This window comes from Chiloscyllium punctatum, chromosome 5 (genome assembly GCF_047496795.1).
Source record: "Chiloscyllium punctatum isolate Juve2018m chromosome 5, sChiPun1.3, whole genome shotgun sequence".
Classification (NCBI taxonomy): domain Eukaryota; kingdom Metazoa; phylum Chordata; class Chondrichthyes; order Orectolobiformes; family Hemiscylliidae; genus Chiloscyllium; species Chiloscyllium punctatum.
In genome coordinates, this window is record NC_092743.1 from 13307618 (window position 1) to 13595975 (window position 288358).

Here is a 288358-nt window from a genome sequence, read left to right on the forward strand (position 1 = left end):
ATATTAATTCATTGATGTGCTCCTAGCTGGACTATACAGTGTTAATACATTGATGTGCTCTGGGCTGGACTATGTAGTGTTAATACATTGATGTGCTCTGGGTTGGACTATGCAGTGTTAATACATTGATGTGCTCTGGGTTGGACTATGCAGTGTTAATACATTGATGTGCTCTGGGTTGGACTATGCAGTGTTAATACATTGATGTGCTCTGGGTTGGACTATGCAGTGTTAATACATTGATGTGCTCTGGGTTGGACTATGCAGTGTTAATACATTGATTTGCTCCAGGCTGGACTATACAATGTTAATACATTGATGTGCTCCAGGCTGGACTATACAATGTTAATACATTGATGTGCTCCAGGATGGACTGTACAATGTTAATTCATTGATTTGCTGTTGGCTGGACTGTACAATGTTAATACATTGATTTGCTCTGGGCTGGACTATACAATGTTAATACATTGATGTGCTCCAGGATGGACTGTACAATGTTAATTCATTGATTTGCTCCAGGCTGGACTGTACAATGTTAATACATTGATTTGCTCCAGGCTGAACTATACAATGTTAATTCATTGATTTGCTCCGGACTGGACTATACAATATTAATACATTGATTTGCTCCAGGCTGAACTATACAATATTAATTCAGTACTGTGCTCCAGGCTGGACTACACAATGTTAATACATTGATTTGCTCCAGGCTGGACTATACAATGTTAATACATTGACGTGCTCCAGGCTGGACTATACAATGTCAATACATTGATGTGTTCCGGTCTGGACTATACAATGTTAATACATTGATTTGCTCCGGACTGGACTATACAATGATAATACATTGATGTGCTCCAGGATGGACTGTACAATGTTAATTCATTGATTTGCTGTGGGCTGGACTGTACAATGTTAATACATTGATTTGCTCTGGACTGGACTATACAATGATAATACATTGATGTGCTCCAGGATGGACTGTACAATGTTAATTCATTGATTTGCTCCAGGCTGGACTGTACAATGTTAATACATTGATTTGCTCCAGGATGGACTGTACAATGTTAATTCATTGATTTGCTCCAGGCTGGACTGTACAATGTTAATTCATTGATTTGCTCTGGGCTGGACTGTACAATGTTAATACATTGATTTGCTCTGGGCTGGACTATACAATGTTAATACATTGATGTTCTCCAGGCTGGACTGTACAATGTTAATACATTGATGTGCTCCAGGAAGCACTATACAATGTTAATACATTGATGTTCTCCAGGATGGAATAAACAATGTTAATACATTAATGTGCTCCAGGCTGGACTATACAATGTTAATACATTGATTTGCTCCAGGCGGGACTATACAATGTTAATACATTGTTGTGCTCCAGGATGGACTATACAATGTTAATTCATTGATTTGCTCCGGGCTGGACTGTACAATGTTAATTCATTGATTTGCTCTGGGCTGGACTGTACAATGTTAATACATTGATGTGCTCCAGGCTGGACTATACAATGTTAATACATTGATTTGCTCCAGGCTGGACTATGCAATGTTAATTCAATGATGTGCTCCAGGCTGAACTATACAATGTTAATACATTGATGTGCTCTGGGCTGGACTATACAATGTTAATACATTGATGTGCTCCGGTCTGGACTATGCAATGTTAATACATTGATTTGCTCCAGGCTGGACTATGCAATGTTAATTCAGTACTGTGCTCCAGGCTGGACTACACAATGTTAATACATTGATGTGCTCTGGGCTGGACTATACAATATTAATACATTGATGTGCTCCGGTCTTGACTATGCAATGTTAATACATTGATTTGCTCCAGGCTGGACTATACAATGTTAATACATTGATGTGCTCCAGGATGGACTGTACAATGTTAATTCATTGATTTGCTCCGGGCTGGACAATACAATGTTAATTCATTGATTTGCTCCGGGCTGGACAATACAATGTTAATTCATTGATTTGCTCTGGGCTGGACTGTACAATGTTAATTCATTGATTTGCTCTGGGCTGGACTGTACAATGTTAATACATTGATTTGCTCTGGGCTGGACGATACAATGTTAATACATTGATTCGCTCCAGGCTGGACTATACAATGTTAATACATTGAAGTGCTCCAGGAAGCACTACACAATGTTAATACATTGATTCGCTCCAGGATGGACTATACAATGTTAATACATTGATGTTCTCCAGGCTGGACTATACAATGTTAATACATTGATGTGCTCCGGTCTGGACTATACAATGTTAATTCATTGATTTGCTCCAGGATGGACTGTACAATGTTAATACATTGATGTGCTCCGGGATGGACTATATAATGTTATTACATTGATGTGCTCCAGGATGGACTATACAATGTTAATACATTGATGTGTTCCAGGCTGGACTATACAATTTTATTATATTGATGTGCTCCAGGCTGAACTATACAATGTTAATTCATTGATTTGCTCCGGACTGGACTATGCAATGTTAATTCAATGATGAGCTCCAGGATGGAATAAACAATGTTAATACATTGATGTGCTCCAGGCTGGACTATACAATGTTAATACATTGATGTGCTCCGGTCTGGACAATACAATGTTAATATATTGATTTGCTCCAGGCTGGACTATACAATGTTAATACATTGATGTGCTCCAGGCTGGACTATACAATGTTAATACATTGATGTGCTCCAGGATGGACTGTACAATGTTAATTCATTGATTTGCTCTGGGCTGGACTGTACAATGTTAATACATTGATTTGCTCTGGGCTGGACTATACAATGTTAATACATTAATGTGCTCCAGGATGGACTGTACAATGTTAATTCATTGATTTGCTCCAGGCTGGACTGTACAATGTTAATACATTGATTTGCTCCAGGCTGAACTATACAATGTTAATACATTGATTTGCTCCGGACTGGACTATACAATATTAATACATTGATTTGCTCCAGGCTGAACTATACAATATTAATTCAGTACTGTGCTCTGGGTTGGACTATACAATGTTAATACATTGATTTGCTCCAGGCTGGACTATACACTGTTAATTCATTGATTTGCTCCGGACTGGACTATACAATATTAATACATTGATTTGCTCCAGGCTGAACTATACAATATTAATTCAGTACTGTGCTCCAGGCTGGACTATACAATGTTAATACATTGATGTGCTCCGGTCTGGACTATACAATGTTAATACATTGATTTGCTCCAGGCTGGACTGTACAATGTTAATTCATTGATTTGCTCTGGGCTGGACTGTACAATGTTAATACATTGATGTGCTCCAGGCTGAACTATACAATGTTAATTCAGTACTGTGCTCCAGGCTGGACTACACAATGTTAATACATTGATTTGCTCCAGGCTGGACTATACAATGTTAATACATTGTTGTTCTCCAGGCTGGGCTATACAATGTTAATTCATTGATGTGCTCCGGTCTGGACTATACAATGTTAATTCATTGATTTGCTCCAGGCTGGACTATACAATGTAAATACATTGATTTGCTCCAGGATGGACTGTACAATGTTAATTCATTGATTTGCTCCAGGCTGGACTGTACAATGTTAATTCATTGATTTGCTCTGGGCTGGACTGTACAATGTTAGTACATTGATTTGCTCTGGGCTGGACTATACAATGTTAATACATTGATGTTCTCCAGGCTGGACAATACAATGTTAATACATTGATGTGCTCCAGGATGGAATAAACAATGTTAATACATTAATGTGCTCCAGGCTGGACTATACAATGTTAATACATTGATGTGCTCCAGGCTGGACTATACAATGTCAATACATTGATGTTCTCCAGGCTGGACAATACAATGTTAATACATTGATGTGCTCCAGGATGGAATAAACAATGTTAATACATTAATGTGCTCCAGGCTGGACTATACAATGTTAATACATTGATTTGCTCCAGGCTCGACTGTACAATGTTAATTCATTGATTTGCTCTGGGCTGGACTGTACAATGTTAATACATTGATGTGCTCCGGTCTGGACTATGCAATGTTAATACATTGATTTGCTCCAGGCTGGACTATACAATGTTAATTCAGTACTGTGCTCCAGGCTGGACTACACAATGTTAATACATTGATGTGCTCTGGGCTGGACTATACAATGTTAATACATTGATGTGCTCCGGTCTGGACTATACAATGTTAATACATTGATGTGCTCCAGGATGGACTGTACAATGTTAATTCATTGATTTGCTCCGGGCTGGACAATACAATGTTAATTCATTGATTTGCTCCGGGCTGGACAATACAATGTTAATTCAGTACTGTGCTCCAGGCTGGACTACACAATGTTAATACATTGATGTGCTCTGGGCTGGACTATACAATGTTAATACATTGATGTGCTCCGGTCTGGACTATACAATGTTAATACATTGATGTGCTCCAGGATGGACTGTACAATGTTAATTCATTGATTTGCTCCGGGCTGGACTGTACAATGTTAATTCATTGATTTGCTCTGGGCTGGACTGTACAATGTTAATACATTGATTTGCTCTGGGCTGGACTATACAATGTTAATACATTGATTCGCTCCAGGCTGGACTATACAATGTTAATACATTGATGTTCTCCAGGCTGGACTATACAATGTTAATACATTGATGTGCTCCAGGATGGACTGTACAATGTTAATACATTGATGTGCTCCAGGATGGACTGTACAATGTTAATACATTGATGTTTTCCAGGCTGGATTATACAATATTAATACATTGATGTTCTCCAGGCTGGACAATACAATGTTAATACATTGATGTGCTCCAGGATGGAATAAACAATGTTAATACATTAATGTGCTCGAGGCTGGACTATACAATGTTAATACATTGATGTGCTACAGGCTGGACTATACAATGTTAATTCATTGATTTGCTCCAGGATGGACTGTACAATGTTAATTCATTGATTTGCTCTGGGCTGGACTATACAATGTTAATACATTGATTTGCTCCAGGATGGACTGTACAATGTTAATTCATTGATTTGCTCCAGGCTGGACTGTACAATGTTAAAACATTGATGTGCTCTGGGCTGGATGATACAATGTTAATTAATTGATGTGCTCCTGGCTGGACTATACAGTGTTAATACATTTATGTGCTCTGGGCTGGTCGATACAATATTAATTCATTGATGTGCTCCTGGCTGGACTATACAGTGTTAATACATTGATGTGCTCTGGGCTGGACTATGTAGTGTTAATACATTGATGTGCTCTGGGTTGGACTATGTAGTGTTAATACATTGATGTGCTCTGGGTTGGACTATGCAGTGTTAATACATTGATGTGCTCTGGGTTGGACTATGCAGTGTTAATACATTGATGTGCTCTGGGTTGGACTATGCAGTGTTAATACATTGATGTGCTCTAGGCTGGACTATACAACATTAATACATTGATGTGCTCCAGGATGGACTATACAGTGTTAATACATTGCTGTGCTCTGGGCTGGACTACACAATGATAATACATTGATGTGGTCCAGGCTGAACTATACAATGTTAATACAGTGATGTGCTCTGGGCTGGACTATACAATGTTAACATGGTGATGTGCTCCAGGCTGAATTATACAATGCTAATATATTGATGTGCTCCAGGCTGAACTATTCAATGTTAATACAGTGATGTACTTCAGCCTGTCTACTATATACTATTCATACGGTGATGTGTTCTAGTTTATTTTCTCCAGTATGAACACATTAGTGTGCTCCATGCTTGGTCAATCATTCCTCTGCCATCACTCCAATAACTGGGGTTCCACAGCTTGCCTGAAATGATCCTGACTTGGGGACATTTAGAGTACTGTAATTTTTCAGTGCCCCACCACCAAGGATATATTTCCCTCCCCACCCTATCAGCATTTCGGAAAGACCACTCCCTCCATGACTCCCTCGTCAGATCCACATCCCCCAACAACAAACCTCCACTCCCGGCACCTTCCCCTGCAACCGCAAGAAATGCAAAACTTGCGCCCACACCTCCCCCCTCACATTCCTCCAAGGCCCCAAGGGATCCTTCCATATCCGCCAGAAATTCACCTGCACCTCCACACACATCATTTACTGCATCCGCTGCACCCGATGTGGCCTCCTCTACATCGGGGAGACAGGCCGCCTACTTGTGGAACGTTTCAGAGAACACCTGCACCAACCAACCCAACCGCCCCGTGGCTGAACACTTTAACTCCCCCTCCCACTCCGCCAAGGACATGCAGGTCCTTGGCCTCCTCCATCTCCAGACCATGGCAACACGACGTCTGGAGGAAGAGCGCCTCATCTTCCGCCTAGGAACCCTCCAACCACTAAGGGATGAATGCAGATTTCTCCAGCTTCCTCATTTCCCCTCCCCCCATTTTATCTCAGTCCCAACCCTCAGACTCAGCACCGCCTTCTTGACCTGCAATCTTCTTCCCGACCTCTCTGCCCCCACCCCCTCTCCTGCCTATCACCCTCACCTTAACCTCCTTCCACCTATCACATTCCCAACACCCCTCCCCCACGTCCCTCCTCCCTACCTTTTATCTTAGCCTGCTTGGCACACCCTCCTCATTCCTGAAGACTGGCTTATGCCCGAAATGTCGATTCTCCTGCTCCTTTGATGCTGCCTGGCCTGCTGCGATTTTCCAGCAACACATTTTTAAACCCCGATATTAGGTGACCAGCCACACAATTGGCTGCCATCTCAGAGGCAGGCGCGTTATGCAGCAATGCCACAGAGGACAAATGAAAAGCAAATATTTTTTGTGCACCGTCTCTCTGTCATCTGTTCTGCATTCGTGATGTGCCAGGTTCTGTGGCCATCATCTGTGGCTGTTGCAGCCTACCCTAAGCAACTCCTTCGAGAGTTATCTCCTCCTTGCACTCCAGTGTCATCCAGCTGTTTTCTCTTCCCTCCGCTATCTCCTTCTCCTTCTCCTCCTCCCGACTAGAGGAGATAACTGCGAGTGAATACACTGTGCCCCAATTGGATTTACAAACAATTCTGCCGGATTGCAACATCCTCCAGTCTGCAGAGTCTTTCATAAGGTATACCCCGATAACATTCAAAGGTTCAAGTACATTTAAAACTTGCCAGTGAGATGCCTCCACTGTTGATGTTCGGTAAGGTTTGACCTCCAGCCTATACGTCTGCTCTTTCCTCTGACAATGATTAAAGACCAGCTTTCTATATGGTGTATTCATGTGCACGGAACACACTATGGCTTCAGAGAAGTAATATTGCAGTAATTTGGATTACTATCAAGGTCAAAAGATTCAGAGTTCAAAACAGTGGATGGGCTGCCAATTTCACTTTATTTGGGTCCAACTGCTTTGAAATTGAAAAGATTTCTGTTCACAGGTGAGGGCATCACTGGCTAAGCCAACATTTATTGTCCATCCCTACTTGCCCAGAGGGCAGTTAGAAATCACACAGGTTGCTGTAGGTCTGGACCAAGTAAGAGCGGCAGATTTCTTTCCCAAATGGACATTATTGAACCAGATGGGTTTTCATGTCAGTCAACAGTAGTTGTCATTTGGCCAACACTTTATCCCATCAGTGGGGTGGCACAGTGGCTCAGTGGTTAGCACTGTTGCCTCACAGCGCCAGGGACCTGGGTACTACTCCAGCTTCGGAGTCTGTGTGGAGTTTGCACATTCTCCCTGTGTCTGTATGGCTTTCCTCCAGGTGCTCCAGTTTCCTCCCACAATCCAAAGATGTGCAGATTAGGTGGATTGTCCATGCTAAATTGCCCATAGTGTTCAGGGATGTGTGGGTTAGGTGCATTAGTCAGGGGTAAATGTAGAGTAATAGGGTAGGGGAATGGTTTGGGATTAGTGGTGCTGGAAGGGCACAGCAGTTCAGGCAGCATCCAAGGAGCAGCAAAATCAACGTTTCGGGCAAAAGCCCTTCATCAGGAATAAAGGGGAATGGGTCTGGTTGGGTTACTCTTTGGAGGGTTGATGTAGACTTGTTGGGCTGAAGAGCCTGTGTCCACCCTGTAGGGATTCTGTCACTGAATTCAAATTTTACCATTTGCCATGGTGTACAGAAACTCTAAATAGTTCCAGTTGTGAACTGAGGGGGAATGAGACATGGGAAACCTGGTCAAGAGGAGCAGGTTTGTGCAGTTAGAGAATGTGACAGTGCTGTGGCTGCAATTAATCTCAGCACATGACTATTTAGTCTGACCGTTAAGAAAATGTGAAAGTTAAGCAACAGTGCAAACTCAAGGCTGTAATATGGCAGCATTGTACGTGCTTGGGAAAAGAATCAACCCATTATTGTAAAACACCATATCACCAGACTGGGAAACAGTGAGGACTGCAGATGCTGGAAACCAGAGTCGAGAGTGTGGTGCTGGAAAAGCACAGCAGGTCAGGCAGCATCCAAGGAGCAGGAGAATCGATGTTTCGGGCATGAGTCCTTCATCAGGAATTCTCGGATGCTGCCTAACCTGCTGTGCTTTTCCAACACCACATTTGTGACTGACACCAGGCTGACCATAGTGTCTGGTTAGGCAGATTCCCACCCATGGTTCTATGATGGCAGAACAGCATTGCTTCCAGAATTATTCATATTTTTAAGTGTGTAGATTTTGATCAATCAAGTACAATGTTAAACTGAGGTCCTGTGTAAACTCAGATGGATATAAAAGTTTCCATGTGCCTAGTTTGAAGATAACTATGGACCAGTAAGCCTGACATCAATGGTGGGCATGTTGCTTGAGGGAATCCTGGAGGACAGGATTTACATGTATTTGAAAAGACAAAGACTGATTAGGAATAGTTAACATGGCTTTTTGTGTGAGAAATCATGTCTCATGAACTTGACTGAGCTTTTGGAAAAGGTAACAAAGAGGATTAATGAGGGCAGAGTGGTGGATATAATCTATTTGGACTTCAGTAAGGCTTTTGACAAGGTTCCCCATGCGATACTGGTTAGCAAGGTTAGAGCTCACGGAATACAGGGAGAACTAGCTAGCTTGAAGGTAGAACACAGAGGTGGGGGGGGGGGGGTGGTGGAGGGTTGCTTTTCAGACTGAAGGCATGTGACCAGTGGGATGCGCAAGGATCGGTGCTGGGTCCACGGCTTTTTGTCATTTATATACAGTAGTGACCCCGGAATCCGAACACCCTATTGTTCGAACAACTTGGAATCCGAACAATTATTTCGAGAAAATTTTGCCCTAAAATCCGAACACATTTTCAGAATCCGAACATCACGTACCATTCAGGTCGCACATTGTTTGTTCAGTTCGTCCCGGGAAGTAATCGTGTAAGCATCTCTCATGTGTCCGTCACTAGTTTACCTCGTGTTTTCACCTTGATTTGTGTTTATTTTTAAATTATCACCCTTGTGCATTCACCATGGCACCCAAGAAGAACAGTGAGGCAAATAAGTACATTCACCATTAGCACTCCTCACTAAGGTAAATGAAGTTATTTTCACGTTAGTACATTTATTTCTTGCTTTTATTCTTATTACTTGATATTTAGGTCATTTACTCATCTTATTTTACCTTAACCATGTGTATTTGCAGTTAAAAGTGTCTTGAATTTTTTGGGGGGCCCAGAAATGGATTAATTCACTTTCCATTATTTCATATGGGGAAAATAGTTTCAGAATCCGAACTTTTTGCAATCTGAACAGCCTCCTGGAACGAATTAAATTCAGATTCCGAGACACCACTGTAAATGATTTGGATGTGAGCATAAGAGGTATAGTTAGTAATTATGCAGATAACACCAGAATTGACATGTAATGGCCAGTGAAGAAGGTTACCTCAGAGTACAACAGGATCTTGATCAGATGGGCCAATGGGCAGGGGAATTTAATTTAGATAAATGCGAGGTGTTGCATTTTGGAAAAGCAAATCAGGGCAGGAATTATACACTTAATGATAAGGTCCTAGGGAGTGTTGCTGAACAAAGAGACCTTGGAGTGCAGGTTCATAGTTCCTTGAAAGTGGAGTCACAGATAGACAGGATGGTGAAGAAGGCATTTGGTATGCTTTCCTTTATTAGTCTGTCCATTCAGTTTAGGAGTTGGGAGGTCATGTTGCAAATGTACAAGACATTGGTTAGGCCATTGTTGGAATATTGCGTGCAATTCTGATCTCCCTCCTATCAGAAGGATGTTGTGAAACTTGACAGAGTTCAGAAAAGGTTTACGAGGATGTTGCTAGGGTTGGAGGATTTGACTATAAGGAGAGGCTGAACAGGCTGGGGCTATTTTCCCTGGAGCATCGGAGGCTAGGGATGACCTTATAGAGGTTTACAAAATTATGAGTGATTTGGATAGGGTGAATAGATAAAGTCTTTTTTCCCAGCGTAAGGGAGTCCAGAGCCAGAGGGCATAGGTTTAAGATGAGAGGAGAAAAATTTCAAAGGGACCTAGGGGGAAACTTTTTCACACAGGCGGTGGTGTGTGTATGGAATGAGCTGCCAGAGGAATTGGTGGAGGCTGGTACAATTACAACATTTAAAAGGCATTTGGATGGGAATCTGAATAGAAAGGGTTTCGAGGGATATGGGCAAAGTACTGGCAAATGGGATTAGACTTATTTAGGATATCTGGTCGACATGGACAAGTTGGACCGAAGGGTCTGTTTCCATGCTGTACAGCTCTTGACTGTATGACTTGAGGGGGCAGACAATATTTATCTGTCAAAAAAGATGAATAGATGGATGGTTTAATTTTAATCACAATATTTTTAGGGAGCTTGCTTTGTGCAAATAGGTTGCAAATTGTGTTTCCAACATAACAATTCTTCAAAAGGTATTTCACCAACTGTAAAGCTCACTGGGATGTAGTTAGATTGTGAAGAGAGCTATGGAATTGCAAAATCTCCCTCCATGTATTTGCTTTCCATTGTGTTAAAAAAAAGGGAATGGCATGGTTTGAATCACAAATGTATTCTCTATCCCTGCCCGGATGTTGTTTTCAAAATGAGTTTCATACTCATGAGAAGAATGTGCAATCATGAAATGTCTCCTTTCAGAAGATCAGTTCCCTAAACAGAAGAAATCTTCCTCTCATGATGCACAGTGATCTTGATGTAAATAGCTAGGGTCATCAACGTTCAAAGTGTGGTAAGGAGAAAAGAAATTATGGAAAGGAAATCAAAGAACAAAAAACCTATTACTTACAATTCAGTTTGTTTCTTAAAAAAAAAGTATTGGAATCATAGTAAATGTGGATGGAATCATTCAACAGCAAAGCTGAGGGAAGGATCATATGGCACATTGAATCTGAATTAGCTAACAGAGATATTTGTTTGTAAATATGAAGGATAAATGAAGTTGTTGTTGGAATTCCTACACAGATCCCAGTTATAGAGTCATGGAGTCATAGAGATGTACAGCACGGAAACAGACCCTTCGGTCCAACCCGTCCATGCTAACCAGATATCCCAACCCAATTTAGTCCCACCTGCCAACACCTAGCCCATATCCCTCCAAACCCTTTCTATTCATATACCATCCAAATGCCTGTTAAATGTTGCAATTGTACTAGCCTCCACCATTTCTTCTGGAAGCTCATTCCATACACGTACCACCCTCTGTGTGAAAAAGTTGCCCTTTAGGTGTCTTTCATATCTTTCCCCTCTCACCCTAAATCTATGCCCTCTAGTTCTGGACTGCCCCACCATAGGGAAAAGACTTTGTCTATTTACCCTATCCATGTCCCTCATAATTTTGTAAACCTCTATAAGGTCACCCCTCAGCCTCCGATGCTCCAGGAAGACAGCCCCAGCCTGTTCAGCCTCTCCCTATAGTTCTCATTTAGTTAACAATTTATCAACTGTGACTTATCGCAGCAAACATACCTCAATAATCCAACCAAGGAATAGATTTGTTAACATTTCCAACAGCTTTACTCAATCTCCTCCATTTCCTGCTATGTTTGATGTTGTAATCCTGAGAAATGATGAACATGTCTGGTGTAGCTTGTATGATTTGACCAGGCTAAGATAAAACCTTATTGGTCAGGGAAAAGGCCATTCAACCCAAGAGGTCCACATCAACCCTCTGAAGAGCATCCCACTCCCCTAACCTACAACTCTGCATTTCCCATGGCTAACCCACTTAGCCTGCTCTCCCCTGAACACTGTGGGCAACTTAGCATAACCAATCACCTAACTTGCACATCCTTAGACTGTGGGAGGAAACCAGAACACCCAGTAGAAGCCCACACAGACATGGGGAGAATGTGCAAACTCTACACAAGCAGTTGCCTGAGGGTGGGATCAAACCCAGGTCCTTGGCTCTGTGAGGCAGCAGTGCTAACCACTGAGCCATTGTTATAGGGTATAAAACCCTTACAAGTCTTCCATGTTTCAAGATATGCAGTGAACACTTGCATAATGTTTGAAGTATCATTCCTGTTGTAATGCAGGAAACATGCAGCCAATTTGCACACAGCTTGCTCCCATAAACAAGAAAACAAGTAAAGGCCCATATCTTCCTGTTCCCAGATCATTAAAAACTGCTGGTCAACTTATGTCATGTTGAAGTTGTACACGATGCTGGTGATGTCTCTTCTGGAGTATTGTGACCAGTTCTGGTCACACTCTAATAGGAAGAAGCTGGAAAGGATTCAGAAGAGATTTACCACGATGTTGCCAGGAATGGAGGGTTTGAGTTATAAGGAGAGGGTGGATAGCCTGGGGTGTCTTCCACAGGAGGGTAGGAGGTTGAGGGGTGACCTTATAGAGGTTTATAAAATCATGAGGGGCATAGACAAGTTGAATGGCAAGTGTCTTTTCCCTAGGGTGGGGGATTTCAAGATTAGAGGGTGGCTTGAGTGACAATTTCTTTATAGAGAGTGGTTGCTGCGTGGAATGAACTACCAGAGGAAGGGATGGATATGGGTGCAGATTAAAAAACATTTTAAAAAGTACATGAATAAAAAATGTTTGGAAGGATATGGGCCAAGTTGAGGGAAGTGGGGCTAGTTTAGTTTTAGATTATGGTCAGCATGGAATGGTTGGACCGAAGGGTCTGTTTCATGCTGTATGACTGATTCTATAACTTGCCGAATTTGCTAAGACATGAAGGCTGTGACATTTCAATCAGATCCCCTCTCATTCAATCAGATGGGCCAATCGGCTGAGTAGTGGCACAGATGGAGTTTAATTTAGATAAATGTGAGGTGCTGCATTTTGGGAAAGCAAATCTTGGCAGGACTTATACACTTAATGGTAAGGTCCTAGGGAGTGTTGCTGAACAAAGAGACCTTGGAGTGCAGGTCCATTGCTCCTTGAAGGTGGAGTCACAGGTAGATAGGATAGTTAAGAAGGCGTTTGGTATGCTTTCCTTTATTGGTCACAATATTGAGTACAGGAGTTGGGAGGTCATGTTGCGGCTGTACAGGACATTGGTTAGGCCAGTGTTAGAATACTGCATGCAATTCTGGTTTCCTTCCTATTGGAAAGACGTTGTGAAACTTGAAAGGGTTCAGAAAAAATTTACAAGCATGTTGCCAGGATTGAAGGATTTGAGCTACAGGGAGAGGCTGAACAGGCTGGGGCTGTTTTCCCTGGAGCATCGGAGTCTGAGGGGTGGCCTTATAGAGGTTTATAAAATCATGAGGGGCATGGATAAGGTAAATAGACAAAGTCTTTTTCCTGGGGTGGGAGAGTCCAGAACTAGAGGACATAGGTTTAGGGTGAGAGAGGAAAGATATAAAAGGGATCTACGAGGTAATTTTTTCACGCAGAGGATGGTTCGTGTATGGAATGAGCTGTCAGAGGAAGTGGTGGAGGCTAGTACAGCATTTAAAAGGCATCTGGATGGGTATATGAATAGGAAGGGTTTGGAGGGATATGGGCAGGGTGCTGGCAGGTGGGACTAGATTGGGTTGAGATATCTGGTCGGCATGGACAGGTTAGACCGAAGGGTCTGTTTCCAAGTTGTACATCTCTATGACTCTATGACTCTAAGTGTATTACTTCACATTTATACACTGGAGGAGATGGCTGAGATTGCTCAACTTACTGGTCCAGGCTTAACCCAACAACCTTCAGACTCAGTGGCAAGGTGGCTACCACTAGCCAAGCCTAACACATCAAGACAGGGAGTCATAATGACACAAATGGTGACAGTTCAGCTTATTGAACCTAATCCATGCCTCTATAGCAGTTAGTCTCATTCCCCAATCGATCCCTGGAGCTCTCCAACTTTATTTCCTCCTAATTACCATCTCATTTCACTTTAAAATCACGAATCTCCATCTCCAAGGGCCACTCAAGCTCTGAGTCAAAAGAAACTTTGCATTTTCCCTCGGATTATCTCCATGTAATTCTTGCCTGAGACCTAAAGTCTGTATCCACTATTCCTTGCACCATGAGCTAATGGGAACTGATTTTCTTTGTCAATCTTATTCAGATGTGTCACAATCATATAGCGCTCCATCAGGGGTGGTACGGTGGCTCAGTGGTTAACATTGCTGACTCACAGCATCAGGGTCCTGGGTTCGATCCCTGCCTCAGGGAACTGTTTGTGTGGAGTTTGCACATTCAAAATAGGATAAATTGCCCATAGTGTTAGGCACATTAGTCGGGGTATATATAGGGTGGGGGAATGGGTCTGGGTGTGTTACTCTTTGGTGGGTCAGTGTGGACTTGTTGGGCCAAAGGGCCTGTTTCCATACTGTAGGGAATCTAATCAGATTTCTCTTCAATCTAATTTGTTTCAAGGAGAATAACCCTAATTTCTCCAAACTCTTTGTACCACTAAAATCGCTGGAGCTATTCTGGTCCCCTGTGTCTTTTCAAGGATCCTCACCATTTGAAGAAATGCCTTTGTAAGTTATTTACTTGTGGCTTACTGTAGAGCTTTGCCCCAGTTTACTGTCATATTGGAACTAGCAACCATTCAATCACTTGAAATGAGCACTCACATCCTCCTTCAGATGTGCTGTCCAAAGTGGAATACATTTCTACAGCGTTTATCCCACTCACTGGACCCTCAATCTACCCCTGATCCCCTGACATCTGCCCATCCTGCCCTCTTATTGCCACCTGTGCCCCTCAACCACCTTCTACCCTACTCCTCTCACCCACCTCTCACCTTGCCCCCTCACACTCCTCTCGCCCGAAACCATTGATCCCCTCTCACCTTACCCTCTCATCCACCTCTCACTCTACACCACTGCTCACCTCTCACCTTACTCCCTCACTTACCTCCCACCCTACACTATTGATCACCTCTCACCTTAGCCCCCTCGCCCACCTCTCACCCTACACCATTGATCACTTCTCACTTTACCCTCCTCACTCACCTCTCACTCTACACCGCCTCCTACCTCGCACCTTACCCACCACCCACCTCACAACCTAACCTCCACACGCACCTTCCACTCTACACCCCCTCACCTACTTCTCACCCAACACCTTTTCCTACCTCTCACCTTATCCCCTCACCCTCCTCACAACCTAGCCTCCTCACCTACCCCTCACTGTAACCCCTTACCCACCCTGCTGCCCTCAGCCCTCGTCCACCTGTTCACCCATTTACCTTACACACTTATGTTCTCTCAATAGCTCTGGAAGAGACCCCAAAGCCTTGAACTGCCTGATTAGTGAAATATGGTATTGGTTTCTGTGAAAGTGGAGCCTAATTTCAGTGAAGATTCACTCCAATGCTGACTGCACTCGGTCTCTTCTGAGAGTTTGTGCCTCAGGAGTGAGGCTCTGGGGTAGGAATGGGGCAACCTTATGTGTCAAAATGGGGATCCAACTTGAGACATTAATGTTTCTGGTCAATGACCTTTCATTGGAACATTAAACCCACCTTCTCCTCTCACAGATGATGCCTCACTGATTGAGTGTTTTCTGATATTTCAGGATGTTATTCCATTACTGGTGCATCGTCAAATATTGCAAGGTGAGATGATGGTTGGATGTGGTTGTGAATGTTGAGCTGAAACAGCCTGCTGATTTTGTTAGAATATTGAAGTGACCGCACTGCCATTGTAAGTACTGGTTAGCTTACTTGACAGGCTGACTGGTCTGTGAATGAGGGTTTCTTGATTATATGTTTTATTGAGCTATGTCTCTTGATTAAACTTAAATTATAAGCCATAAGTATTAATTTAACTTGGAGCAGTGTTTTGTAGAGAGATCAGACAGTGTTATTTTATGGGCCTGTAGATTGAAAGAAGCAAAAACGGCCTTTAGTAGAATGATATGCTCTTCTTGTTGGATGTGGGAGTTGAGGGAGAATTTACAAGTTTTTGAGGATTATATCTGCAATAAATGCCGTTAGTTGCAAATCCTAGCAGATTGAATAGATCGGTTGGAGAGGCAATTAGAGGCATTGAGGAATTTACAAGAGCAAGGGGATGTGATGGTTGACAGTTATAGGAAGGGGGGAAAGTCTCAGATACAGTCACATAAATGGGTTAACTCCAGGAAAGGTAAGAGAGGTAGGCACTTATTGCAGGAGTCTTCTGTGGCTATCCCCATTTCAAACAAGGATGCCGTTTTGGAAAACGTAGGGGATGATGGATTCTCAGGGGAACGTAGCACAAACAGCCAAGTTTCTGGTATTGAGCCTGGCTCCAATGCAATGAGGGGTTCATTTGTTTCTCAAAAGATTGATTGTGTTAGGGACTCTCTAGTCCGAGGTACAGACAGACGTTTCTGTGGCTAGCAGTGAAAAATCAGAATGGTGTGTTGCTGCCCTGGTGCGAGGATCAAGGATGTCTCAGAGGGGGCGCAGAATGTTCTCAAGGAGAGGGGCCAGCAAGAGGTCATTGTACACATTGGAACCAACAACATAGGAAGGGAAAAGGTTGAGATTCTGAAGGGAGATTAAAAATAGTGAGACAGGAACTTAAAAAGGAGGTCCTCGTGAGTAATAATGTCTGGATTACTCTCAATGGTACGAGCTAGCGAGGGCAGGAATTGGAGGATAGAGCAGATAAACGCATGGCTGAGGAGCTGGTATGTGGGAGATAGATTCACATTTTTGTATCATTGGAAGCTCTTTCGCGGTAGAAGTGACCTGTACAAGAAGGACGGATTGCGCCTAAATTGGAACAGAACTAATATATTCACAGGGAGATTTGCTAGAGCTGCTCGGGAGGATTTAAGCTAGTAAGGTGGGGGAGTAGGACCCAGGGAGATAGTGAGGAAAGAGATCAATCTGAGACTGGCACAGTTAAGAACAGAAGCAAGTCAAACAGTCAGGGCAGGCAGGGACAAAGCAGAGAACAAGGCAAAATTGATATGTTAAACTGCATTTATTTCAATGCAAGGGGCCGATCACGGAAGATAGATGAACTCAGGTCATGGTTAAGAACATGGGACTGGGATATCATAGCAATTACAGAAACATGGCTCAGGGATGGGCAGGACTGGCAGGTAAATGTTCCAGGATACAAATGCTACAAGAAGTACAGAAAGGGAGGCAAGAGAGGAGGGAGAGTGGAGTTTTTGATAAGGGATAGTATTACAGCTGTACTGAGGGAGGATATTCCTGGAAATACATCCAGGGAAGCTATTTGGGTGGAATTGAGAAATAAGAAAGGGATGATCACCTTATTGGGATTGTATTATAGATTCCATAATAGTCAGAGGGAAATTGAGAAACAAATATGTAAGGAAATTTCAGTTATCTGTAAGAATAATAGGGTGGTTATGGTAGGGGATTTTAAATTTCCGAATATAGACTAGGACTACCATAGTGTTAAGGGTTTAGATGGAGAGGAATTTATTAAGTGTATACAAGAAAATTTTCTGATTCAGTATGTGGATGTACCTACTCGTGAAGATGCAAAACTTGACATACTCTTGGGAAATAAGGCAGGGCAGGTGACTGGGGGAGCACTTTGGGGCCAGTGACCATAATTCTTTAGATTTAAAATAGTGATGGACAAGGATAGACTAGATCTAAAAGTTGAAGTTCTAAATTTGAGAAAGACTAATTTTGATGGTATTAGTCAAGAACTTTCAAAAGCTGTTTGGGGGCAAATGTCCACAGGTCAAGGGACAGCTGGAAAATGGGAAGCCTTCAGAAATGAGATAACAAGAATCCAGAGAAAGTATATTCCCGTCAGGGTGAAAGGGAAGGCTGGTAGGTAGAGGGAATGCTGGATGACTAAAGAAACTGAGGGTTTGGTTAAGAAAAAAAAGGAAGCATATGTCAGGTACAGACAGGCGAGATCGAGTCAATCCTTAGAAGAGTATCAAGGCAGTGGGAGTATTCTTAAGAGGGAAATCAGGAGGGCAAAAAGGGGATGTGAGATAACTTTGGCAAATAGTGTTAAGGATCATTCAAAGGGTTTTACAAATACATTAAGGACAAAAGGGTAACTAGGGAGAGAATAGGGCCCCTCAAAGATCAGCAAGGCAGCCTTTGTGTGGAGCCACAGGAGATGGGGGAGATACTAAATGAGTATTTTGTATCAGTATTTACTGTGGAAAAAGACATGGAAGATATAGAATGTAGGGAAATAGATGGTGACATCTTGAAAAATGTCCATATTACAGAGGAGGAAGTGCTGGATGTTTTGAAACTCATAAAGGTGGATAAATCCCCAGGACCTGATCAGGTGTAACCTAGAACTCTGTGGGAAACTAGGGAAGTGGTTGCTAGGCCTCTTACTGAGATATTTGTATCATTGATAGTATTAACTACACCAGCAACCATCCCAAAACACACACACAAAGCTACATCAGAACACTATTCCAACGAGCCACCACACACTGCAGCACAGACGAACTTCAGAAAACAGAGGAGAACCACCTATACAATGTATTCATGAAGAACGGATACTCAAAAAAAATACAGTGCGCAGATTCCTCAAGAACAAACCACGACAAGCAAACCAAACACAGCCAGAAACCCTAACCATCTTACCATACATCAAAGAAGCTTCAGAAATGACAGCCAGACTACTAAGACTCCTTGGAATCCTAGTAGCACACAAACCCACCAACACTCTCAAACAAAAACTAACAAACTTAAAAGACCCAGTACAACCCATGGACAAAACCAACGTCATCTACAAAATTCCATGCAAGGACTGTCACAAACACTACGTAGGACAAACAGGAAGAAAGTTAGCCACCAGGATACACAAACACCAGCTAGCCACAAAAAGACATGACAATCTCTCCCTCGTAGCCCTACACATGGATGAAAAAAAACACAATTTCAACTGGGACAACACACCTATCCTGGGACAGGCTCAGCAAAGACATCCAGAGAATTCCTAGAGGCCTGGCACTCCAACCACAACACCATAAACAAACACATTGATCTAGATACCATCTATCGACCCCTCAGAAAACGAACAGGAAATGACATCACCACAAACCCCAGGAACCCCATCCAGGACAAATATATAAATAGAAAGCAGGAGACAACAGCTTCGCTTCACTTGGAGGTCGCCACTGATGATGTTACCTAACCAGGTAATGAAACGTCTGGATATCAAACCTACAGCTCAGCGAGCAAACCTACACCCTAAACTTCAACCTGAGCTACAAACCTTCACAAACCTTGGATTATCGATAGTCACAGGTGAGGTGCCGGAAGACTGGAGGTTGGCAAATGTTGTGCCACTGTTTAAGAAAGGTGGTAAGAACAAGCGAGGGAACTATAGACCAGTGAGCCTGACGTTGGTGGTGGGCAAATTGTTGAAGGGAATCCTGATGGATAGGGTGTACATGTATTTGGAAAGACAAGGACTGATTAGAGACAGTCAACATTGCTTTGTGCGTGGGAAATCATGTCTCACAAACTTGCTTGAGTTTTTTGAAGAAGTAACAAAGGGGATTAATGAGGGCAGAGTGGTAGATGTGATCTATATGGACTTCAGTAAGGCATTCGACAAGGATCCCCATGGGACACTGGTTCACAAGGTTAGATCTCATGGAGTACAGGGAGAACTAACCATTTGGATACAGAACTAGCTCAAAGGTAGAAAATAGAGGGTGGTGATGGAGGATTGTTTTTCAGAATGTCGGCCTGTGACCAGTGGAGTGCCACAAGGATCGGTGCTGAGTCTACTACTTTTCATCATTTATATAAGTGATTTGGATGTGAGCAGAAGAGGTATAGTGAGTATTAGTAAAATTCGAGGTGTAGTTGACAGCGAAGAAGGTTACCTCAGATTAGAACAGAATCTTGATCAGATGGGTCAATGGGCTGAGGAGTCGCAGATGGAGTTTAATTTAGATAAATGTGAGGTGCTGCATTTTGGGAAAGCAAACCTTAGTAGGACTTATATACTTAATGGTAAGATCCTTGGGGGTGTTGCTGAACAAAGAGATCTTGGACTGCAGGTTCATTGCTCCTTGAAAGTGGAGTCACAGGTAGATAGGATAGTGAAGAAGGCGTTTGGTATGCTTTCCTTTATTGGTCAGAGCATTGAGTACAGGAGTTGGGAGGTCATGTTGCGGCTGTACAGGGCATTGGTTAGGCCACTGTTGGAATAGTGTGTGCAATTCTGGTCTCCTTCCTATCGGAAAGATGTTGTGAAACCTGAAAGGGTTCAGAAAAGATTTACAAAGATGTTGCCAGGATTGGAGGATTTGAGCTATAGGGAGAGGCTGGACAGGCTGGGGCTGTTTTCCCTGGTGCGTCGGAGATTGAGGGGTGACCTTATAGAGGTTTATAAAATCATGAGGGGCATTGATAGGATTAAAAGACAAAGTCTTTTCTCTGGGTGGGGGAGTCCAAAACTAGAGGACATAGGTTTAGGGTGAGAGGGGAAAGATATAAAAGAGGGGCAACTTTTTCATGCAGAGGGTGGTGTGTGTATAGAATGATCTGCCAGAGGAAGTGGTGGAGGCTGGTACAATTAAAGCATGTAAAAGGCATTTGGATGGGTATATGAATAGGAAGGGTTTGGAGGGATATGGGCCAGGTGCTTGCAGGTGAGACTAGATTGGATTGGGATAGCTGGTCAGTATGGACAAGTTGGACCGAAGGGTCTGTACATCTCTATTACTCTATGACTCTACTGTTAACAACATGGATTCAATCCTTATACTGGCTGAGGTGACCCTACATTGCTCTCATTGTTCCACCTTACCTGAGGCATGGAAACCCTCAGGAAAACCCAAGCCTTTTGAATGGGGACAAGAGCAATGGTGACTCCCTCGTTCATGTCCACCCCTCCGTTATTTCAATGCTTTTTTGCCATCCTGTCTCTTTTGTCCTTTTACTTCTTCCTTCTTTCACTCGCTCTGTCCAGTTCAAACATTCCCTGATCCTGCCTCAAAGGTCTTCACCAGCTTTCTATCAGTCTTTCGCATGTTTATCCAGCCCCCTCATGATCACAAATATCCTTAGCTTCCAGGTATGGCAATCACTACCAAAGAGAAGACATGATTCTTTTTGTTCGATAATTATTCTTTGGGGCAATCGATAATTAATTGTGTGCAGATGGTGTTTTCTAGTTTATTTATGTTTGAGGTACCTGTGTAGGTCACGGTGTTCACCAGCATCATGTTGGACAGCAATTACTAACATCTACAAGTCTGTTCCTGTCTCCATTTAGTTAATGCTGTTAATTATTTACAGGCTCACATTATTCCTTCATTGGCATGGATCTAAATTTTTTAAGAGCCAGCACCTTAGTCATATGGGGATGGAGTATATATTACTGCTGTCTAGATTAGAGTGGTGCTGGAAAAGCACAGCAGGTCAGGCAGCATCCGAGGAGCAGGAAGATCGACGCTTCAGGCAAAAGCCGTTCATCAGGAATAGAGGCAGGGTGTCTGCAGAGTGGAGAGGTAAATGAGAGGAGGGTGGGGGTGGGGAGAAAGCAGCATCGAGTACAATAGGTGAATGGGGATGGGGGTGGAGGTGATAGGTCAGAGAGGAGGGTGGAGTGGATAGGTGGAAAGGAAGACAGGCAGGTAGGACAGATCATGAGGGCGGTGCTGAGCTGAAAGTTTCACCAGTTTCCTCATTTCCCCTTCCCCCACCTCACCCCAGCTCCAACCTTCCAGCTCAGCACCGTACTCATGACCTTCCTTTCCACCTATCCACTCCACCCTCCTCTCTGACCTATCACCTCCATCCACACCCCCATTCACCTATTGTACTCTATGCTGCTTTCTCCCCACCCCCACCCCCTTCTCATTTATCTCTCCACTCTACAGACACCCTGCCTCTATTCCTGATGAAGGGCTTTTGCCCGAAACGTCAATTTTCCTGCTCCTCGGATACTGCCTGACCTGCTGTGCTTTTCCAGCACCACTCTAATCTAGACTCTGGTTTCCAGCATCTGCAGTCCTTGGTTTTATCTATATTATCGCTGTGTCCTTCGGTCAGGGGAGTGCACAACATTATAAAGGGGACAGAGCCTGTCACCTTGCCAATCACTCCCTTCTTCTTGGGCAGGCCCTACAGGGTGACACAGTCTCTCATTGATCAGCACTGCTTTTGCCTCACAGCGCCAGGGACCCAGTTTTGATTCCACCCTCAGGTGAATGTCTGGGTGGAGTTTGCACGTTCTCTCCGTCCCTGTATGGGTTTCCTCCGGGTGCTCTGGTTTCCCTCCCACAGTCAAAAGATGTGTAGTTAGGTGGATTGGCCATGCTAAATTATCCTGTAACATCGAGGGATGTGCAGGCTATGTGGATTAGCCATGGGAAATGTAGGGTTACAGGAATAGGATTGGGAGGTTCTGGATGTGATGCTCCTTGGACGTTCAAGGTGGACCTTTTGGGGCAAATGACCCAATTCTACACTGCAGGGATTCTATGATTCTTTGATTGAAACTCTGTTCCCACTTTCGCCCTATACTTTTTGTTTCATTTAGCCCCAAGAACTATATCTAACTCCTTCTTGAAAACATTCAATATCTTGGCCTCTAACCTTAAACCTATGCCCTCTAGTTTTGGATTCCCCTACTCTGGGAAAATGAGCTCAGCTATTCACCCCTTCCATGCCCCTCATGATTTATAAATCTCTATAAGGTCACCCCTTTTTTTGCAAGGGAGGCAAATCCAAAACTAGAGAGCATTGGTTTAAGGTGAGAGGGAAAAGATTTAAAAGGGTCCCAAGGGGCAACTCTTTCACCCAGAGGGTAGTGCGTGTACGGAATAAGCTGCCAGAGGAAGTGATGGAGGCTGATACAATTATAGCATTTAAAAGACACTTGGATGGGTAGATGAATAGAAAGGGTTTAGCGGGATAGGGGGCAAATCATGGGAAATGGGATTAGAGAAGTTTAGAAACTATGTGGTTGGCATGGACAAGTAGGACCGAAGGGACTGTGTCCGTGCTGTGTAACTCTATGAATCTATATACCATGATGATGCAGACAGGCTGATACCTGTCAGGTGCCAACGTCCATGGATGGCGAGGGCATGTGGAGGATGCCCTCTAATGTTGGTGCTCAGTGTCCAAGATACAGGTCCTCTAGAGGAGCAAGCAGTGAGCTAGAGTCACCAGGTAGCCGCTCTGTCAGAAATTATCGCAGTATTGTTTCTACCCCATCGGGAGGCTGAATAGAAAACAGAATTTTAATAGGGCCACAACAAATGATAATGAGATGTTAATACATGCTAATGTATACAGATTTGCCTCATGATCCTCACTAGCGAGAACCTCACCTCACCATAAGACCATAGGACATAGGAGTGGAAGTAAAGCCATTCGGCCCATCGAGTCCACTCCGCCATTCAATCATGGCTGATGGGCATTTCAACTCCACTTACACGCATTCTCCCCGAAGCCCTTAATTCCTTGTGACATCAAGAATTTATCAATCTCTGCCTTGAAGACATTTAGCGTCCCGGCCTCCACTGCACTCTGCAGCAATGAATTCCACAGGCCCACCACTCTCTGGCTGAAGAAATGTCTCCGCATTTCTGTTCTGAATTTACCCCCTCTAATTCTAAGGCTGTGTCCACAGGTCTTAGTCTCCTCGCCTAACGGAAACAATTTCCTAGCGTCCACCTTTTCCAAGCCATGTATTATTTTGTAAGTTTCTATTAGATCTCCCCTTAATCTTCTAAACTCCAATGAATACAATCCCAGGATCCTCAGCTGTTCCTCGTATGTTAGACCTACCATTCCAAGGATCATCCAGATGAATCTCCGCTGGACACGTTCCAGTGCCAGTATGTCCTTCCTGAGGTGTGGGGACCAAAACTGGACACAGTACTCCAAATGGGGCCTAACCAGAGCTTTATAAAGTCTCAGTAACACAACGGTGCTTTTATATTCCAACCCTCTTAAGATAAATGACAACATTGCATTCGCTTTCTTAATCACGGACTCAACCTGCATGTTTACCTTTAGAGAATCCTCGACTAGCGCTCCCAGATCCCTTTGTACTTTGGCTTTATGAATTTTCTCACCATTTAGAAAGTTGTCCATGCTTGTATTCTTTTTTCCAAAGTGCAAGACCTCGCATTTGCTCACATTGAATTCCATCAGCCATTTCCTGGACCACTCTCCCAAACTGTACAGATCCTTTTACAGCTTCCCTAATTCCTCAGTACTACTTGCCTGTCCACCTAACTTTGTATCATTGGCAAACTTCGCTAGAATGCCGCCAGTCCCTTCATCCAGATCATTAATATATAACGTGAACAGCTGTGGCCCCAACACTGAACCCTGCGGGACACCGCTTGTCACCGGCTGCCATTCCAAAAAAGCACCTTTTATCCCAACTCTCTGCCTTCTGTCAGAGAGCCAATCCTCAATCCATACCAGTAGCTCACCTCGAACACCATGGGCCCTCACCTTGCTCAGCAGCCTCCCATGTGGCATCTTATCAAAGGCCTTTTAGAAGTCTAGATAGACCACATCCACTGGGTTTCCCTGCTCTAACCGACTTGTCACCTCTTCAAAGAATTCCAACAGGTTTGTCAGGCATGACCTCCCCTTACTAAATCCATGTTGACTTGTTCTAATTAGACTCTGCTCTCCCAAGAATTTAGAAACCTCATCCTTAATGATGGATTCTAGAATTTTACCAACAACCGAGGTTAGGCTAATTGGCCTATAATTTTCCATCTTTTGTCTTGATCCTTTCTTGAAAAAGAGGGTTACAACAGTGATCTTCCAATCATCCAGGACTTTCCCTGATTCCAGTGACATTTGAAAGATCTCAACCAACGCCTCCGCTATTTCCTCAGCCACCTCCCTCAGAACTCTAGGATGTAGCCCATCGGGGCCAGAAGATTTATCAATTTTAAGACCTTTTAGCTTTTCTAGCACTTTCTCTTTTGTAATGGCAACCATACTCAACTCAGCCCCCTGACTCTCCTTTAATTGATGGGATTTTACTCATGTCTTCCACTGTGAAGACTGACGCAAAGTACTTATTAAGTTCTCCAGCTTTTTCCTTATCTCCCATCACTAGGCTTCCAGCATCAGTTTGAAGTGGCCCAATGTCTACTTTTGCCTGTCGTTTGTTTCTTATGTATCGAAAGAAACTTTTACTATCATTTCTAATATTACTAGCTAGCCTACCTTCATATTTGATCCTCTCCTTCCTTATTTCTCTCTTTGTTATCCTCTGTTTGTTTTTGTAGCCTTCCCAATCTTCTGATTTCCCAGTGCTCTTGGCTGCTTTATAGGATCTCTCTTTTTCTTTAATACATTTCCTGACTTCCTTTGTCAGCCATGGCTGTCTAATCCCAAAGGAAGTGGAGAATGCGGGCATCGATCCTGCTACCTCTTGCATGCAAAGCGAGCGCTCTACCATTTGAGCTAATTTCCCACTATTCAATGCTTGACTGTAAAATGGGACCTTCAGCTGTCCATGACAAGTAGTTCCTCACCTGACACCTCCTGCAATTTTCCCAACTTTCTAACTATTGCTCATGTTGATCGGGGGTTGGGAAGACTCCAGCCCTTGGCTGTCCAAGTGATGAGAATACTCAAGATTGAACATAAGAGCTCAGAGCAGCAGTAGACCATTCAGCCCATCAATCCTGCTCCACATTTAATACGATAATGGCTGATCTCATCTTATCCTCAACTCCACTTTTCTCCATAACGCTTGAACCTATTACTAATTAAAAATCTCTCTGTCTCCTCCTTAAATATGGTCAATGTCCTCACATCTTTGCACTCTGGGAAAGTGGATTCCACAGATTTACAACTCTTTGAGAGAAGTCATTTATCCCTATCTCCATTTTAACTCTGCCAACACCTTTATCCAAAAACGAGGACGTCCCGTTCTGACTGAATAGCTTTTAGATCACTAAGTGTAGCAAGAGGCACAGAATGGGAAGGAAAGTGGAGATGCAGCTTATTAGCCAAGATCTTGATGAATGGAAAAACACACTATAGGGGCCATTTTGTCACTCTTCTTACGCTTTAATGTTGTTGGAATAAATCTTCTTTATCTCTAACCTCTAAAATGGTATTTCACACATATTAGATTTTGGAAAGAAGATAAATACAAAACATGAAAAGAGTTGATCAGATGTCCCAGCACAAATGGTAAGTTTTATTTCAGGAATAGCATCTGCATGAGAGCTAGCAGTTAATCTTGAAAGATCCACTCAGAATCAATACTCGTTTCAGTTCGGCCAGTTCAATGGAATCAACTCAATGCTGAGTTTTGTGGTCTTTAATTCGAGTAATCTTCATATCCATTCAAAGTGTTGGAATTGGCACTTCATTAGCTCCACAATTGGAAACGAGCCCCATTTTATTTTGCTGCCGATTTCTGTGGGGAAATTACGGTTTGAACAATTTGCATCAGACTTCAAATATTTTGGGTTGTCTCCCGTTCTGATAGAATCAATTTAGTAACTGAATTAATGCCTGCTTACTCATGCCCCAGCACATTGTTAGTATCAATTCTTGTTTCCAATAATAATTAAATCTCTGGCAGGGATCAGAAATTATAATATGCCAATATGAACAAAAAGACATTTAATCCATCCCCATGATATTCCTCTTCCTGAGACTTTAACCAACATGGTATTCCATTTATTCCTGCACTGTAACTGCCTGGCTTGTTAGTCAGCTAGCCCAGTTGACTAGTATGTAGCTCTGTCATGTAAAGTGATGCCAAGAGAAAGGTTCAATTCCCCAACACGAGCTGGGGTCACTGTGAAGGGTACACCTTCTCAACATCACCCCTTGTTTGAAATGTGGTTACCCTCAGATTAAACTTACTACCAGGCATCTCTTTCAGGTGGAGCTGTGATGACATTTACTTAACTGGCTAGGGAATTTGCTTTCTTCGTTCCTCAAGTTATTGATAATTTAACAGCATAACCAAGCAAGCTCCTGCAAACCACCCAACGTTTACTCCTCACCTCCCTCCCCCCGATCCTGTCCTTTACATAATGAAAACAAACATTTTCTTAGCTATTATCAGTTCTGAGGCAGGGTTACTGGACGTTAACTTTGATTTCTCTCCACAGATGCTGCCAGACCTGATGAGATTAGATTAGTTTCTCTACAGTGTGGAAACAGGCCCTTCAGCTCAACAAGTCCACACCACCCCTCCGAAGAGAAACCCACCCAAACCCATTCCCCTACCCTAGGTTTACCCATGACTAACGCACCTCAGACTGTGGGCAATTTAGCATGGCCAATACATCTGACCTGCATATCTTTGGATTGTGGGAGGAAACCGGAGCACCCGGAGGAAACCCACGCAGACGCAGGGAGAATGTGCAAACTTCACACATACGGTTGGGAATCGAACGCAGGACCCTAGTGCTGTGAGGCAGCAGTGCTAACCACTGAGCCACCGCGCTGTCGCCTGCTGAGTTTTCTATTTTGTCCCTCATTTTACTGTTTGGTTTGTTTCTCCCTCAGTGAGTTATTTGATCACATGTTTAGGCATCGTGATAATTGTTCTGTTAAGTTTAGTTAGCTGTGATGAAACATACCTTCAGTTTTCTATTTATACTCACAGCCTGATTATTGTTAATATCTATTCAATCTATGGGTAAACTACAACTGATGAAAGTGACACTCCACCTTAGGGAAACACCATTGATAAGCAGAACGGCAGCTTTGTGTTTTTATTACATAGAACACAGAACATTGAATGTTACAGTGCAGTACAGGCCCTTCGACCCTCAATGTTGCGCTGACCTGTGAAAATAATCTGATGCCCATCTAACCTACATCGTTCCATTATTATCCATATGTATATCCAATGCCCATTTAAATGCCCTTAAAGTTGGCGAGTCTACTACTGTTACAGGCAGACCATTCCACGCCCCTATTACTCTGAGTAAAGAAACTAACCCTAATATCTGTCCTAAATCTATCACACCTCAATTTAAAGCTATGTCCCCTTGTGTTAGCCTTCACCATCCAAGGAAAAAAACTCTCACTGTCCACCCTATCTAACCCTCTGATTATCTTATATGTCGCAATTAAGTCACCTCTCAACCTTCTTCCCTCCAATGAAAACAGCATCAGTTCCCTCAGCTTTTCCCCATAAGAACTTCCTTCCATACCAGGCAACATTCTCGTAAATCTCCTCTGAACCCCTTCCGAAGCTTCCACATCATTCCTGTAATACGGTGACCAGAATTGTAAGCAATACTCTAGATGTGGCTGAAGCATGACCTCGTGACTCCAAAACTCCATTCCCCTACCAATAAAAGCCAACAAACCTTCCTTCATTTTCTCCCCATACATTCCACATCGTAAGAGATTTGGAATAGGTCAGTGTAAATTTGTCAAATTTTGATGTCTCTGGGCTATACCTTCTCTTTTTAAATAAATAATAATTAACGTTCTGCCTTTCTGTTCGTCAATTCCACCAGTTAAACCAAACTGTCAAGTGCATTCTGTAAAAGTTCAGGTGTCATTTACTCTGGGCAGTAGGTAGGATTGGCTTGTTGTAGTGTTGAAAGTCTAGTCTCAGAGTGGAGTTTTAACATTTCAGAAGTACTTTTGTTTCTGGAACTGAGGGCAGGGCAACATTATATTGGCGAAGGTAATGTCACCACAGCTTGGCCAGATCATAGGGCAACTCTCTCATTAGGGAGAGACAACCAGTGGTGGTTTAACCTGAGGGTCATTATGCCTCAAGCAAGAGGAGAGATTGAGAATGAGAGTCTTTCATGGTAACCTCAGTGAGCACAGGAATTGAACCCACACTGCTACTATCACCTGCCAGTTGCCCAGCCAATGAGCCTAACCAACTCTCCTAGTTAAGTAGAACGTGTCAAAGGAAGATGTTTGTGAATAGGCAACCCTGGCATGCCAATCCAAATGTTCCAATTGTGAATGCCCACACCAAGATACTAACTAATGGAAGATCATTGATATGAAGGCAAATTACTTGACATGGTTAGAATTTGGCTGAGTGGGAGAGCAGGGATAAGAGACAGGTGGTTTGTTTGTCAGCGTGAGATTGGTGGTGTCTCCAAAGGAGGTAAAAACAATGACTGCAGATGCTGGAAACCAGATTCTGGATTAGTGGTGCTGGAAGAGCACAGCAGTTCAGGCAGCATCCGAGGAGCAGCGAAATCGACCTTTCGGGAAGGGCTTTTGCCCGAAACGTCGATTTCGCTGCTCCTTGGATGCTGCCTGAACTGCTGTGCTCTTCCAGCACCACTAATCCAGTGTCTCCAAAGGAGTGGTGTTGAGGCCTCAGAATTGGTGACCTAGACAATGGGGGTAAAAGGTCACATTCAGGTTTATAAAGGCATGAAGACAACTGAAATTCTCAGAAGTGTTGACAGCAACATGAAATTATAAAAGATTATATATGTATGTGAATAATTGTGACTTTCACGGAGATCCTAAAAATAAATGAGGGAGGCCACTTTCTAAATGCTGAGGCATGAGGATTGGAAGACGTTTAGCAGCCTGGAGCATCTAGGATCAGTTAAAAAAAAACTCATGAAGAGCTATATAAGACAATCAAACAGGCAAGTGGAATGCTAACTAGAGGGCTAGGATACGAGGGGGTAAATGTTATCCTTCGGTAATACGCAACCAGAGTTGGATGATGTTGAGAGTCACCATGAGCAGTTCCTACAGCTAAGGAAGGATGCTCAAATCAGAGGAAAATACAGTGAATAACTCAATCAAACATAGATTTGTTTGCCTCAGATTTTCTGCAGGTAAACCTCTGCAGGGCAGGTCGTGTTTTTTGTACTTGTTTGAAGCAGGATGCATTGCATTGACCGTGCAGAGGGTGGTTTACAAGATACCTGGACTGTAGGCATTAAATTACAAGAGGATTTTAAACAAAACTAAGGCTGTACTCCCTGGAATTTAGAAGTGATTCTTTGCGATGCTCAGAAGAGCAGAAAGAGTAGTTCGAGAGAACCTATTTCTGCGACTGGGGGAAACAAGGACTGGATGCCCTTTTAAAAGTGAAATGATGGAACATTTGTGTGTACAAAGAGTGGTAGAAATGTGAATTGGTTTTCTACAAATAGCAATTGACATTAGATTGAATGTTGATTTTAAAACTGAGATCAATGCATTTTCTTTTTTCAAATTGGCTGAAAGCATGGGAGTGAAAGGGTTATGTAGAATAAGGTCACAGGTCAGACATGACCATATTGTATGACAGGAGAGGTTTGACCTCCTGCTGTGCCAATATTCCAAGCTGTCAACATTCCCCTCTCCTGCCACCAACTTTCCAAGATGACTCACCCAGGGAGTGACAGCACTAGGGTGCCCACCCAAGGGGGACTCCTCCAGTTGACATCCATTCTATACTAAGGCAGACATACTAAATCTGGGCCTACCTAAGAAATATCCAAAACAGCTGAAACCCAGAAAACATCTCCATGACCTAGGGAAGGTATTGGGGAGTATGGGACACTTACACAGCAAATAAAGATGCCAAACTTATCCCAATGACAAAACATCACAGACACTTATTTCATACAAAGTAAAGTAGGAGCCATAAAGTTTATACAGTACGGGAAAAGACCCTTTGGCCCATCATGTCTGCACTGGTCTAAATTCTAACCCATTTTTCAGCACTTGGCTCATTGCCTTGTATGGTATGTTATTTTAAGTATTCATCCAAATATTTCTTAAATATCTTGAGGCTTCCTGCCTCTACTACCCTTTCAGCCACTGAGCTCCAAATACGACAACCCTTTGGGCAAAACTTCCTGAAATCTATTCCCTCCATAAGCAAGCAATTAACAATTTCCTGACAGCTTCATGTTTTTTTATTCAGTCACTTCACATCCAATGCTTACACAGAAACATAGAAAATAGCTGCAGGAGTAGGCCATTTGGCCATTCAATATGAACATGGCTGGTCATGCAATCTCAGTATCCCATTCCCGCTTGCTCCCCATAACCCTTGATCCCCTTTACTCGTAAGGGCCACATCCAGCTCCGTCTTGAATATATCAAATGAAATGGCCCCAAAAAATTGCATATCAAGAAGTTATCTTTATACAATGATTACACAATTTGAATGAAATTTACAGCACCTTTACATCAGCCATTCATTTCCATTCAGATTTTAGACACCAGAATTACCTAATATCAAAGGTCAAAGACAATACCAATGAGAGTCATGATGGTTACAATCAATTTCACATTCAATTTCCACTTCTGTTTGCAACATTCAATTTCAACTTGACCCACTTTTTCAGCTAGTATGGCTTGATCAAAATGTCGAGACAGGACATGTGTTTTATTAATGTCCAACGGTAATTTTGATTATTAATGATTAAAGCAGAGCACTAGGTCTTGCAATTTGAGAATTGAGTGTTCTCTGGGTATCAATTAGACTTGATGGTCTAATCTGAGAAAACACAGATTGAAGGTAACTGGTAAAAGAACTACAGGCAACGTGGGAAAATTGTGGATGTGGAAGGGGAAAGGATGGTTCCTCGTGAAGGAGAATTTTCACCAATTAAAAATGAAGGGGTTGCCCATTTAACAGAGACAAGGAGAAATGTTTTCTCATAGAGTCATAGAGCCATAGAGATGTACAGCACGGAAACAGACCCTTTGGTCCAACCCGTCCATGCCAACCAGATATCCCAACCCAATCTTGTCCCACCTGCCAGCACTCGGCCCATATCCCTCCAAACCCTTCCTATTCATTAACCCATCCAAATGCCTCTTATATGTTGCAATTGTACCAGCCTCCACCACTTCCTCTGGCAGCTCATTCCATACACATACCACCTTCTGTGTGAAAAAGTTTCCCCTTAGGTCTCTTTTATATCTTTCCCCTCTCACCCTAAACCTATGCCCTCTAGTTCTGGACTCCCCGCCCCCAGGGAAAAGACTTTGCCTATTTATCCTATCCATGCCCCTCATAATTTTGTAAACCTCTATAAGGTCACCCCTCAGCCTCCCATGCTCCAGGGAAAACAGCTCCAGCTTGTTCAGCCTCTCCCTATAGCTCAAATCCTCCAACCCTGGCAACATCATTGTAAATCTTTTCTGAACCCTTTCAAGTTTCACAACATCTTTCTGATAGGAAGGAGACCAGAATTGCATGCAATATTCCAACAGTGGCCTAACCAATGTCCTGTACAGCTGCAACATGACCTCCCAACTCCTGCACTCAATACTCTGACTAATAAAGGAAAGCATACCAAATGACTTCTTCACTATCCTATCTACCTGCGACTCCACTTTCAAGGAGTGATGAACCTGCACGCCAAGGTTGGAGTATCACGGGTCCTTGATTCTCCCTTTCTCAAACAGTGGTGCAAAGTCTTTGAGTATTTTCAAGGCAGGGACAGATATAGCCTTGAACAGTGTTATGGAACAGACCAAACCCCCTCAAAGTATTCAGAAAATAGTCTAGATCTTAATTTTCTCTTATTTTAAAGGTAAATATAAGGTGTTGTGCTCCAGATGCAATTTGATTGGTCAACCTACCGGATTTAAAGCAAAACACACTTTATTCGTCCACTACAGTTAAAATACAACAAAGGAAAGAAGGAACTGGAATGACTTAACTCGATTGGAAAACTTAACAAAATAATAACATCGCATAAACACACTCTCGGCCAAAGGCAAGTTCAGAAAACAAACTGTCTCATGTGCTACTCCTGTAGAAGGAAGAGAACCCCCAGCTTTTGATGGTAACTGAGAGAGAAAAAATAGCTTAGACTTCTTCAAGACCCCATCAGTAATGACTGAAAACAAAAACTAAGAATCCTGGTTCTGTGGGAGCTTGACCACACCCATTCAGGCTGCCTCTATTGTTCCAACCCCATGGCCTCACAAGCTGTTCACTCTAGCTGCTCTGGTAGACTGCTCCATACCTCTGCCTTAAAACCTCTCTTTCAAAAAAAGGACAAAATACATCTCTTTAAGCCATAGCATCATCACACAAGAGAAAGGATAGAAATCTTTCAGCGCTAGGCACTATTTAATCAGATCAGCCATGATTTTTTGGGGTGGTCGAGCAGTTCAATGATGAAGGGGCTACTTCCTCCAAAGAGTGGCCTAATTTGTAAGTTGGTATTCTCACAAAAATATGTTTACACAGTGAATTGTAGTTGAAATGGATTCAAAGGTTACTTTTAAAGGGTAAATAATCAAAGAGAAACCATGATTCAGGGGACAAAGACTAGAGAAATGAGGATAAATGGCTAGCTGTTTCAAAGGGCTACCCTTGGTACAAGGGATGATCTCATAGAGATTTATAAAATCATGAAGGGCATGGATAGGATAAAAAGACAGGGTCTTTTTCCTGGGGTGAGAGAGTCCATAACTAGAGGGCATAGGTTAAGGGTGAACGGGGAAAGATATAAAAGGGACCTAAGGGGCAACTTTTTCACGCAGAGGGTGGTACGTTTATGGAATAAGCTGCCAGAGGAAGTGATGGAGACTATTACCATGACAACATTTAAAAGGCATCTGGATGGGTATATGAATATGAAAGGTTTGGAGAGATAAGGGCCAAGTGCTGGCAAATGGGATTAGATTAGGTTGGGATATCTGGATGTCATGAATGAGTTGGACCGAACAATCTGTTTCTGTGTTGCCCATCTCTATGATTTTATGATTCTATGACCAATTCTATGATCTGAAAACCCATGTTTATGAGCCTCAGATAGGCAGATGTTAAAACGATGTGCTTCTCTATTTCTGTTTACTTACAAATGGACAGAGACATTTCTGAGAACATTGAGTCAAGACATCAATAAAAAGCGAGTGCATGTAGAGGATGTGATTGGGAACGTCAGAAATAAACCGTTCAAATGAGGAAAAAAATGTGCATTTTTTAGAGTCGACCATTGAAAAATCGTCAGCAGTTCTAACCACACTTCTGAATAGATTTTAATCCTTTTTACCTGGAGTGGTAAAAAGCTAAGTGGGTAACCTATTTTCAAACTGTCCTGGGATTAGATGCATTTATAGGAGCATCTTGTTCAGATTCCTACAAGACACACTCAAGGTTAATCATTCGTTGGGTCCTGTCATGTGGATGGTTGGGTCAAATCACAAATCCCAAGTTAAAACTTTCAAGGAACAAAAACAGAACAGGTGAGAGAAATACAGCAGCTTCAGGGAAATAGAGGGAACGCCTTGAGTCTAATAAGATCTTACTTCAGAACAGAAGAGTCGTAGCAAGGTCGAATCATTGCATCCCTACAGTCTGCATCTCAGCCAGACCCACCCCACCATCAAATCCCTGTAACCCTGCATTTCCCTGGGCTAATCCACTTAGCCTACACATCTCTGGACACTGTGAGCACCTTAGGAGAAAATGAGGACTGCAGATGCTGGAGATCAGAGTCAAAACGTGTGGCGCTGGGAAAGCACAGCCAGTCAGGCAGCATCCGAGGAGCAGGCGAGTTGACGTTTTGGGCATAAGCCCTTCATCGGGAATGTGGGGTGGGGGAAGAGAGGTGGGGGGGGTAAATAGGAGGGTAGGGGTGGGGCTGGGGGAAGGCAGCTGGGAAGGTGATCGGTAGATGCAGGTGAGGAGTGATTGTGATGGGTCTAAGAGGACAGTGGACTGGATAGTTTAGAAGGAAGATGGACAGGTAGGACTGTTCAAGAGGGTGGTGCCTTGTTGGAGGGTTCGATCTGGGATGAGTTGGAGGGAGGGTAGAGACAAAATTAGAGTGGTGCTGGAAAGGCACAGCAGGTCAGGCAGCAATCAGAGAAACAGGAGCAGGATAAATCTCTAAGCTGGGTAAGAAATTAGTTGATAGGTTTGGTGACCTCCAATCCCCCACCCTTTTTTCCGAAGCAAAACAGCCTTTCAAACTTGGACTGTGACTTGATTCTCTCTGCACACACGCCGGGTTTCTCCAGCTCTGTTTGCTTCTCACCAATTAAACATCCTCCTTGTTGAAATTTCTTTGATCTCCTGGCTCACCCATGTACCTCACTGGCAAGGGGCTGCTGGGATGTGCAAAGATGTGCAGGTTAGGGGGATTAGCCATGCTAAATTGCTCATGGGCCTCCTCCACTGCCAAGTCCAAGCCACCGGGTGCCTGAAGGAAGAATATCTTATCTGATGAAGGGCTCCTGCAAGAAATATCGATTGTCCTGCTCCTCTGATGCTGCCTGACCTGCTGTGCTTTTCCAGCACCATTCTAATCTTGTCTCTGATCTCCAACATTTGCAGTCCTTACTTTTGTCTTGGGGGGAGGGTAGATGAGGTATCTGGTGAAATTGACATTGATGCCATGTGGTTGGAGGGTCCAAAAACGGAAGGTGAGATGTCCTTCCTCCAGTCATCCGGTGGCTTGGACTTGGCAGTGGAGAAGGCCCATGAGCAATTTAGCATGGCTAATCCCCCTAACATGCACATCTTTGCACATCCCAGCAGCCCTTTGCCAGTGAGGTACATGGGTGAGTCAGGAGATCAAAGAAATTTCAACAAGGGGGATGTTTAATTGGTGAGAAGCAAACAGAGCTAGAGAAACTCAGCGTGTATGCAGAGAGAATCAAGTAACATTCCAAGTTCAAATGGCTATTTTGATTCGGAAAAAAGGGTGGGTGATTAGAGGTCACCAAACCTATCAACCAATTTCTTACCCAGCTTACAGATTTATCCTGCCTTCCCACTGCTTTACACTATGGGCATAATCACTCCTAGAAGAGAATCCCAAAAAACGTGGCAACAATCTGCAAACAACAGGAGGAATAGACATAAATAAAATATTGATCAAATATCAAGCTGTAATCCATGTTCAGACAGAATCCCACCAGAAAATAAATAATTCTGGAATATGAGGTGACATGAAGGATGGTACACAGCATGAATTAAGCAAGGATAATCAAGTCTTGAATATGGGGGTTAATCAAAACTGACAAATCACAGAACTGTTGTGGCACTAAAGAAGACTATTCAGCCCACTTTGTATGTACGGGCTCTTTCAACAAGAATCATTACTTAATGCCTACCTCCTGCCTCTTCCTCTATACCAATGCACTTTTTATCTCAATCATCATCCAATGCCCACTTGAACGCCTCAATTGAACCTGCCTCCACCTCACTTCCATTGTGGTCTGGCGAGATTTCGCTCAAATATCAGTAAAGTGATGGAAGATACCATCACACAGTGCTATCATTCCTGAGCTGAAAATGTGTTGCTGGAAAAGCGTAGCAGGTCAGGCAGCATCCAAGGAACAGGAGAATCGACGTTTCGGGCATCAGCCCTTCTTCAGGAATCCTGAAGAAGGGCTGATGCCCGAAACGTCGATTCTCCTGCTCCTTGGATGCTGCCTGACCTGCTGCGCTTTTCCAGCAACACATTTTCAGCTCTGATCTCCAGCATCTGCAGTCCTCACTTTCTCCTCCAGCGCTATCATTCCACCAACTACACAGAACCCTGCACAGAAGAAATAACAGTGAGGATTAAAAGTGGGCAGATGTGGGTCAATGGAGTTTTCAAAAGGAATTTGATAAGCTGTGCCAGAAAAGATAAAGGTAGTGGTTCACGGAATTAAGGAGAACACAGTTTATTGGAAAGTGTGATGGTTGCAGGATAGAAAGAGAAAAATGAGGATGAAGTGACTTTCTTGGAATGGGGAGGTGTCATTTGTGGATGATTTTAATGGGGGGGGGGGAGGGCGTCTGTGTTGGCTCCACTGTCATTGATTATACACACCAATCATCTAGACTTGGAATCTGAGAGGACAATATTAGATTTCAAAGTTGACAGCCAAATAAAGAGTACAGTCAGTCAGGCGATTGACTATGTAGAGTTTGCACATTCTCCCTGCGTCTGCGGGGGTTTCCTCCGGGTGCTCCGGTTTCCTCCCACAGTCCAAAAATCTGCAGGTCAGGTGTGTTGGCCATGCTAAATTGCCCGTAATGTTAGGTGAATGGGTAAATGTAGGGGAATGGGTTTGGGTGGGTTGCGCTTCGGCGGGTCGGTGTGGACTTGTTGGGCTGAAGGGCCTGTTTCCACACTGTAAGTAATCTAATCTAATCTAAATTACAATTTTTATTCCAAGTTGCTTCTTTTCTCACTTCATCCTGGAAACCACAAAGCTCCAGATGGGCAAGGAGAATTGAACATTAGAAGAATTAGAATTAGGTTTATTGTCACATACACTCAGGTACAGGAGTACAGTGAAAAGTTTACAATGTCACCCGACACGGTACCATCTGAGGGAACAAATCTTAGATACAAAATAGAGAAATAAATTAAAAGAAGGTTAAGGGGAAATTGCAGTTATTTGTAGTATAAGCATAACTTAGAAATATAAGAAATAAAGTTTAAAAGTTTAAAATTACAGTCTTTCTATAAATGACTCATAGTAGATGAACACAGGGACTTCCACATGTGGTCTGACCAGGCTTGCAAATCACTGACCACCCTCACCAGTCCCCGGTTCAACAACCATTCCCTCTCCCCTCCGGCCCTCAACCACTCCGACCATGTCACTGCTGTTCCAAAGTAAGTTTTATTTATATAAAAAGCACTAAAAAAAAACTTTTAAAAAGAGAGAAGAAGAATGAGAAAAGAAACAAAAGAAAAGATGGATGGACTGGACGAGTCCCAGGCTGAGTTGCCTAGATGCTGCCCACTCTGGATTGAGTAGATGCAATGCAGTATCTACCCATTAACGTTGGAGAAAAAAGTCCAGGGATGCCCTGCTCACAAAAGGCAGGACAAATCCAACCCAACCAATCCACTCTCAATCATCAGTAAAGTGATGGAAGGTGTCATCAACCAGCACCTGCTCTGCAATAAGCTGCTCAATGATGCCCCGTTTGGGTTCTGCCAGGGACACTCAGCTCCTGATCTCATTATAGCCTTGGTTCAAACATGCACAAAGGAGCTGAATTCCCAGAGGTGAAGTGGCAGTGTCAATCCTTGACATCAAGGCTGCATTTGACTGAGTGTGGCAAAACTACTGTCAATGGGAATCAGGGAGAAAACTCTCTGCTGGTTGGAGTTATACCTGGAACAAAGAATGATAGCTGTGCTTGTTGGGGGTCAGTCATCTCAGCTCCAGGGCATCTCTGCAGGAATTCCTCAGGGTAGTGTCCTAGGTCCAACCATCTTCAGCTGCTTCATCAATGAGCTTCCCTCCATCATAAGGTCAGAAGTGGCGATGTTTGCCCAGGACTGCACAATGTTCAGCACTATTCATCAGATACTGAAGCAGTCCCTGTTAAAATTCAACAAGATCTGGGCAATATCCAGGCTTAGACTGACAATTAGCAAGTAAGATTCACACCAAACAAGTACCGAGTATTTTCAATAAGGGAGAATCTAATTATTATCAGTTGACACTAAAAACATTATCATCATTGAACCCTCCACTATCGAGATGCTGGGGTAACTATTGACCAGGAACAGAAGTAGACTAGCTATTTTAATATTGTCGATAAAAGAGCAAATCAGAAACTAAGTATCCTGCTGACTCACCAAAGCTTTTTCACCATCTCCAAAGCAAAGTCAGGAATGTCATGGAATACTCCCCTCTTGCCTGTACAGTGTAGCTACAACAACTCAAAATGCTTGATTAGATCCAGGACAAAGCAGCCTGCTTGATGAACACTAAATCCACAAACATCCATTCCATTTGCCTTCATAGCTCCATGGTAGCTGTACGCATCAGTTACAAGATGCACTGCAGAAATTCATCAATTCAATATCCTTAGACAGCAGTTTCCAAACCCATGTACCCTAACATCTGGAAGGACAAGGGCAGCAGAGACATGGGAACACAGCCTCCTACTAGCTCCCCTCCATGCCACCCACCATCCTGACTTGGGAATATATTGCTGTTTCTTCACTGTCACTCGGCCAAAGTTTTGGAACTCCCTTTTTAGTGGCAGGGTGGACCTATGTCAAATTGAGCTGCAGCAGTTAAAGAAGGCATCTCGCCACCACCTTCCTCAAGATCAAATAGAGATGGGAAATAAATGCTGGCCCAGCCCTTGGTGCCCACTTCCCATGAATGAACAGGCCAAGAGATAGAATCAGCAGAAAAGCAGATCTCCATATGTTTGCTCCTTTCTAAATGTGGGTACGTTATGAAGTTTGGAAGTGTACTGAATTAATTTGATGTCAACTGACTGGATAGATAGAGTTTAATGTAGAATAATGAGAAACAAAACATTTTGCAATGAGGAACATGAAGATCAAATATATCTGAAATCATTGTTCCTGAATGACTTGGTGAACTGCCAGATCTTCATGCGTCGATATATAGATCATTACAGGCAGCCATGGATAAGATTATGAAAAACAGGCCAACAGCAGATAATATAGAACTTGCGTTAAAGTTTAGCCTAAGTTGGGTTTATTTCAAGTATTGGACACATTCACAGAAATAATAGTAATAGTTAAGTTTGGATATTGGTGGAGCTTTGGCAGAGATTTTATCCGATATCTATTAATTTCTCTCACCTTCACTTTGAAATTTTAGTAAGTTGTTTTTGCACGAACATTCCGAGGTCCTCTGTTACCCTTCGCCCAGCCAATCTGAGGGAGATGGAGGTGGTGACGGACTTTGCAATTTGACCACCCAATATGCAGTGAAATATGACAGGACTCCTCATGTCTTGGTTCACTTTGAAGGCCTGTTGGGTATCTTGGAAATACTCAACAGTTGGGGTGCTGGCAAACAAGACCTCAAAGGGCAGTCCTGACAGAAGGAGATGTGCCATTTTGAATATCAGAATGATGGTTCTGGCTAAAGAAGATGCAGCTGAATGGAACTCCCTAGTTGTCTTGATTTCCTTGCCACTGAATCAGTGTCATGATAAGGAAGTGGGAAAGCCATGGCTCTGCCACAATAAAGGATGGCATGGGGTGGCACGATGGTCCAGTGGTTAGCACTGCTGTCTCACAGTGCTGAGGAACTGGTTTTGATCCCAGTCTTAGGTGACTGTGTGGACTTTGTACATTCTCCCTGTGTCTACACAGGTTTCCTCCTGGTGCTATGGCATCTTACCACAGTCCAAAGATATGTAGGTTAAGTGGATTGGCCATACTAAATTACCTTGCAGAATCCAGGGGTGTGCAAGTTAGATGGATTAGCCATGGTAAAATCTAGGATGAGATGCATTTTGATATAGACTCAATGTTGTCATTTTGCATTGTATGCTGCTGTGACAGGTGGAGGTATCCTCTTGTATAAAGATCCGAAATCAGCCACCTTTGGACTCATGAGGAAGATCCAACCTGGTCTCCGAGGGAAAACCAGCAAGACAAATATTTTCGGAATGACAATTCTCAGTATTTGAAAGTTTGCAAGCTGGGATATGATCTTGAGTAGCTCTGATTTCACTGCAATCTCAAGGTGAATCAAGCCTCAGGCTATTGCTATCAACTGTTAAGAGATGGCTTGAACCAACCATGAGATTTATTTTGCCCTACAGGCATGTGGTGCTGAAGGTATGAAATGTGTTGCATTTTTCATCTCTGAAGCATCTGTTGGTGCAGCTTTATTGAGGAAAGAATTGTCTAGCTGGAAGCTGAATTCAGAGTGAAGGTGTTGAGAGTGTGGTGCTGGAAAAGCACAGCAGGTCAGGCAGCATCTGAGGAGCAGGAGAATTGCTATTTCAGGAAAAAAAAAACCCTTCAGTCGGAAATCAAGGTGAAGTTGTGTCATGGTGATGGTCCTGGCCTTGTTCTACACTAGCACCTGAGTCATGCCAACATTTCCAAATGTGGTCATCAATGTGACATCAACCAGTTCATCTGTTTTGGAAGATGTCGATTGTGGGATAAATATTGGCCAGAGTACTGGAACAATTCTTACTCTTCTCCTTCAAAATAATGTCACCGGATTTTTTTTTTTGGTTACTGGGCAGGCTGGCAGGAGCTCAGTTTAACGCCTCATCTGAGGGGCAGAACTCTCTCCATTCTTAATTTACTGATATTTTCACTGGCATCTCATTGGCAGATCCTAGTGAGAATTCCAGTTGGACATAGTTAAGGGCCACCCTGCCATGGGAATGTGGTGGTGACCCAGTGAGAGTGGGAAGGTACTGGTTAACCTGACGCAATGGTGGTGGGTAGTGCACACAGGCATTGGGGGAGACACCTCATATCCTGCACAGATTGCTCCAATTCTGATGTTGCCACAAATTGAATCCAAGTGAATCCCAGGCACTTGCCAAGCATGAAAGGTTGTGATAGTTGTGAGAAATCGAGGATGGAGACATTGGGGGTGGGGGAAGTGGGAAGGGAACTTGACATGGGACAAGGGATAAAAGGTTGAAATAGGGGATGGCCACAGACACCCCCAGGATACCTGCCCTCTGACCACGGGGGTCAGGGTATGGCGGGAGTGCTTGCAGTCCTACAATGGCCACCGCTCCTAGCTGGCGCTACTGAGGTAAATGTGCAGCCATTCGATCACATTGTTTCCAGGTCTACCAGCAATGGTAGGCAGACAGAGATCTTACTTTAAAGCAATTAATGATGGGTTGTAATGATGCAAGATTTGTAGCATCGGTGGGGTCCCTCACCTGGCCTTGTAGCCATAGTATGCCATGAAATCCAATCCAGCCATGGAAAACCAGCTCAGACTGTGTGCCCAGAACACATGAACTGTAAGGTTCCTCCATATACAGTTATGCCATGCCACAGAGTGCTGACTGCTGGCCAGAGAGCTCTTTAATGACTGACTGAGTAAATCCCAAGAGTTTTGAGAAAATATGCTGTAAATGGCTTGAATTGCTCCTTGATAGCTGTGGCTCAGACTTGTTCACTATGGAGCCCATGGTTAATGTCAATGCTGGCATCCGCAAATCCATCATAAATTCTTGTAAACATAAATCTAAGAATCCTTACTGAAGGCTGAAGACCTGCCTTGGGTGGGACATGTTTCCTGCGAGAGATCGCAAGTTGGGCATGAGTACCTAATACTTAGTCTGGGTCTGTGGAAGGCCTTTTCATTGTGTGAGAGAGATAAAAGTAAAAATTGTAGAATCCCTATAGTGTGGAAGCAGGCCATTTGTGTCAACACTGAATCCTTGAAGAGCATCTCACCTAGACCCACTCCCTACACTTGTATTCCTACATTTCCCATGGCCAATCGACCCAACCTGCACAGCTTTGGACTGTGGGAGGAAATCGGAGCACACCCATACAGACACAGGGAGAATGTACAAACTCCACACAGACAGTGGCTCAAGGATGGAATTGAACCCAGGTCCCTGGCACTTTGAGGTAGCAGTGCTAACCACTGGGCCACCAAGCTGGCCAAGTTGCCATACCTAAGTGTACCGTGTTAATTTGGGGGAGAGGTAGTATGAGGGCAACAGGCAAACACTCTTTGTTATTGCAAGTGATTAACACAAAGAAAAGATGAAACATGACAACTGTGCTGATTAAATTACAGAATTAATCAAGAAAGGGTTTTTCTTAGAAAATTAACACACAGTGTTCAAGACAGCCTTTCACCTTCTCACCATTTATAAGCACACTCTTGAATGTAGCCCATGCCATAATTATAGAGTCATGCAGCATAGAAGACGACCCTATTTTCTATGTTTCTAGGTCTGTACTGGCCTATCTATACTTCTCCCACTTTCCAGCCCTAGGCCCATAGACGGGAATGTTATGACATTTCAAGTCCTCATCCAAACACGTTTGGCAAGATGTGAGGTTTTCCTGCCTGGTTACACCACCCAAGCAGTCCATTCCCGATCCCCATCACCCTCTGGGTGGAAAACCTTTTCCTCAAATTCCTTCTCAACTTCCTGCCCGTCGCCTTGAAATTGTGCCCCCATGTTACTGATCCTTCAATGAAGAGGAACAATTGCTTAAATCCAATCCATTGTTTATGGGATCACCTAATCCTGTTTATCGCATGCTGCTTTTTGCAGATTTGGTATGCAAGTGGTCCTGTGTATAGTTTCATCAGGTTTCTGTTTTCAGGTATGCTCTTGAGTCAAACAGACTATGTGATCTCAACCTAGTTTCCTGATCTCTACTATATTTGGTTGCCTTCAACTAGGGCAATAATGGGGGTTCTGGTATGCCAGGCAGGAAGTGGTAAGATGACCTTTGTTAGCCAGGGAGATGTAGATCTGAGTTAAAGTGAGGACTTCAGATACTGGAGATCAGAGTCAAGATTAAAGTGGTGCTGGAAAAGCACAGCAGGTCAGGCAGCATCTGAGAAGCAGGAAAATCGACATTTTGGGCAAAAACCCTTCATCAGAAATCCTTTGCAATTAATCACTAATCCACTCTAATCTTGATATGTAGATCTGGGACAAGGCTTTGTTGGTGATCGTGATTTTCTCAACTGGTTTTGCAAGTGAATTTGAAATTGTGTTTCCATTCAGGTAATTAATGTTTGAAGCTGGTTAAATGGCCCTCTGTTGGTCTGACATTCAAAAATAGGACAAAGAGGTTGACAACATAACATGCTCTGAGCAATCTTCAAAACCATTCTCTACTTGTGTTCTCTCACTTTGATGCAGAGTCAGGAAAATTATCTATCTTGTTGAAATGGTATTTCATGCAAAAGAGTTAATGATGCATTCATAAACAATAAACAACCTGCATTTCATTGCAATCAAATTCATGTGTTCAAACCTTTGACCTAAAAACAAGCTGGGATTAGTGTTGGGATTAACCATATGGACTTTTGCTTTGTGACACAAGCAAACAATCAGTACCATTATAAACACAGCTTCAAAGAAATCAGCAGTTTTCTAACTTTGCTATGTTGAGTTTATTAGGCTGATTACAATTGAATTAGACAGTCTAGAATCAGTACTTTCAAGTGCCTAATCCCAAGAACAATCACAAATCATTTAATAGATCACCTAGAAGAGCATTAATCACACAGACAGTTCTATTCCCATCTCTGGAAAGGACATATGGAACACAAGCACTTTCACAGAACATCTTCACACCAAATAGCAACACATCATTCATACAACATTTTCAATTGTGCTTAGAAACTGAGAACTCTTTCAAAATGCATAAATAATCAATCAGAAACAAACCAGAAATTGCTGAAAAAGCTCAGCAAATTGATAACCAGTCAGCCCTTATCAGAAACTTACTAACAAATTTTGCCAATTAAACTTTTCAAAACTATTGCTTATTGACAGATTATTTGGTTATCACATTACTTTTTATGAAAGTTTGCTGGGTAAATTGACAGCAGTGTTTCTAAATTACAATAAGGTCTCAGTTTCAAAAGCACTTAAATGACTGTAAAGTACTTTGGAATAGACTGATGACATGAAAGGTACCACATAAATGCAAGACTTGCAAGTTTTTCCTGTTCCAGTTTCCATGTGGGGGTTATGTCCCAAGCACTACATGGTCATTAATGTTGCACAAATGCCTAGTTAATGCTACAATACTGGAATTTTAACAAGGGGAAATTATGGTGTAGTGGTAATGTGACCACACTATTAATCCTTGGGACCAGGGCAACTGATGGAAGGCACAATAGTGGTGACTAAGAAACTATTATTAATTGTTGAAACATCTCTCATGCCCTGTAGAGAAGAGAATCTGATGTCCTCACTCTGTCTGACTTATATTTGACTCGAGACTCACAGCAATGCACACAACTCTTAGAAGTCACTCAGTTCAAGAGTAATTAGGGATAGGCAATAAACATTTACATTCCATGAAATAATTAGATGTTCAATGTACCACGAATTAAAAAGCATTGCACACATGGTTTGGCTTCTATATTTCCTTCGTTCTGAAAGTGACTGCACATTAAAGGTACTTCATTGGCTGAAAAGTGTTGTAGAATGTTCTGCGTCTATATAAGTATATGTTTCTTCCTTCATTGCTGAATACCACTAATCAATACATAAACATAATCAGGTGTAGGCAGTTGACAAGTAAACTGGCTAAACTAATGGAAATATTATCAGGGGTTAGAAAGGCAGTTTAGTGACAGCATTAACTGGATCACTACTTATCACTAACATTTACAGCTGTTTCCTTATAATATTCTTGCTTTTGTTGTGCTGCTAATGAAACTTGAGTCCACTCAGATCAGAGAAACCTTTGGAAACCCATTTCTATGGTTTCTGGGGTTGGGCTGGACTGTATGAACTTGGTTTCCTTATTTTTAGGACAGGTATCATTGCCAAAGAGAGTGTGCAATGAGGGTTCCTCAGACTTGTTCCTGACATGGTGGGACTGTCCTATGAAGAGACATTGGGTAAACTGGGCCTGTATTCTCCAGAGTTTTGAAGAACAACAAAAGGTCTCATTGAAACCTGCAGAATATATAAAGGGATAAGCAGGATTGATGCTCCCTGCTGGTTGAGGAGTCTAGAAACAGGGGCATAATTGAAAAGAAGGGGAATACCATGTAGGCTCAAGATGAGGAAAATTATTTTTACTCAGAAGTTTGTGAACCTTTGATATTCTCTACCACAGAGGGCTGTGGAGGCTCAGTATATGAGCGTAGAATCATAGAATCCCTATAGTGCAAAAAGAGACCATTCGATCCTTCAAGTCTGCACTGACCCTCCGAAGATTATCCTATCCTGTCACCCTAAATTTACCATGGCATGTTTAAGGTAGAGATTGACAATCAGTGGCATACAGAGTCATGGGAAAAAAGTAGATCAAAAGCATTGAAGTCATCGTATTGAATGGTGAGATAGGCTTGAGAGGCTGAATGGCCTCCTCCTGTTCCTACATTCGTGTACTGCAGCTTGCCACAAAGCTGGAAGAAAGGCAAGATTACATAACATTGCAGCAGTTTCTGTGCTGATGCATACTGTGTCTCATTAGCACATCACACAGTCAGGCTTAACTCTTTCAGACTGCTGTCTAGCCAAAATGGTTCATCTCTTTTCACTGAGCAGGAGTCAACAATTCAACCTCTTGAGCCTGCTCTGCCATTCAATTCAACCTTGGCTGATCTCATCTCGATCTCAGCCCCACCTTCCTGCCACTTTCCCTAACCCTTCCACAACTCCTCACAAAAACTGCACCGAACTCTTCCTTATTCATTGTACCAGTGCCCACCACACTCTGGGATAGTGAATTTCAAAGATTCATGAGCCTTTTAGAGAAGCAATTCCTCCTCATCTCTGTTTTCAATTGTTGTCCTTTATACTAAAACTATGACCTCTCATTCTAGATTCCCCCACATGAGGAAACATCCTATCTATACCTACTTATTCAATTCCCTTTGGCATCTTATACACATCAGTTAGATTGCCTCACATTCTCTAAACTCCAGAGAGTATAGGTCTAAACCAATCAATTTCTCCTCATAAAACAAGCCTTTCCCCTCTGGAATCAAACCTCCTCTGAATTGCCTGCAATGCAACTACATCCCTCCTGAAGTAAGGGGATCAAACTGTACACCCAATAACCTATGTGCGGCCTGACCAGCACGCTATACAATTGCAACAACACTTCCTTATTTTTGTACACTATTCCTTTATCAATAAAATTTCTTTTGACCTCCTTCCCATCTGCTCTACCTGTGATTCATGCACAGGGACACACGGATCACTCTGCACTGAAACACCCTGAAATGTCACTCTGTTTAGATTATGAGTTGCCTTTCTATTCCAGCGACAAAAATGGACAATCTCAAAATTACCCTTCCGCTTAAACTCCATCTGTCAAATTTTGGCCCACTCACTTAGCCTATCCATAACCATTTGCAAATTTTAAAATTTTAATCATTGCAGCTTACTTTCCCACCCATTTTAGGTGCAAATCTGCAAATTTGGCGATACAGTAGCGCCTCGACTTACGAATTTAAACCGTTTCGGGACCTGGTTCGCGAACCAAAAAGTTCACGAACTGAATCAATTTTCCCATTGTTCGGATATTCAAAGCGCGCATAGCAAAGCAGAACAATGACAATGAAATCATGGGCTTTCTGCGTTTGTACCTTCGTTCATACCTTGAATTTCATACGTACGTTGAAGCAAAATTTTATGTACAATCCTGTCCGAAAACCGATTTGTTCATGAACGGGGTTGTTCGTATGTCGAGGCGCTACTGTAGTACCTTCCATCTTGCTTTTAAGTTATTGTAGATTGTAAGTAGTTGTGACCTGAAGACCAAAACTGTGGCACCCCATTGGTTACATCTTGCCAACCAGAAAAGGATTCATTCATCCTGAGTCTCTGCACTCTGTTGCTTAGCTAATCCTCTATCCAAGCTAATATGTAACGCCTAACCTCACGTGATCTTACCTTGTGTCTTAACATTTTGTGTGGCACCTTATCAAATTGTGAACAGCCAAGTGGGCACAAAATGAGTGGGCAATCAGAGAGCAAACATGGACACCTAAGAAGCTCACCGGTCCAATTCATGAGGTGGATTGTCCCCGCTTGTCCCTGCACAGAAAGGTGCCTAAAGGCAGCAATGCAAGGCACCAGTGTGCTCCAAAGTACAGTATTGAAGTGGATGATGTTATTTTGGGCGGGTCAGAGAGTTGCTATGATGGACGTGAGGCCAATGCATGTGCTTGGACAGAGTAGAGGGTGCAGATGGTCTCTGTCCATGGAGTGTGGTCCAAGCTGTTGGGGACAGCTGGCCAAGATGGAGTACGGGAGGGGCAAGCAGCAAGTTGGGAATTATTGCTGGCTGATTTCTCTCTGTTGTATGGAAGAACAGGACATTCTATGCAAATGAAATGAGATTAAGTACTAATGAGATGAGATAGGCTTCCTACCCTTTAGGGTGCGATTCCCTGAACATCTTGCTGTTCAGACCTTGGGTGGACAATTGGACATTGTCTTCCTTCATGTTTTAAATCTCGTTTTCTCACTCTTGCCATGACTGACTTTCCATTGCCCATGTCATCCAGTGGCTGGGGCAATCCTGTCCAGTATCTCAACTCGCATCAGCATATCTATGGTGTTGGTGTTTTTTTCCAAAAAGGGGAGATTCTCTTTTACTGAAAGCCCAAAGCTACACCATTTCAATTCGTAACTGGGGCTACTTATCCTCTTTTTAAAGTTATGCAAACCTGTAAGTGTAATGCAAAGTAGGAATGCAATCTTGGATCCTTGATGGTACAGGTGATTTCAAAGCAATTTATGGCTTTAAAATAGGGTACCTCTCATTGTTGGCATGCCTATGGCTGACTTCGGCCCTGCTTCTCCATGTTAAGATTTTACAACCATCAGAGGTAACCTGGATCCACCTGTGGCCCAATGGAGATGATTAAATGGATTAATATTGCTTTATTAACCTGTCACCACTCCAATTCAACGGGCAATAGGAGACATCTGCTCCCTTCACCAGAACCAGCCAACTCAAACCCTGGTGAGATCAGATCACCTCACCAGATTCTGGGAGCACCGCCATTTCCTCTTCCTCCTGGGTCTGCCCTCTTGCAATAGCAGCTGTGGCAACCAACCCTAGAGTGGCACAGAGCTGTCAGCCTGTGATTGGCTCAGAGCTCTACAAGGTGGGGCTTGTCTTATCTCTCAGAGAAACATGCGGTTGCCGGGTTTGACTTTGATTGGTCAAGGCATTACCCTGACAATTGAAGCAGTGAAGGGATGTCACCTCCCCCTTACCTCTTTGTTTGCATTATATCCAGCACAGTGCATGCAAATGTTCTTTCTGTCCACATAAAACAGAAGCCTGTGCACACTTACATGTAGCTTCCAGTACATGCATATGCATTGTGTCCCTGCTTGACAATCCCATATTGTCAGCGTAATTCCTCACATGCAGGATTATACAGCAAGTGTTGTTCAATTACAGCAAATCTAATGTTGGATATTGGGCCGTGGGTTTAATACCTTGCTAGTTGCAAGAAGCTGAAAGGATTTGCTGCTTGTTATGATCTTTGGGGCCAACATAACTGGCATCACACGAGCACTGAAATTTATACAGCACACTATTCACTTACACAATAGGCTCTTGAAACTGAGATTCCGACAAATTGTTTTGATGAGTGCAAGATGAAAATCTTTGATAAAATGTATCTTTTGCAATAATACTCATGTTCCTTATTGCCAAATAACAATTAAATAGTCATTAGCTGATCAGGCAAGTCACTCAAAGAATATAACAAACTTCTCTTTACCCTTATCACCTCACAAGGATTATTACTACAGAGCTGAACGGAGGATAGAATGAATTCCAACAAAGAATTCACATCCCCTTCTGCAGAGCTTGAGTGATTGCTTCTAAGCCTCCGGTATAAATGTAATTAGGCTAAACACAAATAGCATTAAAACTCTTGTACACAAGGGAGAAGTATGAGGCACACAGCTATGTAACAATTGGCAGCTTACCATAATTAAACATTTTCATGGTGGATAGTTACTGATTAAAGAAAATTAGAATTGTTATTTTATTCCTTTTAAGATTTTTTTTTAGCATATTACAGTGCTCTTTCAGCTGGAACTGTTATAGTTTGTGATCGCGCTGACTCTCACAATGCCTGCTTTTTAACATTATCTTTATTTAACATGTAGTTTTTGGTTGTTTCACTGTCTTTAGGGTGGAGACTTCCACTGCTCAATGTTGTGTAAAAAGCAGATGGGAAGTACATGGATGTGAGAGGATAACCCCGATACTCTCAAACACTTCAAGGAATTTCAAACTCTTTTCTCATTGAGTCATTGTCGCAGGAGGAGACTCCTTCATGCACACAGCTTCTTTGATACTTCAGTTGGATAAAACTCACATTGTCCATAAGAACATAAGGCATAAGAGCAGAAATTAGGCCATTCAGCCCATCAAGTCAGCTCCATCAGTCAATCATGGCCGTAAAGTTTCTCAGCCCCATTCTCCCGCTTTCTCCCCGTAACCCTTTCTCCCCGTAACCCTTGATCTCATTGATCTCTGTCTCCATCTTAAATTTATTCAATGACCTGGCCTCCCCAGCCTTCTGTGGCAGTGAATTACACAGAATTACCACTCTCTGGCTGAAGAAATTTCTCCTTATCTCCATTCTAAAAGGTTTTCTCTTTACGCTAAGGCTGATCCCTCATGTCCTAGTCTCTCCTACTGATGGAAACATCTTCCCAACATACACACAGTCTAGGCCATTCTGTACTCTGTAAGTTTCAATTAGATCCCCCTCATCCTTCTAAGTTCCATCAAGTACAAACCCAGAGTCCTCCAACATTCCTCATATGTTAAGCTTTTCATTCCTGGGACCGTTCTTGTGAACCTCCTCCAAGCATGCTCCAGGGACAGTACACCCTTCCTGAGATATGGGGCCCAAAACTGCACACAATCCTCCAAATATGGTCTGCCAGAGCCCTATAGAACCTCAAAAGTACATTCCTCAGGAGGCATATGGCAAACACACCATATGTCTTCTGGACCACTCTATCCACCTGTGTAGCAACCTTCAGATTACAAAGAATCTGCACTTCCAGATCTCTCCATTCATCAACTTTTGCCAAGACTCTCTATAATTCACTTTAGAATTAGACTTCCAAAATGCAACACCTCACATTTGCATGATTTTGTAAACCTCCATCAGGTCTCCCCTCAACCTCCTCCTTTCCAATGAAAATATTTCTAATCTATTCAAACTCTCATCATAGCCAGCACCCTCCATACCAGGCAACATCCTGGTGAGTCTCCTCTGCACCCTCTCCAAAGCATCCACATCCTTTTGGTAATGTGGCAACCAGAACTGTACACAGTATACCAAATGTGATTGACACAAAGTCTTATATAACTGTAACATGTCCTGCCAACTCATGTACTCAATTCCCCGTCCAATGAAGGAAAACATGCCATACGCCTTCTTGATCACTCTAGTGACCTGCATTGTCACCTTCAGAGAACAATGGACCTGAACACCCAGATCTTTCTGTACATCAATTTTCTCCAGGTCTTTTCCATTTACTGTATTGTTCACTCTTGAATTGGACCTTCCAAGACGCATCACCTCGCATTTGTCTGGATTGAACTCCATCTGCCATTTCTCTGCCCAACTTTCCAATCTATTTATATTCTGCTGTATTCTCTAACAGTCCCCTCCACTGTCTGCTACTCCACCAATCTTAGTGTTATCTGCAAAATTGCTATTGCGGCAACCTATACCTTCCTACAAATCATTTATGTATATTACAAGCAACAGTGGTCTCAGCATGGATCCTTGTGGAAAACCATTGGTCACAGGTCTCCAATTTGAGAAGCTACTCTTTGTCTCCTGTTGCCCAGTTAGTTCTCTATCCATCTTGCTAGAGCACCCTGGACGCCGTGCAACTTCACCTTCACCAGCTTACCATTGGGAGGCTTATCAAACACATTTCTAAAGTCCATGTATACGACATCTACATCCCCTCCCTCATCAATCAACTTTGTCACCTCTTCAACAAATTCTATTAGGTTTCTAAAACATGACCTTCCTTGCACAAAACCATGCTGCTTATCACTGATAAACTTATTCTCTTCCAAATGGATATATATCCTATCCCTGAGTAACTTCTCCAGTAGCTTCCCTATCACTGACATCAGACTCACAGGTCTGTAATTACTTGGACTGTCCCTGCTGCCCTTATTAAACAAGGGGACAACATTAGCAATTCTCCAGTCCTCTCGGACTGGAGGTGGACAACAAACTCTGGCCTAGAATGACCTTTTAAAAATGGCATAATGGAACAGTTGGACAGAGAAAGGAGTAAGAATACAAGTAGACAAGAGAAAGATGTCAAGGGAGCAACATTTCTTATAAAAAAAAGCATTCATGTGACAGAACTGAGTGCATAAAGCATATTCATTTCCATCCTTTTATTGAAAACTATACAGGTATGACCAAACGTAATGACACTTTTTAATATCCTATTACAAAACCCATTTTTATTATTCATATATGTACAAATGAAGGAAGAACTATGAACCATGGAGCAATGATTGTCTACAAAACTGAGCCTGAATTTTTTTTTTACCCACAGATTATGACATATGACGAGATTTCCAATTTTGACATTTAAAAAACAATTTCTACTTGTCTTCCCTTTCAGCTTGTACTGGACAATGATCCAGTAAAAATAGTTCCTTGTGATCTTTCGTGTCTTTTAGAGATGAAAAACGTCCATTAATTTGCTACAATTAGATTTGCTCATGCTTTATTTCATCTCATATATTCTGGAGCGGAGTTACAGTCAGCAAGCACTTGTAATTCTGATCCTGAGCTAGTACACAAGCCTGGCTCAAACACGGTGGGGTTTGGCTTTTTATTATAAATATATCACTGTGTAACAAAACAAAATGAAAAGATTAATTCTCCTGTACAAATCAGAAGAGATAACGTTTATAACCTAGCATTGCTGTCATTTTAACCCTTCAAATTGAAAAAAAAAGTTAAGCAATGCTCACAATCTGGTTGCTTTGTGTGTTTTCCATGGGAATTCAGATGAAACTGCACCACTTAAGAAGAGGCAAAGTAAGACTCTTAAAAAATGGTTTTGTATTTACATTCCAGCCCACCCCTCCCTCCAACCAATCCCGAAACTGTCCCGCTTACAAAAAAAAATCAGTGCATTGTTGGAAGGGGTGTAACTAAGAGTTCATACCATCCTTGGAGTTACCATACATGTCTGCCAGCTTTTTGAAACGGGGTCCCCAGTCACTGAGGTAATCGTAATTCTGGTCCGATGCTGAGGTGATGGACTCTAAGGAGCTGAGTGATTCTGCTACTGAGCCGTTCCCCTCAAATGCATATGTCTGGAGAGAGTCATACGGAGGAGCACAGGGATCTGTGTCAGCACCTTTCATCCTCTCCCAGATAAATTCCCTGAAGATGATGTTATCAGGAGACAGCTTGTGTGCAGCTTTCGAAAACAACTGAACTTCGGGCGTGACATCCCGTCGTGTTTTCACATCCTGAATGAAATTGAGATTCCTCAGCGTAGCCATGTCAAAAGCTTCCGTGTCCTCCTCACCGCCCCCCTCATCGTCGTACCTGACTATATTCTCCCTAATGTCCTTCTCTTCGTCAAATATCAAAGGCTCCTTCTTGCGCCTTCTCAGTGTCACAATGAGCAGCACCAGTACTGCAAGACAAAAAGAACAATATTCAAAATCTGCTCTGCTGAGGTAAAATACATAGGAACATAGAAACTAGACCAATCAGCAACTTGAGCCTGTCTGACATGGCTGATCGCTACACAGATTGTTCCAATATATCGTGCAGTTTGTTAATCCCTATTCGTTGTAACGCGATTGATGAATTGGGAACGCTGTTTCTAAACCATGAACTTTTAAAACGTGTGTGTGTGCTACAACACCAATACATCGCCAACACTTTAAGTGCTGTTTCTGAAGCGAGATTTTTCTAGAATACAGGATCGCACAAGAACGCGTTATAAAAGAACCACCTGCATTAACTTCATCTATCTACCATAACCCTTCCCAATAAAGGGTCACAGAGTTAAAACAGAGACGAGGTGGAATTACTTCTCTCAAAAGGTGGTGAACTCGTGGAGTTCAGAGTATGGTATAATACTGGGAAACTGAGTAAAGTACAGGAGCGGGTAGACAGACTTTTAATCAGTAACAGGTTGAAGTGGAGGGGGCAGGAAAGTGGAGTTGGGGCTGAGATGAGATCAGCCATGATTGTATTGAATGGTGGAGCAGGCTCGAGGGGCTGAATGGGCTATGCTACCTCCTGCTTCTTATGTGCATATATCATTAGCTAACAAATCCAACGGAATTGAAACGTTCAATTGATCACCAGTCTCAAAGGCTTTTCCTCTCAGGGATTGGGAGTGGGTGTGAGAGTTCCAGTTTTCAGGGCCCCCCCCGTGGGGAGAAATGCTTCCTGACATTATGGCTAAACTTTAAATATAAAAGTCGAATCAAAATGAAATGAGTGGTGTTCTGTGTGAAAGTGATGGGATTCTCAAAGTGCTGATTTTCAAAGCAGCATCCCAGTTAGAGATGGAGCGCAGTCACCCAGGTTTCTCACTTGTGTTCATTATCCAGTGCTTCCAAAAGGAATTTGGACACGTTTTGGGCATGATGTGACTTCCCACTGGAAAACACAAGCGCAATTAACTTTCTGTAACAGCAGTCAATACCCTGTGCTGGATAATGCGCATTTAGCATTCATGAGAGGGAACTGAGGTAATCATATCCTGCTTCTCTCAGTCGTGGTCAGATACCTGGCTCACCGTGCGATGGAAATGATGAAGCAATTCAGAATGTAGTGGCAATCACTCATTGCACAAAACTCCAGCTGGGAGCTCATGTATTGTGTTTGCTCATTGAATATCTGTTCTCAAAATGAGTGCAGAACGACCTGTGTGCTCTGCACAGAGGCTGCAGAGACTAGGTTTGTACTTCGTTCAGCACATCAGGTTGAGGGGGTGATATCATTGTCATGCTCATGATGATTAAAGGTATTGCTCGAGAGTGAGAAAGCATTTCCTGTGCGGGTGAGTTCCAGAAATGAGGGGACATGCCATATTCACTTGCAACTGTTCCCACAAAGCAGAGTGGAATTCCAGAACTCTTGCCTGCGAAATTTAAATTTCAAGGCATGGTGGTTCAGTGGTTAGCACTGCTGTCTCACAGCGCCATGGACCCAGGTTGAATTCCTGCCTTGGGCGACTGTCTGCATGGAGTTTACACATTCTCGTGGGTTTCCTCGGGTGCTCCGGTTTCTTCGTACAGTCCAGAGGTGTGCAGGTCAGGTGGATCAAACATGCTCAATTTCCCATCGTGTCCAGAGATAACCGAGCTAGGTGGAAAATGCAGGGTTATAGAGATAGGATAGAGGAGTGTTTCAGGTTGAGTCTTCAGAAGGTCAGTGTGGATTTGATGGGCCGAATGACCTGCTTCCACACTGTAGGGATTCTATGACTCTGGGTTTCATAGATGTTGGTCAGGCCAGAGTATTAGAGGACATGGATCCAAATCCATGGTAAATGGACTTAAAATACAAGTCAGCAAAGATCTCATTGAATTAAGTAACAGCTTGAGAGGATGAATTATCTATTGCAATTCCTGTATTTGCCGAATGTATTTTTCATTGAATGAAATTGACCATTGAAGTAACTTTCCTATTGTTACACACACTTTTAATCCTACAGAAGATAGATTTCCTTCATATGTCTGCCTGGTAGTCTGTGCACTAAAGTTCCTGAATAAACAGTTAACTGTACAGTGTGAGTTTTTGAAGCAACTTGAAGTCATTAACATGCAGGGACATATCTTTCCCTTTGGTTGTGCAGAGAAGAATCACAGAAGTATTATGGTGTAGAAGTAGATTACTTGACCATTTACACCTGGATCAACTTGTTAAATGAGCATCATTACCCAGTGCCTCTCTCCTGCTTTTCCTTCATATACATTATACTTTTCCTTTTTGCTAGCGTTATTTTGCTCATTAATGAAAACAAGTTCGTGAACTATCGTTCCTTTTTAACAATGTTTTTGATTTGATTTGGTTTATTATTGTCACATGTACCTGGGTACAGTGAAATGTTTTGTTTAACGTACAGTACTGGCAGATCATACCATACAAAGTGCATCAAGGTAATAGAACAGAGTGAGGAACACAATGTTATGGCTGCAACAAAGATGCACAGAGATGGAGGTCAACATTTAAATTTAAAATTTGCGAGGCCCATTTAGAAGTTTAATAACAGCAGGGAAGAAGCTGTTGTTGAATCTGTTGGTACGTGTGCACAGAATGCCAGGCAGATATATGAAGGAAGTCTGTCTTCTGTTGGAGTAAAACTGTGTGGGGCAACAGGAATGTTTGCTGCTATCTTTGTTGGAGCACTCTCTGCATTTAACACATTTTGTACATTTTTCCTTCAGCTGTTCATTTATCATTTTTGTTAAGCGTAGAACTGGGAAGTTAGGCATACAGGTGGAGGCCATTCAGCCCTTTGAGCCTGCTCCCCCATTCCAGATCAAGGCGGAACATCCACCTCAACACAATATTCCTGAGCTATTCCCATATCCTGGAATTGCAGTTGTATCTCGGAATCTATCAGTTTCTGTCTTGAATATACTCAATGCTAGAGCTTCCACAATAGAAAGGACCATTGCCAGTAAGCCAGTCTCTCCCTTAGGTGTTGAATGTTCATGACTTGACTTCACTCTCAGCCCATGGTTCTGAAAGTCCTCTCTCTCTCATGACAGAAGGAGAGAGATAATGTAATTTTGCAACAGTACAGAGGAGAGCTACATGTATGTTACCAAGCTCGAAGCTGTGGCCATGAGGGAAGGTTGGATCGGTTAGGGGTTGTTTTCCTTAGAACAGAGCAGACTGAAGGGCAATTGATCAAGATGCAAAATAATGAGGAGCTGCATAGAGTGCACAGGGTAGACTCAGAGGAGAGGCTAGACCTAATGGAGAGGCTCATGACTGGGGGCCTTTCCGTAGAAGAACTAGATGGAACATGGAGAAAAACATTTGCCTCAGAGGGTGGCAGATATCTGGAATCGGATGCCAAGTTTTCCGGTGGCCTCAACTCATTGAACAGGTACTTGGATCTGCTCCTGAAGCCTTGGAACACGCAAAATTTCAAGGGAGATGTGGGAAGTGACATTAGAATTTGCAGCTAGCCTATTCAGCTAGCCTGGGTCTCTTTCAGAGCTATAAATGCTCTATGGCTCTATGTGAGATCCAATGCTATTTGCAAGCTCCTATTGCATCTGGCCTTGCAGCCAGAGTATTTCAGATTAGGATGACTGGCTGCATTCCAAACTTTTTCTCTCATCTCATCTCAACAAACTTTCCAAAACTCTTGGCCTTAAAATAGCCATCCTCTGGTCAGTGGGGACAGTTTCACCCAATCTGATCATATCCCTCAGGCTTTCTCCATCGAGCTCTGATATATCTTCGTGTTTGGCTTCGTCTCTTGATTTGGGTCTTTCTGTCATCTCTTTCTCTATTAGATTCTTCTCTCTGTAATTTTAGATGATCATGTCTATGCAAAAGACAGCCTTTTGAATCAATTGTAAAATTTGGAGGTTACTGTGCACATTTACCAACCTAGTATACGTAACCCAGAATTGCTCAGGGCTTCACTTGCTTTGCCCTCTGTATACTCTGTGTCAAGTCCTGTACTCACATGGCCCCTGGTTAACCTAGAGTCTGAGATCTTTACACCTGAAGTCAGATGTTGTGATGTCAGGAGCATGTTTCCTAAAAGTATATTACATACTAGCTGAGAGACGTCAGTGTGACATAAAAGTTGCTAAAGGTTTTGCTACTTTCTACTCCTTCACATTACCCCTGAATGTGGCTAATCTCAGTAATGGTTAATATAACAATTATCGACTGCCGTAAAAGCCGTTAGGGTTCACTAATGTTCTTCAGGGAAGGAAAGATGCAGTTTCTCCCCGGACTGGTCCACATGTGACTCCAGACCCACAGCAGTGCGGTTGATTCTTAACTGGAATGGCCCACAAACCACTCAGTTCAAGGGTAGGATGGCTAATTAATATTGGCCTTGCTACATCCTGTGAAATATCACAGAATTGTTATGGTGCAGAAAGACGCTATTCAGCCCATTGTACATGGACTGGCTCTTCATTACCTAGTGCCTAGAACTGAGAACCTCCTGCTTTTTCTCCCATAGCCTCGCACACTATTTCTGTCTGTATAATCACCCAACTCCCTCGAACGCCTCAATTGGACCTGCCTCCATGACATTTCCAGGCAGTGCGTTACACATCCTCATTACTCACTGTGTGAGAAACATTGTCCATTATATTGCATTATATACCATTACAATAAAGCTGTTGCAAGGAACGGCATGGTGGCTCAGTGGTTAGCACTGTTGCCTCACAGAGCCAGGGACCCGGGCTCGATTCAACCTCTGAGTGGAGTTTGCACATTCTCCCTGTGTTTCCTCTGGGTGCTTTGATTTCCTCCCATAGTCCAAAGATGTGCACATTAGTTGTATTGGCCACAATATATTGCCTAGGGAAGTGTAGGTTAGGTGGGTTAACCGTGGGAAGTGCAGGTTTACAGGGACAGGGTAATGGAGTGGGTCTGGGTGGGATGCTCTTTGGAGGGTTGGTGTTGACTCGATGGGCTGAATGGCCTGCTTCCACACTGTAGGGATTCTAAGTCAAATTAAGAGTTACACAATGTGGATATTGACCCTGCATGTTTGTCAGGCCACATGCCTCCCCTCACAGGTGTAATTTGGTGGAAGCATGAAATGCTATTGGTGCTGTGAGGTGCGCCTGGGCCCCTTGAAACAAAAATTCCCGTTTCGGAATGGACGGTGCCAGGACAAACCCATTAAAGGCGCAGTCACGTACCTAATAGTGTCAGAACGCAGGCCAGTATGGCAATTAGTGCTCCGGTGCTAAGGCCAGCGGGCAGGATGAAGGCTTCAGCGTTGCAAGATTGAGCAATACCGTCATCATCACAAGCACAGACCCGGATCGTGAGGGTGCTGGTGCTGCTCAAAGGCGGAATCCCGTTGTCCACAATCACAATGGGCAGGAAGTAAACAGCCTGTTCTTGTCGACTGAATCCAGCTCTCCGAGTCAGAATCGTGGCTGTGTTATCTAAACATTGTTTTCAGAAAATAAATCACACTGTTTTTATATAGAATTCCATAGAATGACACACAGCAAAGAAAGGTAGTTCAAACAACAAGTCCGTGTCAGTGTTTTAGAAAGAATTCATTGAGGGGGATGTAGGCCTCACTAGCTGGGCCAATGCTTATTGTCCGTCCCTAATTGTGAAGGTGGTGCTGAGCGAGGTTGCCTTATCATTTTATTTTCTTCTACAAGGTCCATGTGTGGTAAAGACTTCCACAAACCGGAGGTCATTGCTGGGAGCAGCACTGGCACGTCAAACAGTATGTGTGGACCCTGAAGACAGCCAACCCAGCTTCCAGGGAATGTTGGTGGTGAGCTGCCATCTGGAACCGCCGCGGGCTATTCGGTGCAGACAGTGCCGTTAGAGAGGAGGTTCCAGAGGCCGGGCGACATGGAGGGAATGGCAATGCTGTTCCAAGTCAGGGGGGGGGTGTGTGGTTCAGAGGGGGAACCTGCAAATGGTGGTGTTTCCATGTAACTGCTGTCATTACCCTTTGAGATGGTAGAGGCCATAGATTTGGAAGGTTCTGTCGAAGGAGCTTTGGTGAATATCTCAGGGGGTGGAAGGGGTCGGGTTTACATCAAGACCCAACACCGAGGGCCTGAGGTCCCATGAGGAGCTTCATATCACTCAGGCTGAGGGGACAGGTGATTGTGCTCAGTTTGGGAATGGAGCTGATGGTGGCAGGCCTGGGTCTGGAGCAATACGCAGCCATCCTCAATCTCTCTGCCCCTGGTTTTCACTCTATATCCAGGTCAATCAACCTTGTATGCTTCCTCAGCCATTAAGATATATAGTGGGGATATCAAGAGAGGGGTGGCACACTGGTTAGCACTACTGCCTTACAGCGCCAGGGACCCAGGTTCGGTTTCATCATGGGTGACCGTCTGTGTGGAGTTTGCAAACTCCCCCCGTGTCTGCGTGGGTTTTCTCCGGGTGCTCCGGTTTCCTCCCACGTTTCAAAGATGTGCAGGTTAGGTGGATTAGCCATGCTGAATTGCCCATACTGTGCAGGGATGTGCAGGCTTAGATGGGTTATCCATGGAAAAAATGCAAGGTTACAGGGAAGTGATGAATCTGGATGGGATGATCTTCAGAGGTTTGGGTCAAAGCCAAGGCTGCCACACAGTAAGGTTTCTATGATCCTTTTCCCTGAGTATCTTTAGAACATGGAATTTATGATTAAATGGAGTGTTTGAGACAAATAGTATCCATATACTTTACAGAGCGTTAGGAAAGGAGAGATGGCTCCTTTGGTTATATCGATAATGACTTGTGTTTTTGAACTTATGGGATGAACAATATGTTCTTATAAGATACAAGTATAAGTGAGCCTTTGCTTAATAATTTAATATTATAGTGTTATAGCCATTCGGACCTCCTTCCAAATATAACTTACTCAGATGAAAGTCGGTGCCTATTTTAAATTGTCATTTTCTTCCCACTTGTTTGACTTTAAATAGGCAATGCAAAATTTGTCTTTGCAATCGTGTCTCATTCAGCAGCTGGTCACGCCCTTGAGTATATCACAGCTTAATTATGACATGCACAGTGTCATCCATCACCTGGTGACATGAGGATGGATTGTGCGAGTGTCACAGGTCTCTGGTGCATTTACACTTTGATAGAACAACATGTTTGTGTCGAGAAGCCATTAACTGAGCAAAAAAAAACATTTTTGTCCTGCTGTCATACCACAATGTAAAATATATCACATCAAAAAAGGGTGAGCTCTTTTTTCATGTCTTCTCAACCCAACTTGTTGGTGAATGTAACATTGAGACTTTTGTTCCCTAACTGTCTTGCACAAGTTGTTTCTTTTTTGTGAATTTTAATTTCTGTTAAGTCACCTCTATTTGCCCGATTTCACATCATAAAGCCCTAGGCAAGTTGTGCAAGAGCTGGTGTGCTGACAGAGACATTACGTGCTGACCAGATTAAGAGAGATAAACTTCAAATTTTAAAAAAAGGTTGCTGCGTTAAGCGAGTCATCTCAATGTCATAATGATCAAACAGCATTGTATCCAAAGAGGCAGTTCATTCAAATTTATAAATTATCACTGTGACAATTAGTTTATAATTGATCAGTTCTGAAAAATGGGCATATTGGAAACTGTGTATCTGCTTCTCTCTCCTCTTAATTTCAAATCTGCAGCATCCAAAGTACTTTGCTTTTAATCTAGAATTATTATCCAGCAGAAGAAATGGCTTTCGTTTTGCTAAGCATGTAAGAGAAAGGCCACAAGCTGCAAAACTCCGACTGACCTGAGGAATGACCAAGCAGAATAGAAATAGGTACCTCTGTTATCTTGCACAGTGAAATTCAGGTTATTGGCAGGCCCGGCAGCAAGGGAGAAATAGAAGTGGTGTCCGCTGGGGGGTTTATCTCTGTCCACTGCACTGATTCTCTGAATTATCTGTAATTGCAGTTAAAGATTAGATTTGATTTGCAGCCCAAAGCATGACTGAAATGAACTCAACCACGCCAGGACAGATTTAGAAGGTCAAATATTTGCATGAGACAAATCACCATGTCCGAGACTTTGCAAAGAGCCATGCATCATGTAAGATGAAGATATGAGGAAACAGGGAATGGGGAAACTGTCTTGTCATTCACAGAGTCAGAGAGTTGTTACGGTGCAGAAACAGGCCGTTTTCCCCATCGGATCTGCACTCGTATTGCCAATCGCTTACCTTTTCCCCATATCACTGCACACCATTTCAATCCAAATAACCATCCAATGCCCCTCTTGAATGCCTCAATTGAACCAGCCTCTGCCACATTTCTCGGCTGTGTATTCCACACCCTAACTACTCGCTGTGTGAAAGGTATTTATTTCACATCACTCTTACTTCATTTGCAGGTCACTTTAAATCAATGCCCTCTCATTCTGTTCTTTTTTAACGATTGGGAACAGCACCTCCCTAATCTACTCTATCCAGCCGACACATGATTTTGAAAATATTTACCCAATCACCTCTCAACCTTATTCAATCCTGACTTCTTCAATCTATCCTCATGACTGAAGTTTCTCATTCCTGGAACCATTATTGTGAATCCAATGCATTCACATCCTTCCTATAATGTAGCACCGATAATTGTACACCATATTCCAGTTTAGGTCAAACAAGTTCAACATAATCTCCTTGCTCTTATACTCTATGCCCATTTAGTAAAGCCAAGACATTTTTCTTTAATAACTTCTCTCTCCACTTATCTTGCTACTTTTAATGATCTGTGCACAGAAATACCCTCTTTAGAAATGTACCACCTATTTTGTATTGTCTTTCAATTTTCTTAAGACCAAAGTCTATCACCTCATACTTCTTCACATTGAACTGCTACCTACCCACCCATTTTACCAACTTGTCAATGTCCTTTTGGAACTCGACACTGTCTTCACAGTTCACAGTAGTTCTAAGTTTCAGGTCAGGTCATTTGCAAACTTTGAAATTGCTTCCTGCACCACCAAGGTCTAAATCATTAATGTAAACCAGGAAAAGGAAGGGTCCCAATACTATGACCTGGGGAACGGCACTACAATTATTCCTCCAGGCCAACAAATACTCATTGACCACTCCTCTCAGTCTGTGCTTCTGGCATAGGTCATATGCAATCTGATAGGCTTGGGTTTATTGTCCAGTTTACATGTTGAAGAATGATTCTACATAGTTCCTTTCTGTCTCCATCCACCTCAACTGCCCAGTAAAGGATATCAGCATCATACATCAAGATGGCGATGGGCTGATACCCATTACTGACGTGTAACTTGGCATCCAATAGTATTAAGACAGAATCGCATAACTGGGTTATGATCAACACTTCCTCTAAGCTGGGGACACACAGCCATCCAAAATCTACTGTACATGGGGACAAACAAGCTTGCAGAAAGAATGTTCTCTTTAAGCTACGCTGCTAAGTGGAGATCTTCATGAAACCTCTGAGTGCAACACCCAGAGGAAGCAATGTTCAATACTGAGGGATAATGCCTCCCGTTCAGTCACCATGTGTTGTGGAATTGTTGGACGTGCTGCCCATCGTGGATACTGAGCTGTCTAGTCCTTATCGACTGACTTAACAATCTTACAGTCAAGATTAGCGTGGTGCTGGAAAAGCACAACATGTCAGGCAGCATCCGAGGAGCTGGAAAATTGACATTCCGGGCAGGAACTCTTCATCAGGAATGATGCTCATTCCTGATGAAGGGCTCCTGTCTGAAACATTGATGTTCCTGCTCCTCGGATGCTGCCTGACCTGCCTTGCTTTTCCAGCACCACGCTAATCTTGGCTCTAATCTCCAGCGTCTGCAGTTCTCACTTTCGCCCAATAATCTTACTGCTCTAGATTCTGTGCCAGCAATGACGGCTTGCATTTTCGTGGTGCCTTCAAAAGTAAAATGTCTCCAAGGTTCTTCAGAGCAGCCATGTCAAAACCTGACTCTGAGAGCCACAGGAGCCAATATGACTACAGGCGCACAAAAGCCTGATCAAAGCAGAGGGTGGAAGAGGTGTCAAGGCAGAGAGATTTAGAGAGAATTCCCAAAGGGACATTGAACAGGATAATGAAGATAATGTGAAAGGAAGAGATTTGAAATCAATGATAACATTTAAAAGTTGAGCTGCTGCTGATGTAAGTCATTGATCATAGTTAGGACTGTAGGGACTAAAGGGAGTTAATACAAGTTAGGACACTGGCAAGAAAGGTTTAGATGACAGACTGAGCAAAGTGGGAAATATATTTCAAGTCCCAATGAGAAGTGAAAACACTCCATCTGTGACAGTATCAGTGCTGCATTGTCACTTCACATCCTCCTCGATTCCCTTGTCATTGTTGACACAATCAACCACAAGACACAGCGAAGCTGCTCTCCCACTGTTTTGGAAAATGGGACGACTCTTGTTTGACTCCTCTCTGATATACCCAATCTTACAAGCTGGTTAAGATCTGGATAACATTCACCTGGGCTGATAAATGACAAATAAGATTCACACTGCACACGATCCGGGCAAGAACTATTTCGAACAATGAGAGAATCATACCATTACGCCTTGACACTCAATGGCATTACAGTCACGGGGTTACCACTGCCCACAAACTGAACTGATCTATTGCATAAATGCCAGAGATTACAAGAGCTTGGAATCCTGTTGTGGGTAACTCACTCCTGACTCCCCAAAGTTTGTCCAGCATCTATAAGGCACAAGCCAGGAATGGCCCCAACTAGTGTTCCCTCTAAGTTGCATAGAGTCATAGACCATGGTAACAAACCCTTTGGTCCAACCAGCACCCTGAATAAAATCCCAAACTAAACAAGTCCCACCTGCCTGACCTGGCCCATATCCCTCCAAACCTTTCCTATTCATGTACCTACCAAATGTCTTTTAAACATTTGGACCCACATCCACCACTTCCTCAGAAGGTTCATTCCACACATGAACCATCTTCTGTGCAAAACATTTGTCCCTCATATTTTTTTTTAATCTTTCTCCTCTCTCCTTAAAAATGTTCCCCCTGGTCTTGAATTTCCCCATCCGAGGGAAAGGACAACTAGCACCAACTCTATCGATACCTTGGATTATTTTATAAACTTCTATCAGGTCACCTCTCAACCTCCTACGCTCCAGTGAAAAAAGTCCCAGCCCATCCAGCCTTTCTTTATAACTCAAACCTGGCAATATCCTGGTAAATTGCTTCTGAACCCTCTTCAGCTTGAAAATATCCTTCATATAACTGGGGACCAGAACTGGACAAAGCATTCTTCTGGAACACTGTGTATATGCAACTGCTCCAATGTTCCATAGAAGGTAATCAGCACCTGCATGCCAATTTCAGCATGGAGTTTCAGTTCAATCAAATGGGCTGCTTTGACCTGGACGTTCAAATATCTTGAGTATTATTAAAGCTGCACTCATCCAGGCAAGTTGGGAGTCATCCATCACACTCCTGTTTTGTGCCTTGATGATGATGGACAGGCTTTGGGAAGGTAAGATGTGAGTTAGGTAACACAGGATTCCTCGTCTCTGTCCTGCTCTTGTAGCCACAGTACTTAAATAGCTATTTCAGTTCAATTTCTGCTCAATGGTAACCCCCCCCAGGAAATGGACAGTGGGCGATTCGTTGGTGGCAATGCCATTGAATGTCATGGGTAGGTGGTTAGATTGTCTCTTTTTGAGGATGGTCATTGTCCGGCACTTCCGTGATGCAAATGTTACTTGCCACTTTTCAACCCAAGCCTAGATATTATCCAGCTCTTTTGCATTTGATCATGGACTGCTTCACTATCTGAGGAGTCACAAATAATGCTGAACATTGTGCAATCATTGGCGAACATCCCCACTTCGGACGTTATGATGAAGGGAAGGTCATTGATGCAGCAGCTGAAGGTACTTGGGCTTAGCACACTACCCTGAGGCATTCCTGCAGAGATGTCCTGGAGCTGAAGTGACTGGCATTACACCCACAAACATCCACTCCATCCACCACCAACACTGAGTACGAACTGTGTGTACTATTTCCAAGATGTCCAGCAGAAATTGACCAATACTCCCTCGTCAGCATCCTCAAAACCCACCATCAGAGAAACAAGGGAAAATAAATGGATCACCGCCACTTGCAAGTTTCTGTCTCCATCTTGATGTGGAAGAGGAAATGGAGGCAGCATGACTTGGTGAGTGACAATGCTCTGAATGGAAGATGGAAGCAGTTTGAATACTACATTTCAAACAGGGCATTTGAGGAATTCTTGAAGGAGAGAAACTTTCAGAACTGTCGGGGGAACTCGGAAGCATAGAAAAATACAAAACAGGAGCACACGCTGGCCATTCAGCCTTTCATGAGTGCTCTGCCATTCAATATGATCAAAGGTGGTTAGCCAACTCAGTACTCTGTTCCTGCTTTCCTCCCACACCATTTGATCCCTTTAGACCAAAGAATTAAACCTAATTCCTCCTTGAAAATGTTCAGTGGTTTGGTCTCAACCACTTTCTCTGGCAAAGTTCTCCACAAGAGGTTGGGACTGAGGTCAAATAGGCAGCACAGCCAAGGGACTAACACACATTCCATGGTTTAAGTCTGTGCTGTGGTCTTCATATTCATCATTCTGCAATGCTGAAGAATTGGGCTCTTAAATAGAGTACCATGCTTACAGGGATTCTTAAAAACTAGTGGGCGAGTTAAAAGTTGTTGCTATCAGGTTGGGTCAGGAAGAACAGAATCTGGCATTGAGCTCTATAGAGATGTTGGAACCGATAACCAAAATTTTCACATTTTAGAATTAGATTACTTACAGTGTGGAAACAGGCCCTTCGGCCCAACAAGTCCACACCGACTCTCTGAAGAGCAACCCACCCAGACCCATTCCCCTACGTTTACCCTTTCACCTAACACTACGGGCAATTCACCTACCCTGCACATCTTTGGACTGTAGGAGGAAACCTACGCAGACACAGGGAGAATGTGCAAACTTCACAAAGACAGTTTCCTAAGATGGGAATTGAACCCGGGTCCCTGGTGCTGTGAGGCAGCAATACTAACCACTGTGCCACCGTGCCACCCACTAACTGATTGAGTTGATTAGGGGCTCCTGTGATATCATTTCAATGTAATTCCACATATTTATGGAAAAGGTCATGTCTTCAGTGTGGGAATTTTGTGCATTGACCTGACAATATCTCTCCTACACTGTCAGTCTCCATTTAAAATTACAGTAGCAATGTTGTGGAGAAAGCAACATTATTCCTCTGCTATTCAAATATACAAAAGTAACAGGAACATAGGAACAGGAGGAGGCCATTCAGCCTCCTGAACATGTCCTACGTTTTTTTTACTGTATAGTCTATGAAAGTTTATAACCCTCATCCACCTGGGGTTGGGATAGCAGATACTGGTATAAATTTAAAATCCACTTAAGGGTATTCTTCTAATAGTGGGGTTTTAAAATGTATTATTATTCTTTCATGGGATGTGGGTGTCACTGGCTAGGCCTGTATTTATTGCCCATCCCTAATTGCTCAAAGTCTAGTTACGAATCAATCACATTGCTGTGCATCTGAAGGCACACGTAGGTGTGACCAGGAAAGGAACCAGCAGATTTCCTTCGTTAAATGACACTAGTAAACTAGATGGGCCTTTATAACAATTATTGAGATGTTCAGGATGGAAACAGAATTTTTGGTCCACGCCAACCAAATATTCTAAATTAATCTAGTCCTATCTGCCAGCATTTAGCCCATATCCTTCTAAACCCTTCTAATTCATATACCCATCCAGATGCCTTTTAAATGTTGCAATTGTCCCAGCCTCCATCACTTCCTCTAGCAGCTCATTCCATCCACATACCACCCTCTGCATGAAAAAGGAGTAAGGAGATCCCTAAAGCAAGGAGTTCATTGGTTAAATGCATCATGATTGTGCTTTTAATTCAAGATTTTTCAATTGAATTTAAATTTCATTATCTGCCACAGTGGGATTTGAACTTTAGCATGGGTATCCAGATTATTAGTCTACATTTTGTCATTTACATAAATGATTTGGATGCAAGCATACGAGGTACCGTTAGTAAGTTTGCAGATGACACCAAAATTGGAGGTTTAGTGGACAGCGAAGAGGGTTACCTCAGATTACAACAGGATCTGGACCAGATGGGCCAATGGGCTGAGAAGTGGCAGATGCAGTTTAATTCAGATAAATGCGAAGTGCTGCATTTTGGGAAAGCAAATCTTAGCAGGACTTATACACTTTAATGGTAAGGTCCTAGGGAGTTTTGCTGAACAAAGAGACCTTGGAGTACAGGTTCATAGCTCCTTGAAAGTGGAGTCACAGGTAGATAGGGACAGTGAAGAAGGTGTTTGGTATGTTTTCCTTTATTGGTCAGAGTATTGATTACGGGAGTTGGGAGGTCACTATTTCTTTGTTCTCCCTTAAGGTAAAATATCTCTTCACACCCTTCATTGAGCAAGGGATTGAATTAAGAGCAGAGAGGCTCTTGCTGCGATTGTACAACATACTGGTGAGGTCACACCTGGAGTACTGTGTGCATTTCTGGTCTCCTAACCAGAGGAAGGATATACAGCTTTGGGGGGAGGTGCACAGGTTGATTCCAGAGATGAGGGGATTACCCTTTGAGGAAAGGTTGAGCCGCTGGGACTGTACTCACTAGAATTTATAAAAATGCGAGAATATCTTATAGAAACATACAAAATTATTAAAGGGATAGAGAGAGGCAGGTCAGTTGTTTCCGCTGGTGGGTAAGACTCAGACTAGGGGACATAGCCTCAAGATTAAGAGGAGTAGATTTAGGACAGGGATGAGGAGGAACTGCTTTTCCTAGAGAGTAGGGAACCTATGGAATTGTCTGCCCAAGGAAGCAGTAGAGGCTACTCCATTAAATATATTCAAGACACATTTGAGTGGGTTTTCGCATGGTAGGGGAATTAAGGGTTCTGGGGATAATGCAGGTAGGAGGAGCTGAGATGATCGATCAGCCATGAGTTTAATGAATGGTGAGCACGCTCAATGGGCCAAATGGCCTACACTTGCTTCAATTAATATGAAACTATGAAACATTCACACTTTAAAGATCCCTCAGAATTTTATATGCTTTAATCTAGTTTTCTCTTACGCTTTTAAACCTCAGCAGATACAAATCTAACCTGTCCACGCTTTCCTCATAAGGCAACCCAACCGGTCCAGCTATTAGTCAAATGAACATTCTGCAAACTTCTTCTAACTCACTTACATCCTAGCTTAAATAAGGGGATAGACACTGTGCAGAGTATTCCTGATGTGGTTTCACCAGTGCATGGTTTAGCTGAAGTTTAATCTCTCCACCTTTATATTCAATTCCCCCAGCAATAAACAGTAACATACCGTTAGCTTTCCTAATTGGTCACTGTATCTGCATACGAACCTCTTGGTTTGATTTGATTTGATTTGATTTATTTATTGTCACATGTACCTAAGTACAGTGAAAAGCTTTGTTTGTGAGCAGTACAGGCAGATCGTAGTGAGAAAGGACATAAAGATCAAAGGATGAAACAAACTTAGACAAAGGCACACAGATTATGTCACACAGGGTGTGCACTAGGCAAGATTAATGTTAACAAGAACAGCATTATTTGAAGTTAGAAAGTCCATTCATCAGTCTAATAACACCAGGGAAGAAGCTGTTCCTGAACCCGCTGGTGTTCAAGCTTCTGTATCTCCTGCCTGACGGAAGAGGTTGTAGGAGATCATTACCGGGGTGGGATGGGTCTTTGATAATGTTGGCAGCTTTTCCTCAGCAGCAAGGTGTACAAATGGAGCCCATGGATGGGAGGCTGGCATCCATGATGGTCTGGGTTCTGCACATAACCTTCTGTAGTTTCTTATGGTCAGGTATTCATGGACTGGGATATACAGATCCCTCTGTATTTCAGAGCTCTGCAATCTCTCACTTTTGGCATAATATGCTTTTTTATTTTTCCTGCTGAAATAGATTATTTCACATTTTCCTGTTTTGTACTCCATTTGCCAGATTTTTTGCCCACTTGTATAATCCTTTGCAGCCTAGTTATTTCCTTTTCACAACTTACATTCCTATTTAACTTTATTTGCAAAATGAATAAAAAAGGACCGACAGATCTACAACCCTGGACTTCTCTGGTCCTTGCTATCTAGAAATCAGCTACTTCATTTATGCAGGCATCACAAAGAACTTACAGCACAGTCAAAGGCTATTCTGCCCCAACAGGTCTATGCAGGGTTTCTGCTCGACATGAGCCTTTTCCACTCTTCCCATCTCACCCCGTTAAACTATCCTTCTCTTCATTTCTCCATCGTGCACTTATCTAGTTTCCCCTCATCTCGATCTGTGCTATTTCCTCAATCGTTCCATCTGGTTCCAGGGGCTGCATTCCGACTATTCTCTGAGTAAAGGCTTTTCTCCAGAGTTTGTATCATCAGCACCATCATTTGACGCTGTGATGTTTCGAACTTCCACTCTTACTGAGTAAAGACTTCAGTCTCCAATCTTGTCCTGTGCTCAGCAGATTTAAGATTTGCCTGCTGGAAACTCTTTGGATTTATCTTGATCCCTCGGCAGTCTGTTGCTAAGCTCTGGCTTCCTGTTTAATTCCGGCACAGTTACAGCTCTGTCATTCCTCTCAATTAGATTATTCGGAATTGGTATGGTACTAATTAAAATTTATTCACAGAGGTGGGAGAGAGTAAGGGCGTCCTACTGCTGAATGGTTTCACAAAATGTTATGGCTTGACAAAATGAACCTTTTTACAGACAACTAAACTGACTGATTTGATGCTTCAGCAGATAAGCACTTCGTTTTCCACCTCAAGTCTATTTCAGGCTTTGAACTTGTTAGACAAAAACAATTATTTTGTCTAAGCAGCTGAAAATCTCAGTTATCCCCACTGAGATCAATTAGATTGCTGTAGTTTTGCAAATGGCATGTAGTACTTTTCGACTGCACTTTCAGATGTAGAAAGCATTTTGTGTTCTGTGTTGCCATTAATTACGAGCGCGTAATTCCTGAACAAAAACCAAACCACTATGGAACCTTGTTAGTATAAACTCAATTACTGCAAATATCTTTTGCTCTAACAAGCATTTCACTACATCTGTTATTATGATTAGTCAAGGCGGTTAATTGTTAGATGAATGCAACCGTGATGGCAGAGTTGATAAAGCCTGGCACTGGAAAAAGCACAGCAAGTCAGGCAGCATCTGGAGAAGCAAGAGAGTTGACTTGTTCAGCATAATCCTTCTCCACTTCAGAACATCCCAGATGTCCTCCTATTGCAAGGGCAGTAACTTTCCCTTTCTTGTGATCAAAGGTGCCCTCAATCATGTCTCCTCCATTTCCCACACCTCCGCCTCGAACCCCAAAAAAGATGGGAATTCCCCCTGGGTCCACACATTCCACCTCACCAATCAACATTCCTCCACCCTGATGGACACACCTTCTCAACATCAACTGATTTGAGGTTCAACTGATGTGTGCTGAGAAATGAAATAATTCGACAGTTGTTTTGACTATTTTGCTAAGCCTTTACAATTTGCCTTGGCTACTGTGACAGTACAGTGGGCAATTATCAACATAGGATGGAGAAGAGGTCACGCAGCCTCTCAAACCTGTTATAGAGATCATAGAGTTATAGAGCTGTACAACATGGAAACAGACCCTTCTGTCCAATTCGTTAACGCTGACCAGATATCCTAAATTAATCCAATGCTAATTGCCAGCATTTGGTCTATTTCACTCGAAACCCTTCCATTTTGCCATGCGATAAGGCCAAAGCTTATCTACTGCCATTTCCATAGATCTATCTTTGCCCCTTAACCCATAACAATCTTTACCCTCAAAAAGCTAAAATTAATGCTTGGTCCAGAATCAGTTATCAGCTACTAATTTTGCCTGCTCTTCTTGTGTGGAATTTTCACCCCCTGGAAGGTTTAGCTGTATTTTAATGCCTACTTCTGTACAGCCCATAACATGGAAATATTTTCGCCTGGCTAAGTCTTACAGTTTATTTGGATATGTGACATTTTTATCGAGTTCTCGGGACAGCTTTTCACCATGAGGTCGAGCAAGATCTCCTACGGTGTCTTACTAAACCCACCTTATTCATGACCTAGTTCACTCCTACAGCACTCCGGTCATTCAATTCTAGTCACATCTTCCCACAAGCCATTTCTGAAAGAAGACGTCACTGCTGGGGTATCCCAAAATTGATGGGTATCTCTAGTGATGGCATCATGTGGTGCACTTGGACAAGCACTGAGCTGCCCCGTAGGCTGATGTTCTGGTTCTAGGAGCCCGTGAGGACTACAGATGCTGGAGATTTCAGAGTCGAGAGTGTGGTGCTAGAAAAGCACAGCAGGTCAGGCAGCATCCGAGGAGCAGGAGAGTCGACGTTTTGGGCAAAAGCCCTTCATCAGGAATGAGGAGTATGCTCTGGTCCTGGCAACCAAGGGCTAATGGTTGGGTCGGGGCCTGGAGGTCCTGGCGGATGGAGGGTGATATAGAGGGAGGACAACCTCCTCTCCCCCAGGCTGACACCATGCCAGCTTGGTCTGAAGTTGTCACCTCAGTCAATGCAGCAGACTTAACCATCTGGAGGATAGGCCAACAATGTGGGATGAAGGTCAATGACCTTCTGACCCAATAGGTGCCACCATCATGTCTCCGACTGCCACCTGGCAGTCCAAAACTAAAGGGCATAAGTTTAAGATGAGAGGGAAAAGATTTAGAAAGGAACTTTTTCACACAGAAGATGGTTTGTGTATAGAATGCGCTGCCAGAGGAAGTGGCAGAGGCTGGTACAATTACAACATTTAAAAGGCATCTGGATGGGTATATGAATAGGAACGGTTTAGAGAGATATCAGCCAAATGCTGGCAAATGGGATTGGATTTATTTAGGATATTTAGTCAGCATGGATGGGTTGGACTGAAGGGTCTATTTCCGTGCTGTACAACTCTATGACCGCACATTCACTCAATCTCTGTGACTGTCCCCACCTCCCACCACGAGCTCTCTGCAACATCATCCCTCACTCACTCTCACCCATCCCAACCCCAGTCCCACCACCACTGACCCTACCTATCAACTCCTTCAATCAGGACATCTCCTCACTTGCGCAAAAAATTTGAGCTAAGTCATCCAATTTCATCTCCCTTACCACCTGCTTCTCTCTCAGAGAAAGCAGCACTCAGAGGGGCAGCAAGGGTCGAGCCGTGTGATGGCCTGCTCGGCGTTTCACCCCTCACCCCGTATGGAGAGAGGATCTCGACTCTGGAGAAACCTTTGAGGCAAGAGTAGGACAGTGCTACCGAAGATAGGCCAAGCGATGGGCCAAATGCCCTCCTTTGGTGTTGAATCATCAATCCGTACAAACAGCAGCACAAAAGCAACGGGCAGGAAACTTCCAATAAACCTTGGTGATCACAAACACACACACACACACACACACGCAGACACACAGACACACACAGACACACAGACAGAAACACACACATACACACACACACGCACACACACATAGACACATACAGACACACACGCAGACACACAGACACAGACACACAGACAGAAACACACACACAGACACATGCAGACACACAGACAGAAACACACACACATAAACACACGCGCACACACAGACAGACACACACACACACACAGACACATAGACACACACAGACACACAGACAGAAACACACACATACACACACACAGACAGAAACACACACACACAGACACATGCACACACACAGACAGAAACACACACACACACGTGCTGGGGAATAAGTAAGTACCATCGCTGTTTGGTGCTACTGTGCAGGGAGAAAAGTAATAAAAATATATAAACAGAAGAAAAGAAGAAAGACATTTACACACAGGATACTCAGAATCTTAAAAAAACATAAACCTTTGTGATTTGTGAGGCACAAAAAAATTGAAGGATTTTCATCATATTCCAAGGTCCAAACGTAATATACTGCTGAATGTTTTGGGATCCAGCCTTCAAAATCTGAATAATACACACTGGCCTCTGGATAATGTATCTGGTCCTCCACAACAGAATGAGAAGCCTCAAAGTGCTTCTTCACAATTAAAGAGTGACACTGTGTGGAACAATGATCAATGTTGTGTTCACAAATGGAGCAGTGCTGTTTGTACGGATTGATGATTCAACACCAAAGGAGGGCATTTGGCCCATCGCTTGGCCTATCTTCGGTAGCACTGTCAACAACCGTCTGAGCTCCACAAGAAATGGCCACGTGAGGAGCAGGATATCATTGACCATAAGAGTAATGTTGGACAGAGCATGCTCACTAACACTGATCTGCTGCTATTGGTCACCATCTTTACAGAAAATAAAACCTGTCTTTTCTCTATTCATTGTAGTTTGTGGAACCTTGCTGAACGAAAAAAAAAATCCATTACAGGAATCAAAAATAGAACACTGTGGGATGTCCTTCATTCAGGAAAGGTGCTATATAAATGCAAGTCATTCTTTGCCAATGAAAGGAATACTAAATTGAGCTTCCATCACTTAACTTCATTACCATGCATGGAGTATAGCTGCATAATTGATTTGGTGGGTAGCAGTGCATATGGCGTATAATGGAGCTTTCACAAGAACTAAATGAGAGTGGTCTCTCATCGTCGGTATTTTGGAGTATTTGTATTCTAATTGGAATGATGGCAAATAAATGCTCCCTGGATTTTTAAACTGCAACTCCATTCTATCACTTGGCATTTTAATTTTTAATTTGCTGCAAACCTGTACTTTTTCCATTTAAATTGCTATCATGTATCCACAATGCCCTGTGATTTAATCTAATTATAACTTTTTGTATTCATGTCAAAGTCATAAAGCATCTCAACAGTCATTCAGGAGAAATCATTGAAAGCCGCAGTTTGCCTTTTCCAACAATTTACACATTGATTGCAAGCAATTTGTATGGATTATGGGACAAGCCTTCGCCGAGGTTTGAGAAGATTGTGTGAAATTTGCACTTTAATGGCAAATGCAACACAACCAAGTAACCAGTGCTCCCATTTTCTTGCAGAGCAGGTGCTGGTAATGTTTCTGCTGCTGCCATTTCGTCTTCCAGTCGACATCCTGCCTGTTTCTCCTTGTTCCATTTGGTTTCTTTATTCAGTCACAGGTTGTAGACATGGTTGGCCAGGTCAGTGTTGCTTTCTATGTTATTCCGGAAATGTGGGCATCGCAGGCTAGGCCAGCAGTTATTCCCCATCCCCAGTTGTAGTTGAGAGTGAGTCTGGAGTCACATGTAGGCCGGACCAGGTAAGGTTCCTTCCCTAAAGGACATTAGTGAACCAGATGGGTTTCTCCCCCTGACAACGGTTTCATGGTCACCATTAATTCCAGATTTTTATTGAGTTAAATTCCACCATCAGCCATGGGATTTGAACTCAGATTTAATACCACGAGGCCATCATCCCTGTTTGATTTCTACCCTTCCTTTTGTTACTGTTCTTAATACTGCCACTCCCAACTCCCAGATCACCCTTATCCCTGTCTCTGAATTGCTTCATGATTAAATGATTAAATCTCTGAACTGCTTCTGGACATGGGGAAAGGAGATTGATCTGCCAGGGCTCCCTGCTTGGACCAGATTAACAGCCCCAATTAGAGAACTCATATTCTATGAGGTCCCACCTGGTTGACCTTGTTACAAACACTACAGGCTTGAGCTGACAGTTTTGCGCACTAGGACTTAGGGTTAGGTGACCAATACTGGCCTTGTTGATGAGCCCAGACCCCATCAAAGAATAAATGAAAAATAACACCAAGACCGAGCTATTGTAATAATAGAGTCACACAGATGTACAGCACGGAAACAGACGCTTTGGTCCAACTCGTCCATGCTGACCAGATATCCCAATCTAATCTAGTCCCAGCACTTGGCCCATAACCCTCCAAACCCTTCCTATTCATGTACCCAGCCGATGCCTTTTAAGTGTTGTAATTATACCAGTCTCCACCACTTCCTCTAGCAGCGCATTCCACACATACACACACCACCCTCTGCGTGAAAAAGTTGCCCCTTAGGTCTCTTTCCCCTCTCATTCTAAACCTACACCCTCTAGTTCTGGACTCCCTCACCCCAAGGAAAAGACTTTGTCTATTTATCCTATCCATGCCCCTCATGATTTTATAAACCTCTATAAGGCCCACCCTTCAGCCTCCGGTGCTCCAGGGAAAACAGCCCCAGCCTGTTCAGCCTCTCCCTATAGCTCAAGCCCTCCAACCCTGGCAACATCCTTGTAAATCTTTTCTGAACCCTTTCAAGTTTCACAACATCGTTCTGATAGGAAGGAGATCAGAATTGCACGCAATATTCCAAAAGTGACCTAACCAATGTCCTGCACAGCTGCAACATGACCTCCCAACCCCTGTAGTTAATACTCTGACTAATAAAAGAAAACATACCAAATGCCTTCCTCACTATCCTGTCTACCTGTGCTAGTGAACCATTGAGCTGTCCTTTCTGGTGATGGCTGAACCTGAAGGTCAATTGGCCTCAGGGAAGAGGAGAGGTAGAGAGGAGGAGCCTTCATGGTAACCTCAGCTGGCATGGGAATTGAATCCACACAGTTGGCATTCCAAACCAGCTATCCAGCGAACCGACCCCTCCATACACACAAGCAACTCCTCTCTCACCAAGATGTTACATACTCAAATCCTGGAGTGGTAATTGAACCAGCATTTATTGATTCAAAGGTGAGAGTGCATTAATAAGTGAGTGGAGTTCACATCAAACTGAATGAAACATGGAAACACATTACCCGAACAGACTGAATGTTATATCAATGTAATTTGGGGCAGTTCCTTACCTTACCATGATTGGAATTCTCACATACAAATGTTTCATAGTCCATTGGGAATTCTGGAGCATTATCATTGATATCCACCAAGCTAATGAGAACAAAACCTCTTCCAATCTGAGCGGGATTCTCTGTACAAAGTATAATATACAGTCAAGACAAGATTAATGTATGTCATTACATTATGTTCATGAGATTTCTTTGCATAATGCTCTTTTCTAATCATGCCAATAGAAACGGAATTTTAAAAAAGCTGAGCAAACAGAAGAATACATCAGAGTGAGTCATTCGAAAAGTGATAGCACAAGCCCAGGATAATTTTAATGGCTTCCCAGGATTGCAGTAATCATAAGCATGAACATACAAACTAACACCTGAGTCACACATCCTTTGTGACCACTTTAAACAAATCATGTACTTCAGAAACGTACTTTTCTGTCCTCCCAAATACTGTGGCCTTGAGTTTCTGTATGTTTTCCAGTGTCGAGAATTCACTGCAAAAGGCAGCATTGATTGAAATAGCAAGAATTGTAAGAGCTAAGTCATAAGTGAGTTACATAGAACACTACAGCGCAGAACAGGCCCTTCGGCCCTCAATGTTGTGCCAACCGGTGAACTGTTCTCAGCTCATCCCCCTACACTATTCCATCATCATCCATTGGTTATCCAAGGATTGTTTCAATCTCCCGAATGTGGCTGAGTTGACCACACTGGCAGGCGGGGCATTCCACGCCCTTACCACTCTCTGTGTAAAGAACCTGCCTCTGCTGAGAAATAAGAAAGGGATGATCACCTTATTGGGATTGTATTATAGAACCCCCTAAGAGTGAGCAGGAAATTGAGAAACAAACTTGTAAGGAGATCTCAGCTATCTGTAAGAATAAAAGGGCGGTTATGGTAGAGGATTTTAACTTTCCAAACATAGACTGGGATTGCCATAGTGTTAAGAGTTTAGATGGAGAGGAATTTGTTAAGTGTGTACAAGAAAATTTTCTGATTCTGTATGTGGATGTACCTACTAGAGAAGGTGCAAAACTAGACCTACTCTTGGGAAATAAGGCAAGGCAGGTGACTGAGGTGTCAGTGGGGGAGCATTTTGGGGTCAGCGACCATAATTCTTTAGGTTTAAAACAGTGATGGAAAAGAATATACCAGATATAAAAGTTGAAGTTCTGAATTGGAGAAAGCCCAATTTTGATGGTATTAAGCAGGAACTTTCAAAAGCTGATTGGGGGCAGATGTTCGCAGGTAAAAGGACGGCTGGAAAATGGGAAGCCTTCAGAAATGAGATAACAAGAATCCAGAGAAAGTATATTCCTGTCAGGGTGAGAGGAAAGGCTGGTAGATATAGGGAATGCTGGATGATGAAAGAAATTGAGGATTTGGTTAAGAAGAAGAAAAAAGCATATGTCAGGTACAGACAGGATAGATCGAGTGAATCCTTAGAAGAGTATAAAGAAAGTAAGAGTATACTTAAGAGGGAAATCAGGAGGGCAAAAAGGGGACATGAGATAGCTTTGGCAAATAGAATTAAGGAGAATCCAAAAGGTTTTTACAAATACCACAAGGACAAAAGGATAACTAGGGAGAGAATAGGGCCCCTCAAAGATCAGCAAGGCAGCCTTTGTGTGGAGCTGCAGAAAATGGGGGAGATACTAAATGAGTATTTTGCATCAGTATTTACTGTGGAAAAGGATATTGAAGATATAGACTGTAGGGAAATAGATGGTGACATCTTACAAAATGTTCATATTACAGAGGAGGAAGTGCTGGATATCTTGAAACACATAAAGGTGGATAAATCCCCAAGACCTGATCAGCTGTAACTTAAAACTCTGTGGGAAGCTAGGGAAGTGATAGCTGGGCCTCTGGCTGAGATATTTATATCATCAATAGTCACAGGTGACAGGAGGTTGGCAAATGTGTTGCCACTGTTTAAGAAGGGTGGTAAGGGCAAGCCAGGGAACTATAGACCAGTGAGCCTGATGTCAACAGTGGGCAAGTTGTTGGAGGGTAATCCTGAGGGACAGGATGTACATGTATTTGGAAAGGCAAGGACTGATTAGGGATAGTCAACATAGCTTTCTGCGTGGGAAGTCATGTCTCACAAGCTTGATTGAGTTTTTGAAGAAGTAACGAAGAGGATTGATGAGGGCAGAGTGGTAGATGTGATCTATAGGGATTTCAGTAAGGTGTTCAACAAGGTTCACCATGGAAGACTGGTTAGCAAGGTTAGATCTCACAGAATACAGGGAGAACTCGCCATTTGGATACAAAACTGGCTCAAAGGTAGAAGACAGAGGATGGTAGTGGAGGGTTGTTTTTCAGACTGGAGGCCTGTGACCAGTGGAGTGCCACAAGGATCAGTGCTGGGTCCTCTATTTTTTTGTCATTTATATAAGTGATTTGGATGCAAGCATAAGAGGTACAGTTAGTAAATTTGCAGATGATACCAAAATTGGAGGTGTAGTGGACAGCGAAGAAGGTTACCTCAGTTTGCAACAGGATCTTGACCAGATGGGCCAATGGGCTGAGAAGTGGCAGATGGAGCTTAATTCAGATAATTGTGAGGTGCTACGTTTTGGGTATTGAATCAGGAGTTGGGAGATGTATCATGTTGCAGCTGTACAGGACATTGGGTAGACCACTGTTGGAATATTGTGTGCAATTTTGGTCTCCTTCCTATTGGAAAAATGTTGTGAAATTTGAAAGGATTCAAAAAAGATTTACAAGAATGTTGCAAGGGTTGGAGGACATGAACTATGGGGAGAGGCTGAACAGGCTGGGGTTGTTTTCTCTGGCGCTTTGGAGACTGAGGGGTGACCTTATAGAGGTTTACAAAATTATGAGGGACATGGATAGGATAAATAGACAGTCTTTTCCCTTGGGTCTGGGAGTCCAGAACTAGGTAAAGTCGAACTCATGTTGCTTGTCATCTGAGTGTGTGGCTACTAAGGATAGCTGGTTCGACTGGGACAACACTACTATTATAGGACAAGCCAAACAGAGAACAGCCAGGGAATTCCTAGAGGCATGGCACTCATCCACAGATTCAATCAATAAGCACATCGATCTGGACCCAATATACCGGCCACTGCAGCGGACAGCTAGAACTGGCAACCGGAAGCGACAGATTTAAACCACTACAAATGCCGGAGGAAAGATCACAGAAGCGCTTCACAGGAGGCTCCCAAGCACTGAGGATGTCACCTAGACAGGGGACGAAACATCTGCAACACAAATTCCCAGCTTGGTGAACAGAACCACAACATCTCTATGACTCTATGACATCTATCTTAAATCTATCACCTCTCAATTTGTAGTTATGGCCCCTTGTACAAGCTGATGTCATCATCCTCAGAAAAAGACTCTCACTCTCTACCCTATCTAATTCCCTGATCATCTTGTATGTCTCTATCAAATTCTCTCTAAACCTTCTTCTTTCTAATGAGAACAGACTCAAGTCTCTCAGACTTTCATCATAAGACCTTCCCTCCAGACCAGGTAACGTCCTGGTAAATCTCCTCTCCACCTTTTCCAATGCTTCCACATCCTTCCAGAAATATAGCGACCAGAACTGTACACAATATTCCAAGTGTGGCCGCACTAGCATTTTGTATAGTTGCAGCGTGATATTGCGGCTCCGGAACTCAATTCCTCTACCAATGAAACCTAACACACTGTATGCCTTCTTAACAGCACTATCCACCTGGATGGCAACTTTCAGGGATCTATGTACATGGACTCCAACGCTACCAAGAAACTTTCCATTGACCCAGTACTCTGCCTTCCTGTTATTCTTCCCAAAGGGCATCACCTCACATTTAGTTGCATTGAACTCCATTTGCCATGTCTCAGCCCAATTCTGCAGTTTATCCAAGTCCCCCTGCAACCTGCAACATTCTTCCAAATAGTCCACTACTCCACTGACTTTAGTGTCATCTGCAAATATACTAATCCATGCACCTATGCCTGCGCCTAAGTCATTTATAAAAATGACAAACAGCAGTGGTCCCAAAACAGATCCTTGTGGCACACCACTCATAACCGGACTCCAGGCTGAATATTTTCCATCAACTATCACTCACTGCCTTCTTACGGAGAGCCAGTTTCTAACCCAAACTGCTAAATCACCCTCAATCCCATGTCTCTGCATTTTCTCCATCAGCCTACCATGTGGAACCTTATCAAAGGCTTTACTGAAGTCCATGTATACCATGTCAACTGCCCTACCCTCATCTACATGCTTGGTCACCTTCTCAAAAAACTCAATGAGGTTTGTGAGACACGACCTGCCCTTGACAAAACCATGTTGACTATCTGAAATCAACTTGTTGCTTGCTAGATGATTATAAATCTTATCTCTTATAATCCTTTACAGAACCTTTCCTACAACAGAAGTAATGCTCACTGGTTTATAATTACCTGGGTCATCTCTACTGCCCTTCTTGAACAAGGGCACAATCCTCCAGTCCTCTGGTACTAAACCTGTAGACAATGACAACTCAAATATTAAAGCCAAAAGCTCTGCTATCTCCTCCCTAGCTTCCTAGAGAATCCTAGGATAAATCCCATCCGGCCCAGGGGACTTGTCTTCTTTCACTCCTTCTAGAATTGGTAACACATGTTCGGAACTAACCTTGATCCTTTCTAGTCTAATATCCTGTACCTCATTCTTCTCCTCTAAAATATTCTCCTTTTCCTGAGTGAAAACCAATGAGAAACGTTCGTTTAGCACCTCTCCGATCTCCACAGGGTCCACACTCAACTTCCAATTTCTGTCTTTGACTGGCCCTACTCCTACCCTAGTCATCCTTTTATTCCTCACATACCTATAGAAAGCTTTTAGGTTCTCCTTTATTCTATTTGCTAAAAACTGCTCATGTCCTCTCTTTGCTCTTCTTAACTCTCTCTTTAAATCCTTCGTAGCTGATCTGTTACATTCCATACGCTCTGCACTCTTGCATGTTGGTTCGAGAAACAACCATAAACAAGGTGGGCACTTCATCAATGCTTAACGAAAACATCACCTGGGTTGATCTCTCTCCCCGAGTACAACAGAGTGTTACAAGGGGACATAAATTTAAGGTGAAGGGTGGAAGGTATAGGGGAGATGTCAGGGGTGGGTTCTTTACCCAGAGAGTGGTGGGGGCATGGAATGCGCTGCCCGTGGGAGTGGTAGAGTCAGATTCATTGGCGACCTTTAAGCGGCATTTGGATAGGTACATGGATGGGTGCTTAATCTAGGATAGAAGTTCGGCACGACATCGTGGGCCGAAGGGCCTGTTCTGTGCTGTATTGTTCTATGTTCTATGTTCTATAAGGATGTTTGATTTCCAACGTAAACCATTTTAATTCAGTTGTAATTGAGTTCAAACTCAATCAGTTAATCAACACTTGGTAAGGACCTGGGACCACTGATGGTTTAAGGCTCTGATTGGCTTGTTCCTTAAGCAGCAAATATCAATGATACCCAGTGCATGGTTGGTTTGAATGAGTGCCTTCAAGTCAATTTGGTCTCAGTTCCTGTCAGCATAACATGACATTTGATTGTGTTGCTCAGTTCCGACTATCTTTGGGGTCAGGTGTAAACAAAGGAGGAACCTGGGTTGGTGGTGGGAGGGGAGGGGAGACTTCGCTTTGAGAAAGATTTGCTCAGTGTCGGTCACACTCTGGGCTCATCATCCTGAGGTGTCTCTCACTGAAAGTCCAAGCTTTTCTTTACTATATTTTGCAGAAGGAGCTCCTTTTAAAGCAAACGTGTGAACCTTTCTGTTGTCGTGTTTGGCAGGGGGCTGACAGTGAACCTTAAAAGGTTCACACTAGTTAGTTTCCATTCTACATTTCCAGCACATGCACAAACCCAGACAAATGGATCTGTCAGACCTGAGCTGAACTCATGCCAGCAACTGAGGAATTAATATTCAGTTCATGAATGAATCTGGATAAAGAATGTGTATCAGTAATGATGGCCATTAAACTGGATTGCTGTTGAAATAACTCTGCGAGGGCTGGTAATCTGTCACCTTTTATCTAGACGTGCATGTACTTGAGACTGACCCAGCTAGCACAGAGCTGGCTCCCAGAGTGGACACAACTGCTGACACTCCTGTTTCTATCTGTCAGCCAGGGCTCCCTGATTGGACCAGATTAACAACTCCAATCAGGGAACTCATATTCTATAAGGTCCACCTGGCTGACCTTATTACGATCACTAGAGCTGTTAAAAGCCATTTGGTTCATTCAATCATACCGCCTTTGGATTATTCCCTGGGCAGTGTGCAAATTGACGTAGTGTACAGAACATTAGAGAGACAAAGACTGTTGTGGGCAAAGTGGGCTCCAGTTCGTGGGGCACTAACACCAGTACGAGGGAAACTCGGCTGGAATTGTACCATTGGGCCAGTCTATACCTGAGCTACGACTGGAGCAGTGTTCTTGTGAACAGCATAACTGGGAATATACAGAAGGGTTTAAGCTAAATGGGGGGGGGGTGTGGCAAGGGGAGTACATCAAAATATAAAGATAAGGGAGGAGAGAAAAGTAGAAATATGGAAGGGACAGAGAGAAAAAAAAACCTAAGAATGCACCAACAATCAAAATCAAAGATAACAAAATGGCTCTGCATTAGAATGCACCCAGCATTCAGAACAAAATAAACAATATGATGGTGCTCATTGAAGTCAATCAGATTTCCTAGTGATTACAGGATGATAAGGATTGGGACCTGAATATTGAGGGGAATAAAGCATTAAGTAGAAGCTGGTAAAGGTGGAGGGGGTAGCCCTTTCACATTTTGTTTCAGTCAGTCTAAAATCTAATCTGGATCACTGTGTAAACAAAATATCAAAGAGTGGTTTAGTGGGAAGTGGGCAATGGATCTCTCAAACTGAAATGGACCAGGTCTTAATTCTGTCACCATCTAAATCTGTTTTCTTACGTTGTAAGAAAATAATGACTTCTGCTTGAAAAACATGAACATAAACAGCTTTACTTTTTGTGTTACATGGCAATTTGGCACAGTGTTTGGCTGTACACTAAATAGAGGCTAAAATAATGACCAATTCTTTCAAACCTAAAAACGTTCCAAATACTGAAGGAAACCAGAGTTGCTGAACTGGAGCTGTTTTGCTCAGATTGACTGAAACAGTTTGGAACCTGCAGTCATTTCAAACAACCTGGTCAGACAGGTGCAGGTGTTAGACACACCTTGGGGGCAGGTACAATCTTAAAGCCTGACCATCTCGGCTCAGAGATACAGTGACACTGCAACACAAAACCCTTATCTCAAGATTAAGCTTGTCACTAACTGGAAGTTTAATCTTATTGTCCAATACAACATAGAGGCATACAAAACTGGGATTGACAATTGCTCACTCAGACAGAACTGTAGCAGAGCCAGACTGGTGACTATTCCGGCTCTTTGGTAACAGTGGGACTTGAATCCACTAGGGACAAGAGCCCAAAAGTACTGTCTTAGACAAATCGTCTGCAAACTGCTCAGGAAAGCCTTCTGGCACTTTTCTGTTCCTTTAAGATGACCTCTCATCTCTTCCGGTGCCAAGGTGAACCAGTTTGTGAGAATCCAACCTGCAGTTCACTAGATGGCCAGTCCAGGAAGATGGTCAAGGAGCAGCCTGCAATGCAGAAATCCTACCCCAAAAATGAAAGAAAATCATCGCAAAGTAAGGAATGTTTTGGTATTATCTTGTCCATGCTACGCTTCGGGCTCTAACTTAACTGCAAGGCTCAATATCCCCAGAATGGATATGGATCATGTCAAAAACACCAGTAAGCACAAAAAAAACTTGATCTTGCATTAAGAATGCATTCACATCATCAGATTTCTTTCCCCTCAATGCCATTTTATTGTCATTTCAGTTTACATTCTTCCAACGCACAAAGTTGCCTTTACAGTTCATTATACAGTAGGAACAGACTGCCATTTTCAGTAATGAACTGGCAGATCAGGAGATTGTGGGTACACTTTCCAGATCAGAGACCTGAGTAGGAATACTACGCTGAAACCTGTCGTGCAATACTGAAGGAGTACTGCACTGTCAGAGGCATAGTTTTTTTTTAAGGTGAGGCTCAGTCCTCCATTTCAAGTGGCTGTAAAAGATAACACATGATTTCATGGATGAGTGGGGTTGCTAAACAGGCAATGGGTGAACCCCTGGCCAATGGGTGAACCCCTGACCCTGTGGGCGGCACGGTGGCACGGTGGTTAGCACTGCTGCCTCACAGCGCCAGAGATCCGGGTTCAATTCCCGCCTCAGGCGACTGTGTGGAGTTTGCACGTTCTCCCTGTGTCTGCGTGGGTTTCCTCCGGGTGCTCCGGTTTCCTCCCACAGTCCAAAGATGTGCAGGTTAGGTGAATTGGCCATGCTAAATTGCCCGTAGTGTTAGGTAAGGGGTAAATGTAGGGGTATGGGTGGGTTGCGCTTCGGCGGGTGCGGTGTGGACTTGTTGGGCCGAAGGGCCTGTTTCCACACTGTAAGTAATCTTATCAATACTTAGCCCTTAATCAATACCACAAAATTCATTTTACTTGTTCATTTATTACATTGTCTGGGAGCCTGTTGTTCACAAATTGACTGCTGTGTTTCTTACTTTACCACAGCACCTCCAGTTAATTGACTGTAAAACAAGGTGAGAAAGGGGTTGTGGGGTTGTGAAAGGAGTTATACAATTGCTAATCTCTAAAGTATTTCTGTTGGAAATCACTTACGGCTCTCCATTGCTAAAACGGTGATGTTGTGCTCTTCGGTTGTCTCCCTGTCCAGTGATTTTGCAATTGTAATGACTCCAGTGGTGGCGTCAATGTTAAAATATCTCTCCAGGTCGGTGTTGCGATCTATGGAATATCTGGATAGCAAGTTAAAATTGAGAGTTGAGCATCCCTTAATGAATTCAAATCATTCAAGGAAGCCATTTACCAGTTTAGTCTACCAACAACATGGCATGAAAGAAAACAGCCAGCAAGTGGAAATGATAGAGAATCTTGAGTACAGAGTTGCCAACTCTGGTTGGCATCTAGTTGGATCCATTCCTGGAGATTTCGGTACCTGACTCCAATCCATCCTCAACTTTCTGCCATTGCTACATTCCTCAGGAACACAAGTTCCTACACCCTTTTGGAATTCAATGACCCTTTTGCTACCGAACTGGATTAATCCTCACTGTTCACCAAATTGCCTCTATTCCTCATTCCCACTGATGATTTTTTGAATGAAAGCAAAACGAAAGAAAACTTAATCTTAAAACTGCTGCAATATCACTGGATTGGTAATGCAGAGACCCAGGCTCAGCAACCTGGTAATGAAGGATTGTCTCATGAGCAAAGGCTAAACAGGTTGGGACTCGACTCACTGGAGTTTAGAAGAATGAGAGGCAATCTCACTGAGACATACAGGATTCTTAGGGGGCTTGGCAGGGTCAATGCTGAGAGGATGGTTCTCCTTGTGGGAGAGTCTAGGACCAGAGGGCACAGACTTTGAATTCAGGGGCACTAATTTAAGACTGAGATGAGGAAGAATTTCTTCTCCCAGAGAGTTATGAGACTTTGGAGCTTCTTGCCACAGAAAGCTGTGGGGACAGAGCCCTTGTGTATAATTAAGGCTGAAATGGATAATTTCTTGATCTTGAGAGGAATCAAGGGTCACAGGTAAAGGGCAGGAAAGTGGGCGTGAGGAATGTTGGATCAGCTATGATCCTACTGAATGGGAGAGCAGGCCCGAAGGACTGAATGGCCTACACCTGTTACTGGTGATCTAAATTCAATAAGGGAACCTCAGTGATGGTGACTATCCTCAATGAATGACCTTCAGGGAAGGAAATCTGCAGTTCTTCCCTGGTCTGGCCTGCATGAGATTCCAAACACATAATAGAGTCATAGAGCCATACAGCATGGAAATAGACTCTTTGGTCCAACTTGTCCACGCTGACCAGATATTCTAAATTAATCTACTCCCATTTGCCAGCATTCGGCCCATATCCCTCTAAACCCTTCCTATTCATATACCAATCCAGGTGCCTCTGAAATGTTGAAATTGTACCAGCCTCCACCAATTCCTCTGGCAGCTCATGCCAGGTCATGCACCACCCTTTGTGTGAAAAAAGTTCTCTCTCAGGTCCTTTTAAAATCTTTCCTCTCTCACCTTAAACCTATGCCCTTTAGCTTTGGACTCCCCTACTCTAGGAAAAAGACCATCGTTATTCACCCTATCCATGCTCCTCATGATTTTATTTTTAGGTCAGCCCTCAGCATCTGACGCTCCAGGGAAAACAGCCACAGCCTATTCGCCTCTCCCTATATCTCAAACCCTCCAACCCTGGCAACATCCTTGTAAATCTTTTCTGCACCTTCTCAAGTTTAACAATGTCTTTCCCATAAAAAGGCAACCACAATTGTACACTGTATCCTAAATGTGGCCTAACCAATGTCCTACACAGCCACAACATGATATCCAACTCCCATATTCAAGGTTCAGACCGATGAAGGCAAGCATGCCAAAAGCCTTCTTCACCACCCTGTCTACCTGCAACACCCACTTTCAAAGAACTTTATACCTGCACCTCTAAGTCTCTTTGTTCGGCAACACTCTCCAGGGCCCAACCATTAACTGTATAAGTCCTGCCCTGGGTTCTCTTCCCAAAATGCAACCCCTCACATTTATCTAAACTAAATTCCATCTGCCACTCCTCAGCCGATTGCCTCATCTGATCGAGATCCCATTGCACTCTGAGGTAACCTTCTTCACTGTACACACTGCACCTCTTCTTTTGGTGTCATCTGCAAACTTACTAACTATGCCTCAATTGACTGGGCAGAAATTTGGTTGATGTGGCACTATATTAGCCACCCTCCAATCTTCCAGCACCTCACCCGATGATATTAATATCTCAGCAAGGGGCCCAGCAATCTAATTTCCCTAATTCCCACAAAGTTCTGGGCAACACCTGATCAGGTTCCGGGTATTTATCTACCTTTATACATTTTAAGACCTCCAACACTTCCTCCTCTGTGATATAAACTCTTTTCAAGACATCAATATCTGTTTCCCAAGGAAGCTAACCTCCATCTCTTTCTCCACAACAAATACTGACACAAAATATTTATTTAGCATCTCCCCCATCTTCTGCAGTTCCGTACATAGTTGGCCATGTTGATCTTTAAGGGGTTTTATTCTCTTCCTCATTACTCTTTTGTCTCTAATGTATTTATAGAATCCCTCTGGATTCTCCTTAACCAAATTTGTCAAAGCTATCTCATGTCCCCTTCTTGCCATCCTAATTTCCCTCTTAAGCATACTCCTACTGCCCTTATAGTCTCCTGGGGATTCACTCAAACCCAACTGTCTACAACTGATATATGCTTCCTTCTTTTTCTCGACCAATTTCTCTAGTCATCCAACATTCCCTCAGTCTTGCCCTTCACACTAATAGGAACATACTGTCTCTGAACTCTTGTTACCTCATTTGTAAAGGACCCCATTTTCCAACCACTCCAAACCTGTAAATAGCCTGCCCATAATCAACTTTTGAAAGTTCCTGTGTAATACTGTCAAAATTAGCTTTACGTCAATTTAGAACTTTAACTTTTAGATTAGTTCTACCCTTTTCCATATGTTTTTAAAATGAATAGAATTATGACGACTTGCCCCAAAGTGCTCCCCCACTGACACCTCCATCACCTGCCCTGCCTTCTTTCCCAATAGAAGGTTAAGTATTTCTCCTTCTCTAGTAGGTACATCCACATGCTAAATCAGAAAGTTTTCTTGTAGACACATAACAAATTCTACCACATCGACGCTCTTAACACTATGGCAGTCTATGTCTATGTTTGGAAAGTTAAAATCCCCAACCATTAAAACTTTATTATTCTTACAGATATCTGAGCTCTCCTTACAAATTTGCTTCTCAATTTCCTGCTGACTTTTGGGAGGTTCATAGTACAATCCCAACAAGTTGATCATTCCTTACTTATTTCTCAATTCCACCCAGATAACCTCACTGGACGAACTCCAAGAATATCCTTCCTAAGTACAGCTGTAATGTTATCCTTAATCAAAACACTGCTCCCCCTCTTTGCTTGCCTCTTTTTCTATCCTTCCTATAGTATCTACATCCTGGAACATTAAGCTTCCAGTCCTGTCCATCCTTGAGACATGTTTCTGTGACAGCTATGATATCCCAGTCCCATGTTCCCAACCTGAGTTCATCTGCCTTGCTTGTCAGACCTCTTGCATTGAATTAAATGCAGTTTAACTTATCAGTCCAACCTCATTCTCTGCCTTACTCTTCTCTGCTTTGACTATTTGACTTGCTCCATTATTTACTGTACAAGAATCAGCCTTTTCTCTTTTCTCATTATCACCCTGGTTCCTCCACCCACTCCCGTCTTTACCAATTTCAAGCCTCCTGAGAAACACTAGCACATCTCCCCACAAGGATATTGATCCCTTTCCAATTCAGATGGAGCCCATCCCTCCTTTAAAGATCATTTCTACCCTAGAAGAGATTCTAACGATTCAAAAATGTGAGCCCTTCTCCCTTGCAGCATCACCTCAGCCACGCATTCATCTGGTCTATCCTCCTATTCCTACCCTCACTAGCACATGGCACCAGTAGTGATCCAGATAATACTACCCTCCACGACCTACTTTTTAACCTCCCTCCTAGTTTCCTGTATTGTCTCTGCAGAACCTCATTCCTTTTCCTCCCTATGTTGTTGGGACCAATGTGCGCAATGTCCTCCTGCTGGTCACTCTCCCTGCTCAGAATATTCTGCACCCTATCTGAGATATCCTTGACCATGGCGCCAGGGAGGCAACTCACCATCCTGAAGACTCACTGACAGCTGGAGAAACATCTGTCTGTGCCCCGGACTACAGCATCCCCTATTACAATCAATCTCTTGGAAAGTGACATACCCCTCATTTCAATGGAGACATTCACGAGACCAGAAACCTGGCTGTCAATGCAATACTCACCAGCAAAATGGTTGACTCTTAGCTGCCCTCTGAAATAGCCTTAATAGGCAACTAGGTAAAAGGGCAATTAAGGATTGGCAACAAATGCTATTACTGCCCTCCTTCCAGAAAAGAATAAATTAACCTTTCTGAGTTGCTCTGGAAGCTTCCTGCAGGGCTATTTTCAAATCCGAGAGACTCTGGGGGGTCTTGGTGCATTGACAATCCAAGGTGTGGATCATTATTTCTTGAATAGGTGCTAACCAGACTGCTGTGTGTTGTTGGCCATTTTATGAGTGCCTTGAAGCATAAAGTTAGGCCACCCACTGCACGTACAAGCCCAGGTCATGCGAGTGCTCTGCTCTCTCTTATACTTCATAGTTTGCAATCAGAGAGTGTTCCTGCTGCCCACCTCAGCACAATTCCCCAAGGTGGACTCGATAGGATTCCTAGTTTGATATCCAGCTGTGGCCCATGCCACTCACATTAAGCCATAATCCTGTCATAGTTTTCACATGGTGCTCAGTAGGTGGCAGTGTTGCTCACACTAAGGTATCTGAGCGCTTCTGATTCCGGCCTTTTGCACAACAGCGATTTTCACTATTACATTTTGCCTACAGCTGCTTGGGTCCTACGTACGGGACTTCCTTCCCTCAATCTCTTTGCTTTTCTTTCTCACTCTTTCCTGCTTTATGCTACTTCTTAAAAAACCTACCTCTTTGATCAAGGTTTTGAGTTACCTGCCTTAATATTTCACTTATGCCTCAGTGTCAGTTGATTTTTTTTTGATAACACAACTATGAACTGCCTTGGAACAGTAAAGGTGTGATAGAAATGCAAGCTGTTCTAGTGAGAATGTGTACAGGGTATATGCAGGTAGGGAAAGAGTTAAGTTTTGAGTTTTGTGAAACAAGAGGTTCAGCTGAGCATGACTCTGATCAGATAAGTACTTACAGTTAACAGTGGGGTGCTGGAGGCAAGGGTAATGGGTTAACAAGGTGGAAAAGCACCTGATGGGTGAGGTACTGAATAAACAAGCTCCTTTGTCCTGGATTGTGTCAGGTGCTTGGCTGCTGCTGGAGCTGCACTAGTTCAGGGATTCCGACTGCTGCATTTCTACATTACAAAGTACTTTAAAGGAGCCATTTAACAAGATGAGAGAGCAATCAGTATGTGAGGTCAGTTTAACAAGGTGAAAAGTATTCATTATGTGAAATGAGTTACTCATTGTTTAATAGCAGATGGCTTAACCTTTACTATTGACACCCGCTGATTGTAACAGTCACCCAATCAATATGTATACTGCCTTATCTAGATGCTCTTCCCTGTAAAATGACTATATAGTTCATTGAGAAACTGCTGTTTCAGAGAAGACTGTAGACTCATGTCTCTGTTCACATGGGCGATCGTTCTCTCTCTCTCTCTCTCCAGGGCCTGGAATAAAAGAGGGTAAAGCAACTGTGTCTCTGAGCATCTTGCCTAGATTGAAGGGGGAATGGGACGACACTAGGGCAGATACATGGGAAGTTAGGAGCTAGAAGCAGGCCCTTTGAGACTGCTCCACCATTCAACAAGGTCTGGTTGTGTTATCAATTTCACTTTGTTGCCTGTCCATCATTCCACATTCTCCCCCACCCCAAGCCCTCTCCCTTAATCCATTAGGGCACGCAGCAAGACCTGGGCAACATTTAGGATCAGGCTAACCAGTGGCAAGCAGTGTTCACAAAGAACAGTGCAATGACTGAGAATCTAACCAGAACGGCTGAAACAGGTTATCAGGACATAGCTGTTTCTGAAAGATTATTGTTCTGCTTTTATTTCCTCATAGGATATGGATATCCTTGGCTACACTAACAGTGATTGCTAAACCCCTTTGACATCAAGAAGGTGACATTGATCTGACTTCAAGAACCGTTGAAGTCCATCCAGTGCAAGTAGTCTGAAAGATAGTCCCACAGTTTTGGTCTAACAATAGTGAAGGAACAGCCTTAAATGTTTTGAGTCAAGATGGTGACCGGCTTGGAATGGAATTCACAGGCAATGATACTCCCCATGAATCTGTTTCCCTTCTCCTTCTGGATGATAGAGGTTATGAGTTTGGAAAGTGCTGTCAGATGAGCCTTGGTGAGTTGCCGCAGTACAACTTGTACATGGTGTACACTGCTGCTACTGAACCTGATGGGTGAGGTACTGAATAAACAAGCTCCTTTGTCCTGGATTGTGTCAGGTGCTTGGCTGCTGCTGGAGCTGCACTAGTTCAGGGATTCCGACTGCTGCATTTCTACATTACAAAGTACTTTAAAAGTACTTCAAAAGCTGTGAGGGGTGGTCAAGACTGGGAAAAAGAAATTTCAAGGATATTTGACACTCATGGAAGATAAGCAAAACACAAAAAAAAAGTGGGGGTTCTGCCGATAACAAGAAAAAGGATCAGCTTGGAGTAGAGGGTAAGAGGACGGGTCCATTAACAAGTAAGGGACAAACCACTTAGGGCTAAGAAGATAAGGGATGTCCTCACTGACTCTCTGAAATTCCCCACCCCAGGGGTCATGCAAAGTTCAATCACTGAGTGAGTTTGAGGCAGAGATCAATTGATGATGAGTTACTAATGGCATCAATGAATATGGGAGTAATATGGGAACGCAGCATTGAGATAGATGTTCAGTGATGATCTAGAATGGCAGAGGTCAAGGAGCTGAATGATCTGCTCCTACCTTTCTGTGTAAAGTGCACTAAGACATCCAGAAGACTGGGCACTGCACAAAAATAAGCGTCTTGCTTTCCTAATTACGAGCACAAAATGGCGGTACAAATGGCAGGACACTAGGAAGCTCAGGGGAAGAAAGGGATGGTGGGGTGCTTGACCACAGATCCCTGAAGGTGGCAGGACAAGTCAATAGGTGAGTTAGGAAGGCAAACGGGAAGTTGGCAATTATCAAGAGTACAAGATCAGAGAGGTCATGTTGGAGTTGTACAGAACTTTGGTTAAGTTATGCCTGGAGGACAGTGTGCAGTTCTGGTCACCTCACTTTAGGAAGGATGTGATTGCAGTGGAGGGGGTACAGAGGAGATTCACCAGGATGTTGCCTGGGATGGAGCAGTGCAGCAATGCAGACAGACTGCATAAGATCAGGTTTTTTTTTTGGAGTAGAGAAGGTTGAGGGGGTGTTCCTGATAGAGGTGTATAAGATTATGAGGGGCATGGACAGGGTGGAGAGAACACAGATGTTCCCCTTAGTTTAAGAGTCAAGAACAAGGCTTCTGTTTTTAATGTGAAAGGCAGGAGGTTGAGAGGGAATTTGAGGAAAAGTCCTTTCACCTGGAGGGTGGAAGTCACTGTTTGGAAGGGTGCTTCAGTCGGGTGATTTCACAACCTTTAAACAGTATATGAATGAGCAGTTGAAATGTCACAATATTCAAGAATAATGGGTCTAATGTGGGAAAGTACACAGGAGTAGGCCATTAAGCCCCTCAGCCATTCAATGAAATCATCGCTGATTTATGGCCAAACTCCATATTGGCCCATATCTCTGAATACCTTTCCTTAAGGAAAGCTTATCCTCCAGATCTAGCATTGAGTGGAGGTGGCAGCGTATATTTGGCAGTACAGACTCAATAGGCCTCTCCTGTATGATTTGATGAGAGCCAATGAATTGGACAGATGATTTAGAATGCTATAGAGCTGCCTTGTACTGGGTGCAGGAACTGGTGAACTCTCACCTGACAGGGTTGTTTGCTGTGTCGGGGTCATGTGCAGACACAGTGCCAATGGCAGTGCCAACCTTTGCAGCCTCAGAGACCGACATCTTGTAGAGAGGCGAGTTGAACTCTGGGGCTTCATCCACGTCCTCCACCACCAGCTTCACCGTGGTGGTGTCTGCAAAGGGTCCCAGCGCCTGGAACCTTGGGTCAGTGTTTTTATTGGTGACTTCAATCTTCAGACTGTAGCTTGATTTTTTTTCAAAATCCAGCTCCTGTGAAGCAATTACAAAACGTACATATATTTACTCGGCGCAATGTCAGTCCATTAAAGAGCACGACAAGCAAATGAAAGAACGAGTCACATCTATCAGGTGATGACATTTTAACATGGGATCGTTTAATTAAACGGCAGGAGTATTTTCAGCTTGTTCCTGCTCCATTGCTCTCAGCATCTATCTTTGTTACTCCTGCTATTTGCGCTGAAGTGACAACCTCCCAAGTAAATAAGGTTCCAAATGAATGATTTATTTGCAATTCCTCCAACATCCCTCTGCAATTTATTTATCTTTTAATCTATCTACCTCCTGCTGTTTTCTGAATAAGATATATGGGGTCTGATAGTCACGTCCAGAATGAGCGTAGTCAGCCCACTCAAAGTTTTTACTGTCAGAACCACCCCAAAATGTTTTATAGCCAATGACAAAATTCCGTCAAACATTTTACTTTCACTCATGAAAGTTGTATTCTTGGACGTTAAAGACTTGCCAAGCTTTTTGGTTTCTTGCTTGCGATGGGCTGGAGAGACTGATTTGGCCAAAGCGATTCTCAAGAATATGTACCATATAGATGGAGTCATGGTTGTGGTTCATTCCAGGTAACTCGCTCCTCTAGTACTGAATGTCCCGAGTTCAGGATGCAAATCTGTTGTCGAGAATAAGCACAAAACGCCAGGCTGACCCCAGTGCAGTACTGAGGTAAGACTACACGATTAGAGATGCTGACTGCTTAGCTAAGATTCTGACTGTGCCCATCTCATGGCATCACACTGCAAATACTAAGCTTCTGAGATTGACATACTCTAAAGTCCGAGAAAATGAAAGCGGGAGCTCGTATAAATTTGTCTGATAACAAGCCGTGTTAGCTAGGTGCTTGGGGGTGTTGGGGGTGAGGGGAGTGAAGTGCAGCTGAGAGAAGGTGCAAGATGCTCTCACCCACAGACAATGAAAAGGCAGTTAGACTGCCTCTGGGGAACCTGTTAGTCTAAGCCTCATAGGTAGATGGTTTGGATGTAAGCCGTTACAAATAACTGTACATAACTGTTCATGTATCTCCATGGTAAACTGGATTTGGGACTTACAGGATAGCTAATTAACAATTCTATCCGGATACAAGGCCCTTGTGATTCAGTTTGCCCTGGGAATAGGTTTCAGGAAGGGAAGTCTATTACAAGCCATTACAGTCACAGGTTACAAGGTTTCCGAGATATGTCTGAAAGGTTAGTCTGTAGCCACTCGAAAGAGAGGAGAGAGAAAGAGGAGTGGGGGGGATTAGAAAGAGCGAGAGATAGAGAGAAGGAGATAGAGATAGCTAATCCTGCAAATGAAACAGAGCAGCAGGTGGGAAGTCTCAATAAAACCAAAGAGATCAAGTTCATGAGGATTTAAAAGTGGTTGGAAGATTCACCTAGCCTGGGTTAGAATCTCTAAAATATCGAGTAGAAATCACCTTTGGAAAAGGATAAATGTAGGAAGCCATTGAGAGTATAAAATAGTTTAGAACTAGCTTTGAATGAATGAAGTGTTTACTTAATCAACACTGTAGAACATAACCAACATTGTACATCTTCAGTTGTGCTAAAAGCCAATGGAGAGTTGCTTTCCTGGAATTCACTTGTAAGGTACTTACAAAATCATGATTATTCCATGTTCTTTTATGTTGCTTCTGTGATAGAAGTCTTAAAATTTGAAATCTTGACATTTGATCTTTTCAGTTGATGAATAGAACCTTTCCAAATGTTATTTGTCTCTGCAGAAATCATCTTGGTTTACATGCTCTTTGTAGGAATTCACATTTCTTTAAATTCACTGAATGAAATAATATAATAGCATTGTCCAGACATTCAACAACCAGGTTTTCACATTTGCTCTTGTTGTATTCATGGTAACGCTAACATGGCTCCATCTGTTTTTGCTCCAGCATTCCTCAGAATAGTAACTGTGAGGATTTGGCAACAATTAATCAACTTAACTTTGAAGGTACCGGCGGAGAAGTCAGAAATTGACTCAAAGATAGGTGTTGACATGGCAGGAGCAATTAAATCATTGGCCCAACATCTGAACCTTGGAGAAATAAAAGACTATGTAGACAAGGAGGTTAAAAAGATGTTTAGCATGCTTGCATTCATCGCTCAGTTCTTTGATTATAGCAGATGGAAAGTCATGTTGAAGTTGTACAAGACATTGGTGAGGCCTCTTCTGGAATACAGTGTCCTGTTCTGGTCGCCCGGTTATAGGAAGAATATTATTAAACTGAAAGGTTCAGAAGAGACTTACCGGAAGGTTATGGGAGTGGAGGTTTTGAGTTATAAAGATAGGCTTGGACTCCTTTTCACTGGAGTTTAGGAGGTTGAGAGGTGAAGTTTATAAAATCATGAGGGTTATAGCTAGGGTTAAAGGTTGGTGCCTTTCCCCTGGTTGGGGCATTTCAAGACTGGGGGGGCATATTTTTAAGGTGAGAGGGGAAATTTAAGAAGGACATGAGGGGTAATTGTTTAAGTATATACAAAGGATTATATGCATGTGGAATGAACTTGCAGAGGAAGGGTGTGTATGGGTGCAGTTACATTTAAAATACATTTAAATAAGTCCAATAATAGGAAATATTTGGAGGAATATGGGCCAGGTGCAGACAGGTGGGACTAGTTTAGTTTGGGATTAAGGTCACCATGGACTGGTTGGACCGAAGGGCCTGCTTCCGTGCCGTATGACTACGTCAGATGAAACACAGATTCCACAGATTTCCAAGGTTCAGTTGAAAATGAGAAATAATGCAATTTGAGAAAGAAAAGGGAAAGGAAAAGAAGAAGAAATGTTAAAACATGAACAGCAGTTTCAGAGAGTAACAGAAAAGGAAGACCTAGACTTGGAAAACTGGAGGCATTTATTAGTGGGCTTTTATACCCACATCAAAGAATTTGGGTTTAAGATAGACTGATCATGGAGATAGCAAGTTCATGTCTATAGCCAGTCTTCATTCATTAGAACTTTGTTTATTGTATGCTAGTGCTAACTACTAGCATGTGTAGTCAGATATATGTCAGGCTCTCAGCTTATGATTACGTGATTTGAGCCATTTTCTACATATGCTTCTGTCTATGTCATATCACTCTTCCAATCCTACTCAAACTCACTCTGTCCACACTATGCTGTTTATGCCCAGTGCGGTGTAGCTCTATGCTATCATCGTCAGGGTCTTAATGTCCTTCAGTGACAAGAGGGAGGCCTGAATATTTGAACTGGACAGAGACAACAGCTGCAGTTACACAAGCAGGAACTGGGGGAAAGGCGTGACAATGAGTCCCCTTTAATGTCCGCTTTTGATTTAGCAAGGTCCACAGTAAACTCCCCGTTTTCCGAAACCCGAGTATTCCAAAATCTTATGGAACCAGCAAAAACTTCAAAGAAAACTCGCCATTTTTCTAAAGTTTCTTCAAAAACATCAGTTTGAAATTGGCACACCATGCTCCAATATGCACATGCTCACTCATGTCTGGAGTTACCAGAACCCAGCGAGTCAATTGCACTGTACTCTTAACATTTAGATTTAAGACTTTTCATTCAAAGAATATAAGAGTGTACAGTATTGGGTTTCTATCAGAGTATTTGTTATGCAACTGACAGATTCATATAACCAGCGCCCATCAATCCCCACACTTGCCTGATTTTTATCTTATTCATAGGAAATGGGGCATTGCAGGCTGGTAAAAATTATTGTCCATTCCTAGTTACCCTTGAGTGAGCTGCCTTCTTGAATCACTGCAATCCAAGCACTGTAGGTAGACCTATCATTCTGCTCGGCAAGGAATTCCAGGATTTTGATCCAGCGACACTGAAGGAACAGGGACTATTTCCAAGTCAGGGTGATGAGTGACTTGTCGAGGCATGGATAATGGGGAGTTTGCCATATTTACTTGATGCCTAAATTCAGTGAGAAACAGGTTAAAATTTTATTTTGTATCCTTTGAGAAAACACCTCATTCACTCAGAACAATGTAACAATGGCTTAAAAAAATTTAGATAACTTTAGTACTCCAGTGATTGTAACGAGGTCAACCAGGTGGCCCTCATAGAATATGAGTTCCTTGATTAGGTCTGTTAATCTGGTCCAAGCAGGGAGCCCTGGCTGACAGATACAAAAAGGAAGGTCAGAGCTTATGAACACTCTGCGAGCTGGCTCTGAGGGAGCTGGATCAGTGGTGAAGGGCTCTCCATTTGTGACAGGGAGGGGACTGACTCTAAACTGTCTGGACCACACAGTCAGTGTGTTATTACTACTGTTGGGTTTTCTATGGAAGAGGAAAATTTTTTTTCTCTCTCTCTCCCCCTTTGTTTCAGGTCGATTTTTTGTTTATCTTTATTGCTTATTGTGATTGTTTTTTTCTGGGTTTCTTTTAAAAAAAAGCACGTCAGAGGTTCTGTTCACTCTGAGAGCTGGCTCTAAGGCAACTGGATCAGTGTCAAGGGCTGTCCACATACAATTAAAGGGGGACTTGGTGATGGGATACTGGCTTTGTTAGGGAAAGTGTTCGATTCTTTCAGGTGAACATTATTAAGTAGATTATTGTGAGGTTAAGATTAACGTAAGGGTAAGATTGCTGTCATTAATGTGCATGAACTAATTCTAGAAGGTTACAGGCATGAAAAGACATCATCGGACTTCTGTGGAATTTGCTGGAGAAAATGGGAATGGTATTTGATAAATGATATGGAGCTATGAAGATTGAGCTGGATTTTAAAAGAGAGATGTTAATAATGGAAGAATTTAAAACAGCTGTGCCTTTTGGACTAAGGTCCCATGAAGAATAGCACAACATTCAGAGTCATAGAGATGTACAGCACAGAGACAGACCCTTCGGTCCTACTCGTCCATGCTGGCCAGATATCCCAACCCAATCTACTCCCATTTGCCAGCTTTTGCCCCATATCCCTGTAAATCCTCCCACCTTCATGATTAGATTAGATTCCCTACAGTGTGGAAACAGGTCCTTCGGCCCAACATGTCCACACCGACCCTCCGAACAGTAACCCACCCAGACCCATTTCCCTTTGACTAATGCACCTAACACTATGGACAATTTAGCATGGCCAATTCACCTGACCTGCACATCTTTGGACTGTAGGAGGAAGCTAGAGCACCCGGAGGAAACCCACGCACAGAGAGAATGTGCAAACTCCACACATTGAACCTGGGTCCCTGGTGCTGTGAGGCAGCAGTGCTAACCGCTGAGCCGTCGTGAATGCGGCATCAGTGACTGAAGCTTGTGGTATACCAAAACAATCTCTCACAGAATTGCTACAGTGCTGAAGGAGGGCATTGGGCCCATCATCTCTGTACTAGGTCTCCAGATGAGCATTTCACTCAGTGTTGACCTGCTGCCTTCTCCCCAGAACAATGCATTGCTCAGTACCACAGCACCTTTCTAAATACCTCAATGGAACCAGACATCATCACACTCTTGGGCAATACATTCAAGATAGAGTCATAATGATGTACAACACAGAAACAGACCCTTCAGTCCAACTCATTCATGCAAACCAGATATCCTAGATAACTCTAGTCCCGTTTGTCAACATTGGGCACATATCCCTCCAAACCCTTCCTGTTCATAAACCCATCCAGATGCCTTTTAAATGTTGCAATTGCCAACCTCCACCACTGCCTCTGGCAACTCATTTCATACACACACCACTCTCTGCATGAGAGAGTTGTCCTTTTGGACCCTTGTAAATCTTTCCCATCTCACTTTAAACCTATGCCCTCTAGTTTTGGACTTCCCCACCCCAGGAGGAAGACCTTGTCTGTTTACCCTCTCCATGCCCCTCATGATTTTATAAATCTCTATAGGTCACCCCTCAGCCTCTGACACTCCAGGGAAAACAGCCCTAGCTTATTCAGTCTCCCCCTACAGCTTAAACCCTCCAACCCTGGCAACATCCTTTTGAATCTTTTCAGAACCTTTTCAAGTTTCACAATGCCCTTCCAATAGGAAGGAGACCAGAATTGCACACAATATTCCAAAAGTGGCCTAACCAATGTCTTTTACAGCCACACAATGATCTCCCAAATCCTATACTAAATGCATTGACCAATAAAGGCAAGCATATCAAATGCCTTCTTCACCAACCTGTCTACCTGACACTCCACTTTCAAGGGGCTATGAACCTGCACTCCAAGGTCTGTTGTTCAGCAACACTCCCTAGGTCCTTACCATTAAGTGTATAAATACTGCCCTGATTTGCCTATCCAAAATGCAGCACCTCACATTTATTTAAATTAAACTTCATCTGCCACTCCTCAGCCCATTGACCCATCTGATCAAGATTCCAGTTGTACTCTGAGGTAACCCTCTTCGCTGTCCACTACACCTCCAATTTTGGTGTCATCTGCAAACTTAATACCCATACCTCCTGTGTTCACATCCAAATCACTTATATCAATGACAAAAAGCAGACAAAAAGAAGTGAAACAGTATTCATTCATATCACTTTTGCTTCATTTAAATGGCTTTAAATCTGTGACCCCTTATTCAGGATCCTTTCAGGAGAAGGAATATTGTTCTATCCAGAACGTTCATGATTCTGAATGCCTGTAACAAATGTCCTCTCAGTTTCCTCACCTCCAATAAAACAAGGCCCAACATTTGTACTCTCTCCTTCTAACTGAAGTTTCGCATCTCTGGGTACCTTCTTGGAAATCTTTTGTGCACTCTTTCCAATGCCTTCACATCCTTCGATACATATATTCATATAGAATGTGACATGGAAACAGACTTTTAGGTCCCACCAATCCATGCCAACCACGTTTGCAAACTAAACCAGTTCCGCTTATTTGTATTTGGCCCATATCCCTCCAAACCTTTCCTATTCATGTACTTATTCAAATGTATTTTAAACATTGTAACTGTAGTGTCCACCTCTTCCTCTGGCAGTTCATTCCACATTCTAACTGCTCTCTGTGTATCAAAAGTTGCCTCTCGTATCCTTTTTAAATCTTTCTCCTCTCAATGTCTTCTGGTTCTGAACTCCCCACCTTAGGGAAAAGGTCTTTGCTATTCACCTCACCTATGCCACTAATGATTTTATAACCTCTATAAGGTCACTCCTCAACCTCCTACGATCCAGTGAAAAAGGTCCCGGCCCATTTTTCTAACACAAGCCCTCCATTCCCAGCAACATCCCGATGAACCCTCTCCGGTTTAATAACGTCCCTCCTGAAAAGGGTGACCAGAACCGGACACAGTACTCCAGAAGAGGCCTCACCAATGTCCTGTATGACTTTAATATGATGTCCAACTCCTATACTCAAAGGACCGAGCAATGAAGTTAAGCGTGCTAAACGCCATCTTAACAACCCTGTCTCTCTGTGACAGGGATTTCCAAGAATAAAGTGCGACAGCTCGGTCTGAAGCTGAATTCATAATAACCTTTTGCTCTTCTATGCTATGCCATCATTAATAAATCCCACACACATTAGTAAACACTCTCTCAACCTTTCCTGCCTCCTTCCATATCTTAAACGCATACACACCCTAGCCCCTCTGTTCCTGTAGTTCCTTCAGAGTTGTACCCATTATTTTGTATTGTTTGTCATGTTTTTTTTTCTGACCAAATTGAGTCATCTTCCTCTGTCATTTGTCAAGTTATTTCACCAATTTGTTCAGTTGAAGTTTGACATTATCCTCCTCACAGTATACAATGCTTCAAAAAGCTGTATCGTTGACAACCTACGAAATTGTTGACTGCACATCAAGGTATATATGTGAAAGGAAAAGCAAGGCTCCCACCATTGAGCCCTGGAAAATTCCACTCAAATCTTCCTCCAGGCCAAAATTAAATCCATGAATCATCAGTCACTAATTTTTGTCACTAAAGTTTATATCCATGAGACCACAGGCCATTCAGCCCACCGAGCCTGCTCTGCCGTTCAATGATATCATGGTTAATCTGATAATCCTTAACTCCACCTTCCTGTCTTTTCCCCCATACCCCTTTATTCTCTCACTGATTAAAATCTGTCTGTCTCAGACCTGAATATGTTAACGATCTAACCTGAACATCCCACTGCGGTAAAGAACTCCACAGATTCACTAGCGTCTGAGAGAAACGATTCTTCTTTGTCTCTGACTTAAATGTATGGCAGGAGTCGACAGATAAAGATAAACTAACTCCACTAGTTGGATGTTCGAGAACTAGGGGGGATAGTCTGAGAAAAAGGCCAGGCCATTCAGGAGAGATTAAAATGGAAGTAGCTGGAAAATCTCAGCAGCATCTGTGAAGAGAAATCAAAGTTGACGGTTTAGGTGCGGTGACGCTTCCTCAGAACTGGAGAGGTGTTAGGAAGCACTTCTACACACAAAGGGTGGGAAAGATTTCGAACTCTCTTCCATAAATGATAGTGGATACTGGATCAGTTGTTCATTCTAAATCTGAGGTGGATAAATTTTTGTTAAACAAGGTGGGTATATGGAGTTAGGCCACAGATTAGCCAGGATCTCATTGAATGGTAGAACAGGCTGAAGGGTCTACTCCTGTTCCTATTGCCCAATGTTCCTGTGACCCTTATTCTGAGATGATTCTCCTTCTGGTTTTAGTCTCTTCCACGTGGGGAAACAACTATCCAAGGTGGTACTGCCCCTTTTATTCTCAACTATGTTTTGCTCATAAGTCTCTTTTGTGGCATGGTATACTTTTTGAATGTCTATACACACACATCAACAGCCCTGAACCCTTTCTGTTACCATTGTATATCGATGCAGAAGGAGGTCCTTCAGCCCAGCAAGTCCTCTCCACCAACAGTCAATAAAAGCATGGGCTGGTCTGATAGCTCTCAACTCCACTTTCTGCCTTTTTCCGATAGCTCTTAAATCACTTACTGAGAATCTAATTATCACCACTTGATTTTCAATGACACTATCATCACCGAATTCCCCACTATCAACATCACGAGGGGTTTAATTCACCAGAAATTGAAGTGGACTAGCCATATAAATATTGCGGCGACAAGAACAGGTCAGAAACTAGGAATCCTGCAGTGAATAACTCACCTGAAGATTCCACAAGTCAGGAGTCTGATGGAGTACTCCCCATTTATCTGTATGAGTGTAGCTTCAGTAACACTCAAGAAGCTTGATACCATCCAGAACAAAACAGATCACTTGGCTGGCATCGCATTCACTCTCACCAACACCAATACACAGTAGAAATGTGCATTGCTAAAGCTAAACAAGACAAATTGCTTCCAAGCACAAAACCACTGCCATCTAGAAGGACAAAGCAGCAGGTACATGGGAACACCACACTCTGTAAATTCCCCTCCACAGGCACAGAAAGAGAGCAATGAACTTATCCTGAGACAATCAGGCTTGTTCCAGGGCCTGCCCCACAAAGAGAACTTGAGAAACCGGTTCTGTATTTCTCTAAAGCTTTGAAGATTGAGAGATGATCTCATTGAAACCTATGAAATATTGAAAGGGAACAGAAAGGGTAGACGCAGGGTTCGATGCATCACCTGGTTATGGAAGTCTGGAGACAGGTTGCACAACTCGAAATTAAGGGGGCGGTTGCTTAGGACCGAGATGAAGAAAATTCGTTTTACTCAGAAGCTTGTAATTTTTGGAATTCTCTACCCAAAGATATCTGTGTAAACCCAGTCACTGAGTTTGTTTAAAGTAGAAATTGACAGACTTCAAAATACAAATAATGTAAAGGGACAGAGGGATAATGTGGGAAAAAGGCATCGAAGTGAATGATCAACCGCTATTGGTATTGAATGTTGGAGTGGAGGACTGAGAGCTGAAAGGACCATTTCTGCTCCTAAGTTCCTATGGTGAAGGCAAAAGCAAAGTAAGTAATTTAGTACCTCAGCTCTGGCCCTGTTTAAACATATTCATCTGCCCTTTTGGACCTCAGTGGTCCTCATTTCTCCTTTTCCGCCTTTTTACTTTTGGTATGTCTACAGAAGACTTTGGGATTCTCTTCAGGTTGGATACATGTGATGATCAATAACTTGTTCAGCAATACTTTAAATATTGACCAGGATACTGCTGCGGTTGTTTGAAATGGTGTTCCACCTGACTAATGATGTCCGAGAGAGAGCTGCATTTGCTCTGATTCTATTTCTCATACACTGCTTTGAACCCACAATGATTTGAGGTGACAGCTTACCATCACATTCTCCACAGCAATTAGGGATGGGCAATAAAGGCTGGACCAGTCAGCAAAGTTCACATCCCCTGAATGAATAAAAACAAAACCAGCAGCCCTGAGGTGAACTTTGCTGACTACAGAGTTTGCAACATAAAATAGTATTGATGCATAGTGCTGGTAGAAGTTTCTGCTGTGTAGAATGAATTTATACTGTGTTTTAGCCAGTGGTTCTGTTATTATGGTGCAATGTCAAAACTGTCTACTAACGATGCTGATTTTATCTAAGGCAGCAATCTAATTGGAGACTGTGTACTGCCTCCAGATATTTTCACCATGTCCACTGAAGTTAAGGATGCATTAAAAAAGATCATAAGACCATTAGATAGAGCAGCTATTCAGCCAACTGAGCAGAGGTGGGTACTTCAGATGCTGGAGATTAGAGTCAAGATTAGAGTGGTGCTGGAAAAGCACAGCAGGTCAGGCAGCATCCGAGGAGCAGGAAAATCGACGTTTCGGGCAAAAATCCTTCATGATTTCTGATGTAGGGCTTTTGCCTGTAACATCGATTGTCCTGCTCCTCGGATGCTGCCTGACCTGCTGTGCTTTTCCAGCACCACTCTAATCCATTCGGCCAATTGAATCTGCTCCGCTATTTGATCATGTCTGTATGTTTCTCAATCACATTCTCCTGCCTTCTTCCCATGTCCCCTTATTAATCAAGAACATATCTATCTATGTCTTAAATACACTCAATGAGCTTCACAGAGTCACCACCCCCTGACTGAAGGGATTTCTCCTCAGTTCTAAATGGGCATCCCTTCACTCTGAGGCCGTGCCCTTCAGTCCTAGACTCTCCCACTTTGGGAAACATCTTCTCCATGTCCACTCTATCCACATCTCTCAGTATTCTGTAAGTTTAAATCAGACTCCCCCCCCCCCCCCCCCCCATCCTTCTCGACTCCATCAAATCCAGACCCAAAGTCTTCAATGGCTCATCACATAACAAGCCTATCATTCCCAGAAACATCCATGTAAACCTCCTCTGGACCACTCCAAAGACAGCCTTCCTTAGATACCAGACCCAAAACTACTCACAACATCCTAAATGTGGTCTGGTCAGAGCTTCAGCAGTACATCTTTACTCTGGTATTCTAGAGCTCCTGAAATTAATGTTAACATCGCATTTGCCTTGCTAACTACCATCTGAGCCTACATGTTAACCGTAAGAGAATCCTGAACTCGGGCTCATAAGTCCCTTTGCGCTTCGGATTTCTGAAGCCTTTTCTCATTTCAAAAAACTCTACACCTGGATGTAGGTTTGCTCGCTGAGCTGAAAGATTCATTTCCAGACGTTTCGTTACCCTACAAGGTGACATCTTCAGCTGGGCAAAGCACTGCTGATAATTCCTGCTTTCTATTTATACATCTGGGTTTCTTCAGGTTGGTGATGTCATTTCCTGTTCTTTTCCTCAGGGGGTGGTAGATGGGGTTTAATTTGATGCGTTTGTTGATAGAATTCCGGTGTGTGTCTCTGTAACAAACACTACATTTGACAAGCAGGCAGAAAACTAGCCACCAGGATACATGAACATCAACTAGCCATAAAATGACATGACCCTCTCTCACTAGTATCCTCAAATACAGATAAGGGAATACACCATTTCAACTGGGACAACACATCCATCCTAGAACCAGCCAAACAGAAACATGCATGATAATTCCTAGAAACATGGCGAGTAAACCTACATCCTGAACCTCAACCTGAGCTACATATCTTCTCAAAACTTGCTAATACTCAACACTTCTATTCTTCCTACCAAAGTGCATAACCCCACTCTTTCCCACATTGTATTCCACCTGCCACTGCTTTGCCCACATACCTAGCCTGGGCAAGTCCTTCTGCAGCCTCCCTGCCTCCTCAGCGTGACCCATCCCTCCACCTATCTTTGTGTCAGAAAAAATAACAGATAAACATATGACTCCCTCTTCTGTGTCCTGAATAGGGATGGATAAATCCGCTACAGTGGATTACATTCTTAACAACTCCACTGTTTTGAGTTGAAAAATTACAGGTTATTTTCCTGCACTCTCAAAGTAATTTCAAAGTTTCACACTAAAAGGCAAATGTTCGGCCCAGTCTCAAATGACCCTTTTGTGGCAGACATTATAAACATAACGACAGACCGATGGGAGGAGAAGCAGAATATTTGGTTTCTATATCCATGACTTGGCCATCAGGCCACCTTTGTCCACCTGACATCCTCGGTCTGTGTGTGTGGATTAAAATTCCCCATGACTGTCACTGCATCCTTCAGGGAAGCTCCCATCATTCCTTCCTTTATGTGTCCTGTGGGTTCAAGGTCTACGCAACATTCCCAAAGATGACTTTGTGCAGCGTCTGGGCTATGGCCTCCTCCATAAATTCCTGCTGTAATCCCAGCTGCTCCATCCAGGGGGACTTGCTGTTGGGGATCGGTGGGATGTATGGGTATCAAGCTTCCCATGTCATAAAAGCATGGGTCTGTATCCTTCCTTTGTCTGGTTTAATTTGACCCTTTATCACTTCAATGCTGTACCAGACCAGTGGCACCCTCCAGGCATCTTCTCATCCTTCAGGTCTGAGCGTTAGGTAACTCCTCGCCACTCCCCCCACCCACCAACCTGCACACACCGACTCACCCAGAGAATTTTACAGTGCTCCCCCCTCAGTAGCCTCCATTGCCCTATGTGGAGAAAGTGAAGACCGCAGATGTCAGAGATCAGAGTCGAGTGTGTGTGGTGCTGGGAAAGCACAGCATCCAAGGAGCAGGAGAATCGGCGTTTCAGGCAGGAGCCCTTTGTCAGGAATCTCAATTACTCTTATGTGCCTGACCAAATGGCATTCTTAGCTACATCACGGTAGCATCGAGGTGGGCCCGGTGGAGAGAGATGCCACTGTGATGTTGGTTCATCCAGCTCAGGCAGTGGCAGAGGGGTATAGGCCCAGTGGCAAAGATGGTGCATGTGGATCAGCGACTTTGATGTCAATTGAATCCGGTGTAGTTGCCGGCGAGATGACAGTGCGGGCATCGTTGATGGTGATGAGCTGGCTCAGGACTAATGGGCTTTCTGCAAGCTATTACTTTCTTTTCCCTTAATCTGAAATTATTCAAAATGGCGTCCTTTCGTGGTGACAAATTAAGGCTTTTCACTGTATTTTACTTACTTACTCTTACTGTAAACCACGTGACGATAAAATCAAAATCAAAATCTGAATCAAAAAGCCAGGGGCTCAAATACAATCCCAATCCTGAATGGAGTGTCTGTGAGTAAAACCTGTCAGAGATATATACATCTTAAAGCAACCCGGATCCCTGATCCTGTTGCCTTGTGAGTGGGCGGATTGTCCTTCCACCCCAGTTGAGGGCCTGTTTACTTTGCCCACTGATTATTCCAAATCCAAGGTTTGCTAAAGTCTGCCCAAATCATCCGCCTTCCTCTAATTTCATGCCCATGTTGTGGGAAAGGCTTTGAATAAATCCATTGCTTTTGCACGTTGTCCCTCTTAACTGCCATTTAGCGCACATCAGGCTTTCACAGGCTGGGAAGGGACCTGCCTTCAGACAGCAGCTTCCCGTGTTGCCAGGACATCAGCTTCTGCTGCATGGCAAAGGTCACCCTGCGTGTTGTCAGTCCATCTGGGCCAACAGCTTCTCCTGCTGACACTCCCATCTGCTTTCCAGAGAAGGCAAACGATGTTCAATCATCCATGAACTGACTTCCAATCACCCAGCAGTCGACAGCCAAGGGGCTCCTTGATAACAACTCTGGGTCAGTGGTCCGGAGCTGGCAAAGTCAAGTCTATTATCGCTGCAGATCACCCACCATCTTCCCCCATACCTCTCCTCATCTTCTCTGCTTGATGTTAATGGTTCTGGCTTGCTGCCACATAGTCAGTGCCTCCCAAAATGTCCGCTCATCACTGACCATCGTCAACCCTGAGGACATTTGGCAGAAAGAAGCATCACCTCTGCCCCTGTCCTCAAGTCAATTCACACAAATGAATCAACGAGGGACAGATATAGGCAATCTGGTCAATCTGCTCTGCCCTGCACTTCTGTGTCTATCACAGTGTATTAACTTGCAACCCCACCCAAAACTAGGGGTGAGATTTTCACCTTTTTACAAAAATGTGCGCTGGGTAGGAATTAATAAAACTTGCTATTATGGAAGGAATTTAGCCAATCACTACGGCAGCATTTATTGCACATCCCTAATTGGCCAGAGGGCAGTTAATAGTGAACCACATTGTCATGGACTCACACAGAGGCCAGACCAGGTAAGGATGGCAGTTTCTTTCCTTCAGTTAGTCAATCAGGTGGGTTTTTCTCAAAATTGACACCTGTTTCATGGTCATCAACAGAACCTTAATTCCAGATTTTGTTTTCACAAAATCGACCATCTGCCATGGCAGGATTTGAACCCAGGTCCCCAGAGTGAATGAAAATCAGGGAATTCACTCTCCAACAGCAAAGAGGGAAGAGAATTTTACCTTTACTCTAGTATTGCTCCTACGCCTGTGCAAAAGTACCTCTGACACACTGACACCAGAAAACCTGGGTCTGGTCTTGGACTCACTACAAAACTGACAGAAGCCATTTGGCCTATCGAGTCTGCACAAGCCCTCCAAACAGCATCTCACCCAGACCCACCCCATCCCATCACTATTCCACCTTATCTAAGGAAAAATATACTGGCATCACAGGCAGTCCAGGGAAGGATCACCAGCTGAAACCAAGGATGGACTGGTTGTCTGGAGATTGAGAACATAAGCTTGTGGGTGAAAGTGAGGATAGCAGATGCTGAATATCAGAGTCAAGATTAGAGTGGTGCTGGAAAAGCACAGCAGGTCAGACAGCATCCGAGGAGCAGGAAAATCGACGTTTCAAGCAAAAGCCCTTCATCAGGAATGAGGCATGGGAGCCTCGGGGGTGGAGAAATAAATGGGGATGGGGCTGGGGGGAAGGTAGCTGAGAGTGCAATAGGTGGATGGAGGTGGGAAAAGGTGATAGGTTGGAGAGGAGGGTGGAGCGGATAGGTGGGAAGGGAGATTGGCTGGTGGGACAGGTCATGAGGACGGTGCTGAGCTGGAAGGTTGGAGCTGGGGTAAGGTGGGGGGAGCGGAATTGAGGAAACTGGTAAATCCACATTGATGCCATGGAGTTAGAGGGTCCTGAGGCGGAAGGTGAAGCATTCTTCCTCTAGGCGTCGGGTGGTGAGGGAGTTTCGATGGAGGGGGCCCAGGACCTGCATGCCTTTGGCAGAGTGGGAGGGGGAGTTGAAGTGTTCAGCCCTGGGGTGTCCTGGAGATGTTTTCTGTGAGTAGGCATCCTGTCTCCCCATTACATTAGTACATTAGGCATGTACCTGGTGCAGTCGAAAAGAATGCGAGGAGACTTTATTTTGAAAAATAAAATATTGAAAATCTTAGTTGATTTTTCTCTTTACCACACTCAAGGAATGTGGGCATCGCTGGCAGGGCCAGTATTTATTGCCCGTCCCTAGCTGCCCTTCAGAAGGTGGTGGTGAGCTGTCATTTTGAGCCGCTGTAGTTCCATGTGCTGTGGGTAGACCCACAATGCCCTGAGGGAGGGAATCCATGGTGTCCAGCTTGTGTCGCTTGAAATATTGAAGATCAGGACATGATTTAATAGAAGGGTTTAAGTAGAATAAAGGAGGTGACGTAGAAAATAAAGACCAACCATTTTCTGGTGGGCAAAACACAGAAAGAGGAGGCATAGCCTTAAAACTAGAGCTCAGCTGTTCGGGGATTGTTTTTTTGTCAGAAGCATAAGCCATAAGCTATAGGAGCAGAAATAGGCCATTCAGCCCATCAGGTTTTCCCCGTCATTCAATGAGATAATGGCTGATCTGACAATCGTCAACTTCACTTTCCTCCATAACTCCCGATTCCCTTCCTAGTTAACAATCTGCCTAGCTCCACATTTACGGATGTATGAGCTAGAATCATAAAACCTTTCATCCCCCTGGCAGGCTCCTACATTCATTCAGATCATGGCTGATCTGATCGCTATCTCAGAAATTCCTGCTCATCTCTTAAATGGGAGACCCCTCATGTTCAGATTGCATCACCTAATTCTAGCCCACCCCCCCCCCCCCCGCCACATGAGAGAACATTATCTCAGCATTTATCCTGTAAAGCCCCTCAGTATCATATGAGTACCATCACCTCTCATTCTTCTAAACCCAAAAGGCCTAACCCTCTCAACATTTCTTCATAAGGCAAAAAAAAAATTCAAGAATCAGCAAGCAAAGCTAAGGGTTTGAGGTTCGTTCTGACAGTGACTCTATTTCAAATTCATCAAAATAGATACGGGTGGTATGGTGGCTCAGTGATTAGCACTGTTACCCCATAGCACCAGAGACCTGATCTCGGTTCCAGTCTCCGGCGACTGTCTGCGTGGAGTTTGTACATTCTCTCCGTGTATTCGTGGATTTGCTCCAGGTGCTCTGGTTTCCTCCCACAGATGTGCATGTTTGGTGCACTGGCCTTGCTAAATTGCCCATAATGTTCAGTGCAAGGTGGTTGTGAGAAATGCAGGGTTTACAGGGATGGGGTGGGTCTGGGTGGGAAGCTGTTTGGAGCGACAGTGTGGATTTGATGGGCTGAATAGCTAGCTTCCACACTGTAGAGATTCGATAACAGCCAAGGCACATTTGCCGTGATGGTTTGAACACTGAAGAAGAAGGTGTAATTTGAGTGCTATGTCCTGGTAAACTTATTTTTCTCGTGAGTTCTTCAGAAGGTAAATTGGCTTGAAGTTTCAGTAGCCCTTCAAACTTTGCCAGTTCATTGTTAATGTGAACAGATTCTGTCCGTATGGCTGATTATGTTCTGCAAATGACATCTGATACAGTGAAGCTGCTCCATGTTGCTTCTCAGTTTGATTTCAACACAGTGATGGGCTACAGAAGAGACTGTTGTTGAAAGCAGATGTGAGAGGTGCCTACAGTGCATGCTGGAGTTATTAAAATTATTATTGATTCAATCAGGATGAGTAGTCTCTCCCACTGCAGTGCTGGGAATAAACTGCCTGGTCTGATCGCTTAATAGAACAGATCGAAATATAAGTACACTTTCAACTGTCACTGTTGGCAGAAATAAAGGCATTGTGATAGATAGAGAAGATTTGTTTCATAGGTAAGGTTGGGCGAGAGTCTCTGCAACAGTGTTCCAAACCCAGAAATGCCTTCTAGGTCTTTCTCAAAGCATGGCTCCCTTCAGAAGGCAGCGACACCTCACATGGTTGGGTCAATGGTTAGAGGCAGGAAGGAGTGACTTTCAGGGCAGGCATGGGGGTGCAGCAAGAAGATAGGGATGGAAGAACTGCAGCCCTTGCATTTATCCGATGGATTCCAGATTCTTACAGCTTATCAAATCCCGACAGTGCATAAAGAGGCCATTTGGCCCATCAAGTCTGCATCGACCCTCCAAACAGCATCCCACCCACCCCCAGTCCCCTACTCTATCCCTGTAACCCCAGATTTACCATGGCTAATCTACCTAGCCTGCACACCTTTGGACTTTGTGAGGAAACTGGAGCTCCAGAGGAACCCCGCGCAGACACAGGAGAACATGCAAACTCCACACAGACAGTCACCCGAGGCTGGAATTGAACCTGGGTCCCGGGCACTGTGAGGCAGCAGTGCCAACCACTTAGCCACTGTACCATTCTTAGTGAGCCATAATAACCCTCAAGGTTTGAAACCATTGAGCACATAACCATGGGTGAGGTACCTGAAGACTGAAGGGTGGCTAATGTAATGCCATTATTTAAGAAAGGTTGTAAGGGGCAGCCTGGGAATTACAGGCCAGTGAGTCTGACATCGGTGCTGAGTTAGTTGTTGGAGGTGATTCTGAAAGATAGGATTTACATGAATTTGGAGAGGCAAGGACTGATTAAGCATGGTTTTGTGTGAGGAAATTTGTGTCTTACAAAATTGATTGAATTTTTTTGAGGAAGTAATCAAAAAGATTGATGAGGGCAGAATGGTAGACATTATCTACATAGACCTTCGAAAAGCCTTTGACAAGATTTCGCATAGTAAACTAATTAGCAAAATTAGATTATATGAGATTCAGGGTGAGATTATCAATTGGTTACAAAATTGGCCTAACAGCAGCAGATGGAGCTGAAAAATGTGTTGCTGGAAAAGCACAGCAGGTCAGGCAGCATCCAAGAAGCAGGAGAATCAACGTTTCAGGCATTCTCCTGCTCCTTGGATGCTGCCTCACCTGCTGCGCTTTTCCAGCAACACATTTTTCAGCTCTGATCTCCAGCATTTGCAGTCCTCACTTTCTCCTAGCAGCAGATGGAGGGCAATGGTAGAGGGATATTTTGCGGATTGGAGTCCTGTGACCAGCGATGTTCTGCAGGGATCGGTGCAAGGTCCACTTTTGTTTGTCGTTGGATGAGAGTTCAAGACGCATGGTTAGTATGTTTGCGGATGACACCAAAATTGGTGATAGAGTGGACAGTGAAGAAGGTCATCTAAAATTGCAAAGAGATCTTGATCAATTGGGTCATTGGTCTGAGGAGTGCCAGATGGAGTTAAATTTGAATAAATGTGAGGTATTGCATTTTGGTTAAAAAGAAACACAGCAGGACTTATACAGTTAATGGGAGGCCCTGGGTAATGTTGTAGAATAGAAGGACCCAGAGATTCAGGACAAGAGTTCTTTGAAATTTGTGCCACATGTGGATGACGTGGTTAAGAACGTGTTTAGCACGCTCGCCTTCATTGCTCAGACCTTTGAAAACAGGAGTTGGGAAATCATATTGAGATTGTACAGGACATTGGTGAAGCTTCTTCTGGAGTATTGTGTACTGGAGTTTGCCCTGTTATAGGGAGGAAATTATTACATTGGAGAGGGGTTCAGAAAAGATTACCCAGAATGGTGCCGGGAATGGAAGGCTTGAGTTACAAGGATAGGCTGAATGAGGAGTTTTCTCACTGGAGCATAGGACGTTGAGGGGTGACCTTACAGAGGTTTATAAAATCATGAGGGGCATGGATAAGGTGAATAGTTAGGGTCTTTTTCCTAGGGTGGGGAAGTTCAAAACTAGGAGGAATACTTTTAAGGTGTGAGGAGAGCGATTTAACAAGGACATGAGGGACAACGTCTTTACACAGAGAGTGGTTTGTATGTGGAATGAACTGTCACAGGAAGTGGTGGATGCAAGTACAGTTGCAACATTTAGAAAAAACATGGTGATATGTACATGAATAGGAAAGGTTTGGAGGGATATTGGCCAAATGCAGGCAGGTGGGACGAGTTGAGTTTGAGATCATGGCTGGCATGGACTGGTCAGACCGAAGGATCTGTTTCAATGCTGTATGACTCTATGACTCCAACTTGGATTCTACCGACTGAGCTAATCTGGCGCTCAGTCTTCTGTGGATACCAGCAGGGTCTGCAAATTGGCTGAGCGACTGGACCTGAGACAATGCTGCAGGAAGGTGTTCAAAGTGAAGTGAGAAGTGAAGAGTAATATAATGGAGGTAGGAGACAGTGTAGTCAGGAAAATAGGCAGTATTCTCTGGACTCAAGAACAAGATGCTAGATGGCTGTGCTATCTGCTACAAAACCAGAAGGTCTCACAGCATCTGTGAAGAGAAATCAAAGTTAGCATTTTGGGTCCGGTAACCCTTCCTCAGTACTGATGGTAACAGGTAAAAAGGTTGTTTTGAACTTTTCCACCTTAGGAAAAAGGCCCTTGCTACTCATCTATACCCCTCACAATTTTATAAACCCCTACAGGGTGATCACACAACCTTCTAGACTTCAGTGAAAAATGTCCCTATTAGCCTATCTTTATAACTTCTATTCCTGACAACAGCTTGATAAATCTTTTCTGAAACCTCTCGAATTTAATAATTTCCTCCCTACAACAGGGTGAACAGAACTGGACACACTACTCCAGAAGAGACCTCACCAGTGTCCTGTACAACCTCAATATGATTTCCCAATCCCTGTACTCAAAGGTCTGAGCAATGAAGGCAAGCGTGCTAAACATCTTCTTAACCACCCGTCCACATGCAACACAAATTTCAAAGAATTCTATTACCATCAGTTCTGAGGAAGGGTCACCGGACCCGCAACGTTAACTTTGATATCTCTTCACAGATGCTGCCAGACCTACTGAGCTTTTCCAGCAATTTCTGCTTTTGCTTCTGATTTACAATATCTGCAGATCTTTTGATTGTTATAATGTGCTATCTGCTGCCTGGTTTGGAACATTTGTTCCAACCTGAGACAAACCTGTTGGGGAATGTTCAGGATCCAGTTAGCAGGGTCACTTTGGGTGCCAATGACAGGGACAGAACAACAAAACAGAAACTGTTTATAGAATCATAGAATTGTAGTGTGGGAACAGGCCCATTGGCCCAACAGGTCCATACCAACCCTCCAACGAGTAACCCACCCAAACCCATTCCCCTACCCTATATTTACCCCTGACTAATGCACTGAACCTATACATCCCCGAACACTATGGGCAATTTAGCATGGCCAATTCACCCAACTTGCACATCATTGGATGGTAACATGAACAACAAGGGGCTAAAATAAAAAGTAGAACCTCAAAGGTAACCTGTCTATAACAATGGCTGCGAGCAAATTAACATAGAGTTGATAAGATTGGAGATGTGAATATGCAGCTTAAAACTGGTATGGGAGAAACAGGAACAAGTACAAAAATTGCTGGAGAAACTCAGCAGCCGTAGCTGCATCTTGGGGAAGACAGCAGAGTTAACATTTCAAGTACGGAGATATGTCATCAGACTTGTCAGCAGATGCTGGCAGACCTGCTGAGTTTCTCCTTTTAGCAGTTCTTTGTTTTATTTTCTGGGAGAAATGAGTTTCAGATCATGACATTCATCCCTGGGATGTTGCTGTCTTTGACAAGGCTAATATTTGCTGCCAATCTCTAATTACCCTTCAGTGAGTCGTATTGAGCCAGCTAGTCCCAGCTAGGGAATGAAATCTGCTGTCCAGTCTATGTATGACACCAAATATACAGCGATGTGGTTGACTCATAACTGCCCTCTGATTTAGCCTAACAAGCTATTCAAGTCAAGTCACAATAAGGGATACACAATAAATGCTGGCTCAGCCAGTAATGCCCGCACCCCAATAGAAGAATTTTTTAAGTACACCCATCATATTATTCATGAGGGACTTCCAGGATTTTGATATGGTGGCACTGAAGGAACAATGATATGTTTCCAAGTCAGTAGGTGAGTGGCTTGGAGGAGAACTTGCAGCTGATGGTGCCTCACGCTGCCCTTGTCCTTTTGGAAGGTGCTGTCTGAGGATCGCTGGTGAATTTCTGCGATGCATCCTGCAGATGTTATGCACTGCTGCTACTGTCCCTCAAAGGTGGAGGGAGTGGAGGTTTGTGGATGTGGTACCAATCAAGCGGGCTGCTTTGTCCTGGATAGTGTCAAGCTTCTGAAGTGTTACTGGAGCTGCACCCATCCAGGTAATTGGGGAGGATTCCATCACACTTCTGACTAGTGCCCTGTAGATGGTGGACAGATTTTGGGGAGTCGGGATGTAAGTTATTCGTTACAGAATTCCTAGCCTCTGACCTGCTTTTATAGCCACAGTTTTATGTGGCTAACCATGCTCAGTTGCTGGCCATTGGCAACACCCAGGATGTTGAAAGTGGGGGATTCAGTGATAGCAATGCCTTTGAATGTCAAGGATGTGTGGTTAGATTCTCTTTTGTTGGCGATGATTATTACCTGGCACTTGCTGGGGTATTGTTCCCTTTATCTTAGACAGTAGAGGTCATGGATTTAGAATGCGCTGTCAGCTTGATGAGTCACTGTAGCAGTGCAACTTGTTGATGATACACACTACTGACACAATGAGTCTGTGTTGGAAGAAGTGAATATTTAAGTTTATGGCTGGGTTATTGATTAAGTGTGCTGCTTCATCAAGGATGCTGATGAGCTTTTTGAGTACTGCCCATTGCAGCACTGGTTGAGTAATTAAGACCAGAGATAAACAAAGCAGCAGAATGAGAAACTGCAAATCTCTCAGAAAACTGTTTGAATCACAGAATCCTCGCAGTGTGGAAACAGGCCATTTTGCCCAACAAGTCCACACCGACAATGCAAAGAGTATCCCACCCAGACCCATTCCCCTACCCGATTATTCTACATTTCCCCTGACTAATCCACCTAGCTTACACGTCCGTGAACACTATGGGCAATTTGGCATGGCCAATTTTCGTAACCTGCACATCTACAGACTGTGGGAGGAAACCGGAGTACCTGGAGGAAACCCACACAGACACGGGGAAAATGTGCAAACTCCACACAGACAGTCACCCAAGGCTGGAATCGAACCTGAGTCCCTGGTGCTGCGAGGCAGCAGAGCTAACCACTGAGCCACAATGCTCCCCACCTCCATGAGGGTATTACATAGAGAGAAAGAAAAAGACCATGGAGAGATTTGAAAATAAGGATGAGATTTTAAAATAAAGTCAATGCCAGGGAGAGACTGCATTTAGGTATTCAGCTTGACTTCATTTTATGTTCCTGCTTTTTAAAATTGTCTCCACTCAAATATGAGCCTTTTATCAAACTGAACAATTTTCCTGGATGAATTTCAGCATTTCCCTTTATAATAATAAAAAATTCCTCAACTTTGTTTCATCAATCCCTGATGGCACACAGAACTATATTCCTTGCATTCTTCCAAAGGATAATAACATCAGTTTGATAAACAGACTGAGAAGATGCAGGTAGAAAGCTGGCAATCTTTGTCCTTGTTTTTCAAGTTGCCACAAGCCTTGAAGGGGTGTCAGGCCTCACCCTGAAGATTTGTAGCTGCAATTGAACAATCCGATGCAAGGGGGGTAAACTGGCTCTGAGGTGGGATCAGTGTAGAGAAAACAAGGTCACGGAGCTAACAGAAAGAAAGATTATAAATAGTTTTTGATGAACTGGAAGTCAGCCAAAGTGCAGTGCTGTAACTGAGAAACCAGTTCGTGACAAAAGGGAGAGTAACCACAAGTGACAACGTTGAACATCGACGTATAATCTATCATCTGAAGACCTGTATGAACTGTCCTTCTGCAGAAGGAATTATATTAGATACAAAAAGTGAAAAGGTGTGTGAAGTGATTAAATCTCCATCGGTTTAGCTCCTCCAAGGCTGGCGCAATTCAAAGTAGTGAACAAAACCTGCATTCTCTCAAAACAGCGCACTTTGATTTTGCCTTGACTGGTCTTACCTTCTGAAGAGTTACGATGCCCTCTTGGGTCTCCATGTCAGTTTCAATCTTGAGAACAGAAAAGCCATCCCCGTCAATAATTTGGTATTCCATTTCAGCGTTTGGTCCAATGTCATCATCGAGAGCCCTTATTTTAGCCACTGTTGAAGCCACAGGTAAAGATTCTGGAACATTGTACTGATAAAACCCTGTGTGGAAAAAAGTGGTAAATGTCAAGCACCCGAAACGTACAGCAGTTGGATCCTGTGATAATGAGCTCTTAGAGAAAACAGATAATTAGGTCCAATTAAATATCCAAGTGTACCAATGAGAAATGGCGTTGGGGTGGCAGGGGAGCAGAGGAGAGTGAATGATGGAAATGAGGCAGAAACAAAACATGTTCCCACCCCCCACCCCACCCCCCCCGTCCCCCAGCAGATGCCCATTGACTGCCTTTTTAACTGCGCAGCATTCTACTTGGCTTGCTACAAAAGTGTAGCAGGAGGGATTCACTGACCTTGTGCTAATTGGTAGAATGTACATTAGTAATGTCAGATGATGTTGGGAGCTGAGATGCCAAGGTTATAATGGGAGGATAGAGTGAGAGGTGAGAGATGGTTATGGGAGGATACAGTGACTGATGGTAATAGGTGAATAGAATGGGTGATAGTAATGGAGGAAGACAGTGAGTGATGGTAATGGATGACTACAGTGAGCGACTGTAATGGGTGGATACAGTGAGTGATGGTTATGGGCAGATACAGTGAGTGATGGTAAAGGCTGAATACAGTGGGTGACAGTAATGGGTGGATACAGTGTGCGATGGTAATAGGTGAATACAGTGGGTGATGGTTATGGGCAGATACAGTGAGTGATAGTAATGGGTGGATACAGTGAGTGATGGTTATGGGCAGATACAGTGAGTGATAGTAATGGGTGGATACAGTGAGTGATGGTTATGGGCAGATACAGTGAGTGATAGTAATGGGTGGATACAGTGAGTGATGGTTATGGGCAGATACAGTGAGTGATAGTAATGGGTGGATACAGTGAGTGATGGTTATGGGCAGATACAGTGAGTGATGGTAAAGGCTGAATACAGTGAGTGACAGTAATGGGTGAATACAGTGGGTGACGGTAACGGGTGAATACAGTGGGTAATATTAATTGGTGAATACAGTGAGCGATTGTTATGGGCAGATACAGTGAGTGATGGTAATGGGTGAATACATTCGGTGATGGTAATGGGTGAATACACTGAGTGATGATGGGTGAATACTGTGGGTGATGGTAATGGGTGAATACAGTGGGTGACAGTAATGGGTGAATACAGTGGGTGACGGTAATGGGTGAATACAGTGAGTGACGGTAATGGGTGAATACAGTGAGTGATGATGGGTGGACACAGTGAGTGATGGTAATGGGTGAATACAGTGAGTGACGGTAATGGGTGAATACAGTGGGTGATGGTAATGGGTGAAGACAGTGAGTGACGGTAATGGGTGAATACAGTGAGTGATGATGGGTGGACACAGTGAGTGATGGTAATGGGTGAATACAGTGAGTGACGGTAATGGGTGAATACAGTGGGTGATGGTAATGGGTGAACACAGGGGTGATGGTAAAGGGTGGATACAGTGGGTAATGGTAATGGGTGAATACAGTGGGTGACGGTAATGGGTGAATACAGTGGGTAATGGTAATGGGTGAATACAGTGGGTGACGGTAATGGGTGAATACAGTGGGTGATGGTAATGGGTGAACACAGGGGTGACGGTAATGGGTGAATACAGTGAGTGACGGTAATGGGTGAATACAGTGGGTAATGGTAATGGGTGAATACAGTGGGTGACGGTAATGGGTGAATACAGTGGGTGATGGTAATGGGTGAACACAGGGGTGACGGTAATGGGTGAATACAGTGAGTGACGGTAATGGGTGAATACAGTGGGTAATGGTAATGGGTGAATACAGTGGGTGACGGTAATGGGTGAATACAGTGAGTGACGGTATTGGGTGAATACAGTGGGTGACGGTAATGGCAATGATTCCACAGTTGGTCTGAGAATCCTCATCTCCACTTTCCTGCATTATCCTCAAAACATTTGATTCTTTTATTGATTAAAAATCTTCATGGTCTCAGCCTTGGATGCACTTAACAACCCAACCTCAATGCCATCAGTAGTAAAGACTTCTATCAGTGTTCTACCCTCCGAATGATGAAATTCCTTTGACATCAAAATTGGGGGTGTAGTGGACATCGATAAAGGTTACTCCAGATTACAATGGGATTGTGATCAAATGGCCAATGGGCTGAGAAGTGGCAGATGGAGTTTAATTTAGATAAATGCAGGGTGCTGCATTTTGGGAAAGCAAATCTTAGCAGGACTCGTACAGTTGATGTTAAGCTCCTCAGGAGTGTTGCTGAACAAAGAGACCTTGGAGTGCAGGTTCATAGCTCCTTGAAAGTGGAGTTGCAGGTAGATAGGATAGTGAAGAAGGCGTTTGGTATGCTTTCCTTTATTGGTCAGAGTATTGAGTACAGGAGTTAATTGCCATGTTGCGCCTGTACAGGACATTGGTTAGGTCACAGTTGGAATACTGCGTGCAATTCTGGTCTCCCTCCTATTGGAAAGATGTTGTGAAACTTGAAAGGGTTCAGGAAAGATTTGCAAGGATGTTGCCAGGGTTGGAGGATTTGAGCTATAGGGAGAGGTTGAATAGACTGGGGCTGTTTTCCCTGGAGTGTCAGAGGCTGAGGGGTGACCTTATTATAGAAGTTTATGAAATCAAGAGGGGTGTGGATAGGATAAATAGACAAAGTCTTTTCCCTGGGATGGAGGAGTCCAGAACTAGAGGCATAGATTTAGGGTGAGAGGGGAAAGATATAAAAGAGACCTAAGGGGCAACTTTTTCACACAGAGGGTGGTACGTGTATGGAATGAGCTGCCAGAGGAAGTGGTGGAGGCTGGTACAATTGCAACATTTAAAAGGCATCTGGATGGGTACATGAATAGGAAGGGTTTGGAGGGATATGGGCCAGATTGTGGGGACTAGATTGGGTTGGGATATCTGGTCGGCATGGACGAGTTGGACCGAAGGGTCTGTTTCCGTGCTGTACATCTCTATGATTCTATGATTGTGTATTAAACAAGTGATCCTTTATTCTGAGATGATGCCATCTCTTCATGAGACAGTGCCTCCATACCATCCTTTACCCCTCCCCCCCCCCCCCAGCCCCCCCGCCCACCATCCCCCCAGGTCCCTCCAGACCCAGCGTAGCACCTACTACATTAGAAAGCTGGATCTTCATCTATCCTTTGTGACAGAGCAGTTACCTTCCATTTCTCCCAATTGCTCTCAGTTTTCTATCTTTGAGTATTTTATATTCAATGCTTTAAACTTACACGTTTGATGCTTTAAGCTTCTACATTGCTTCCACAGAATAATATCAAAAATATTTAGCTGAAACACTGAAATGGTCCATGTCAATGTAAGTTCCCATGTCTACATTTTCTTTTGCAATATCAAACGTGATACTCTTTCACAATCCAGGCTGAGTGTTCCTTTGAAGTTATTGTTGTGGAAATATTCCTGCAGCCTGACACTCAGAAACCTGTTAGAGTACCTGCTGTGGAAGCTATTGATGTGGTTGCCAAGGTGAGTATCTGGCTCTTTCACAATATCGGTGCTACCCTTTATCTGCTTGCAAATCCACTCAGTATCCGAATGTGTACCAATTCATCCTTCCGAAACAGGCAGTGAAGAATCCTTTCATCCTGAGATCCAGCAGCAACTCTTTTTTTTAGTACATTGGTGGGACGGGAACATTGTTGGAGAAGGGAGTGGTGAGCTGTCTTTTTAAACTGCTGGAATCCTTAAGACCATAAGACATAGGAGCATAAGTGAGGCCATTCAGCCCGTCGAGTCGGTTCCATCATTCAATCATGGCTGATAAGTTTCTCACCCATTCTCCCACTTTCTCCCTGTAACCCTTGATCCCCTTGATATTCAAGAACCTATCTATCTCCATCTTAAATATAATCAATGACCTGGCCTCCACAGCCTTCTGTGACATTAGATTCCAAAGATTCACCACTCTCTGGCTGAACACGTTCTCCTTGTCTCAGTCTAAAAGGTCTTCCCTTTACTCAAAGGCAGTAACCTTGGGTCCTAGTCTCTCCTACCACAGGAAACATCTTCCCAACATCCATTCTGTCTAGGCCATTCAGTATTCTGTATGTTTCAATTAGATCCCCCCCTCGTCCTTCTAAACTCCATTGAGTATAGATCCAGAATCCTCAAGTGTTCCTCATATGTTAAGCTTTACATTCCTGGGACCTTTCTTCTGAGTCTCCTCTGAACATGCTCCAGGGCTGGTACATCCTTCTTGTGATATGGAGCCCAAAACTGCACAGAATACTCCAAATGTGGACTGACCAGAGCCTTATAGAGCCTCAGAACTACATCCCTGTTTTTATATTCAAGTCCTCTCAAAACTTTTGGCATCATTGCATTTACCTTCCTAACTACTGACTCAACCTGCAAGTTTACCTTGAGAGAATCCTGTTCTGGAACTCCCAAGTCTCTTTGGACTTCAGATTTCTGAATTTTCTCCCCATTTAGAAAACAATCCATGCCTCTATTCTTCCTGCCGAAGTGCATGACCTCACGCTTTCCCACGGTGTACTCCATCTGCCACTTCGTTGCCCACTCTCCTAACCTGTCCAAATCCTTCTGCAGCCTCCCTGCCTCCTCAATGCTACCTGCTCCTCCACCTATCTTTGTATTATCTGCAAACCTAGCCAGAATGCCCTCAGTTCCTTCATCCTTGGATATAAAGACACCCAAAAAATGATTAGGAAGTGAGTTCCAGCCCATTGACCCAATGACAGGGAACAAACGCTGATATAGTACCAAGTCAGGATAGCGTGTGATTTGGAGGGGTACAAACAATGGGGTGGTATTCCTATGCACCTGCTGCCTTTCTAGGTGGAAGAGGTCATGGCTTTGGAAGGTGCTGTTGAAGGAGCCACAGTGACTTATTAGAATGCAGCTTTTCAATGGCACACGCTGCAGCTACTGAAGGGAGTGAAGGTTAAATGTGACTGTTGGGTTACAGGCTGCTTTGTCCTGGATGGTGTCAAGCATCTTCAGTGTGTTGGAGCTGAACTCATCTAGGGAAGTGGGTACTATTCTTGTAATAGCCTTGTAATGAGTTGCCTTTTGCATAATTCCTAACCTCTAACCTGCTCTTGCATTTATATACTCAAACATTTTACAAATATGTAACATTATAATCTAGCCTGGACGATTTGTAATTGTCAATCTCATGTTATAATCCTAGAAATGAAGATTCCAATTCATTGCAAAAACATTTCAACACTAATGAGATTGGAATGAGAATCCCCCTGTGGGGTGGCTCAGTGGTTAGCGCTGCTGTCTCACTGCGCTAGGGTCCCACATTCGATTTCAGCCTCGGGCGACTGTCTGTGTGGAGTTTGCACATTCTCCTCATGGCTGCATGGGTTTGCTCCAGTTTCCTCCCACAGTCCAAAGGAGTGCGGGTTACTCTTCGGAGGGTTGGCGTGGGCTGGTTGTGCCAAATTGCCTGTTTCCACACTGTTGGGAATCTAATCTATATGCTGATAACACTTACACATGTAGGTTATGTTTTCAATTATTCAAAAAAATAGCCACTGTGAGACCATGGCTGAAAGTTAATACTAATCTGCTTATTATTGTAGGTTTTTACAAGATTTCATTACAAGAACCCAAATAAAGTACGAATGTCAATTGCTCAAAAATGGTCTGGAATCATTTTGGAATTGAAGCATTAACTCTGTTTCTCTCCGCACAATCACTACCACACTCTCTCCAAAACTTATTGCTATTGGGACAAAAGCATTACTTGGGTCAGATTGATTCTGAGAACTTCAACCCAAAGGTACTTATCTTGAAATTTCAACTTTTACATACATTATATGTGGTTATACCCACCAAAGCTACACAAAATAGTTCAGGTGTGGGTTCCTAGGGCTCTATACAACTGCAGTAAGATATCTTTCTTCATTACTCAAATTCCCTTGCAATGAGGGTCAACTTATCATTTGCCTGCCTAATTGCTTGCTGCATCTGTATGCTAATTTTTACCGACTCATTAAGAGAAAGGGAGGGAACAAATTAAAGGTAATTTGAAAACAAAGTAAATGTGATCTGAGTCACAATGTTTTCAGACAGTGAGCAGCTATTCTCTGGAACTCACTGCCTACAAATGTGGTGAAGTCCAAGGTACAATTGAGGCATTCAAATGAGCTTTAGATGGCTATTTCAAGAAACAAGGGTAACTAGGAGAAAAAAACCAACTAGGAGAAAGTGAGGACTGCAGATGTTGGAGATCAGAGTCAAGAGTGTGGTGCTGGAAAAGCACAGCAGGTCAGGCAGCATCCGAGCGGCTGCAGAATCGACATTTCCTCATGAAGGGCTCTGACCCGAAACGTCGATTCTCCTGCTCCTCAGATGCTGCCTGACCCGCTGTACCTTTCCAGCACTACACTCTTGACTCTAACCAGGAGAAAAGGCAGGCAAATGGGATTGAGTCACAATGGCCAATCAGAGAAGCAGTGCACATACAATGGGCTGTGTTTAAGAACTATGATGGCTAAAGTATAGCTTACACAGTGGAGTCTCACAAAATGAAGACATCAAGACTGCTGCCAGGATGCAGGCGTTCGGCTCTGGTCCAGTAAGGGGCAGAGGTACAAACTCAATTCTGCGTGGCCAGCTTATCTCTCACCTCTCTTTGAATAGAAAGCTGCAGTGATCTACATTATGCAACAGTGGACTGCAAACCAGATGATAATGTCTTCAGCATCAGCTGGAAAGAGGCTAGATAGTAAAATGTACACTATTGTTTAATTTGTTGGCTATTGCTGCCTGGATTAGCATTTCTTTTCCTTTCCTAGTTACCCACAGGGCAGTTAAGAGTTAACACATTGCCCACTGGCATTAGCAAAGCCCCCAGTAATGCCATGTTATCTTGGCCTGAGATTGGGATTGTTGGCATAGTGGAGTAGTGATCTCCTCAATGAGGCACAGACACCTCAAACATTATTATTTGGAGAGGGTTGGGGAGCTTTCTTACCTTACTGAATGGAATCTGGCCAAGACTGGCTAGACTAGCAATTACAGATGTAAGGATCATGTCTTTTTATTTTATGTTTTTGAAGACTGAGAACTGAAATGAGAAAGAGCTGTTTTCAAGGCCAGTGTTTTGAAGAGTACAGAGAAAAAGCAACCTGATCCTCATTGCAAACATTTTGTAAGGAACAGTTTTAACAAGCAGTCATTGAAGTTGATCGACAAGCAATTTAGAGCCAAGGTGGCATATTAATGCGTTTTTTGTTGGTAACAAGAAACAGATTGATCTATGAACTAATAATCAGTTAACAATGTTTGTTTGCTTGCCAACAACTGAATGATTGGTTCTCTAGTAAGTGAAGCTGGGAATAAATTACAGAGAGAAGTGTTCAGTTCATCCCTAGCTCAGGAATAATCCCTCTGTTCTCTACAGTCAAAACTCACTGTACATCTGAAAAAAAAAAGTTTCTTACCACACTGTTGCAAGCGGTAACTTTTACCAATAAATCAGAGAACTTTTTTTTGAGTGAACCGCTGACCACCTTGTGTCTCAAAGCAACCAGTGGAAGCATCCAGAGAAAGATAACTGAAGCAACATGCTGGCTTGCAGAAGAATGGTACAGATCATTTCAACAACAGAACCTGGGAACAAAGATTACTAAACTTTCTTTGCAGTTTCAGCCCTCTGTCCATGACCCATTTTCCTTTTCTATGTGTCTGTATGAAAGGGGGACTTTATCAGAGGATGAAGAGTTTTATTGAGTAGTATAAAGTGCCAATGGTTTACCTGATCCCAGAGTCTCATTGTTTGTACTTTATGCTGCTTAACACATGTTCAGCTTTGTGGGGGCTTAACAGGTGATGTGGGCTGGGGCTCCACAATGTGCTGTGGGCAATCAGCATTACACATTGACTAAAGCTCTGATCTGCCAATACTATACATTTTCAACACTTTTAAGTATGCTCACGTCTATCCCAACATGTCATCTGGCAATCTTCACTTCACGTTTATGTATCATTTAACAGTGTTTGTAAATGCCATGACCCTTCTTAGTCCCTGGAGTTGAGTGTTCCAGTACAGAAATGATCTACTCAACCCATCCTGGCTGTACTGGCTCATTGAAGGAGCTATCTGATACATTTCACATCTCTATCCTTTCTCACAACTAGTGCAGCTCCTTAGTAAAAACCAAAAGAACTTTTGATGCTGTAATCAGAAATTATTGGAAAAACTCAGCAGGTCTGGCAGCATCTGTGGAGAGAAATCAGAGTTAACATTTCAGGTAGATGGCTTTTCCTCAGAATTTCCACTCGACCCGAGACCTTAACTCTGATTTCTCTCCAAAGATGCTGTCAGATTTGCTGAGCTTTTCCAGCAACTTTTATTTTTGGTCCCAATGCAGTTCCTTACTCTTTCAAATATTTATTCAATTCCCTCTCAGAAAGTTATCACCAAGTGCATTCCAGATCGTAATAAAATGTTTTCCTCATCCCCCCTTTGTTTCCAACTGGGACACCAATTAATAACTCCCCCCTGTGCTAAGGAAATTCAGCAGGATAATGAAACAAAACCAATATATATCATGCAGCTTTCGCCATCCACTCGCATAGGAGATGGAAGTGTTGGCTCGGTTGAACAATTCATCAGTCAATGCCGTAATCAATGTGGTGGCAGCAAATTGTCTGTTGCTGCAAAAATCTGATTGCACAGCTTGGAAGTAAGTGAAGCCATTAACGGTCGGGATGATAATTAGGTTTGGTTGCCATTGACAGTAGTTTTCCTGGGATTCAGAGTGTCTGTGGGAAGATTGGAACACTTCCACAAACAACAATTGATCACAAATAACAAAGAACAATTGATTAATGTTAAGGCAAATATTTTTAGACTTTTGTGAACCAAATGTATTAAAAGATAGGGAAAAAAAGAGGTTGTATGAAGATAGGTCACAGAATGTGATTGAATGGGAGGACAGGCTCAAGGGGGAGGCTATAGGGGAGGCTATGGCCGAGTGGTTAATCCTGAGCCCCAGGTAATGCTCTGGGGATGTTGATTCAAATCCCACCACCACAGATAGTGGCATTTGATTTAAATAAATATCTGGAATGAAGAGTCTAATGATGACCATGAATCCATTGCTGATTGGTGGAAAAACCCATCTGGTTCCCTAATTTCTGTTAGGGAACGAAACTGGCATCGTTACCTGGTCTGGCCTAATAGTCTCTTCTAGACTCTGACTCTGGACCAACAACAATATGCTTGACACTTAACTTAGGGATGAGTAATAAATACTGGACTAGCCAGTGATGCCTTTATCCTGTGAATGAATTTAAAAAATAGGGTTTTCAGTTCTAATGCTTTCCTGTAACAGTCAGACCATCACTTCTGAATCGAAACTTGAGGACGACATCGGGCGGCATGGTGGCTCAGTGGTTAGCACTACTGTGCCAGGGACTTGAGTTCAATTCCATCCTCGGGTGACTATCTTGTGGAGTTTGCACATTCTCCCCGTGTCTGCTCCAGTTTCCTCCCACAATCAAGGTTAAGTGGATTAGCCATGCTAAATTGCCCATAGTATGCAGGCTAGATGAATTAGCTAAGGGACATGCATGGTTCCAGGGACTGGGTACAGGTGTGGGTGGGACGCTCTTCAGAGGGTCGGTATGGGCCAAATGGCCTGTTTCCACATTTTAGAGATTCTATAAAAATAAAATTGCTTCCATTATATAGATACCTGGGTCTGAGACTGTAGATACAATTCGTAATACAAAGGCAACTCTGGTCAGTTTGCTTCTCCAGCCAGCCACTGTTGTTGGTGTTCTGTACACCCAGAACAACAGGCCGAATACCTTCCTGTATTATGCTATCATTACGCTAAGACCATCCACACTGCAAATAAGAATGGTAATGTAAAAAGGGGGTAACTTATAACTGTGTACTCGAGCGAAACAGCTTCCAAAATGTTGACCCAGAAGGTTATCTCATGCAGCTTTTAAAGTGAATCCTCCCTGATGCACCCAGCTTTTTAATTCTGTCTTAGAAAATCAATCAGCGTCTGTCTACAGCTCACCTCCGTCACACTGATCCCCACTCCCACTCCCACCATCCTCACCGTCATCAGGAACTTGAACATTCCTCAGCCACCATTCAACCTCCACTGCTAAGGGTGCGGGGAGTGTAGTATGGTGACAATGTCACTGGGCTAGCAAACTGTAGCAGATGGTGAAATTTTAATTCAACCAAAAGGCTAGCCCAGTGGTGATCACTATCAACTTTTGTAGTGACACACCCGTTGACCAATAAAAACCATATTGATCTCTTAAAGAAGGAAATCTGCTATCCTTCCATGATCTGGCTGACATGGCACACCTGAGTTACAGCAATGTGGTTGACTCTTGACTGCCCTCTGGGTAATTAGGTGCATGTGATTAATGCTGGCCTCGGCAGTGATATACACATCCCATGAATGAACAATAATCTAACAATTCCTGCACCTCGCTGCTACTAACCACATGATCACCCCCACTTCCTGCTACACCAATCAACTCACCTAATGACATGCTCACCTCCCCCTGCTAACTGTGAGTCGAGAAACATCAGAATCACTGAGGAAGGGGGTGAATGTATTTGTCATTGTAACTCCCATATTTCCTCAGTCTTTCTTGAGAGCAAATGAAAAATAGACAAATTTTGCCTAGTCCACTTGCCTGAGCTGCTGTGCTCTTCCAGCACCACTAATCCAGAATCTGGTTTCCAGCGTCTGCAGTCATTGTTTTTACCAAAATGCAGATGTCAATTACTCCCAGTTTGGACTGAATTAAGAGATGAAGTTGTTCAGAAAATCTCAGACAGCAAGTGAGACAATTTGTAAATCATAGTCTTTGAGGAACTGCGCCTCTCTTTGTTTGAATGCTGTTGGACAGCGTACATCTGTAGCGGGTATGGACTGTTGTGATAAGGATGTCAGCTGGGCTGAGAAGAAGATGCAGTCATCCATGCTAGCAGGAGAGAGATGGCACTGCCACCAACCGGTGCCCTCTCAGAAACATCTTGAATAAAATGGCTGCCTGGGACACCTGTGCTGGAGGGAAATCTCAGCATGTGACTTCATCTGTGGCCAGGGAGATGGGAGAACATCAAAGGCAGCCTGGAATACTTGCCACTTGGCCTGTCCTTGACTGAGAAGTGGCAGATGGAGTTTAATTCAGATAAATGCGAGGTGCTGCATTTTGGGAAAGCGAATCTTAGCAGGACTTGTACACTTAATGGTAAGGTCCTAGTGAGTGTTGCTGCACAAAGAGACCTTGGAGTGCAGGTTCATAGCTCCTTGAAAGTGGAGTCACAGGTAGATACGATAGTGAAGAAGGCGTTTGGTATGCTTTCCTTTATTGTTCAGAGTATTGAGTACAGGAGTTGGGAGGTCATGTTGCGGCTGTACAGGACATTGGTTAGGCCACTGTTGGAATATTGCATGCAATTCTGGTCTCCTTCCTATCGGAAAGATGTTGTGAAACTTGAAAGGGTTCAGAAAAGATTTACAAGGATGTTGCCAGGTTTGTAGGATCTGAGCTACAGGGAGAGGCTGAACAGGCTGGGGCTGTTTTCTCTGGAGCGTTGGAGGCTGAGGGGTGACCTTATAGAGGTTTATAAAATTATGGGGGGCACAGATAGGATAAATAGACAAAGTCTTTTCCCAGGTTCGGGAAGTCCAGAACTAGAGGGCATAGGTTTAGGGTGAGGGGGGAAAGATATAAAAAGGGACAACTTTTTCATGCAGAGGGTGGTATGTGTATGGAATGAGCTGCCAGAGGATATGGTAGAGGCTGGTACAATTGCAACATTTAGATTAGATTAGATTAAATTACTTACAAGAGGCATTTGAATGGGTATATGAATAGGAAGGGTTTGGAGGGATATTGGCTGGGTGCTGGCAGGTGGGAATAGACTGGGTTGGGATATCTGGTCAGCGTGGACGGGTTGGACCGAAGGGTCTGTTTCCATGCTGTACATCTCTATGACTCTATTCTCCTGTCGAGACATTCATTAGATGGTTACTTGGATAAAAATGGTGTGCAGGGATACAGAGAGAAAGCTGGAGATTGGCAGTGGGTAATAAAAGAGGTGCAGTACAATAGGCCGAATGGCCTCATTCTGTGCTGTTACAATTCTGCAATAAGGAAGTGTGGAAGGTAATCTCTTGCAAGAAGCATTTTGCTGAAGATTTGCCAGGAATATTCCTTTCACAACGTATCTGTTCAATAAAGTGTGGCCCAGGAATTCAAAGGGGCCATCAGATAGCAGATCAACGTAAATGTTTCCGTCAAATCCATCAACTGTTCTTTGTTATTTGTACTTGTGCAAACCCATCGAATCAACTTGAAACAGACTTTTCAATGGCCAGTTAAAGGAAAAAAAAATGAGGTCTTACACCATCGGCTACATCTTCAGCAGATGCCAAAGACTAATGCCAAGCTTAAAGTTGTAAACACACTTGCCAAGCAAGTCAGTGACTCGCATAATTCATTTTCCTTCCCAACTGACATTTTGTCTAATTTCTACAGATAACATAAGTTATCCTTGATGCATGTCACTTAAACAAATGATCACAACAGGTGCTACTTCATCTTCATTCCCACCATTATCCCAGCATTCATGAAGCAAATCTGACATCATCAAGCTCTCCACATCTATGAACAACAGGAAATGTCTGTTTGTTTCTTATGCTTCCATTCAACTTTAGCATCTAACCTTCATGATGCCTACATCTACAAGGCACAGGTCAGGAGGAATGGAATACTCTCGGCTTTCCTTCTTTTCCCCAATCAAGATTCAAGAGGTTTGATACCACCCAGGACAAAGCAGCCCACGTGACTGATGTCCCATCCACCACCTTCAATATTCACCGCCCTCACATTGATGCATTGTACCATCTACAAAATGCACCAAAGCAACTCACTGGGGCTCCTTTGACAGCACCTCCCCAAATCACTACCTCTACACCTGGATGAGCAAAGGAATGGTGCCTGGCATTGAAACAACTCCACAGCGGCCAGGTCACCCTTTATTTACTCATGAACAGTCCTTCACTCTGCAGATTGTCTCTGCAGAGTCAGCTGTCAGAGTGTCATTACATCTGACGCTCCCCTTTGTATCTGTCAGCCAGGGTTCCCTGATTGAACCAGATTAACAGCCCCACTCAGGGAACTCATATTCTACGAGGTCCAACTGACCGACTTTGTTACAATCAGTACAGAAACATAGAAGACAGGAGCAGGAGGAGGCTATTTGGACCTTTGAGCATGCCCCGCCATTCATCATAATCATGGTTGATCATTCAACTCAATAGCTTAATCCTGTCTTCTCCCCATAACCTTTGATCCCAGTGCTAAATCTAACCACCTCTTGAATACATTCAATGATTTGGCATCAGCTATTTCCTGTGGTAATGAATCCCACAGGCTCACCACTCCTTGGGTGGACAAACGTCTCCTCATCTCCATCCTAAATGGTCCACCCCGACTCCTCAGATTATGAACCCTGGTTCTGGACACACCCACCACCGGGAACATCCTCCTTGTATCTACCCTGTCTAGTCCTGTTAGAATTTTATAAGTCTCCCCCCCCTCCCTCATTTGTCTGAAGTCCAGTGAAAACAATCCTAAACCTAATCAATCTCTCCTCATCCATCAGTCCTGCCATTCCCGGAATCAGCCTGGAAACATTCGCTGCACTCCCTCAAGACCAAGAGTATTCTTCCTCAGAAAAAGAGACCAAAACTGCATGCAATATTCTAGGTGTGGCCTCACCAAGGCCCTGTATATCTGCATCAACACATCCCTGCTCCTGTACTTCAAATGTCTCGCAATGTTGGCCCAACTTTGGATTATATAATTTCCCCATCACTGTCAGTGTGTACAAACCCTAGAGCTCCCTTTCTACCTGGACTGCGCATGTATCTACAGCAAAAGGGTGTCCCCTCCCATGACTTCCTCAAGGCAACTAAGAATGCTCCCTCAATGTGAGGCTAGGCAGGACTGTTCCCAACCCACAGATTAGGAATACAATGCCAGGTATAAGAGTTTTAAAATGCTGAGTTTCTGGCCCTGCTACAAACATTGACAAAGAACACATGCCCACCTAGCAGGGAAGTCTTGCTGCCATTTAACACTCTAAGCAGCTTCAGTCAGCTGAAGGCAGGTTACCCAGCCCTCAACTGGGCTCAAATCCCACCTCAAAGAGCTGCTGATGACCAACAGCTCTAGCGGTGACCAATGGCAGCAGCACTGCACTGACTATAAGTAGGGCAAAAATGAGGACTGCAGAAGGGCTGATGAAGGTCTTTTGCCTGAAATGTCAATTTTCCTGCTCCTAGGATGCTGCCTGATCTGCTGTGCTTTTCCAGTATCACACTCTATGACTATAGGCAGATCTACCACTCTCCATGGTGGAATCCATGGGCGCTGAGTCTGGAGGGGACAATAGGAGGGGACAATAGGAGGGGACAATAGGAGGGGATGCATGGGATTGTAAAGAAAGATGGGATGGTGTTGGTGTGAGGGGAGAATCTGACAGCAGGGCTAGGTGGGGTGGGAGGACCTGATAGAGAGAGGCAGAGACTAGGAATTGGGGGGTTAGTGAGTGGCTCCTGATCTGGACATGGAGCCTGTTATGGAGATATCCCTTCCCTTTCATTTCCAGCTGGATTGTTCCCTGGAATAACTGAAGAAAGAATGCACAATTAATCCGGATAAGGAGTAGATTCCTGCAGAGACTTACACAGTCTGCCAGAGTGTTGACAGAATGACATGTTCTGTTCATATTTTTACACCATTGTGAGCTCTAAAATGAACCAGTACCGATGGAAGAGCAGACTCAAGGCTGAACTCACTCTGATTACACTCTCAGCGTTGTCATGTAATCTTTCATATCCATTAATAATGGAGCACAAGATCATCAATACCATTTGACCACCAGCTATTTCCACAAGCACATTAACCAGAAATATTATTCGAAAAGAGGGACCAGCATAAAAATATGGATTTTGACAACTATGGTCAAGAAAGTAACACCTCTACTTCCTCAGGAGGCTAAGGAAATTCAGCATGTCCATAAAGACGCTTACAATTTTTTTACAGATGTACCACAGAAAACGTCTTACCTGGATGCAACACAGCGTGATACAGCAATTGCTCTTCCCAAGAGCGCAAGAGACTACAGAGAGTTGTGAACATAGCCCAGTCCATCACACAAACTAGCCTTCCATCCATTGACATCATCTATCCTTCTCACTGCCTCAGGAAACCAACCAACAAAAGACCCCTCTTACCCCGGTTATACTGTTGTATATACTCTCGAAGGTATAAAAGTTTGGATACACATATAAATAGATTCAAGAACAGCTACTTCTCCACTATTATCAGTCTTTTGAATGGACCTCTTTAATGTTAATGCTGATTTTCTCTCTGCACCCATTCGTCAGCTGTATCCTACACTCTGTTCTGTTACTCTGATGCACTTGTATGGTACAATTTACCAGGACAAAGTGAGGACTACTGGAGACCAGAGTTGAAAAATGTGGTGCTGGAAAAACAGGCAGCATCCGAGGAGCAGGAGAATCGTATTTTCGGGCTTATGCACCACATTTTTCAACTCTGGTACAATCTACCAGTAAAGCATGTAAGACAACACTTTTCACTGTACCTCGGTACACGTGACAGTAATAAATTAAATCAATCTACATGAGTGAACTTGGATGAAGGGGCACATGTATAGAAGCCAAATTTGCTGATGATACAAATATAGGGAGGAAAGCACGTAGTGAGGAGAGTGTAAAATGTCTGAAAGAGGATATAGTAGATTGAGGGAGTGGACAGAAGTTAGACAGATGTAAAAACATGAACAGAACATGTCATTCTGTCAACACTGCAGCAGACTGCAGGAATCTACTCTGGATTCAGTTATTCCAGGGAACAATCCGGCTGTTAGACAGTTAGACAGACATATCCTGGAAAAATGTGAGCCTTTCCATATTGCCAGGAGAAACAGAAAATTGGAATATTATTTAAATGTAGAGAGACTATAGAACACTAAGGTACAGTGGGATCTGGGTGTCATTGTACATGAAGTAGAAAATATCAGCACGCAGATGCATCAAGTAATTGGGAAGGCAAGTGGATGTTTCCTTTCATGTAAAGGGCTACAGTGTAATAGCAGGAATGATGAGGCTTCATCTGGAATATTGCACACAGTTTAACTCTTTTGATGTAAGGACACTGGAAGCATTTCCAAGAAGGTGTCTGACTGGTTCCTGGGATGAGGGGTTTGCCTTATAAGGGAAGACTATGCAGTCTTGGTGTTTAGAAGGAGAATTGGTTTTATTGGAACATGCAAGTTTCTAAGGAGGTGAGAGAGTGTGGATGCTGGGAGGGTGTTTCTATCTTTAGGGTGTTCTGGAATCAAGAAGCACAGTTTCGCAGTAGGGACAACAGTATATACTATTACACTGCAGCAATTCACCAAAGATCCTGAGACAGGGAGGAGAAAGTGAGGTCCTGAAGAAGGGCTTATGCCCAAAACGTCGATTCTCCTGCTCCTTTGATGCTGCCTGACCTGCTGCGCTTTTCCAGCAACACTTTTTTCAGCAAAGAGCCTGAGACAGCAGCTTCCAACCTCACAATAACTTCCAACTAGAAGGACAAGGACAGCAGATAGATGAGAATACCACTGCCCTGCTAGTTCTCCTCCAAGCCACTCGCTATCCTGACTTGGAAATGTATCACCATTCCTTCAGTGTGGCTGAATCAAAATCCTGGAATTCCCTCCCTAAGGGCATTATGGGTCTACCTAGAACCCATGAACTGCAGCAGTTCAAAAAAGCAGCTCACCCCCACCTTCTCAAGGGTAACTAGGGATGGGCAATAAACGCTGGCCCAGCCAGCAACACCTCCAAGAGGATAAAACAAAATGGGCTCAGATTTAGAATCACTGAATCAGTTACTCGGGAATAAGGTTTGGAATGGGGAACCAAGGACAAGGAATGTCCCTAGTAGTCAGTTGGGAAGGACTGGGCAATTGTTCACTCAACAAGCTTGATGCCAACAAAGGGCACATCAAGGCTATTCTGCAGAATAATGGCTACATTCATGAGATCAATTCTCATTGTTTATCACACTAATTCATGAATGATCATAAAGCCATCAGTTTTCATGCCCAGCCTCCCTCAGATTGCCCTGGAAGGAAAAGATATCTCAAAAACTAGAGGTAAAGCTAGCTGTTTCACGTTGATACTATAGTAACATGCTTGGTATTGGCCATTAACAGGGTGCTGCCCCTTTGCCAAAAAGACATTCCTTCATACAAATGAGTAATGTGATATATGAATTACACTGCCACTGTGATGCCAGGTATATAGCCCTTAAGCCACAATGACTGGCAGATCATATAAAACAGCATATTCCTTTGGATGTTCATAAAATGCAAGGTACTGACAGTCAAATCAATGGTTCAGGCCTCTGCTGATGTAATTCGGGAAACGAATCATCTCACTGAAGATTGCAGAGATCCCAAAATTCCCGCTTGCAGAATTGTGCAGGAACTGCTGAACAGCAGCAGACAGATTTCACAACCTACCCACTCAGCCAAAGACCACCAGAAACAAAAAGGGAAACTAGACATCCACCCTCTGTTCACTGTTCTAATTTCTAACTACAAATCTGCCACTAGCCCCTACACTGCAAACTCACTCCTTCAACATTTCCACCTATTTTCGGTCTCCTTAACTTCAGCAAAGTTGGAAAATTAACTCAGAGTCATGGATGACACACAGGTTGCAAGACATGCTGGCTGAATTTCACACCGTTGCCAAAGAGAGAGATGAAATCAGTTACTCGGGAATAAGGTTTGGAATGGGGAACCAAGGACAAGGAATGTCCCTAGTAGTCAGTTGGGAAGAGAGTTCTGGTTCATCCAATGCTGCATGTTGGATAAACAACCTGATAATTCAGCAACAATTGGAAGAGGTGGTGAAGTGGAGTAGTGTATCACCAGTGCAATTGTGAAAACTAATGCTATGTCTTTGGGTTATGACACTGAGAGATATCGGGTAGATGTTAAACAGGAGGAGGGTCGTACGTATATCCTTACAGGATACTAATGGCAACGATGTAGGGACAGTCTTTCTCCAGCTTAAACAATGTTGATAGGAGACAAGATGTGAAAATGTATCATTGTGCACTCATTAGGATGAGGATGAAAGAAACAGGCTTGAGAAAAGAGGTCTGAAGAATGACCCGAAACATTAACCTTGCTTTCTCTCCATAGACGTTACAAGGCCTGCTGAGTTTCTCCAGCAATTTCTGTTTTTGCTTGAGAAAGGGCGCCATTTGACACAACATGACAAGCATGCTAAGCAACATCCCCCTCCCTCTTCTCATAGACAATTTGGTGTTCCTTCTTTTCAAGTCTGTTTCTTGTGTCCTAGTGACACTAAGAGCGACATGGAAAGCTTTAACATTTCATTTCCTTCTAGAAATGTTGAGATTTCTAAATGGCTACAATTAGATAGATAAAAATAGAATCTCCCAAGTAAGAGCAGCCATACCCAGCTGGATAATAGTGGTGAGACATTGGAACGAGGTGGTGTTATCAAAGGATGCAGGCAGATCATGAAGGACGAAGAAGGATCATTTACCTTTGTCACAGTAACACAGGATAACATTTTTGACTTTAATCAAAGTTGTTTCAGTACTGCAGCAGGTATTGGAGATATTACAACATGGAGTTCCAGGAAAAAAATTGAAAGGTAAGAAAACAATCCAGGACTCAGGTGAGAAAAGCAATGTTCATTTTCGATTGTGATGCTTAAGGGTTGAGGGATTCACATTTGGGAGTATTTTTGAGCTGAGGGTTTAAAGGAGATCTGAGGGGATTGTTAACATAAAGGCTAACTTGGGGACAGAGAAAGATCATCGGGCATGAAAATACGATGGAGGGGGAAGAAGGGGAGTGTCAGGAATGAGATGAGTTTGGAAAGGGCATATAAAACATATATAAGTAGACTACAAAAAGAGTGCCCCATACAGTCTGCCCAGCTCACTCTGCCTTTCAAAATGGTCACAACTGATCCTCTACCTCAATGTAATAATCTCACATCCTCCCCATGCCCCTAGAAACCTTCAGTTTCTAGAAATCTATCTAATTCTTTCTTAAATTTATCTCAATGCTTGGCCCCCACAGCTTTCTGTGGTGGAGAATTCCACCGTTCACTACCTTCAGCACAAAGATATACGATCAAGTACAAAGGAACAAGGACAGAGTCAGGTGGAGCGGACTGGGAAAAGAGTTTAGCAGAAAATCTACTGAATGGATAATGGAAGCTGTTTAGTTCATGGCTCACTACAAAGATATACCCAGTGACAAAGCAGAGTACTAAGCAGGGGATTAACCAACCCTAGTTAACCAAGGAAATTAAGCATTATACCAGTGACAAGAAAATGTGGCAATGTAGCAAAATTTAGGGAAGAGGATTGGGAATGTTTCAAAAACCAACAAAAAAAGGGGAGAAAATAAATTATGAGCATAAGCGAGCAGGTAATATAAAAATGGACAGTGTAAGCTTCTTTAAATATATATAAAAAGTAAAGAAAAATACCCAAAATTAATATTAGCTTCTTAGAGAATCAGGTGGGGAACCAGAAAATAGCAGAGGAGTTGAATAATTATTTTGTCTCCGTCTTTATGGTTGAATAGCGTTTTTAAAATAATAAATCGAGGTGCAAACATTGGGAAGAATACAGGTAAATGAGAAAAATAGCTTCAGGGAAACAAATGAGATTGAAGCCTGATAAGACTGCAGGACCTTATTGGCTGCATCATCAAACATTAAAAGAAATAGCCACAGGGAAAAGTGGGTGCACTGATGTAACTTTTCAGGGTTCCTTGGGTTGAGGATTGAAAAGCTGCCAATGCAACACACTTACTCAGGTACTGGCATGTTCATCCAAGTGGCCATGCTTTGAGGTTGTTGAACCCAATGCTGAGCTCCTCAAGGCTGCTGAGTCTGACCCTTCTACCTGACTAAAATGAAACAAAAGAACTGAAGATTCTGGAAATCTGAAACAGAAGTGGAAATGGCTGGAGAAACTCAGCAGCATCTGTGCAAAGGAAATAGAGTTTTGAATTCCATTTGCCCTTCTTCAAGAACTGGGTGCTCTGGGCACCCTCACCATCTGTGCAAAGGTGAGGACTGCAGAAGATGGAGACTAGAGTCAAGATTAAAGTGGTGCTGGAAAAGCACAGCAGGTCAGGCAGCATCCGAGGAGCAGGAAAATCGACGTTTCGGGCAGGAGCCTTCTGACCCACTCTGTGCCAACAGCATAAAAACCATTTTCCAAGCCCTTCAGCTCCAAGAAAGAGTCATATAAGACTTGAAATGTTCACTCTATTTTTCCCTCTCCACAGATAACCCAGAACAGTTGAGTTCCTCTGGAATTTTCTATTTATTTTCTGAAAGAGTGCCTTGCTAAAATGATACAATGCAGTCGTCAGACCACAGCTGGAATATTGTGAACTATTTTGGTCCCTTATTTAAGGAGAGATATACTGGCATTGCAGGCAGTCTGGACAAAGTTCTTTTCTTTTAATTCATGCATGGGGCATGAGCATCACTGGCTGGGCCAGCATTTATTGCATTGCCTAGTTGCCCCTGAGAAGGTGGTGGTGAGCTGCCGTCTTGAACCACAGCAGTCGTTTGTACAACTAAGCTGCTTGCTGGACCATTTCAGAGCACAGTTGAGAGTCAACCACATTACTGTGGGTTTGGAGTCACATAAAGGCTAGAGCAAGTGAAGATGGGAGATTTCCTTCCCTGAAGGACCTTAGTGAATCAGATGGGTTTTCCCAAACTCGGCCATGGGTCCATGGTCATCAGTAGATTCTTAAATCTAGATTTTATTTAGGTTCCCTGCAGTGTGGAAACAAGCCCTTCAGCCCAACAAGTCCACACCGACCCTCTGAAGAGTAACCCACCCAGACCCATCTCCCTCTGACTAAGGAACCTAACACTATGGGCAATTTAACATAGCCAATTCATCTAACCTGCACATCTTTGTGACTGTGGGAGGAAACCGGAGTACCCAGAGGAAACCCACGCAGTCACGGGGAGAATGTGCAAACTCCACACAGTCACCCGAGGCTGGGGTCGAACCTGGGACCCTGGTGCTGTGAGGTAGCAGTGCTAACCACTGAGCCACTGTGCTGCCCTTAAGAAATGAGGGCTCATCCGGGATTTGAACCCGGGATCTCTCGCATGTCCACCTAGCTGAAGACCCGAAGCGAGAATCATACCCCTAGATCAATGAGCCACATGCCCCGGTGGCTTAATTGAATTCAAATTCCACCATTTGCACCCGGCTTAACTAGGTTGATTCTAGGTATGGAAACAGTCCCTTATGGGAAGAGGTTGAGTGTGTTGGGCTTGTGCTCATTGGAGTTTAGAAGAATGACAGCCACCTTATTGAAACATACAAGATACCTCGGATACTTGACTGAGTCAGAGACAGAGAGATTCTACCCTCGTGTGAGAGTCTGGGATCGGAGGGGCATAATCTCAGAATAAGCCGTCATCCAGTCAATCAGGATAGAGTTGAGGAGGAATTTCCTCTCTCAGAGGGTGATCATGCTATGGCATTCTTTCGCTCAGAGGACTGTTGAGGCTGAATCATTGTGTATTCATAGCTGAGATAGAGAGATGTGTAATTCGTCAGGGAATCAAGGTCATGGGGAATAGGCAGGAAAATGGAGTTGAGGATTATCATAACAGCCATGACTTCATCGAATGGCAGAGGAAACTCAACAGGTTGAATAGCCTCCTTCTACCCCAATGTCTTCTGGTCTTTTAGTTTGGTTCATAACAAATTGAATACTTGGGCATGAAAGCAAGCATTCAGAGGTTTTATAACTGATCAGTATAATCAATGGGCTGCTTCAGCCTCCGTCTCTCCTGTGTGTGACAAAACCACAATTTGATTTTGTTGACTCTGTCATGGGATGTGGGCATCACTGGCAAGTCCTGTATTTACTGCCAATCTCTCAATTTTCCCTCAACTGAATTGTCTTGCTTTGCCAGTTTAGAGATACTTAAAGGTTGTGGATCTGGAGTCACGTGGACCATAGACCAGACCCAGGCTGACAGATTTCCTTCCCTTAAGAGCATTTGATAACCTGATCAGCCTTTACAACATCAGGGATAGCGGCCTACTGAATAAGATTCACTCTTACTGAGTAGATTGTCATTGCAAATTTGTTAGTTTAATTTAAACTCCATGAGCTAGTGTGATGGGACTTGAACTGGAGAATGATCCCTGAGCATTCGGGAAAGCAATGGCCTCATGGTATTATCATGGGACTGTTAACACAGAGACCCAGATAATGATCTGGGGGCACAGTTTTGAATATCGCCACCACAGAGAATGGAATTTGAATGCAATAAAAATCTAGAATTAAGAGTCCAGTGATGACCATGAATCCATTGGTGGAAAAACCCATCTGGTGTATTAACGTCCTTTAGGAAAGGAAACTGCCATCATTACCTGGTCAGGCCTACATGTGACTCCAGACCCACAGCAATGTAGTTGACTCTTAACTGTCCTCTGGACATTTAGGGATGGGCAATAAATGCTGGCCTAGCCAGCGACACCCTCATCCCGTGAACGAATTAAACAAAAACTTGGCTCTCTCACTTACTAGCCCAGCTCCATATTTCTTCCTGCAACTTTCTATCAGGCTGGAGGAGACAGCTCACAACACCTATGTCCCGTTTGACCCTGAGTGAACATTCTATTTTCATACTTAGTGCATCAAAAAGACACCAATGCCTGCCTCGGTGCCATCACCCATCCTCAGCCCTTGCGACAGAACACCTGCTGAAGCCCTCATCCATACACTGGTCATGGTCAAACTCCACTGCGTTCTGGATCCACTGGCAAGCCTTCCTAAGTGCACACTATCCCAAAGTTCTGCTACTCAGTTGGAGCACCAAATCCACTTCACCACCACGTTTCCTCTTGACGACAAACAGCTTTTCATCAAAAGATCCACCAAACCTGTTCCCCCCTCCCCCCTCCACACCACCCCCCCCCACCCCCGACCTATCACCACCACTATTTTCAACCATCACTACCTTCCTAACTGGCACAATTAAATCCTTATATAGTTTTATCTCTCAATGTAGCTGTGATCTTCTCCATCCTTATAACCTTTCAATTCTAACAGCTTGCTCGTACCTCTCTTTCACCAGTGGCCGTGCCTTCAGTAGCTTGGGAGCACAGCTTTAGAATTTGGTTCTGAGACTGCATTTGATACATTCTTAATTGACAAGCGAGTCAAAGGTTGTAGAGGTAGACAGGAAATTACAGTTGATATCAAATCCTAACCCTAACTCTAACACAAACCCTTTCTAAAACAGAGAATAGAGAATATCAGAGAATCTCAGCAATTCTGGCAACATCTGTGGAGACAGCAATGGAGATAACATTTCGAGGTCTTGGTATGACTCTTTTAGAATTCCTCTTCACAGATTTGGGAAAATCAGTGCGTCACCATTAAATACCAAGTATCATGACTTTCAGTGACTCAGTCACATTCCAGTGGGCAGGTTTCCCATCTCCTGCCATTCCTGTCCCTAACTAAACAGAGGTCAGGATTCCCACCAGCAGGAATTGGCCACTCCTGGCTAGCCTGTTACAGTCAATTCCATTAAATAAATGGGTTGGAATTGCCCCGATACTTCATCTGGTGCCTAAACAATGATTTATAAAGGTTCTTCAATAATGAGGAGCTTTTAAGACAAGCTTTCAATCACAGAATGTACTAATTCTAAAAAGGAGCCAGTCATCTTCTGACTTTAATTATTTAAAGTAATATATCAACAAATTCCAGGTTGGCAATTTTAAGGGCAATTTATTTCTACTTAATGATTTCTTGCCAAAGGTATATATGTTATTAAATTTGGATCATCAATTGAGAAATGGTTGGTTTTGCAGACTTAGCTCTCTCTCTAGATGTTTCTATACTGAAATAATGGAAGAGACACAGTTAAACAAAAAACCATTATCATTCTGGGAACACAGTCAGAATAATATCATAAAAATGATAGCTGTTACCTCTGTGTTACTTACATGGTTATGATACATGGTCAAGTGATTCAAATCTTCTACTTGGTAAGTGATCTGAGGGTTTATTTTATACTGTCCAAATAATGCAGATTTAATTCTCTAACGTCAATTGATTCTTTTAAATAAAAGCTACAAACATTAGTGTCCTTATTTCTATAAGCAGAGGTATATGCTTTGAAGAGGGTTATACTCTGTCATTGTTAATTGTTTCAAGGGATTTGGATGTCAATGGCTAGGCCAGCATTTATTACCTATCTCTGAATGCTCTTGGCTTGCTAGGTCTCTTCAGAGGACAACTGAGAGTCAAGCACATTGCCGTGCGTCTGGAGTCACACGTAGGCCAGACTGGGTAAGGATGGCAGATTTCCATCTCTGAAGGAAATTAAGGAACCCGATGGGTCCATGCAAAAATCGATGATCATTGCATCGTCACCAACAGTGAAGCTAGCTTTACATTCCCGATTTTACAAACTGAATCTAAATGCCACCAGCTGCTGTGATGGGATTTGACCCACAATTCTCAGAGTATTAGTCTGGGGCTCCTAGGTTTTGGGGAGGTCATGCTGCAGTGGTGAAGTCTTTGGACTAGTAAACCAGAACTCCCAGGCTAAAGACTTTCAGAGCATGGATTTGAACCCTACTATGGCAGATGGTGGCATTTGAATTCTGTAGAAAGATAGCCAATGGCAACTATGTAACCACTGTCAATTGTAAAAACCCATTTGGTTCACTCATGCCCTTTGGAAGTGAATCTGTGATTTTAACTGGTCTGGACTACATGAGACTTCAGACCCACTGCAATGAGGTTGACTCTTAACTACCCTCAGGGCAATTAGATATGGGCAGTAGCTAAGGTAAGACTGCTTGTTTTAAAAGTACTTACCGGTAGCGGGCAGCGGTGTTTTTTTTTCACTCTCTCTTCACAGAAAGAGCGGGAGCAGCAGGGGGAAGTGACGACGACCAGAGAGGCAGCCGAGACCCGGAAGCAGGTAGAGCGTAAGCTTACCTGGGTAGGTTTGTTTCCCCTTTAAAAGCGCGCAGCTGAAGAACCCGAGGCACTACGGAGGTAGTGCCTCCCACCCGCCCTCCTCCTCTAACCTAATAATAAGGTCCGTTGTGGTAAGTAGGTAAGTGCTGAATTTTGCTTGTTGTATTCTTTAGACCCAGTTTTGTTTTAAAATAAAGGTTAGCTTTCGAGGGATGGCAGTGAAGGCAGTGCAATGTTCCTCCTGCAACATGTATGAGGTGAGGGATGCCATGGACGTCCCTGCTGATTACACTTGCAGTAAATGCACCCATCTCCAGCTCCTCCAAGATCGTGTTAGAGAACTGGAGCTGGAGTTGGATGAACTTCGGATCATTCGGGAGGCAGAGGGGGTCATAGATCGGAGCTATAGGGAAGTAGTAACTCCAAAGATGGCAGATAGATGGGTGACAGTGAGGGGGACTGGGAGGAAGCAGCCAGTGCAGGGACCCCCTGTGGTCGTTCCCCTCAAGAACAAGTATACCGTTTTGGATACTTGTGGGGGGGACGACTTACCAGGGGTAAGTAACAGGGTTCAGGCCTCTGGCACGGAGCCTGTCCCCGCTACTCAGAAGGGAAGGGTGGAGAAGAGCAGAGCAATAATAATTGGGGACTCGATAGTTCGGGGCACAGATAGGCGGTTTTGTGGGAACGAGAGAGACTCACGTTTGGTATGTTGCCTCCCAGGTGCAAGGGTACGTGATGTCTCTGATCGTGTTTTCCGGGTCCTTAAGGGGGAGGGGGAGAAGCCTGTAGTCGTGGTCCATATTGGCACCAATGACATAGATAGGGGGAGTGCTGAGGATGTTAGACAGGCTTTTAGGGAGCTAGGTTGGAAGCTCAGAGTTAGAACGAACAGAGTTGTTGTCTCTGGTTTGTTACCCGTGCCACGTGATAGAGAGTCGAGGAATAGGGAGAGAGAACAGTTAAATGCGTGGCTACAGGGATGGTGCAGGAGGGAGGGATTTCGGTACTTGGATAACTGGGGTTCTTTCTGGGGAAGGTGGGACCTCTATAAACAGGATGGTCTGCACCTGAACCTGAGGGGCACCAGTATCCTTGGGGGGAGGTTTGCTAGTGCTCTTGGGGGGGGTTTAAACTAACTCTGCAGGGGCATGGTAACCCAGACTGTAGCTTTAGGGTGCAGGATCTGGAGTGTAGGGAGGTTAGGAATATGGCATCAATCTTAAAGGAGGGTGCCTGTAAACAGAAGAGTGGCTTGAAGTGTGTATACTTTAATGCCAGAAGTATACGAAATAAGGTAGGTGAACTCGCAGCGTGGGTTGGTACCTGGGACTTCGATGTTGTGGCTATTACGGAGACGTGGCTAGATCAGGGACAGGATTGGCTGTTGCTGGTTCCAGGGTTTAAATGTTTTAGTAGGGTCAGAGGTGGGGGTAAAAGAGGGGGGGGTGTGGCTTTGCTTGTCAAAGATAGTATTACAGCGGTGGAAAGGAAGATGGACGAAGATTTGTCATCTGAGGTAGTTTGGGTTGAGGTTAGGAATAGGAGAGGTGAGGTCACCCTGTTAGGAGTCTTTTACAGGCCTCCTAATAGTCCTAGAATCGTTGAAGAAAGGATTGCGAAGATGATTCAGGAGAAGAGTGACAGTAATAGGGTGATTGTTATGGGAGACTTTAACTTTCCTGATATTGATTGGGAAAGCTATAGCTCAAGTTCGTTAGATGGGTCAGTGTTTGTGCAATGTGTGCAGGAGAGCTTCCTGACACAATATGTAGATAAGCCAACAAGAGGTGAGGCCATACTGGATTTGGTTCTGGGTAACGAACCAGGCCAGGTATTAGAACTAGAGGTAGGTGAGCACTTTGGGGACAGTGACCACAATTCGGTGATTTTTACTCTAGTGATGGAGAGGGATAAGTGTGTACTACAGGGCAAGAGTTATAGCTGGGGGCAGGGAAATTATGATGCGTTGAGACATGACTTAGGATGTGTGGATTGGAAAAGTAGATTCCAAGGCAAGAGCGTAATTGATATGTGGAACTTGTTCAAGGAGCAACTATTGAGTGTCCTTGATAAGTACGTACCTATCAGGCAGGGAGGAAAGGGTCGTGTGAGGGAGCCATGGTTTAATAAGGAGTTGGAATCCCTTGTTAAATGGAAGAGGGCGACCTTTGTAAAGATGAGGCGTGAAGGTTCAATAGGGGCGATTGAGAGTTATAAGGTAGCCCGGAAGGACCTGAAGAGAGAGCTAAGAGCAGCAAGGAGGGGACATGAAAGGTTCTTAGTTGGTAGGATTAGGGAAAACCCTAAGGCTTTCTATAGGTATGTTAGGAATAAAAGAATGACTAGGGTAGGAATAGGTCCAATCAAGGATAGTAATGGGAAGTTGCGTGTGGAGGCTGAAGAGATTGGGGAGGCACTGAATGAATACTTTTCGTCAGTATTCACTCAGGAACAGGACATTGTTGTCGATATGAATACTGAGGCACGAATAAGTCGAATGGATGGCTTTGAGATATGTAGAGAAGAGGTGTTGGAAATTCTGGCAAGGGTGAAAATAGATAAGTCCCCTGGGCCTGATGGCATTTATCCTAGGATTCTCCGGGAAGCAAGGGAGGAGATTGCAGAGCCATTGGCCTTGATTTTTGTGTCCTCTTTGTCGACAGGAGTAGTGCCAGAGGACTGGAGGCTAGCAAACGTGGTTCCCTTGTTCAAGAAGGGGAGTAGGGATAATCCTAGTAACTATAGGCCAGTGAGTCTCACTTCTGTTGTGGGCAAAGTCTTAGAGAGAATTGTAAGGGATAGGATTTATGCACATCTGGATAAGAATAATGTGATCAAGGATAGTCAGCATGGTTTTGTGAAGGGCAGGTCGTGCCTCACAAACCTTATTGAATTCTTTGAGAAGGTGACTAAGGAGGTAGATGAGGGGAAAGTGGTAGATGTGGTATATATGGATTTTAGTAAGGCGTTTGATAAGGTCCCCCATGGTAGGCTACTGCAGAAAATACAGAGATATGGCATTGAGGGTGAGTTGGAGGTTTGGATTAGGAATTGGCTGGCTGGAAGAAGACAGAGGGTAGTAGTTGATGGCAAAGGTTCATCTTGGAGTGCCGTCACTAGCGGTATTCCGCAAGGATCTGTTTTGGGACCATTGCTGTTTGTCATTTTTATAAATGACCTGGAGGAAGGGTTAGAAGGTTGGGTGAGCAAGTTTGCGGATGATACGAAAGTCGGAGGAGTTGTAGACAGTGAGGAAGGATATGGCAGGTTACAGCGGGATATAGAGAAGCTGCAGAGCTGGGCAGAAAGGTGGCAAATGGAGTTCAATGTAGCTAAGTGTGAGGTGATTCACTTTGGTAAGAGTAATAAAAAGATGGATTACTGGGCTAATGGTAGACTACTTGGTAGTGTGGAAGAGCAGAGGGATCTTGGTGTCCATGTACACAGATCTCTGAAAGTTGCCACCCAGGTAAATAGTGCGGTGAAGAAGGCATATGGCGTACTGGCTTTTATTGGTAGAGGAATTGAGTTCCGGAGTCCTGAGGTCATGCTGCAGTTGTATAAGACTCTGGTGCGGCCGCATCTGGAATATTGTGTGCAGTTTTGGTCGCCATACTATAGGAAGGATGTGGAGGCACTGGAACGGGTGCAGAGGAAGTTTACCAGGATGTTGCCTGGTCTGGTAGGAAGATCCTACGAGGAAAGGCTGAGGCACTTGGGGTTGTTTTCATTGGAGAAAAGAAGGTTTAGGGGTGACTTGATAGAGGTGTACAAGATGATTAGGGGGTTAGATAGGGTTGACGGTGAGAACCTTTTTCCACGTATGGAGTCAGCGATTACAAGGGGGCATAGCTTTAAATTAAGGGGGGGTAGATATAGGACTGATATTAAGGGTAGGTTCTTCACTCAGCGGGTCGTAAGTTCATGGAATGCCCTGCCAGTAGCAGTAGTGGACTCTCCCTCTTTATGGGTATTTAAGCGGGCATTGGATAGGTATATGGAGGATAGTGGGTTAGTGTAGGTTAGGTGGGCTTGGATCGGCGCAACATCGAGGGCCGGAGGGCCTGTACTGCGCTGTATTCTTCTATGTTCTATGTTCTATGTAAATGCTGGCCTGACTACTGATACTCATGAAAGAATTGAAAAAGTCATTCAGAGATGTCATCACCCCCTCCTCAGCATCTCTACCTCTTACTGGAGATGTTCACTGCTTGGTATCTTGAATGGTAAGAATCTTGCTATCGATTAACCAAAGCCTAATGCTCTCCAGGTCTTGCTGTGTGCAGTCACAAATCATTTCAGGATCTGTCCAATAATATCTGGGGAGTTGTGAATGATACTCCGCACTACACAACCAGCAGCAATCATCCTCATCTCTGACTTTATGGTACAGAGAACCTCTCTTCTCTATCTTCCACAGCCCTTGTAATGAATGTGAGTTCCTTTGAAGATGGCTGACTGAACTCTCCAGATTCTCTTGAAAATGTAGCTGACTTGCTCTGACAAATTCCCTGCTGATCTTGATGCTTTTCCTCAATGGATGATTAATGATCTGAATATTGAATAGCAGTAACTCCCCTCCCACTGGGCAGTGCAAGTTTCAGCTGAAATAAGACTTTCTTTCCCCTTGTTAATAATAAAGACTATTCAAAAAATCAGAAGTTCAATACTCTACCAAGAATGGCACCAGTGAAGTCTATCATTGTTGAAATAATCTGGAGAATTCACTGCGGGATGATGAAATAATAAAATATATCAGAATATATGAGCCAATGTGTTAGCCTGCTTGAAGTTTTAAGGAAATTAATGTTTTGCAGATCTTTTTAAACATTCGTATAATCTTGTAAATTAGCACATATAAATTGGAGCTTTGATTGACTGAAGATTATAACATTGAAGGTACAGCCAGCATAGGAGCAGAGACAGAACCCTGTTGGAATATCTTAACAGGTCACAAAAATTTGCTTTGAAGAGGTGTCACTACAGTGGCCAGTGCCCCAGGATAATACTGTGGGAAAAAGGAGTTAAATCCCAACATGGAGAAAGTGAGGACTGCAGATGCTGGAGATCAGAGCTGAAAAATGTTTTGCTGGAAAAGCGCAGCAGGTCAGGCAACATCCAAGGAGCAGGAGAATCAACGTTTCGGGCAAACATCGATTCTCCTGCTCCTTGGATGCTGCCTGACCTGCTGCGCTTTTCCAGCAACACATTTTTCAGCAATTAAATCCCAACAAGGCAGATGGTGAAAACTGAATTAAATTTTAAAAATCTGTTATAAAATACATAGCTACACAGTGGGAATGTAGCCACTGTTGATTATTGTAAAAACCCATCCAGTTCATGAATGTCCTTTTAGGGAGGGGAATCTGTCATCCTTACCTGGTCTGGCCTACATGTGACTCCAGACCTACAGCAATGTGGTTGACTCTTAACTGCCCTCTGGACTGGCCTGAGCAAGACATTCAGTGGTAACAAACCACAACAAGGTCTGACAAAAAGGACGAGCCACCTGATATGGCCCAAGGCACCGCAAAAACACTGACAAACAGAGCCTTCTTCACTGGTATCTAGGAGCTTGTGGGAGAGCTGTTCCACAGATCAATCAAGAAACACTCCAGGTTGAACCATGCGGCTAGAGTGGTGGTATCATGTCAATTCGAGATCCCATCACTCCAACATCAGTGAGGTTTACCGAAGAAAACTCATCGAGACCGAGGAGAACATGAACTTACAGCTGTCTGACATGACTGTCACCTCCCGGTATGGGCACGTGGCTCAGCTGGAGTAGGCCTCCAATTTCCTGATTCTACCAGAAATGCTAAAACACGTTGCCTTTTCTTTCGTTTTAGTCACTCATTGAATGAGGGCTTCACTGGATAGGGCAGCGTTTATTAGCCATCCCTAATTGCCCAAAAGGCAGTTAAGAGTTGGTCACATTGCTGTTGGTCTAGACTCACATGTAGGCCAGACCAGATAAGGATGGCAGTTTCCTTCCCGAAAGGACATTTAGTGAACCAAATGGGCTTTTCCAACAATCGACAATGGATTCATGATCATTATTAGATTCTTCATCCCAGATTTTTACTGAATTCAAATTGCACCATCTGACATGGCAGGATTTGAACCGAGGTCTCAGGATTAGGGGTCTATCATTAATACCAATAGAACATCAGCTCTCCAGCTCGGCCTGAGCTCCTCACCTTGGTGTCCTATTTTCTTCAAATTTTTTATCAATGACCTTCCATCCATTATAAAGTCAGAAGTGGAATATTCACTAATATTACACAATCTTCAAGACAATTTGCCATTCCTCAGATACTGAAGTCGTCCTTGCCCATTGACTCAGACAACATTCAGGCTTGGACTCAGAAGCAGCAAGTAACATTCATGCCACACAACTGCCTGACAATGGCCATCTCCAAAAAAGGAGAATCCAACCATCACCCCCAGCATTAAAGAACATTTCCATCACAAAATCCCCCACTGTCATTAGGGCTGGGAGTCATCATTGACCAGTGAACCGAGGTTAGCCAATACTTGGGCTGCAAGAGTGTGTCAGAGGCTCAGGATTCTATTGTGAGGAACTCAATTCCTGACTCTTTGAATCCTGCCCACCATCTACTGGCTACAGGTCAGGAGCATGATAGAATTCTTTCCAGTCGCTTCAACAACATTCAAGGTATTCAACACTATCTAGGACAAGACAATCTGCTTAACTGGTGTCCCACCTACAACCTTCCCTTTACCATCAACACAGAATGACAACAGTGTATAATATCTAGAAGGTGCACTGCATCGACTCACTTGGCAGCACCTTCCAACTCACGACTTCTGCCATCTCTTCGAATTGGGTCAGTTAATTAACTCCAATTTAACCAATGGTATCATTGTATCCAGCCTCAAATATTGCTCCTCCATTCCATTCCATTTAAATCTTCCCTTGCCATTCCTCCCATAAATCCATCCTATCCCTCAACGAAACAGACCAGTGTAGTTTCCATAAGACAGAGGAGTGGAAGCAAGGCCATACGGCCCATTGAGTCCACTGCACCATTCAATCATGGCTGATGGGCGTTTCAATTCCACTTACCCGCACTCTCCTCATAGCCCTTAATTCCTTGCGAGATCAAGAATTTATCTGGCCATCATCCTGGCCTCCACCACGCTCCGCGGCAATGAATTCCACAGGCCCACCACTCTCTGGCTGAAGAAATCTCTCCTCATTTCCATTCTAAATTGACCCCCTCCAATTTTAAACCATTTCTAAGCCATGCTTGAAGGTCTTGATGCAGAGAGAGAAAAATCAAAATGCCTTTGTTGGTGGGCTCCACCTACCTTCCAATGTTTTCATTCTCTGCCAAATGACCCCAGTTCCTCTACCTGCCCTGTCTACTACCGAACATTGACAGCTGTCCATGCATTATCGGCTCCAGCCTCCCACATAACCTTTTATTCTCCACCTGCAGCAGGGTTGCAGACATCTGCTTTATTCTGACTCATCAACACTGTCTAGATAGTCACAACCTGCCTAGTATTACAATTCATATGCTTCGTGATGTTTTATTAAGAGGCTGAGTTATAGCCATAGAATCACACAGCACAGAAACAGACTCTTTGGTCCAACCAGTCTGTACTCTCAAATTAAACTTGTCCCACTTGCCTGCACTTGGTCCATATCCTTCCAAACATTTCTTATTCATGTTCTTATCCAAATGTCTTTTAAATGTATGCGATCAATAACATCCATCAATATTGACCAGTGAATAACACCAGCTTAAATGACTGAAAACAACTTTAACAAACTACACAGGGCATGTTGCTGGGTCTACACACTAGGCAGTTCCTTAGCAAATGAAAATAAGATTCAAGGACTTTTAACATGTTGGCTGCCTGGCTTTCTGCTCAATTTTTATTTAAACTAAAGCGAAAAATGGTCTGAAGCTCAATTTAAGTTGGACTTAATTTGCACTAAAAATGCTGTGACCTTTTGTGTGGATGAGGTTCAAGTCCTTCAGAGCTAAAGAAGTTAGCTCTCTCCACAGCTGTTGCCAGGCCTGTTGAATTTCCCCAGTGATTTCTGATTTAATTTCAGATCTCCAGCATCCGCAGTATTACGGTTTTGTGCTGATTTTGAGTGAGCAGAAATGTCAGGCAGTAACATTTGTGAAGAGCAACCACAATATGATAGGAAGCGAACGTGTATTAATATGCAGCGTATATTCTAATCTACTGCTTCACCTTACCAAGCAGGACAATATCACAGTGAGAGTTTGATGTATAGTTTGCTTTGATGAAAAAACAATATAGTTCCTTACTGCGAGAGAAGTGAGGTGGGTTGTCATTCACATCGCTCAGAGTAACAGTGATTGATGTCGTCCCAGACAAGCCTCCCATCTGTCCAACCATGTCTTTAGCTTGTATAACCAGCAGGTAGCGATCCTTAACCTCTCGGTCCATGTTCGGCAGAGCTGTTCTGATGATTCCTGAAATACATATCCAAAAAGATCAGTTGTAGGGCTCCATGTGTCTGAAACATGACTGGCGTGCAAATTCATTTCTTCCAGCATGCATTTATTGAGTGGTCACGCTGTTCAGGAACAGCTTCCAAGGTCTGATTTAATACATCCACAACCTCACTGATGGCTTAAAGTTGTTAATAATTTACTACTGTCTGTGCAGCAGAATTCACAGTCATGCAGTGCATCAAGCCAGTCCTTTGTAGACCTATCCAATTAGTGCCACTCCCCAGCTCTGTAACCACAGCCATAAGAAAAACTTCCATTTCAAGCAAATATCTTACTCTCTTTTTGAAAATTATCCCTGAATCTGCTCTTGCTCTCTTTCAGGCAAGGACCGTGACAAATTTGCTGTGTTAAAATCTCCTGCCACGAGAAGAGGTTTCTACATCTTCACTCCAACAAGACCTTCCAATTTTTTTGGTGAATGTAACCCAGTCCATTACACAAGGCAACCCTCATCTGTTAGCAGAGAGTGAGGACTGCAGGTCAGCCAGCAGCCGAGGAGCAAGAGAGTTGACATTCCATGCACAACCCTTCTCATTATGCCTAAAACGTTGACTCTCTTGCTCCTCGGAGGCTGCCTGATCTGCTGTGCTTTTTCCAGCACCCATGCTTTATCAACATTCATTCATTGACTCCATCTACTGCCATGGGAAAGCAACCAACACGATCGAAGAGGGGAAAGTGAGGATTGCAGATGCTGGAGTTTAGTGTTGAGAGTGTGGCGCTGGAAAAGCTTGATGAAGGGCTTATACCCAAAACAATGCTGCCTGACCTGCTGTGCTTTTCCAGCACCACACTTTCGAACAGAATCAAAGACCCCTCCCACCCTAATCTCCTCTACCCTCTTCCATCAGGAAGAAGATATCAAAGTTTGAATACACCTACAAACATATTTAAGAACAGTTCCTTCCCCGGTGTTATCAGACTTTTGAAAGGACCTCTCAAATGTTAACTCTGATCTCTCTCTCTCTCTGTACCTTCTCTGTGGCTGTAATACTGTATTCTGCACTCTTTTCTGTTACCCTGAGGCACTTTACATGGTATGATCTGCCTGTGGAGCACTGAAGGCAATGCTTTTTACTGCATCTCAGAACACATTACAACAATAAGTCAATCAATTGATCAATCCTGACTTGAAATTCTCTGCTTCAACCCAAGCTTTTCTCATCTGACCACACTGGGCAAACAGAAACTATGAGAACTGCAGATACCGGAAATCAGAAGCAAAAAACAGAAATTGCTGGAAAAACACAGCATGTCTGGCAGCATGTGGACAGAAATTAAAGTTAATGTTTCGGGTCCAGTGACCTTTCTTCAGAACCCTCCCTTTATTGTCAAAGCCTTTAAGAAGGCCATAACGTTCTTCCTAAAGTGCAGTCTTTAAAATTAGACACACATTCAGCTCAGGTCAAACAAATAGGGATGTGCAAAGGTTTAGCAGAGCTTCTTTGTCTTTGCATGTTGTGCCTGTAGTTACAACATCAAGGGTCGCAGATGGAAACAGAAAGTGCTGAAGAAACTCAACAAGTTTGGCAGCATCTGTGGAGAGAGAAACAGAGAAACAGAGTTAACATTTCAAGACCAATAAGGCTGGAAACAGTTTTTACACTGTTGCCAAAATTAGAAGAGATGGAACGGATGATGAGAAAGCACAGAGCAAAAGCCCTAAGGAATGCTGAGTGCAATAAAGGAGTGACAAAGGTGAAAAATAGATCTTAAAGATAGCAGTGAATTCTGATATATAGGGCAGCTGTATTGAGAGCAAACCTGCAAAATTAGATAATGAGGGGAAGGATGGGAGATGATATAATAAACACGGAGGACCAATGTTATGGTTCTGAAACTGCTGAACTCAACATTGAGTTTAAAGCTGTAAATACCTAAATCTTACAGACTCAACATTTTGTTACACACCTTCAGAGCACGAACACTGCCCTGCATTTTGATTATACCTACCTTCCCATCCTTGGGCATGGGTTTGCTCTCAACAGAGCTGCATTACTTTCTATTATTCGCGCCTACTATTAACATCTGCAATGCACATATATCTTTCCTTCATTACCATTATTGCTCCCTTTGTCTTTTGCTGTCACCACCCTCAACATCTGTTTGAAAAGCTCTTCCTCCCCCTTTGTCACTCCTTTCCAGCCTCCTTCAGTTCCAAAGAATACTCATTGGTCTTACAGCATTAACTTTCTTGCTGTCTCCTCAAGTGCTGTCAAACGTGCTGAGTCTCTCCAGCATTTTCTGATTTATTTCAGATTTCCAACATCTGTAGTATTTTGCTTTTATTGCAATATCATTAAGCTGGAGAGGGTTCAGAAGAGATTTATCAGGATGTTGCCAAGTATGGCAGGTTTGAGCTATAATGAAAGGCTGGGACTTTTTTCACTGAAGCGCAGGAGGTTGAGAGGTGACCTGATAGAAACTTATAAAATAATGAGAAGCATGGATAGTAATTGTCGTTTCCCTAGGATGGGAAATTTCAAGGCTGGGGAACACATTTTTAAGGTGAGAGAACAGAGATTTAAAAAGACATGAGAGGCAATTTTATTACACAGAGAGTGGTTCATGTGTGGAATGAACTTCCTGAGGAAGTGGTGGATGTGGGGATAATTACAACATTTAAAAGACATTTTGATAAGTACATGAATAGAAAAAGTTTGGAGAGATATGGGCCAGGAGCAGGCAGGTGGGATGAGGTTAGTTTTGAATTATAGTCAACATGGATTGGTTTGTTTCTGTGCTGTAAGACTCCATGACTCTACGGCTGTAAGAGTCCTGGATACTTGCTTTAATTTGTTCTTAATGCAATTTTAAAACAACATAAAGAATTTTTGCTCTCAAATTATATACCTTAAAATATGTAAGCCTTGACATGAACTCTTTTGAGATGGCCACCTGAACACTTTATGAAGTAAGAAAGTGCTAATTAATAGAAAATTGGTACACAGGAGCATTTGGCAGTGACCACAATACGATAGAGTTTCACATTTCATTTGAATATGATAATAGTAAATTCTGAAAATAGAATCTTAAATCTGAATCAGGGAAACTCTGAAGGCATGGAGGGCAAGCTGGCAATGACAAAAGGTCTGATATTGGACAGGTAATGGCATTACATAGACTATATCAGTTATATAATCCATAATGGCACAAACAGCCAATAGGAAATGTCAATCATCCATAGATGACAAAATAAATTAAACATTGCATGAGATCAAAGGAAATCATTTATAAGAATTCTCGAGAAAGTGGTAATTTAGGAGCAATTTAGAACCGAACAAAAGATATCTCGCAAATTGGTAAAGAAAGGGAAAGAGAATACAAAGACAAGCTAATGCAAAATGGCGTGGTAACTCAGTGGTTAGCACTGCTGCCTCACAGTCCCAGGTTCGATTCCAGCCTTGGGCGAATGTCTGTGTGGAGTTTGCACATTCTCCCTGTGTCTGCATGGGTTGCCTCCAGGTGCTCTGAATTTCTCCCACAGTCACAAAGATGTGCAGGTTAGGTGAATTGGCAATGTTAAATTGCCCATAGTGTTAGGTGCATCAGTCAGAGGGAAATAGGTTACTCTTCGGAGGGCTGGTTGGGCCAAAGGGCCTGTTTCCACACTGTAGGGAATCTAGTCTAACCATAAAATTTGAATTGCAAACAGTCTTTTAGGTAAATTAAAAGGAAAAGATCATTTCAGACAAATGTAAAACCCAGTTAGGGTGAAAGCAAGAAAACTGATTGTGGAGAACAGGAATTGATGGAGAAGCTAAGTGATTATTTGGTGTCTAACTTCAAGGAGAAAGCTACAGAAAATACAGGGCAACCACGGGATTTGTGAAACTGTAACTGAAAGTAATTATGATTAGAAAAGAAATACTTCCAGGACTGATGATTGATAAATCCCCCAGACCAGATGAGTTACATCCCAGAGTTTTAATGCAGGTGGCTAGAGAGATATTGGACACATTGATGATAACCCTTCTTCTATACTTCTGTAGGTAACATTAAGGTTGCTGCAGACTGGAAGGCAAATCTAATCCCACATTTAAAATGAGATGAGGGAGAATGGAACATAACAGATCTGCTAGTTTGACATCAACATTTGCAATTATGCTAGAATCCTTTATAAAGGGTGTGATAACTGGACACTGAGGTAATCATGGTCAAATTGGGCAGGATCAATACGGAGTAATGAAAAGTAAACTTGATAAAGTTATCGTGTGATTTTGAGAAAATATTAACTGCAGTATTAAAGGAGAGCCAGTTGATTTGCTGCATTTGGATTTTCAGCATTTGGATTTTCAGAAGACTGCTGTTGAGCTCCCACGTAGGGGGTTATGAAACAAACTTATAGCGTATTGGATTGGGGGAAGATACAAGGACCAATTGAGAACTGATTAACAGAGAGAAAGTAGAGAATAGGAATAAATTGATCATTTTTAGGCTGTTATCAGTTGGGAAACACGGAGATCAGTGCTAGAGTCACATCTACTCACAGATTATGTGAGCAATTTGTATGTAGAGGGTCAAGTGTAATATCATTAAATTTGCTCGTGACACATTATGTGGGAATGTAGATTCTGAGAAAAATTGAAGGAAGCTTCAATCAGATTTGTACAGGTGAATGGGCTAGAACACACCTAGTGGAATCTAAATTTGAAAGAAATTAAGGGTTTGGCTAAGAAAATAAAAGGAAGCATATGTCAGGTATAGACAGGATAGATCGAGTGAATCCTTAGAAGAGTATAAAGGCAGTAGGAGTATACTTAACAGGGAAATCGAAGGGCATAAAGGGGACATGAGATAGCTTTGGCAAATACAATTAAGGAGAATCCACAGAGTTTCAACAAATATGCTAAGGTAACTAGGGAGAGAATAGGCCTCCTCAAAGATCAGCAGGGTGACCTTTGTGTGGAGATGCAGGAAAAAGGGGAAGATATTAAACGAGTATTGTGCATCAGTATTTACTGTGGAAAAGGAAATGGAAGACATAGGGAAATAGATGGTGACATCTTGCAAAATGTCCATATTACAGGGGAGGAAGTGTTGGACATCTTGAAATGCATAAAAGTGGATAAATCCCCAGGATCTGATCAGGTGTACCCTAGCACTCTGTGAGAAGCTAGGGAAGTGATTGCTGGGCTTCTGCTGAGATATTTGTATCATCATTAGTCATTGGTGAGGTGCCAAAAGACTGGAGGCTGGCTAATGTGGTGCCACTGTTTAAGAAACGTGGTAAGGACAAGCCAAGGAACTATAGACAGGTGAGCCTGATGTCAGTGATGGGCAAGTTGTTGGTGAAAATCCTGAGGGACAGGATGCTTTGTACATGGGAAATTATGTCTCACAAACACAAACTTAATTGAGTTTTTTGAAGAAGTAACAAAGAGGATTGACGAGGACAGAGCAGGAGATGTGATCTATACGGACTTCAGTAAGGCATTCGACAAGGTTCCCTATGGGAGACTGGTAAGCAAGGTTACATCTCACAGAATACAGGAAGAACTAGCCATTTGGATACAGAACTGGCTCAAAGGTAGATGACAGAGGGTGGTGGAGGGTTGGTTTTCAGACTGGAGGCCTGTGACCAGTGGAGCACCACAAGGATCGGTGCTGGATTCACTACTTTTCATCATTTATATAAATGATTTGGATGTGAGCATAAGAGGTGCAGTTAGTAAGTTTGTAGATGACACCAAAATTGGGGTGTAGTGGACAGCGAAGAGGGTTACCTCAGATTACAACAGGATCTGGACCAGATGGACCAATGGGCTGAGACATGGCAGATGGAGTTTAATTCAGATAAATGTGAGGTGCTGCATTTTGGGAAAGCAAATCTTAGCAGGACTTATACACTTAATGGTAAGGTCCTAGGGAGTGTTGCTGAACAAACAGACCTTGGAGTACAGGTTCATACCTACTTGAAAGTGGAGTCGCAGGTAGACAGGATAGTGAAGAAGGCATTTGGTATGCTTTCCTTTATTGGTCAGAGTATTGAGTACAGGAGCTGGGAGGTCATGTTGCGGCTGTACAGGTCATTGGTTAGGCCACTTTTCAAATATTGTGTGCAATTCTGGTCTCCTTCCTATCAGAAAGATGTTGTGAAACTTGAAAGGGTTCAGATGTTGCCAAGGTTGGGGGATTTGAGCTACAGGGAGAGGCTGAACAGGCTGGAGCTTTTTTCCCTGGAGTGTCGGAGGTTGAGGGCTGACCTCATAGAGGTTTACAAAATTATGAGGGGCATAGATAGGATAAATAGACAAAGTCTTTTCCCTGGGGTGGGGGAGTCCAGAACTAGAGGGCATAGGTTTAGGGTGAGAGGGGAAAGATATAAAAGAGATTAGATTAGATTAGATTACTTACAGTGTGGAAACAGATCTTCGGCCCAACAAATCCACACCGACCGTCCAAAGAGCAACCCACCCAGACCCGTTCCCCTACATTTACCCCTTCACCTAACACTAGGGGCAATTTAGCGTGGCCAATTCACCTAACTTGCACATTTTTGGACTATGGGAGGAAACCGGAGCACCTGGAGGAAACCCACGCAGACACGGGGAGAATGTGCAAACTCCACACAGTCAGTTGATCTAAGGGGAAACGTTTTCATGCAGAGAGTAGTACATGTATGGAATGAGCTACCAGAGGATGTGGTGGAGACTGATGCAATTGCAACATTTAAAAGACATTTGGATGGGTATATGAATAGGAAGGGTTTGGAGGGATATGGGCCGGGTGCTGTAGGTGGGACTAGATTGGGTTGGGATATTTGGTTGGCATGGACGGGTAGGACTGAAGGGTCTTTTCCGTGCTGTACATCTCTTATGACTCTATGACTTTAAGTGCGAAGTTTCAAAAAAAAAGAACATTTCCGAAATAGTGAGAAGTTGGGAGGTGTTGGTGTCCAATGGGAAGAATTTCTTCTTTCACAGGGTTGTGAGCCTTAAGAACTCCTTGCAATAGCAGACTGTGGGGAAAAGTCCTTGTGTATATTATGGCTGAGAAAGATACATTCTTGATCAGTCAGGGAAATCAAGGCTTAAAGGAAAATCCAGGAAAGTGGACACGAGAAATGTTAAATCAGCGATGATTGAGTGGTGGAATAGGTACAAGGGGCTGGATGGTCTACTCCTGTTCCTATTTCTTTTGAGCCTGGATGTCCTTTTTCATGAGACACTACAAATTAGCAATGGGTACAACAAGCAATAATAGAGGGAAACATATTTTACCAAGGGGATTTTGGGACAGAAGATGTCCTGCTGCATTGTGTAGAGCCTACACTTTGCTCCAGGTACAGTTTTGGTCTCTTTGTCTGAGGAATGATCGACTTGCTGTAGAGTGAGGGCTATGTTTATTCATCAGCCTAATTCTTGGATTGGCTGGCTTATGTTAGGAAATAGTGAGGAAAATGGATCTGTGTTCTCCAGAGTTTGATGGAATGAGAGGTGATCTCATGCTTCCCCTCACTGGTGAGTCTAGAACCAGGAGACTTAACTCAAAATAAGCGCTAAGCCATTTAAAACTGGAATGAGTAGGAATTTCTTCACTCAGAGGGTGGTGAATCTTTGGAATTATTCACCTCAGAAGGTAGTGGAACTGAACACACTCAGGACAGAGCTTAATGAATTTCTAATAACATTAAGGGACATGGAGGTGGTGCAGGAAGGGGACGATGAACATTGTATTGCTGGTTCAAGAGGCTGAACAGACTACTTCCGTTTCCATGTACCTTCATCCCTGATATTAACAGAGATATGAACTCATGTAAAATGACCAGACAGGCTAGTGTCGCTGCTTAAAATGGAAGCAAAAAGAAATTGAGACAAACAGGTGCAACTGGTCAACATTGTCAAACCATTTAACTGAAGGTTTAAGTATCATTGTTAACAGATGCAATCAAGTAAGGATAAGGCGCAGTGGTGAGAATGCCAGGCTGGGCTTTGTTCTGATTAATAATTTCACCCAATTTAATAATGCTCTGCATTTCACAATTCTGCACTCAAAATCCTTCGGCAAGTTAGTTACCAGGCAACTTGGTTGCTGTGCAGAATCTGCTAACTTTGCCAGGCCAGTTGAAGTAACTAACCAATAGTACAGAAATGCTGCAGCTCTACTTTAAACTGAAAAAAGTCACATTGTAAGTGATTGCAATTGCAGTTTTCCTCCAGGACGTCACACTGCGATGTTTCCACTCTGACATAACTTAGCATAATAGCATTACAGAGACTTTTATAATCTGTAATAAGCAAAATGTGATTATCATTTGATCTTTAAATCCCTAACAGATGGATTGTGTGCGTGAATGAAAAAGATTAGAGTTGCAGCAGTTCTCTGTAATAAAGTGTATCTTGTGGGTTTCTATTCAGTGTTTATCAGCTCAACATAGAACATCTTCAATTCTAATTAATAATGGTAATAGAATAGAAGCAGGAATAGGTCATACAAGCCCTTAAGTCTGCTCTACTATTCTCTAATCTTTAACAACAAATGCCACGATCCCAGCTGATCTCCAAAACCTTGATTCCCTTGATATCCAAAAGGCTACTGGTCTTAGTTTCAACTAGAGCCAAAAACTGCATATCTGTATTTTCTGAGATAAAAATGTCAAAGATTTCCCAGCCTTTGAGTAAAGAAATGTCTCCCCATTTCACACAGTAATGGCTAGTCCCTTATCCTGAGTTGGCATCCTCTAGAGTCATAGAGTCATAGAGATGTACAGCATGGAAACAGACCCTTTGGTCCAACCTGTCCATGCTGACCAGATATCCCAACCCAGTCTAGTCCCACCTGTCGGCACCCAGCCCATATCCCTCCAAACCCTTCCTATTCATATACCCATCCAAATGCCTCTTAAATGTTGCAATTAGAACAGCCTCCACCACATCCTCTGGCAACTCATTCCACACACGTACCACCCTCTGCATGAAAAGGTTGCCCCTTAGGTCTCTTTTATATCTTTCCCCTCTCATCCTAAACCTATGCCCTCTAGTTCTGGATTCCCTGATCCCAGGGAACAGACTTTGTCTGTTTATCCTATCTATGCCCCTCATAATTTTGTAAACCTCTATAAAATCACCCCTCAGCCTCCGACGCTCCAGGGAAAACAGACCTAGCCTGTTCAGCCTCTCCCTGTAGCTCAGATCCTTCAACCCTGGCAACATCCTTGTAAATCTTTTCTGAACACTTTCAAGTTTCACAACATCTTTCCGATAGGAAGGAGACCAGAATTGCATGCAATATTCCAACAGTGGCCTAACCAAAGTCCTGTACAGCTGAAACATGACCTCCCAACTCCTGTACTCAATACTCTGACCAATAAAGGAAAGCATACCAAACGCCTTCTTCACTATCCTATCTACCTGCGACTCCACTTTCAAGGAACTGTGAACCTGCACTCCAAGGTCTCTTTGTTCAGCAACACTCCCTAGGACCTTACCATTAAGTGTATAAGTCCTGCTAAGATTTGCTTTTCCAAAATGCAGCACCTCGCATTTATCTGAATTAAACTCCATCTGCCATGTCTCAGCCCATTGGCCCATCTGGTCAAGATCCTGCTATAATCTGAGGTCACCCTCTTCGCTGTCCACTACACCTCTCTAGTTCTGGGCTGCACAGCTCAGGAAACAACCCCTCAGCATGTGTCCCGTCAAGGCGTTTTAAACATTTCAATGAGATGATCACTCAACCTTCCTGACTTGTTTGTAGGATGTCAGCGTTTCTCACTCATCCCTAACTGCCCTTGAGATGGTGGTGGTGATCTACCTTCTTTAACCGCTGCAGTCCACATGCTGTAGGTAGACCCACAATGCTGCCTGGGAGGGAATTCCCAGATTTTGACCCAATGGAGAGACATCGAGCTCCAAGTCAGGATGGTGGGTGAACTGGGGGGGAACTTGCAAGTGGTGGGAAGGCATGTGCAGGCCTTGTCCTTCTAGATGGTAGAGGTTTGGGAGGTGCCGTTGGTGGGGAATTGCTACAGTGCCTCTTGTAGACAATACTCAATACGGGTCTCTGAAACTCAGAAAATATAGACTAATTCAATCTCACCTCACAGCATTGCTATCTCATCCTACAAGTCAAGCTAGTTAATCTTTGTTGCACTGTCTCTTAGGCAAGTATCATTAACTTTAGTTTATGGGACCAAAGAGATCAAAACTGTTTGGAGTAGCCTAATTGTCATCTCACAAAGAACCTGTACAATAGCAGCAAGACTTCCATAACTCTTGCCCTCTGAAACCCTTGTAATAAATGGCAGAATATAATTTGCCTCTCTAACAGTCATGGCAATGTGTCTACCTCCACATAAACAGTTACCATTACTCATCCACCACCATCAATAAAAAGGAAAACACGTATTTATATAGCACCTTCACAACCAGATGGTGTTCAAAAGCACTTTACAGGAGGTGAAGTACTTATGAAGGTGTGTGTTGAGAGCAATGTACAGCCCATTTACACACAGCAAACTCCCACAAACAGCAATGCGATAAAGACCAGACAATCTATTCTTTTATCATTGTGGTTGAGGGGTAAGTGTTGGCTGAGCAACTGGACAGAATTCCAATGCTCTTCCTCAGAACATTGCTACTACATCTATCTGAGAGGGCACGGTGAGCCCTGGTCTGACATGTCACCCTTGTTCAATATCACAAGTGCGCATTTTAATATGTGACTTCGGCTTTTCATTCCAAAGCACGTGAGCACAACAGGTTCCTCGACAGTGGTGGAAACTCTCGCTGATGGTTCGTGAGACTCTTTGCAGCCTTTATCACGGGGTTATGCTTGCGTAGTTCAATAACTCTCCTCTTCTATTCAATCACATAAAAACGGGCTCCAAGAAATTCTCCTAATTACAAAAACCTTTCCCATTTTGAATTTAAGTGCAGCTCATGTCCTCCAAGCAGCGATATCCATGTGATCCTCTGGCGTCAACAGGCTGCTAATGATCTCTCTCCAAAGCAATAAAAATAGATGTCTGTGTTAAGTGGGATAAAAAGTCACTCACTTTAAACGCTAGTTTCTGTTTCCAGTGTTGATGAAACAATTAAAATTTAATTAGCGCCAGGAGCCCAACAGGCGTCTACTCAGTAAAACCAGGAAGGAGGCACAACACTTTGCCTGACAGAACTGAAACAGAAATTACAATTTCTCAAACGCTTCGAAATTCGCTTCACAAGTTTCATTACAGAAGCTTACCTCAGACGTATAACTGAAATTTCTCGTCAGGCCAATGAGGCATAAACTTAAAGTCATTCGATGACAAGACATGTAAAGACAACGGATCTGAGTTATTAGTTTGAGTTATAGTTCTAACAACCATTATTCCAAAGGCATGCATGTCCATGGTGAGCCCAGACTGGGAGACCTCATCCCTCGGTAACACTAGGCCTTTAAAGATCAAGGAATTCTTCACTTACTCTGAAATTCTCTACCTCAGAGGGTTGTAAAAGGTCAGTCATTGATCTTATTCAAGGCAGAAACTGATAGACTTCTAGAGACTATTGACAATGGTAATAGTGTGATAGATTGTGTGGAGGTAAACAATCAGCCACGATCTAACTAAAAAGTAGAATGGTGTACTCCTTTTCATGCATAGCTTCTTGGTGCCTCATTCAAATGTTATGACTTGCAGATGTCAATAATGGACTGAGGTGGACAAAGTTAAAAATCCCACCACATCTGATGAAGGAGCAGTACTCCGAAAGCTAGTACTTCCAAACAAACCTATTGGACCGTAATCTGGTGTTGTGTGATTTTTAACTTTCTCCATATGTTGTACTGTCTCCCAAGGTCAGTGAGACGTGGCTCTGCAGTTCCTCTACACATCTGAGGGGCTATTGTTTGTATTTTCTCTCAAATTGCTTGACCTCCACAGATGCATGACCTCACACTTCTCCAGACTAAATTCCATGTCTTGTTTTCCAGCCTACCTGACCAGTCCATTGTGTGACACATTATGGCTGTCAGGGATATATTTTGTCTTTTTTTTAACAAAGTTCAGACAGATATATCAAGCAGTCTGATCCAAGGCCAATAAGATAAACGGCTTTTGAGGCCTAGGTTTTTTTTAGGTTGGAACAATAGAAGCAGCATGGATGGGTGGGGTCAAGCTCCCACATAACCAGGTTTTATAGTTTCAGTTTTTGCTTGGGTCTTGAAGCTGGGTTTAGAGGCTGTATTTCCTCCCTTTGTTATAGCTAAAAGCTGGGGTTGTCTTCCTGCTGCTAGAATTGCACGTGAGCCAATCTGTTTTACTGAATTTGCCTTTGCAAAGGGTGTGTTTATGGCATGTTATTGTATTAGAATAGTTACTGTTTAGTAGTTAAATCATCTATTGTTCTGTTAAGTTTCCCAATAGAGTTAAGTTATTTAAATATCTTTTTTCTCTTCTTCTATTTAAACTATAGTGTATGAATAAACTATGTTTTGTTTCAAATTTGACAAATTGAATTGTATCTGGAACACAACACCTGGCACTTGCCTTTAAAATAAGAAAACATTAGGCTATCTTCTTAACATATTTTGAGGGGGTTTGGCCTTGTCCACAACAATTAACATATCCTTGTTCTTGCTCACTATTGAACTACAGAGCCAATTCTGTACCATGCATCTTAAGCATTTCCGCTACATTAAGATCTGAATCATCGATGGATGCATCAAGAGGCAAGGAGTGAGTACTGGTCCTGTAAAGTTCCAGCTAAGATAGCCTTCCAAACACAAAAGAAGCCACATCGCCTCTTAAACTGTGCCTTCTGCTATCGAGGAGAAAGTAAGGACCGCAGATGCTGGAGATTAGAGTCAAGATTAGAGTGGTGCTGGAAAAGGGCAGCAGCATCCGAGGAGCAGGACAATCGATGTTTCGGGCAGAAGCCATTGAGCCAATTTCCAATCTAAATTGCCACTGTCTCTTGGGTTTGCTGAACTTCCACACTTCTGACCATGTACCCTATGGGAAGCTGTCAAGAGCCGTGTTAAAATCCATGCGGACAACATGAGACCCTTCTACCCACTGATGGTGACTCTCAGCCACCCTGCTATTGAACGGTGAAGCAGGTTGAAGTGCAAGTGCATGGCCCACGCTGATTATGTCAATCCTTAGGCTACTAACTGAAGACAGCTCCAGAGTTGACTGGCAAGGGAACATGCTGCCAACTGGGAAACAATTACAATCATCGGCCTTGGAGTCAGACTGTATGACAGCTGGGCGCGCATGGAAACAAGGTGCATATGAGATGAAATGTGACCCTGCTCATAATGAGTGAAGGGATGCACTGTGTTATAATAGCAGGGTTCCCTGCGCCAAACACTGTGCTTAAACCTGGAACACACACAATAATGCAGCACAAAACAAGGCCATTTGGCCCACAGTGTCTGTCCTAGCTCTTTCAGCGGGTTGTTCAATTAGTGAAACTCTTTCTCCAGAGTCCTGCTGACTTTTCCTTCCTTCAAGTCTTTGGAAGCATTACAGGTTTGAAGTCAGATAGCTACATTTTGTTGGATTTCACTGTTACAAGAGTCAAATTTGGGATTGCATTATTGAACAGCAATGAGCATGGACTGGTGCAGATGACGTTATCTTAGTGATAGTATCAGGAAAGCTCACACCAGGGGGTGAGGGTAAAGAACATCCATCTGGGTGGAGGGAGGGGGGTGCGTGGGGTAAGATTGAAATAAACTCACTTTCTAGCTGGAGTGATGAGGCTCAGAGTCAGATGAGTTTTACACTTTTTTTAAAAAGTATGACCTGCAGCAAGATAAGAGTTCCACCTGAGCAAAATTAGATGTAGAAACACAGAATGATCCAGAAGAAGGCCAATCAGCCCAACTTGGCTATGCTGGCCCTTTGGAAAAGCTACCCTAATCATCCCTTGACCCTCAAATAAAAGCAACTGTTGGAACTCGGAAGCAAACACAGAGAATGCTGGAGAAAACCAACAGGTCTTACAGCATCTGTGGAGAAAGAAACAGAGTTAACGTTCTGAGTCCAATCCAACTCTTCTTCAGAAGTTTGTTTCTGTCTCCATAGATGCTGCTGAGTTGCTGAGCATCAGCCCCAATACTCTGCTCTTTCCACAAAACTCCACAAATCTTTTTCCTCTCGGGAATTGTTTTTCCTTCTCAATAACGTTTGAAAGTAGGTGCTGATGAAAATTTTAAAAAATATTGACAGGAGAAGGGCATACGCCCTTGGTTCCAAAGAGCTTGCTCTGCCATTCATTAAGATCATATCTAAACTACACCCCCAACCATTCACCCCTTTACTCATCAAGAATCTAGCCACCTCTTCCTTAAAATGTCTAAAGAGTTTGCTTCCGCTGCCTTCTGGAGGATAGAGCTCCAAACATTCACCAGGCTCTGCGAGAAATAAAATTCACTTCATCTCTGTCTCAAAAGTATTTATTTTTTTAACACACAAAAGATTGAGCTTTAGGAATTCAATTTGAAATGTGAGGAGGATGTTATGAGATTACAGGGTGACTTGGACAGGCTCGGTGAGTGGACAGATGCATGGCAGATGCAGTTTAATGTGGATAAATGTGTGGTTCTCCACTTTAGTGGCAAGAACAGGAAGGCAGATTACTATCTAAAAGGAGTAAAGTTAGGTAAAGGGGAAGTACGAGATCTAGGTGTTCTTGTCCACCAGTCAATGAAGGCAAGCATGCAGGGACAGCAGGCAGTGAAGAAAGCTAATAGCATGCTGGCCTTCATAACAAGAGGGATTGAGTACAGGAGCAAAGAGGTCCTTCTGCAGCTGTACAGGGCCCTGCTGAGACCACACCTGGAGTACTGTGTACAGTTCTGGTCTCCAAATTTGAGGAAGGACATTCTGGCTATTGAGGGAGTGCAGCGTAGGTTCACGAGGTCAATTCCAGGAATGGCGGGAATATCATATGTTGAAAGATTGGAGTGTACACTTGAGTTTAGAAGGATGAGAGGGGATCTGATTGAGACGTATAAGATTATTAAAGGATTGGACACTCTGGACGCAGGAAGCCTCTGGGTGAGTCCAGAGCCAGAGGACACAGTTTAAAAATAAGGGGTAGACCATTTAGAACAGAGTTGAGGAGAAACCTCTTCACCCAGACAGTGGTGGACATATGGAATGCTCTGCCCCAGAAGGCTGTGGAGGCCAAGTCTCTGGATACTTTCAAGAAAGATAGAGCTCTTAAAGATAGTGGAATCAAGGGTTATCGGGATAAGGCAGGAACAGGATACTGATTGTGGATGATCAGCCATAATCATAATGAATGGTGGTGCTGGCTCGAAGGGCCAAATGACCTACGCCTGCACCTATTGTCTATTGTCTATTAAAAATGCCATTTCGTCTTGTGCCAGTCAATGAGAAGAAGCAATACAGGATGCCACTCATGTCCAAGTTTATACATTTTCAGGACAATGGGGATTGTCTAAAATATAATGTTTCCTTTTGTTAAGTCAAGAGGAGGCTGGATGTCAGATTGTTTCTTTTCTCTCAGATTTGTAATTGGCAACTTGCAACTCAACCTGGAGAATGGAGTCACAAATTCGAATGAGGCAGGGGAGTATGGTCAAGGAAGTTGGAAGAGTAGACAGGGCAGAAATGCAGACTCAGTAGTAATAGGGGAGGCCTTGTGTTAAAATCCTGGCTTGGTTTGCTGACACCAAGCATTATACTCAATTTAAATCCACATTTGTTCGTGCACACAGGAGGCTGGGGTGACAGCACACACAGCACGCCACCCACACCCCACATTAATTTCCTCTCCAACCCTCGCACTCAACCCTCCCATCATGGGTCCTTACTCTGCACCCCCCCCCCCCGCCCCCACCATCCCCCTTCCCCAGGTCCTCACCCACCCCCAGTCCCATCTTCCCTCACCCTAACCCACGTCCTCACTCCCCTCAGCTCCACCCTCACTCCCCCCCAGTTCCCCTCTCAATTCTTCCAGCCCCACCCTCACTCCCAAATCCCACCCACACTCCCTTGACTCAGATCTCACTTCTCCACCCTGCCTTCAGCTCTCCCCCCCAACTCAGTCCTCACTCCCTCACTGCCATGTCCTCACTGTGCTCCCCTTCCCCCACCTTATCCTCACTTTTTTGCCACAGATTCCTGTTGCAAAATTGTGCTCCTCCTCTGCCCATGTGCATTGCTGCTTTTATGTGCAACATCACACATGGTAAATTGTACACGATGATGTATTGAGACTGGGATCATGTTGATTCGTGTTTGCAGACGAGTGGCCAACTACAGATGCTTCTGTCAGCAAATGCTGCCTTATAATGACCCAGGTCCACATTGAAATGGTACATTGCAGACAAAGCCTTCAGAAACTCACTCCATAGCCCCATCCGGTGGCAAGACCATGCAATTCCATTGTGACACCTAACTGTTGACATGATGCTATCCAAAGTTGCAGCTGCCGCTAACTCACGCCCATTTTACAGTCCACTCTTTAATTTACATAGAGTTGCACAGACTCTGCAGCAGAGAAACAGGCCATTCAGCCCAACGCACCCATGCAGACACATATATGTTCCGCAGGAGTCCCATCCCGTCCCTCGTCATCCATCTTCCCTCACGTGTTTATTTAGCCCCCCTTGAAAGAGATCCAAGCAGTTCATCTCAGATATTCCATGAGCCTGCAGCTTTCACAGTCTCTCAATAGGTTCTCCAGAATTCCACATTGTGTTTATTCATGCATGCAAGAAATAAGTAAGTCAATCGATGGAGCAACATTTACACTGGTCTGTGACACTGAGGGTAGCAAAGCAAGACAAAAAGAAAAGCAAGCATTTTAGGCTTCACCACAGATTATAATTGGAGGCAAAATAAGTATTGTCATTGATTGTCACCTGTCTTGGGCTCTACGGAGAAATAGGGCTGCCCCTGGAGGATACTGTACACCACCCTGGCACTACTTCCGTAAGTAGGATCATCAGCGTCGGTTGCTGTCACTTGAATCACGGATGTTCCTGCATAGAAATATAGTGGATCATCTGTTAAATTAAGTCCATCAGGGAACCAATGTCAAGTGTCACGATGTGGAAATGAACTGCATAAATATATCAAAAGTTTGCATCTTTTATCAGTATCCTTCCTGTGCCCTATATCTTTTTCGTCTCGGGCCAATGTTATAAAATGCAGCGAATCATCAATTGATGAGACTCATTTCCTGAATTATTAAAAATAGGCAATATGTTACACTCTTCACAGTCCTTTATAGCCACTTCACAGGGTGTGACTGGTGTGATACACGAAACAGTTTTCTCACTGTGAGGTCTCACACACAACATTGTGATAATGACCAGATAATTTGTTTCAGAAATGTTAAAAGAGCAATAACTATTGCCCATTATTCTAGAAATAGCTACCCTGCTTTGCTTCCAAATAGTACCACAAGATCTTTTCAATCCACTCAGGCAGACAGATGGGGACTTGGTTTAACCCCTCATTCAGACGGCAGCAGCAACAGAGCAGCACTCCCTCACTACAGCACTGGAATGGGTTTTGAACTCATAAGCTTCCGGTTCAGAAGCAGGAGGAGCACTGCCAAATGTGTCAGTGGAATTGTAACCTTCCACATCAGGTGGGTCAAACCACAAAGTTGGCTGCCCCAGTAACTAGGAGAATATGAGGACTGCAGATGCTGGAGATCAGAGTCGAAGAGTGTGGCGCTGGAAAAGCACAGCAGGTCAGGCAGCATCCGAGGAGCAGAAGAGTCAATGTTTCGGGCATAAGCTCTTCAGCAGGATCTATTGAGTGGAAATGGTGGCCAGGAACAGAACTACACAAACAATTCAATAAATTGTTCATAAGATCATGGAACAAGATGATCACTTCTAATTTTCCAAATGACAATAGTCTGACAAATTTGTAAGATGCAGTAATTTCTCTTCTGATTTGATATAATCGTGGATTAAATATGTGGATGGCAACTATAGTCCATTCTAATAACTTAATAGTCAGGTACATCTGTGTCGCAAATTAGCCCAGGATTCAGATTCCACAGCTTGCATTGATTGCTTTGCATGATAACGAACTATATTATGGGAATATTGTGAAGCAAACCTTGTCATATAAGGTGATTTTGGGGCAGTTGGTCAAAAGTTGCCACCAAGTGGAATTTAAGGAGCGTTTGAAAAAATGGGAACACCACGCCTTGCAAATTCCTGTCCAAGCCCCTCACCATCCTGACTTCGAAATATATTGCCATTCAGTGTTGATTGGGTCGAAATCCTGGAATTCTCTCCCTAAGATCATTGTGAGCATCTACCTACAGCACATGGACTGCCGCTGTTCAAGAAGGCAGCTCACCACCACCGCCACCACCTTCTCAAGGGGAGCTTAAGAGCGGCACAGTGGCTTAATGGTTAGCACTGCTACCCTGCAGTGCTAGGGCCTTGGGTATGATTCCACCGTCAGGCGACTGTCTGTGGAGTTTGCATGTTCATCCTGTGTCGGCATGGGTTTCTGTCAGGTGCTCTGGTTTCCTCTTGCAGTCCAAAGATGTGCAGGTTAGGCCAATTGGCCATGCTAAAGTGTCCAAAAATCTGCAGTCTAGGTGGACTCACCATGGGAAATGCAGGGTTACATAAGTAGGGTAGGTAGGTAGGTGGGTATTAATGGGATGCTTTTCAGAGGGTCAATGTGGACTTGTTGGGGCGAATACTGTAGGGATCCATACTGTAGGGATTCTATGCACTCAGGATGGGCAGTCAGTGGCACCATGGAATGAATGACAAAAAGGCAAGATTTTGTTGTAACCAGCTTAATCAGAGCAAGATGCTACATTTCCATTCTTTTTCCCTGACCAAATCTCTCCGCTTTTGCAATTGGTCACAGAGCTTCAACATTTATTTCTCTAGAATAATGATCGAGGGAATGTGATTTCAAATCCTCTTGTTAAAGGATACTTAAAAACATTCGAAATTACATAATACCTTAAATGTAATAGGGGAAAAGAAAAACAAAGGCTAGAGGTACTGCACTGGTCACAATTTTGTTTGTGGAGTGTATGATGTGGAGGTGCCTGCATTGGACTGCGGTGGACAATGTCTGAAGTCACGCGACACCAGGGTATAGTCCAACAGGTTTATTTGAAATCACGAGCTTTTGGAGCAGATTTGCCGAGCATGGTTTCCCATTTGTAAATTTGTGCTGTCTCTGTCAACGTCCTGACAGTGTTTTCCAAGTGCTCTACTATTAAATCTTTCTAACCAGTGAATGGAAAGGTAGCATCTTCCTCCTATTATGGACCAGGCCACACCCCTTCAAAATATTTTAACAAGGTAGCCTAGACCCTAACTTTTTCTTATTTTAAAGGTAATGTGCAGTGGGTGTTCCAGGACTGATGCAACAGGTCAAACCACTCAGCTTTAAGCAGAACAGAATTTATTTAAAGACTACAGTTAAAGCACAAACAAAAGAAAGCAGAACTTAGAATAACTTAACTATTGGAAACCTTAACCAACCTGATACAGTAACTATTACGAATTAAATGTTCCAATACTGTAATATCCCATTAACACTCTCCTGGGCAAAACAGTAAATTCAAACACAGATTCTTACAGGCAGGCGTGAACAATGCCCAGAGAGAGATTTCAGAGGAAGTCAGTCAGGAACCATTAACTGAAGCTTGCAACTCTTCTGGACTCACACATCTTGCGACTGCTACAGCTAAAAATAATTACAAAATACTTGAAGTGGGAGAACTGGCCACACCCCTCCCATTGTTAAACTATTAAACACCCAAGACTGCTTGGCACTTCTGCCTTTACAACCTCGCTTCCAAGAAAACCAAGGACAAATAACCTGTTTGAAGTGACAGCATCATCACACTCCAATTGCAAAGGAATCATTTGCTTTTTATAATTCATTCATTCAATGACATAGGCACCGCTGGCTGGGTCCACCCTTAGGTGGCCTGGAGAAGGTACTGGTGAGAGTGCTGTGGAAGGTGGGACCTGGCTGGACTTGATGACATATCCATGGAGGAGCTTCTCAGAATCGCCACCACCCCTTCCCCATGATCCACTCAGCTCCTGCAGCTCTCTAATGGTGCCAACTGAGTCCCAGACTCAGAAACTGCCACAGAATCAGCCAATGCACATTAGCCCAATCCGCATCGTGGTACGTGTATCTATTGTGCCGCAAACCAACTATTTCTGAAAGTAAATTATTAACCTCCCTCACCCCAAGCATGACCCACAGCCAAACATCAATGAGAAATATATCCAACAAAAAACAATGGGCAGAAAATGTTGCTAAACGTCAAAGTAGGTCATAGACAAAAATAAAATTAGGAAACGTTGATAAAACTCTGAAAACATTCATTCTAGATTAATAAAATAATAATTAATTCTAGCAGTTTAAGAGTATTTTATTACCTAATCATTTATTTATGTCAATGATATTACAGTGTTATTCAATGACTATTAATCATGCTACAGTGAGACATAGATGTCCATTAATATTCATTCAGAGACCCAACAAAGAGTCATACTGAACTCGTAACATCAATTCTGATTCTCTCTCCATGGATCATGCCAGAGTCACTCCAATACTTTGTTTTACTTATTAATATTGCAGGTGAAATAAAAGTGGAAAATCTATCAATATTAATTTTGAATGCATGTCACAATATCTAGGTGTCACAACATCTGTGTGGGATGCTCTTCAAAGGGTCAGTGCAGACTCAAGGGCCGAATGGCTTCTTTCCACACTGCAGGGATTCTGTGATTCTATGATTCATAGTATAAATCAATGCTGATGCTGTTGGAATGGGCTCTGCTATTTTGAACCTACCTGAATTTTTCAAAGTTAAAAATCACACAATACCAGGTTATGGTCCAACAGGTTTAATTGGAAGCAAAAGGTAAAAACAATGACTGCAGATGCTGGAAACCAGATTCTGGATTAGTGGTGCTGGAAGAGCATAGCAGTTCAGGCAGCATACAAGGAGCAGCAAAATTGACGTTTCGGGCAAAAGCCCTTCATCAGGAATAAAGGCAGTGAGCCAAGCACACTAGCTTTCAAAGCGATGCTCCTTCATCAGGTTGTGTGCACTCCAAAAGCTAGAGTGCTTCCAATTAAACCTGTTGGACTATAACCTGGTGTTGTGTGATTTTTAACTTCGTACACCCCAGTCCAACACCGGCATCTCCAAATCATGAATTTTTCAACACTATGAAAAATATAAAGATTTGAACATTTGGCTAAGCATAAGCAAAGGTCATTGACACTGAGGATCTAAGGTGACTAGTCCATGTCTGTATTTGTTGCACGAAGTCAAATACTAACATAATGAGCGGATGAAGAACAAACAGAGTATTGTGGATTCTGGAAGAGCAACTTTGCATCTTTTATGCTATGATCCAAAAACTTCTGAAAGTAAGCTATTAATGCCCCTCACCCTGAGAACAGAGCTTTTTGAAATCAATTCCTTTTCTATATATCTGTTGAATATCACATCCTACTCAAAAAAGAAAAGGTCATTCTTTAGTGGGTTAAAGAACACAAAACAACAGGTTATCACCCAACAGATTTGTTTGGAAGTACAAGCTTTTGGAGCACTGCTCCCTGGTGAAGGAGCAGCTCTCCGAAAGCTAGTACTTCCAAATAAATCTGTTAAACGGTAACCTGGCGCTGTGTGAATTTTAACTCTGTCCACCCCAGTACAACACCAGCACTTCCACATCATGCTCCAATAATACAAAGACTTGTTTGACCAAACCTCAAACATTGGGAGCAGCTCCAGACATCACACCTCAGAAAAGGGATGTTAACCTTGGAGGTAAGGTGGAATGAGAGCTGCACTCCCAGCATGAAAGTGCACTGGCGAGTGGTATATTCCCGAAAATTTAGAAGGGGAACAGGTGATTTTAATCAAAGTCTTCAAAGAGGAGCTGACTGTTACATATTATTTCGCTTTGTGGGAGTCATTAGCATTTACTACCCTTCTCTAACTGCCCTTGGACTAGGGGGTTTGCAAGGCCACTTCAGAGGGCTGTTAAGAGTCAACCAAGTTGCTGTGGGTCTGGAGATGAATGCAGGCCAGACTGGGAAGGGTGGCATTTCTCCAGATGGAATATTTCGACAATTGGGAACAACGTCAGGGATGAAACTTTGACTCCAGAAATGTTAACTGATTGGAAACTCTGCCAGATGGGATTTGAATGTACGTTCCCCAAAGAGTTTGTCTGTGCCTCTTGTTTACTATTCCAGTGATATTACCATCACCGTTGGTAATGTAGAACATGCTGAACTAATTCCTGTGGTTGTGGGGTCTCAGAATGGGGAGCCTCCACTCTACCTAAAGACGAGAATAAAGCCTGATTTTTCAGTTAGGTAACACTTCTTTGTTAAAAAGGGTGGAAATCACTGATGCAAGCGACAGTTGATGGCAGCTGAATTCTTAAATTTAAATCTGAATTTGATAGATTTTTGCGGACTGACATTATTCAGGGATGCAGGTTAGAGCAGACTGCAGCAGTTCAAGAAGGCAACTTGTCACCATCTTCTGATGGACAACTAGCGAAGGGTAATAAATGACGCCCAGTGACACCAATGAACGAATTTTTTAAAAGGAGCATGTAGAATTGAGGAGTAACATAGCGTATTTCTGTTCCTATTCTGACAGCTTTCTGGATTGAGAAGTAATGAAGCTAACTTTGGCTGTTAATTAAAGTGTAGGTAACATACAGCATAGCCCAGTGACACACAGAACTTACACACAATACTGTCATAGGAGTCACATCAATGCTCAGCAGAAAGGCACACTTCTTTTATAGACTTACCCACGGGAGACATCTCCGGAATACTGGTCACGTACGGACCATCTAGAAATCGTGGCTCATTGTCATTGATGTCCTGTATTTTCACGATAAACTCGGACAGTGGTTCGACAGGTTTGTTCGTTATCCGGTCAACAGCTTGTGCGCGGAGGGCATAGTAAGCCTGTTCCTCACGGTCCAGCCTTTTGGTCGCATGGATGTCCCCTGTGCTCTCGTCAATGATGAAGATGGAGCCTGCACCTTCTCCTGAGAGAATGTACTTGACTGAGCCATCTCCTCGGTCAACGTCAGAGTGGAGCTGGTGGTAAATAAGAGCACGTTTAGATTCAGGTCAGTTGATGTCACAGTGCAAAGATATTCTTGCCCAGAAGGCCTAGAGACCTAACTTGTACCACAAACATATTGGGTAATGTACATCCTACAATATGTGTTTTAAGTCCCTCAGTGGAAGCAGCTGACAAGATGCACTTCAGAGAAAGACTTGAGGGGCAGACTGCATGTACACACATTCATAGTATATTCCAAAGTATGTTACAGTTAATGATAAGTTCCTTATACTGAACTCCAAGCGTTATTTCTGATTGTCTCGCCACAGACGCTAGTGAATTTCTCCAGAATTTTCTCTCTTTCGTCTCAGATTTCCAGCATCCACAGAACTTTGCCTTTGTACTTTGAATATGTATTCACTCTTTCTCATCCAGAAAGCATAGCAAATAATTTGCACACGGCATTTCCCACAGATATCAACTGAAACGACTGGATAATTTGGTTCAGTGGTAGACAATAGTGCGGCTGCTTGAAGTCTGAAATTAAGAACAGAAAGTGCTAGAAACAGGTCTGGCAGCATCTGCAGAACAGAGGCATAGAGTTAATGTTTTAAGTTGGTTCTGATGTAAGGCCACAGACCTGAAACATTAACCCTGTTCCTCCCTCAGTAGCTGCTACTGGAGCTGCTGACTGTATCCAGCATTGCCTGCACCTTTTTGTTTTAATTTCCAGTATCTGCAGCCTTTTGGGTTTTTTTTGTATGAGAAAAGTTAGCTTCCTCTTCCTCCAAAACTGCCTCTGATCTGTAACTATTCCTCAGCAACGTCCATGGAGGCTGCAAGTGCCCCTTTCACGTTGTCAGATATTTATGCTTCAGTCTTTCAACTCGTCATCCCTGGCCAATTAAAAAAAAAGCCTTGCCAACTGATAATCATAGTCAGTCTATCGCAAGTTGCAATGCAATGGAATATTTTTGCTTTAATTGTCAGCTTCAATGTGTTGAATTATACTCTTTATCTTGTAAAATAATTGCAATAAGCTGAGGGTGCTGATGGCTATGACAGAAGAGAAAAAAAAAATCACACAATTCAAGCATCTTAACATCTTGAAGAATATTTTGTTATTTCATTAACAATCTCGCACATCTCGAGAGAAAAGCAACACAAGAAGGCTTTGCTTGAGCTACAGGATAAGTAGTGAACATTTTCCCCTGAAATTATTACTTTTATTCAATGATTATTTCTCCCCCTCCTACCAACTGTGAAGTTTCATTTAGTGATAGATCTGTCTGATGACTGTCACAAGGCGACTGCAGCCCCACTTGCAAATCTGAATCAATATTTAATTACAGAGAGCAGTGATCGCAGAGTGAGTAGTTAATTTGGTCTGATAGCAGTGGAATGTTGGACCTCCCATGACGAGAATTCAGCTTTTAACTGACATTCATCCTCATCCCCAGTGGGTGACTTTCATTCCTTAATCAACCAAGGAATAAGTTAAATATTAATATATGCACATCACCGATGGGATGGGTGCAAGGAGTTTGCAGGATCAGGAATCAAATCCGTTCCATTTATGCAACATGTTCCCATCTTCTGCAGAGCAACACCGAGGTGGCAGGGGAAGTCAAAGGTCAGGAATGTCCTCCTAATGGTGCAGAATGAACCATGGGAAAGAAATAAACAAGAGAAAATCGATTGTCTCAAACCAGCAGAGGGTTTTTTCTTAACAGATCTGGACTTGCCATCATCAGCGGAATTTATTGCTTGTCCCTAACTGTCCTGAGGAAGGTGGTGTGAGCAGCTTTCTTGAACCGCTGCAGTCCATGTGCTGTAGGTTGACCCACAATGCCATCAGGGAGGGAATTCTGGGATTTTCACCCAGTGACACTGAAGGAACGTCGATAAATTTCCAAGTCAGGATGGTGAGTGGCTTGGAGGGGAGTTTGCTGGTGGGTGGTGTTTCCATGTATGTAGCTGCTCCTCATTATGGTCATGGTTGTGGGTTTGGAAGGTCTGTTGTGGAAGTGAGTTGCACCTTGTTGACAGGGCACACTGCTGCTGTTTGGAATGTGCTGCTAATGAGTCACTTGCAGCACCCTTGGAGACCAGCAAGCCACTTTAATAATATGTGGCTCACTGCCCACAAAGCAGAAGAAGAAAAGGAAGCTGGCTGCGGCTAGATGTGGAATATGTCAGGAATAATGACTGAAGACTTTCCCCTTCTGAAAATCAGTCCTGCCCATGAACTGAAGGGGAAACATTGCCAGAGTTTTGGAGATACAATTGGAATTCATTGACTAAATCTTCCAAACAGCGTGGGTTCAGTGGGCAGAATGGCCTGTTTCCATGCTTTAATATTCCATCCTTTGTTTAATACCCAGATCCATAAGAAACCACAGAAGATTATGTGCTCAGCCCAAACCATCACGGAAACCAACCTCCCATCCATGGACTCCAACTACACATCTCGTTGCCATGGAGTGGCTGCCCATATCACCCAAAGACCCCTCCCACACCGGTAATACTCTCTTCCAACCGGCAGAAGATACAGAAGCTTGAACACAAGCACTGTCAGGTTGAAGAACAGCTTCTTCCTGCTGTTATTAGACTGATGAATGGACCTCTCTAATCTCCAGTAATGGTGATCTTGCTTTGTGCACCTCCAGTGTAGCTATAGCCTTGTGTGCCTCACCCTATCTAAGGGCCCTATGATCAGTATGTCCCTGTTGCAATGATCTGCCTGTTCTGCTTGCAAACAAGGCTTTTCATTGTACTTAGGTACATGTGACAACAATAACTCAAATCAAATCAAATCAAATGCATCCCTCCTTTGAGCATGAAACATGATCAAAGATTTGCCTGGCTTGCCTACATTGAAAATGCAGTCAATCGGTCATTTGAAGCCTTGCTCTGTTTTCAGTCGCATAGTGGGGCCTCATTTTAATTGCAATTTCACAGTAAGCAGGGTTGTTCCACTGTCCCAGTGTTACCACTGTGACACTCCACCTAGTTTCAACCCCAGGAACTTCCTTACGTGACCACAGCACATTGCTGGCTGGTGAGGGAGGGGATTTAATTCATCAGAGCCTAGTTGTGGGAAGCCCATTCCAGGGTGTCTCACACAGACAGCAATAGGTTGCAGTAGCTGCTTTTCCAAAGGCAGCCCATAGAGGGAGGTGCCACTCTTCCTGACCAACCTGAAAATAAACCTTCACACCATCTTGGTCAGGTTTCTCTGCAGCTTCCGATAAACCCTGTTACGGGATCCCTCTCAATGCCAGCACAACAAATTGCACTCACGTAGCCCACTTACTGCAATAAAAATGATCACTTCACAGGAAGGTTGTCGAACACATTTCGACATGGAGACTCGGACTGATGTTCGAAGAGGTTGGTACTGAAGAGTAACTGAAAGGAGCAGAAAGAGTTAGAGAAGTAGAGAGTGAGGTCTATAGAGGATCATTGGTGCTTCTTTCATTGACTTCCCTGAACCACCATTCCACCAGGGGAACGGTGAATCTGACATCTGAAATAATTCAGCTCCATACCATGGGAGCCACGTCTGGTCATGGTCATGGGGGACAAAATTCATCATGTGCTTGCTCAGCCTTTGACCAACCAGGGTGAAGATTATTCGAGGGCTTGGAGCTCAAGCTAAGGTCTTGGTTTATTGTGCATGCTCTGATAAACTCAGAGAATCACTCACTCTACCGCAAGCCACTCAAACTCCCAGAGAAGTGGTGGCTCCACAAATTCCTCCAATTCCAGTGGCAACAAACAAGGTCCAACTAAGACGACACATTCAACATCAAGGAACTAATTACTCAATATCAGTTCCATTGGCTGGAACATTTTATCCATATGCCTGATAGCAGATTCCCAAGATATCTGCTTTATTCAGAACTGGGCCTTGCCATTGGCTGGCTCAGTGGAACGATCAGTGAGATTCACTTTCTCTTAAGGCACAACTGCTCAAAGATGACAGCAGAGACTTCAACGTCATTGGTTTAACAGCAGAAGAGTGTAGCAGGATCTTTTCATCCAACAGATCATCATCCCCTGTGGCTGCATCTTCCACTCCTTATTGAAGGAGCTGATAAAGGTCGAAGTTCACCTTGAAGCTGGTCACTGTCACTCATGGTGCATCCCGATCCAGTTCCTTCCAGCCTTTCCTGGAGGAGCAGTTAAAACATTTGCAAGATCCTCCTGCGGTTCCAGGGATGATGTTTCTTTCACAAAGACAGGCTCACTGGGGAATGAATTAACAGCAATTTCTTGCAGCTGATGAATAAACAGGATTCAAATACATGTGTCTCTGTTTAATAAACAGCAATGCTGACTGGGAGTGACATAGAGAACAATAATCTGCCTCCCATTGCAGCAATAACCTGCACCTGCCCTTAACTGTGATTCTTCCTGAATCTTTATGTGTAATGGAATACGGTTGGAGAAATTGAGGCTTCAACCACACACTGGATCTGATAGAATTGATATACCCTCCCCACCCCGGTATCCAATTTAACAATAGTGTTCTTCCCATTAACCACAATGTCTAGATTCCAAAAATCATCCTGTTGGAGTGTCACTTCCCCAAGCAGGAATGTTCCTCACTGGCATCTACTTCTTGGACAATTGCATTTTGGAGTGGTCTGATTCATCTCATAAACTGTAAACCTCTACTTCAGCAAAGCCTCTGAACTTGGCCATTCTTATAGCATGCATGACACACAACATTACTTAATGGGCAAGGTTGGCACAGATGCGAATTTTTCCTGGCACACTACAGACAAGAAGCAATGGTGGTGCTATTTTGGTTGCTCTCTTACTGGTACATTGGTATTCCTCTTATTATCAAAATGAACGGAGTTGGATTCCATGGACACAGTCAAGGGAAGTACTCCTTAACTGATGAAAAGTTTGTTCTGCTTGTGAAGTTCAGCTAGTCTAACAGCTGTGTTACTTTTCCCCATGGAGCTTCCTATACATTGGGGAGACAGGCCGCCTACTTGCGGAACATTTCAGAGAACACCTCTGGGACACCCACACCAACCAATCAAACCGCCCCGTGGCTGAACACATTAACTCCCCCTCCCACTCTGATTGGACATGCAGGTCCTTGGCCTCCTCCATCGCCAGACCATGGCAACACGACTCCTGGAGGAAGAGTGCCTCATCTTCTGCCTAGGAACCCTCCAACCACAAGGGATGAATGCAGCTTTCTCCAGCTTCCTCATTTCCCCTCCCCCTACCTTGTCTCAGTCCCAAACCTCGGACTCAGCACCGCCTTCTTGACCTGCAATCTTCATCCCGACCTCTCCGCTCCCACCCCCTCTCTGGCCTATCACCCTCACCTTAACCTCCTTCCACCTATCGCATTCCCAACGCCCCTCCCACAAGTCCCTCCTCCCTACCTTTTATCTTAGCCTAATATGGTGGGACCTCTCATAAGCTCATCTCTTAATTTTCCATATTGGCAATTATCAGCAGGATGGTCTGGTTCAATTATTTAAAAAAAATCAATAGTTTCCCCAGGTTCTTGGTTGATCTGCTTGCACTTTGCCATGTCTAAGACGGTGCTGTACTTTAAGACAAAATAGAAGTCATAGGTCTTAATTACATCCTCATAATTTGTGGTCTGTTCCTTAACTGATGAGAATTTGGCATTGAGACTGCTGCAGATCATGGACAGCAATTCACCGACACAGTTCATAGCTGGCTTCTGATTAAAGTTAGAGGCACTCCAAATCTGCTGAAACCTCAGCAAAGATTGATCAAGTTGATTCAGTTCCTTCATGTGGTCCAGGGCCTCTAGTAAAGGCAATCTTTGGTCCAACATCGGTGATTTTGTGAGCTGCATCGTGACCAAACCCTTTCATAATCCAGCCTTTTCCAGGGGTGCACTCGAATTTATAAATGAACATCAGCCAACTCCACAGCAGAAGAACAATTCTTAAACTAAAAGGAGAGCACTGAGAACCTCAAAGGGTCACAAATGAGTACTTGTCAGCAGTCCAGTTGAGAATGGTGAATTAATATTACAGTTCAGAGACCTAAAAGCCTGGATTTTCCAATCGCTGTAATTTTAACACAAGCAAACACCCACTACTGGGCTAACATTGCCATTAAAGAAACATCAATCAGAATACCTAAGCTAAAGAGATATTGCTTTCATACCAAGATTCTTAAAATGAAAGATTAGAATTGAGTTGGACTAAATTGTAATGATGACACTGCAAAAGCTAACAGACACGTTGAAGTATTGTCGATCTGCTTTGTTCTGATGGATTTTATATTAATTAATATGTATTCTGAACACAGAATATTTTCCTTTACCAAGCTTCCAGCACTAGCATTGAATTATTTCAGTGTCTAACTCACAATTCATTGGCGCAAGATCCAAGAGAAGGATTTATGTTTATAGAGCTCCTTTCACTGTTTTGATTGTCCTCAACGGAGTTAAATTTAAAGTGTAATTTTGAAATATATTCACTGTTGCAAAATAGGAATCTCAGCTCATTTGAACTGATCTATGCTCCCAGATACACTTTAACTGGAAGAGTTACTAAGCGTTTGGCGCACAAGAACAGACCTTTGAACCCAAAGGATCAGATTGGTGTTACTACTTCAAACAAGGCTCCTCCCATTTCTCCTCTTTGAACACCGTGAATATAACTATTCATTCTTTTCTCTCTGATTTATTCATTGAGCCGCCAGTTAACCTCAACTGACTGTGTGATAGCTGGATTTTCTAATCGCTGTAATTTTAACACAAGCAAACACCATTAAAGAAGCTGGATTAGTGGTGCTGGAAGAGCACAGCAGTTCAGGCAGCATCTGCTATGCTCTTCCAGCACCACTTATCCAGAATCTGGTTTCCAGCATCTGCAGTCATTGTTTTTACAATTAAAGAAGCCATCAATCAGAATACCTAAGCGATAGAGATATTACTTTTAATACCAGGATTCTTACAATGAAAGATTAGGATTGAATTGGACTAAATTATAAAAATGACACTGCAAAAGCTAACAGACATGGTGAAGTATTATTGATCTGTTTTGTTCTGATGGATTTTATATTAATTAATATAGACGAGTTTAATGGGGTTCCATTGTGATACACAGATATAGTTCATATATATAGGGAGGGTCTGACATGTAAGACTCTATAACAGCAATATCCATCTGAGCAACCCCCTCCCAAGCCTTTCCCCAACCATTCTTCAACCCTTGACCTCTTTCTCCCTTGCAGCAAAGACTAGAACTCAAGCACAAAGTTTAAAAATAAGAGGTCATTGGGATGTACAGTACAGTAACAGGCCCTTCGGTCCAACTCATCCATGTCGACCAGATATCCCAACCCAATCTAGTCCCACCTGCCAGCACCCGGCCCATATCCCTCCAAACCCTTCCTATTCATATATCCATCCAGATGCCACTTAAATGTTGCAATTGTACCAGCCTCCACCACTTCCCCTGACAGCTCATTCCATGCACACACCACCCTCTGCTTGAAAAAGTTGCCCCTTAGGTCTCTTTTATATCTTTACCCTCTCACGTTAAAACTATTAGTCCTCTAGTTCTGGACTCCCCCACCCCAGGGAAAAGACTTTGTCTATTTACCCTGTCCATACTCCTCATGATTTTATAAACCTCTATAAGATTTACTTTCCCAAAATGCAGCACCTTGCATTTACCTAAATTAAAACTCCACCTGCCATTCCTCAGCCCATTGGCCCATCTGATCAAGATCCCGTTGTAATCTGAGGTAACCCTCTTCGCTGTCCACTACACCTCCAATTTTGGTTTCATCTGCAAACTTACTAACTGTACCGCTTTTGCTCACATCCAAATCATTTATATAAATGACAGAAAGTAGAGGGCCCAACACCGATCCTTGTGGCACTCCACTGGTCACAGGCCTCCAGTCTGAAAAACAACCCTCCACCACCATTCTCTGTCTTGGTCTTAAAACGGAAATCATAGAATCCTAGGGAAACAGGCTACTCAGCCCATCAAATCTACACCAACCCTCTGAAGAGAATCCCATCCAGACCTACCCCTGTAATACTGCCTTTCCTATGGCTAATCCAGCTACCCTGCATACTATGGGACAATTTAACATGGAGGAGAAAGTGAGGACTGCAGATGCTGGAGATCAGAGCTGAAAAATGTGTTGCTGGAAAAGCGCAGCAGGTCAGGCAGCATCCAAGGAACAGGAGAATCGACGTTTCGGGCATCCTGTTCCTTGGATGCTGCCTGACCTGCTGCGCTTTTCCAGCAACATATTTTCAGCAACAATTTAACATGGCCAATCCATTGAACCTACACATCTATGCACTGTGGAATGAAATTGGAGAACCCAGAGGAAACCCATGCAGACACAGGGAGAATGTGCAAACTCCACACTATCACTGGAATCGAACCCAGATCCCCTGCATTATGAGGCAGCAGTGCTAACCACCTCACTGAGTAGCTAGTCTATGGAATTCTCTTCCCCATGACACATTAGTGGCAAGGTCACTGAGTTTATCTGAGGCTAAGTTGGACCCGCTTTTCATAGTCTTTGGAATCATAGAGTCATACAGAATGGAAACAGACCCTTCACTCCAATCAGTCAATGCCAACATTAATCCCAAACTAAACGAGTCCCACCTGCCTGCGCTTGGCCCATATCCCTCCAAACTGATTCATGAACTTATCCAATTGTCTTTTAAACATTGCAATTGTACCCACGTCTACCACTTCCTCTGGACGTCCAATCCACACTCCAACCACTCTCTGTGTAAAAAGGTTGCCTCTCATGTCCTTTTTAAATCTTTCTGCTCTCACCTTAAAAAAAAGTTCCTTATTCTAGAAACTGCCCTCCCCCCTCACCATAGGGAAACAACGCCTTCCGTTCACTTTATCTAACCCCCTCATGACTTTCAAAACCTCTACAGGATCACCCCTTATATTGTAAAATAAAGATACATCATGCTGTAAAAATAGCAAATTTGGAAACACATTTGAGTCAAGGGTTTAGGAATGGGCAGACAGGAAAGTGAGGTTGAGACCACAATGGGATCAGACACGATCTTAGCAAATCACAAAGCAGGCTTCAAGGGCTGGACAGTTGACGCCTGCTCCTACGTCCCACATTCTCCACTTATTAAGATGACAACTTGCGCTATAAAATAGTTGCCGTGGTCTGCAATTCATCCCAAATCCCAAACCTTGCTCCCTCTGTCCGTCACAACTTTGTTTCTTCATCCCTGACACTGGAAGAGTCATCAAAACATACAGCTATACAGAACGGAAACACAGGTGAAGGGATGGCTGGAAAATGGGAAGCTTTCAAAAATGAGATATCAGAATCCAGAGATAGCATGTTCCTGTTCGGGTGAAAGGCAAGGCAGGTAGGTGTAGGGAATGCTGGATGACTAGAGAAATTGGGGTTCTGGTTAAGAAAAGAAAGGAAGCATATATCAGGTATAGACAGCAGAGATCAAGTGAATCCTTAGAAGAGTATAAAGGCATGAAGTAGCTTTGGCGAATAGGGTTAAGGAGAATCCAAAGGGATTTTATAAACATATTTAGCACAAAAGGGTAACTAGGGAGAAAATAGGACCCCTTAAAGATCAGCAAGGTAGCCTTTGTGTGGAACTGCAGGAGATGGAGGAGATACTAAACAAGTATTTTGCATCAGTGTTTACTGTGGAGAAAGACATGGAAGACCCAGATTGTGGGGAAATAGATGGTGGCACCTTGAAAAATGCTCATATCACAAGGAAGGAGGTGTTGGATGTCTTAAAATGCATTAACCTGGATAAACCCCCAGGACCTGATCAGGTGTAACCTAGAACTCTGTGGGAAGCTAGAGAAGTGATTGCTGGGCCTCTTGCTGAGATATTTGTATCATTGATAGTCACAGATGAGGTGCCGGAAGACTGAAGCTTGGCTAAGGTGGTGCCACTATTTAAGAAAGGTGGTAAGGAAAATCCAGGGAACTATAGACCGGTGAATCGGACAATGGAGGTGGGCAAGTAGTTGGAGGGAATGTTGAGGGACAGGATGTACATGTATTGGGAAAGGTAAGGACTGATTAGGGACAGTCAACATGGCTTTGTGCGTGGGAAATCATGTCTCACAAACTTGATTGAGTTTTTGAATAAGTAACAAAAAGGATTGATGAGGGCAGAGCGGTAGACATGATGTATATGGACTTCAGTAAGGTGTTTCACAAGGTGAATAAATCTTTACTGAGCCCTTTCAAGTTTCACAACATCTCTCCCACAGCAGGGAGACCGGAAATGAATACATTTACAAAGTGGTCTCAACAATACCCTGTACAGCTACAACATGGCCTCCCTTGTGTTCTTGGGAAAAAAAAATCACCTACAGCCAGTCTTCGCCAATCTCCACCTCTGCCACTGATATCATCCAACACTTCAATGCAAATTTATCCTCTGTTACTTGGTTATTTCACTTACTCACTGTAGAAAGGTCCCAGAAGAAATTCACTCCATTTCACTAGATCGCTTATAAACCCCAGCCTCCCAAAACTCCTGTTGGTGATCTGCCATTGCCTTATTATACATCCTTAGGGCATTTTTGCACATGGAAGGCAAATATATGATGTTTCTAAGCATGGATAGACTAGGCACTGCATGGTTACTGAATTACCCTACAGGACTTCAAAATGGACAGTTGCCTCTCTGGGATGTGGTTAAAACAGAAAAGAAAAGCCTCATTTTCCACCAGTTTCTCCCCATGGTATTAGTCCCTCTGGGTAGACAGCATGACGTGTATCATCGCTGATCTCCTCTGTCCTTCATCAGATTTACAGAGACTGCCAAACAATGCTTCCTTTAAAGGAACACAGTTTTATTGCAGTGTTCCGCTTGGGGACATTACAGCCTTCAGGATTCAATATCAAGTTTAATAATTTTACAGCCTGAACATCTCCTTCTGAATGTATTCCCAAACCCCACTTCCCAGGTCCTGTCGTGACATGGATTATTTTCAGCACAACCAATTCATTATCACCCACTCATAATCCACGGTATCACCTATCAAGCTTCTTTTCTTCTCCAGCTTGTTATCTCAATCACTTTCTCTTTCTCTCTCTCTCTCTCTCTTTGGGCTCCATCTCCACCTGTCTGCTCACTCCATCCCCCCCACCCCCACATCTAGCCCCCACTCCCTGTATAAATACCACCTTTTCCTATCTCCGATCAGTTCTGAAGGAAGGACACTGGACTCAAAACATTAACTCTGTTTCCTCTCCACAGATGCTGCCAGACCTGCTGAGTTTCTCCACCACATGAGGATTTTTTGCTGGTATTCACTGATATTTACCTTTGTCAGGCAGGGAGGTACCTGTCAGGCAGGGAGGAAAGGGTCGTGTGAGGGAGCCGTGGTTTAATGAGGAATTGGAATGCCTTGTTAAAGGGAAGAGGGCGGCCTATGTAAAGATGAGGCGTGAAGGTTCAATTGGAGTGATTGAGAGTTATAAGGTAGCCAGGAAGGATCTGAAGAGAGAGCTAAGATCAGCAAGGACGGGACATGAAAAGTCCTTAGTTGGTAGGATTAGGGAAAACCCAAAGGCTTTCTATAGGTATGTCAGGAATAAAAGAATGACTAGGGTAGGAATAGGTCCAGTCAAGGATAGTAGTGGGAAGTTGAGTGTGGAGGCTGAAGAGATTGGGGAGACACTGAATGAATACTTTTCATCAATATTCACTCAGGAACAGGACATTGCTGCCGATGTGAATACTGAGTCACAATTAATTAGAATGGACGGCTTTGAGGTATGTAGGGAAGAAGTGTTGGAAATTCTGGAAAGGGCGAAAATAGATAAGTCCCCTGGGCCTGACGGCATTTATCCTAGGATTCTCTGGGAAGCAAGGGAGGAGATTGCAGAGCCATTGGCCTTGATTTTTATGTCCTCGTTGTCTACAGGAATAGTGCCAGAAGACTGGAGGTGAGCAAATGTGGTTCCCTTGTTCAAGAAGGGGATAGGGATAACCCTAGTAACTATAGGCTGGTGAGCCTCACTTCTGTTGTGGGCAAAGTCTTAGAGAGAATTGTAAGGGATAGGATTTATGAACATCTGGATAGGAATAATGTGATCAAGGATAGTCAGCATGGTTTTGTGAAGGGCAGATCGCGCCTCACAAACCTTATTGAATTCTTTGAGAAGGTGACTAAGGAGGTGGATGAGGGTAAAGCGGTAGATGTGGTGTATATGGATTTTAGTAAGGCATTTGATAAGGTTCCCCATGGTAGGCTACTGCAAAAAATACGGAGGTATGGCATTGAGGGTGTGTTGGAGGTTTGGATTAGGAATTGGCTGGCTGGAAGAAGACAGAGGGTAGTAGTTGATGGTAAAGGTTCATCTTGGAGTGCAGTTACTAGCGGTGTTCCGCAAGGATCTGTTTTGGGACCATTGCTGTTTGTCATTTTTATAAATGACCTGGAGGAGGGGCTAGAAGTTTGGGTGAGTGAGTTTGTGGATGATACGAAAGTCGGTGGAGTTGTTGACAGTGAGGAAGGATGTGTCAGGTTACAGCGGGATATAGATAAGCTGCAGAGCTGGGCAGAAAGGTGGCAAATGGAGTTCAATGTGGGTAAGTGTGAGGTGATTCACTTTGGTAAGAGTAACAAAAAGATGGAGTACTGGGCTAATGGTTGGATACTTGGTAGTGTGGATAAGCAGAGGGATCTTGGTGTCCATGTACACAGATCTCTGAAAGTTGCCACCCAGGTAAATAGTGCAGTGAAGAAGGCATATAGCTTACTGGCTTTTATTGGTAGAGGAATTGAGCTCCGGAGTCCTGAGGTCATGTTGCAGTTGTATAAGACACTGGTGCAGCCGCATCTGGAGTATTGTGTGCAGTTTTGGTCGCCATACTATTGGAAGGATGTGGAGGCACTGGAACGGGTGCAGAGGAGGTTACCAGGATGTTGCCTGGTCTGGTAGGAAGATCGTATGAGGAAAGGCTGAGGCACTTGGGGCTGTTTTCATTGGAGAAAAGAAGGTTTAGGGGTGACTTGATAGAGGTGTACAAGATGTTTAGGGGTTTAGATCGAGTTGACCATGAGAACCTTTTTCCACGTATGGAGTCAGCTATTACAAGGGGGCATAGCTTTAAATTAAGGGGTGGTAGGTATAGGACAGATGTTAGGGGTAGATTCTTTACTCAGCGAGTCGTGAGTTCATGGAATGCCCTGCCAGTAGCAGTGGTGGACTCTCCCTCTTTATGGGCATTTAAACGGGCATTGGATAGGTATATGGAGGATAGTGGGTTAGTGTAGGTTAGGTGGGCTTGGATCGGTGCAACATCGAGGGCCAAAGGGCCTGTACTGTGCTGTATTTTTCTATGTTCTATGTTCTATGTTTCTCTATTTTTTTGCACCCAGAAGCGTAATGACACACAATGAGCTACCAAAATCCCACTACCAAAATCACCGTGATGTTTTTTTAAACTTATGACTGCCACCAGTAAAACACACATGTAGCCAATTTGGTACATACAGCCAAAGCATTGTGGGTAATACAAGCCATCTGGGTTTGCTTTATCATTTCTAAGCAGCCTATTACAGAGATTTCATACCATGCCTCTGGAGGAGGTGGGACTTGAACCTAGGACTTTCAGCTCAGAGGTAGAGACATTACCATTGCACCACAGGAGCCTCCTGAGCTAAAGCTAATAACCATCACCAGTAAAAACAACCTTTTAGCCAAGTCAGTATTTACATGCAAAGCCATATTGATTTTTATTAATTACATGTATTTGTAAATTAAACATGCACAAGACTCATTCAAATCGGTGGCGGAACTCACATAATTAGTATTAAAGGAACAGAGAAGGTGATATTCATTCTTGCATCAAGACATACAATGGCCTGACAGAGTTGTTTATGAGCAAAGCTGCCATGGAGTTACAGACGGTCCCAAGAGTTGTAATAAAAATCTTGTCGAACCACTTGGTTCTCCATGAATCAATCTTTGGCATTTGGGGCATTTCAAACAATTACGTTGACAAGGACTTTGTTCTTGGGAAAGATGTCAGGACTCTGGAGAGGGTGCAGCAGAGATTTATGAGAGTAGCAAGTAGGATGAAGGACTTCAGTTACACGGCGAAACTTGAGAAAATTGAGTTTCCCTCCTTCAAGCAGAAACAAGGTTAAGGTAGGATTTGATGGAAGTGTTCACGCTCCTCAAGTATTTTATTGGATAAGTTTAAAAGCAACTGCTTTGAGTGTCAGAGAGTTGGGTAACTAGATGATGTAGATTTAAGATAGTTGACAAAAGCGCCAGAGGAGATTTGAGGAAAACTATTTATGCAGTTGGCTACGATCTGGAATTCAATGCCTGCATGGGAAATTGGATCAGTAACTGTAACAATCAATGTTTGTGAAATGATGGGGAAGAGGAGTGGGATCAATGGGATAACTCATTCAGAGAGCCAGTACAGGCACGATTGGCTGAATGGCCTCTTCTATGCTGCTGCATCGGTTTGTTAAATTTGGACAAATGTTGTAACTCCAGTGCCACTCTCTGTGTCAGCTCTTGCGTGGTTTAGCAATTTGTGAATGAGACTGTCAGGCTTTTTGAAATCACACATGAGATGGGGTTCCATGCTCTCAAACTCCCCCTCCGTGCCATTTCCATGGAGGTGCGCCTCTGTCAAAAGAGCGCAGGCAGGAATTATAGCTATATTCACATGTTAGGTCCTTCTGGGGGCCAGCACTTCATTCAGATGAGCGGAATGAGTGGAAATGTGAGGGGGGTGGGGTTGAACTGTACAAATGGGCATTAACAATGAGAGTCGCTTACCTTCCCCACGTACAACGGGTCGGTGCCTGTGTATTCCTCCAACACAAAGAATTGGTTCCACACCCAGCCACGTTTCATCCGTCTGTGAGCTTCCCCCGGCTTTCCCGTTGAAAGGTGAGATCCCGGCACTGCCGATGAAGGAGTGGATTGCCTTGTCCCACTCAGGCACAGCAGTAGTGTTATTACCACCAGAGAACAGCACAGCCTCACATCTCTCGGTTGCATTTTTCTACCCCGGAGAGTAAGAAACACAGGCAACTGTTCCGCTCGGCTTGACAACAGCAGCCTCAGTTAGGGCTGTCAGTCTCGAGAACAGAGATGCAAAGCTTGTTGAAGGTTGGTCTCAGGAACCTTGCTGCTGCAGAGTAAACTTTACTGAAGAAACAGACACCTGGTGCGGATAAAGACAAGAGTTGCTGTCAGTTTAATGTCTCACCAAGCTCTGACATCTTGCTTACCATGTGGAAGGACCAGATCTAAAGGTGCCTTAGACAAGTAATGAGAGTGAGCCTTCTGTTCAGTGTAACACAAATGGCACATGAACATTGCACTGCAACAGTGGAGAGATGACATTGAACGAACTGCGGATGCTCTAACTCAGAATCAAAAACAGACATTGCTGGAAAGACTTAGCAGGTCCAGCAACAGCTGTGGACAGAAATCAGAGTTAACATTTCAGGTCGAGTGACACTTCCTCAGAATTTAAATTCAATTAACTTCAAAACTCAAGTCAAGAAGTGAAAGCTAATTTCTTTAATAGTGACCCCAGCACACGATCGCAAACATCAGTCCGGATCACTAACGACCTTTCGGGAAGGAAATCTGCCATTCTTACCTGGTTTGGCATGTGTGTGACTGCAAACCCACGGCAACTTGGCTGACTCTTAATTGCCTTCAGGGTGCATTTCGGGATTGTTAATTAATGCCGGCCTAGCAAGTGACACCCACACCCAGTAAACCAGTAAGAAATAGCTCATTGTGTATCATTACACGTGGGCGGCATGGTGGCACAGTGGTTAGTACTGCTGCCTTACAGCGACAGAGAGCTGGGTTCAATTCCTGCCTCAGGCGACTGACTGTGTAGAGTTTGCACGTTCCCCCCGTGTCTGCGTGGGTTTCCTCCGGGTGCTCTGGTTTCCTCCCACAGTCCAAAGATGTGCAGGTCAGGTGAATTGGCTATGCTAAATTGCCTGTAGTGTTAGATAAGGGGTAAATGTAGGGGTCTGGGTGGGTTGCACTTTGGTGGGTCGGTGTGGACTTGTTGGGCCAAGGGGCCTGTTTCCACACTGTAATCTAATCTTAAATCTATACGGGAAGGATAGTTTGCAAAGTTGGGTATGCAGCTTGCTTTGTTGGTGTCCATTTTACATTGCAGATATTTTTCTGATCAACCTGTTCAGTTATTTTGACACACACTTCTGCACATTAACCCAAGCCTCCTGGCTCGGAGGTAAGGACACTACCATTGTGTTACAATGGTCCCCATTTTAAAGTGTATGATTGTTCGAAAGCCTCTCCTCTAGCTAATTAGAACATCATTGTGGAGTACGGCTCCAGATGAGGATCAGCCATAATCATAGATAGAATGGCCCAGTTCATAGATTCCATGTTCCTAACTTTGCGTAAATTTCCATTCCATATCAAACATGATCTCCATCTGAAAGATACAGATCCTGAATTTAGATGCCTCCAACTTCAAGCTCTTGATTCTTTATCTCCATGAGTAGACACCTGGGGTAAACCTTGCCTTTTTTTTGTTGAGTGTGAGTCGCATTGTGGCTCTTTTGGTGGGACGATCACCATGAGATTTCTCACATTATCTTAGCAAAACGCGCCTCATTATCTACCTGCTCCATAAGAATCTTTCATGTCTGATTTCAATCCCATTTTACCACATGCTGCTCCCGGAATAGCTAATCATCTCTGTGGATATTCACCGCATCCCTGGCACCCCTGCACAATCTTCCCAAGACCCAGCGGGCAATAGCACTCCGAAATCAGGTGACAGACGGAATCTGAACAAGTCGGAAAAGGGGATTATTTTCCAACAGGGCATCAAGAGGTCCCAGTCACGGAGGTGGTGCAAAGCACAGGAATCCTCTTCCCGGGAGATCGCCAGAGAAGACGAAGGCCCCTGGACTCTGCCAGTCTGCTCTGAGATCACCACCTGAGTCAGTTCCACTTCCTCAGTGCCCAAAGTGTGATGAGAAGGTCAACGGTCTTGTCACTTTTCTCTCTGCCACCTCATACTCACTCTATCCCTGCTGCCACCAAGACTCACGCTCGACTGTCACCACCCAAGCAACCTCCCCCTCAAACTGCACACCCCCCCCATGATCAAACCTCCATGCTGCCTCCTCACGAGTCTGAGACACCTCATTGTTTGACCCCCTGCATCGGCATTAACAAGTAGGCCTCACACTTTTACCTCACTTAACCCCTTTGTTTCTCTCATTCCAGGAGACAACAACCCCCTGAAAGGGCAGAGGAATCTGTACAGGTGGAGGGGCCCTGGCATTAGACTCCCCACCTCCCTTGAGGAGACCCCTGCAGGAGAAGACTGTGACTGCTCTTGGGGATACCATCCAACACTTGCCAACCAAGTACCAGCCCCATTGCACTGTACCTCTCTGTGACACTCCCCACCGTCAGTGCCATTCATTTCACACCATAGTGAGCCTTTCACTGTAATATCTTCTCTCTTATGCTCTCTCTCTCTTTCCTTTACATTGCACGTTACATCAGTATCTCCATCACCATCCCAGTGCAACAGCTAGCTACCCATGAAGCCAGCTTCTCACCCTCTGAGGATGACAACACAGAGGCCTCAGAGTGAGCATCAGCAAGGCTGCTTTCCCCACCCCCCACCAGCTCAGACCCTGACACCTTGGAGGAGGAGGTTAGACTGAGAAAGGACACAACCTGAAGTTCCTCACTGTACCAGCTCCACACCTGCTGGAAGAAGTAATGCCCCAGGCCGTGAGCATTGAGAGAGCTGCTAGAGACCAGGCATCTGCTCAGCCCCAGGTAGGAGAGGACCCTGGGGCAATTAGGGACTTTGTCCACATGCACAGGGAGGACCAGGAGCATCAGACTAGGATGACCCTTACTGCCCAGAAGATGTTGGAGCACAGAGAGTCATGTGACCATCTCGCTGTCTCCATGGAGAGGTTGGTGGTTGTCATGGAAACCCTGGTCCAGCATTCCCAGAGTCTGCTGGAGAGGTGCTCACACCTGCACTCCATCGCCCAAGCCAAGGGCAAGAGCAGCAAAGGAATTGGGAACCTGTTGAGGTCCCCAAGTACGGCTTCCTCAAAGGGAGACCGAGATAGTAGGAAGCATCCCTCTGGAGGAGTTCTACACTCTGAGAGTGAAGAGACTTCTCCTTGTCTCAGTCCTTATAACCAAGTGGACTTTTGCCCAAGACTTGTATAAATCTTTCTGGGCACAGTTAGATACACCAGAGAATTGATGTCAGATTGCATAATTACAATCTCAATTGAGATAGTACAGTTTAGACTCTAAAGCCCAGCCTATTTGAAAGTAATAATTGAATTCATATAACACCTTTCACAATGTCTCAAAGCATTTTATCACACTGTTGTAATACAGGAAACACACAGATAGCAAGTTCCCGTAAACAGTCATGAAATCATAACAGCACAGGAACTTCGGTCCAACCAGTCCATGCCGAACATAATCCCAAACTAAACTAGTCCCACCTGCCTGCTCCTGGTCCATATCCCTCCAAACCTTTCCTATTCATGATTAGATTAGATTACATTACTTACAGTGTGGAAACAGGCCCTTCGGCCCAACAAGTCCACACCGACCCGCCGAAGCGCACCCACCCAAATCCATTCCCCTACATTTACCCCTGCACCTAACACTACGTGCAATTTAGCATGGCCAATTCACCTAACCTGCACATTTTTGGACTGTGGGAGGAAACCCACACAGACACGGGGAGAATGTGCAAACGCCACACAGTCAGTCGCCTGAGTCGGGAATTGAACCTGGGTCTCTGGCGCTGTGAGGCAGCAGTGCTAACCACTGTGCCACCGTGCCGCCCTCATGTACTTATCCAAATGTCTTTTAAACATTGTAATTGCATCCACATCTAAGGCTTCCTCACAAAGTTCATTCCACCCATGAACCACCCGCTGAGTAAAATATTTGACCATCATAAGATCAGATAATCTGCTAGTGAGATAAGTATTAACCAGGACACTGGCAATTACCTTCTGCTGTTCTTCATAAGATGTCATTGGATCCCTTCCTGAGAAGTCAAGCAGGGACTCCCATCACATTTGAAAGATCGTACCTGGGGCACTCAGGAACTGCAGTGTCATATTTAGAATTTAAAATGCTTGTGCTCAGAACTCAGATTTGAACCTACAGCCTTCGGAATGTGAAGAGAGTGCTCCCAACCCATCCACAGCTCAGAACGGGGCATAGTTTTCCATGGGAAAGTGGGATACCTTTCCGATATATTTGTACTACTCCTCCAGACAAACTTCCGTTTGACAAGCCTGCATTTGCACACTGTTGGTGCACTTTGAATGGAGTTATACCACTGACAAGATTTCCTTGAGAAAGCACAAATAGAGAGCTATTAAATGACAGACAGGGTACTGAACCATATGTGCATTGTGTCTCTGCTGCCCTATTAAAAGGATAAAACACAATCACTAAGGAGTTTTGCAACAACTACGGAAAACACAAGCCATTTAGAACTGAACCCAACATCTATCATATTTAGAAAAGTGTTCTTAAGTGCAGTTTTGTTCCACCTGAAAACATTACTTCTGTCCCTGAGAAGTATCTTTATGAGATACCTGCACTTTCTAGCTTCCATTTGGCACTGATCGCAGTGACACTGCTGGCTTTGACAATAATGGAGGGAGTCACCCAATTGCTTAAGTGGGGATGAGACAAATGCTGGAGCCTGGCTCTCTGCACCTATGTTACCAACACAGACAGGTCAACATGGTGATAAATTTACAGTCCTGTGTGGATCTACAGCAACACAAGTTCCAGATAGGTTATTGGGCCTGAATTTTCCCAGTCCTGTGCTCAAGAGATTGTTTGGGAGGCAAGTCAAGATATAGATCACTGTCACATTCAAAATCCACGAGATCAATTGAGATCTAGTTCCTGGAGCTAAGACTACAGACCCAAGACTTCCTGCCCATTGTTCCTGCAGCTCTGATACATTCCTGGGTTGGGGTGTATCAGGGGAGATGAAGGCTGAATGGTACTATCACTGGGCTGTTAATCTAGTGACCTAAATAGTTGCATTCTTTTATTCACCACAACTTAGAAATCTAGCAATCTCTATTTTAAACAAAAGTGACTGAGCTTCCACAACCCTTCGGGTTACAATATTTCAAAGATTCACAACCTGAATATTACATTTCTCCTCAGCTCAGTCCTAATTTGCCCTCACTTGGAAACCATGCCTCCTTGTTTTAGACTCCACAATCAGGGAAAACATTTTATCTATATCTACACCGTACGTATTTTATAGATTTCAATAAGAATACCTCTCATCCTTTGAAACCTGAACAGATGCAAATCCACTTTCCCAAATCTCTCACCATAGGACAGTCCTGCCATCCCAGGAATCTTTATTTCAATCACTCCATATTAATAATAATATCCTCTCTAAGCTAAGGTACTATACACGGTATTACAGGTACAGTCTAACAACACTTTGAAAGGATATAATATAATTGAGGTAAAGCTCTGCTTGTCCTCTAATCAAATCTTCTTGCAATGAAGGCTATTAATGCTTTAGTCTTCACTATAACTTCCTGCACCTGCATATTATCCTCCAATGATTGATCAGTAAAGACATCTTTGTAGTCTACACTTTCTCCTCTTCTTTAATCCCTTCACAGGATTGGGGGAACTGTCACATAGGTCAGCATTTATTACCCATCCCTGATTGCCCAGAGGGTAGGTAAGAGTCAAACAGCTTTGTGTCTGGAGTCACTTGGAGACTAGTCCTAGAAAGAACTGCACTTTCCTTCTCCAAAGGGCATCAGGGAAACTGATGAATTTTTATGACAATAGTTTCATAATCATCATTAGACTTTTAATTCCAGACTTTTTTTTTTACATTGAATTCAAACATGGTGGAATTTGAACCTAAATCATTGCCTGGATCTCCAGATTAATAGTTTAGTGATAACATAAAGGGAGATGATAGTGATATCATCTCCCTTTATGTCTTACCATTTCCGAAATACGCTGCACCCAATACCAAAGTGGGTGACCACACAATACATTCTATGTGCCCACCTCCTGCCCATCATAGGCCTGTCCAGTACCTCTGGAAGCCACTTTTCAGAGAACACTTTCTCAGCAAGCTGTGTTATTCACAAATTTGGAAATATTACATTTTACTCCCAACTCAAGTACAGATATACATTGTGAACAACTGGAACCCCAATCCTTGTGATACCCCACTATACACAGCCAGCCAATGTGAAAGGGAGCCATTTACTCTTTGCTGCCTGTTAGATAATACATGATTCCAAAAGGTAGCACAGGCACTATTTAAGAAGTTATTGGTAAGATGAATCTTACATTGTGCTTTAACTTTGCAAACTAACCTCTTATTGGAGATTTTAACAAAAGTTTTCATTAAATCAGGTACTGTATACCATGCCCATCCACTCCCCTTTACTAATTCTTGAATATTGCTGAAGATGCATCCTGTTGTAGATTTTCTTTTTAAATCATTCATACTAAAGTCAAAGGAAAGTTATATTTAGACTGTGAGAGGAGATACTCTTGTAACTGCCTTCACTGATCAATAGTAGAAGCAGCCATAATCCCAGCAGACCATAGGACTGTTCTCTCATTGGACACAGAGAGAGGGGAGATGGATGGTAAATTTAAACCAAGGGTCTCCATGCCTCAGGTGAAGTTGAGAAAGCAGGACCTTTGTGGTAATTTCTGTTGGCATGGGCATGGAATCTATACCAACGGTATCATGCTATGTTGCAAACCAGCTGTCCAGCCAACTGAGCTACTGCTGTCCACCACTGGTCAGTGCATGCACTGTGATTCACCTTCTCAATAACTTCCTAAATAGTGCCCGTGCCATTTTTACATCATGTAATCTTGATCTTGAAACAGGATCAAACCAGCCTGTGAAATATTGGCTACCCTGACCGGGTATGTATGCATATACTTATGGAGGTACGTTATGCAAATCATGAACCAATCTGAGGCCATCTATTTTGGTCCCAAAAAATGTCTGGAATGCCTCAGATTAAGGAACAGGTTCAGTAGCAAATCGAGTGGTGGGTGCCGCCAACATATGCTGCCACCAAGTCAAAATGGCATTCTGACTGCACACAAATCAGTAATGTGTTATATGAATTTTAATGCCATTGTGATGCCAAGTATGCACACTACATGCCATAAAGACTGCTAAATTGTATCATATATTTGGCTGTTCACAAGATGGAAGGCACTGACTGTACACCTGTGCTTGCAAAACATACAACAGTTTCCAACGTTAGATGTAATTGAATTACAGTTACTCAATACCCTTGCATATAGAGAATTAACAAATTCGGATTGTTTTGAAGAGTGTGGTGCTGGAAAAGTACAGCCGGTCAGGCAGAACCGAGGAGCAGGAGAGTCCACTAAGGACATGCAGGTCCTGGGCCTCCTCCATTGCCAAACCCTAACCACCCGACGCCTGGAGGAAGAACACCTCATTTTCCACCTTGGGACCATCCAATCACACAGGATCAATGTGGATTTCCCCAGTTTCCCCGCTTCCCCTCTCTCCACCTTATCCCAGTCTGAAGCTTCCAGCTCAACACTGCCCTCTTGAATAATCCTTCCTGTCCATCTTGCTTCCCATCTATCTACTCCACCCTCCTCACCGACCTATCATTGTCATCCCCACCTCCATCTCCCTATCTCACTTTCAGCCACCTTTCCCCCCACCCCTTCCTATCTATCTCTCAACTCTCAACTCCCCCCCTCCCCCCGCCCCACTCTTATTCCTGATGAAAGGCTTATGCCTGAAACATCAACATTCCTGCTGCTTGGATGCTGCCTGACCAGCTGTGTTCTTCCACCACTTCACTCTTCAACTCTGATCTCCAGCATCTGCAGTCCTCATTTTCTCCAAATTGGGATTGTTTGTTAGGCTTGTGGTCAGCCCGACGTGTATGTCCTGGAAGCTACATACACTAATACACAATATTCTCTTCTTGGCAAAAATGGAGCAGCATGGAAAGGATCTGCATCAACTCAACAAAACAGTAGCCAGCCACTTTCTGATTCATTTATTTTGATCAGAGTCAAACTGCCTGCTTTCACATTTAAACAAAGCTTTGCAGTTATCTGTCAGTCATTATTAGATGGTGCATTATCTAAGGCATCACTTCTTCCAATCAGGGTCCACTTGCATCCATCCATCACTCTCCTCTCATCCAGTATAAATGCTATTTATCCTTTTTCTGAGTTGTTTCCTGTAAACCATCCTGCTGGGTAAAAGGCAAAAAGCTCTGGCAGCAATACTCAAGTGCTGAACCACGGTTACAACACAGCGGTGAACCCTTCTGCTAATTAAATCAAACACCCAGAAAAGCTCACCTTGCCTTGTAATCTATTTAAAGTATGAATGACAGGGTGCTCCCAACTTCCACTATTTAAAGAGAGAAGTATTTATTCTTTAACTCTAAAAATGAGCATCAATCAACAATTATTCACAACTCTAAGCCTCCTTTCTCTTAAATGTTTGCTGTCTGCCTCAAACTATGCAACAATATACTGTCCCAATAAACACCCATATTGAAATCGCATCAACTTAATTTCAAAGCTGTCATCAGTGTCCGTCTCTCTCTCTCTGGCTATAGATCTCCCTGGGTTGTCTTTGGTCTTTTGCTGCTGAAGAGAGTGTTTTGCTGGCAGTTACTATGGTGATGGCAGTTTGTGCCTCTGTCAAGCTGTCAAAATGTCTGCTTCTCATTGGTTCGATGTTTACAAAACAATAAATTCAAAATCGATCGGTGCTTAGTATGCTGGGGCATAATTTAAAATGATTGGTTCAATTCAAATGGCTATCAAAACAGAAACCAAAACTCAGGTATTTATTTCACAACCAAATGTTACATATTTTCAATTTTCCAGTATACATTGAGACTGCTAATCAGCCACATGACAGGCACCTGCAAGCACTCAGTGCAAAACAGCTTTCACTCTCTCTTAAAGGTGCAGTGCACTCCTTCAATTTCATGAACCCCCCTTAAGAAAAACATGAACTATCATAATAAAAAAAGTTTTTTTTTCTTAATTCTTAAGTACGTTACAATGAAATACCTGGGACATTAATCTAAGTTCATATTTATTTTTGCATATATATATTGGTATCTAACATTGGTATCTGTTCAATCTTATCTATACTTTATCCATTAAATCTGTGATAATGTATCTGCTATCACATTCTTACAACCCGCAATATGTACAATTTGTAAGTTAAAAATCTGTAATATAAGACTCCAATGAAATCGTCTCAGATTCCTATCTTTAAATCGTTCCAATAATGTAGGCAGATTGTGAGCCATGTACACAACTGTCTCCAACATATTGTTTGTCACATAAACATTAAAGTGTTGTAAGGCCAGTTCCAAACTCAATAGTCCTTTCTCAATCATAGAGTATTTTCTCTGGTGGATGCTGAGTTTCTTTGAAAAGTAACCAATTGGCTGTTCAATTCCATCATCACTTTCCTGTCGCAGTACAGCTCCAACTCCTACATCATGAGCATTGATTGCAACTTTGAAGGATTTCAAAGACTTTGTTATAGCTAAAACTGGTGCGATGGTTAATACTCCTTTCAAATTGTCAAATGGCTCCTGGCATGGTTCTGTCCACCAAAACTTTGTGTTCCTCTTCAGCAAATCAGTTAACGGTGCCACTACAATGCTGAGGTTTGGAACAAACTTCCGGTAGAGTCCACTTAGCCCCAAAAATCGAAGCACCTCTTTCATTGAGCTTGGTCATGAAAATTCCTTGATGACCTTAATCTTTGCATTCCTTGGGGTCAACCTTCCATAACCTACGTTATGTCCCAAGAACGTCACCTCTGCCTTTGTGAATTCTGTTTTCTTTAAGTTTATTACCAGTTTTGTTTCTCTTAATCATTCAAAGATTAAATCATTCTGCCAACTGTATCATGCGATCTTTCCAGGACTTACTAAAGATTGCTACATCATCCAGATAAACTGCACAGTTTGTTAACCCAGCCACAACTCTGTTCATGAGTCTTTGGAACATGGCTGGTGCATTCTTTATTCCAAAAGGAATCACTTTGAATTGGGATTACAGACACAGAAACTTCTTTCACTTTCTCTGATAGAGTTACCTGCCAATAACTACGCAGTAAATCCAACTTTGTGATGTAACAGGCTTGTCCAACTTTCTCTATACAGTCCTCAAACCTTGATATTGGATATGAGTCCAATTTTGTTACGGCATTGACCTTCCAATAGTCCACACAAAATCGCTGAGTCTCATCAGGTTTGGAAACTAACACGATTGGCGAACTCCACTCGCTCTGACTCAGATCAATAATATCGTCATTGAGCATCGCATTCACTTCCTTCTGGATCTGTCTGACTTTGAAAGAATTCAGCCTGTACAGGTATTGTTTTATCGGAACAGCATTCCCTACTTCTATCTCATGCACAATAGCATTATTCCTCCACATCTTATTCCTGCATAGGTCCTCAAAATTCTACAACAAACTTTTCAAATGCGTTCTTGGCTCCTGAGACAGATAGTTCACTAAGTTATCCCACTCTTCAAGGACTTCCTCATTGTTTAACATATTTTGAAGCACATCAAACTCTACAACATCTGGATTTGATTCCTCACTCTGTGGGGAAGCAACTAACACATGTTTCTCCAGTTCCTTCTCCTTGTTATAATAAGGTTTCAGTATGTTGACATGACATACCCGATACAGTTTTTTCCTATTTGGCATCTTTACCAGCTAGTTCACCTGACAATGTCTTTCTCAATTTGATAGGGACCACTAAAGTGGCTTTGAAGGGATCTCCTATCACTGGTACTAACACATCATCCCCTTGGAAAAACATCCGTATGTCAGAGTTTTTGTCTGCTACCCTGCTTCATTCTACACTGTGCCCTCTTTAGGTGCTGTTTAGCTAACTCATCCACCCGATTTAATCTCTCCCTCACCTCTGATACATAATCTAAGTGTGAGATCTCCGACTTCAGATCAGTCAATTTTTCTTCAATCAATTTCAAAAGCTTTCTCACTTCATGGCCAAATATTAACTCAAAGGGAGTGAACTGAGTAGATTCATTTGGGGTATCTCTAATGGCAAACAAGACGAATGGGATACCTTTATCCCAATCATTCGGTTAAACCTGGCAGTCAGCTCTCAACATGGTCTTCAAGGTCTGATGCCACATTTCTAAAGCTCCCTGGATTCAGGATGATATGCACTGGATTTAAAATGCTGTATACCTAAGCTATCCCTAACCTCCTTAAACAGCCTAGCAGCAATTAGACCCTTGGTCTGACTGCATCTCTCTGGGTAGCCCATACCGTGTGAAGAAAGCTACTAACTCCTCTAGCATCCTTTTTGCCTTGGTACTCCGTAATGGAATTGCCTCCCACTAATGGTAGACACATCCACTATGGTTGAAAATGTGTTGCTGGAAAAGTGCAGCAGGTCAGGCAGCATCCAAGGAGCAGGAGAATCGACGTTTCGGGCATGAGCCCTTCTTCAGGAATGAGAAAAGTGTGCCAAGAAGGCTAAGATAAAAGGTAGGGAGGAGGGACTTGGGGGAGGGGCGTTGGAAATGCGATAGGTGGAAGGAGATTAAGGTGAGGGTGATAGGCTGGAGTGGGGGTGGGGGCGGAGAGGTCAGGAAGAAGATTGCAAGTTAGGAAGGTGTGCTGAGTTCGAGGATTGGGACTGAGACAAGGTGGGGGGAGGGGAAATGAGGAAACTGGAGAAATCTGAGTTCATCCCTTGTGGTTGGAGGGTTCCTAGGTGGAAGGTTCCTCAGCACCACCTTCCTAACCTGCAATCTTCTTCCTGACCTCTCCGCCCCCGCCCCCACCCCCACTCCGGCCTATCACCCTCATCTTAACCTCCTTCCACCTATCGCATTTCCAATGCCCCTCCCCCAAGTCCCTCCTCCCTACCTTTTATCTTAGCCTGCTTGGCACACATTCCTCATTCTAGAAGAAGGGTTGATTCTCCTGCTCCTTGGATGCTGCCTGACCTGTTGCGCTTTTCCAGCAACACATTTTCAGCTCTGATCTCCAGCATCTGCAGTCCTCACTTTCTCCTAGAAGACATCCACTATGGCTAACAAGTACTGGTTCCCACTTTTAGTTTTAGAGAAGGGATCTAACAATTAATCATAGCCCGTGTGAAAGGTTCTTCAAATATGGGAATTGGCAACAAGGGTGCTGATTTTAACACTGTCTGTGGCTTACCTACCATTTGGCATGTATGGCACGTACAGCAAAAGTTAACCACATTCTTGTGCATTCCAGGCCAATAAAAATGCTTTTGTACCTTAACCTGAGTCTTTCATACCCCGAGGTGACCTCCAACAGGTAGTTCATGTGTTACCTGTAACACCTCCTGTCTGTATGCTACCGGCAACACAATCTGGTGAACTTCCGCCCATTTCTCCTCTGCACTAACCTGCCATGGTCCCTATTTTCGTCTTAGGATTCCATCTTTAAGATAATAACCCTCAGGAATATTCTCTGACTCCTTTTCTGAGTATGCATCAATATATCTTTTATTGCCTCATCTTTCTGTTGTAAGTCCGTTAGCCTTTCAGGACTAAACACTCCTGCCTGACCCTGTGCTTGTTCAGGTTTTTCCTGCACCATTACATCAAACAGGGTGTCCGCTAACTGAACCTCAACTCCTTCATCTTTCTCTTTAGTCTTTGCTTTTTCCTGTGACTTATGATAGTGGGACCTGGTTACCGCACAATCTGGGAAAGTTCCAGGGTATTTTTCTTCCAACTCCTCAGTTCCCAGGTCTTCCTTGGGCTTCTCCACAACAAGGGGTGTCACTCCCACCTTGGATCTGACTAAATCATTCCCAAGAACAAACTGGATTCATGGAATTCTCACGCTGTCAATCACTCCCACCGTAACATCCCCAGTCTTGAGTTGGCACTCTAACTTGATCTTACATAGGGAACATTAAATTTCTGTCCATCTATCCCACAAATTACCACTCTATCAGGTAACAGATCAGAAAGAGTGCTAATTCGTTCATCTCTTACTATTAGAGACTGGTTAGATCCTGTATCTCTCAAAATTATAACTTGTCCTTCTCCCCCTGTTCTTTCTGAGTAAACTTTACCCACAGAGGTGAATTCTTTGTAGAGATCAGGTACTAACTCCCTACCCAGCCCCTGTCTAGGTTGTGCACTCTCCTGCAGCTCCTCGACTCTTTTTGGGGTCTCCTTTACTACCTTCACTAATGCCACTGGCTTAGCTTCTTTTACCACATCTTTTCCCACAGTGCCTTTCTTTAACGACCAGCACTATTAAAGTGTCCACCTTACCACAGTGCAAACACCTGAGGCCTTTCACCTCCTTTCCACCCTCTTGGGCATTTTTCTAACTTGTGGTAAACAATTACCAGTGCTCTCTATTCTTTGGTTTGTAGTGTAGGACTACTCTTCTCCCAGTTTCTAACCCTCACAGGATGAAATTCATGCCAGGTGTTAAACTTTGCCAATGCACATCCATCTGCCATCGCTGCCACTCTTCTCACTTCCTTAACTTTCTGATCCTCCACATGAATTCCTATCATCTCTGGAAGTGAGTTTTTAAACTCCTCCAGCAGAATAATCGCTCTTAGAGCTTCAAAGGTCTTATCTATTTTTAAGGTCCACACCCCATCTATCAAATTGACTATGTTTAATTCTTTTGAACTTAACATGAGTCTGACCTGGTTCCTTCTTTATGTTTCTGAACTGCTGTCTATATGCTTCTGATTCCAATTCATTAGCCCTCAAATAGCCTGGTTGAGCTCTTCACAATCTTTTGATTCCTCATCTGACAGCATTGCAAATACCTCACTAGCTCTGCTTACCAGTTTAGTCTGAACTAGCAGTACCCATAAATCCTGGATCAATCCATCTGCCTAGCCAATTTTTCCAATGAAGTAAAGAAGTCTTCAACATCTTTCTCATCAAAATGTGGCAAAACTTTCACATATTTGTGCATTTCACTATCTTCTCTCTTCATCACCATCTTGTTAACTTGACCTTCCTGACTAATTTACAACTTCTGAAGTTCAAATTCTCTCTCTCTTTCTCTCTCATCTCTCTCTCTTTCTTCTCTCTCTTTCTTTTTCCTCTAACATGGGCCTTTCCTTTTCATTGTGTTCTAACTCCATTTTCCTCAATTGTAATTTAAGTTCTTCTAACCCTTCTGCACTTGTCTGTTTCTCTGACACACCTATCTGCTTGACTAACTCCCTTACAATTTCAGCTTTCCTTTTGTCCCTGGTTAAACTCAATTCTAACCTCTTTGCTAATTCTAAAAGTATGGCCTTGTTCTATTTTTCTAAACTTTCTTGGCAAATTTGGGAATCATCTTCAAGCCCCAGAACCTCTTTAGCAATCTTAAGAACCATTTCTCTTACTTTTAATTTAACCAACCACAAGTAACTGAAATTAAACAAATTGTCTCACCTACATTTTATTTAAATATCTGGGACCCTAATCAGCAAATGTTTAAATCTGATGGGATCTTTCGTACCCCAAATCAGTTCAAATCAGTCCAAACCTCAGACTGGACCTGACTAAACCTGTCCAAATCACGGAACAGAGGCCCCAGACTATAACAACATGGCAGTGAACCCCTCTGTTAATTAAACCAAACACCCAGAAATGCTCACCTCACCTCATAATCTGATAAAGAATGAGTGACAAAGAACTCCCAACTTACACTAAGAAAAAAAACAAATTATTCTTTAACTAAAAATAAACATTAAACAACAACTATTCACAACTCTAAGCCTCATTTCTCTTAAATGCTTCTTATCTGTCTCCAACTATGCAATAATATACTGTCCCTATAAAAGCCCATATTAAATTACATCAACTTAATTTCAAAAACAATCAGTGGCTGTCATTGGTGTCTGTCTCTCTTTGGCTATAGATCTCCCTGGGTTGTCTTCAGTCTATTGCTGCAAAGATGTTTCATATGAAAAAGGTGAAAGTTTGTGTCTCTGTCGAGCTGTCAAAATGTCTGCTTCTTTTTCTCCCTAGCCTCAGATCTTCTCATTGGTTTGATGTTGGCAAAACAATAAATTCAAAATCAATTGGTTTTTAGTATCCTGGGGCATAATTTAAGCTGATTGGTTTAGTTTGAATGGTTGTCAAAACAGCAACCAAAACTCAGGTATTTATTTCATGCCCAAATGTTACATATTTTCAATTTTCCAGTACAGTCTGAGACTGCTAGTCAGTCACATGACAGGTGCCTGCAAATTCCCAGTATAAAACAGGTATTACTCTCTCTTAAAGGTACAGTGCGCTCCTTCAACTTAATAATATTACCAAATAGTTATTTTTATCAATTCTGTCCATAACATCTTCTAGCATGCTCCCTCCTGCTAATGCAATTCCCTGTTTTCTATCTTTTTCTCTTTCTCTCTCTATTCTTGAATATTGGGGTGACAGTTGTTCCTACCAATCTGCAGTAGGCATTCCAGAATCAAAAAGGGTATGGAAGATTTCTATGTACCAATGTTCATCAATGTACCTACGTAACTATCTCTGTAGCGACCTCTTCCAGCACTCTGGTATGTAATATATCAGGTACCAGGAACTTAGCCCTATTAACTTTCCAATGCATCTTTGTTGCTAATTTTAATTTCCTTCAACACCAATGTTGGGACCTCCATGTTGAGGTGCCTCATCACCTCCTTTGAGCCTCAGCATGAGCAGCTACCTCTCCTCATGTCTGTAACATGGGAAATCCTTCTACTGTCCTTCCCAGACAATGAATTCAGAGATGACCAATTATAGCACAGCCTGAAGGCAAACTGCTTGGCTGGCCTGGCCACCAGCAAGTAGGGGGCTAATGTCCTGATCCCTGCAAACCATACCCTTTCAGCACTCACTCCATTCCCTTTTAAAATGATTGCCGACACTGGCTCCTCCAGCAATGCATTTCAGATCACAATTCAGTCAGGAAAAATAAAATGATCTGCTCATCTCACCTTCTACATTGCCAATTTCATTAAAGTGCATCCACTGCTCACTAACCCTTCAGCCACTGCAAACTGCATCTCATTATCTCATAGAAAAACATAGAAAAATACAGGGCAGTACAGGCCCTTCAGCCCTCGATGTTGCGCCGACCGAAGCCTACGTAACCTACACTAGCCCAATAACCTCCATATGCTTGTCCAATGCCCGCTTAAATGACCATAAAATCTCCTCACTCTTTGAGAACCAGATCAAGTCCTGGCACATAGGCGGACCAAACAGCCCATGAAAGAAGGCAGTCCCATTCCACTTCTGAGCCCTGTCACCTCAAGGGCACTCCCAAGTCAAAGAATGCCCCTATTACATGCATCAACGCAGGTCATCATTATGGAGAGCTCTATTAGATCTCGTGGTAACCTTCTCTGTTCAAAAGAGGAAAGAGAGGACTCTAGCTGTGAACATTAAAGAAGGTTGGTAATTGAACTTTGATCTATGCTACAGTTCACCTCGGATAGTATGGAATCATAAAATATAGAAGGCCATTCAACCCATTGAGCCCAAACCAGTTCTTTGGAGGAGCCACCCACTTAGACCCACTCTCTTGCTTTCCTTTAGGTACTTATTCTATTCCCCAACAGTATGTTTGGTTCATTAATGACTCCTAATTGATTGATTTACATTGCTGTTAAATATCAATGCATTCAAAGATTTTTAGGGTCTTTTTTTCCTCCCATTTGCATGTACAGAAGAGATTTTCACAGTCTCTTAATGTTGCAATATGGCACATTACTGAAAAATGGATTAGTGGCTCTAGCTTGAACCCATCACTGACAGCAATAAATCCCTTCACCCTTTAATACGTAGGAGGATCGCACAACACACAGTGACACTTTCCCTCGTGTTAACGAGCTGGTTAAGTGGTGAAAGGCCAGTGCATTCTGGTGAGTCCACTACTTGAAGAAAAGTATATATTTTTTTCATCTTTAAGGTTGTAACTTAAGTGGCAAAGGCATGAACAAACATATCAACCTCTGATACAGTGATGTCTTTAACTTATTTCAACAAATATAGTAACTGTTCCAATTCACAGGGGACTGGACAGCAAAAAACAGTATATCACAGTGATTCTAACAAGCAGAAACTCCAAAGGAACCATAAAGTAAAGCGGGTTCAGTGTATCGACATAGAGGCCTAGAAGGTTACAGGACAGATGGCGGTCTTCCAGTCTATCATAACTCTGTTTGCTCCTCATTCTCAAGTAAGATGTCCAACTCCCTCTTAATTTTTTTTATCACATTAGCTTCCACCGCCTCTTCAGGCAGACCATTCCACGTCTCAGCAGCTCTCGGAGTGAAAGAGTTTGCCCTAACTCTGATGTTCTACCCTATGTTATCAGTACTAATTAAGGCTCAAAATAAGGGGGAGCAGATTTTGGACTGAGTTAAGAGGTACTTTCTCACCCAAAGTGTTGTGAATCTGTGGAATTCCCGCCCAGTGAAGCAGCTGAGGCTACCTCGTTGAATGCTTTTAAGAAGAAGATAGATCGATTTTTGAACAGTAGAGGAATTAATGGTTGTGATGAACGGTAGGTAAGTGGTGCTGAATCCACAAAAGGATCAGCCATGATCTCATTGAGTGGGCCAGATGACCTACTCCTGCTCCTATTTCTCATGTTGTTCCTATGCTAACAGTGGCTCACAAAAGTGTCCCTTTCATCTCGCAGCCTTTGTGTTTATGTGGTGGTTCCTCTAAAGAAGGATAACTTTGCTCTCAGAAAGAACCTGCACATTACAGTATATTACCGTGAGGATGCTCTCCCATTCTTACCATCTGTCATAAGCACATCAGAAGGATTTGCCATCCAATTGCCAATCTGCCTGGCCACCTTATTTGGCCATCGAGTCATGGAGTGAGACTTAAACCCAGAGGTAAGAGACCACCACTGCACCACAAGAACTCAGTGCTGTCTGCCTTGTCTGTTGAAAGTTTAGCTCCAGAACATGTTGCAATGCATTTTACTTCAAATCTTAAGAGTAAATATTTACCAGTCCCATTAATTAAATCATTGCACTGTTAGAGGTGCTACAGTTCAGAATGATATCTCATTTTGCAGAAGTGAATTTTATTGGTTTCCAAGGAGAATACAAGGAGAGAAAAATCAATCACACAAGCATGCTTTCAAATTTACTCTTGTCAAATAGTACGATTGTTATGACTTTGTGTGATAAAATAAAACAGGCAATATCGACTTGTGGATGAAGAAAGAAAGGACATATGTTTATTTAGTACCTTTCATTACCTCAGCACCTCCCAAAATACTGATTATTGATGATGTATTTGTTGAAGGCTGTACTGTACAGCAGCTGATTTAGAAACAGCAGGCTCTCACCAACAATGACCACGCCATTTGTTTTAATAACACTGGGTTGAAGTGGCAAGAATTCCCCTGCTTGTCTCTGAAGTTGTCTGTGTACACCTGACTGAAACCATAGCATGTCCCATCTAACACCTTCGGCAGAGCAGCACTCCCTCAGAATTGCACGAGAGTAGGAGTGTAGATGATAAGTTCAAGGTATCCACACCGCAATTTGGGGCAGATCTACACACAACATGCATGTTGTATCACATGCCAATATTGAGTCATTTTCTTGTCTCAAGACTGCCTCCCTATTTCATTGCAGTCCTTAACTCCCAAGAGATTTTCCTGATCTCCGCCTGGCATGGCTTTCATGGCGAGACGATGGGAATGTCACTGGATGAACAATTCACATCCTCAGGTTAAAGCTCTGGGGGCACAGGATCAAACCCCACCATGGCAAATGGCGAAATCTGAATTTTAAACTATTCTGGAATTTGAAAAACACTAGCCTAATGGCCACTATGAAATCACTGTTTATTGTTGAGGGGAAAACTCAAATGGTTCTTTCAGAAAGGAAATCTGCTGTCCTTTCGCAGTGCGGAGAACATGGAACTTCAGACCCATTGTTGGCCCTTAACTACCTTCAAGGTAATTAGGGATGGCCAAGCCAACAATGTCCACATCCCATGAAAGAATATATTTGAAAAAATCTTAGAATAGAGGGCACTACACTGTACAAAGCTTCTTGTCTTCTGATTGAGCTGGTTGAGGGGTACAACAGCTTTTGCAGGAGCACCGTACATGTTCTGATTTGGTTGCAGAGCCACTGTTACTGATTAAGCAGCCAGCAGCAGGTTGTCAGAAAAGGGGTATTCAAGTTGAAGTGAGGTTGGATGGGACAGGTTACCTGCAGCCCATATAAATCATGTGCAGCTGAATCAAGCAACTTAAAAACACTTTTCTGGGCACTCAAGCTGATGTCATCAGTATCACAAATAAAACCTGTGATATGGCTGTCAAGACAGTGACTACTGGAAGGGAAACTTGAGAAGGTTAGAAACGATTTACAAGGATGTTGCTGAGACTGGAGGGTTTGAGCTACAGGGAAGGGCTGAATAGGCTGGTGCTTTTTTCCCCTGGAATGTCAAGGGCCGAAGGCTGACCTTATAAAGGTTTATAAATCATGAGGTGCATCGATAGGGTGAATAGACAAGGTCTTTTTCCCAGGCGAGGGAGTCCAGAACTAGAGGGCATAGGTTTAAGGTGAGAGGGGAATGATTTATAAAGGACTTGAGGAGTAACTCTTTCATGCAGTGTGTGTATGGAATGGGCTGCCAGAGGAGGTGACTGAGTAGGATATGGGCCAAACACTGAGAAATGGGATGAGGTCAGATTGGGATATCTGGTCAGCAGGGATGTGTTGGACCAAAGAGTCTGTTTCCATGCCATATGACTCTATGACTCAATGACAGGCCTCTGTATCTTCATTCTCTGACATTTTACTGCTGATATTCTTGTGATGGTTGCAGTTTGTTCAACACGGAATAGGGTGGGGTGGGAGGCATGAACGGGGATGTGGGGCTCCGGGTGGCTCAGTGTAATTATCAAAGCAAACCCCCCTCCACCCCAGCACCCAGCATCATCTTCCCCCCCCCACCAAACCCCCATGTCACTGTGTTCTCCACGGACTGCTGACTATAGGCAATATCAGGAGTATCGTAAGGTTGGGTTTGGCTAGAAGAATAAGGAGAACATATGGTTCTTGGAAAACATCACTCCCAATAGCAGAGGAACCAACAGATTGAGGTCTGTGCTGACTGTGAAATGCAGCAATTCATTTTAGTAAGGCTATTTAAATAAAACAGTTTAAAAGCAGTTATATTCACCTTCTAGGAAACCTTGGTTGGTCCATATATGGAATAATGTGCACAGCGCCGACTTGCAACCTGTCAGTCTGATCCCTCAGCAGTGGAGGAAACACAGAAATGATTCACCAGCATCACATCAGAAGTGAGAAGTTACGCCCATTCGCAAAGATTGAAGAGACCCACTGAAAGAGGGTGACATGATGGAGGCCTTTAAGATTAGGGAAGGCTTTGATAAGATAGTGGTAGAGAAACCATTTCCACTTGTGAGGGAGCCTGGACTCAGGGTCATAAATGTAAATTTTATTTCGTCACCCATGGGACATGGGTGTCGCTGGCTGACCAGCATTTGTTGCCAACCCCTTGCTGCCCTTGAACTGATTGACTTGATAGGCTATTTCAGAGGGCAGTTGAACATAAAAACCTAAGAACTAGGAGCAGGAGTAGGCCGTCTGGTTCCTTCAGCCTGCTCCACCATTCAATAAAACATTGGCTGATCTTTTTGTGGCCTCAGCTTCACTTACCTGCCCTCTCACTGTAACCCTTTATTCCTGTACTGTTCGAAAAATTATCTATCTTAGCTTTCAAATCATTCACTGAGGAAGCTTCAACTATTTCACTGGGCAGGGAAGTCCACAGACTCACAGTCCTTTGGGTGAAGAAGTTCCTTCTCAATTCAGTCCTAAATCTGCTCCCTTAATTTTGAGGCTGTGCCCTCTTTTCCTAGTTATACCCACTGGTGGAAATACCCCTTCTACTTCTACCTTATCTAAACCCTTCATCATTTTATATGTTTCTATAAGAACCCCCCTCATTCTTCTAAAGTTCAATGAATATAATCCCAGTCTATTCAGTCTCTCCTCATAAGCCAACCCCCTCAACTCCAGAGTCAACCTCTGCACCCCCTCCAGTGCCAGTCCATCCTTTCTCAAGTAAATAGACTAAAACTGCACACTTTATCTTGAGTGTGTGATGGCCATTCTCACCCGTCTCTGGGTAAAGACGTTTCTCCTGAATTCCCCATCGGATCTAAGAGTGACAATGGGGAGGTGATGACCTGGTGATGTTATCGCTAGACTATTTAATCCAGAAGCTCAACTAATGCTCTGGGGATCTGGCTGTGAATTTTGCCATGCTGGATGGAATTTGAATTCAATTAAAATTATAAAAGAATCTGGAGTTAAGAATCTACTGTTGAAACTATTGCCAATTGACAGGAGTCAAATAACCCACTGGTTCAGTGATGTCCTTCAGGTACAGCAGGTGGTGGGGCCTCACCAGCACCTTGTACTGCTGCAGCATAACCTCACTGTTTTTAAACTCAATCTCTTTAGCAATGAAGGACAAAATTCCATTTGCCTTCCTAATTACCTGCTGTATCTGCAGAACAACCCTCTGTGATTCATGCACACAGACACCTAGGTCCCTCTGCATAGCAGCATGCTGTAACTTTTTACCATTCAGGTAGTAGTCCTTGTTATTGTTATCCCTACCAAAATGGCAAATCAGACTGTTGGTCTGAAGTCACATGTGAGCCAGACCAGGTGAGGATGGCAGTTGGAGATTTCCTTCCCTGAAACACAGAAACATAGACAATAGCTGTAGGAGTAGGCCACTCTGCCCTTCCAGCCTGCATCACCATTCAATATGATCATGGCTGATCATACAATATTAGTAAGCCATTCCCACTTTCTGTTCATACCCCTTGATGCCTTTAGCCATAAGGGCCATGTCTAGCTCCCTCTTGAATATATCTAAAGAACTGGCCCCAATAGCTTCCTGTGATGGAGAATTCCACAGGCTCCCAACTCTCTGAGTGAGGAAATTCTTCCTCATCTCAGTCCTGAATGGCTTACCCCTTATTCTTAGGCTGTGACCCCTAGTTCTGAATTTCCCCAACGTCGGGAACATTCTTCCTGTATCTAGCCTATCCAGTCCCATCAGGATTTTATGTGTTTCTATGAGATTCCCCCTCATTCTTCTAAATTCTAGTGAGTACAAGCCTAGTCGATCCAGCCTTCCCTCCTATGTCAGTCCTGCCATCCTGGGAATCAATCTGGTGAACCTTCACTGGGCTCCCTCAATATCAAGAATGTCCTTCCTCAGACTGGGAGACCAAAACTGCACACAATACTCAAAGTGTGGCCTCATTAAGGCTCTGTATAACTGCAACAAGACACCCCTACTCCTATACTCACATTTAGAAAGTTAGCATGTCATTAGTTTTTCTCACCACCTGCTATGCCTGAAGGACATTACTGAGCCAGATGGGTTTTTTTTGCCCCTGACAATTGGCAATCAGTAGACTCTTAACTCCAGATTTTTAAAATAATTTTAATTGAATTCAAGTTCCACCCACCATGACAAAATTCACACCCAGATCCCCAGAGCATTAGTTGAGTTTCTGGATTAAATAGTCTAGCGATGATGCCATCAGGTCATCGCCTCCCCATTGTCAACTATTAGATCCGATGGGGAATTCAGGAGAAACGTCGTTACCCAGAGACGGGTGAGAATGGCCATCACAAGATAAAAAGCATTTTAAGAGAAGCTGAACAAACACATGACAGAAAAAGAAATGAAAAATTACCGCGCTAAGGCTCACTAATATATGGGAGAAGGTTTGTGTGAATTGTAAGTGCCAGTTGGGCTGGAAGGGCTAGATTCTATGTAATTCTAAGTATGTCTGAAATCATTGATAAGGAAAGCTGCCTTCACTTTAACCAAAAGCACAGTGAAATCACTGGCTGCTCTGTCACCAATCATCAAACTAGTCATCACAGCTCTACTGTGAGTGTGATGGATGGAAGTAGGAGGCTAAAATTCTTTAACCTGCAAATGTAGAAAACGCTTCTGATACATAACGTTGGAAAGTGATTGGTTACACGGCTGGGGAGAATCGTTTCCTTCAATTCCCCCTTCAGAAGCACACAGCTTATACTTTGTATCTTTAAATCAATGCTGATAAATGCAAAGGCTTGTGTGTAAACTGCTAATGATCTCTTTAAAAACATCAGGGTACTTTTAGAAATTATTCACAAAAAAAAACAAAGATTAATAATGTGTTTTTTTTAATGGGGAAAAATCAAATCAAGGTCAGTGAATGCAAATCAGATAAGGAAGGTGACTAGGTAATATTCATCTGTTCCTGTTATGATAAGCAGGCATTACTGCAGTCTCATTAGAGGTTACTTTGTGACAGTGCCTCAGGAAATAATGCTGAGGGACCACCTATTGTGACAAGGCCCTGATGTGTTTGAAGAAAAGTAGATTGAAGGTTCTTCCAGCATTGCAGCTTTTCTTTCAACAGTGGTTTTCTCTTTGTATCTCCGAGCATTTTTGGGTGTTAACTTGTTAGGAACACTAAAATCCACCTTGCAGTTTGCAGAATCAAACCCATGAAGGATGGGTATCTGAACTGGAGATGGAGAATGCAGCACGCGGACAGGTAGACCCTCAAAAGTAAATGTTTACCTAACTGGTTCTCTGCTTCTGTCTTACAGCTGTTGGTCCAAAAGCCACCCTTATGAATTATGGACCAAATGGCTTCCTCCTGTGCTTTATAATCCTATACTTTCTTGCTATAACTCAGAGAATCCTATAGTTCATTGTCAATTCAATGCTTTATGATAATCAAGATCAAGTACATGAGTCTGACATTTGCAAAAGCCAAAGGAAGACTCTCCTCCGTGAGTTGTAAAATGAAGAGGTTAAACCTGCAGTCTGACTAAAACATTTTCCCCACTTTCCCCACTTTCCCTAAAGCAGTGAGCTGTTAAAACCTAGATGCACTTGACAAATCAAAAGGCTAAGTGACAAAATACACAGAGATTGAGTTTATTTTCTCTTTCAATAGCTGAAAAGAAGGATATGCCTATTATTATGGATGTGTCAGAAATATTGAATGCCACTTAACGCAAGACAGCTCAAAGTCAAGCTTGGTTCAAACTTGGTGTTCCATCGAGGAATAGTTATCCCGGGGGAATACTGATAGGAAGGAACTGCACCAGTTTTCTGTTGCAGGTGTTTGCATAATATAAAATGGCATTGTTTTCATCTTATTCTACACTGGATAAATAGGTGTTGACTGCTAATGTTTGCATAGCTCACTGAGGATATTCCGTTACAATGTTATTTAACTTTGTTACTGAAGATGTATGACAAGAAATTATTTGCGTGAAGGCAGCTGTGCTTATTTGCCTGACTTAGTGCCGTGATATAAAAAAAATCTTTCCTAGGACTCCCTTGCACTGTGTCCATCGTATTGAGCACGCTGTGCTGGCCAATTCCATAGAAAGTCGAGACAGAAGGCATCGCAGAGTCCACTGGCTATAAGTCAATGAGATCAGACACCATTAAGTCCTCTTGCCAGATGACACAAGATCACTTGGGCTGCATTCCCCTGCTGGTAACTGCCCTAAGTATTCTCATAGGAGCATTTTAAATGAACTGAACATACTGTTGTGTGAATCTGCAGTTCAAACACACACACAAGCACACAGAAACACAAGAAAAGAGCAAAACAGCTCCAAACATATGGCATTGTAATAAGTACTGAGTTACATTAGCCTCTGAGCTCCCCAGAACAAAGGAGGAAAGCATGGAGAAGACTGCAGATACAAAGTGGTAACAGCACAGCTATACACAGGTTAATACTGGCAAAACACGCAAGATCATAAAGAAATTGATTCATAATATTCCATCAATGGGCATGGGCAATAATATTATTTAACTATAAATTTCCTCTGTTTTAAGGGTGAGTTTTTCCCCACCTGATGGATAATACTGGCTTTTCACGTTTTTATAAAAAAGGAATTGTCTTTCACTGAAATGCTATATATTAGTCCAAGGATAGATCTTCAATATTTATGTTTGGATTTGTTTCACCTTTTCGTTTTACTTCTATTCCTTTCAGGGTAACAGCATATCAACACAGTTCTGATCAGTCAGGGCAGAAGCTAACCTGCGAACACCACAGAGCCCTCTCTGTGGTCCCCATCTTTGGTTGTTCTTGCTTCAGAGAAGGGGGAGATATACACTTTCATTTCTCACTGCCATCCTCCTTTACCTTCCCAGCCGAGCCTGTGAATGTAGTGCTTTAGGGAAAAAACAGTGTCAAAAAATATCAGCCATGACTGACGTTCAGACTCATTTCAACCCGGCAGGACATAGTAACATTCTCTCTCTCCCACGGCAGTCATCTCATTGTCCAAGAGTTATTAATTAAGGTTTATGCTTTTATCGGGGTTAAGGAGAGGAGAGGCAAGCTCGTCTAGAACAGAGATTGAAAGCTGCTGGCTTTATTCTGCACTAACTATCTTAGCTATTCAGCCCCATTGATCACAGTGTCGCCAGTTTTTAAGATAAAATGGTGCAGTATCATTCATGGTTATCCTGTCCACCTCTCAGAGAATCACACGGCACAGAACAAGGCCATTCAGTCCATCTTGTCTGTGAAAAAAGCTATCCATTATTTTTTCCCCAGTCCTTCGCTCTCTCTCCATAATACTGCAATTGTTTCCTTTTCAAATTTTATACGTTTTTATGTAATATACTTCCAGCGCTCCATCAGACTGCTCCCATCAGCTTCTGTAAGTAAAATCTTCTAATTTTCTCCCTTTGATTATTTTGTGAAGCATTTAAATTCTGTGTCCTCTGGTTACCAGCCTTCTCACCAATAGAATCAGATGATCTTAGTACTCTATCTAACCAAAAACTCTTTCCTGTTTTGAACACTTTTGTCAAATCTCTTCCAAACCAACTGTACTCTAAGAAGAGCAGTCCCACTTATTCCCATTATCCATAAGCCAACATCAACCACTTATATCCCCACAACTCCCCTCAGAACCTTCTCTCTCCAGGGGACGCAAAGCTGATTGTCTTTTGAATTCATCTAAAAGGTCTCCAACAATGCTTACTTATTCAATAATTACTTATTCAACAACATTATGGAGTAAGTTTACAATTTACAGTCCAGGAAAATTCAATCAGCTGCTTGTAATAAAACTGGACAGGTACTGATTTCCATCAATAGTCTTCTGCTGACCCAATTCACAAGTTGGAGATGGTCTCACACTGGGTAGAGGGTGATTGACTGGCTACCAGGAGGCTGGGGATATGAATGGAGAGAGTGAACTGCAGGTTGGCAATGGCCTACATCGTCTTTGTAAAGTCTACAGGAACTAGTCTTTGGCAGCACTCCAACGAGACGCTGCGAAACCTGAAAGGTTTCAGAAAAGATTTACAAGGATATTGCCAGGGTTGGAGGATCTGAGCTATAGGGAGGGTGTGGATAGGCGAGAACTAATTTCCTTGGAGGGTTGTAGACTGAGGGAAGATCTTATAGAGGTTCATAAAATCATGAGGGGCGTGGATAGGATAAATAGACAAGGTTGTTTCTCTGGGGTGAGGGAGTCCAAAACTAGACAGCATAGGTTTAGGGTGAGAGGGGAAAGATTTAAAAGGAACTTACAGGGCAACTTTTTCACACAGAGGGTGGTACATGTATGGAATTAGCTGCTACAGGAAATGGTGGAGGTGGGTATAATTACAATGTTTAAGAGGCATCTGGATGGGTATATGAACAGGCAAGGTTTAGAAGGATTTGAGCCAAATGCTGGCAGATGGAAGTAGATTAATTTAGGATAACTGGTCGGCGTTGATGAGTTGGACCGAAGGGTCTGTTTCTGAGCTTGTCTTTTTGGACATCATTGGCTACACTGCCAGACAAAATGCTGTCAGCTCCTATGTACATCAGAGGAATGCAACTGCTACAGATGCATGAGGCTCCCATCTGATTAAGGTTGGAGTGTGGAAAGCTTTGGGAATGGTTACCATACAGTTGTAACAAACAATTTATCTTCACCCACAGCCCTTCATATGCAAAGAGACAAAAGCTCCCACTTTTCTCTGGAATCACCTTTCTAACTTATCACCGTACTTCTTCATTAATTAGAGGCTCTTAAGTTCAGCTCATGCTCATATCTGTCACACCAAATGACATGAATAAGTTGTTGATGAGAAAAAAACCCACCAGAACAGCATTATATTTGCACTCATTCCTTCAGTGAATGGTAACTACATGACACTTGCTTTTATCACTGCAGCTGAGTACTCGTGTTTTGACAACTATAAAATTATTCTCTTTAACCCAATCTCTACCCAATATCTTCAAAGTTCTTTCTTTACTTTCATATTTTCACCATAATGACTCTACCCCGAATACATCAAACTGTATCTGCCACCTACTGGCCCTGCCTGCCAAAGCAATGTTGCTTATTTCCCCAGTGCCTCCTATTTTGGTGCCATCTATAAACTCAGGGCATTTTTCTTACTGTACTTTTGTCCAAGTTGTCATTATGATGGACAAATTATAAAGACCAACCCTTGAGCTGCTGAAATTTTGACACAGCTGGAATAACTTCTGCCGAGAAAAGATATTTTCTATCCATGACTGTAGAGGAGCCCCCATCCTCTGTCCTGTTACAATCACCATGATTTGCTGTTTGGGAATCTTGTTCAAGTGCTTCTGAAGCTCAAAGAATAAAATACTCACTGACCTGTTCAATTAAAGACTTCACTTCAATTTTTAAGAGCTGTTATGCTGTTAAATGTTGGTTAATTTTGATCTCATTTTTGAGAATCCATGCTGATTGACCTTTATACTTCTCAATTGATCATCTATTATAAAAATGTGCATGATTTATAACAGAGCAGCACGGTGGCTCAGTGGTTAGCACTGCTGCCTCACAGCACCAGGGACTCAGATTTGGTCCCAGCCTCAGGCAACCGTCTATGTGTAGTTTATGCATTCTCCCTTTACGTGTAAATTTCCTCCGGGTGCTCTGGTTTCCTCCCACAGTTCAAAGATGTGCAGGTTAGGTGGATTGGCCATGCTAAATTGCCCATAGTGTCCAGGGATGTGTAGGTGGATAAGCCATGGGAAATGAGGGGTTACAGGGATAAGGTGGGTCTGACTGGAATATCCTTCAGATGGGCAGTGTGGACTTGATGGATCAAATGGTCTGCTTCCACACTGTAGGGATTCTATGTGCTGGTGCATTCCACATCACATGACTACTTAGTCAATCTTATGACTAAACCCATACGTACAAAACAGAAACAGAGAATATCAAGGAAACAAAGGTGGTGCTAAAAATTATGAAATCAATGGTTAGGTCTCAGCTGGAGTATTGTGCTAACTTTTGGATTCTGCACTTCAGAAGGAGGGTCATGGAGAATTCTTCAGAGATTTATTCGGAGAAGTAGTTGCAGGGTGGGAGTTCAGTTATTTGGAAAACCTGGAGAAACAAGGATTCTCTTCCTCAGTGCAAGAGGTTCACAGAAAAATTGAGAACAATGTTCAACAATTCACAAGGAGATTCATGAGGAGAAGTTGGGAGAGGCTGGTTCCACAGGCAGAGGGTTAAGATGACTGAGCAGATTTTTTTGTACTCACCAAGTATTGATGAGCTGAAAGGCATTAATTGAAAATGTATTGGGAGCAAATCCCACAGTAACTATCTGAACAAGAGGAGAGTCAAGATTAATCAGATTTCTTTTTTAAATAGCTGACCTAAATTTAATGGGTTGAATGGCCTCATTCTGTGCATTATGATCTTATGTTTGCACAGATCTCCTTCCCACATAATGCATGATATGAGTATTATGCTACAGCTTATGGCAAGTTAATGGTAAAAGCACCATAGACATACCAGAGCATACGGCTGTTCTCTCATTGAAGAGAGATGACTGTTGGGCGTTTAATCTGAGGAACACCACACTTTAGGTGAGGGGAGTCGTTGAGAACAAGAGTTCTTCATGGTAATCTCAGGCAGCGTGAGTCACACAGGAAGGACATATGTAAGGTAAAGACACTACAGTCCCAGAGGATCACAGACTGCTCTCTCATTACAGAGAGGGAGATGACTGGTGGTGAGTTTAACCTGAGGCTCATGTGATGTTGAGAAGGTGAAACATTCACAGTGACCTGAGTTACCACAGGAACTGAATCCACACTGTTAGTATTACAAACCAGCCATCCACCAACTGAGCTAACCAACATCTCACAAGAAGGCACGAGTACCATACGTGAACCAGACAAATGCTGTCAAAGCTGGCAAAACATTGCTTCTGTGGGAGGTAGACTATAAAATGCACAATATATCCCAGTTCCAATGTGATATTCCAATCTAGGTCATGCATGGTGACTGTCAGGGGAATACAGGGCACTGGGAGTCGGCTCCAGTATTCCACCAGATCGTGGCTGATCCGACTGTGGACTCTGCACTCTGCTGCCACTATAACCCTTGACTGTCCTTGAAGTAACAAACAAGGACAGTCTACAGAGTACATGAAATATACCTCACAACCAGTCACTGGAGCAGTAATCCAGTGGGCGGCACGGTGGCACAGTGGTTAGCACTGCTGCCTCACAGCGCCAGAGACCCGGGTTCAATTCCCGCCTCTGGCGACTGACTGTGTGGAGTTTGCACATTCTCCCCGTGTCTATGTGGGTTTTCTCCTGGTGCTCCAGTTTCCTCCCAGAATCCACAAATGTGCAGGTCAGGTGAATTGGCCATGCTAAATTGCCCGTAGTGTTAGGTGAAGAAGTAAATGTAGGGGAATGGGTCTGGGTGGGTTGCGCTTCGGTGGTTCGGTGTGGACTTGTTGGGCCGAAGGGCCTGTTTCCACACTGTAAGTAATCTAATCTAATCCAGGATCCAGAGTTAATGTTCTGAGCACATCAGGCCAAAATCCAGTTTGACAGAGGGTGAAATCTGAATCAATGAAAATCTTGAACAAACTATGACAATGACAATCATGTTGGTTGTTGTAAGACTCCCAGCTGGCTCACTAATACACATGAGAGAAGGAAATCTGCCATCCTTACCTGGTCTGGCCTACATTTGAGTCCAGACCCACAGCAATGTGATGGACCCCTAACTGCCCTCCCCAGGCAATTAGGAATGGGCAATAAATGCTGACCCAGCCAGTGATGCCTACACTCCATGGTTTTTTTTTATAAATAACAGTAACACGCAGTTTATGCGACTTGTACACCCATGGAAACTGCTCCATAACTCACACAAACACGCAGCTCGACACACAGCGGCGCAGACTACTCTGCATCTTGCAAAGCACTTACACACTCTCCCTGTGCCGCTACTACCTCGCGGCAAGGCGTCATATATTTTCGATAGACACATTCACAAACCGTGGAGACACGGTTTGCCCCAACAAATGCAGATCAGAACAATCTGTTAATGATAAGTACATGCAAAACATACAGACGCACCTGAACTACTTTTGAGATTTGAAATGGATCAGTCGGTTGGTGATAGACAGACCAACAGAATGTGTACTCGATCTGATTAGGGATGTTTGCAATTGCTTTGTGAGTCAGGTGCATCAATGCAAATGGTTTTTTGAACACTGATGGGGATCTGGGGTGATTTCTCTCTCTCTCTCTCTAGCACATCAGTGGGAGCAGTTACTTCCTCCTGTATCCCTGACAGTTCCGTACTGAACAGCTCTGTGATAAACACGGGAGAAGGTTCCAAACTCTGTGCGCAACCAATGAATTGAATTCTCGTGCAGCAGACTTCAGGCGAATGATGACAGTCAGAAAGCTCAAATGAACCGTTTCATTTCAAACATTGCATGGAGGAATCATACAGACAAAAGGGCATTCTGTGGGCGAAATGGGATGGAGTTTGCTGTAGAACGCTATATTTTGTTTAACAAAGAAAATAGGACTATCCACGCATCAAGTGCACCCACTTCCTACATCTCTGTAGGTCTGTCTATTCTTATACTCGAAACCAAACTCTGGTCCCTGATAGCGGTCCGGCCAACAACAACCATATAGTACAAACACAGCATCGCTCACCTTCACAGAATAAGCACTGCTATCTCCGCCTAACTCTTCAGTTTAACGTCTTCAAGGTCTGTTGGGTAAAGGCGATTTAATTCTTTCCAAAAGCAAAACAAAGCGCACGGTCCAACACTGCCCTGCAACCTCTTCATTCGCCAAAATGCTGAGTCCCATGCAAACGGGTTGAACCTGGAGCCGGTCAACGCTGAGAGGGTTAAATTTTAATCCTGAAAACAATCAGATTCCCGAGAAGGATTGGTGGGGAGTAAAAGGGAGAAATTGCGGCAGTGTGCCAAACTCGTGGCTCATAGGTGAAACACTGGGGTCCCAGTCAATATAAAGGGCAGCACAGTCAATGCACAGCTGACCTTGCCCAGAGAAGGGAACGCAATACAGGAGTTTCATTTCGCTTTTGCGCTGTGATGATTTAATCTAACTGCTCGAATGACATATATCCCGTTTCCCCCCCCCCCCAAAGAAAAAAGGAGCAGACACCTACCTTCTGCTGACCAGCAAGGCAAGTTTTGCTCCGTTTCTTGTTCAGCTGCTGTTTGAGCTGAGAGAGAGAGAGTCCCTGTCCTTGGCGAGCAACTGCCCCCTCACGTCCCGGTATCAACCACAGCCAGCAACAAGGCGAATTATCTGCAGGAGGTGGAGAATGGGTGGCAGTACAGAACTGGGTCCAATCGCCTCAGCCTAGACAGAGGGGGGAGACACCCACTCCCGAAGAGAAACGGAGGAGGAACCAGGCAGCTTGCTATACCCCAGCCAACAGTGATTCATAACCAGGAGAGAAGGACCAGGAGCGAGACAGAATCCACAAACAGATTCCTTCAGACCGAGATGTATAAATCAGGGCTGGGGGTGTGGGTGGGAGGCTGAACTTAATCTATCTTTCCCAGAGAGAGGGGAGAGGCAGGGAGGGAAGGACATTTGCATTTGAAAGAAATCGAACCACCGCAAAGACTGTCAGTGCTCTATTATTTTTTTGGGTTTAAAAAAAAACTTGTCACAGAGCAAGTGATCAATTGAACTCCTGGGGCATGTGAGGCGAAAGCACAAAACAAATCCGGATTTACAGGTTGCCTGCTCGGAGAACTTCCAACTTTTTCAATTCTTCTGTCTCTTCAGGGGTGGGATTGGGGAGACCCCGTTAGATTCCCCTGGGATGTTTTTATTTTTTGATGGCCCCCCTACCCCTTCTGCTCTCTCTGTGGTTTACAAGTTCCCCCTTTAATTTGCTCCCGCAGACAATCCGAGAATATCTTGGCCTCTCTTGGTCCTTGATATTATTTTGCAGCGCCCAGTGGCAAAACGAAAAGCCAAATTAACCATGTCATGTCAAAATTGCAACCTGAAAGTGTTATTAGCCACTCTATTACAGCGACTGCAATTCGTGTTCAGTTTGAAGGCGGTGGCTACGGGTTCTCCCCAGACATAGGCACCACTCCGGCCCCACCCTTTCATGTCTCCCCATGTATAAGACAGTGCAGTGTCAGCCTCAGAGACGAATGGCCCACGCTGTGGCTATTATCTGACTGCCAGTTGAAGACAGAGGTCTGCAAGAGCATATGACTGCAGATGCTGGGATCTGTCCTGAAAACAAAAAAATGCTGGAGGTCACAGCAGGTCAGACAGCATCCACGTAGAGAGAGAGAGAGAGAGCAAGCTAATGTTTCAAGGCTAGATGACTCTTCAAATGACTTACAGTGCTGTCTCTCTGCAATTTAGTTTTGTTCAATATATCATTTCAACGACATGACACTATAATCTTTTGTTATCAGTTCTGTGTCTTGTGGCCCTGCTCCACAACCACCTGATGAAGGAGCTCCGAAAGCTAGTGCTTCCAAATCAACCTGTTGGTCTATAGCCTGGTGTTGTGCAATTGCTTTTGTAACTCCCTGCCTCCATGGATGCTGCCCGACCCGCTGTGAGCTCCAACATTTTTTGTTTTCCAGGCAGAGGTCTGACCATCTCCATAGGCCCTGGGGACGTGATGGCACCCCAACTGCTAGGTACCCTTCCCCGAAACCAATGCAAAACATTGCCACTTCTAGACATCTATATTAGGAGCAGAAACTGATGGAGAGACTCCACAGGGAGAGGAACTGAGTTAATGCTTCTGTTGATGTATGTCTCCATCCCAAATTGATATGCCAATCCCAACGGGCATCTCACCAATGGCACCCTCCTGACCACTGGCTAAATATTTCTTTTCCTTTCACTGCATTCTTCAGGATCAAGGTGAAACCAGCCATTAGATTAGATTTTCTACAATAAAGGAACAGGCCCCTTAGCCCAACAAGTAATCCAATCAAAGAGTAACCCACCCAGACACATTCCCCTAATTAGTGCACCTAACACTATGGGCAATTTAGCACAGCCAATTCACCTAACCTTTGGATTGTGGGAGGAAACCCACACAGGGAGAACATGCAAACTCCACACAGAGAGCCACCCAAGACAGGAATTGAACCTGGGTCCCTAGCACTGGGAGGAAACAGTGCTAACCACAGAGCCATCATGCCACCCCTGTCAGCCAATTCCAGCCCAACAACCAAATTAAAACCAGCCCCCGAGAATAGGACTCCATCATATTTCACGCCTTGTAGCCCAGGAAAACCTGGACAAAATAAATCACCTCTCCCGCTGAAATTAGCAACCCCACACAGGGAGCTGATCAAATCCAGAATCTTTCTGCAAAGCAGTGCAGCACTAATTTTAAATTATGCCATTTTTAAAAAAACCTCACTGAGGACAAAGAGTAAGATCTGACGGGGTCTTGCTTAAACATGCCCTTACTGTAATTTCAAAAATTTGCTCTCAAATTATCAATCTCAAAATATATAAGTATTGAAATTGCATTATTTGATACTTAATACCATCTGAATACTTATATCTTTCAGCAGCCCTGATCTTAAAAGAGACATTAATTCATTCAAAACGAACAGATACACTGGTGTCTCTGCTTAAAATGGCGGCAAGGAAGATTTGAGACAAACGTAAATTAAATGATTTATACAATATTGTCAAACCATCTAACAGAAGGTTAAAATAGCATTGTTAACAGGTGAAACTAAATTGAAGTGCACAGAAGATGCAGTGGTGAGAGTGCCAGGCTGGGCTTTTTCCTGATTAATAATTTATCTCAATGTAATAATGCTCTATGCTTCACAAATCTACATTGTAAATCATTAAGAAGGAAGTTAGTTAAGGGACAACTTGGTTCTTCTGCAGGACCTGTTAACTTAGTCAGGTCAGTTGAAGTACTTAACCAATAGCACAAAAATGTAGATCTACTTAAAACTAGAAAAAATTAATAATGCAAGTGATTGCATTTTTCCTCCAGGAAGTCACGTTGTGATTCTCCCACTCTGACACAACTTAGTAGCATTACAAAGACTTTTATAATCTGTAATAAGCAAAATGTGATTATTACTCGACTTGTAAATCCTTACCAGATGGAGTGTGTGTGTGTGTGTGTTCGTGTGCGTGTATGACGAAGATTAGAGTCGGTAGCAATTCTGTGTAATGAATGGTGTCTTGAGCTCTTTTTTTCATATGATTTTGTGGATCAGGGTAGAATATAATCAATTCCTGTTATTCGTCACATGAAGAAGTAAGAACATGAGAAATAGAAGCAGGAATAGGCCACTCGAGTCGGTTCCATCGTTCAGAAAAATCATATTGGATTTTCTCCACTTTCTCACTCAATCTGTACAGCCCTTGACTCACTTAGTCAGCAAGATTCCATTGTTCTTTCACATTTTAATTGACAATGTTTCTGCTAAACTTGCCTTACACATGGTGGTCTACAATACCAGTGATTATGACTCTTGGCTGTAAGGAGTTTACCTTTGAAAAGTCATGACTTACATCGTTTTGGAAACTTCCCCCAATGGACTAACATGTTCATGAAAGTTCTGTTTATGTCAATTCGCTGCATATTCCAGATTATTGCAAGGCAAAATGAGTGATCTCTCCGGGGTAAAGAATTCCAAACATTTGCAACCTCTGAGTGAAAAAAATGTTTCCTCATCTCTACTCTACATGGCCGATTCCTTACAGTTCCTGGTTCTAGACTCTCCAGCCAGTGGAAATGGCCTCTCAGTAGCTACCCTGCCAATGTCTCAAAGGGTCTTCCATGTTTCAATGAGATCACCTCTCATTCTTACAACCTCAGAGGATTATAGATGCATTCTATTCAATATATCCTCATAACATGGCCCTCTCAAGCCACAAATCAATCAAGTGAATCATTTTTACTTCAAAAATATCCTTTATTCATAAAAATATCTTTATATACATACATAGTCACTGAAGCAGTTTGGTTCTGCACAGCAGCGTATGAAGAAATAAACAAACATTGGAGTTTGGCTCCATCCAACAAACAAACCAAAGGTATCTCTTATTTGTACAACTATATTTACATATATTTGAAGCACTGGGAGGGTCCAATAACTGAGCGAGCCCCATTTAACTTTGGCAGGAAGACCTCAGACTGTGGCCTTTCCCCATTATGTCTTGGCAGCAGCTGCCCCAAGCTTTGTTGTATCCCTAAGGCAAATATATCCTTCTTCAACACAGAGAACAAACTGACAACTCTGCCATAGGCATCGTCGATGTACCATTGCATCAAGATATCCTGACTTTCTGAATCTAACCCCCTTCTTACAACAAAGGCTAACACACACATTTTGCCTTCCTAATTGTTCCCTGCACCTTCACGTTAACATTTGCTCTGTCCTTCCAAGTAAAATCAACAGTATCAACATACCTCAGTAAGGATAGAAAGTAGTGGAAGATGCAAATGCTGCACACTGAAAATCATAGAAAGTGTTGCATTCAATCTGTCACTTTTTGACAAGTTATTTCTCTTGAAGTTAATCATTTAGATCAATCGCACAATCCTGCTCCCAATTTAATATGCCCCTTTATCAAACAACTGCTCTTCAATGAATTGAGCTGCCCTGCTTCAGTGTTCCAAATTCTGAGCACACACTCTGTCAAGAATTTGGTCTCAAACTCCTCCTCAATCCTTTTGTGATTTTTTTTTTCACTGTTGTGCCCACACTTGTTATCATCTCACCGATCGATCACTATTTACTTCATCATAATCCATCACACTAACCATTATTAAATCATCCCAGGACCTTTTAAGGAAACAAGCCTCTTATGTTGAAACTCTATAATGATGCAAATAGCTTTTTCTGTACAACTGCCCACATGATACAGAGGGTTCTGACAAGTTGTCTAGCCCTTAGTTCCACCATTAAGGTTCACCCCGAAGACTTAAAATGCTACTTTTTTCAGTGAACATGGTCAGCATGGTAACTTAGTGGCTAGCCCTGCTGCCTCATTGTGGCAGGAATCCGACTTCAGTTCCAACCTTTGGTGACTGCATGTTTGGAGTTTTCATGATCTCCCCATCTTGTGTGGGTTTCCTCCCACAGTCCAAAGATGTGCAGGTTAGGTGGATTAGCCATGGTAAATGTGAGGTTTTGAGGATAGGATTGGGGGACTAAGTCTGGGTGGGATGCTCTGTGGAGAGTTGGTGAAGACTTGATGGGCTGAATGGCTTTTTTCTACACTGCAGAGCGTCTACATTTTGGCGAGCTGTGCTAACATGTCTTCATGTGACTCAATGTTAAATTTTGTTTGGTAATCCTTCTGTGACATGTCTATGGATATTGTATGGCATTAAAAGCATCTGTTGTTGATTAAATTGCAGCTTGCCTACCTAATGACCATTTTCCCATGGCTTTTCTCCTGCCTGTAGAGTTCTCTAACACTCCACCTTAGCTTTCCTCTTCTGATTCTTGCCTCTTGTGCATAACCTGAGTTTCCAATTCTCCACTATTGCCAGCCTTAATTTCTTCTGCCAAGGCTCTGGAATCCCTTCCTTAGTTGAAGAGTCAATAACAAGGGGGACATCATTTGAAGGTGAAAGACAGAAGGTTTAGAGGGAATTTGATGAAATAAATGTCACCCAAAGGGTGGTGGCAATCTGAATGCACTGCCTGGGAGTGTAGGAGACACAGAAAGCCTCACAACCTTTAAGAAGTACATGGATGAGCCGTTGATACGTCACAACATTGAAGGCTATGAGCTGGAAAGTGGGGTTAGTGTAGGTAGGCTGGCACAGACCTGACTGGCCTTTTCTGTACTGCATAACTCCTTGAACCTCTCTGTTTTCTTTACACCCTTTTACCTATTTTAATACATCCTTTAACCTTTACTCTTGGGTGTAGAGGTGCCGGTGTTGGACTGGGGTGGACAAAGTCAGAAGTCACATGAAAAAAGACCATTGTCCAATCGGTTTATTTGAAACCAAAGAGCTAATATTAGAAGTCACACGACACAAGATTGTATGTCCAACATGTTTATTTGAAATTACAAGCTTTCTGAGTGCTGCTCCTTTGTCAGGTGATGGAAGTGATTTCAAATAGACCTGTTGGACTATAACCTGATGTCATGTGACTTCTAACATTAGCTCTTTGATCTACTTTTGGTCACCTGTCCTAATATCTGCCTTTGTGGTTCAGTGTCAACCTTTGGTCATGAAAGCAATCCCGTAAAAAGCTTTAGGATCAGTTACAATATTAAAGGTGCTGCATAAATACAAGTTGCTATTATACTGAAAGTCCTACTTGCTTACAGTGAAAATCTCAGTTTAGTCCAGACTTATGAGGAGCAGCGAATGAATCGAAGAAGATTGACTTGTCGTGAATAAATTTTTGTGACACGCAAAGCAGCAAACTTTGGGAGATTTCCTACAGCTGGAATCTTTCAAGCAATCCTAAAGACACCCAGAAATATCACCCATTAGAAAGCCTATTTGAATTTATTCACAGTGCAGCAACACTTAGCTGCAAAAAGGAAATCATCAGTGATTGAATTGTTGGCCACAATGCGTCAAATTGTTTGGGTGTAATCTTACTGAGTGCTTAAAATACGATTCTTTCTGAGAGATTCTATTCCATTCCAGCTGTAACAAAAGAGTCTCAAACTGAGTATTATTTGGTAATGTGTGCCTTGAGTATCAAGACAGACTCACTAAAGGATCCAAAGCATTGTGTGGATTAAAGTCTGAAAAAAAAAATGTTGAGATTGCAGTGATTTTAGCTAACTGTCAGACAACTGCACTTGATCCTGCTGCGATCTCTGTTACATCAAACTATCAGTGTGCAGTTTCTAAGACCGTCAAAACTCCAATTACCCTAAACCTTTTGGCTACTTAAAAGCAACAAACTTGCAGTTTTGTTTTTGATGATCTTGAAGATGTCACAGGTTTAAAGTAAAACAAGTCTTCAGTAAATCTGGAAGGTATTATTGTTAGTTGCAACTGGGATCCTGCAGCTCTGTCTTTGTAGATTTGTTTGGAGGGCCTTTCAACTTTTGACCTTATTACAGCCTTGGTCTAAATGAGGAGAAAACAGTCCATCTCCAGAGGTGAGGTGTGGCGAATGCCCTTGACATTGAGACTGCATTTGACTCAGTGCAGCATCAAGCAAAACCCCAGTCAATGGGAGTCAGAGGGAAAACTCTCTGTTTGCTGAAGACATACTTACCACAAAGGAAGATGGTTGTGATAATTGAAGGTCAATCATCTCAGCTCCAACATGTCTCTGTAGGAGTTGAATGAATGATTTATTGTCACATATACTTTTCTTTGAAATACAGTAAAATACAGTGAAAAGCTTTCATGTGTCACCATACTTAAGTCATTCTGATAGTTTAAGAATAAGAAAATAAAAAACTTAAAAAGAAGTTCATCTATGTACGAGTTCTGAACCATTTTCACCCTGGGATTGATTCACCTTCGTCACCACCAGCACTGCACCCAGCCAACGATGAAGTCCATCAATTGTCAGACACTATCTTTCACCTCTGGACCCACCTCACTGACGTTACTCAGGGTTCGCTTTCCTCCACCCTGGGCTGACTCTCCTCACTCTCTCCCACACTGGGCTCACTCTCTCCCACACTGGGCTCACTCCCTCCCACACTGGGCTCACTCTCTCCCACACTGGGCTCACTCTCTCCCACACTGGGCTCACTCTCTCCCACGTTGGGCTCGCACTCTCCCACATTGGGATCACTCTCTCCCACACTGGGCTCAATCTCTCCCACACTGGGCTCACTCTCTCCCACACTGGGCTCAATCTCTCCCACACTGGACTCACTCCCTCCCACACTGGGCTCACTCTCTCCCACACTGGGCTCACTCCCTCCCACACTGGACTCACTCCCTCCCACACTGGGTTCACTCCCTCCCACACTGGACTCACTCCCTCCCACACTGGGTTCACTCCCTCCCACACTGGGCTCACTCCCTCCCACATTGGACTCACTCCCTCCCATACTGGGCTCACTCCCTCCCACACTGGGCTCACTCTCTCCCATACTGGGTTCACTCTCTCCCACACTGGGTTCACTCTCTCCCATACTGGGCTCACTCTCTCCCATACTGGGTTCACTCTCTCCCACACTGGGCTCACTCTCTCCCACACTGGGCTCACTCCCTCCCACACTGGACTCACTCCCTCCCACACTGGGTTCACTCCCTCCCACACTGGACTCACTCCCTCCCACACTGGGTTCACTCCCTCCCACACTGGGCTCACTCCCTCCCACATTGGACTCACTCCCTCCCACACTGGGCACACTCCCTCCCACACTGGGCTCACTCCCTCCCACACTGGGCTCACTCTCTCCCATACTGGGCTCACTCTCTCCCATACAACAAAAAATAGACTTAGCTTTTATTGTCATGCCTACTCAACTACAGGGATACGGGAGTACAGTGAAAAATTTACAATGTCACCAATCATGGCACCATCTTAGTTACAAGGCACCTATGTAAAAAAACTTAAGGACAATGGTAGAAAAATAAAGAAATCAGTTAAAAGCTCAACATTATAGTTCTCCTCAGTATAAGGGAGCAAATAAGAAATAAAGTTAAACATTCTAAATTACAGAAAGAATTCAACCACTGACCCTTGACATTTAATGACATGATCTTTGTTCATAAGCTACTTACATAACATCTGGGGATTACCAGCAGCTAGAAACTGAACTGGTTCAGACAAATATATGGGCTATGAGAGCAAGTTAGAAGCTAGGAATTCTGTGCTGAGTTACTCACTTCCTGACTCTCCAAAGCCTGCCCATCATCTACAAGGCACATGCTGGGAATGGGATTAAATACTCCCCACTTGCCAAGACTGGGGCAGATCCAATAGCACTCAAAAAGGTGTAAACCCATCCACGACAAAGCAGTCCCCTTTATAATTGTCACCCCATCCACCACCTTCAACATTCACGACCAATGGCAGCACTGTGTGGCATCTACACAATGCCCTGCAGTGACTCACTGAGACATCTTTGACAGCATCTTCCAAACCCGTGACCTTTACCCCTTAGAAGGACAAGGGCAGCAGATACATGTGAACACACCAAACCATACTCTTTATGATTTGGAAATATTTTGCTGTTCCTTCACTGTTGCAGGGACAAAAATTTCTTTCTGAACAATGCTGTGGATGTCTCAAATTTCCAAGGACTGCATTAATTCAGGAAAGTAGCTCACCATCACCTTCTTAAAACCCCTAGGTGAATGCGGTGATGTAATTGTAAGGTCACTAGGCTAGTAATGCAACACCCCAGAACATTGGTTCGAATCACATCAGAGCAGGTGGTGAAGTTTGAATTCAATATTTCAACAAAAAGCTCTGAAGTGATAAATAAGTTACTCTAATGGTAGAGTGAGTAAATGTTGCTGGAGAAACTCAGCAGGTCTAGCCAGCATCTTGCAGAGGAAACAACATCAGTGTTTTGACCTTCCAAAGAAGCTCTGATTCCTCTCCTGCTGAGCTTTTCTAGCAGTTTCTCCTTTTGTTTTGTTTCAGATCTCCTGGTTTTTTTTTGTTTATTTTAGTCTAATGACAACTCTGTGACTTGTCATAAAAACCCATCAACTTCACAATTGTCCTTTAGAGAAGAAAATCTGCCATTCTTCCCTGGTCTGGCCTATAAGTGACTCCAAACACAGAGCAATGTGATTATTTTTTAACTGGCCCCAGGCAATTAGGGGTGGGCAAAAACACACGCACACAGGTAGTTTTCCTGTAACATGGTAGTCGCGTTCCCTTCTAATGCCGCGTTATAGAAAATCACTCAATATAAATAACGGGGCCAATGGGAAAAACAGGGTTGGGGGCAAACCACCAAAAATATCAGCAAAAATTGAAACAAATACAGTAGTTAGCCTAACACAAATGATAGCACAGTCTAAGTAAATCTTTAAGCCATATATCTTAATGGAATAGCACAGTAAATGCAATGCTTTAGCACTAAAATCTCTGACTACAGCACTATACCTTTCACAGAGCTCTTCCCCAAAAAGCAGGCGAGCCAACTGACCATGTGATGCTGATGTGGACGTCCAGTCCTCCCCAAGATACCCCCCTGGTTTGAAATAAACTTCCTTCTAAATGTAGACGACCATTCCCAGTTTCAAGGTTGGCAGAGCTGATTGCATTCCTGTTTTAACTGAACACACTGAATTTGCATCTTCCAGACAGAGGATCCTGAGGCTGCATTTTGCTGTTCAGCCAGTACCAGGGATGGGAAATTGTGTAACAGTGAACGGGAATTCAATCAATTCAAGAAAAGATTCACTAATCACATTACAACCAAATTGCGTTTAATAAACGCACGTAATAGGAGGAATACCTGTATTCCTTTGAACTAACGAAACAAGGGAATGGTTGCAGTCTGGAAATACATTGTAAATCTGATGTATCTTCTTACTGTTGCCATAACCCATTTTCACTGGAAGTACCAGGGAAATGATACTATATCTGCCCAGATCTTGAAAAACATGTGATCAAAGAATGCTGCCTATGTTAGCTCACTAATGGCCTTGATTTTGAAATTCTTATCCTTCTAACCAAGTTACTTCATGGTGTTAATCTTCTCTAACATTGAACCCCCCAATTTTTTTTTAATTCATTCACAGGACGTGAGCATCTCCTCCCACAGTTCAAGTGGCAAGTTACAGTCAGATCATACAAATGCCAGAAAATGACCATCTCCAATGAGAATTAGAACTAGGTTCTATTATCATGTCTGTTCAAATACAGAGACATAGGAGGACAGTGACAAGTTTACAATGATGTGCAGGCTAGGTGGATTAGCCATGAGAAATGCAGAGTTATAGGGCAGTGGGAGCTGGGTCTGGGTGGGATGCTCTTCAGAGGGTTGGTGTGGACTCGATGCATCAAATGGCCTGGTTCCACAGTGCAGGGACTCTAAGAAGTGCCTGCGGGCAATTTATTCCATTAAAAGTGCCACATAAATGCAAGATTTTATTGAATCCAGGTGACTGTTGCTGGTTACTTCATTCACAAGGCCAACTCACTGTTTCATTTTTGATTTGAAAATTGGAGCAATGGCTGTGTCTGTAATAAATCCTACAGAGAATTAAAGAGAAACATCTTTACCCAGAAAGTAGTGACAATTTAGAACTCAATACCAGATGGAATAATTGATGTTAGTAATATAGATGTATATAGTATGCAGGGAGAAGCTGGATAAACATAATAAATGAGGAAGGAATTGAGTGTTGTCCTGATAATGTTTGGTGATAGGTAAGAGTTAGCACATACAGGGCTTGATTGCTCAGATGGGCCAGGAGGTCTACTTCACTGCATTCAATACAAATTCACTTAAGGACATCCCACTGAAACACATTTGAAATTGGAAAATCAATCTCTGAGGACTATCAGTGCAAATCCCAAACTGTAAAGCTCTGTATTTTTGATTATAACTCTCATTGATCTGAGCATTGGTGCAAATTTACCTAGTATTAAAGAGACATTCTCAAGACAACAGCAATAACAAGGCAGACAGTAACACTCTCTCTTTTCTATTGGAATAATGTAGATTTTAAAAATATTTCATACTTCGAGCCAAATAAAGGCCAGGTGAAAGATAAGAGCCTTTTACACCAACTTCTATTTTTCTTTCTCTTTTTCTAACTTCTTTCTTTTGAAAGTTCGTTCATGGGGTATGCACACAATTGGCTAGCCCAGTATTGTTGCTCATCCCTAACTGCCCTTGAGGAAGAGGGGGTGAATTGCCTCTTGAACCATTGCAATCCTGGGGGGTGTCGGGATATTCTACAGCTTATTATAGAGTCATAGTCAAAAGTCCTCCAGCATGGAAACAGACCCTTTGGTCCAACCAGTCCGTGCTGACCATAATCCCAAGCTAAACTAGTACCACATACCTGCTCATGGTCCATATCCCTCCAAACATTTCCTATTCATGTATCCATCCAAATGTCTCATAAACATTGTAACTGTACTGCATCCATCCCTTCCTCAGAAAGTTCATTCCACACGTGGACCATTCACTGTGTTAAAAATTTGCCTCTTATGTCTTTTTTAAATCTCTCTCCTTTAAAATGTACCCCCTCGTCTTGAAATTCCCCATCTTAGGGAAAAGACAACTACTCTCAGCTACCTTCCCCCCGGCCCCACCCCCACTCCCATTTATCTATGAGGTTCAAGAGCCTCATTCCTGATGATGGGCTTTTACCCAAAATGTCAACTCTTCTGCTCCTCGGATGCTGCCTGACCTGCTGTGCTTTTCCAGCACCACACTCTCGACTCTAATCTCCGGCATCTGCAGTCCTCACTTTCACCTAAAAGACAGCTACCACCAACTCTATCTGCACCTCTCATTATCTTACAAACTTCTATCAGGATTTTGACCCAGTGAAGGTTACACGCCTACACGCTGTTCTGACTTGGAAGGAGTTTGCAGGTGGTGATGTTCTCATGTATCTGCTGCCCTCAGCTTTCCACACGGTCGTAGTCACAGGTTTGGAAGGCGCTAATGATGAAGCCAGGTCAGGTCCTCGAATCATGCAGCTTGACTCAATAGACTGAGTAGCTTACTTCTGCTCCTCTGTCTTATGGTCTTACGTATGGGCTATCAGCCTTGGTGAGTGTCTGCAGTGCATCATGCAAATGGCGCACACTGCTGCCACTGAACATCAGTCAAAGAGGGGGAGAATGCTGAATGTGGTGGATGGGGACGCCAGTCGAAAAGGTTGCTTTGTCCTGGATAGTGTCCAGCTTCTTGACCTGTTGGAGGAGCTTCACTCACCCAGGCAATTGTTGAGTGTTTCAAGCATGCTCTGTTTTAGTTTCAGATATCCCAGGATTTTTCTGCTGTTAAAGGATGGGCTTTTTCATGAGAATACATACGATCCTGTTCACTCCTGAATCAACTTGATTAATACCAACAAATCTTTCAAAGAATGGGCCCAAGGCTCAAATTTATCTATTGGCTGATTTCAGGACAATATTACTCGAAGAGAGAGAAGATAAAAACCCTAATGAACCTGTTCAGTGATCCATAGACTCCCTACAGTGAGGAAGCAGGCCACAACAACCCTGTGAAGATCATCCCATCCAGACACGCCCTCATCCCCATAACTCCACACTCCCCAGGGCTAAACCACCCAGCCTGAATATTTTGGGCACTTCAGCATGGCCAATCCACCAGATCTGCATATAGTTGGACTGTGGGAGGAAATCAGAGGTCCTGGAGGAAGCCCATGCAGACACAGGGAGAGTGTGTAAACTCCACACAGACAGTTGCCTGAAGGTGGAACCGAACCTGGGCCCCTCGTGCTGTGAGGCAGTAGTGCTAACCACTGACCCACTGTGCTGCCCCAGTGTTGTGGCACACCTCTGGAGTAGGTGAGACTTGAACCCAAATCTTCAGGTTCAGAGGCCATACTGTCACTGCACCTCAAGAACCAAGTTGCCTCAACTTGTATCCTCCTGTTGTAAGGGAGAGCTTGCTATGGATGATTCTGGAAAGAAGGAGCTTCCTAAGTATGACCAAAGAGAGGAATGTTGCAAAAGCTTCTCATCTGGTCAGTACAAAGGCAAGAGAGCCAAACCTGTAAACAGTCACAACAATTTAAACTGCCGCTAGAAAAGTGATTGATTGGGTGCTGCTCCCTTTTCTCATGTGGTATAAATTGTCAGTGATCCTTCTGAAATCTGGCATTCTTGCATTAGTCCTGACGAGTACAAAATGGAAACCTTCGTCAAGTTGCCTCTCTGTCCAGCAATATCCAAGATCTGCATGATGAAGTTTCACTATAACAAGCTGACGGGAAACAACAGACTTGCAAGTGCCCCACGCAAAGACCGAACCCTCACCATCACCGGATTGACCCTGTCGATCGTGCGAACTGTCTGTGCCAGCGTAACAAACCCTCACCATCACCAGGTTGACCCTGTTCCTGTGCGAACTGTCTGTGCCAGTGTTGCGTAAACTTTGTGAGAAATATTTGAGAAAACAGCTGTTGCAGAATAGCCTGACTTTAAATAAAGGGGACTGTGAGGCTGAATGTGGGCATTGTGTGACAACACTTTCAGCTTCTTGAAAGGCATCCAGTGCCCACAGGAAGAATGCAACGGAACCTCACTGTGTGTGACTGTGTGCGTGTCTGTGTGTGCGTGTCTGTGTGTGCGTGTCTGTGTGTGTGTGCGTGTCTGTGTGTGTGCGTGTCTGTGTGTGTGTGAGAAAGAATGTGTGTCTGTGTGTGTATCTGTATGAGTGTGAGTCTGTGTGTGAGAGAGTGAGCGTGTATGTGTGTCTGAGTGTCTGTATGTGTGTGAGTCTGTGTGTGAGAGAGAGTGTGAGCTTGTATAATTGTCTGTGTGTGTGTGCGTGAGAGAGAGAGTGTGCGTCTGTGTACGTGTGTCTGTGAGAGTGTGTGTGTCTGTGTGAGTCTGTGTGTGTGAGAGAGAGTGTGTGTGTCTAAGTTTGTATGTGTGAGCCTGTGTGTTAAGTCTGTGTGTGTGTGGGAGAGAATGTGTGATTATGTGTTTGTGTGCATATGTGTGAGAGAGGAAGAGTGTATGTGTGTGAGTGAGAGTGTGTGTGTGTCTGTGAGAGAGAGAGAGAGAGAGAGTGTCTCTGTGTATGTGTGTGAGTGTGTGTGTGTGTCGGAGTTTGTCTGCATGGTGAAACATTCATTTAAAAGCATCCATTCTCTCTCTTTGAATTGTTGTCAGTTCCTTAAAAAGACATTACCCTGAGTCATTTGAGAGGTGACAGATGTTGCTGTGGGATTCTTGCTATCCTGCTTCAAGCCTAAATAAAAAGTGAAAAGACATAAAAAGGGAATTTGCTTTTGCCAAAAAAGCAGAGATACTTACTTTAAATCACCCAGTCACTGGTAACTCCCCCTCCGTCCCTTCAACAAATGTCTTCGTGAACATGCCTGACTGGTACACTTGCAAAGCTAAACCCTTTGCCATTCAATTCAGGGTCAGTTCTCCTGCTGGTGATGATGACCCAAGCTCCCCTCTTATTCAGCAACGATGAGCAGAACGAATTGAGGGATTTTTCTTTGTCCAGGCACCAGCATGGGAACAGGAGGAGGTCTGTAACAACAGTACTCTATCAGAATGTGCGAGCTAGTCTTCCCTTTCAAAATGAAACGCACAGAGCCGAGCCCCACAATTGCACCGTAGGATTAGATTTGATACACTCAATATTAAGACATGGTTCCGTTCAAAAAAGTAGGTAGTAACAACATCAGAGCGGTACAACAACTTCCCTCCAGGGAACAGAAGGAAGCGATGTTGCCTAATTTATTGAGTTACACTGAATTACACACTTAAAGCAGGGTGGAAGAGAAAGTGCGGCGAATAGCAGATTGAAAAAAGTGCTGGGATCAAAGTATTTCTAACACTGAGACAGACCGAGGTGCTGAGCACTTGAACATGATGGAAAACAATCTAGCAATTTGTATTAAGAAACATGACGCCAGGATCAATGACGAGTCCCTGTGAAAGCATCATAGTAAAACAAGCAGTATTAAAGATTTACACTCTACACACTGGCAGGGATATATCGAACAACTGGGGTTTACATTTCAGATCTTTGTGCTGTCTTCAAACCAATCTTACTCAAATGTCTGATACTAATAAGATCTTGTAATTGTCTGAATATGTATGTTTGCATGTCTGTTTGTGTATGTCTGAGTCTCTGTGTGTTTATGTGTGAGTTTGGGACTGTATGCCTGAGAATATGTATGGGTTTGCCTGTGTATGTGTGAGTTTGTGTATGTGTCTGTGTTTGTGCATGTCTGAGTCTATTTGTGTATGTCTGTGTCTGTTTGCGTGTATGATTGCATGAGCCTGTGTCTATTTCTAAATGTCTGTTTTTGGGTATGGTCGCTTATATATGTGTGAATCTGTGTGTATTTGTGTATATCTGTGACTGTTTGTGTATATGTCCACTTATGTATGGGTGAGGCTGTGTGTATTTGTGTCTGTGCGAGTCTGTATGTTTGCGTGAATGTGTGAGTCTGCATGTGTTTGCGTGAATGTGTGAGTCTGTGTGTGTTTGTGTGAATGTGTGAGTCTGTATGTTTGTGTGAATGTGTGAGTCTGCGTGTGTTTGTGTGAATGTGTGAGTCTGTATGTTTGTGTGAATGTGTGAGTGAGTCTGTGTATGTTTGTGTGAATGTGTGAGTCTATATGTTTGTGTGAATGTGTGAGTGAGTCTGTGTATGTTTGTGTGAATGTGTGAGTCTATATGTTTGTGTGAATGTGTGAGTCTGCGTGTGTTTGTGTGAATGTGTGAGTCTGTATGTTTGTGTGAATGTGTGAGTGAGTCTGTGTATGTTTGTGTGAATGTGTGAGTCTATATGTTTGTGTGAATGTGTAAGTCTGTATGTGTTTGTGTGAATGTGTGAATCTGTGTATGTTTGTGTGAATGTGTGAGTCTGTGTGTTTGTGTGAATGTGTGAGTCTGTGTATGTTTGTCTGAATGTGTGAGTCTGTGTGTGTTTGTGTGAATGTGTGAGTCTGTGTATGTTTGTGTGAATATGTGAGTCTGTGTGTTTGTATGAATGTGTGAGTCTGTGCGTGTTTGTGTGAATGTGTGAGTCTGTGTGTGTTTGTCTGAATTTGTGAGTCTGTGTGTGTTTGTGTGAATGTGTGAATCTGTGTATGTTTGTGTGAATGTGTGAGTCTGTATGTGTTTGTGTGAATGTGTGAATCTGTGTATGTTTGTGTGAATGTGTGAGTCTGTATGTGTTTGTGTGAATGTGTGAGTCTGTGTATGCTTGTGTGAATGTGTGAATCTGTGTATGTTTGTGTGAATGTGTGAGTCTGTGTATGTTTGTGTGAATGTGTGAGTCTGTGTATGTTTGTGTGAATGTGTGAATCTGTGTATGTTTGTGTGAATGTGTGAGTCTGTGTGTTTGTGTGAATGTCTGAGTCTGTGTGTGTTTGTGTGAATGTGTGAGTAGGTGTGTGTTTGCGTGAATGTGTGAGTGAGTCTGCGTGTGTTTGTGTGAATGTGTGAATCTGTGTATGTTTGTGTGAATGTGTGAGTCTGTGTGTGTTTGTGTGAATGTGTGAGTATGTGTGTGTTTGTGTGAATGTGTGAGTGAGTCTGTGTGTGTTTGTGTGAATGTGTGAGTATGTGTGTGTTTGTGTGAATGTGTGAGTCTGTGTGTGTTTGCGTGAATGTGGGAGTATGTGTGTGTTTGTGTGAATGTGTGAGTCTGTGTGTGTTTGTGTGAATGTGTGAGTCTGTGTGTGTTTGTGTGAATGTGTGAGTATGTGTGTGTTTGTGTGAATGTGTGAGTGAGTCTGTGTGTGTTTGTGTGAATGTGTGAGTCTGTGTATGTTTGTGTGAATGTGTGAATCTGTGTATGTTTGTGTGAATGTGTGAGTCTGTGTATGTTTGTGTGAATGTGTGAATCTGTGTATGTTTGTGTGAATGTGTGAGTCTGTGTGTTTGTGTGAATGTGTGAGTCTGTGTGTGTTTGTGTGAATGTGTGAGTAGGTGTGTATTTGCGTGAATGTGTGAGTGAGTCTGCGTGTGTTTGTGTGAATATGTGAGTCTGTGTGTTTGTGTGAATGTGTGAGTCTGCATGTGTTTGTGTGAATGTGTGAGTCTGTGTATGTTTGTGTGAATGTATGAGTGTGTGTTTGTATGAATGTGTGAATATGTGTGTGTTTGTGTGAATGTGTGAGTGAGTCTGTGTGTGTTTGTGTGAATGTGTGAGTCTGTGTGTTTGTATGAATGTGTGAGTATGTGTGTGTTTGTGTGAATGTGTGAGTGAGTCTGTGTGTGTTTGTGTGTATGTGTGAGTATGTGTGTGTTTGTTTGAATGTGTGAGTCTGTGTGTGTTTGCGTGAATGTGGGAGTATGTGTGTGTTTGTGTGAATGTGTGAGTCTGTGTGTGTTTGTGTGAATGTGTGAGTATGTGTGTGTTTGTGTGAATGTGTGAGTGAGTCTGTGTGTGTTTGTGTGAATGTGTGAGTCTGTGTGTTTGTGTGAATGTGTGAGTCTGTGTGTGTTTGTGTGAATGTGTGAGTCTGTACATTTGTGTGTATGTGTAAATCTGTGCGTGTTTGTGCATGTGTGAGTCTGTTTGTGTGTACGTCTGAGTTTGTGAGCTCTGCTGAAGAGTTGTCTTGACTCGAAACGTTAGCTTGCTCTCTCTCCAGGGATGTTTCCTGACCCACTGTGATTGCCAGTATTTGAGATTAAAATGTGTGCTGGACTGCGCAGACTGAGCCAGTACGAGTGTGGAAAAGTTACTCATCCATTGGCACAGAGTTATCACAGCCCAGCCTGAGAGGCTTGAGTTTCTAAATGTCCTTCTTGCATTATTGAATGGGAACAACTTCAGGGCTATTTCTCATCAAGACATTTGAAATGGAGACATATGCATTCAGGAATGTCTTCAGGAGAACATTACAAGGCGGAGTAGTAATATGATCACTGAGCTTGGTCAGCATTTTAGCTTGTTTACAGATTCCTATTTAATCTTGGGATGTGTGCACCAATGCCAGCAATTACTGCCAATTGGCCTTGAGAAACAAACACAGAAGTTGCAGGAGAAACTCAGCTGGTCTGGCAGCATCTGTGGGGAGAAAACAGAGTTAACCTTTTGGGTCCAGTGACCCTAAATCAAACTGCCTTTAAGAAGGCGGATTCAAGCAGCCCTCTTGAACTGCTTCAGTCCTTGAGGTATAGGCAGGCCCACTATGTCACTAGGGAGGGAGCTTTGAGAGGTTTGACCCAGTGACAGTGAAGGGACAGCAGTATATTTCCAAGTCAGGATGGTGAGTGGGGGTGTCAAGGGCAACTTCCAGGTGGTGGTTATCCCATGTATTCTGCTGCCCTCATCCTGCTGGATGAAGGGGGTCATAGGTTTAGCAATGAATCCTCTAGATGGGATACACTGAGTTGGGGGATGAATGGGGTGAATGTTTTGGGTCACATATGGGGATCCAGTCAAATGGGTAACTTTTTGTCCTGGATTATGTTGAATGTCTTGAACATTGTTGGAAATGTTACGACTTTCACCAAAAAAAAGAAAGTGGCAAAGGCTAAACACAAAGTGTTTGATTGTCCACTGTCGACCAAGTGACCAGCTAGGAAACATTTGGAGGGCATCCCCCAGACCCCATCCATACCCAGTGCAATTCCGATTGAATTGACCTGAAAATGTATTGCTGGAAAAGCGCAGCAGGTCAGGCAGTGTCCAAGGAGCAGGAAAATCGACGTTTCGGGCATGAGCCCTTCTTCAGATTCCAGAAGAAGGGCTCATGCCCGAAACATTGATTCTCCTGCTCCTTGGATGCTGCCTGACCTGCTGCGCTTTTCCAGCAACACATTTTCAGCTCTGCTCTCCAGCATCTGCAGTCCTCACTTTCTCCTGATTGAATTGCCCACTGAGAATAGATGAGCCCAGTACCAGAATTCGTGACTCAATTCATGCACAAGCGGGCAGAGGATACAATGTGCTCACATGGCACATTGCATTCAGAGTGACAGTTCCCTACCCAAACTGTTCCAAGCCAATTAGAAGGAAGGGTCTTTAGATTTTTACAGTAATGGTGTCCAGGACCAGACGTCTTAGCCTCAGAATAAGAGAGGCTATTATTTTAGTTTAATTTAAGAGTGGGATGAGGAGGAATTTTTTTCTCTCAGAGAGCTGTGAGTCTTCAGAACTCCTTGCCACAGAGAGCTGTGGAGGCAGAATCATCGAGACATAGAACATAGAACATTACAGCGCAGTACAGGCCCTTCGGCCCTCAACGTTGTGCTGACCTGTGAAACCAATCTGAAGCCTATCTATTTTACACTATTTCTTTTTCTTCCATATTTATCCAATGACTGTTTAAATGCCCTTAAAGTTGGCAAGTTTACCATTGTTGCAGGCAGTGCATTCCACGCTCCCACTACTCTCTGAGTAAAGAACCTATCCCTGACATCTGTCCCATATCTATCACCTCTCAGTTCAATGCTACGTCCCCTTGTGCTCTCCATCACCATCCGAGAAAAAGAGATAGAGAGAATGCCGCGTGGAAATAGACTTTTTGGTCCAACTTGTCCATGCCAACCAGATATTCTAAATTACTCTAGTCCCATTTGCCAGCACTTGGCCCCAAACCCTCTAAACCCTTCCTGTTCATATACCCATGCCTTTTAAAAGTTGTAATTGTACCAGCCTCCACCACTTCCTCTGGCAAGTCATTCCATACACCCTGTATGTATCTTTATGGCTGAGATAGATAGATTCTTGACTGGTTAGGGAATAAAGGGGAAAGGGTAGGAAAGTGGATATAAGGAATATTGGATCATCCATGATCTTATTTAATGACGGAGCAGGCTCGAGGGGCTGAATGGGCACTCCTGTTTCTATAGTCTATAGTTTTACATTAACAGTAGTTGACTGCTGGTCTCAAGTTCCTGTGTTCATTGAAAGAATCTAAATGTGTTATCTTTGAGTTATTCTCTTTAATCACCTTCATTTGAATGGAGTGCGGCGTTCTCCCTTCTCAATTTGAAACACTAGCTTTTGAGAACTAGATTTCTATGAAATATCACTTGTTTTTCAATAGGTTGCTGTAACTTCTGTGAAACCAAAACAGATGCTTGTTAAAGAACAACACCAAGATGCATTTATCTAGCACTTTTAACACCATAAGGATTGCAAGGCACACTCAAGGTTATGCATGATTGTTTTAATGAATAGCAAATGGTGAAAGCAATTAATACATTTAAAATTTAAGGCAATTAAGGTAATTAGATTAAGATTAAAGGTAATTGTGGAAAGAAGCAATAATGACATGAGGAGAAACAGTGAGTGGGTATGATCAAGAATGCACTGCCTGAGAGTGTGGTGGAGGCAAGTTAAATGCAAGCAGTCAATTGATGATTATCCGAAAAGGAAGAATGTTCAGGGTTACAGGGAGAAAGTGACACTAAAGTGACAGGAGAGCTAATGTAGACCCATTAAGTCAAATGCTCTCCTTAAGTACTGTTACAACTCTCTGATACTCTAAAACAAAAATGTAAAGACTACCTCTCTGTCTGTGTGACAGAATAAATGTGAATCAAGTGCATAAAGAGTTTGTATGTGTTATATTGCAGGCCATAATCTTGGGATGGCTCAGCTTTATTTCTCTGGGACAGACAGCAGTGCTCTTTAGCGGCTGTGAAGTGAAAATCTCTACATCTGTCCAACGATCATTCAATGAAGGACAAAGGTGCAGTTGCCAATAGTGACCACATCCTTTGACCTCACGTACATCTTGAAAGAGAGTTCTTGAAGCATGCACAGTTTGATGTGCTCCATAATGATGTTGTGACAGCTGGTGTATCAACATGGGTTGGTAGTTTGAAAAGACAAATTCAGGACAGCACAGGGTTCTTTGAGATGACGGATGTAATTTATTAAGGTACTGCGCATTTGCATCTCTGCTTCAGTATGTAAGAGCAATGGCTGAAATACTGTGATGGGAGGAATTTTGGCATTCAGCTGTGCGGAGTCCTATCGTTCCATGGCTTGCCTGACCAAAGAAACCTTTCATCCCATGAATAAAATCAGAAAATGATGAAAATAAACAACAGGTTAGACAGCATCTGTGGCGAGACAAACAGAGTTAACAACTTAGGTCATAATCTCTCTGCAGAACTTCCTTCAGTCCATATTGCCCAGTGACTTATCATTTTGTTTGTTCACTTTACTGACACTACACTCGATTGTAAATATAGAGTTTGAACTACTGAATGAATTGCTAGTCTTAAGATATTCCCTCACCGCTAAAATCAGAGAGCTTGATATTTGATGAGCTTTTATGTTGAAAATTACCAAAGGCTTTAACTTTGCTTCATTAACCATACAGACAAGTATACCCAACAAATCTTATCTTCTGACATCTTGTTATTTTCACCCAAACCCTTTTCAAACCTCTCTACTTTGTGGTTTTGCCCCTGTGCGTATTCAAATTCACAAGTGCTACATCCACATTGCTGATGTGCTTTAATGGGTTCTCCTGTTCTTGCTGCTGTGCAACAACAAACCACTGGAAATTGGTCGTTTTAACATCAAGATGTTTTGATAGGCTGTGAGCAGTCTTGGTATTTTGTCACATTCCATAAAACCGCTACCCCAGTGAACGATTTGTCTGAAATCTTTTCTTGACTCAAGGTGAGATTTGGCTCACTGAAGAACAGCCTATCAGATAATCAACTGATGGGGAACAGAAGACAGCTGGACTGATCAGATGATGTTCTCAAATCCCATCCTGCAAAGGTAGGAGGCATTGTGGCACTCTACTGCACTCTCCATAATTTCTCCAGAGGTTGTAAACGTGAAGAGGATGTGATCCTGGAGGGAGACATCTCATCGGAATGGGAACATGGGCTTGGAGAAGAGGAGGACAAAATGGAGGCAGAGAGAGAGAGAGAGATGATATTGAGCTGGCCTCCTCCTGCCACTCTTCCAAAAGCAAGCTAATCTCCACTCCCTTAATCTCCAGCATTAGATCGACATCAATGAAGAGAAGTGTCTTCCTGACCTGGGTGTCAGATATCTGGTTCCCCTGTCAATTCTGACTTGGCAGTTGTGTTGGGAGCGGCTTTTCCACAAACATTCACCCTTAGGACCATGGCCAGAGTCAGTGAAGGCTAATGGTGAGTGTCCAAATGAGTCAAACCCTTCATCTGACACACCTCCATTCCTGTCCCCATGCTTCAAATTGGCTGGGAAATCTATCAAGGATCATTCCATGGGAAAATTTGAACTTCAGTCTATTTGCTACTGGAGGTGTGTTTCTGCAGCTGAAAGAGGGGTGACCCTGGTTTCCCTCCTCAGGATGAAACCCCAGCCCTGTATTTTAGAAGGGTTTCATTGATTACAAAAGAACTTTGGAGTTCATGAAACATGCTCAATAAATGTGGGTACTTCCTTTTACACATGGGACAATTAAGTCGGAGCTTGGTCTTTTGCTTGAATTGCCTCTCCATATTTACCAAGTTATGCAGTGGTCTATTAATTATTTCTTGTGTAGATATAACATCTTTGTTGGGTTGACTTACCCCAGAATTCGGTTCTCCTGCCTCACGGCACGTGTTTTTTTTTTGAAGCCTGAGTTTGGGGAGCAAGGAAGCTGGCTTTCCCAAAGGGACAACAATATTTGATGCTCCAACATGCTCAATTTGCTGATCAAACCAGCTTCAGAAAGTCTGTGTCTGTGAGGGAGGAGAAGCTAATATATAAAGCAGCACTAAGTGATGGCCTAGTGGCATTATCACGAGACCAATAATCCAGAAGCTCAGCTAATGTTCGAGCAACCGAGGTTTGAATCCTGCTGATGGTTGATGGTAGAATTTGAATTCAATAGGAGAAGAGGGAGACCTGGAATTATGAATCTACTGATGACCATGAAACCATAATTGGGAAAACCCATTTAGCTCAGTAATGGGAAGGAAATCTGCCATCCTCATCTGGTCTGACCTACATGTGATTCCAGACCCATAGCAATGTGGTCAACTGCCCTCTGTGATGACTGAGCAAGCCACTTAGTTCAAGGGCAGCTGGGGATGGGCAATAAATGCTGACCAGCAAATGATGCCTATGTCCCAAAATAAACTTCCTCCCTCATCTCAGAATGGCCTGGAGGCTGATAATGCTCCTGTTATTAATGATAGCTATCTTCAGCACAGATGTGGCGGGATTCTGCCACAAGGTGTCAGCAATTCTTAGATGCTGCACCGGTGACAGCTTTTACCTTCTACCTTGTGCATGCTTACTCTTGGGGAGTCAGTTAGCTCAGTTGGCTGGATGACTGCTTTATGATGTAGAGTGCCATTAACAGCATGGATTCAATTCCCACACCAACTGAGGTCCCTTCTTCTCAACCTCTCTCCCCTCGCCTGAGGCATAGTGACCCTCAGGTTAAATCCCCAGCTGTCTCACTTTAATGTGAGAGTAGACCTCCAGGACTGTAGCTACTTTTCTGTATTCTGAAAGACGTGCTTTTGTGGATGTCAGAACTATAACAAATATGGAGAAACTCAGCAGGTTCTGTGAAGAGAGAAGTGAAGTTAACTTTTCAAGTCTGGTATGACTTCTTCAGGACAACTCTAACAAATCAGATCCAAAGCATCAGCTTTGGTTTTCTCTCTGACCTGCTGAGATTCCCCAGCATTCTCAGTATTTGTTTCAGATTTCCAACATCAGCACTATTTTACTTTCACAATGACAAGGATCAGCCATTCAACCTCTTTCAGTTCTTCAGTCCGATTGTGACAGATCTGCATCTCAAATCCTCTAATCCACCTCACTCCCACGACCCTTGTCTGACAAAGATCTGTTGATGTCACGATTGAGAACTTTCTCAGTTCTAGAGGGACAGACTTCCAGATTTCCTCTACCTTCTGTATGAAAATGTGTTTCTGGAAATCAACATTGAGTGTCATTGCTCTGATTTTAAAGTGATGTCCCTATACCCCTATATATGGACTCCCTGATCAAAGAAAATAATTGTGCCCCATTTCCCCATCACCTTCTTCCAGTCCCCATCCTATATTTTATTGCGTTGTCTCCCTTGTTCACAGATGATGCTTCTTGAAGTGCATGAGATTAATGGCTAACATGCCAATAGTTGGAGTTTATCATCAGTTCAGCAAATTCTGACAGTGTGGAAACAGGCCCTTCAGCCCAACAAGTCCACACTGACCCTCCGAAGAGTATCCCACCCAGACCCATTCTCCTAGTACTCGACATTTACCCCTGACTAATGCACCTAACTTACACACCCCCGAACACTATGGGCAATTTAACATGGCCAATCACCTGACTTGCACATCTTTGGATTGTGGGAGAAAACTGGAGCACCCAGAGGAAACCCACGCAGACACGGGGAGAATGTACAAATTCCACACAGACAGTCACCCGAATCTGGAATGGAACCCAGGTCCCCGACGCTGCGAGACATCAGTGCAAACTACTGAGCCACCCCTGTCAGGTCACACAGAACTTCTGAGGAGAGAAGATTCTAGTGGGGTTCACCTGAATAGTGACCCTAGAAATAGTGTGAATAGTGAATAAACGGTCATTAGTTTGCACTAGTCTATTTCCAGCTGTGAAAAATAAAGTCTGCAAACCCAGTTACTTTATTAAGTGAGAAAAAGCGTCCTTTGGAGATTAAATGTAATGTTGAAAATGTCTCAAAAATGCACAGAACTCCATATTTTAGTCATTGCATTTCTATACTAGCACAAAAGACAAGCAGAGGCTTTAGCCTGACTATATTTGTTGGATACTCATTTTCTCAGTGCGACTTGAATCATTTGCTGACCAATCGGATGATTGTGGTTGTGACAAAATGATCCAACACGGAAGGAGGCTGATCAGCCCATCATGTCTGGCCTGGCTGATTGAAGGATTACACTACAGAATGTCACTCCACTCAATGTCACTCCACTCAATGTCACTCCACTCAATGCCACTCCACTCAGTGCCACTCCACTCAATGTCACTCCACTCAATGTCACTCCACTCAATGCCACCACACTCAATGCCACTCCCCTGTTCTGTCCCCATGCTCCTGCAAATCCTCTGCAGCTGTGACAGGCAGTGAATTCCAATCACAGTAACTCTCTGATGAAGGACCTGAAGCATTGTCTCTGCTTTCTCTCCACCACTGCTGTAGGACCCACTGAGTTTCTCCAGCAATTTCTGGAATTCAGAATTCCAGCGTCTGCAGTTCTTGCTTTTCTTTTATCCCTTTGCTAGATCATCTGTCCTCTCCTTTCCAATGATTCCTTTGCTATGTTGGTGCAAAGGAAATATGAAGGACAATTGAAGAAAAGTCAGATGTATGTGTCAGGAAAGGCTGACTGTCTTTTCAATCGAGAAAAGGAGGCTGAATTTGGACCTGATAGAGGTTGTTAAGGCCACAAGATAGCGGAGAAGAATTAGGCCACTCAGCCTATCGAGTCTGCGCCACCATCCGATCATGGCTGATATCCTTCTCAACCCCATTCTCCTGCCTTCTCCCTGTAACCTTTGATCCTCGTACCAAACGAGAACCTACCTATCTCTGTCTTCAAGACAATCAAAGACTTGACCTCCACACCCTTCTGCGGCAATGCGTTCCACAGATTCACCACCGTCTGGCTGAAATTGTAAAAGATTTCACAGGGATGGACTGTTTCCTTGGATAAGCATAGCTGTGAGCCATCTAAACAAAGCTCCTACAGGTAATTCAGAAGAAACCTCCTCGTCTACACAGTGCTGAGAATTTGAAACTCGCGCACAGGGAGCGATTAAAGCAAGAAGTATAGATGGGTTTAAAGAGATAAGCAATTGAGTAAGTTAGGGATGGAGGGGTAGATTCATTGGTAGATTCAGATGGGGTACGAAAGCTCACGTGAGGCATCAATGCTTGCATGATCTAGTTGGGCTGAATGGCCTTCTTCCTGGACAACATCCCACACATAATCCTATGTAATGAGTGCATATCCATTTCCCTTGCACTGTAGGAAATCCTAATTTAATTGACCCCACTGTGTCCTCAATATCAGCCTTTCCTCCAGCAGATTACATCCAGCTAATCCTATCAATTTAGTTCAGTATGTTACGCAGGATAAGCAGGAGCAGAAGGGTTTCTTTTCACTATTATTGGTTCTGAGATATTCCAGCACTTTTACCCCACCCAGTGGTCACATTGGAGTTCTGGAAAAAACTGCTTTCTGTTTTGCGCTTCTTAGAAACACACAAAAAGGCAAATATTTCCCGACGGAGATGCTGTTCAGGCTCAGCAAAACTCAGCCGACACTGATGCTGTTGTGTGTTTTAATTTATCATTACCACTGCCATCAGCAATGAATTTGGGGACCTTTAAACAACTCACTGGTAATCTTTCCAGAGGAGAATGTACATGTATGCTGCATGTGTCTCGTGTTGATTCAGACACCCAGGAGGATGGAAAATTCACTTCCCACTCCCACTCCTGCCAATTGGGCCCCTCCCCTTCCCTTCTCCCCTCCCCCTTCCTCACCTCCTGCACCTTCCCTCCTTTTGGCTTATCCCTTCATGGGATATGGGTGCTGCTTAGGCTTGCATTTATTCCTCGTCCTGCATTGGCCTTGAGAAGATAGTGAGCCATCACCTTGAACTGAGACTGTCCTTCTCCTCCCCAATCCTTTCTCCTGCTCTGCCCTTCCTCCACCTCCCCATCCCTCCTGCATCGTTCTCCCCTTCCTCCCCTCTTATCTTGTCCTGTATTTTTCTGCCTCTCTTACTCCTGCCTTCATTGCCCCTTATTCCTTCATCCAGCTTCTTGTCTTCCTGCGTGCTTTCAATCTTGCTCCTCTCTTTTACTTCCCTTCACCCCATCTTTCTACTGCTATCTCACTCTCCTTATTTCTCGTCACCTCTTTCTTTCTCCCTTCCCTTCCTCCTCTTTCCCTCCTCTTGTTTCTCCATTTCTCTTCCCCCTATCTACCCCTCCTCATTTTTGATGTCCCTCATCTTTATTCTCGTTGTCCCCCAATATTTCATCTATCTGCCTCTTCACTTCCCCTTCTTTTTCCTCCTCTTCACCCCCCCAACCACCTCTTCCTCCAGTTCTTCCCATCCCCCAATCGGAATCAGCCACAAGACAGTTGAAGTCTATTGCCAATCACTGCATGAATTGTAAACACAGTCAAGGACACAAGGGTTCCTCGAAGGAAAGGTACAGTTGAACCATCATGATGCCTCAATCACTCCATTCTGAAACAGCAGAAGAGCTGCGAAAAAATGAAGGGCTTTTGCCCGAAACATCGACTCTCCTGCTCCTTGAATGCTGACTGACCTGCTGTGCTTTTCCAGCGCCACACTTTTTGACTCTGATCTCCAGCATTTGCAGTCCTCACTTTCTCCTCCCTGAAATCGCAGAACGTCTAGGTGGCAAATATCTTTGGCGTAGCTCAGTGGATAGCACTTCTGCCTCACAGCACCAGGGACCCAGGTTCAATTCCAGCCTCGGGAAACTATCCATGTGGAGTTTGTCCATTCTCCCCGTGTCTGCGTGGGCTTTCTCCGGGTGCTCTGGTTTCCTCCCACAGTCCAAACATGTGAAGGTTCGGTGGATTGGTCATGCTAAATTTCAAATAGGGTGCAGGTGCGGCGTGTTAGCCATTGGCAATGCAGTGTTATGGGGTGGATCTGGTCGGGATGTTCTCCGGAGGGTTGGTGTGGACTCAATGGGCTGAATGGCCTGCTTACACAGGTAGGGATTCTATGAAATAGTTAAGTAAACACATGAAATAAAACCAAAACGCAGAAGAAAAAAATTCTTAATTCATCTTGGTAAGTAGTTAGAGTGAGAAGGAGCTGCATCTGACTTTACAAAGGAAAGGCAAGATAAAATAAAGGAGAATTTACTCCATCTGAAAATTATATAATGAGTACGCCAAAGTTTCATGGCAAGGACTTCAAAACCTCAGAGAATCTAGAATTATGGAACATGTAGATGACTATCTCCCTCTCAGATATTGAGCTTTATTTTATTTTCCAGTTAAACGTCAAGTTAGTGAAGCAAAGCAATATTACTGATGGAAACTCAATGAAAATTTTATATTAGAAACTGTCAGCAAACCATTTTACGGACATTTGTCATTTACTCTTGTATATTAGTGATAAAATTATCAATGCTTTCTTTTCTTCTTTTGTTATGTCTGTCTGATTAGATATATGTGCATAATCTGAAATAGAAACCCCATTCACCACCACAATTATTCAGTCCCTCCAACACCAATAAACAGTGTGCACAATCTAAAAGATGCACTGCAATAACTCACCAATGCTCCTTCAGTAGCACACTCCAAACACGCAACCTCTGCTACCTCTCAAGGCAAGTTCATGGGAGTACCATTATCCACAAGTTCCATCCAAACTGTACAACATCCATATCATCATTCATTCATTGTTGCTGGGTAATAATCCTGAAACAGCAGTGTGGGTGTTCCTTCACCACTCTACCAAAGCACAGGGCTATTGGCGCAAAAGGAGGCCATTTGGCCCATCTTTCAGCAACATTTTATCAGCCAATGTCAACCGACTGTCTTCTTAGCATCTCCTCGCATTCCACTTCTATCCAAATAATCTCCCCTCTTTGATGCTTTAATTGAACATGCCTCCACACATTTCCAGACAATGCACTCCATGCCCTAAATACTTGCTGTGTGAAAATGTTTTCTCTCACATCATCTGTCTTGGGGAATGTTGTTGAACAAAGGGACCTTGGAGTGCACGTTCATAGTTCCTTGGAAGTAGAGTCATAGGTTGATAGGATAGTGAAGCAGGGGTTTGCCTTTATTGGCCAGTGCATTGACTATCGGAGTTGGGAGATCATGTTGCAGCTGTACAGGACACCGGTTAGGCCACTTTTGGAATATTGTGTTCAATTCCAGTCTCCCTGCTATAGGAAGGATGTTGTGAAACTTGAAAGGGTTCAGAAAAGATTTGCAAGGATGTTGCCAGGGTTGAGCTGTAGGAAAAGGCTGAATAGGCTGGGGTTATTTTCCCTGGAGCGTCAGAAACTGAGGGATGACCTCATAGAGGTTTATAAAATCATGAGGGGCATGGATAGGGTAAATAGACAAGGTCTTTTCCCTGGGGTGGAGGAGTCCAGAACTAGAGGGGCATAGGTTGAAGGTGACAGGGGAAAGATTTAAAAGGGACCTGAGGGGATAACTTTTTCATGCAGAGGGTGGTATGAACTTCCAGAGGAAGTGGTGGAGGCTGGTACAATTACAACATTTAAAAGGCATCTGGATGGGTATATGAACAGGAAGGGTTTAGAGGGATATGGCCCAAGTGCTGGCAAATGGGACTAGATTAATTTAGGATACCTGGTCAGCATGGACGGGTTGGACCAAAGGGTCAGTTTCTGTGCGGTAAATCTCTGTGACTCTATCACCCCTACGTTGAATCTATCCCCTCTTGTTCATTTTTCTTTTATGAGCGGGAGCAGCTTTCTACCCACTCTACCCAACCTGCTCATGACTGATGTATGGATTGGGACCGTTCAGGAAAGTGTTCAAAACATTCTTAAGCAGGCAGCCTCAGACCATAACTTTGTAATTTGTTTCGGTAAGTGTACAGTGAAAATTACCCGTTCGTGAGTTAGTGAGGTTGACTACCAGGTTTTAAAACAGACAAAACATTACTCACAAAATTACACAATGAAACACAAAGAACAGAATAAAGAACCCCTACAGAACTTGGCTTATCCAACTATACTTCATTATGCTGTTCTGAATATACACAATAGTCCTGATAAGCAAACTCCCTTTAAAACTCAGCATAAATGGAACACATGCTTGCAGGTTGAAGTTGAAGGGCAGAAGAGAGAGAGAGAGAGTTTCCACACAGCTCATTGTTGAACTTCCCAGTTCAAGACTGAACTAAAACTGCCCAGCTCAGCTAGAGAGCTGATCACTCCCCTTACATTATACAGGTCACTTCTAAAACATGACCGCTTTGGCCTGAAGTCTCATCTGTTTACATATAAACAAAAGGCCACTCAAAATCCTTTTCAGCTCTGTACCAAACCAGCATGATCAGACCCCGGCCCTGTTTATTGCCCCTCTGAGCAAAACCATGGACAGAGTCTCTTTGAGCGAAGGAACAGCTTTTAGAAAAAAAAGGGGACTAGCTTTGTGACAAAAGCGATTCACCATTAGAAACTCTGAGGACAATTAGGAATCGGCAATAAATGTTGACTTAACTGGTGAACCCCACATCATATTAAAGATGAAGAAGAACATTTTCACAGACAGTGGAAATCTAGATGCCAACTCTAATCTCCTGAAAACAGATGTTGAAGCTGCAGTTCTATTAAAAATATCGAAACCGGAACGGCTTGACATTTGTCAGTTAGGGTCAGGTTATGGAATTAAGCCAGATAGTCAGAGCGAAAGTACAGAACATCTTACCTAATGAGAGCAGCAGACTCATATGTTTGAATCAGTCCTCCTGCTCTGTGTAACCAACAGAATACTTTGCAATCCATCTTTGCCATCAATGCTGCTTATTCAATGATTCTCGTAAGGCATCATTATGAATTATTTACAATAATTAACAGCTAGGAATCCTTTTAGAAGCAAGGGAGGAGTCTGTTTCATTTGTATAAATTTTTTAAACCTTTCTCTGACCAGAGTGCATATTCTATTCTTTGAAAATTCACACCACGCAGATTACATTGGCAATGTCAGCATTTGTTGTCCATTCCTGAAGAGCAGTTAAGCATCAACAACACTTCTGTGCATCTGGATTCATATGCAAGCTGGAACAAGTAAGGATGGAAGATTTCCTTCCCTAAAGGGCATCAGTGAACCTACTGGGTTTTTTAAAGCAATAAGTGATGAATATTGGCTTCAGCATGGTGGTAGAATCCTCCCTGTCCCTAAATAATGTGGACAGTAGCAAGTCAGTTGAGAAAAAATGGCAAGATTAGTCCCATGCAGACCAGACCAGGTAGGATGGTAGATTCCCTTTCCTATAAAGGACACTCATGCACCAGGTGGGCCTTTGTAACAATTGATGACTGGAGCATTGGAGGCTGAGGGCTGACCTTACAGAAGTCTACAAAACCATGAGGGGGATGGGTGGGGTGAATAAGGATAGGTGAGCCCAAAACTAGAGGGCAGAGGTTTAAAGTGGAAGGGGAAAGAGTTGAAAAGGACCTACGGGACACCTTTTTCACACAGAGGGTGGTACATGCATGGAATGAACTGCCAGGTGAAGTGTTGGAGGCTGGTACAATTACAACATTTAAAAGGCATCTGGATGGGCATATGAATAGGAAGGGTTTGGAGGACAATGGGCCGGGTGCTGGCAGGTGGGACTAGATTGGGTTTGGATATCTGGTCAGCATGGACAAGTTGGACCAAAGCATCTGTTTCTAACTGTACAACTCTATGACTCTATGACTGTAAATGGGACGAGATTAATTTGGGATATCGGGCGTGGGCAAATTGAACAGAATGGCCTGTTCCTGTGCTGTACAGCTCTATGACTCCTGGTCACCATTTCTGAGACTTGCTTTTAACTCCTGATAGATTTTCAGAAACTAGCTATGAAGAGAGGTTGAGTAGATCAGGTTTATTTTCATTAGAAAAAAGGAGATTGAGGGGGGACCTGATTGAGGTTTACAAAAAACATGAAGGGTATAGACAGGGTGGATAGAGACAAGCTGTTTCCCAGGGTGAAGGATTCAATAATGAGAGGTTATGCTTTCAAGATGAGAGGTGGAAAGTTTAAGGGGGATACACGCTGCAAGTACTTCACACAGAGGGTGGTGGGCATCTGGAACACATTGCCAGCAGAGATGGTAGAGGCAGGCACAGTAGATTCATTTCTGATTTGCCTGGACAGATTGGATTAGATTTACAGTGTGGAAACAGGCCCTTCGGCCCAACAAGTCCACACCGACCCGCCGAAGCGCAGCCCACCCATTCCCCTACATTTACCCCTTACCTAACACTACGGACAATTTAGCATGGCCAATTCACCTGACCCTGCACATCTTTGGACTGTGGGAGGAAACCGGAGCACCCGGAGGAAACCCACGCAGACACGGGGAGAACGTGCAAACTCCACACAGAGAGTCGCCTGAGGCGGGGACTGAACCCGGGTCTCTGACGCTGTGAAGCAGCAGTGCCACCGTGCCGCCCACATGAGTAGATGGGGAACAAAGGGTTACAAATGCTTAGGAATTGACCGACAGGTTTAGACAGTACATTTGAATTGGCTCAGGCTTAAAGGGCCGAAGGGCCTGTTCCCGGGCTGTAAATTTTCTTTGCTCTTTGTTCCAAAATCGCAGCAGCTGCTGTGGGAGTGATGGGAATTTGAATTTGAACCCATATGCCTAGAACATTGGCCTGCACCTCAGAATTACTCATCTTATTGCCGCCAACTCCCCAGAACAGGCACTGTTTTGCTAAAGAATCTTTGTTAAAATTATTTAATTCTTTATGCACATTACAGCCATTTGGCCCATCCAGTCAATGCCAGTGCTCATGATTTACAACAGCCCCCTCCATCTTACCCTCTCGATATAACCCACTCCTTTCTGCAGTTGTTTGAGTTAAAAGTTGGATATACTGTTCGCCCCAATCACTCACTGCTTGCTGGGAAAGCAAGTTCCAGCCTAATAAATGCTTGATTAAAAAAAGAAGAAATAGTTTGCCTTATCTTGAATTCATGAAGCCTGATCCTGGAATTGTGTATACATCAGATAAAGAGATCAATTAAAAATAGACTGAGGTTACCCAGCAGATATATGGTGTCCAGTAGAGAATCCAAAAGCCCAGGTTAAAATTTAATGGAAAATCTAATAGGTTCTGTGAGAGATTCAGTAGAACCAAGCTGAGAGTCTGCTCCTTGCTAATGCACAAACTTCAATTACCTACAATCCCATTATTCTGGCTGTGACTTCTTCATGTGTAGGCAATTCTAATTAACCTGTCCAGATGTGATACGACACGCAAGGAATTTGAGCAAACCCCTTCTGACCTGAATGGAGGGACACTACCACAGCACCACGAGAGACCCTTCCTCAGCTGTAGGCTGGTTGGCTGGAGGTTGCTGCTGTCCGTGGCATTGTGTTCAGCCCCAGTTTATCAGTGTCATCACGGCACTGCAGCAATCGCCATAGTAACACCTTGCTGGGTACTGTTGATCCCAGTTCTAGCGAACCGGTGTCAGGGAGATCAGAGACAGGACAGGTTCTGAGTGGTGTGAGCTGTTGGCGTGGTATGCCCGGGCAGAAATCTGACATCATGGTTCCTTCAAGGTCTGGAGCACGGAAGTATTTGGGGGCCCAGAGCAGCACCAGTCGGTGGGTGGGGGTGGGGGTGGGTAGCAAGGGGGTAGGGGCGAGCGGCTGGTGAATCTGGATAGCAGTCAGCAGTGAGACGGCTAGTGCACATGGATGGTGGTCAGCACATGGATGGTGGTCAGCAGTGAAAAGATTGGTGAACCCAGATGGTGCGGGTGGAATGATCGAACCCAGCGAGGGAGAGAGATTGGGCCCTGTGAGGGAGAGAGATTGGGCCCAGCGAAGGAGTGAGAGATTAGGCTCACAGAAGGAGAGAGATTGGGCCCAGTGAGGGAAAGAGATTGGGCCCAGTGAGGGAAAGAGATTGGGCCCAGTGAGGGAGAGAGATTGGGCCCAGTGAGGGAGAGAGATTGGGCCCAGTGAGGGAGAGAGATTGGGGCCAGTGAGGGAAAGAGATTGAGGCCAGTGAGGGAGAGAGATTAGGCCCAGTGAGGGAGAGAGATTGGGGCCAGTGAGGGAGAGAGATTGGGGCCAGTGAGGGAGAGAGATTAGGCCCAGTGAGGGAGAGAGATTGGGGCCAGTGAGGGAGTGAGATTGGGGCCAGTGAGGGAGAGAGATTAGGCCCAGTGAGGGAAAGAGATTGGGCCCAGCGAGGGAGAGAGATTGGGCCCAGTGAGGGAGTGAGATTGGGGCCAGTGAGGGAGAGAGATTGGGGCCAGTGAGGGAGAGAGATTGGGGCCAGTGAGGGAGAGAGATTATGCCCAGTGAGGGAAGGAGATTGGGCCCAGTGAGGGAGAGAGAGACAGATTAGGCCCAGAGAGAGAGAGAGAGATTGGGCCCAGTGAGGGAGAGAGAGATTGGGCCCAGTGAAGGAGAGAGAGATTAGGCCCAGTGAAGTAAAGAGATTGGGTCCACGAGGGAGAGAGAGAGAGATTAGGCCCAGAGAGAGAGAGAGAGAGAGATTGGGCCCAGTGAGGGGGAGAGAGATTGGGCCCAGCGAAGGAGAGAGAGATTAGGCCCAGAGAGAGAGAGAGAGATTGGGCCCAGTGAGGGAGAGAGATTGGGTCCAGTGAGAGAGAGAGATTGGGTCCAGTGAGGAAGAGAGAGATTGAGCCCAGCGAGGGAGATAGATTGGGTCCAGTGAGGGAGAGAGAGATTGGGCCCTTGTGGGAAAAGCCCTCATGGAGTGACTGCAGGCCCATAGCTAGGACAGTAATTTTGAACTTCATTTCTTTTTTTATAGTTTATACCGAGAAGAACTATAATGTTGAACTTTTAACTCATTTCTTTATTTTCCTATTGGTACCAAGGATTTTGTACCTAGTTACCTTGTACCTAAGATAGCACCAAGAATGGCAACTTTGTACATTTTTTACTCGTCCTATCTCTCTGTACTTGAGTACGTGTGACAATAAAACCTAATTCCTACAATGACACTTTAACATTGCCCTCCATACAGTGAGACATGGGGGCGGTGGCGGGGTGGGGGGGGGCTATAGAATGTCTCCACATGGACTTTGATGCTGCGGATCCTATTCAGAGGATGCACCAGAAGGAGTGTCACACTAACACTTCAAGAGATTGTAAATACTGCAGGATTATTTAGAATGGAGATGGGGAGGAATTTCTTCTCTCAGAGGGCTTGCATCTTTGGAACTCTGTAATAAAGAGAGCTGTGGAAGGCAGAGCCCTTGTGTATATTGAGAGAAATTCTTGATTAGTCGGAGGATCAAGGGCTGTGTGGAAATGTCAGGAAAGTGGATGTGAGGTGTGTCAGATCAGCCAGGATTCTGTTGAATGATAGTGCAGGCTTGAAGGGCTGAATGGCCTACTCCTGTTCTTATTTCCTATGGTGTTATCATCTCATGCAGGGTGCAATGATTATAGTTGTCTTCAACCTGTAGGAGCCTGATGAATACAATCACTCACATCGCTCACAGGGAGAACTAGTTCCTCACTTAATGGGCCCATAGTTGGCTTTTTTTTTCCCACAATTTCTCAACTCACTTGTCATCACCTGCATCATTCAGGGGCTGGAAGAATTCTGACCCTGCCCTTAATAATAGTGATTCATCAATTATTATTTAAAAACTGATCTGGTTCACTAATAACCTTCAGACAATAGGTGCAGGAGTAGGCCATTCGGCCCTTCGAGCCAGCACCACCATTCATTATGATCATGGCTGATCATCCATAATCACTATCCTGTTCCTGCCTCATCTCCATAACCCTTGATTCCATTATCTATAAGAGCTCTATCCATCTCTTTCTTGAAAGTAACCAGAGACTTGGCCTCCACTGCCTTCTGGGGCAGAGCATTCCATACACCCACCACTCTCTGGGTGAATAAGTTTCTCCTCAACTCTGTTCTAAATGGCCTACCCCTTATTTTAAAACTGTGTCCTCTGGTTCTGGATTCATCCATCAGCAGAAACAAGCTTCCTGCTTCCTGAGTGTCCAGTCCTTTAATTATCTTATACTTCTCAATTAGATACCCACTCATCCTTCTAAACTCAAACTTACACAAGCCCAGTCGCTCCAATCTTTCAACATAAGGTAGTCCATCCATTCCGGGAACCTACGCTGCACACCCTCAATAGCCAGAATGTCCTTCCTCAAACTTGGAGACCAAACCTGCACACAATATTCCAGGTGTGGTCTCACCAGGACCCTGTACAGCTGCAGAAGCACCTCTTTGCATCTATACTCAATTCCTCTTGTTATGAAGGCCAGCATGCCATTAGCTTTCTTCACTGCCTGCTGTACCTGCATGCTTTCTTTCATTGACTGATGTTTAAGAACACCTAGATCTTGTTGTACTGCCCCTTTACCTAACTTGACTCCATTTAGATAGTAATCTGCCTTCCTGTTCTTGCCACTAAAGTTGATAATCACACATTTATCGACATTAAACTATTTCTACCATGCATCCTTCCACTCACCAGGCCTGTCCAAGCCACCCTGTATCCTCCTTGCATTTCACCCTGCCACCCAGCTTTGTGTCTTCAGGGAAGGAAATCTGCCATCCTTACCCAGTCTGACCAACATGTGACTCCAGATCCACAGCAATGCGGTTGGCTTTTCACTGCTCTGAAATGATCTATCACGTTATTAATCTGAATGGCAATTAGGGACGGGGAACAAATCATTGATGGCCATGTCTCAAGATGGAATAAAATAAATAATATTCTTGGAAATGGGTATCCCTGGGCCTCAATGCCTTCCAACATTAAGATCGATGGGAAAGTGAAATAGATTTGGAGATAAAGGTGTTTTTAAATTTGGAATGTTGTGGCAAGTTTTGGGTCCCTTATCTAAGGAAGGATGTATAGGCAGTGGAAGGGGTCCAGAGGAGGTTTACAGCAAATGATCCCAGCGATGAAGGGCGTGTCCAAGGAGGAGCAGTTGAGGACTCTGGGTCTGTACACGCTGGGGTTTAGAAGGATGAGGGACAACTGATTGAAATTTACAGAGGACTGAGAGATCTAGATAGAATGGACATGGAGAAAATGCTAGCAGGCATGACCATGGCCATGAGGGCACAGGCTCAGAGTTAAGGGACGACACATTTCGAAATGAGATGAGGAAATTCTTCAGCCAGGTGGTGATGAATCTGTTGCAAAAGATTGTGGAGGCAAAGTCACCGAGGGTATTTAAGACAGAGATAGATAGATTCTTGATTAGTTAGAGGATCAATGGTTATGGGGAGAAGGCAGGAGAATGGGGGTGAGAAAAAATCAGACATGATCGAGTCATGATCTTATGGTTTTGTAATATGGGTCTCACATGGCCAAGCCAACAGTCACTGCCCATCCCCAGTTACTCAATGAGAAGCAGGGGACTGTGTATCGTCAGTAGCATGTGACTCAGAGGGGAACTTCTAGGCAATGTTGCTCCCATGTTCCCCTTGTTCTCCTAGGCTGTTGAGTTCAAGGATTTGAGAGGCACTAGCAAAGAAGTCTTGGCAAGTTACTGTAGAAACAGACTGTAGTTACAGAGAGCTGACGATGGAGTGAGTTGGTGAATAAGCTGCTCGAAGGAGAGACAAGATGCCAAGTCACGGAGAGTTTCAAGGAACATCTGTGGGACACACAGACCCAACAACCCCATTACCCTGTGGCTGACCACTTCAATTCCCTCTCCCATTCCCCCAAGGACATGTAAGTCCTGGATCCATTCCATCACACAATCCAAGCCACCTGACGTCTGGAGGAAGAACACCTTATCTTGGATCCCTTCATCTACACGGGATCAGTGTCAATTTCACCAGTTTCCTTGTCTCCCCTCTCCCCATCTTATCCCAGATCCTCCAACTCAGCTCCGCCTTCTTGACCTATCCGAATGTCCATTTTCCTTCCCACCTATCCACTCAACCTCCCCACTGACGTATCACTATCAACCCCCACCTGCATCTTCTTATCACCTTCCCAATTTCCTTCTCCCCAGCTCCATCCCCACCCCCGCTATTTATCTCTCAGCCCCCTTCCCCCTCCACATTCCTGATAAAGGGCTTATGCTCGAAACGTTGACTCTCCTGCTCCTCGGATGCTGCCTGACCGGCTGTATGTTTTCAGCACCACATTGAGTGGAGTGACAATCAAGTGGGGGTTGCTCCCCATCATAGATGGTATCATGCCAGCCATCCTCACGAGTGGAGAGTATTCTATCATATTTGGGACATGCATCATCTTCTGAAATGTGCACAGTACTCTTTAGTTCGACCAGAGGTCGGTCCATTTTTCAAAAAACACACCTAAAATGCAACTGAGTACTTTTTGTTTGTATTATCAAATGTTGCTGGAAAGATTTCAGTTATTAGCAGATTCAGTAATTGATGGAGATTAATATCTGACATAGTTAACGTCTGGCTTTAGTACAGGAAAAGCTGTCAGTGCTCTGACTTAGCAAGACCAATTGCTGTTTGGTGGCAAGAGTAGTTCTGGAAATTGATGTTTCAAATTAAAAACAAAGTTGGGGGCCTTACTTGCACAAATTGGAACTGGCTAGAGTTACCTAAATAGACCAATTCGAAGTTAAATTATCAGTGTAACAAATATAGCAGATCAAAAAGCTTTCCTCCTGGAAATAGCAATAGGTGGATGCAGGTGGGGGTTGATTATGATAGGTCAGTGGGGAAGAAAGGGACCTTGTTGTGAACGAGAACCTTAAGGAGCTGGGAATCAGGCTTGAACAGATCAAGATTGATGAAGTTGATGTGCTGGAAATTTTGGCAAACATTAAGGTTGATAAGTCTCCAGGGCCAGACCAGATTTATCCTAGGCTGCTCCGGGAAGCTGCTGGCGAAGATCTTTGCTTCCTCACTCTTCACAGGAGTTGTACTGGAAGATTGGCAGGAGGCGAATTTTGTTCCTCTTTTCAAGAATGGGAATAGGGAAATCCCTGGCAATTACAGACCAGTCAGTCTTACGTCTGTGGCCAGCGAGGTTTTGGAAACAATCCTGAGGGATAGGATTTGTGACTATTTGGAAAAGCACAGTGTGATTAAAGGCAGTCAGCATGGCTTTGTGAGGGGCATGTCATGCCTCACAAATCTTATTGAGTTCTTTGAGGAGGTAACGAGACAGGTCAACGAAGGTCGAGCAGTGGATGTGGTGTATATGGACTTCAGCAAGGCATTTGATAAGGTTCCCCATGGTGGGCTCATTCATAATGTCAGGAGATACAGGAAATTTGGCTGTCTCGATTCAGAATTGGTTGGCTGACAGAAGGGAGAGTGTGGTTGTCGGTGTAGTTTTTTTAAATGACTTGGATGAGGAGGTTGAGGGATGAGTTAGTAAATTTGCCGTTGACACAAAGGTTGAGGTGCCGTTGACAGTATCGAGGGCTATTGCAGTCTGCAGCGTGACATAGACAGGATGCAGAGCTGGGCTGAGAAATGGCAGATGGAGTTCAACCTGGATAAATGCCAAGTGATGCATTTTGGAAGGTCGAACTCAAATGCTGAATATAGGATTAAAGACAGGATTCTTGGCAGAGTGGAGGAACAGAGGGATCTGGGTGTGCAAGTACATAGATCCCTCAAAGTTGCCACCCAAGTGGGTTGTTAAAAAAGCATATGTGTTTCGGCTTTCAGTAACTGGGGGATCGAGTTTAAGAGCCACGTGGTTTTGCTGCAGCTCTACAAGACTCTGGTGAGACTACACTTGAAATATTGTGTCCAGTTCTGTTGCCCTATATAGGAAAGATATGGAGGCTTTGGAGAGGGTGCAAATAAGGTTTACCAGGATGCTGCCTGGACTGGAGGGCTTGTCTTATGATGAGAGGTTAACTAAGCTTGGACTTTTCTCTCCGGAGAGAAGGAGGAAGAGAGTTTACCTGATCAAGGTGTACAAGGTAATGAGAGGCATGGATAGAGTCAATAGTCAGAGATTTTCTCCCAGGGCAGGACTGACTGGTACAAGGAGTCATAGTTTTAAGATATTAGGAGGAAAGTACAGAGGAGATGTCAGAGGTAAGTTCTTTACGCAGAGAGTTGGAATGTGGAAGGAAAATGGCCAGCAGTGGTGGGAGAAGCAGAGTCATGAGGGACATTTAAGTGACCATTGGACATGCACATGGACAGAAGTGAATTGAAGGGTGCGTAGGTTAGGTTACTTTATTTTAGATTAGGAATAATCCTCGGCACAACATCGTGGGCCAAAGGGCCTGTTCTGTGCTGTACTTTTCTATGTTCTATGTTCTAAATCTGAAATCTAAACTTCTGAGAACACGGCAGTAGCAGCATTGAAGTCCCTGCTACCAATATTGCAGGGTTTCCATTGACCAGAAACTGAAGTGGATTAGCCATATAAGCACAGAGGCTACAAGAGCAAGGTCAGAGGTTAGGATTCCTGCATCAAGTAACTCCCTCCCAAAGTCCTGCATCTACAAGGGACAAGTCAGGCATGTGATGGAATACTCCCCACTTGGCGCAGCTCCAGCAACACTCAAGCAGCTCACCATTAGCCAGGACAAAGCATCCCTGGACATTATGGGTAATTTAGCAAAACCAATCCAGCTATCCTGCACCTCTGTGGAATATAACTGGAGCACCCAGAGGAAGCCCATGCAGACATGGTGAGAGTGTGCAAGCTCCACACAGCCTGATTGGTACCACATCCAGCACATATTGCCTTTACCACCTTGCAAACCCATAACCTTGACCATTTAATAGTACAAGGGCAGTCGATACGTAATGTAGTAGTAACTATCTTATATCTATGACCACTTTTTCAGATCCCATCGACAAGTGGAAGCATCTTCTTCACATCAATCATGTTAAAAACTTCCGTAATGTCAAAGAACTATACCAGGACCCTTCCTTTTTTGGAAAAAGTTTCATGTCTATTCAGCCTTTCCTGAGAAGAATAACCTTTCCATTCTGACAACATTTTGGTGACTCTTTTTTTGCACTTTCTCTAGTTCTTTAATAACTATTTGTTGCTATCTTAGACCTAAATCTGTTCATGATTCAGTGAGGGACCAGTCATGTTTTGTTCAAAATTTGACATCACAGTTTCTGTGAGAATAAAGGTACAAGATTTCACATTATCTTTTAACCATTTGAGTGTCAGCACAGCAAACAAATTCACTACAGATGTACTCTAATGCATAGATATACACGAGACAACTAACAAACAAGAAGAAGAAGTCAAGAACACCACAAACTGCACATTATCACAGTATTGTTGTATTGCAGAAGGAGGAGATTTGGCCCATCATATCTACACCGGCTCTCTCAATGTGATTTACTCTTCCTCTGACTCATTAGGGATGGACGATAAATGTTGGCCCAGCCAGCAACACCCACTGAATGAATAATAACAGAAAAGAATTTCTAAACCTCCCAAAACACAAGATTTCCAGAAATAAAAAACAACAGTTAAATATTAGTTCACCTCTGCTGTGTCAACGGGTGGTGTTCCTTTAATCTTGTTTCCCACTCCCCATTATGTGTTCTTCTCCTGTCTTCTCCCCAGACCCTTGCACATTGCTTCTTTTCAAGTAGCTATTCCATCTCCTCTCCTCAAGGGCTGGCACGGTGACTCAGTCATCTGCTACCTCACAGCGCCAGGGTCTCAGGCTCAATTCCATCCTCAGGCCGTGCAGACCTTACACATTTCCCTCGTCTCTGCATGGGTTTCCTACTGGTGCTCCAGTTTCTTTCCACGTTCCAAAATTGTGCACGATAGCTGGATTGGCCATGCTGAATTACCTATAGTGTCAGAGATGTGCAGGGTAGGTGGGTTAGACATGGGGAATGAAGGGCTATAGGGAGACGGTAGGGGACTGGGTCCGGGTGAGATGGTCTTTGGAGGGTCAGTGTGGATTTGATGGAAGAAATGGCCTGTTTCCACGTTGTAGGGTTTCTACAGATTGAACCATCATCCAAGGCCCATATTCCAGACCCAAACCAGGAGTTGCATGGAAAACGTTTTTCTCATCTCGCGATTATTTCTGTGATAAATCACTTTAAATATATGGCCTCTTGTGAAAACAGATCTTCCTTATTTTTCCATAAAACCCTGACGTGATTGTGGACAATCTCAACTGAATCTTCTCTTATCGTGTTGGAGAACAAACTCTACTCCACCTTTTGCTGAGCGCTTTCAATCCTTTTCCTTCATGTCCTGCGTACTGCTGTCACCCAAGTAATGAACAAAATGGGGAGTGGGAAACAAGATTAAAGGAACACCACCCGTTGATACAGCAGAGGTGAACTAATATTTAACTGCTGTTTTTTATTTCTGGACATCTTGTGTTTTGGGAGGCTTAGAATTTCTCTTCTGTTATTACTCATTCGGTGGATGTTGCTGGCTGGGCCAACATTTACCATCCATCCCTAATGAGTCAGAGGAAGAGTAAATCACATTGCTGCGAGTCTGGAGTCACACGTTGGCCTGACCCCAGATAAGGACAGCAGTCTTTCTTTTGCTGAAGGACATGAGTGAACCAGTTGGATTTTTCCCAACAATAGTTTTAATGTCATCATTAGACTCTGAATTCCAGATCTTAATTAAATTCAAATTCAGGATTCGAACCCTGGTTCCACTCTCCCAGCCCTCAAAGCAGGATGTGGGTTTCTGGATTAATAATCTCGTGATATTGTTCACAAGGCCACCATCTTAAACACCTGTACCTCGGTCAACCTTTCACTGTACTCGTTTGAGTGAATGTGACAACAAAGCTAATTCAATTCAATCTCCCCATAGTTGACAATGCTTGATAGTAAATATGAAACAAAAGCAAAGAAATCCCACCAGAAAATTCAGCAGGTAGTTAAAATAAGGAGCACACTGACCAAAAGTACGGTGGAAGCTGATGTGTTAATAACCATCAAACAGAAATTGAAGAGATAACTAAAAAAGAAAGTATTTGCAAAGGTTTTTGGAAAGAGTGGGGATGTGGAACTAAATGGCTGCTTTCTCAGACAGCTGGAGCATGCTAGATGGGCTGAATGGACTCTTGTGTTGTATGATTCCAAAACTTTGTAGAATCAGCATACTTGTCCTTTTCAGCGAACAGCTTTCTTATTTCACCCTTTCCAGTTCCTCCCTTGAAGCATCGAGCTTTCTCTGATAATCCCTGGATAACTGGATATGGAACTATTGGCGACCAAGTGAAGAAACAAAAATGACTCAATACGCTTCTGGCTTGATGTTTGTCAAGTGTGATATCTTTGAAACGTTCATCTTTTTCAGTTGCATCTCTTGCTTTCTGCTGACCTGTGCATCCATCAGATCTGATACTTCTCAAACAAACAAGCAAATGATGTTTCCTAATTGCAGATTATTTATAGAATGGAGCATGGCAGCTGAATGAGTGATTGATAGAGGCCTGATTGATCCCATCCTCCTTTCCTGCCCTCAGCAGAAACATTCATTCTGGGAATGTAGGACCTTTGTATTCTGTTATCACTACCTGGCCCTCAACACTTCTAGCAACACTCTTAGTACATCTGCATCACTTGTATAACACATCAGTGTGGGGTCAGCTGGAATAGTGTATCTACTTCTGACCATCATACTTCAGGAAAGATGTCAATACTTTCAGGCTATTCACAAAGTCACAGAGATGTACAGCATGGAAACAGACCCTTCGGTCCAACCCGTCCATGCTGACCAGATATCCCAACCCAATCTAGTCTCACCTGCCAGCACCCGGCCCATATCCCTCCAAACCCTTCCTATTCATACACCCATCCAAATGCCTCTTAAATGTTGTAATGGTACCAGCCTCCACCACCTCCTCTGGCAGCTCATTCCATACACCTACCACCCTCTGAGTGAAAAAGATGCCCCTTAGGTCCCTTTTATATCTTTCCCCTCTCACCATCAACCTATGCCCTCCAGTTCTGGACTCCCCAACCCCAGGGAAAATACTATGTCTATTTACCCTATCCATGCCCCTCATAATTTTGTAAAACTCCATAAGGTCACCCCTCAGCCTCCAACACTCCGGGAAAACAGACCCAGCCTGTTCAGCCTCTCCCTATAGCTCCAATCCTCCAACCCTGGCAACATCCTTGTAAATCTTTTCTGAACCCTTTCAAGTTTCACAACATCTGTCCGATAGGAAGGACACCAGAATGCTGTCTTTCAGTGAATAAAGTGGAGAAGCTGGGGCTGTTTTCCAAAGAGAAGTTTGAGAGAGGAGATTTGATCGTGACATTCAAAATCATGATTGCAGGGTCAGGACAGAGAAATAAATTAAGAGATAGTTCCCACTGGCAGAAGGCAATTCTAGATTTACAGAATCATTATAAAACAGAATTAGGCCATTTGGACCATCATGCCTGCACTGATTCTCTAACCTAATGTCAAACTCCTGACTTTTCCCCAAATCCCTACACTTTATTGCTATTCAAACAATGTTGTCTTGAAAGTCTCAATTGAACTTTCCTCTACCATATTTCCAGGCAGTGCATTCCACACCTTAACTGATCACTTTGTGAAGAAGTTTTTTCTCCCAACACCTTTGCTTCATTTGCTTACCACTTCAAATCAATGCCCTCTCATTCTTTTCTCTTTTATGAGGAGGAACAGCTTCTCCCTATTGACTTTGTCCAGCACAAGCATGATTTTCAAACCTCAACAAATTTCCTGTCAGTCTCCGTTTCTTCAAAGAGAATAATCCCAACTTCTTCAATCTACCCTCATAGTTAAAGTTTTTTTTTATTCCTGGAGCCATTCCTGTAAATCACTTCTGCATACTCTCCAATACATTGATGTCTTTCCCATAACGTGGCACCCACAATGTTCCAGCTGAGGTCTACAGTGTGGAAGCTGGGAAATGGGACCTCAGCTCCAAGTAAACTTCTCCCTCACAACTCTGTTCTACTCTCTGACCCGAGATCTTGGAAGAGCTTATGGATGCTCCTAAAATTTTCATCTTTGACCTTAAGTTTTAGACTTCCTTGCCTTTATCTCTCTCTACTTTCCACCCTCCCTTATTGTCTTTAACCTGCTCCTTAAAAGCTTCTTTTTACCTGTATTCAATCACATTAAGTGGTTCAATGTCAAATTCTGTCTGACACTTGTTCCCATGATGCACCTTGGGACAGTTGTGTTACATTCATACAAGAGCAGAAGTAGGCCAATCAGCCCATTGAATCATGGCTGGTAATCCTCAACTCCGCTTTCCTGCCTTTACCCTCTAATCTCTGACTCCTTTATGGACTAAAAACATATCTATCTCTGTTGTGATTCTAATGAGATCAGTCAAGTGAACCCTCATAGAATATGAGTTCCCTGACTGGGGCTGTTAATCTGGTCCAATCAGGGAGCTCAGGCTGACAGATATAAACAGGAGTGTCAGAGGTTCTGTTCACTCTGAGAGCTGGCTCTGAGGGAGCTGGATCAGTGTCAAGGACTCTCCACGCATAGATAAAGGAGGACTTGGTGATGGGATAACAGCCTCTGTGGAATTGTTTCAGTCTCAGTCTTGAATATATTCAATGGCCCAGTCTCAACAGTCCTCTGTGATGAAGAATTCAATAGATTCAGTGTCCTCAGAGTGAAGAAATTCCTCCTTATCTCTGTTTTAGATGTGTGACTCCTTTTTCGGAGATGACTTCTTTATATAAATGCAAGTTCGTGTCAAGATCAGAGTGCTGCCTCTCAAGGCTGATGTAAATGGGTCCATTTTGGATGATTGTGAAGACGTTACACATAATGAATTCAGCTTTCACATTAGGAAAGTGGTTCTAATGAGTTTAAGCAAAATCAGATTAGTCAGTCTGGGTTTAACATGATTAGCAAGCACTTCTGTGCAGCTGGATGGAGAAATATTTTAATTGCTCATTCACAGTAAGGATAATAATCAATAAGAGTGATCAAGTTCCTTTCTGCAGCAGCACAGATCAGGCTCTTAAATCTTAAAGGCCTATAGTACAACATGAATTACATATTCATTCAGCTAGAAATGAAGGTTAAACTATCAGAGGATTCCTGTGGTCAGTTTAACTACCTTCTCAACATGGTTATTGGAATCTGATAACCTAACGATGACCACAGCCTTATTTAAGGAGTTCTGCTGGATTTTATTTTTAAACCGCTGTTTCACTAAAGCTAATTTACAGTCGGTAAGTACATAAGTAATAACTATGCTGCTCGATTCTACACAAGCAGCTCATCACTTTGTCTGTTCAGCCACGATCCGTGGATAATCATTATGTTAATGGGTTCAGGTCCCACGCATTCTGCACCATGGTAGTTGGGGATTTGGAATTTATCAAAATAAAAGTGCAGGAGAAATGGTTGGCCTAAGTAATGGCGACCATGAAACTGTCAAAGTGCTGATCTAATTGAAATAAAAACCAAAAGAACCGTGAGTGGTGTAAATCAGAAACAAAAACAGAAACTGCTGGAAAAGCTCAGCAGGTCTGGCAGCATCTGTGGAGAGAAATCAGAGTTAACGTTTCGGACCTCCACAGACGCTGCCAGACCTGCTGAGCTTTTCCAGCAGTTTCTGTCTTGGTGTCAAACGAATCTGCCTGGTTCGCTGATACCCTGCTGGAGTCTGGAGGCTGCAATTCTCAGCAGGGCAGACCCACGTCAGGTTGACTTTGAACATAACCAACCCCCTCACCCCCACCCATGAAAAGCTGTAAGAAGCATCCACCAGTATTTTCAATGGATGCAGCATCTTTTAGATTAAGAAGGGCTTTTACCCGAAACGTCGATTTCGAAGCTCCTTGGATGCTGCCTGAACTGCTGTGCTCTTCCAGCACCACTAATCCAGAATCTGGTTTCCAGCATCTGCAGTCATTGTTTTTACCTCATGTACATGGTCCAACTTTAAGGGATTACTGATTATTTTCATCCATGGTACATAGAATTGTTAATAAGTACAGCCTACCATCAGCCAATAAGGGGCGGCATGGTGGCTCAGTGGTTAGCACTACTGTCTCACAGCACCAGGGTCCTAGGTTCAAATCCACCCTTGGGCAACTGTCTGTATGGAGTTTGCACATTCTCCCCCTGTCTGCGTGGGTTTCCTCCAGGTGCTCTGGTTTCCTCCAACAGTCCAAAGATGTGCAGGTTAGGTGAAGTGGCCATGTTAAATTGCCAATAGTGGTAGGTGCATTAGTCAGAGGAAAAAGGGGTTTGGGTGGGTTACTCTTCAGAGGGTCGCTGTGGACTGGTTGGGCCGAAGAGCCTGTTTCCACACTGTCGGGAATCTACTCTCAAGTAATTCAATATATGATTGAATTACTGGTCTTCGTAGGGTCGGTGTGGAGTTGAAGGGCCAAATGGCCTGTTTTCACTCTGTAGGGATTATATGAAAGAGAGTTAATATGTTAGTTGCCTTTATGTGTCAGGTCACCTCTCATTTTCAACAGACACCACCTAGTTGGCTGCGGTGTGAAAATGAAGGTGTAAATCTCTTGTTGTCAGTCCCCTTCCCCTCAGCAAGTCCTCAATTGTGCCTCCCTGTCCTAGCACACAGGAACTGGTCCCTCATCACCCAGGCTAAACCCTCCAAGGACATGGATGAAGATTGGCCTGTGGATGTACAATGCTCAGGACTACCAGCATGCAGACATACCCAAATGGTCAGTTCCATGGTCTTGTGGAAACCTCCAGAAGAGTTGAATATTAAACATATAAATTCTGATTAAAAATCTGGAGTAGAGCCCAAAGGCAAAGTGACATCGAAAAACATTAACACTCTGGCAAACTCAAGCAACCTAGATAACGTCAAAAATAATGCTTCGCACTGGGTCGGTGAGAATGTTTGGGTGGATTGAGAATGTCTGGGTAGGTTGAGGATGTCTGGGTAGGTTGAGAATGTCTGGGTAAGTTGAGGATGTCTGGGTAGGTTGAGGTTGTCTGGTCATGTCTGGGTAGATTGAGAATGGCTGGGTAGATGATAATGTCTGGGTGGATTGAGAATGTTTGGGTACCTGAGAATGTCTGGGTATTTAGAGAATGTCTGGGGAGGTTAAGGATGTCTGGGTATTTAGAGAATGTCTGGGGAGGTTGAAGATGTCTGGGGAGGTTGAGGCTCTCTGGGGACGTTGAGGATGTCTGGGTGGATTGAGGATGTCTGGGGAGGTTGAGGATGTCTGGGGAGGTTGAGGATGTCTGGGTAGGTTGAGGATGTCTGGGGAGGTTTAGGATGTCTGGGTGGGTTGAGGATGTCTGGGGAGGTTGAGGATGTCTGGGGAGGTTGAGGATGTCTGGGTGGGTTGAGGATGTCTGGGTATTTTGAGAATGTCTGGGTAAATTGATAATGCCTGTGTAGGTTGAGGATGTCTGCATGGATTGAGAATGTCTGGGGAGGTTGAGAATTTCTGGGGAGGTTGAGAATTTCTGGGGAGGTTGAGGATGTCTGGGGAGGTTGAGGATGTCTAGGTGGGTTTAGGATGTCTGGGTAGGTTTAGGATGTCTGGGTAGGTTGAGGATGTCTGGGTAGGTTGAGGATGTCTGGGTAGGTTGAGGATGTCTGCGTGTATTGAGAATGGCTGGGTAAGTTTAGGATGTCTGGGTGGGTTTAGGATGTCTGGGGAGGTTGAGAATGTCTGGGGAGGTTGAGGATGTCTGGGTGGATTGAGAATGTCTAGGTAGGTTGAGGATGTCTGGGTAGGTTGAGAATGTCTGGGGAGGTTGAAGATGTCTGGGGAGGTTGAGAATGTCTGGGTGGATTGAGAATGTCTGGGTAGGTTGAGGATGTCTGGGTATTTTGAGAATGTCTGGGTAAATTGATAATGCCTGTGTAGGTTGAGGATGTCTGCATGGATTGAGAATGTCTGGGGAGGTTGAGGATGTCTGGGGAGGTTGAGTATGTCTGGGTGGGTTGAGGATGTCTGGGTCGGTGAGAAGGTCTGGATGGATTCAGAATGTCTGGGTGGGTTGAAAATGTCTGGGCAGGTTGAGGATGTCTGGTAGTTTGAGGAAGTCTGGGGAGGTTGAGGATGTCTGGATGGATTCAGAATGTCTGGGTAGGTTGAGGAAGTCTGGGTAGGTTGAGGAAGTCTGGGTAGGTTGAGAAAGTCTGGGTAGGTTGAGGGTGTCTGGGTGGGTTGAGGATGTCTGGGTGGGTTGAGGATGTCTGGGTGGATTGAGAATGTCTGGGTAGTTGATGATATCTGAGTAGTTTGAAGATGTCTGGGTGGATTGAGAATGTCTGGGGAGATTGAGAATATCTGGGTAGCCTAGGGTCTCCATAGGTTTTATCAAAGGTCACATTCTCGAGTATACACTCTGATTTCACTGTAGCGCATTAACACAACGTGGAAGGCACCATTTATGGGGGATAAGTGCAACTCAGTTGGTGTAGAGCACTTTGGGCTGATGTGAAAGATCACCACATCCCAGTTTTCAACCACCACCCACCTGAAATCAAAATGTCTTGGGTGCCTGCATCTTAGAATCTCCGCTTAACATTGAGTGGAATCCATCACTCCAGATGAGCAAACTAATTGAAGGAAGGCGCCATCTCTTCAAGTGGCCAGCTGAAATATCCAGCCATGTGTATGGCACAATTTCTCGATAGGATACCAGGCTCAATGTAAGAAGCCACTAGATCTTCATGTGCTAGTGGAAGAGTTCAGAGAAACCAGCAAGTGAGATGGTCGAGTAAGGTACTTCAGAGTAAGGTACTTGCTACTCTCAATGACAGAACTCCCCTACAAATGGGCCAGATCATGCTCTCTCTTGTCCAAATCTCGACCCAATCAGGGCCAGTTAAGCTCATGAATATTTCTGCTTCTAGGTTCTGCTCCATTACAAAGACAGAGAGCAGATCTACGAAGAGCTTCACACCATGTTTGGCCAAATCCTAAAGTCAGGACATCTTTACCTATTGGAGGACTTCAAACACAAATGAGGATGGACCATGAGGCATAGCTCTCCAGCCTTTGATCTCATGTCAAGGAATCGAAAAGGAAACCAGAGAGACCACACCTTGGCTTTGCTGAAGCAATGCATTTTGTGTAACCTACATACAAACAACATGCATGTAAACATAAGAACAACATATATTAACATACAAACAATGTGCATATAACATAAGAACATCATATATTGACATAAAAACAATGTACACAAAAACATAAGACCATATATTAACATACAAACAATGTGCACATAAACATAAGAACAATATATATTATCATACAAACAACATGCATATGAACATAATAACATATATTAACATACAAAAGTGCATATAACATAAGAACAGCATATATTAACATACAATGTACACAAAAACATAAGAACACATGTTAACATACAATGTGCACATAAACGTAAGAACAATATTTATCATACAAACAACATGCATATAAACATAATAATAATATATATTAACATACAAATAATGTGCATATAACATAAGAACAGCATATATTAACATACAAACAATGTACACAAAAACATAAGAACACATGTTAACATACAAACAATGTGCACATAAACAAAAGAACAATATATTAACATACATACAACATGCATATAAATGTAAGAATAACTTATATTAACATACAAATAATGTGCATATAACATAAGAACAGCATATATTAACGTACAAACAATGTACACAAAAACATAACACATGTTAACATACAAACAATGTGCACATAAACATAAGAACAATACATTAACATACAAACAACATGCATATAAACATAAGAACAAAATCTATTCTTGTACAAACAACAATTACAATATTTAAAAGGCAGCTGGTTGGGTATATGAATAGGAAGGATTTAGATATGGGTTAAATGATGGTAAATGAGACTGTATTAATTTAGGATATCTGGTATGCATGGACGAGTTGGACTGGAGGGTGCTGTATGGATTCTTTGACTCTATAACATACGCATAACCATAAGAACACAATGCATTAACATACAAGCCACATACATGTAAGCGTAAGAACATCATACATATCAATATGCAAACAACACATGTATAAAAGTACAGGTGGCAAACACATCAGCAAACAAGTTGGGAGTAGGTGTAGGGCCATTTGGCCCTCTTGAACTGACTCCACCTACTGAATTAAATTACTCCATATTTTTTCTCCCTCCAATACCTTTCCCCTTTCCCCATCCACACCTTGCTTAACAAGAGTCTCTCGCTCTGTCTTAACGATACTCAAGGACTCTGCTTTCACTGTCTTTTCAGAGAGAGAGTTCCAAACACTTATGACACTTTATCAGAAAAACAAGTCTCCACCTCTCAGTTTGGAATGGGCAGCCTTTCACCTTGACACAGTGGGCATCCGTGTTAGATTCTCTCCCAAGAGGAAACATCCCTTCCACATCCAGCATATCAAGCGTCCTCGTCTTTCACCGTCTCTCAGCACCTTCACCACCTCCTTTCAGAACAAGCCGTGCTTAAGATGTCCTGGGTAAAACCATGTCATGGGTACCAGCTGGATCCAGTTATCAGCAGAACTGACTGGCATCTAGGGTCTCCTCACTGCACACAGTACGCCCACTGTGAGTGTTGCTGGAGCTGGTGGTGACTAGCTATCTTCATGAACTGTTTCACTCCATGAAGTGCCGGCACACCCACAGTACTGTTCCAGGATTTTGGCCCAGTGACAATGAAGGAATGGCGATATATTTCCAAGTTAGGATGGTGAGTTGTTTGGACGAGAACTTGCAAGGGGTGATGTTCCCATGTATCTGCTGCCCTTGTCCTTCTGGTGGAAGCAATCACGGATCTCAAAGGTGCTTTTGAAAGAGCTGTAGTTGAGTTACTCCTAGATTTGACAGACTGGGTCAGTTCAATTTGTGATCAATGGTAACCTGAGATTAAATTAGATTAGATTAGTGTGGAAACAGGCCCTTCGGCCCAATCAGTGCACACCAACCCTCCAAAGAGTAACCTACCCAGACCCATTTCCCTCTGACGAATGCACCTAACACTATAGGCAATTTAACATGGCCAATTCACCTAACCTGCACATCCCTGGACTGTGGGAGGAAGCCAGAGTACCCAGAGGAAACCCACACAGACATGGGGAGAATGTGCAAACTCCAGACAGTCAGTCGCCCGAGTCTGGAATCAAACCTGGGACCCTGGTGCTGTGAGGCAGTAATACTAACCACTTCACCATCGTGCCACCCCTGATCTATTGTTGCTTCTGGAAAGAGCAAGCATCTTCTGAGGGAATGTTGCATGCTGATCATTGCGACATTTTAACAGTGTCTACACTTTGAAAAGCAGATAATTTATTGAAACACGTATGTAAACGGCAGTAGAGATGTGCACGTTCTTTGTCTCTTAGGCTTAAAGTCTTACAAACAGTTCGCTCCTACTTTTGCAAGTTTCCTTTTCCAGAAAATTGGTAGCATTTGATTCTCAGAGCTCAGGACTCTTGACTCTCTTTCAGTTCTGTCTCTTTGTACTTGAATTAATCAACATGGTGCCAGACTGTGGCGACAGGAGAAAAGGCAGGAAAGTGGAATCAAGGATTGAATTGAATTGAATTTATTGTCACGTGTACCAAGACGCAATGAATGGATTTGTCTTATGACCAACGATGATCTCATTCAAGGATGGAGCAGACCCACTGGGCTGAATGGCCTATTTGAGCTCCAAGGTCTTATGGTCATTGATGAAGCAGCTGAAGATTGTTGGGTTTAGGACACTATGCTGAGGAACTCGTGCAGGGATGTCCAAGAGTCAAGATGATTGACCTCCAACAACCACAACTGTCTTTCTACATGCCAGGCATGACTCCAACCAGCGGAGAGTTCCCATTGATTCCAGTTACACTCGTGCTCCTGATGTCACACTCAGTCGAATGCAGCCTTGATGTCAAGGGCAGTCACACTCACCTCCCCTCTGGAATTCAGCTCGTTAGTCCATGTTTGGACCAAGGCTGTAATGAGGTCAGGAGTTGAGTGGCCCTGGCGGAACCCAAACTGAGCACCCGTGCGCAGGTTTTTGAACCACGTTCTAATGATCTCCATAGCACCTGACTACCTGCATATCTCGGTCATCTCTCCCAGCCCTATTTCCCTCTCGATGCTCGACTAGCTCCCAAATCTATCCCCTTGTTTAATCCTGATTTTAATGACTCCACAAACAGTGGGCTGTACCAAGAGATGTCAACTCCACTAAACTCCTGGAAGTTCTCCATCAATCCCTCTGCGTCTCTAGTTCTCCTTTAATAATCTACTTAAAACCTACTTGACCTAACACTTCCTTATGTTCTTTTTCTCAGGTTTTAATTGTAAAGATCCTGATCAAGAAGGCTGAAACATTTTACTACATTGAAAAGGTGCCACATAAATGCAAGTTGTTCCAACTTGCCTCAGCAAATAACAACTGCCGTAGTTTCGGTTCTAATATGAACAAATATGATAGGTTGAGTGAGATAAACAAATTAAATTTAACGGCAATATGCAGAATAAGACCATATGTCATAGGAACAGAATAGACCAATGAGTCCATCAAGGCTGCTCTACTATTCAATAAGATCACTGCTGATGTGATAATCCTCAACTCCACTTTCCTTGCCAAAATCCTTGCTTATTTGAGTGGTTTCAAACTAACGTTGTGAAATGTAGTGAAACACCTCAATAGAATAGAATCACCACAGTCTGGAAGCAGGATATTTAGTCCATTGATTCCATACCTACCCTCCAAAGAGCGACCCACTCCCCTACCCTGTCATCTTGCATTTCCCGTAGTTAATCCATTCTACCTTACACATCCTTGGGCACTCTGGGCAATTTAGCATGGCCAATCCACCTAACCTGCACATCTTTGGACTGTGGGAGGAAACTGGAGCACCCAGTGGAAACCCACATAGACACAGGGAGAATGTGCAAACTCCACACAGATAGTTGCCCGAGGCTGGAATCAAACCCAGGTCCCTGGAGCTGTGAGGCAGCAGTGCTAACCACTGAGCCACCGTGCCACCCAATGCGTTAAAATTATCATAAAGTATTCAGAAAGGATCTAAGGAGATATCTTCATTCAGAGTGTTGCTGAGGTCAAGAATGTTGAACCTGGACAAATGGTAGAAGTTGTCTCAATAAATAACTTTAAAACCGATGTAGAGACATGCAGAGGTTCTGCTTGTTCCCATGCCAAAGGTTTGTATGCAGGTGCAGCAAGTAATTCGTAAAGATCATAGAGTATTATTTATCATGAGGAGAATTGATTGCTCAAGATGGGGAGGCTATGCTTCAGATATATGGTTCAGTTCACTGCTCAGACCACATCTGGAGTATTGCGCACAATATTACTCATCTTATTCAAGGACAAATGTATATGCATTAGAGACAGTTCAGAGAAAGTTGACTGGACTAACAAGTAAATAGGTTGTCTCATTAGTTAAAATTGGATGGACTAGGCTTGTATCCGTTGATTTGGGTGATTGAGGGACAGCTTGACACAAACAAACAGGATCCTGCAGGGTTGATGAAGAGAGGTTGTTTCTTCTTCTGTGAGAATCTAGAATTAGGGGGAGCGTGTTTAAAAAAATCAGGGCCTGTCCATTTCAGTCAGAATTAAGGTGAAGTTTTGTTCTCTCAGATGGTTTATTTGCTTTATTAATTTGCTTTTTTAAATTTGTTTGTGGGACTTGGGTGTCGCTGGCTGGCAAGCATTGATAGGCCACCCCTATTTGTCCTGGACAAGATGGTGTTGAGCTGTCTTCTTGAATCACTGTAGTCCACTTGCTGACAGGTAGTCAAGCCTGTTTCATTTCTTTGTTGTGACTTTCTCGCAATTGGTGCAACTGAATGGTTTGCCAGGCAACTTCAGAGGGTATTGAGAGTCAACCACATTAATGTGGCTCTAGAGTCACACGTAGGCCAGACCAGGTAAGGATGGCAGAATTCCTCCCCTAAAGAAGAGACTCGAGTTATTTTCCTTGGTTAGCGATACACAAACTGCATGTGCTGGAATTTATTCATTGTCACATGTATTCGTTGCAAATACAGTGAAAACTGTTGTTGACTGTTGCCACTCTCTGGCTTAGAACTCAGAAACTAAACCAAAACACAGAGTATAACGTTGGAAAAATGAAACAGTATAGTTCATCTTACTAGGTAAAAACAATGACTGCAGATGCTGGAAAACAGATTCTGGGTTAGTGGTGCTGGAAGAGGAGCAGCAAAATCGACGTTTCGGGCAAAAGCCCTTCATCGGGAATAAAGGCAGAGAGCCTGAAACGTGGAGAGATAAGCTAGAGGAGGGTGGGGGTGGGGAGAAAGTAGCATAGAGTACAATGGGTGAGTGGGGGAGGGGATGAAGGTGATAGGTTAGGGAGGAGGGTGGAGTGGATAGGTGGAAAAGAATATAGGCAGGTAGGACAAGTCATGGGGACAGTGCTGAGCTGGAAGTTTGGAACTAGGGTGAGGTGGGGGAAGGGGAAATGAGGAAACTGTTGAAGTCCACATTGATGCCCTGGGGTTGAAGTGTTCCGAAGCGGAAGATGAGGCGTTCTTCCTCCAGGCGTCTGGTGGTGAGGGAGCAGCGGTGAAGGAGGCCCAGGACCTCCATGTCCTCGGCAGAGTGGGAGGGGGAGTTGAAATGTTGGGCCACGGGCGGTGTGGTTGATTGGTGTGGGTGTCCCAGAGATGTTCCCTAAAGCGCTCTGCTAGGAGGCGTCCAGTCTCCCCAATGTAGAGGAGACCGCATCGGGAGCAACGGATACAATAAATGATATTAGTGGATGTGCAGGTAAAACTTTGATGGATGTGGAAGGCTCCTTTAGGGCCTTGGATGGAGGTGAGAGAGGAAGTGTGGGCACAGGTTTTGCAGTTCCTGCGGTGGCAGGGTAAGGTGCCAGGATGGGAGGGTGGTTGTAAGGGGTGCGTGGACCTGACCAGGTAGTCACGGAGGGAACGGTCTTTGCGGAAGGCGGAAAGGGGTGGGGAGGGAAATATATCCCTGGTGGTGGGGTCTTTTTGGAGGTGGCAGAAATGTCGGCGGATGATTTGGTTTATACGAAGGTTGGTAGGGTGGAAGGTGAGCACCAGGTGCATTCTGTCCTTGTTACGGTTGGAGGGGTGGGGTCTGAGGGCGGAGGTGCGGGATGTGGACGTGATGTGTTGGAGGGCATCTTTAACCACGTGGGAAGGGAAATTGCGGTCTCTAAAGAAGGAGGCCATCTGGTGTGTTCTGTGGTGGAACTGGTCCTCCTAGGAGCAGATACGGCGGAGGTGGAGGAATTGGGAATACGGGATGGCATTTTTGCAAGAGGTAGGGTGGGAAGAGGTGTAATCCAGGTAGCTGTGGGAGTCAGTGGGTTTGTAAAAAATGTCAGTGTCAAGTCGGTCGTCATTAATGGAGATGGAGAGGTCCAGGAAGGGGAGGGAGGTGTCAGAGATGGTCCAGGTAAATTTAAGGTCAGGGTGGAATGTGTTGGTGAAGTTGTAGAATTGCTCAACCTCCTCGCGGGAGCATGAGGTGGCGCCAATGCAGTCATCAATGTAGCGGAGGAAGAGGTGGGGAGTGGTGCCGGTGTAATTACGGAAGATCAACTGCTCTACGTAGCCAACAAATAGACAGGCATAGCTGGGGCCCATACGTGTGCCCATGGCTACCCCTTTGGTCTGGAGGAAGTGGGAGGATTCGAAGGAGAAATTGTTAAGGATGAGGACCAGTTCGGCCAAACAAATGAGAGTGTCGGTGGAAGGGTACTGTTGGGGACGTCTGGAGAGGAAAAAACGGAGGGCTTGGAGGCCCTTGTCATGGCGGATGGAGGTGTAGAGGGATTGGATATCCATGGTGAAGATGAGGCGTTGGGTGCCAGGGAAACAGAAGTCTTGGAGGAGGTGGAGGGCGTGGGTGGTGTCTCGAACATATGTGGGGAGTTCCTGGACTAGGGGGATAGGACAGTGTCGAGGTAGGTAGAGATGAGTTCAGTGGGGCAGGAGCATGCTGAGACAATGGGTCGGCCAGGGTGGTCAGGCTTGTGGATCTTGGGAAGGAGTTAGAACCGGGCAGTGCGGGGTTCCCGGACTATGAGGTAGGAAGCTGTGGGTGGGAGATCTCCTGAGGTGATGAGGTTCTGTATGGTCTGGGAGATGATGGTTTGGTGATGGGGGGGTGGGGTCATGGTCGAGGGGGCGGTAGGAAGAGGTGTCCTTGAGTTGGCGTTTGGCTTCAGCGGTGTAGAGGTCAGTGCACCAGACTACCACTGCGCCCCCTTTATCTGCTGGCTTGATGGTGAGGTTGGGATTGGAGCAGAGGGATTGGAGAGCTGTGCGTTGTAAGGGTGAGAGTTTGGAGTGGGGGAGGGGAGTAGACAGGTTGAGGCAGTTAATGTCCCGGCGGCAGTTGGAAATGAAAAGGTAGAGGGCCGGTAATAGGCCAGCGTGGGGTGTCCAAGTGGATACAGTGTGTTGGAGGTGAGCGAAGGGGTCCTCGGAAGGTGGGCAGGAATCCTGATTGTGAAAGTAAGCTCGGAGGCGGAGGCAGCGGAAGAACTGTTTGACGTCACGGCGTGTATTAAATTCATTGATGCGTGGACGGAGGGGGATGAAGGTGAGTCCTTTGCTGAGGACTGATCGTTCGTCCTCAGTGAGGGGCAGGTCTGGAGGGATGGTGAAAACTCGGCAGGGCCGGGAGCTGGGAGCTGGGATCTGGTGTGGGTGTGGAGCTGGGAGTGGGGGCGGAACCAGTAACTGGAATGGGTGCGGGGAATGGGGGTGAAGTCATGAACAGGGGTGGTGCTCCCCTCAGGGTTCTGGGGGCCGGGAATGGTGACAGTGGGATATGTGGGGGGGGGGGGGTGGCGTGTCAGCAGAATGCAGGTGAGTAGCATTGGTGGGGGCGGAAGTGGTGGTGACCACGGCAGTAGGGGTGGCGGAAGTCACTGAGCGTGTGGGAGTGATGTCACGTGTGATGTATGAGGAATTGTGAGGGGCGGAAGTGGTTGTGGGAGTGGCCATGATGGGGGCGGAAGTTACATCATCAATCAGTGTGGGGGTGGCAACTGCACCAGCTGCATCTTACTGTCTTCTCTCAAGAAAGTGGTCTTTGGAACAGCTCTCGCTTTGAGCTCAGCCCTGAGCTTGGATTCCAGCCCCTCCTCCCCTGATGTCTCAAGCCCCTGCTGCTAAACTGATGAGATCAGGGAGTTTGTAGAGGAGACGTACCAGGATGTTACCTGGGCTGGACTGTTTTAGTTACAGAGAGGGATTGCAGAGACTCGTGTTCTTTTCCTTGGTTAGAGACAAAAACAAGCTGCAGATGCTGGAATCCAAGGGAGACAGGCAGAAGGCTAGAAGAACACAACAAGATGTTGTGAGACTTGAAAGAAGAACACAGCAAGAGGTGGAGAAGTCGGCATTTCGGGTGAATCCCTTCTTCAGGACTGGGGGTGGATGTAAGGGGAGCTGCAGATAAAGTGGGTAGTGAAGAGGGGATCGGTGAACTCAGGTAGAGGGTATGACCTGGTCCTGGATTAGTGGTGCTGGAAGAGCACAGCAGTTCAGGCAGCATCCAAGTAGCTTCGAAATCGACGTTTCGGGCAAAAGCCATGAAGGGCTTTTGCCCGAAATATCGATTTCGAAGCTCCTTGGATGCTGCCTGAACTGCTGTGCTCTTCCAGCACCACTAATCCAGAATCTGGTTTCCAGCATCTGCAGTCATTGTTTTTACCATATGACCTGGTCGGTCACCCGGCTGGTGACTGGGACCAGTGGAAGGGACGGAGAGGGGCGAGGAAAACCATTGCAGGATGTTGAGTCCTCCGAGCTGTAGGCTTCCCACATGGAAGATGAGATGTTGTTCTTCCAACTGAGTTCTCCAATTTTAAATAACCTCCCTCCCTAAACCCCAACTCCCTTCCCAGCCCCTCCCCCTCCCTGCCACTTCTTCCCGCCACCAACCAGATTCATTCCTCCCTTTGACCAACCAGGTCGTACCTCTACCTGTCTTCACCTATCCCGACTTCACCACCCTGCCCCTGTTACCCCCTTTACTCGCAACACTCCCAACACCCACCCCACATCCTGAAGAAGTGGCAGATGGAGTTTAATTCAGATAAATGCGAGGTGCTGCATTTTGGGAAAGCAAATCTTAGCAGGACTTATAGACTTAACGGTAAGGTCCTAGGGAATGTTGCTGATCATAGAGACCTTGGAGTGCACGTTCATAGCTCCTTGAAAGTGGAGTCGTTGGTAGATAGGAGAGTGAAGAAGGCATTTGGTATGCTTTCCTTTATTAGTCAGAGTATTGAGTGCTGGGTTGGGAGGTCATGTTCAGGCTGTACAGCACATTGGTTCAGCCACCGTTGGAATATTGCATGCAATTCCAGTCTCTTTCCTATCAGAAAGATGTTGTGAAACTTGAAAGGGTTCAGAAAAGATTTACAAGGATGTTGCCAGGGTGAGAGGATCTGAGCTACAGGGAGAGGCTAAACAGGCTGGGTCTGTTTTCCCTGGAGTGTCGGAGGCTGAGGGGTGACCTTATAGAGGTTTACAAAATTATGAGGGGCATGGATAGGGTAAATAGACAAAGTCTTTTCTCTGGGTTCAGGGAGTCCAGAACTAGGGGGCATAGGTTTAGGGTGAGAGGGGAAAGATAAAAAAGACACCTAAGGGGCAACTTTTTCACACAGGGGGTGGTACGTGTATGGAATGAGCTGCCAGAGGATGTGGTGGAGGCTGGTACAATTGCAACATTTAAGAGGCATTTGGATGGGTATATGAATAGGAAGGGTTTGGAGGGATATGGGCCGGGTGCTGGCAGGGGAACTAGATTGGGTTGGGATATCTGGTCAGCATGGACAGGTTGGACCGAAGGGTCTGTTTCCGTGCTGTACATCTCTATGACTCTATGACTCATAGAGTGTTACACCCAAAGCATTGATTTCTCCACCTCCTGATGCTGCCTGGCCTGCTGTGTTCTTCCAGCCTCCTGTCTATTTTATCCCCTTGGCGCAGAGGAGACTGAAGGGGGAAATTGATTCATGGGACATGGGTGCCACTCGCTGGGCCAGTATCTATTGGACATGCTTAAATGCCCTTGGGAAGGTGGAGGTGAGCTGTGTTCCTGAACCATTGCACTCCCCAACGGTTGTGGTGTTGGGGCAGGGGGGTGTGCAGAAACACTGTTAGAGTGGCAATTTCAGGATTCAATACTAAATAAAAACCAAAAGAATCACAGGTGCTGTAAATCAAAACTAAAGCAGGATATGTTGGAAAAACAGGTCTGGCAGCCACTGTGGAGAGAAATCAGAGTTAACGTTTCAGGTTGAGTGGCTTTTCCTCAATTCAGATCACATGAGCCTTCCTCAGAACTGAGGAAGGGTCACTCAGCCTTAAACATTAACTTTTGATTTCTCTCCACAGATGCCGCCAGACCTGCTGAGATTTTCCAGCAATTTCCGTTTTTGTCCAGGATTTCTGTTCTTGTTCAGGACTTCAGTTCGGCTGCTTTTGGAATATTGTATGAAATTCTGGTCTCCCTCCTCAAGGAAGGATGTTGTGAAACTTGAAAGGGTTCAGAAAAGGTTTACAAGGATGTTGCCGGGGTTGGAGGGTTTGAGCGATAGGGAGACGCTGAACAGGCTGGGGCTGTTTTCCCTGGAATGTTGCTGGTTGAGGGGTGACCTTACAGAGGTTTATAAAATCATAAGAGGCATGGATTGGGTGAATAGACAAGGTCTTTTCCCTGAGGGTGGGGGAGTCCAGAGCTAGAGGGCATAGGTTTAGGGTGAGAGATGTCACAAAGCCGGTCCCTTTTTTCTAAAAGCTGTTCCTTGTCTTAAGGATACTGTGTTCTTGGTTTTTTCAGAGTAGTTATAAACGGGCTAGGCTCCGATCAGATTGGTTTGGAACAGAGACGAAAAGGATTTTGAGAGGCCTTTCGTTTGTATGTAAAGATGAGACTTCAGGCCAAAGTGGTCATGATTTAGAAGTGACCAGTATAATGAAAGTAGATTGGTCAGCTCTCTAGCTGAGCAGTTCAGTCCAGAACTAGTTAGAAGTTCAACAGTGAGCTGTGTGGCAACAAATGCTCTCTCTCCTTCTGCCTTTCTAACTTCAACCTGTAAGCATTTGTTCCATTTTTTACTGTGTTTTGAGGAGGTTTGCTTATTTAGACTGTTGGGTATATTTGGAACAGCATAATTAAGTCTAGCTTGGATAGACTGAGTTCTGTAGGGGTTCTTTATTCTGTTTTTTGTGTTTCATTGTATAATATTGTGAATAAATTTTTGACTGTTTTAAAACCTGGTAGTCAACCTCGCTAACTTATCCAGGTAATTTTCACTGTACACTTACCGAAACAAATTGCAAAGTTGTTTGGGTTGCCTGCTTAAGAATGTTTTGAGTGGTCTGGCTTAGTCAATGACAGAGGGGAAAAATTTAAAAGGGACCTTCGAGGCAACTTTTCACACAGAGGGTTGTGTGTATGCCATGAGCTGCCAGAGGAAGTGGTGGAGGCTGGTAGAATTACAGCATTTAAAAGGCATCTGAATGGATATATGAATAGGAAGGGTTGAGAGCGATATGGGCCAAGTGCTGGCAAATGGGACTAGATTAGGTTATAATATCTGGTGTTTTGGATTAGGCCAGACCACTCAAAACATTCTTAAGCAGGCAGCCCGAGACCTAACTTTGCAATTTGTTTCAATAAGTGTCCAGTGAAAATTACCCGGAATAAGATAGTTGGTTGACTAATAGAGTTTAAAACAGGCAAAAATGTATTCATAAAATTACACAATGGTATACAAAGAACCCCTAGAGAACTTAACCACCCAGCTAGACTTAATTATGCTGTTCCGAATATCCTCAACAGTCCCCAGTAAGCGCAGTATAAATGGAACACATGTTTACAGGTTGAAGGGCAGAAAAGGGAGAGAGATTCCACACAGCTCACTGTTGAACTTCCCATTTCAGACTGAACTAGAAGCAGCTCAGCTCAGCTAGCGAGCTGATCACTCCCCTTTCATTATACAGGTCACTTCTAAAACATGACCACTTTGGCCTGAAGTCTCATCTGTTTACATATAAACAAAAGGCCTCTCAAAATCCTTTTCATCTCTGTACCAAACCAGACTGATCAGAGCCCGTACCGGTTTATTGCCCCTCTGAACAAAATCAAGGACAGAGTCTCCTTGAGCCAAAGATCAGCTTTTAGAAAAAAAAAGTGACAAGCTTTCTGCCACTGGTCAGCATGAATGAGTTGGACCGAAGGGTCTGATTCTGTGCTGTACATCTTTATGATGCTATGTCTATAATTGAACTGTATGTGTTAATCCTACACCCAACTCTTTCCCTGTAGCCCTGCAAAGTAGTTATCGCACATTCTTAATCAGAATCAGGAAATATCAATCAAATATATAATGAGAGGCCTCTTTATTCGAAGTTTTCAAAGCCATGACCACTTCTAACCAGAAGGCCAAGGGCAGCAGATACGTGTGAACACCAAACCCCTGCAGATTCCCTCCAATATATCACCGTTCCTTCAGTGCCACTGGGTGAATATCCTGGAACTCCCTCCCTACCCACAGTGTGAGCTATCTGCAACTCATGGAATGCAATGGTTCATGAAGGCAGCTCACCAGTGCCTCCTCTGGGGCAATTACTAAGGCAACAAATGCTGGGCAAGCCACTAATGTCCACATTGCAATCACTAATTTGGGGCCCAAATGCAAATTAATATCCTCAGACTGCGGTTAAAACCTGCCATTTGTTTGGTGCACAGCTTCTACATCAGCTTTTAGACATTTGCATTTTCTTTCTAGATAAAGACTACAGTACATTAATATTTTCAACAAGGAATATATCGTTCTGTCTGAACCGTATAATCCATTTGGTGTTTATTATAGACATCAGTCTCTGTGAAACAAACGGGTGCCATTTGCTACTTATGAGTGTTTATGCTCCACAATAAAATGATTGCAATGGCTTATTACCTCATTCTGACCAACAATTGCAACTAACAATAGACTTTTGTCCCAAATGCACAGGAGCAAAAATAAATCGGCTTTTAAGCTGAGGTCCTACTCTTCTCTGCCTTCCTTTCTCTACATTTCAATAGAAACTTGCAGAGACAGATTCTGAATACATGCAGGGAACAAAAGAGAGATCAGCCCAGAAAGACAAAATAACATCTGTTTAGGTGGAAAATGGATTCAATTGAACTGTAAAAATTGCACAAGCAAATCAGACCATGGGAGAGTGTAAAAATGATGGGCTACCTTTTTATTTCTGAAGCAGACTCACATAGATTCAATGGTTTTCCAATTGTGCTAACATGAAAACTTCTTTGTGCATCTCCTGTTTTCTTCAGTCTAAGGAGACTTACCTCCTTAAATTGTTCTCTCCTTAAATTTGTACATTCAGATAGTTTTCAGGTAGTGACGCATTTTTATGTATAAAAGAATTGTTTTGTTCCCGACAGATCTTTGTGCAGCTCTGCATTTAAAAATGTCTACTGCACAGGGGTCAACCAATAATTGTGGCATTGGAACCCATTGTCTCCAATTCTGAAGGACATCCAGTCCCACACTTTGTGGTGACTGTATATTCATAGCTTCAGGTACTGCTGTAGCTGCTGTTATATTTTTGTTGTATTATTCCTGATTGTGTGACCTTGATTAAATATGCTTTGTTATAATCCCAACTGACAGTAATACAGATCCCACAGTGAAATCTGGCTTGACAGATCATAACTTGTAATTTTTTAAAACATTTCCATGGAGGCGAGACACTCAAGACTCAAGAGACTGCCAATGTACTTTTAACAACAGTTAATAAACATTTCTTGCACAAAAGAACTGCATTTTACTGCACAACAATTTGGAATGAACTTGTAAGAAATATTAGTTAGCAAGATTGATCCTTTATCTCCACCAATAACCAAACCTCAGTGCAGCCCCACCCTGAATGTGACATAGTTTCAGTGTTATTTAAATATTAGTTTTTGTAATGTATATTATAAAGGTTGTATTGTTGTTAAGGCAAGACTGAAGTTTATTAACAACTGTGTACAAAATAATGAGAGGAATAGATCGAGTCAATAGTCAGAGACTTTGCCCCAGGGCAAGATTGACTGGTACGAGAAGTCATAGTTTGAAGATATTAGGAGGAAGGTATAAAGGAGATGTCAGAGGTAGGTTCTTTACGCAGAGAATTGTGAATGCATGGAATGCGTTGCCAGTTGAGGTGGTGGAAGCGAAGTCATTGGGGACATTTAAGCGACTGTTGGACATACACATGGATAGCAGAGAGTTGAGGGGTGCGCAGGTTAAGTTACTATATTTTACATTAGGATTAAGTTTCAGCACAACATCGTGGGCCTAAGGGCCTGTTCTGTGCTGTACTTTTCTATGTTTTATGTTCTAACTGTAAATATTGATACGGTTATCTGATAGCAGACTTAGGCATTGTCTGGGTTCTGTGATTACTGGACTGAATAGAGCAAAGATACAGCAATTGCAAGCAGGCTAATACCAAACTACTGCTACTCCTTAAGCTAAAGCAGGTATTACCTCACTCTAACTCAGTTGATTTATACTGGCAACAGCCATGAAGTCAAGCCTCTACATTCTGAAGGTGACTTGAATTTTAAGTTGGACTTCTAATATTAGTCATCATCATTAGAAATGCTTGAGGATTATTTTTAGTTCTTTATTTCCTAAAACATTACTCTTTGTTTAATTGAGTGAAACTCTGATGGGGTGTCAGTGGATTGCCAATTCATGCTAAGGTAATTGTTTTCCATTTTCCACGTAGTTCTATGATCTTTAAAATGACATAAAACCATATATTGTGGTGCAATGCTTTAATTGTTGCTTTTTTTTGGTTAGTTTCTTTTTATTGTTTTCTTCTGTATTTCTGCTTGAAATGTCACAGACATCTGTTGTGAGGGGGGTGGGGGGTGGGTGGGGGAGGGGGTGGTGGCGGCAGTTTGTCATACAACAAATAAAACCAAGGACAATAACGTGGATATATTTTTGGCTACTGTGCCATCTTTGAGAATTAGGATCATGGAATCAATCAAACTCTGGGTGGTGGGACGTTCTTAGCATAGCAGAGATCTACTCTTTTTCTGTGATTCTCTCTGCAATTTGCATGAGGGTTGCTTTTCTTGTGGATTACTGCTCAAGTGAGGCTTTCTCATCTGCTTGTAAAACTCCAGTCGATAAGTTTCAGCTTGAATTGTTTTGAATTAAGAGAGTTGTTCCTGGTCTGTTGAGATTAATGTGCTTCCAAATGGATTGGAGCACTTTGGTCCTGGTTATTGGCAGTAAACTTCAACTCTGAAGCAATGTAGATGATTAGTGACATTTGGGAGAAGTCTTCACAATTGCCAATGCTGCTTTCAGTCTTTCAGATGGATTAGGAGCCACGTTGTGGCTTCTGGGTAAAACTCTACTCTTGGTAATATATAGACTGCGTGTTTTTTATGCGTTAGCCCTGTAACATGTGCAGGGAGAAAGTGAGGACTGCAGATGCTGGAGATCAGAGCTGAAAATGTGTTGCTGGAAAAGCGCAGCAGGTCAGGCAGCATCCAAGGAGCAGGAGAATCGACGTTTCAGGCATGAGCCGGATTCCTGAAGAAAGGCTCATGTCCGAATCATCGATTCTCCTGCTCCTTTGATGCTGCCTGACCTGCTGCGCTTTTCCAGCAACACATTTTCAGCTCTGTAACATGTGCAACAAAACAGGGTTCTTGTTGAGAAGATGTATTGAAGTTTATTAACAACATTAACTATTTATATTGTTACATGGCTAATTCACATATCGTCTGGACTACTAGCTTACAGTAAAGATACAGCAACTACAAGCAGGCTACTATTATACTGATGCTTCTGAAACTGAAACAGATACCTTTGGAATGTCACACGCTTTGATGTAATGTAAATTAGAATGTAAAAGTTTAAGAGGTGATGTAAGCAAAGACTTCAAGAAAAAGGCATGGTAGATAAAGGTGAACTATTTCCATTGGTGGGTATTCTCGGAGTAGGGAGAGTAGTTTGAGAATTAGGCCCTGATCAGTTTAGAGAGATGTTAGGAAGGAAGCACTACAACACACAAACAGTGGTAGATGTTTTGAGCTGGCTTCCACAAATGATCCGTGGATAGAGGATGAGTTGTAAGGTTTAAATCTGAGGTAGATATAGTTTTGTTAAGCAAAGGTATTAAGTGATATTGACCAAGGGCTGGGATATGGAGTTAAGCCGCATTCCATTGAATGATGGAATAGGCTTGAGGGGCTGATGGCCTACTCCTGTTCTTAGGTTCCCGATCCTGTTTACACTGTTCCCATGTAATCTAATTGTCGAATCTAAAGATAGACTGCCTTTCTGGTCTGGTATCTAGGGAATAATGCAACAATTAAGAGAATACTTCATTGATTGTGGGGAGCATTGGATCATCTTGAGTTTGTGAAAGATGTTATATAATTATTCATGCTCTGAAGAAAAGTTATGTCAGATTCAAAACATTAACTTTGCTTGTCTCTGCACACCTGCTGCCAGATCCCTCCATGCATCTTTTAAGATTTCTCAATATTTCACCTTCATTGACTGTCGATAATGTGGCTGGTGGAATCATTTAGAAATAACTGCAGGAGTTGGTGACACAGGAGCAGATATTACCCTTTCCAGGACAATAATGGATGGGCAATAAATGCTTGGCCAGTCAGAGATGATCACATCCTGAGAATAACTTCTTTCTTAAAAAAAACATACAATGTGTCCTAAAAAAGTAAAATGTTTCTGAAAGAAAACACATTAAAAGTGCCACCAAAACCAGTTGGACCCCTTCTCACAATAATTCCCTTCAGAAACTATCATGCTTTTCCATGTCTATCCTCATCTTTGAAAACCCTGCACAAAAACTCAACATTTTGCACTAACATTTGGCTACAGTTCCTAATATCTTTTCTGTTTTATCAGCATCCATTTCACCTCTGTGAAGTGAGTGGTGGCTTTTCAATATTAAAGGCATTACTGTATAATTGCTAGTTATTAATGTTTGTAGGCAGAATATGCATATACAACTTTGCAATGATTTTTACTGCTTTCCTGCTGTTTTCCTGTTTTCAATCACAGGTTATTGTTCACTCAAGCTCCTGTTTTTCTGTCTGTATCACACTATTTATAGCAATTGTGTTTAACCCAGTGTTGGAGAGGTTAAATCAGCCACAAGTCCTCATATCAGTATTACAATCCCTGGCTATTAGTAAGACCTGATACAGAGTCTATGGAATAATGAGCACTGCTAAATGCTTAGCATCAAACTTTATTGTGTATTTCCTTGTGTGAGAGAGGAAAGCTTAATTTATCCATACATCGACAATAAAGAGATTTCTGAAGAGATTTTCAAAATGCCCAATTAATATTATATGGGGCAAAATTAAGCAAGTTGCTTTATCCTTTTTGTTTGTGGGCTGGCGGAGAGATGAACATCTTTGATGGACCAAAGCCCATGAAAACAAATCCATTACTCTAACGCAGGCCTTTTCCAACAGAGTCAGAACAAAGCTTTCATCTTCATCTCCATGAATTAACAGTGACAATAGGTTCTGGCGCTGAATACTTGTTGAGATTTGTCAGGTACCTGAGAAAAGGGGGTCTACTTCAAAATCAGTGGACAGAAGTGATTTTTGAACCCCTTAACCTTTTATATCTTAGTTGACGTTACATCAAAACATGTGACATTCTAAAGGTATCTGCTTGAATTTCAGCAGTAGCAGTATAATAGTAGTCTCTTTGTAGTTATTGTCGCTTTACTGTATGTAGTGAGGAATCCAGACTGTGCGTGAATTGGTGACCTAATAACATAAATAGTTAGCATTAGTAAACTTCAAGATATCTGTCTCTCCAAGAACCCAGTTTTTCAACACATGTTAGAGGGCTAATACATAGTATAGGTGGAGGTGCGTACTGCAGATGCTGGAGATTAGAGTCTGGATTAGAGTGGTGCTAGAAAAGCACAGCAGGACAGGCAGCATCCAAGGAGCAGGAAAATTGATGTTTCAGGCAATAACCCTTCATCAGGAATCAATGCTGTGACTTTAACAA

General features: G+C 43.5%; 1 protein-coding gene and 1 non-coding gene across 5 annotated transcripts; both read right to left on the minus strand.

Moving 5' to 3' along the window:
• Positions 1-52078: 52078 nt before the first annotated feature.
• cdh7a (cadherin 7a) lies at positions 52079-235186 on the minus strand. Of its 4 annotated transcripts, none has more exons than XM_072569781.1 (13): positions 234947-235186; positions 227264-227320; positions 188321-188711; positions 173235-173529; positions 167292-167411; positions 150252-150419; positions 116658-116845; positions 92942-93195; positions 84979-85115; positions 76257-76378; positions 61189-61306; positions 58601-58852; positions 52079-53364 (listed from the first exon to the last, which is right to left on the minus strand). In XM_072569781.1, exons 3-13 carry the CDS (start codon positions 188543-188545, stop codon positions 52871-52873), a joined length of 2373 nt encoding a protein of 790 aa, XP_072425882.1. In that variant the 5' UTR covers positions 188546-188711; positions 227264-227320; positions 234947-235186; the 3' UTR covers positions 52079-52870. The 4 variants fall into 4 exon arrangements, with proteins under 4 accessions (XP_072425882.1, XP_072425883.1, XP_072425884.1 ...); XM_072569782.1 differs by lacking the exons at positions 227264-227320; positions 234947-235186 and adding exons at positions 219708-219919; positions 220192-220535; XM_072569783.1 differs by lacking the exon at positions 227264-227320.
• On the minus strand, positions 138045-138134 carry trnap-cgg (transfer RNA proline (anticodon CGG)). Its single transcript is given in 2 exon segments — positions 138045-138080; positions 138099-138134. It is a non-coding gene; the product is annotated as a tRNA-Pro (tRNA).
• Positions 235187-288358: the final 53172 nt, after the last annotated feature.

Coding starts and splice junctions, on each gene's coding strand:
- cdh7a (XM_072569783.1), bottom strand. CDS start 188,545: ATGCAACCGAGAGATGTGAGGCTGTGCTGTTCTCTGGTGGTAATAACA. Junction 173,530..188,320: donor ACCCGTTGTACGTGGGGAAG/GTAAGCGACTCT, acceptor ATTTACCACCAG/CTCCACTCTGACGTTGACCG. Junction 150,420..167,291: donor CTCCGTAGAGCCCAAGACAG/GTGACAATCAAT, acceptor TATGTATTTCAG/GAATCATCAGAACAGCTCTG.